This window comes from Aotus nancymaae, unplaced genomic scaffold (genome assembly GCF_030222135.1).
Source record: "Aotus nancymaae isolate 86718 unplaced genomic scaffold, 86718_ANA_hifiasm-v0.15.2.pri h1tg000007l, whole genome shotgun sequence".
Lineage (NCBI taxonomy): Eukaryota > Metazoa > Chordata > Mammalia > Primates > Aotidae > Aotus > Aotus nancymaae.
The window spans coordinates 16,641,379-16,926,852 of record NW_026988418.1 but is presented as its reverse complement, the minus strand read 5'-3'; the positions used below and the strand labels follow the sequence as shown (position 1 = coordinate 16,926,852).

At 47.8% G+C, this 285,474-nt stretch overlaps 6 protein-coding genes and 2 long non-coding RNA genes across 12 annotated transcripts; 4 read left to right on the top strand and 4 right to left on the bottom strand.

The window, feature by feature from the left end:
* Positions 1 to 1,766: 1,766 nt before the first annotated feature.
* DMRTB1 (DMRT like family B with proline rich C-terminal 1) lies at positions 1,767 to 8,911 on the bottom strand. Its single transcript, XM_012442461.2, has 4 exons — positions 8,350 to 8,911; positions 6,701 to 6,873; positions 3,512 to 3,725; positions 1,767 to 1,834 (listed from the first exon to the last, which is right to left on the bottom strand). Exons 1-4 carry the CDS (start codon positions 8,909 to 8,911, stop codon positions 1,767 to 1,769), a joined length of 1,017 nt encoding a protein of 338 aa, XP_012297884.1.
* Positions 8,912 to 27,612: 18,701 nt separating this feature from the next.
* On the top strand, positions 27,613 to 28,575 carry LOC105710210 (solute carrier family 25 member 3-like). Its single transcript, XM_064370502.1, has one exon. It carries the CDS (start codon positions 27,715 to 27,717, stop codon positions 28,573 to 28,575), a length of 861 nt encoding a protein of 286 aa, XP_064226572.1. The 5' UTR covers positions 27,613 to 27,714.
* A 75,424-nt stretch (positions 28,576 to 103,999) lies between these two features.
* Positions 104,000 to 131,230, bottom strand: LOC105710391 (uncharacterized). 2 transcript variants are annotated; one of them, XR_001105771.3, is made up of 5 exons: positions 131,077 to 131,230; positions 130,081 to 130,288; positions 128,728 to 128,810; positions 107,024 to 107,117; positions 104,000 to 106,038 (listed from the first exon to the last, which is right to left on the bottom strand). It is a non-coding gene; the product is annotated as an uncharacterized LOC105710391 (long non-coding RNA). The 2 variants fall into 2 exon arrangements; XR_001105770.3 differs by lacking the exon at positions 104,000 to 106,038 and adding an exon at positions 106,433 to 106,586.
* A 151-nt stretch (positions 131,231 to 131,381) lies between these two features.
* Positions 131,382 to 210,228, top strand: LRP8 (LDL receptor related protein 8). 3 transcript variants are annotated; one of them, XM_064372369.1, is made up of 19 exons: positions 131,382 to 131,633; positions 132,438 to 132,557; positions 164,435 to 164,557; positions 172,437 to 172,565; positions 175,726 to 176,103; positions 177,007 to 177,129; positions 181,354 to 181,473; positions 181,548 to 181,673; positions 186,291 to 186,465; positions 188,553 to 188,780; positions 190,387 to 190,505; positions 190,744 to 190,883; positions 192,331 to 192,472; positions 193,727 to 193,879; positions 195,257 to 195,481; positions 197,522 to 197,590; positions 201,870 to 202,042; positions 203,115 to 203,291; positions 205,569 to 210,228. In XM_064372369.1, exons 1-19 carry the CDS (start codon positions 131,522 to 131,524, stop codon positions 205,605 to 205,607), a joined length of 2,871 nt encoding a protein of 956 aa, XP_064228439.1. In that variant the 5' UTR covers positions 131,382 to 131,521; the 3' UTR covers positions 205,608 to 210,228. The 3 variants fall into 3 exon arrangements, with proteins under 3 accessions (XP_064228439.1, XP_064228440.1, XP_021523466.2); XM_064372370.1 differs by lacking the exon at positions 203,115 to 203,291; XM_021667791.2 differs by lacking the exons at positions 175,726 to 176,103; positions 177,007 to 177,129.
* A 3,762-nt stretch (positions 210,229 to 213,990) lies between these two features.
* Positions 213,991 to 221,944, top strand: MAGOH (mago homolog, exon junction complex subunit). Its single transcript, XM_012442789.3, has 5 exons — positions 213,991 to 214,149; positions 216,657 to 216,715; positions 218,309 to 218,419; positions 220,454 to 220,536; positions 221,675 to 221,944. Exons 1-5 carry the CDS (start codon positions 214,062 to 214,064, stop codon positions 221,772 to 221,774), a joined length of 441 nt encoding a protein of 146 aa, XP_012298212.1. The 5' UTR covers positions 213,991 to 214,061; the 3' UTR covers positions 221,775 to 221,944.
* LOC135273400 (uncharacterized) lies at positions 216,764 to 228,862 on the bottom strand. The gene is made up of 2 exons (XR_010341181.1): positions 228,461 to 228,862; positions 216,764 to 227,903 (listed from the first exon to the last, which is right to left on the bottom strand). It is a non-coding gene; the product is annotated as an uncharacterized LOC135273400 (long non-coding RNA).
* A 72-nt stretch (positions 228,863 to 228,934) lies between these two features.
* CZIB (CXXC motif containing zinc binding protein) lies at positions 228,935 to 236,201 on the top strand. 2 transcript variants are annotated; one of them, XM_021667788.2, is made up of 8 exons: positions 228,935 to 228,993; positions 229,224 to 229,307; positions 230,650 to 230,706; positions 231,077 to 231,158; positions 231,369 to 231,400; positions 232,858 to 232,935; positions 233,939 to 234,004; positions 235,569 to 236,201. In XM_021667788.2, the coding sequence occupies exons 1-8, from the start codon at positions 228,988 to 228,990 to the stop codon at positions 235,644 to 235,646; spliced, it is 483 nt and encodes a 160-aa protein (XP_021523463.1). In that variant the 5' UTR covers positions 228,935 to 228,987; the 3' UTR covers positions 235,647 to 236,201. The 2 variants fall into 2 exon arrangements, with proteins under 2 accessions (XP_021523463.1, XP_021523464.1); XM_021667789.2 differs by lacking the exon at positions 233,939 to 234,004.
* Positions 236,103 to 259,105, bottom strand: CPT2 (carnitine palmitoyltransferase 2). Its single transcript, XM_012442807.3, has 5 exons — positions 258,851 to 259,105; positions 250,022 to 250,102; positions 248,417 to 248,523; positions 238,883 to 240,187; positions 236,103 to 237,284 (listed from the first exon to the last, which is right to left on the bottom strand). The coding sequence occupies exons 1-5, from the start codon at positions 259,000 to 259,002 to the stop codon at positions 236,953 to 236,955; spliced, it is 1,977 nt and encodes a 658-aa protein (XP_012298230.2). The 5' UTR covers positions 259,003 to 259,105; the 3' UTR covers positions 236,103 to 236,952.
* Positions 259,106 to 285,474: the final 26,369 nt, after the last annotated feature.

Here is a 285,474-nt window from a genome sequence, read left to right as displayed (position 1 = left end):
TGTGCCTGTAAAGCAATAACTGAAAAATTCCCATGACAGTGCCTGCCTCCAGTGCCTTCCAGCAGAGCCCAGGCCCTGGGCCCCAGCCATCACACTGACGTAAGAGAATAATTAGGGTATCACTTCTCAGTGATCCCCCTGCCACCTATCCCAGGACTTAGGAGGATGCCTGGACACCTCTGCCCATAGGCAAAAGAGGAAGTAAAGTTGGCCTGTTCTCTTGGGTGCCAGCCCTTCTCTCGACCGAGAATAGGACACTGCCCCGACGCTGGAATCCTTCATACCAGGTCCCCATCCTCCTCTGCATCCTTACTGGGAGTACCCATCTATCTCTTTTCCACCTAATTATTGCCCCTTACGATGTGGTTGAGGCCCTGACTCCTGCAGAAGGCTTTCTCTGACCACTTCCCACAGACTCCCTCCTCTCTGTTCTAGTATTAATCCTGTAAGACTCTCTGTTTCTCCCACTAGATGTCATGATCCTCATGGGCAGAGCTGGGAATTATCAGGTTCTGAATCTAGTAGGAGACATAGGGTGTTTTTTTAAATGAAAGTATAAATGCAACCAAGGTAAGAAGTCCAGGACCCTAAAACAGAATGGGATCAAGTTCTGTTTTTTTAAACACATGTTCCTGCGCAGGGACTCTGAAAGGAGCTGGAGGAGGGAAACTAAAAGACATCTTTACATTTTGTGTGTCTGCATCAGATTTCCTTAAAAGGTCTCTACTGCTTAAAAATAACAGTAATGACAGATAAAGTAGTCTATTAGCCTGGCCCAATCCTCTCACTTGATAAAGTGGGGGAGGTAGAACAGGGAGAGCCTTGCCTATGCAAGTGCATCAAGGCCACCCACAGGCCACAAACCCAGATCCCCCAACCTCCTGCCAACACTGCCTTCCACCAGGATTGAAGAGAGAATAAGCTTCCACAAGGATTTCCATTGCTCATTTTATTTCAGTAGCCAACTGCCCCCAGAGAAGAAACTGCTCATGTCACAGGCGATCAGAGGCACCATTCTATTCCCTGGGGACTGCCTCGGTGCTTATCAACAGCCTACTTTTTAAAGTTGGCAATCGCCATAAAAACATCAAATAGTCAAACTAATAAATTTTTTAAAACCAGAAACGATGCCCGTAATGGCTAAAACTTTATGGAGGGGAAATGAAGTAGCCCCAGCAGCCAGGATGCTTGCTAGTAAAGCCCCTTGGAGGAGGGGCAAGGGGCTGTGGCCTGGAAGACGTGGGAGACAGAGCAGCAAGGCAGGACGCTGCAGAACCTGCTGTCAACGACCCTGGTCCTGGCTGCTGGCTCCAGCCACCTGGATGAATTGGAATGTTGATGTCTGTGGTCCCCCCAGTGCCCCAGAGGACCAGGCAAAGGCAGCAGAAGGCTGAAATAGATGGGGCCTCCTGTGCTGGAGTGGGTCCTGAGGAAAAAAAATACTGCTTAGGGCTTATTCCAATAAATGGCAGTGCAACCCAAGAACAGTTAAATTCATTCCTAAATGGGAGCTTCTCCCAGCCACCCACTCCTCAGAGCCCTAGCGCTCCCCTGGTAATGGCTTCCTCCACATTCCTCTTCAACTGCAGAGCGCAGGACTGAAAGAAACTTAGAAATCACTCTCCCTCCTATCTTGAACTCAGAATCAGTTGCTATCTATGCCTATCAACCTCCATCCTCCCCACATATCACTGAATGCAGACAAGAAAATCATTGCTGTCACCCCCAATGCCTCATTCTCCTGGCCGGGAGGGCAGGCCTGAGGCCTATTTGGACTGCTCCTGAGATGATGGCTGGCTGGGCTCACCCGCCGGGACCTCTGCATCCTGGTCATCTGTGAAGGACAAAGAAGGTGGCTGGATTTAGAAAGAGGGCAAACTACAACTACCTATTTACAGATGATGATTTTCTTTCTTTCTTTCTTTTTTTTTTTTGAAACAGAGTCTCACTCTGTTGTCCAGGCTGGAGTGCAGTGGCACAGTCTTGGCTGACTACAGCCTCTGCCTCCCAGGTTCAAGCGATTCTCCTGCCTCAGCTTCCCAAGTACTGGGATTACAGGTGTCCGGCACCATGCCCAGCTAATTTTTGTATTTTTATTAGAGATGGGGTTTCCCCACGTTGGCCAGGCTGATCTTGAACTGACCTCAGGTGATACACCCACCTCAGCCTCCCCAAAGTGCTGGGATTACAGGTGTGAGCCACTGTGCCCGGCCCAGATACAGATTTTCTATAAGCTTTTCTCGTCTTTCCCAGCCCCAGGGGATAATGAATTTTCTTGAACTTGTTAGGCATCAGGAACCTGGAATCCTAGCCTTGGCTATGTGATTCAGATTCAAGTTCCAGGTCTCATGCTACCCTTCACAAGCTGGGAGGAATCAGTAAGATACTCCACAGCTGAACCTCTGCTTCCCCTTCTGTTAAACGAGATATATCCACCTTGCAGTGGCAGCATGGGGACCAAGTGAAACAGAGAGCAATAGGCTACCTTCACCAATGCCTTCATCACTCCAGGTTCTGTTTAATCCTCAGAATCCTCATGAGGTAGGGACCCTTATTAGTCTACTTTTACATATGATGAAACTGGAGCACAAAAGGGTGAATGAGCTTGCCCAAATTACACAGCTGGGCAAGTGGCTTTCAGTCACATAACAGTACCTCTCCAGCTACTGGATCTAGGCGCTTCACACACAGGAAGTGTATAACAGGCCTGTTTCCTCTTCAGTAAAGTGGGGATACCACCAGACTCCCCCAGCTCATAAGATGATCTGACAGTCATTTTAAAGGCCTAGTTGAGTTTGTCAGTTCTTTCCAAATCACAGGAGCCCCAGGGGAAGACTGAGAGGAAAAAAGTCCTAGAAGCTTGAAAGCTCCAAGGGCCCTCAAAAGAAAACCCAAAACATTTTCACATCCAAAAGTTTCCTCGACCTTCACAGTAAGCTAGTAAAGGGGCCCCTTTTACAGTTGAAAAGCCTCAGTGCCCAGGATCATCCAGTGCCCCAGTGGCAGAACTTGTGAAGGACAGATTCTCTAGCTCCTAATGTGGCTCCCTCAGAGTGGCCTGGAGCAGAGGCACAGCCCTACCACACTGGCTTCTGCCACTGCTCCAGGCTCTGCATCTGCTCCCCAGTCCTAGCTAGAAAGGCCTGGCACCTCTGGTCTTCCAAACATACCATATGCCTGCTGTCCTCCACAGCTCTGCCCACAGAGCCAACAAGGTGAGTGAACAGGCACTGGATGGACTGGGAGCTAAACTTAGAACTCTGCTCAAATCCCAGCTCTGCCACTTAAACTTACAAGAACTGCTGGAGGCCTGGTTTCCTCACCTGGAATCCCATTCCCACCTCCCTTAGATCCATGCTTATGGAGACTGGAGAAGGGGTTAAGAAAGAGCTCCTCCTAGGGCTCAGCATCTTTCAAATTCCATGTCCCTTCTTCCCACACCTAATCTCTCTTTAGATTAGGTACCTCTTCCTCCAGAAAGTCTCCCTGTCTCTCCTGGAAGCTCACTCACCAGTGTTTTCTTTGTCGGTATCAATCGGGACGGTCAGTGAGAAAGATGATGGAGGTGGTGGTGGTGGTGGCGGGGGGAGGAAGTGGAGGGCAGAGAGGTATCCTGGTGGGAGGAATTGGGGCTGCGGTGGAAGCGGTGGAAGCGGTGGAAGGGGTGGCAGTGGTGGCGGTGGCAGGTAGTAGCTTGGCTGGAAGTCTCCCACTGGTTCCGATGCCTGCACAGCACACACAGCAGAGAGGCAGAGAGGGGAGAGAGTTAGCCAGATGGGCTGAGCAAACATAGCTTTCACCCCTGAAGTTGTGGGCTCCTGATGGGTTAGATGCACAGCTCCAAACACACAGGCACAGGGCACTTGGAAGGAGGCATTCAGCAAACACCTGCCAAATTATTGAAGGCAAGAAGCAACACAGGCAACCTCAGATAAGCATGGGAACAGCTGAGTGGTCACAGTGACTGAACCTTTCTGTATATGCCAGGGGGACTGTGCTGGGGTGCTCACGAACCTAGGAGGGGGGTTCTATTACTAGCCTTGAAACGATGAAAAACAGGTTCAGTGAGATGAAGCTACAGGCCCAGGGCCTCAGAGCTGCTTTGGGGTAAGGGCAGAACTGGATCCCAAGTTGCCTGACTCCACAGCCCACTCAGCTGACTGTGCGGCACTGCTCTGCACTGGGGAAGGGTCTGAATGCATCCTAACACCACAGGACCCCCTGTCTGGCACATGTGGTGACTTAAACTCAAGTGCCAGGGGGCCTCTGGGAGAAGAAATTGGCAATATGGGTGTAGTGCAGCTGTTTCTGAGGCAAGATACGCTGGTGACTTCAGACAAGGGGCCTCACTGACCAACACTTGCTGCTTCTGTTCCTTCTTCAAGGGATGGACTCCAACCCCTTACCACAGCACAGGGCTCCATCACAGGATCTGGAGGGGGATGACTACACAGCTCTGAGCTTAACTGAGAAAGACACAAACGTCCTAAGAAATAATACTGAGTTTTGGATGTGGCTCCTGTCATTTACTTCTCAATGCTTCAGAGCAACGCTTCCTGAGCTCAGTTTCAGGGAGCCCTGGTGTCCTACAAGATATTTCTTAGTACTCTTAAAAGTGTTATTTAAGTGAGCTTGAGGAACCCCACATAGTACTCCCCACATTAGTGGGTCACACAAGAGTATATTAAAGGCTCAGAAGAAGCTGTAAAAATCTCCTTAGATTAACCCAGCATTTCCTAACTTCCTTCAACCACCAGGAAGGGGAGAAAGCCCACTTTTAAGCACCTACTATGTGCCAGACCCTGTGCTAGGTATTTCACATGCATCGCCTTATTTATTCGACTCAGGAGCCCTATGAAATAGGTCCTCCTACCCCCATTTTACAGACCAAGACCAAGTGAGGCCCTTAGAGGTCAGGTAACTGCCACGGAGCACATGGCTGGGACACGATGGAGGAGGTAGGATTGGACCCTAGGTCTGTCCACCTCCAGGGCCTGTGCTGTCCTGTGAATAGGGGAGCAGAGGAAGCCAAGCAGCAGCAGGTGGGGCAGGGACAAGAACAGGGAGGAGGAAGCTGCTCTGGGATCACCTCCACGCCTCGACAGGGGGCAGCAGGACAAGGATGAAAGTGATTCAGGGGCTCTTGGGTTTGAAATAGCTCACAAATCAACGCCTGATCTTCTCTCCAGATGAGAGAGGGTGGACAGGGGATTATTAGTGTTTTAATTCCAAGCTGCCCAGCCAAGTGTTTCCCTGGATCACAGCTCCTGCCTGGGGCCTGTGGTGGCAGCTCAGGCCCAGATAAACCAACTGAGATCACACTCTTAACAAAGGCCGTCTGGCAGGCCTGTCAGTCAGAGCCCTGCCCTGGACGCCAGGCTCCAGGCTTCTGCGTGAGCAGAAGGCGCATGCTCTACTTGGCCAGAGCCCCACTCTTTGTGTGGAGGCTGGAGATGCCTGGCTCTCCCTGGACAGTACCCACAGATGTCAGGCAGGCAGCAGTGGTGGTGCAAGTCAAAAGCCAGGTGTGTTCTACCTCTGTATGAGAGAGGGAGGGGCAGTGGATAGCGCCTGGGCTCCAGAGTCAGGGCAGCCGAGGTGCACGACCTGGTACTGTCACCAACCAGCTGTGTAACTGGAATCCCAGTCTCTCTCTCACCAGTTTTGTGACCCTGGCCAAAGACTTAGCTTCTCTGAGCCTTTTTTCTCAATGCTACAATGGAGTATAACACCTACCTTGAAGGTTCAGTAGGCACCCTAGAATTATCAAGGCCAATGGCTTTCAAACTTTCTTTCCTTGAACCAATGGAAAATGATTTTCAAGTACAATTTTACAACATCTAAGACAAGTGGAAGGGATGCTGCTGCCACCAGGCTGAAGCAGGAGTGAGGACCCGGTGACCTGTGTGTCTGACCTGCCCAGGCACAGCTCGAGCCCTACTGGATGGGCTCCATGCTGTGTGGCTAATAACTTTCATTAGGGAGGAAGGGGGCTTTTAGCCATCCTAGTCTGGAAGGAGCTGGTAATCAAGCCATAAAACCCAATCACACTTGCCTTGCAGTACACACCACAGGGGTGACCTGACGTTACACACTCGGTACTCAAAATTCCCAGCTCAGTGAGAACACTAGCTAGCAACTGACTTTTATTAATCTTATAAAATGATTAAATTTCATTCTCTCAACAGGTATTTTCTAAGGTGTCAGGTGTTTGGGGGAAGGGTTCCATATTTTTCATCACTCAGCTCAAACGCCACCTCCTCCTGAAAGCCCTCTGCAGTCTCAAGTGTGCTATACCTGTGGGCAGGGAGCCTAGCTCTGGTCCTGGCTCTGCCCTAAATTTTGTGGTCCCAGGAAGTGATATTCCCTCTCTGGAGGCCAGCAAAACGAAGGGCCCTTCTAGCATCAGCATGAGTCAAGGCAAGTGACACCTGGAAAGCCCAGAGCCTTTCAGCCCACAGCCCTGAAAAGCACAGGCCACAGTCCAGGCCGAGTGGTGCAGACCGGTCCACACGTGTATGCTTCCAGAGACACACACTGGACCTGGGCAGTGCCTTGCCTTCCACCAGCATTCGGGGGCTGGCATGGAGTCGGGCACACGGTTTATGACAGCTGGCTTCCTGGGATTGAAGATCCATCAAGGCGGCAGGGGCAGCTGGGAGGAGGAAGAAGCTGACAAGGAATGAGGGGTGGGACTCACCAAGCCTCCGCCTTGGTACTGGCTGCGGGACACATGCCGGAAGCCCTGCTGCAGGGGGACGCCAGGAGGGGTGTCCGGGTAGCCCAGCGGGAACGGGCAGTAGGGGTGCATGCTGGAGCCGCCGGGGTACTCAGGGCCCAGCGCACGGTCCGGGTTGATGCTCAGATGGCGCCCTAAAGAAGGCAAGCAAGGAGGGAAGTGTTAGACACTGCTGGGAGAAGATTCCGCAGAAAGGCCCAGGGTGGCGGCGTCATCAGCGCTCCATCCACGCACAGACAGCCCGCCCCGCCCTTCCTTCCCTGGACCCTCACTGGGTCTCTATCCCCTAGGCAGCCCCGCTGCTCTGGAGAGTCCTCCGCAAGGCCACCAAGCCCGCTGTGGGCCGGGGCCGCCTCCAGACCTAACCGCGCCCTCGGCCGGCAGCTCCCGGCTGCCCTGCACGCCGTCAGCCCGCACTCTGCCTCCACGAGTCCTCGAGTACTCAGTGCCGAGCTCCTCCTCCTCCGGGTCACAGCGAACCCGGCCATGGGTCGAGCTCCGGACACCGATTTGTGTGACTCTTTGATGAACCTTGTCCCTCCCACAAGGACAAGGTCCTTGAGGGGCAGAAATGTGACCCCCGTCCACCATCATTAATGCCTGCCTCATGGTTCAGCTCAGCCTTGCTTGTCTGTCAAGTTGGGACAAAGAAAGGCGGCTTCTCCTAGAATTGCGGTTTCACCCCGTTAGATGGGGGGTTTCCTGGGGACCTCGATTTTTCTGGATAGCCGGGAAGGCGGGTCAAGTCTGCGAGAGCATCCGGACCAACGCCCTGGCACACAGAGGGCAGGAGCTTGCCCAGCGTGACAGGGCGAGTGGCCCCCGGCCCCCTGCCTCGGCCCCAGCCCATCCCACCACACGGCCATGGGGACACACCAGGAAAACGCATCCGCACCGAACCCTGCGGCTTTTAAAACTTCAAATGTACATGTAACTTGAAACTGTACTTCAATACCATAAGCTCCAAGACGCAGAGAACAATGTAATTTATGTACAAGGTGAGGGGAGAAAAGGTAACATTTCAACAGACCAACTGTCCTTTCGAGTAAACAAACGGTCTTACCTCACCCGCACGTGGGGACAAGGCAGAAAGGGTGCGCAGGCGCACTGGCCCAGGGCCGGGGAGGAGCCTCCCGACCGCACAGGGAACAAGGAGGAAAAGTGCGCAGGCGCAGTCGTCGTTGCGCCAACCCGCCAGCAGGAAAATACTGGAATTCTGGAGGAGGAGCCTCCAGCCCAAGGAAATGGCGGGAAGAGGTGCGCAAGCGCAGTAGGACTGGGCTCCTTGAAGCCTCCCCGCAGAGGAAGCACTGCTAAGTCGACTGGACGCCATTTTGTTGTTGTATGCTAGAATGGCACAAACTACAACTAAATGTTAAAAGCCCTCTGAACTGCCCATTCCTTTCTTTTTTCTTTCTTTCTTTTTTTTTTTTTTGCGAAAAGTACCCAATCTAAATCCCTGTTCTGAGAAGGGTTTCTCGAAGCAGAATGTCCGATACCCATGGAAAGCATTCTCCCCACCCTGAATGAACCCTACACCAGCTGCCCATCCAGGCTGGCCTGGGCTGCCAGCTCCGGGAGCCAACCGCGGGACCAAGGCCACAACTTACCGAAGTCAGCGAACGGCAGGCTGGATACAGGCCGCAGCGGCCTGTGCAGGTCCAGGAGGCCGGGGGAGCCTCTACCTGTGGTCTCCGCCCCGAAAGGGGGTCCCGCAGGGCTGGGCATCGCCACAGCGGCTTGCTCGATCGGTCCCACGTGGCCGCGGCCACCCAGAACGGGCCGGCAAGCGCTCGGGCTGGGGCTCCGGGGCCGCTCGAAGACGCAAGCTGCAGCGCGACCCTCTGGTCCCGGCTCCGCGTCTCCGGAGGGGGTCCCCGGAGGCAGTGGGCCGGGGTCTGGAACGCGGATGGGGCTAGGGGCGGCAGCCGCGGCCCCGGAGACCTGCTCGGGCCCTTGCACACACTGGGCCGTCTCCTGCTCCTCCTCGGCGGCCTGGCTCTTGAGCACCTTATGTGCCGCCATGATCTTCTGGCGTTCCGAGATCAGGGAGCACTTCTCGCAGACGCACTGCTTCCAGCGGCACTTGCCCGCGTGGCCCTTGACAGGCACCAGGAAGCCATGGTTCCTGCATCTCGAGCACTTGGGGGTGCGCAGCATCTTGTCGGCCATTGGCAAGGTCAGCCTTCGTATCACAACCGCCACCTCTGAAAGCTGCAGAGCAAGTGGCGCTGGAATGAGCCGCGCCCCACAAGTCTCTGGTTCTGGGGACATTGGATACACTTGTAACAAAGCAGCACGCAGTGTCCCAGGAACTGCAGCAAGAACCTTACATTTTCCCTCCTTTTGGGGGGTGTACAGTTTGGAGAGTTTCTGTGCTTTGGGTAATTAGATGTAATGGATTAGATTGAATAAATTCTGCATGGGATGCTATTGCATGTACGTCATTTAACTTATCTGAAATCTTAGGCATTTAATTTTCCAAACTCTGTTCCCGCCACCGATGGAAGGTATTTTCTAACTTCAGGAAAGGTGGAGTGATATTCAGTGGTCCACATATTTAACACTCCGGAGGAATGTAGCTCTCAGGAAGAAACCCATTCCAGTAGAAAAGCACTGTAAGAGGCACACCGTATTTTTCCTCCCCAAACCTTCTGCTTCTGTGGCATTTTACTTCTCTGCCCTGCAGAGATGTTTCCAGTATATCCTCAAGAGCTCAGTGCGGTGTGATGGTTGCTCAAGGGTGTGCCCTTACAGTAATTCCCATTTTTTGAGAGTCTTGGTGTAGAAATGCATTTCTGGGAGATGGCACATTGCTGATGTTGATGCCTTCCAAAGTGACCATAGAGTATTTTAAAGTAAAATAGAATATTCTAACACTAAGCCTGGCATAGTGACGCCTGCCTGTAGCCCTAGTTACTCCGGAGGATCCCTTGAGCCCAGAAGTTCGAGACTAGCCTGAGCAACGTAGCCAGACCCATTTCTAAAAAAAATTTTTTTAAATTCTAGCACTAGCTTGAGTCATTGCTTAACCGCATCATGAATTTAGTTATCCTTGTAAAACAACCAAATCTTGGGACATCTAAAAAGCTAGCACAAATGTCATAGTTTACCCAAGGACATTAAATTATTATTATTATTATTATTATTATTATTATTATTATTATTTTGAGACAGACTCACTCTGTCACCCAGGCTGGAGTGTAGTGGTGTGATCTCAGCTCACTGCAACTTCCACCTCCCAGGTTCAAGTGATTATCCTGCCTCAGCCTCCCAAGTTGCTGGGATTACAGGCACCGGCCACCATGCCCAGCTAATTTTTGTATTTTTGGTAGAGACGGGGTTTTGCCATGTTGGCCAGGACCTCCCAGGTTCAAGTGATTATCCTGCCTCAGCCTCCCAAGTTGCTGGGATTACAGGCACCAGCCACCATGCCCAGCTAATTTTTGTATTTTTGGTAGAGACGGAGTTTTGCCATGTTGGCCAGGCTGGTCTTGAACTCCCGATCTCAGGTGATCTGCCCGCCTCAGCTTCCCAAAGTGCTGGGATTACAGGCGTGAGCCACCTCATCCAGCCATTAATTCATTCTTTAAAAACAAATTTGTGACACCCTGAGGACTGCCTCTCTCTCTCTCTCTCTCTCTCTGTCCCCCCCAACCAATTGCCTCTCCTCCCCCTCCCCTCCTCTCTCCTCACCTCCCTTCTTCTTTGTCCTAAAAAAGGAAAAAATGGCCACTAACAAGCTGAAAATCTTCTAATTAGGATCAGTCGAATTTAAGGAGGTAGTCACGGTTACTAGTGGCTAAAACTTGTGCATTTTTCATTGCCCTTTCTTTGAATTTCTCTCTTTCTGGTGGTAGAATGGGAGAAACCCAAGTCTGGTGTCCACCTTGATTTCCTTGAGTCTCTGATTTCCTTGAGTCTACATTCCTCCTGAGTGTACCTTGCATTGCTCACTAGCTGCCTGGGAATATGAAATGGTTGCTATTCAGGGGCTTATTAGACCCTGGAAAGTGAAGAAAAGGTTTGTAAAGTCTTTCTCTGCTCTAAAAAAAAAAATCCTCATTTTAATAAGAAAATAAATGTTTCCTGTATTACTTGGCTCTTTAGGAACTTCACTGGTAGCTTTGCATCCATTTAAAGAGGTCTAGGTTTGTTTCTGCTTTGCTCTAACAACCTCTCAGTTAAGTTTTTATTTTAAAAATATGATTAGTGGCCGGTCGCTGTGGCTCATGCCTGTAATCCCAGCACTTCAGGAGGCCAAAGCAGGAATATGGCTTGAGCCCAGAAGTTCCAGACCAGCCTGGGCAGCATGGTGAAATCCGTCTCTACAAAAATAGCCAGGCGTGGTGACTTGCACGCCTGTAATCAGGAGGCTTGCTTGAGCCCAGAATGTCGAGGCTGCAGTGAGCCATGTTTGTGCCATTGCACTCCAGCCTGGATGACAAAGCAAGCCCCTCTCACAAAAAAAAAAAAAAAAAATGGTTAAAGGACAGACAAGCTCTTTTTCTGAATCTACACAATAAAAAATATATAGTGTTTTCACTGACCTTGTCTTTTGAAAATGACACTTAAAAATCATAGTTTCAGTACTGCTGTCAAAAAATCTGGAGCATAAGTTGCATTGTTTCATAATACTACGAATTGTAAGGTCATTTTCTGCATTGTTAAATTTGAACATCAGGTGACACTGGATAACAAGGCTTAAAAAATGAAAACTACTCATTTATATTTCATGCTTGACCACCCAAGCTCTCCATTTTCTCATTAATATTAATAATTCAAAGGAAAAATCTTCTTAAAGCAAGCTATTTGAGTTAACATACTTTAGCCTTGTTAACTACAAAATGCTTTCATAGCTTTAGGGGCAAAATATACCCAAGGTGATGTGAATTTGCATAGTGCTTTGAGAACATTAATAAACAATCATATATCTTTTTAATCAGTACTCATGTCGTAAGATGCAGAAACCCCAGGGTTTACACAGTAAACAAATCTAAGAAGAAAAACACTAGTTTATTTCTCTCTTTCCCCCTAAAATATCAATTTGTGTAGGTAAATTTCAACCGAGTTTTATTTATCTCATTCTTGGAAACAGGCAAATTGATAGTTTTGTTCTGTTTAGGTTGATGGCTGATTACTTCTTAGACTGCTGCTTCTTTTAAAAAGATATATATATATGTATATATACACACACACACATTTCTTTAAACTGGTTTTTTTTTTGAGACAGGGTCTGGCTTCATAACCCAGGCTGGAGTGCAGTGGGGTGGTCTCTGCTCACTGCTACCTCCGCCTCCCGGGTTCAGGTTATCTGCCCACCAAGGCGGGCATCACCACACCCGGCTAACTCTTGTATTTCTTCTGTAGAAGCAGGGTTTTGCCATGTTGTCCAGTCTGGCCTCGAATTCCTGGACTCAAGTGATCCACTGGCCTAGGCCTCCCTAAGTGCTGGGATTACAGGCATAAGCTACTGTGCCTGGCCTTGAAGTGTCATTTTAAAAGATAGTGACATAATGTAAAAGCAGAAAACGGGAAGTTTAAAAAGGATGGGAGCAGTTAAATACACAGTGAACGACTTCCTTCCCCACACTTAAACCTTGGAATATTTACATTTAAGAAAGTTGCCAACTTAAGAATCGCAGTTTGACTAATTAACCACAGTGAAGCTGCTTGGTGGTCAGAATCTGACTTCCAGCTTTTTTTTCCCAGAGTCCCTAGTTTCCTAATGCCTCTTCTATTTGGTTAATATGATTGCTGCTGGTACGGTTTAATTCATATTCATTTTAAAGAGCCTTGCATTATGCAGTGCACGGGGGTATCATTTATAATCATTAAATATTACATGCACTAGAATGTTTCCTTGCTGGCAGCACTCAAGAGTAAGGAAGGGCTTTTTTTTTTTGCCTATAGCATCTTTCCCCCAGCAGCTATAACCCAGTTATCTGCTATCTTCCCTTCTTTGAGCTCTCTCCAGTGAGCAATGAGAACTTTATTGAAGATTTCATAGAAGAGGTGGAGGGGAGGGTTTACATGATATATCCTACGGCAGATGCTTTAAAATCCTGCCTTAGCATTTCTGTTCTCTCAGGATCCTCCTCTGCTGAGCCACACCCAGTGGTATGTCTTCCCACAGACCAGTGCTCTGTCCTTCCACTGGCCAGTACCCAGCCTCTCTAGTTTCTCTCTCCTTTCTCCATTTCTGTCAGCTTCTGTAAGAGCTGTGGCTATCTTATTTCCCTTTATGTCTAGCACAAAATTGATATTCAGGAAATACTTGTTGAATGTATGAATGAATTCTCCCTCTCCTGCCAATAGCAAAGTTATCTCCTCCCCAGCTGGCTTCATCAACTTTCCTCAAACATTGTACAAGTGCTCAGCAAAACACAAAGCCCACAGTGATCAAGGCCACTCTTCTGACCAGCAGAATTGGGGGACTGACTTTGGTCTTGAGCTCACCCCCTCCCCTAATGGCTTAATAATAGCAATAATAATATTTAGCACTTTCTAAGTGTGTATATGTGCCAGAAACTTTTAAGTCCTATGTATGTATTAAGTCATATAATCCTACTAACAAGCATCCAAGGTAGGTTACTGTTATTATCACCACCATTTTATACACGAAAAACTGAGACCAAAGAAGTTTAGAACTTCCCAAGATTTCACAGCCATTAAGTGGCAGAGTCATGATTCAAAGCCAGGAAATCTAATGTCAAAGTCTTTGTTATTAACCATATATTTGCTAACCCAAATATTTCTTCTAAACCAAACAGCAATCTCCCCAAGAAAGCTTTGGTGATTAATAGAAATGTTTGTATCATTATATGCTCTATTACAGTTGGGACAAAGTGGGGTAAAGGGGTTTAGCAACCTGGGGAAATTTCCTAGATGCCCTGCTTAGCTGCTTTCCTCTATCCATGGTCGATATTTATTGAGTGCCAACCACGTGCTAAGCATGAGGCATGCCGAAGTAAGTAAAAAGGCAGGATCCTTGCCTTTAGGTCTACATTCTAGCTGGCAATCCAGACTGTAAACAAGTAATTCCAGAGTAAAAAAAGGCTTTCGGAGCCCATATGGAATCCTAAACTCCCTTGAGAAATCAAGGAAGACTTCCCTGAGGGGCTGATTTTTAAGCTGATGCCTAAGGATTAGTAGCCAGCCACTAAAGCAGAAGTGTGTCCCACATGCTCGGTGGCCTGCAGTGTGGCTATAGTGCAGCAAGGTTGAGACACCGGCGAAAAATGAGGTGGAAAAGTAAGTTGCAGCCAGGTTGTAGAAGGAGTCCTTGAGGGAAATTGACCAAGGAGAAGAGGAAATGACATGGCAGAGCCAGGCCAAACTATAACTTTGGTTATTTTTTCAGAAACCAAAACAATAAGTAATTAGGACTTGTGCAGGTATTGCAAGATTAAAATAAGAGTTGAGTGGGGTTTTCCTTGAGGTGGTTGTTCCAAGTGGGGCACACATTTGAGGCTAGCCATGGCCCAAACCAGCACTGGGCCAGGCAGCGTTGCTCCTTTTAACCCTGGGACGCTACTGACAGTTTCATCTGACCTCTCCAGATGGAATCTTAGAGAAGTGAGGCAAAAAACAATAATGGAAGGCAAAGGAGTGCAAGAAAAGAAGAGCGTGAGGCAGTCAAACAGACCAAAGCTGTTGGAGAAGCTGTAAAGGTAAAGACTGGAACAAGCAATTCTGTGGAGCAGAGGAAAAGTATACCATCCCGGCAGAGAGGGCATGCTCAAAGCGCTGCTACTGTTTGACGCAATAGCACTGACCTTTGTTCTGTCTTCTTTTGATTTGCTAATTGGATGAACAAACATTTTTTGACATGCACAGAAACTTCCTTCCTTTTTTTTTTTTTTTTATTTTTTGCAACAGGGTCTCAATTACCCAGGTTGGAGTGCTGTGGAGCGATCATAGCTCACTGTACCCTCCGACTCCCGGGCTCAAGCAATCCTCCTGCCTCGGCTTCCCAAAGTGCTGGGATTATAGGCATGAGCCACCTTGCTCAGTTCACAGAAACTTTTATAATATGTATATGTAGCTGACTACATGTATTTTTGATAGTACTATCAAATTTCTATAAATTTCTATTTTTTTTCTGAAAATATGAGAGGCACAAGTCCCTATAAACTATATTGCTAATAAGGAATAATATAACCTTTAATATCTCTGTCCTATGGTAAAATGCAAATTCAGTTTAACACAAGAGGCATGAATTGAATGCCTACTATATACAAGGCACTGTTTTCTAGTAAAAGCAGCATCAAAAAGAGCAAAGAAAAAAGAAAATTAAATTGAATCTTCCTTTTTCTATGTGTGTTCCTTGTCTAGTTTCTTAGAAGAGTAAATTTCAATTTATCAAAAAAACAAAAAATTAGCACTTTTTTCCCTAAGTTATGCTTCTATGAGAAGGGCAAACAGATATCAATGATTTATCTTTCAAGAGACCCTTCTAAACATTTTATGTCAGAGAATCAGTGCAAGTTCAGTCCATTTTTGTAACTGAAAACAGATGGCAAGTAATACTACTCTAAAGACAGGCAAGCTGGGTGAGAACATGATCATTAGTTATTAGCTGTGTTACCTTAGCTAAATTATTTAACTTCTTTGAGCCTCAGTTGCAATAGTAATATTTAATGTGTCGCAAATCCCAGAGTGTGGCACATTTATCCCATTTAGTTATATTACTATTTAATGAATGCTTACAACTTTGCAGACATGGCCTCATTTAAACCACAGAACAATATCTATAAGGTAGGTAATTTTATTATGTCCATTTGACAAGTAACATTAAAGCTTAAAGTTCAGAAATATCTTACCCAAGGTACATAGAATGTGACAGAAACATATGAATAACCTCCAAGTCTGAACTCCTAAGTACTATCCCGTATTGCCATCATTTAGTTATTTCATTTACTTTAAGGTGAGATGCCTGATTCTTGTAGGATTAATGAGATAATACATTTGAATAGCCCAGCAGAGTGTCTGGTATCTGGCACACGGTTAGCAGGCATTATATGGTATCAAGGAGGAAGAAGGGGAAAAGGGAAGGGGGTGAAGGGGGTGAAGGAGGAGGGGTGAAGAATAAGTAGTATTTCTGACTTACCCCAAGCCACTTCCAATCACAGAATTTGACTTAGCTACACAGTGGCATCAGGATCTCCAAGCAGAGATTAAACCCCAGCGGTCCAATACCATACCTGTTATCCATTGTGGCTATGGAGCACTTAAAATGTGCTCAGTTAAATTTAAGATGTTCTGAAAGTATAAAATACACACCAAATTTCAATGACATAATACAAAGAATGCAAAATATCTCAACAATTTTGTATAGATTATGTATTGAAATAATATTTTGGATATTTCAATTAAATAATATTTTAATGTGACTTTTTACTTTTTTAATGTTGCTACCAGAAAATTTTAAATTATATATATGATCTCTCATTATATATCTATTGGGCAGCAGTGCACAAGAGATTTGTGTGCTCAGTCCTTCCACTTCTGATGACCAAGTTTTCCACAGCAGCTCATATTCAAGGTGTTACATCATCTTCAGGTAGAGTATACCACATTCGTACACCCTGTCAAGTCTCCATGTGCAAGCCTGGAGCCTGAAAGTCTGAAGTTCTGCTTGCCTCGGCTGATTGTTTCCCACCCACCACCTGCGTTTGCCATTGTCCCTAATCTTGGAGCTTCCCCAGACAAGCCCCTCACCCTACCCTGCCATTGTAACTAACTTATGGTAATGTATACTCCTTGTCCCTACCCCCACCACTGTAACTGATCTTACTCTGTTACTTTCCGCTGCCCACTCCAAACCTATAAAACCAACTCCTATCCCACTGCCCTTTGCTAATGCCCTTTTCGGCCTTAGCCTTCCTGTACCCAGGTGAATAAACAGCCATGTTGCTCACACAAAGCCTGTTTGGGGGGGTCCCTTTAATAAAGGGCATTGTTTTCAACACACCCCTCCATCATGGTGGTTAGATAACCTTCACTAGCATGAATCTCTGCTGTTTACCATTTAAGGCCTTTTTAATGGCCCTGTCTCATGCTTCAGAACTGAAATTATTACTATTCGAAAATGCCAGCTAGAAGAGGCTAATAAAACTCCAGTTTGCATTTTGAATCTTCAAACATATAATGTTATTTTTATGGGAATATTTTCATATTTATCTTGTTAGGTATAAATTACTAGTAAAATACTGTGTAAACTAGAAAAGAAAGAAGTGTGTCATTATTTATTAAGGTTACAACATACCTGCAATATAGAATCCATCAGTTTTGCCTAAGAGCTTGACCAGAGGGCATGGGTCAATTATGTATGTGTTACTTGATAAATGTAGTCCCATGGACATTTTATATTGTAATAATTCTGGAAAATTAATTTTAAAAGTATTTGATTAATACCCTTCTTCTCGCCTAGAACCTACCCCAGGTAAACAATTACTACCACTAGACATAATAATACTGTTTTGCACAAATAATTCCTTAAACAAGAAGGCATGAAGATTTGTTATGAACAGTTATTTCCTGAGCATATAGAGATTATTACCTCCCTCCCACACATTTTCTTTAAACATAGTTAAACTTACTTAGCCTAATCAGTTTGGGGATTGTTGCTTTTTCCTCCTTAACTTGCCAGATAAGTCAGAAATATTTATTTTAAGAGACAGTTTAAGGAACTCCATCATTCCCAATCTGTCAGAGTTTTACAAATAAATATCAGTTGAATGTCTATCATTGTTTCCAATCTGGTCAAGAAAAAAGAAAAAACAGTATACAATTCATCAGAATAATTAGTTGACTGGGGTTGAATAATTCTAAGAATAAACACTGACCCCCTGGTACCTCGTAAACCCCCTGGAGTGAGAAGGATTATAAATTAGTGTACGAGTGAAAGGGTCCAGATACACCCTTAACATTATTGCAAGCATGTGGGACACATTTAGATAAGTTAAAACCAAGTGTGGGTTTAGAGTTTGGCCATCTTTCATCAATGGCTTACTAAAGCTTTATTCCTTTGCTGTGAGGATTGAGGGGTGCAGGGAAGTGGGTAGGAAGAATGGGATAGCAGCAACAGTGCCCCCTGCTGCCCGATGGCCACCTCCTTTCATGGAAACGAAGTTTCAGGAATTTTTAGAGACATGGTACCCCAGGGAATAATGAAACTCCTCTTAAGGAAGTCAGGAAGGAAAGAACTAACATATAAAGCTTTTACAGCATTGCAAGCATTGTTCTATCATTTAATAATATGAAGCACATTACAAATTTAGGAAAGAATATGATGTATTTCATAGATGAAGAAACTGAGGTTCAAGAATATAGGATAAACTTTATAAATTTCCTAGCCAGAAGTGGAGTTGTCCAGGTGTGGATCAGGTATACCTGGCTCCAAAGCCTGTGCTTCTTACATTGCAGCACACCGCCCATAGCTGGAAGCCAAGGACGTAGCTCAGACTCCTCAAGTATGGTGACCAAGTGTCCTGATTTGCCTGGGACTGAAAGAGTTTTAGGGACATGGGATTTTTAGTGGTAAAACCTCCCTGTTTTGTCTAGGACAAGCTGGGACAAGTTGGTCACTATAGCTGGAATTCAACAGAATAAAGCACCAGGATGGAAGGGTTTATTTGGAAAAGGAGGAAGGCTGCCTGGTTGTCTGTCCTGTCCCTTTCTGAGGTAGCCATAGTTGAACAATCTCTGTCCTGCTTATTTTATGCCTTGACACATCCTAGGGCATTGTCAAAGAAGTTCACATCTCTGCCAGTTATGATTTCTTCAATTCCTGTCCCAAATCATCTAAGTCAGTAGGAATTTAGTTAACCGAATCATCCACTTGAGTGGAGGAGAAAGAGCAGAGACTAGCAAGGCAGCAACATGAGTTCTGAGAGGATTAAATTGGGCCAGAAAATGGGGGTGAGTAACAGAACTGACATTTGTGGAATGCTTGTTAACATATAGGGCACTGAGCCACAAACTTTATGCACAACTTCTCACACATGCATGCACATTGTCTCTCCTATTGCAACCCTAAAAGGTAAAAGATAGTTATAATGAACTCAAATTTCAGATTTACAAAAGAAAAGTAAGCTTAGAAAGAGGCTAAATAACTTAAGGTCACACAGCTAGAAAAAAAGTGCAACTCAAAATTTGTTTCAGCCCAATGCTGTGAGACTTTCTCTGCTATTTCATAGTGTCTGACTGTGATATTGTGATATAATGAGAAATATATATCTGGTCTTTGTCCTGGTTCCTGGCTCAGAGTCCCTAAAACCCTTGTAATTTCCTCAGTAATAGGAGTGATAGAAGCATCATTTGTTATGATATTTGCCCTTTATCCCCAGTTCCCGACAGAAGCATCTAAGACCCTTGGAATCTCTGGAGTGATAACAGTATCTTTTTGTATGCTAATGACATGATTGGTGGCTGGGGTCCCTTAGATACCCTCAGGATGGGGGCTGCTCACCAGGAAGACCAAGGCATGATTAGAGAATTCGAACTTTCAGCTCCCACCCCCACCCCTGGGGAGGGGAGAGGGACTGGAGAAGAATGAGTTAATCACCAATAGCCAATGACTTAACCATACCCAAGTAATGAAACTTCCATGAAAATATTGAAAGTACAGGGCTCTGAGAGCTTCTGGGTTAGTGAACGTATTGACATGCCAGGAGGCTGGCAGGCTCTTAGAGGGTATGGAAGCTTTTTTAACCATGCCCTTTTTCCCCTTAGTCTGTCCTATGCCGCTCTTCCATTTGGCTGTTCCTGAGTTGTATCTTTTATAATAAACCAGTAAGTGTAAGTAAAGTGTTTTCCTGAGTTCTGTGAGCTATTCCAGCAAATTATTGAACATGAGGAGGAGACTGTGGGAATCTCCAATTTATTGCCAGTAGGTCAGAAATGTGGGAGGCCCTGGACTTGCAATTGGTGTCTGAAGTGGAGACAGTCTTGTGGGACTAAGCCCTTAACCTGTGGGGCTTGACATTAATTCCAAGTAGTGTCCAAATTGGATTGAATTGTTGGATACCCAGTTGGTGTCCAGATCACTGGAGAACTGACTGGTGGTGTGGAAAAAATCCACACTTGGTGTCAGAAGTGTTGTGAGTAGAAATATCACTGTACTGACAAATCATAGTGTTTAATAAATATTCAATTCCCCTTCCCATGAAGTTCTTAAAGACTTAAATTTATTAATTGCAGTGTCCTGCATATGCTTTAAAAATTATAAAAAGATTAAGGATGAGCTTGCTGTTAAGAAAAAATATATATACATAAAGAAAAACCTTAGACAAATTAAATTTAGCAGAGCTGAATTGGGTAAAGAACAATTTGCAAATCGGGCAGCCCCAGAGCCAGAATACATTCAGAGACTCTGCCACTGCTGCATGGTCGAAGATTTATGGACAGAAAAAGGAAAGTAATGTACAGAAAAGAGTGAGGTACAGAAACAGCCAGATTGGTTACAGCTTGCTGTTTCCTTATTTGAACATAGTTTGAACAGTTGGCTGACTTTGATTGGTCAAAACTCAGTGGTTGGCACAAGGGTAGGTTGCACATCCAGTTAGGTTACAGTTCACTATGTATGGAGAAACTTTTAGGCCAAATTTAAAATATGTAAGGAGGCAGGTTTAGGTTAACTCAAACAAAATAAAATAACATACCAAAAACACTATTAACCAAACTTGTATGGTAAATACACAGATTCACTATGGGGAATGAAGTCATCTGATTAAGTTCACTCTGAGAAAATAATTCACGCAATTACTCCAGTTCATTTTCACAGATAAGAGAGTTAGGCCAATACCCCCACAAGGACTGGACAGAGCACTGTTCCATGAAATGATACACAAACAAAGTAAGCAGTGTTCTTATAATCCTGTCAGAAGTATTTCCTATACAGTTAAAAAAAATGGCAATTTACCAGTCCAGATTACATATAAATGAATGTCTGGCACACACAAGGGATGTGAATTAAGCAAAGAAAGTTTTCTGGCAGACATAGTTTGTAATTGATTCTGTAAGATGATGTGGATTGGTAGAGGAAATTAGAGGGGCACACACAAAAACATGGACAACAGGAATAAGGACATCTTGCATAAATATATATTTGTGTAATTGTAGTAGAGAAAGCATCAATGGGCCATGGGCCTAAGTATTTATGGCTAAAAATCAAATAACCTACATGCAAATTAAAATTTCATGAGAAGGAAGTGAGCCAAAATGATGTAGAGATCAAAGAATATCTGCCAGATACCTGAACCAACAGGGTTCTATTGGTAAAGAGGAATGGACAGCTGGCTTTTAGGTAAACAACAGTATCTGCCACTCTGTATTCATTAAATGGGAAGAACATCTATCTTGCATACTTGTGGTAGGATTACAGATGTTTATAGCAACTGGCAAAGAGTAAATACCTAATAAGTGTTTGTTATTGTTTTATCTAAGCACTCTGTGATTATGTTTTAGAGCTTTTGAAAATTCTGTTTGGGGACAATTTGGGATATTAGCTCTGCTTTGGTATATATTTAAAATGTGTCTGGCATATAAAGGAAAAAATCTGTTGAATGGATGAATAAAGGAATATATTTTCACTCGTTTCTTTTCAACAAATAAAAGAAACAAAATATATATTTGGCCTTCTGGAAAGGAAAGGTCTACTTAATTCATCAATTGAAGTTTGCAGGAAGAATGCAGTAAAAGTATTATGATGATTTCTATACAGAAATGTTACCCAACATCATGTAACTACCAAGGAAATAATAATTGTAGTTGTGTGCTCTGTAATGGTGAAATATTCTTATAGGCTCCTTTCAGTTGTTACTGACTTTATAACTGGGTTATAGTAAAGTTATTTGCTATGGCTTGGATATCTGACCTCTCCAAACCTCATGTTGAAATTTGATCCAAATTGTTGGAGGTGGGGCCTAATAGGAGGCATTTGGGTTATAGGGGTGGGTCACTCCTGAATGAGTGGGTGCAGTCCTCACAGTAGCAAGTGAGTTCTGGAAGCTCCATAGTTCCTGAGAAAGCCTGTTGTTTAGAAGAGCCCAGCACCTCCTTCCCCTCTCTCTTGTCTCCTCTCTTGCCTTGTGATTTCTGGCCATCTCCTCTTGCCTTCCACCATGAATGGAAGCAGCTTGAGGCCCTCACTAGAAGCAGATGTTGATGCCATGCTTCATGTACAGCCTGCAGAACCATGAGCCAAATAAACCTCTTTTCTTTATAAATTATCTAGGTATTCCTTTATAACAACACTAATGGACTAAGACATTATTGAACTAATAATTGTCTAAGAAAAGTTTTGTTCTGATGATTTCCTGATTGGTTTCTTTAACTTGTACAAATACATGGTTTTAAACAATATTTTAAGGCCAAGTGTAGTGGCTCATTCCTGTAATCCCAGCACTTTGGGATGCCAAGGAAGGCACATCACTTGAGTCCAGGAGTTTGAGACCAGCCTGGGCAACATAGTGAGACCCTCACCTCTATAAACAATTTTTTAAATTAGCTGGGCATGGTAACACATGCATGTAGTCCTGGCTACTTGGGAGGCTGAGGTGGGAGGATTGCTCAAGCCTCAGGAGGCTGAGGCTGCAATGAGCCGTGATCACGTCACTGGGTGAGAGAGTAGACCCTGTCTCAAAACAAAGAAATATTTTAGTGGTACAGAACAAGTCTCCCATAGAAATGAGATCAATTTGATATAACCTCTGCTTTCATAAAGCTGACAGTGACCCTTGGTACATGTTAAAAAAATCCAAGTTGTACCTTTAGGAAATGGAGGGCTAAGGGTGCAGTAAATGTAGATGCTATTATTACTCTAGCCCTCTTTACTCCTTATTTTCTCTAAACTCCATTTCTGATAGATTGAGCACTTCCCAAAATAGGCTCCATGATAGACTATGTCTATGAAATGTGAATAGGTATGATATAAAAAGGGGTTCTGGGCTGGGCGTGGTGGCCCACGCCTGTAATCCCAGCACTTTGGGAGGCCAAGGCAGGCAGATTGCCTGAGCTCAGGAGTTCATGACTAGCTGGGCAACAAGATGAAACCCCGTCTCTACTAAAGTACAAAAAATCAGCCAGGCATGGCGGTGGGCGCCTATAGTCCCAGCTACTCAGGAGGCTGAAGCAGGAGAAATGATTGAGCCTGGGAGGTGGCGGTTGCAGTGAACCAAGACTGTGCCACTGCACTCCAGCCTGGGTGACAGAGCGAGACTCCATCTCTACAGAAAAAGGGGGCTGGGGTTCTGGCCAGGTTCAGTAGCTCATGCCTGTAATCCCAGCACTTTGGGAGGCCAAGGCCAGGGGATCAGGAATTAGAGATCAGCCTGCCCAACATGGTGAAACCCCATCTCTACTAAAAATACAGAAATTAGCCAGGCATGGTGGCACACACGTGTAGTCACAGCTACTCCAGAGGTTGAGGCAGGAGAATTGCTTAAACCCAGGAGGTGGAGGTTGCAGTGAGCTGAGATCTCACCACTACACTTCAGACTCAGTGACAGAGGGAGACTCCATCTCAAAAAATTTAAAAAATTAAAAAATTAAAATAAATAGAAAACGGGTTCTGAGATCCAGGAAAATTAGGAAACCCTAAATTAACAAAGCCAAAGTCTTTTTACTAAACAACTTCTCACTCTTCAGTGTGTTTATGTGTCCTGTAAATCTCCAAGAGCAAGCTCTGACACAGCGTTTTGCAACTGTTTGTTCATTATAGGCCATCTCTCCCCCAGGAGTCTTTTTAGACGATTTTACTAATCACCCTTTCCTTCCTTCTCACTCTCCCCCAAAATTAAATACTAAGGAATAGATTTGACTGGGGGCCCACAAACCATTGTACTAAGATTCTTTGCCCCTTAAGAACCATTCCACCCCTTTGGGGATGATATCACCTCAGTTGAGAAGCATGACCTAGTGTGAAATGCTTCTTGTATTAGTCTGCTCTCACATTGCTCTAAAGAAATACCTGAGGCCAAGTGCAGTGGCTCATGCCTATAATCTCAGCACTTTGGGAGGCCGAGGTGGGCAGATCACCTGAGGTCAGGAGTTTGAGACCAGCCTGACGAACATGGTGAAACCCTGTCTCTACTAAAAATACAAAAATTAGCCTGGTGTCATGGTGGGCACCTGTAATCCAAGCTACTCAGGAGGCTGAGCAGGAGAATCACTTGAACCTGGGAGGCAGAGGTTGCAGTGAGCTGAGATCACAGCATTGCACTCCAGCCTGGGTGATGTCAGTGAGACTCCATCAAGAAAGAAAGAGACAGAAAAGAAAAAAGAAAAGGAAAGAAAGAAAAAGAAAGAAAGAAGAAAGAAGAAGAAGGAAGGAAGAGAAAGAAAGGAAGGAAGGAAGAGAGAGAGAGAGAAAGGAAAAAAGAAAAAAGAAAGAAAGAAAAGAAAGAAAAGAAAAGAAAGAAAGAAGAGGGGAGGGAGAGGAGGGGAGGAAGAAAATACCTGAGACTGGGTAATTTATAAAGAAAAGAAGTTTAATTGGCCCATGGTTCCATAGGCTATACAGGAAGCATGGCAGCATCTGCTTTTTGCAGAGGACTCAGGAAACTTACAATTATGGTGGAAAGCAAAGGGGAAGCAGGAACATCTTAGATGGCCAGAGCAGGAGGAAGAAAAGAGAGTGGGGAGGTGCTACACACTTAAACAACCAAATCTCACGATAACTCATTCACTATCACTAGAACAGCACGGAGGGGATGGAGCTAACTCATTCATGAGAACTCTGGCCCCATGATCCAGTCACGTACCTCCAGGCCCCATATCCAACACAGGAATTACAATTCAACATTGATTTGGTGGGAACATAGATCCAAAGTATATCACTTCTCAAACTCATTTGAACACAGGCTTTTTTCAATTGGACCAGTGTCCCCAGGAACATACTATGGGAAGCCCTAATTTAGTTAGTATGGGATATTTTAACATTTCATTGGTCTCTTCTGACTCACAGGCAGAGAATTTTCTTTAATACTTAAATTCCTGGTAGAAGACTATTATAAGGAGAGGAGTTTTATAAAAGGCTTGTTGATTGAGAAAACTTGTATCTGCCACTGTTCTCCCCTCTGGCCATCATTCCCAGTTTGGGGTGAGAATTTTATACTAGTCAACTTTAAAAAAAATTATGGTATGATATACATAAAGTGTATAATGTGCTCTAATCTTAAGAGTACAGCTTGATAAATTTTCATGGGTGAATACTGAAGGAAACCAGATTCTGTCACATCAAAATATGCCTTTTTGACTTTTTTTTTTTTTTTTTTTTTTTTTTTAGCTAAAGGCAATTAAGAAGCAGATGTAGGGAGCGCTCTGCCTTCTTTTTGTTTGACTAAAAGCAGGACAGAGAATTACAAAGAAAAAAGTTCTTTCTCTCCACCCACCCTGCTTTCCCGCCTAAAGACAGGATGTAAATTCTTCTTTCCAGCCTTTATCAGCTTAGAGGCAGTGCCAGAGGAATCGGAGCAGACTTTACTCCATTAGTTTTCCCATAAATTTACCTTCCTACATTTTCCCACCTCTAGGAGCTTGGGATTGCTTTTCCTTTGTCTTGTTATGTTTCTAAAATGTATCGTGCTATGTTAGACATGCTAAATAAGCCAGACTCTTAAGCTACTGCTTAGAGTTACTTTTCTCCCACATTATGTATACTACATGTGTTATTAAACTTGCTTGTTTTTCTCTTGTTAATCTGTCTTTTATTGCAAGAGTCTGTCCCAACTATAAACTTATGAGGGTTGAGGGAATACAATTTTTTATTCCTGTCAATACACACCCAGTTCAGGATATAAGCACTGAATTATTGATCAGAAAACCTGATCAATATGAATCATTACAGCTCGGCCTGGTACCTGCTGCCATGCACCTGGGAGGAATGCTGAGCTGTGGGCTGACACACATGGCCATCGTGCCCCTGGACCTGGTCAAGTGCCACATGCAGGTGGATCAGAAAACCTTAAAAAAAAAAAAAATCCTTGCCTTCCCATCATCCACATACTGTAATATGTAGTTTTCAAACTTTAGTGAAGTTTAGTGAAGAATCCACCTATGAGTGTATCAAAATCACTTATTTCTACTCACAGAGATTCTCATTCAGACAGTCTAGAGTGTGAGCTGAGATTTTTAATAAAGCACTCCAGGTGATTCTGATGCAGGTGGTCTGTAAATCACGCCTGTGAGAAACATAGGCCTGCCCTACAGGATAAAAGTCAAAGTCCCGAACAAGACATTAAGGCCTTTCCTAATTCGATCCAATTTTATTTTTTCATGCTCAACCCTTGCTGATTTCTATCATACTGAATTAATCACCTCTCCTCAGTAGGAAATGCACTTGGTTTGTTTCCTTTAACCTGAAATTGCCTTTCTATTCTTTTTTATGTGGAAAACTCCTACTTATCCTTCAAGACTCAGCTACACTGTCACTTCCTCCGGGAAATCTTCTGAACCTCATCACGCAAAATTAGTTGCTCCTTCACTGTTCATCTAGAACTTTATTCAAATTCTGTTATAGGCTGGGCATGGTGGCTCATGCCGGTAATCGCAGCACTTTGGGAGGCTGAGGCAGGCGGATTGCTTCAGGTCAGGAGTTTGAGACCACACTGACCAACATGGTGAAACCCCATCTCTACTAAAAGCACAAAAATTAGCGGGGTGGGGTGGCACATGCCTGTAATCCCAGCTACTCGGGAGGCTAAGGCAGGAGAATCGCTTGAACCCAGGAGGCAGAGGTTTCAGGGAGCCAAGATCACGCCACTGAACTCCAGCCTGGGCAGCAGAGCGAGATTCTGTCTCAAAAAAACAAACAAAAAACAAATTTTGTTATAGTACTTATCAAAATACTGACTTTTTTTTCTTTAAAAAAAATCTTTTAGAAACAAGCAGGAGTGTGTCTTGTTCTTTGCTGAGCCTCCAGCCCTGCACAGTGCTCAGCACAGAGTGGGTAAAGGAATAGATGATGTATGCTACTGATTTATACCTGGAGTCATTTAGTTCTCATTTTTCAGGCCAATGAAACTGCAACCTTCCCAAAAGAACAGGGCTTTCGACTCACTTTCGTATTCTCCAAAATCAGTAGTCAATGAAAAGAAAATACCTGGCAAGTGAAAATAATCAGCCCGCCCCCCTCCTAAAGTCAGCGAGTGCTCCATGCTTCCTAGGCTCCCACTACAACCGTCGTTGGAAGACAGGAGTCGTGTGTGAGCTGGAGGAAACTGTCACCTACCTGCTAGGTGAGAACGTTACGTAAGGCGGGAAGCCACAGGCTGTCTCTGCGCATTCGCACCATGGAACGCCGCTGCCATGGAGATGACCATTCCCCTAAACCGGCATAGTTGGGTAAGGACTTGAGAAAGGCCTCTCAGGAAGGCAACAGTGCATGGCGACTCTTCACCGCCTCGCCTACCTCCTCATCTACGTACTCGCCTATTCCTGCGTTTACTCGTGTTTGTACTTGTTGGTTTATTTTCTTCGCATTTTTGTAGAGGACTAGGCAGCCAAGCTGGACCAAAGTCACCAGGGTAGTGAAGACCCGGCCTACCACCCAAGGTGAGCTCTGGGACACTGGCCAGGTGCGGCGGGCACGGGTTCCTGCAGCTACAGGAGCCCATTGGGCTGAAGGGGCAAAGGGGCGGGACGTGCTGGAGGCGGGGGGAAGGGGCGGGGCAACACCGCCTACTTAAACCGTTGGGTCACGCAGCACACTGCGCAGGTGCAGGCCAAAGCGCTGTGGGCAAGCTGGGCTAGCTACCCTTGCCTGGACCGTTGGGTGGGTGGGCTCGCGGGGGAGGTTCAGGGCAGGGTGTGTCTGCACCCAGCGCGGCCATGGATGACCCTGGCGGCCGCCGTGCACTGCAGGAAAGAAGCGTAGGCCGAGGTGGCTGCAGGCCGTGGCGGCGGCCGCGGAGGAGGCCAGCGTGGAGTACGGCTCCGCCCGGTACCTGCTGCTATGCGGCTTGGGCGGGATGCTGAGCTGCTGCCTGACGCACACGGCCATCGTGCCCCTGGACCTGGTCAAGTGCCGCATGCAGGTGGACCCCGGCCGGTACAAGGGCATCCTGAGCGGCTTCGGAGTGACAGTGCGCGACAACGGGCTGCGCGGCCTGACCCGCGGCTGGGCCCCGACCTTCTTCAGCTACTCTCTGCAGGGCTTCTTCAAGTTCAGCCTTTATGAGGTCTTCAAGATCCGCTACGCGGAGCTTCTGGGCCCAGAGAAGGCCTACGCATGGAGAACCGGCCTGTACCTGGTTGCCTCGGCCAGCGCCGAGTTATTCGCCGACATCGCGCTGGCGCCCATGGAGGCAGTCAAGGTCCGCGTGCAGACGCAGCCAGGCTACGCCAGCACCCTGCGGGCCGCGGCGCCCAAGATGTACGGCGAGGAGGGCCTGTGGGCCTTCTACAAGGGTGTGGCGCCGCTGTGGCTGCGGCAGATCCCCTACACCATGATGAAGTTCGCCTGCTTCGAGCGCACGGTGGAGGCGCTCTACAAATATGCCGTGCCCAAGCCCCAGAACCAGTGCACCAAGGCCAAGCAGCTGGGCGTCACCTTCGTGGCCGGCTACATCGCCGGCGTCTTCTGCACCATCGTGTCCCATCCCGCTGACTCGGTGGTGTCCGTGCTGAACAAGGAGAAAGGCGGCACGGCCCTGGGCGTCCTCCGAAGACGGGAGTTTGTGGGCGTGTGGAAGGGCCTCTTTGCGCGCATCCTCATGATCGGCACCCTCACGGCCCTGCAGTGGTTCATCTACGACCTGGTCAAGGTGTATCTCAAGCTGCCTCGCCCTCCCGTGGCACAAGCGCCCGAACCCCTGAAGAAGAGAAAGTAGGCATGGAGTTGTGAGCCGTTGTAGACACAGTGGGTCCAGATTTCCATCAAGTAGGGAATCACATGCACACAGCGCTAGTGTGTAAGATGTTAACATTTTGGGGAGAGGTTACTTAATATGCAGTCTGCGTTCTCTTTAAATGACTGATTACTTCTTTTTGGCAATTCCAGAGGATTGCAAACGTTTCGTTTGGGGGTTTGAACCATTATCTTTGGGGAGTTGGCATGGTTGCTTTAACTCAATAGCTCTTCAGCAATTAAAAGGAAAAAATTCTTAACAGGAAGTAATGTTAGGTAGTTTAGGGTCTCTAGGTGTTATCTCCTTTGATTTGCCCTTTCTGTAGAGATTATCCAAGCATAACTACTGAATGGCCTACAAATGAGGTTTTAAGGTCAGCACAACTATATGGATGGGGAACAAAGTGAGATTCTGGCACATGGTGTTCATCTCAATAGAAATCCGGCACCTATTGAATAGATGAAGGACTCATCGCATATTTCCTGTTCATGTCCATTACAGGTAAAAATTATTAAAAGTTAAATTGTGACTTATACTGCCTGGTAGCTTAGAATGTATTCACTGTTTTCAAAGAGACATGAGAAGATCTGCATTTTCTCCTTTTGCTTTGTCCCTTCTCTTCCTGATGTTGCTGATTAGAACATAGCTCTCTCCAGGAAGTGCTACAATTGGATCAATGTGGAAAGCCAGAAAGAGATGAAGGGCAGGCTCTGGGAATAAATATGTAAAGAAAAGCCTCTGTTCTCCAAAGATTTCTTTTGTATAACTCAGCTTTCAACAGCCATACATCCAAAGAAGACCATACCACCCTGACATAAAAAAAAAAAAAAAAAGTGAAGAAAAACCCCCAAACCCTGCAAATTCCAACTACTGTCTGTTGAATATTAAAGAATGGTTTTGGCGACTTTGGAGGGAAAAATCTCATGTTAAGTATAGTAAATGCTCTTCACTTAATTTGGTAGATGTTTCAGTGATCTTTAAAATGATTGAGATTCATAAAATTTATTGAAATTATAAAGCGTGTTTTTGGGTCTCTGTAGTCTTCACATCTCTGATTGGGGAAATTTTACAATCAGTGAAATTCTGTGGATTAGAGATGTTTGTAAAATGTGTATAAAAAAACAAAGTTCAATAAGGCATTTGATATAACTTACCAAAATATAACATGATTGCCTTAAAAACTTGTTTAAATTAGACTATCAAACGTAGAATATATTAATGTTTAAACTTTGTAATAGTAAACTGTTTAGCAGTTAATAGAAGTTTAAAAGTGTCTAGATTTAAGTATGTCCGAACTGTCTTGGTTGAATAATAAAGAGACGAAGGAAAAAGTCAACTTTTGAATGAGATGGAATGAAATTTATTCATATTTAATGCTTCTATTTATCATATTATTGGGAAGGATCATTATCTATTGTTAAGACACCTCAGTTTTCCTTAGGAGGTTAGTGTCCAAGTTTGTTGAAAAGGAATTATCAGTGAAGGAGAATGATAAACTTAATGCAGATTCATTTTTGTAAAATTTTTAAGCAAATACATTTCGGTCTATTGTCTTGTAAAATGTAGGAAGTACTTAAACAATTTTTATGTACTTTTAGTAATATAATTTTGGAAATTGCTGCAAAATCTGTGGCTTTCAAGATAGTAAGAGACCACTTGTTCTGGTCTGTGGTATTTCATGATTGTTCTGTTGATAATACCAGATAATTTTTGTAATATATATGGTGTATGGGTTTATTGGCCTGGCAGGTGGCTCACATCTGTAATCCTAACAGCTTAGGAGGCCAAGGAGGGAGAATCGCTTGAGGCCAGGAGTTCAAGACCAACCTGGGCAACATAGTGAGATTCCCTATTGGGAGACTGAGGTGGGAATATCACTTGAGACCAGGAGTTTGAGATTACACGAGTTTGAGGCTATGATTGTGCCACTGCACTCCAACCTGGGTGAAGAGCAAAAGAATTTACTTAGTTTGGGCAGCAGTTTTCATATTCAGTTCCTGTACATTCTATTCCCCCCTCCCTTTTTTTTTGGTGGCTTACAAATGTATGAATAAATAGGGAGGGATCGCTGACAATAGAGAATAGAGAATAAAGGTAATTTAAGTAAAGATAACAAGAATTCAGAATCATTAAGGTTTTTCCTAGTTATTATTTCCTTGGAACAATTTAAATTTTTATTCAATGTTTTACCTTGACTGTGTAGGAAACCAGAATATGCTGCCCCAAAGTATGAAGGATTGTTGAGCAGAACAGAAGCAGCAAATGCAGGAAAGCTCTCTGCCCTCCCCCATTTGCAAAAGAGCAGGACATAAATTTACAGTGACAAAAAGTACCTTGCCTACCTACCTACCAGACAGAACAAAGATTAACCACTGAAAACAACTTCACACTCTTATAGGCATAGAGATGATACTATAGGAATCTGTATTAACAAGCTTTTACTAGCTAGCCTTTATGTGCAATTTATTGCCTTCCCCCAAGGTGCTGTCCCTAAAGGCTCAAAAGTCCTTTCCTAAATTTTCTCTAAATAAATATTTGCTGGGTTTTCTTTGAGACAGGGTCTCTGTTGCCCAGGCTGGAGTGCAGTGGTGTGATCACAGCTCACTGCAGCCTTGACTTCCCTGGGCTCAGGTGATTGAGCCTGAGCCCACCTCAGCCTCAGCTTCCTGAATAACTGGGATTACAGGCACACACCACCATGCCCAGCTTGTGTGTGTGTGTGTGTGCGTGTGTTGGTGGAGACAGGGTTTTTCTATGTTCCCCAGGCACACACCACCATGCCCAGCTAGTGTGTGTGTGTGTGTGTGTGTGTGTGTGTGTGTTGGTGGAGACAGAGTTTTTCTATGTTCCCCAGGCTAGTCCAGAACTCCTGGGCTCAAGTGATTTACCCACCTTGGCCTTCCAAAGTGCTGGGATTACAGACGTGAGCCACCATGCCTGTCCTGCTGTTCTTTGTTGAAGATGATATATAACCTGAAATTCAAAGCCACCTCTTTGAAAACTACTCATTCTCAGTATCTCATGTATGTGTGAAATATACATGTTAATAAGCTTCTCTTTTTCTCTTAATTTGTCTATTGCAACAGGTTAACTCCAACTAAGAACCTACGGGGGTTATTCTTCCCTTATATCTATAATTAATATTCTCTGTGAAATCATGCATATCTTATTTGAATAATAAAAGCCATAGCATACATCTGGTATTGTTAGGCATTTTATATTTGTTTTCTCATATATCACAATTCTTGTTTCTATATAAAACTAAGACTCAGATGCTAGATAACTTGCTCAAAGTAATGTAGCTAATAAGTGATATAGTCTAAATCAAAGTCCACATGTTCGTTGTTACTCCAGCTTAACACCTTGATATAACCAATGACTATCATTTTCTTGAATTGTTTTTTATAGTACCTTAAAATTATTTCTTAAAAAAATTTCAGGCCTGGGGAAGTGGTGCAGGCTTGTAATCCTGCACTTTGTGAGCCTGAAAAAAAAAAACTGTGTACATACGATAAAGCTTTCCTCATTTTGTACCAATGAGGAGTTTGCAGTGTGTCTTACTTGTGGAAAATCTATGGCAAAATTGTCTAGAAATAAACTGTAAAATAGTCAATATTCAATTTAATATTTAAGTCATTTGCTCACCAGCTCAGTTCCTCAGTTCTAACTTGAGGGGACTGATCATAAATGCAGCACTTTTGTGTGCGTGCGTGTGTGTGTGTGTGTGTGTGTGTGGTATTGCAGTTTCAGTAAAAGGCTTTGTCACAATTTTTTTCTCTAATCTTAGTTCCTACAGCTAAGGAAACTGTATCAGGCTATTTATCTTTTTCCCCCAGGTGGTGATTAAAGTAGCTTTCTCAAGTATATGAAATTAATTTCATGATAGCTGTAATCTCATCTATTGATCTGTCCTTTGAGAAGTGAATAAAGGAAGTAGGTAAAAATCTTAAAAAACAAAGGTCATATTTACATGTTAATACAACATGATAAAGATGAGAAGGAATCAAAGTGTTAATGTTATGAGTACTTTTTCTTGCTGCGCAAGTCTTTAGAAAGTCTTTCTTTTGAGCCTTTGGAAGGCAAAATAATAAGGCAAAAATAATCACTGAAGTCAGATCACATTTTGATAGGCACCCATTCAATTACAGTATGCTTGCTTTTTGTGGTCTTGAAGATCAGTTATTTTTTAAATCATGAGCAAAGAACCATTTGAAAGGAAATTTAAATTTTATCATCACTTAGGAGACTTTGTCTTGGTTTCCTGAATTCTACTATTTGGGTGGGTATGTGAATAGGGTAGGTATTAACGATGTGATTATAACTACACGTGTGTGTGTGTGTGTGTGTGTGTGTGTGTGTGTCAGTATATTTTGAGAGCTTCAGCCAAAATTTCAGCAGCATTGTTATAATTCTGCCCATGCCCAAGTCTAAAACACTACCAACCAATATCCACCATGTGCCATGCGCTGTGCTAGGCAGAAAGGTTTTGTGATGAGCATAATACACGGGCCCTTCCCTTGGGGATCTTACAGTCTGATGGGAAGAATAAATTATGTAGGGGCAAAGGGGAAAACTTCTCATTCACCCTCTGAAGTTTCACTGAAAAATCAACTCATAAAAGGCAGATTACTAAGAAAAAAGGCATTCAATTTATTAACATGTACATAGAATATGTCAGAATGATGACGCAGTACTCCAGTGGGGTACAGAAGCTTTTATACCATCTTGAGGTTATAGAAAGAATGGGGCCCTGGATTGTGGCAAATCAGGTTATGGCGGCATACACACACAAACACACACAAGGCTATGGGAGGGAGAGAAGAGAAGGCCTGACTAGCAAAGGTGGTCTTGTTATGTAGGTGAAATTCTACAGGTAGTAGCCCTCAGAGAGAATAGATGGTGTTTCTTTCAGACCTTTAAAGGTGTCAGACTCTCAGTTAATCTTTCCAAGATCCAGACAAAGGAAAGCCTGGCTGCATCAATGCAAATTCTACAGATGTAAATCTCCCCCACAAAAGACAGCTTTGCATGCCTACTTCTGTTTGCTGGCTCTCTGACAGCCATCTCAAAATATGTCGAGGAAATATATTTTGGGGTAAAATATTTTTATTTCCTTCAGTCCCCACTTTGAAACTTTAAAAGGTTTCACATATCAAAAGCCAAGCCAATAGCTTTGGAGAGATTTGGCTTAGAAGTTGTTAGATACAGATGTACAAAGGAGTGGAAAAACAAATTAGGATAAACAGAAAAGAGTAAATTTAAGTGTATCGTTCTTTATTTTCTTGGATCAGTCTCAGCCCTGAGAATAGATAAGTTTGGTTAAGCAGTTGTGACCTATTCCAGGAGGTGTCATTGCAGACTGGCTCTCTCTATATGATGCTGGCAAACAGATCTTTAATAAGAGACATTTCTGTGGAAACAGAAGAAAAACAAAAGTTAATGCCTAGAGTAGTCTATAGACAAGCTTTCCTAGCGTCTCTGAAGCATCTTCAGATTGCAATGGCAACTTCAGACTATAGTTCGAATCAGGTGTTTAAATGAACTTTTTCAGTAGGCCATACTTCAGCAAGCATGAAAGCTGTTTATATGTAAGTTGCTGTGATTTTTCCTGAACTTTGTTTAAGTTGTCTAGCTTCAGTTTGCTGGGCTTTAAGGAAAGCACAGTTTTAATTATTTCTAATGATTCCAAGTCAGAAAAATTTGAAAATGTTAGTTTGGAGACATATAGGCAGACAGGAATTCAGAATTGAGTCCAAATTATAGGAAAATAACAAAAACTCAAAAACAGTGGACAACGCTAGAACCTAATAATATGTGTCCCATGATTTTTCTTTTGAAACAATTTTTCTCTCTCCAGTCCCCTACTTTCACTAAAGACAAATCATCCTAAGACAAATTTATTTGCAAAATAAGTTTTAGTCTTGGCCAGGCGCAGTGACTTATGCCTGTAGTGCCAGCACTTTGGGAGGCTGAGGCAGGTGGATCACGAGGTCAGGAGATCGAGACCATCCTAGCCAACATGGTGAAACATCCTGCATCTACTAAAATACTAAAAATTAGCTGGGCATGGTGGTGTGTGCCTATAGTCCCAGGTACTCAGGAGGCTGAGGCAGGGGAATCTCTTGAACCTGGGAGGTGGAGGTTGCAGTGAGCTGAGATCACATCACTGCATTCCAGCCTGGTGACAAAGTGAGACTCTGTCTCAAAAAAAAAAAAAAAAGTTTTAGTCTTATTATGCTTGGACTGATTATTTGCATAAAATGTAGCAATAATAGTGATTGGCCATATAGTCTGTTTTAAAATCAGAATCTCAGATTAGACTTTTAAAATCCTCAAGGCTAGGAAGCCAATCCAGGGATTCGCCATTAGACTGTGCTTGTGGTACCTGTGTGAATTGGGTGCATTCCTCTTTCTTTGAGATTCCAAAATAACTCGAGTTTCGTAGACCTGTCAGAAAGTGACATTTTCACTTAATACGGGTTAGAAACCTTATGGAACCTCATAGACAAGGTACAAGGCCAGTCTTTCCAAGGGGCCTTTTATCAGCTCTGTAAAGTCAACCTCTATTTGTCAAAGCAATCTGGTCTTACTGGAAAATATGACACTCCAGTCAAAGCCTTAGTAAAATAACCAACCTTTAATGTGCCCTGTTACAAAAGAAAACAGATTCATATTGAACTTACACAAATAACTATATTGCCATAAAAGAAGAATACTCACATATAGTTTCCAAATTCTGGAGAAATCAGAGAGAAAGATAAATGCTTCAGATTTGCTCACAAAGGTATACTTTACCTAATTGTTGGAAGATATAAATAGCTCAAAAGAAAAAAAGTTTTCTTGACTCTAGAAAACAAAACATAAAAAGAATAACAAAAAAACCTCAAAATCTTTTTTTGTGTTTTAAACAAAAAAGTCATAAAAACTATTTTAGTTCTTTATTAGTTTAGTTATATTTAATTAATTCTTATTCCACTTGATATTGAACTAGCAATTTTTTTTTTTTTTTAGAGGGAATCTTACTCTGTCGCCCAGGCTGGAGCGCAGTGGCATGATCTCGGCTCACTGCAGCCTCTACCTCCTGGGTTCAAGCGATTCTCCTGCCTCAGCCTCCCTAGTAGCTGGGATTACAGGCATCCACCACCACACCTGGCTAATTTTTGTATTTTTAGTAGAGATGGGGTTTCAGTCTGTTGGCCAGGCTGGTCTCAAACTCCTGACCTCAGGTGATCCACTCACCTTGGCCTCTCAAAGTTCTGGGATTACCACACCTGGCCTGAGCTAGCAATCTTCATAAACATATCAACATTTTAATTAGAGGTTTGGAAGTTTTTACCTAGTCCAATAGTATGATCTCTAAAGTTGTTAGAAACCTGTATTCAAGAGTACTTGTGAGAGTCCTTTCCATTAATTTCTTGAAGAAGAAGCAAATTTTAGACCGTAGCCAACTATAAACCAGTTTTTGAGAAGAGTCAAAACAATAATTGTCTATGGATGACAAAATCCAGAATAGCTATGGTTAAAGATATAACTGACAAGGAAGTGTGGTTATTTTTGTGGTGTTTAACATAATAACCATCATCATCATCATAATTTTTTTTTGAGACGGAGCCTCACTTTGCTGCCATACTGGAGTGCAGTGGTGTGATCTCAGCCCACTGCAACCTCTGCTTCCTGGGTTCAAGTGATTCTCCTGCCTCAGCTTCCCAAGTAGCTGGGACTACATGTGCACACATCCATGCCCAGCTAATTTTTGTATTTTTAGTAGAGATGGGGTTTCACCATATTGGCCAGGCTAGGCTGGTCTTGAACTCCTGACCTTGTGATCTACCCTCCTCGGCCTCCTAAAGTGCTGGGATTACAGGTGTGAGCCACCATGCCCGGCCTAACATAATAATCATAATTATTACTGATAACATATACTAAGACATCAGAATTTTAGGAGTCTTACACAATTTTGGAACATATATTAAAACACATTTATACAAATATAACCCAAATAAAGTTAAGCACTATTTCGTATTTGACAATACCAAACAAGTCTAATATCTCTCTCTTAGACTTTCAGGGGTCCTAATATCCAAAAAGTTAGTTTGAGGTCAGAAAGATTGAATTTAGAATATGAAATTTTGATTTTGGAAAGTTTGTCAAATACCAAAGATTAAAACATTTGCTCAAAATAGGATCATGAGTCACTTGGAAAATGATAGTTTATTCATTTAGCCAAAGTAATAATTCAGAGATTTCAAAAAACAAAAACTTCTACTCTTTAATAGAGAGGAGACTCAGTTTCCCAACCAATCAAACGACCTAATAAAGATACCATGAGGCAAACTGAATGTGTCTTTCCTCTCTCCCCTTTATATCTTTTCTTGTGGTTTACTCCAAGGTAACAAAAATCTTTTCCAATCTCTCTTATTAATACAACACAAAAATCTTGTTCAAATGAGAAGACTAAATTTTACCTTTGTATCAGTGTGTTAATACTAAAGCCAACCTTAATAAACTTTGTAAACAAGTCTATCCAATCCCAATCAGTTTTGACCACAAGGTAAGGTTTCCATAAACCTTTTACAATCTCTTACAATTTTCCCATTCTCTTTCTTTCCCCATCTTTCTATATCCATTCTTTTTATTCCTTCATTTAAAACAACTTTAAAAAACATCAAAACTAAACAAAATTACTTTCCCTTTGACAAAATCTACATTCTCATGCCTTTTTATAACCTTTTAAAAACAAAAACACAGCTTTTTCCCTCTGTGTCCTCACCAGAATTTCCCTTAATGCCTCATTCACAGTAACCTATGCATTTCTAGCCGGCACCTCTAAATTCTTCCAGCCTTTACCCATTATTCACTTCCAAAGCCACTTTCACAGGTATTTGTATAGTGGCAGCCCCTCTCTGGTACCAACTTTCTGTTTTAGTCTGTTTTGTGCTACTTTGACACAAATACAACAGACTCGGTGATTTATAAGCAGTAGAGGTTTATTTGGCTCACAGTACTGGAAACTGGGAAGTCCAAGAGCATGGTGCTGCTGACAGAGGCCAGAATACTGTATCACTTCACTGAGGAAGGTGGAAGGGCAGGACGGGGAGGCAGTGGCAAGAGAGGGCCAAATTTGCTTTTATAACAAATGGACTCTTGGAATAACAAACTCCTGATAACAATAATAGGCTAATAATAATGAGGGCTCTGCTCTCATGACCTAATCACCTCTTAAAGATCCCACCTCTCAACAGCTGCATTGGGGATTAAGTATCCAATGCCTGAGCTTTGGGTGGCACATTCAAACCATAGCAGGACATGATTATTTAATGGACATCAGGTGTTTTTCCAGGGTGATTAAAAATAGTTTTGAAAATAGAAAGAGGTGGTGGTGGAACAACATTCTAAATCTACTAAATGCTGCTTAATTGTACACTTCAAAATAGTTACTTGTATGTCACATGAATTTCACCTCCATAAAAATAATCATGAGACACTTTATTCATAGTAGCCCTAAAGTAGAAACAACTCAAATGTCTATCAGTTAACGAATGGATAAAAATGTTGCTTATCTATACAATGAAATGTTTTCATCACAAAAAGGAATAAATTACTATTTGCCATAAAAAGAAATAAAATACATGCTACAACATGGATGAATCTTGAAATCATTACTCTAAGTGAAAGACGCTAAATACAAAAAGCCATATATTGTATGATTCCATTTATATGAAATGTTCAGATTAGGCAACCCACAGAAACTGAAAGCACATTGGTGCCAGAGGCTGGAGTGGTGGGTGAAGGTGGGAGGGAGGCATGGAGAGTGACTACTAATGGATAAAGCGTTTCTTTTGGGGGTGACAAAAGTGTTCTGAAATTAGTGGTGATGGTGCACAATTTTGTGAATATGTTAAAAGCCACTGAATTGCACACTTTAAAAGAATGAATTTCATGGTATATGAATTCTCTTTCCACAAAGCTGTTTTAAGACATTATGGGACTATGAAATGCACCTGAAATAACTACTTCTTTCTAAAAGTACAACCCTTACCTGAAGCTTCAAAAATCAAGACCACAGCTGCAAAAGTAAACATTAAATTTCATACAAACAAGTAGAAAACAATATACCATGTTATAAAGAGTGGAAATTGCCTCTAAGGAATGGATGCCATCTTAGTCTCTAGTGAAGCAGAGACCAATGATTTTGGAAAATCACAATGTGAAAAGTTGAGCTACCACTAATTTTGCTCTTTATTGTAAAGGAGGAAAGAGGAGATATGTGTATAGCACACAAGAAAATCTCAATTAACCAAAATGTTCAATAATTGGTGGTTTTATTCAATTAACTGCAAGCTAACTAGAAAAACCCTTTGGCTTCCAATTCTTGATGAATTTTTGTCTGTATGTTTGATCATTTTTTATAACAGATATGCTGATGATGATTACTAATTCAGAGACCTGCAAAGCCTTACGGCCATCAGTTATAAAAATCAATGTTTGGTCTATAGCACCATAGGCACAGAAGGCGTAGGGCTTTTGGATGGATGCACACTAATCTTAGACATGCTGGATAAGGATATGAGCATGTGCATATGTTTATTCCCCATGTTAACCTGTAATCTTGTCATTAGCCTCTTTGGTAAAACAGAGTGATGAAAAAAACTCTGGTAACTTTAAGATTATTTATTGAGTATCTACTGTATTACCTCTACAGTAATAGAAGTATTACTTGTATTATACTAGATACTTTCACATGTTATCTTATTGTTTTCTCTTCTTGTGTTCCAGTAGGTTGTATTTCAAAAATCAGTGATATCATGTGTAAACTATATGTGGTCTTAGGCTGTATCTATGGAAATTACATTCCTAAATTATATTCATATATGTCAGTGTATCTTTCCTGCCATAAAGAAATAAAACATGTTTTTAGAAAATTCTGTAAAATTTAGTATTCTGGAAAGAGGCTCTGTGGGTTAAAAGAACGCTGCCCCTTCGCAAGGCTGGGAATTCACATACACATAATTGTTAGGCTTCAGACATGAATTGGACCTGCTGACAGGGTGATTGTCGGTTTGTGAGAGGGGAGATGGAAACCTGGCAAAGAACCCCAGTCCTTTCCTCTCCAATAGCGTGTGTGCTCTGGCAGCGGTGCAGCTTACTCCCTGAGATGAGGATTTGTCACTGTAATCAATGTCTTAGACCTCAAGGTCTCCCTAGCACCTCTTCACCAGGAACATAAAGGTGTTTTCGTCATGCTAAATCAGTACCACTCATCTTATCTGTGTTGTGTTTTGGAACTTTTGCTCTTTTAAATCATTACTTATGTTTGATCAGTTTTGTTACTATTTATAGCAGCCATTTACTGTGCCAGATATTGTGCTAAGTACTTTATATACAATGTACGGTTTATTAGAACCATCTTATGAAGTTGGTATTCGTATAAGTTAGGGTGTGTGTGTGTGTGTGTGTGTGTGTAAGCAACAGAAAACCCAATACACAACAGGTTAAACCATAAAGACATTATTCTTAACAAGAAACCTGGAGATGGGTGGACCTAGTTTGGTTCAATAGCTCATCAGTGTGTCCCCAGGAACCCAGGCTCTTTCAGTCCTTTCACTCTGCTATCGTTAGTGTGTCCATGATGTTTCTTCTTGTGTTCGTAAGACAGCTGCCACAGCACCAGACAACATGTCTCAACGGCAGTATCCAGAATGCGAAGCAAGGGGGCAAAGGCAAACAGGCTTTCTGTTTTTCTTTTAGATGGAGTCTCACTCTGTTGCCCAGGCTGGAGTGCAGTGGTTTGATCTCAGCTCACTGCAACCTCCTCCTCTAGGTCCAAGCAATTCTCCTGCCTCAGCCTCCCGAGTAGCTGGGATTGCAGGTGTGCACTACCTTGCCTGGCTAATTTTTGTATTTTCAGTAGAGACGGGGTTTCACCATGTTGGCCAGGCCGGTCTCGAACTCCTGACCTCAAGTGATCCATCCACCTCAGTCTCCCAAAGTGCTGGGATTTTAGGCGTAAACCACTGCACCTGGCCCAAATGGACTTTTTCTTCATGTATCACTCATTTCAAGAGGAACATCTTTCTCAGAAGCTTCTGGCATATTTCCCCTTCAGCCTCACTGGGCAGAATTCAATCACAAGCCTTCCCATAGGTGCTGTAGGCCAATTAGTGGCATATCGAAACGGAGTACTTAAATCAATTCAGCTCCTCTGCTGAGATCAGGAACATTGTGACCTGAACAAAACTAAGATCTGTTGTCATTGCTGTTAATAAGGAAGGAGATGGAAATGGCTATTAGGTAGGCAACCAGGGTCCACCCTGCATCATTTTCCCCATTTACAGATGAGGAAACTGAAGCTCAGAGAGATTAGTAAGGTCAAACTGGAAGGACAAAACCAAGACTCAAAATAGATCCGTCTGCCTCCAAAGCAGTTTGCTGTCACACTACTTGCTTTAGCCTGGAACTTACTATAAGGCGGAGTTACTATAAATCACATCAAAAGGAATTTATTACTGAAAGTGTCAGAAAAACTGCTTTTTAACAGCGACTAATACATAATTAGGTCTCCAAGCTGGGAATCTTTGGACAATGATGGATTCATAAATAACAGAAAACTAGGTGAGAAAAAACACAAAGACAAAGAAGCATCTTAAAATAAAGTAAATGTTTATAATCTTTTTTGTGGGCATCTGCAGTCTTTTAATTCTGAACTTCCCCCCAACCCTTGACTTTCCAGAAATGGCCAATTTCTTTCAAATGCTGTATACTGGAAAAATCCAAAGGACTCATCAGATGAACAAATTTCAAAGAGTCACTACCAATTTATTTTCTTAAGCAAAGCATCAAGCCTCCGATTTGCCACTGATAAATTCTCTGTAAGTAGCATTATAATTAAGCACACACAAACCATTCTGTGTTTCCAAGAATACAGCTGGGCTGGCACTGAATTGGTGATAGTGCACAGGCACCGAGTGGGAGGGGTCCATTGCATCTCAATTACCATGTAATGTCTTTGTGTAGCAACCAATCCGTCTCTCTCCTTGACACCCTTTGAATCACAGGCCATTGCCCATTCACCCCATGTCTGTCACTGAGCTTGTTTATGGGGCACCTTCAGTGAGCCTCCAGACTCTGGCCATCCGGCTTCTCAGCTCTGGTCAGAGAAAATGCCAGGAAAGCAAAGTGCTACACCTCTCTCAGCATGACTTCCTCCCACCTCCCACCAGGCTGGCAGGGGTCTGGGTGGGGGCGGAAATGGTGTGCAGCAAAATTGGGAAAAGAGAGAGGCAGCTTGGGGTGGGGGTGGCAGGAAAGGGCTGAGCAGTCAGACCAGGCTTCCAAACCTAGTTTCAGCACCCTGGCTTGCAAGGCTTTGGCAAGGCACCTTACCTTGACATGCCTCAGTTTCCTCCTACGTAGATGGGAAACCACAACAGCAATCTTAAAAACGAATTGTGAGAATAAGCAATAATTTATGTAAAACACATGGGATATCATAAATGCTCAATATATTGTAGCACTTATTATTACCAGCCTCTTAGTAAAAAGTTGACAGGCTGTTAGCACGAAACATTTAGCGTGTGTTGTTGTTGTTATGGTTGTTCTTGGATATATAGAGGATATAGTTGCTTTAAGTTTTAATGCATCATAAAGTCCATAACCTTTTGTTGGAAATTCAACACATAGGAAAGTGAAAAGCAAGTAGCCTGGGAGTGTTTTGTGTATAGAAGTCAACAGTGGCAACCCTACCTCCCCCGGGCTTCTATGCAGTTTCTTTTACAAATGTGTTTTTGGTATGCAAATCACCCTATGCAGATTTCTGTGTGTGCAAAATACAGCATAGAAAAATGGCCTTCTTGCCAAGGAAGACAAGAGATGTTGGCTGCCGTCAAATGAAATAGCAACAAATTTCAGATTTCTTTTCCTACTTCTCTTTCTAACAATGTATGGAGTGAGCATATTTTTGGCACATTATACTCAACTATTTTGGCTTTAGACTGTGTGTTCTCGTGATAAACGTGTGGTTATTGAAGCATGTAACTACTTTTAGAAGCTGTAATCATGTTTAGTAGTATTTAATTTAGGATTTCACAACAGCATGCCACCTCAGGTTAGGTTAAAATCACAGATGGCTTTGCATGTAAGGTTAGGCTGCTAGTGTCTGTGTACTTCCTACTTTTCTGTAAAGACGTGAGCTTATTAAGGGATTTAATGTCATATTTTAAGCGGGGGAGGGTGTGGGGGCATCCTGAAGACACTCCTAGTTCCCCGATCTCTGGGAGGGGGCTACTCGGCTCCCTCCTTGTTCCAATTCTGAGGTCCTTGGCCTCTCTTACCCCAAAGAATGGGGAAAGGGGCCCCTGAGGCACAGTGAGCTTACTGTTTGAATAAATATTATGGACCCAAAGCGTTTAGCAGAGAGTGATTTATTAGGCAGAGAGACAGAAAAAGAGAGAAAGAGAGAGAGAGCTACCACTCTGCTGTGGGAGGGGAATCCAGAGGGGATATCCATATAGGTAAGGAGCGGCGGGGTTTTAACCCTGGAGTTATTCCCTCCCCATTCATGTTCTTGTCCAATGAGAGGAGTTCTTTCAAACTTCCTCTGGAGTGATTCATCTTTGACTTTGATACCAGATTGGCTACTTGGTCCCCAACAGAGCCCCCTCCTCCCAGAGCTTTTGGTGGGCTTTTCGAACAAAGAAACCCACCTGGATTTCTCTACCTAACTCATGCTCAGGAGAGTCAGACAAAGAACTTTACATTTGAAGCCCCTCTGGTTCCCAGATGGAGGCAAAACCACACCGCTCACAGACCTGGGAAGAGAGGTTTTTTCCTTAACACAGTCGCTGAGTCCCCGATTTGAACAGGAAAGTCCAACTGCTGTTGGGACATGGGTGTTGATTGCTCTTTAACTACTTCCTGCTGAATTGGGGCGTAGAAGGGGCCCTGCAATTGAGGTTTCCTCCAGAGGGAAGTCTTCCAGGGGTCCAGGTTGATTCAGAGGTTCACAATAGAACTCGAGCCAAGGACATCTGGGGTTCCATTTGCAGGACGATTTGTTGCCTTATGGCTTTAATTCTAGAAGAAATGAATTTGACAAGAAGATTAAAGATGAGAGGCCCGAAGGCCAGCAATAATAGAATGGTTATAAACAGGCCTAGAAGAGGGTAGAGCCAGGACAGCTAGTTGTTAAACAAGCTTCGTGATCCTGTTTCTTGAAGGTCTTTAGCCCTGCGTTCGATTTATCCCTGAGTTCTTTAACTTTGTTTAAGACAATACCTGATTGGTTTATAAAGTAGCAGCATTCTTTTCCTAGGGAGAGACAGGTTCCTTCTCTCTCTGCTGTTAGCAGATTCAGGGCCCTTTATTTTGAAGAGCTATCGCAGCTAAAGAGTTAAGCTGCTTTTTCAGAGTCAGCTGCCTTTTCAGAGAGAATTAGCAACCTTTTCTATGTTATTATCTAACCCCTGAGATAACTTACAGTGAAACTGAGTAGAGGTAGTAACTTCTCCAGTGCCAGCACCAAGTCCTCCTATTATTTCATGCCCCCCACTATAAAAGGAATAATTGGGGTTTGAGTATGGCGTGGTCTTGGCAAGAGGAGACTCTGCATCTGAGAGTCGGTGTAAATTGTTATGGAGGGGCATTAGGGAGGAGGGGAGGAGAGCTATTAGTCAATCTGCAGGGTCGGCCGCATACAGTCCGGTCGCAAATAGTAAAGCTAGGAGTCATAGTCCTGTTAATGCCAGGATGTGACTTAGACTCATGAGTAGTTACTTTCCTGGGGATCTCACTGGAAGAGCAAATGCACATTCTCTCACGGCTCGCAGGTGTATGAAGGGTCACCTCCTGGAACTTCAGGCTGTGGAGTGGAGGGCCTATGACTTTCTTCAGGAGGTGTTCGAGGCTTCAGCCGAGTGTGGTGAATCCACGAGTCAATTCCCAGCACCTTAACTGCCATTGGGGTAGACAGAATAACTGAAAATGGTCCTTCCCACGATGGGCCTAGAGAGGGAGAGTCTGAGGGGAGAGATTTAACAAGCACCAAGTCTCCAGGGCAGAACAACTCTTTCCGCTTTTCCCTAGGATGTCCTTCAGGTAAGGTCCTAAGAGCCTGTGGGTACTTAGCCAAGGAGGTTATATCTTTTATTAGATCTGCTGTTTCCTTGTCTAATACAAGACCATTATTAGTAAGAAAGAGCTGTCCATAAAGCATCTCATGGAGGCTGAGTCCTATTATCTGAGGAGAGTTTTGAGCCCTTAAGTGTGGTATTGGTAATAGAGAAGGCCACGGGAGGTGGGTTTCCTGTGCCAGTTTCTTTAGGTGTCTCTTAAGAATTTCATTCATCTCTTCCACTTTCCCTGAGGATGGAGGCCGCCAAGCACAGTGGAGATGATACTGTATTCCTAATGCTTTGGAAATTCCTTGGGTCACTACAGCTTTGAAGGCAGGGCCATTATCATTTTGAAGAAACAGTGAGGGAGTCTGAAATTAGGGATTATTTTATTAATCAGGACTCTTATTACCTCCTGGGCTTTTTCTGTTCTACAGGGGAAAGCCTCAGCTCAGTTTGTGTCGTTATCTATACATACTAACAGATATTGATATCCCCGAGACTTAGGCATATGGGTAAAGTCCACTTGCCAGTCCTCACCTGGGTAATGACCGGTTAGCTCTTCCCCAGGAGGAGCTTTGCAACGTGCCAAAGGATTATTTTTCTGGCATATTTCACATCCTTTGACTATTGGACAGCCTTGAAGAGACTTTTTTCTGTAAATGTAGATTTAGCCATTCGATGTGTATTCTCTGTACCCATATGGAAGGTTTGATGCAGGGTCTTAAGTACTTTGCATCAGCGGAAAGCAGGTAGGAGTATTTTTCCCTCCTCAGCAGCTAGCCATCCTGAAGGAAGAAGATTATGTCCCTGGGAGATTGCCCACTCTACCCCTTCTGATCAGTACTGAGGTCTAGTTCCCTGGAGAGCATTTTCCCATATTAAAGGTCCTTCTATAAATTCTTGTCTGGCTGCCCTTTTTGCCTCTAGCTCAGCTCAACGATTGCCCTCTGCTTCCTTCTCACCTCCTTTCTGGTGGCCTCGGCAGTGTCAGACTGCTGCCTCTTTGCGTTCTTGGACAGCTTGTAATAAGTCTAAAATTCCCTTATGATATTTGATGGGCATTCCTGCAAGATTAGGAACTCTCTTTCCTTCCATATGGCAGCATGGGCACACAAAACCAGGTAAGCATATTTGGAATCTATGTATACGTTTATTCTCTTTCCTTTTCCTAAGTTTAGAGCTTGAGTGAGGGCTACTAGTTCTGCCAGCTGGGCACTAGTTCCAGGAGGAAGGGAATTACTTTCAAGCACTGTTTGGTCACCGACTACTGTATATCCTGCCTTTCAAACTCCGTTTTCCAGAAATGAACTTCCATCAGTGTATAGGTTAAGGTCAGGATTGGCTAGAGGAGTTTCTAAAAGGTCCTCTTGAGCCACATAGTTCTGGGCTATAACCTGCCGACAGTCATGTTCTCTGTCTGTCCCTTCCTCAGGAAGAAATGTAGCTGGATTGAGGGCTGCACATGTGCGCAGCTGAAGTACAGGCCCTTTGAGCATTAAGGCCTGATATTTGAGTAAGAGGTTGTCAGGCAGCCATAAGCCTCCTTTAGAGGCCAGAATTCCAGCTACGTCATGTGAAGTCCTTACAGTTAGATCTTTCCCCGGCACTATTTTAACAGCTTCTGAGACCAGTAGAGCTACCACAGCTATGACCCACATCAATTTCCTTACTTAGGTACGCCACTGGTTGTGGCATGGTCCCCCGATTCTGGATGAGAACCCCCAGTGCCACTCCTGACTTTTCCATAACATATAGGAAGAAGTCATTCCCTGTAGGAAGGCTTAGAGCCGGAGCCTGCAGTAGTGCCTGCTTTAGGGTCTGAAAGGCTGCCTCAGCTGTAGGGTGCCATTGTATTAGATGAGTGTTAGCTTTTTGGGTTTCCTTAATCAGAGTGTATAGGGGTTTGGCTATTTCACCATATCTGGGAATCCACAATTGGCAGAAACCAGTTATTCCTAAGAATCCCCACAACTATTCTAAGGTCTTTGGACCGGGGAAGGCCAGTATGGGTTGGAGACGTCCTCCATCAAGGGCCCGAGTGCCCTTAGACAAGACCAGCCCTAGGTATTTTACCTCTTGCCTACAAAGTTGGGCTTTTGGTTTGGAAACCTTATACCCACAGGTGGCTAGGAAGTTTAGGATGTCCTGGGTGGCCTGCTGGCACTGGGTTTCTGAGTTAGCAGTTAAAACTAAGTCATCCATATGTTGAAGAACCAGGGTACCTGGATGTGAAAAATGACTAAGGTCCTGAACTAGATAGAGCCTGGCCAAATAGGTGGAGGCTATCTCGCAAGCCCTGGGGTAACACTGTCCAGGTGAGCTGAGAATTCTGATCTAAAGGGTCTTCAAAGGTGAACAGAAACTGGGAGTCAGGATGTAATGGAACACAGAAAAAGGCATCTTTAAGGTCCAGTACTGTAAACCATTGTGCCTCTCCTGGTATTTGAGACAGCAAGGTGTATGGGTTGGGTACAGCTGGGTGTAAAGGGATCACAGCTTCATTAATAAGCCTGAGATCTTGCACCAGCCTCCACTGTCCATTAGGTTTTTGTACTCCTAAAATTGGAGTATTACAAGGGCTGTTATAGGACTTTACTAGACCCTGAGCTTTTAAGTTTCTTACAATATCCTGTAGCCCCTTTTTGGCTTCCGGTCTTAGGGGGTACTGTCTTTGGTAAGGAAAAGAGGTGGGATCCTTTAGCCTTATTCGAATTGGGCATGCATTCTTTGCTCACCCAAATTGTCCCTCCATTGCCCAAACCTCAGGATTAATTCCCTCTTTAAATAATGGACAGCAGAGAGGGATTTCCTCTCTGACGATGTTTATATAGATAATGGCTCCTGCTCTGGCTAACAGGGCCCACCCTAGTAAGGGAGTGGGACTTTCTGGCATAATGAAGAAGGCATGGGAGAAGAGCATATCTCCCCAGTTACAGCTTAGGAGCTGGGAGAAATATCGGGAGACTGCCTGTCGTAGGACTCCTTGGACAGTTACAGACGTGGAAGACAACCGTCCAGGACAGGAAAGCAAAACTGAGAAGGCCATGCCAGTGTCCAGGAGAAGATCAGGAGATCGACCTCCTGGCCCTCTATGGTCAGCTTTACGTGGGGTTTAGTGAGGGTGATGGCTTGTGCTGCCACTTGCCCCAGGAACCCTCAGTCCTGCTGTTGGGTTATCTGGTTAGCCACCTCCAACCCTGAGAACCTTCATCCCCTGGGACAATGTGCCTTCCAGTGATCCCCTTGACACAGTGGGCAAGGATGAGGAGGTGGTCCATTCCTCTGGGGACAACCTCTCTTAAAGTGTCCCAGAAGGTCACAGTGGTAGCAAGCTCTGCCAGACTGGCAGCTAACTCAAGCCTTTCTCTCTTCCAAGCCGCTTGGGTCTGCTCGCCTGACGGCCATGACTAGGGCTGTGGCCTTTCTCTTGTCCCTCCTGTTCCTTTCAGCCTGTTCCTCCCGGTCTCTACTATAAAACACCAAGGTTGCTAGATTTAGTAATGATTCTAGACTCTGTTCTGGCCCCAGGGCCAGCTTCTTCTTCAAAGTTTGTGGGTCAAAGTGGTCCCAGTTATCCAAGATACTCTTTAAGGGTGATTTTGCCTTGGGAAGAGTAGCACCCATCCAAAATCAAACACAGGGATGCCTGCATCCCTGGTTACTCCTTGCATCTGCTAGCCCTGGGGCATCCCCCAGTTATAGCACCTTATAGTTTCCTTGTGCCCTAGATGCATGATAATCTTCTGGCCCCCCGCCATGTGCCAGGTTTAATCACACTTACTGGCATCATGGGCATACTCTCACTGTCTAAATGTCCTTATGGCCACCTTAAGGACATGGGGACTGCTGGGATTAGTGGCCCTGTATGGGTGTGCCCTTGAAGAACTAGGCCAGTGAGGCTTGGGCGATGGGTGCCAATATTCCCCAGCAAGAGTTCAATTGACACAGGCCTGACCATAAAGCTGCCCTAGGAGGATAAACTTCCTGAGAGGGGCCTCAAAGCACAACAATTTTAAAGAAAGTAATGGCTGACCTCAGGACCCAGGCCTCCTCCCCGACCCCACTTTCCATCATAGGAATATGCCGTAGGAGTGTGGAGCCTGTAATGAACTATTTGGGCCTTGGACCTGGTCTGACTATGGTATTCTAGATGGAGAGTTCTGCCATATGGAGAGCCAATCCTAGGCAAGACAAATTATATGTTATTAAATTCTGGCACCACTCAGTTGGATTGAGAAATTGTGGGTGACAAAAAACAAAATGTCTTCTAGCCTCCCATACCCACTGGTAGACTCTGGCTCTGTTAGGACATAACCTCGCACTGCGGACTAAGGGAACTGGCCCTGTGCATTTATACGGCAGGAAGTCCTCATAGGCATAAGCCTGAGGGCACCGCGGGCATGGGTCCCTGACTGCCACCCCAAAAGCCTCATGTGTAGCAAATATCTTACAGGAAAGAGCCAGGAAGAAGTTTGCCTTACGGAAATCTGGACCCAGGAGGTTGGGGTCTGAAAGGCTGGGCGTGGCTTGCACAGGCAGTAGCTTCTCTTGCTGCTTGGCCCAGCTGCTGCTGCTGCCCCATGCAGGCCTGGATGCCCACTTTCTGCAGGCGGCGTCTGCCCAGGCTTGTCTCAGTGCGCCCAGTCTTTACCTCCTTAAAAATTTAAAAGAAGTGAATAGGACAGATTAGCAAGCCAAAGGGGTCACTCACTGCTTTGAAGCCCAACTTATAGGCTGGCTCACCAAAGATGTAAGTTGGGGAGGGAGTGAGGGCATCCCGAAGACACTCCCAGGTCCCTGATCAGGAGGGGGGCATACTCAGGTCTCTCCCCATTCCAATTCTGAGGTCCTTTGCCTCTCTTACCCCAAAGAATGGGGAAAGGGGCCCTGGAGGCACAGTGAGCTTGCCATTTGAATATATATTGTGGACCCAAAGAGTTTAGCCGAGAGTGATTTATTAGGCAGAGAGAGAAAAAGAGAGAGAGAGAGAGAGTGCTCCCACGCTGCTGTGGGAGTGGAATCTGGAGGGGATATCTGTATAGGTAAGGAGCAGCGGGGTTTTAACCCTGGAGTTAATATTTTGGAACATGTTTGCTCCCTAATTAATGTATGACTTAGTAAGTGGAAATAATACATTTCATATTAAAATCCTCCTTTTCTTTTGGTGCACATTGGAAGCTGGCAGTTAATTCACAAGGCAATATTTCACCATCCAGGCAGAATAAGAATACATCTCTTTTAGGATGTTCCTTCCCATTTCCAATGCCTTTTCCCACTGTGAGCTAATGGAAGGAAGTGAGATACAAACTTTGTCCAAAGTCACTTGTCACAGAAGACCTCTTGACCCCCAGGCCTGGGTTTTCTTTCCCCAATCACACGCAAGAAACATAGCACCTGTAAAACAGTGGCCCCAAACCACACCTCCTCTCCTCTCCTTCCTAGCATTTTTTGCTTTTTTTCAGTGTTTCAAACTTGACCATTGAGCCACTCGTTAATTTTACAAAATCAAAGTTTAATTTGAAGGCATTTTTCAAAACAAAGTGCGTGGTCTGAGAGAAAGTGCCAAGTGTAGTTTACTCTTATCGGACATCACCAATCAGTGTAGAAACGTCTCTGGCCTAAGAACAGAGATGGGGGAAAGTGTGGGAAATATTCTCAACATGTTCCCCCTTTTTATTTCCACTCACTACCCATGGTAGGTCACTGTTGGAAGTAAATGCTTATTCTCTGATGTTGCTAAGAAGAATTAGCACTTAGACTGTAAGCTTTCTTAGCAAGGCAATTTTACTTTCTGCAGAAAGGTCACTACTTGTCAGCAGTCTTGCTATGAGAGTGCAATGCACAAAGGAAAGGCAGAAATATCTTTTACGTAGCTGGGTCTTTATTGCATGTTTTGCATCTGTTGGCTGGAGCTGGACATCACAGTCTAAACTAGATTTGATTGGCTAATACTTTAAAACTTTTTTAAATAGATGAGGAGCAGGAAACAACAAAAAGAGAATGTTACTTAGAAAAGACTTGACTTACTTAAATAAGAAAAGGTATGTGTTACAGGTTAAGACATGCCTGGGCCTGCCTGGGCATGTCTGCTAAGAAGCAAATGGAGTCAGGCTTCTTAATGCTAGAAATCAGTAAGATAGAATATGCTTCATTGAGGAAGAACTTTGCTATATCCTTCAGTCCCCTTATGGCTGGTCCGGAGTATCGCCACATCCAGGAACTGGTCTTCTTGCCTTCAGCTTCTTCCTCTCTGACAAAGAAGAACATTCCCAAGGCCCCTGTGCTGCATTCCCCTCCCACAGGGGAATCACTGTGAGCAAAATTAAGTATCTCAACCCTAGAGGCTATGAAGCCTGTCATGGTGTGGTCCCTCCTGGCCACTGGCATGGGTCACTTCCCACTCACCACCCACACCTCATACTGCCTCTTGGGTCCCCGGCCCCTCCCCTTCTCTCCCATGTCCGTCCCACTGGCCAGTCCATCTGCCCCTCATGTGATCTTCATTTTAGTCCTTCAGGATTCCTCTCGAGTCCCCTTTGTGCAGCTGGGACGGGTTCCATCCTCCTGTCTGCCAACAGGTATCAGAGAATAAACAAAGGCTTTACAGTCCCAAGATGTGGGTTCCAGTCCTGGTTCAGGCTTTAGACAAGTTTTTGAGACTTAGTTCCCAACTGTGAACGATGACTGCCTCCCTTGCACAGTTGTCCTAGGAGTAGCCGAGCATGTTTACATCCCTCTTCAGACAGTTGTTATGTTATTCTAATTTATCCCCTTTGTGAAATTCAGGTCATGGTAACGAGATTTCCAAGGTATGAGGATCATATAAACTGAAGGGCATGAAATGTTTGTAAACTGAAAGGCCTTGTATAAAGTAATTATCATTTGTATCTCTATCACCATATTCATTCATTCATATTTTTGTTCATTTATCCATTCACTCATTTAACATTTACTAAATTCCCAATATCTGCTACATCTTAAGCTTAGCATGGAGGTTAGAAAGATGAGTTTGAAATACTTCAAGAGAGTCCATAGCCTCATGGAGGACTCAGACAGGCAGGCAGTTAAGTCTCAACCCAGGAGGGGAACAACCTGGGAGCTGTGGGATGTGGGGAAACGAAGGGCTTAGGGATGAGCTCCAGAAGAACAGCCCTGTTCTTGGATCTGGAAGGATGGGGTGGGGAAGGACATGACAGGTCGAGGGAACTGCACTGGTCAGTCAATAAGGGCCAGAGGGATGAGGTGGCTTTTGGGAGTCGGCAAACTACAACATCAGACCAAAGATCCAAGCTTCTGGGGCTGTGGGTTAGGGGGAATGAGAGTGGGCGTGGGGTGGGATGCACCTGGGAAGTTGTGGCAGGACCAGAGGTCAGGAAGGTAGACTGGCCCCGAGGGTGAAGGTTCTGGGTGCCCATGTGCTCGGGAGGTGGGAGGACCCTGCGGCCCCGGCCAGGCTGCAAGCCCTTTGAAGGCAGTATTCTGAGTCATCTTTCTACTCCCACCATGCTCACGGCACTCTCACCACAGTGCAATCCAGTGAATCCAGAGGGGAGACATGTGATGGGCAATTCTGAAGATTAGCAAGCAGAGCTGTCCCCAGCTGCCACCCTGAGCTGTGCCTCACTGTAAGCTATCACCCAGCCCTCAAGCCACCTAGGGGTGCAGGTGGCCTGTTTTTGCCAGGGAGCTGTACCATCCATACGGCAATAATACAAGTCAACAGGATGCTACAGAATTTCACTTTCAGTAAATTTTGCTGAAATGCATTTAGTTACAAAGAAGGGCAGTCCATCTGCCAAAATGCTTTTGAAGTGTTCAGGAACTGATTCACTGTAAAGGTTTCACTTTGAAAACAAGTCTATGAGACAAGGCCAAGGAGCGTGTAGGTGTTAAAAGAAACTCTAAGTTATTGACTAGAAAATGGGCAATAGGGTATGTGAGGATAAACTGTCAGAGGCTGAGGATTAATGACATTTTCTCTCATTGCATGTGGAGAAATAAGCACTTGGAATAGAAAGGAGCTCTACCCAACTACCCGGAATGCAGGCGGGCCGGGGACTATGTGACTATCACCCTCTAAGTGAGGTCTCGAAAGTAAACACTTGAAAGTCTGCCCAGATTGTTGTAATCTTATTAATCTAACAAAGAGACTCAGTGGCTGCCTCAACTGGGGAGATCAGTGTTTACCATGTAATTTACAACAAGCTGATAAACATACCCTGGCTCCACTTGAAGAAAAGTCTCATGCTCCCTGCGAGGAAAGCAGTTGGCAGAAAAACAGTAATTGAAGATTAGAAACCAAAAAGACCCTGCCTTGGGTTCCGGGCCATCTCCTCTGCCCCCCAGCCTGCCAGCCCCCCACCGTTTCAGTCCAGAGGTGTCGTGTGTGGTTTCTCCTGGTCTCGCCCTCCTAAGACCTGTCAGATGCTCTGGCCCTTCCAGATGGCCGGGCTGTTGTTCAAGGAGCTCCTGTGTGGGATTTCTGCTTTGGGGTCTTTCTGTGGGGTCTGGGGACATTCTCCATTCTGTGGCGGAATTTAGGCCTGTCTTCTGAGCTGACCCCTCTCGCTGGCCTGAGGGCATTCCGAAGGGCCGTGGTGTAGGGCGGCGGTGGTGTAGGGCAGCGGTGGTGTAGGGCAGCGGTGGTGTAGGGCAGCAGTGTTGAGCACGACCCTACTTGGAGCTCTGGGTTGCATTCCACAGGGCAGCCTCTGACAATGCAGCTGAAATGGGATTTATTGGAAGAGCAGCAGGCAGAAGCCAGGGTGGTCATGCCAAGTTAGCATAGGAACAGTCTGCTGTCCCACCTCACTGGCCAGCCACCCTTCCCCATGTGGCCACCAGCCTGGCACGCCATCTCCAAGAGGGGTCCTGGCACCTTTGTCTCGCTCCCTCGGGATCGATCAAAGTCCTAAGCCTCCCCCAGGGCCACCTTCTGTCTCCTTCATGCAGAGTAAGCCCTGCCTCCCACAGGGACCCCTGCAGAAGGAAAGACATTGGGATGCTGGGTAGGTAAGAGATGAAAAATACCCACCTCACTCCCCTGAATTACAATGCTGACATTGAATGAGTGCTTTGTCATGCACTTTAAATGGTGTAACTCATTGAGTCTTCACAACAGGCCGAGAAGAAATGACTCTTTTTACAGACGAGGAACTGAGGCACAGAGAAACTGAGTAACAAGCCCAAGCTCACACGGCTGGGAAGTGGCGGAGCTGTGAGTCAGGCTTCGCCATGGGGTTTGAACAGAGCTCAGTCTGTCGTCTACAGAGGCTCTGGAAGCTGCTTGTAAAGCTGGCTAAATGGAGCTGCCCTCATCTCCAGCTAGCTCATCTGTGTCTCCGCCTCTAGCCTCTTGCCCTGCTTGCGTGCCCTGTTCCAGTTTGGTCCTAGGCTCACTGACTCCCTGACCCATCTCAACCACCCAGGTTCTTGCCTGCTCCCAGTCACAGCCTGGCCCTCTCACCCCATCTGTCTGGCAGGGCCCCTCTTGTATTTCACCCTGGTTCTCGAAAGTGTGTGGCCCACGTCAGAAACCCACAAAATGCCAAGGGTTAACTGCACATGATATATTCTTCCACTGTATTTTACAACTGCCCGACCAGGGTTTGCTTCAGGATTTGAGTCACTGAGTACAAAAGCATACTAACCTTTACAGACCTAAGGCTTATAGTTTTGCTTTTTTTAAAAAAAAGGTGTCATCAATCAGTGATTGTAACATGTACAATAGAATTTGACATTAGGGGTGTTTACTGATTTAAAAGGATCGGCACATGTGGAATCTGGCACATGGTGGGCACCTGATCGATATTTGCTGCAGTAAGGGATAAGAGCCAGAGGCCTGCGATGCTGCCAATTGCAGTGTTTATTGAAGGATTGACGTTCTTTTTTGCTCGTGTTACAAACAAAGCCTCATTTTCAGGGTTTTTTAGTCCTTTCGTTTGTGTATTTCTCCTTTTCTTACCTCCTTTTAGATTGTTGATCACCTCCACTTGCACTGTTAGGAAAGGACTTTTTTGCTTAGTATTCATTTTAGTGACACTTCCCCCTGCCCTCCCCTGCCTGCCACACACACACACAGCGTGAGAGAATGCTTCATGTTCCATGCCATTACTGAAATCAAAATACGACTATTTAGACTCAAAATCGACCAGTCGGGAAGTGTGTTTGTCAGTTTGTCTTATTCTGCATAGCCCATATCCCACTGTGATTTCTCAGCAAGACATCATAATTATCCATAATTAGATAAAGTCTGAACATTAAACGTGCCCTTCTAAAAACAAAAACTGGCGGTTTGCAACACGCAAGATCTTCTGCCGTCCAAAGCTGCAGCTGGAAGGAAGCCGGCAAACTCCTCCAATGCAACGGTGAGTGAAGTTTCTGAAATGACAATGGGCCAATACTCTAAAAATAAATGTTTCAAATGAAAAGTAATTTAGGATTTAAGACTCCAGAAGTGATGCAAAAAGGAAGGGAAAGGCCTCAAGACACCTTTTGCTAAGTCGGAGTGACTGAATTTGTTTCCACCAGCTTGATCCTTTCCTGAAGGCAGCCGGATAGTGTGTCCAGTCACCCTCAAATGTCTCATCAATCTCCTGCCACAAAAATGAATCCGCGTTGCACGCAGACCCTCATCCTATGCCCCCTCAGTAAAAGCACCTGCCAGGCTGGGTTAGAAAGGAGTGACACGGCCGGCTGCAGATGGAAGTCCCCACGCTGCAGCACCGGGGGGCCAGCGGGGGGAGCGGAGCAGCCCCCACCACGAGTGCCTAGTCTCCTCTTGGATGTGATGGTCTCACATTCCCTCCAGCATAGATCTGTCACATCCTGTTGTCAGCAGTGGAGTGGGCGGGCAGAGATGCTGCGGCAGAACAGAGCATCTGCCTGGGGCACGTTTCTGCACAAAGGCAGCATTCTACCAGCGACTGGAAGGTTGTTTAGGGAGTTACCGCTCCTAAGGTTCTAAACCCCATAAAAGCAGATTTCCGAAAACTTCTCTGAGATTGCCTTTCATGCTATAAGTTCCTTGAGGGTAGCTACATGTGCTGGCCCCAAGCCCAACCAGCCTAGCACCTGGTACATCAGGGCTGAATCAAGTACCTGGTGCATCCATTGAAACCTCTGTGGCCCAACAGCAAGAGTGCTTTTCTGCCCGGACAGGACTTACGAGAGTCTCCTGGGGCCCCTGTGCCTCCCTGTTCGGCACACACAGATCCAGAGTCGGACAGCTGTGGGTTCAGATTCCAGCACAGCCACTCAGGCAAGCTCCCTAGCCTCTCCCAGGCTGGTGGGAAGGGCAGCGCTCACCTTCAGAGGTGGTTGTGCAGCACAGAGGCACGTGGATGCACCTGACATGCACCAGCACACTCTAGGTGTTCTGCTTACTACACTCTGTTTATCAGCAAGATCTTTAAAAAGACCAGCCATGTGGCATTTCAGAGACCATGGAGATCAGAAACACAGACCAGCCACTAGGGAGAGGGGCCTTCCCCGACTCCCGAGCGCACAGGATTTCTGCTTCAGCTGAGCTGAAATGACAATAGGCCAATACTTTAAAAATAAATCTGTTTCAAATGAAAAGTAATTTAGGATTTAAGACTCCAGAAATGATGCAACAGCCTTCAAACTCCCAGCTGGGTCCTGCAGCAGGGCCTCCGCCCCATCTTGGGGTTACCTAGCCCACTCCTGAGGTTACCTGGCTCCCTCGTGGGATCCCCTACCTCCCTTGTGGGGTCACCCAGCCGCCTTGTGGGGTTCCCTAGCTCCCTTGTGAGGTCCCCAGCTCCCTCGTGGGGTCACCTGGCCTCCTCATGGAGTCCCCCAGCTCCCTTGTGGGGTCACCTAGCCCTCTTGTGGGGTTCCCTAGCTCCCTTGTGGGGTTCTCTAGCTCTCTCATGGGGACCCCTGGCCCCCTTGTGGGGTCACCTAGCTCCCTTGTGGGGTGCTTTAGCCCCCTTATGGTGTCACCTAGCTCTCAGCAGCATATCAGCCTTGCCTGGGACCACCAACCACCCTCCTGAGCTGGTTTGAAACCTGGGAGTCATCCTTGGTTCCCCTCCCTCCCCAAAGGCGGTCTATTCCCTCTTCCACACATAATTCCTTCTCTCTTCCCATGGCCATCCTCGGCTTGGTTCAGGCACCTTGCCCCCAGTCTGGCCTCCTCCCCGACTCCTCCATCTACGCTGAATTGCATATCTGTCCAAGGTCAGACAACCCTCCTTACCCAAGACCCTCAGGACACCCATAGCCTCCTGGGTAGGGTCTACCCCTGACTTTAGCAGTACACCCACAGCCTCTGTCATCTGGTCTCCATGACCGCTCTGACCTAGGTCCTCCCCACTCTCACCCCTCCGGCTTCCCTGGGCCCTCTCCTGCTTCTCTGCCATGAAACATGCAGTCCCTCTGCCTAGAAGGCCTTCCTCCCTTCCCAGCCCCCTCTTCAGCTGAGCCACTCCTCTTCCTCCTTCCAGACTCAGCTCCTGCATCACCACCCTCAGGGGCTATCCCCAGCCTCTAGGGTTAAGGTTATAGCACCTGACTATCCTTCTGTCTACCCTGGATCACAGGGTGCTATTGTCATCTGTTTACACATCTGTCTTCCACACAGCCAGAGTGTTCCTCCAAGTCAGGGGCCATGCCCCATTCACCTCTGGGTCCCCCAAGGCTGGCACATGGTAGGTGGTCAGTGGCTAACTTGTGATGGAACTCAGGCTGTTGGACATTGGACATTAGACATTAAGATGTGTGTCCAATGTCCATACCTTTGGCCTGGCCAGTAAAATAACGTTTCCTGCTCGTGTGGAAGGACTGTCTCCAGCTTCATCTTTTCTCCAAGTCTGATGGCAGGAGCATGGACTGCAGGGTCAGATAGCCCCAGGTTCAGCCCCTGACTTGGCCAATTATTAGTAATGGGTTTTGGGCAAGACACTCAAGCTCTCTGAGCCTTAGTTTCCCCATGTACAAAATGGAGATGGTAATGCCTACCTCATAAGGGTCTGGTAGAAGTTAAATGACACAATCCAACTGGACCTGATAGAGGACCTGCACGTAGTAGACACATAAAAGTGGGCGCTGTCACTCAGGTGGGCTTTTTAGTAACATACAGTTAATTAAATAGAATAGGGCTGGACTCAGTAAGATGCTGTATTACATTAGCTACAGAAACAAGCCAGGTACAATGGAGTAAGCCCCAGGATAAAAACAGAAAGACCTCAGTCCCACCTCTGTCACCAAACTTATGTCCTCACTGGTTTTTAAAAAAGGGAGAGGCTAGGCATGGTGGCTCACCTGTAATCCCAGCACTTTGGGAGGCCAAGGTGGGAGGATTGCTTGAGCCCAAGAGTTCGAGACCCACCTGAGCAACACAGTGAGACCCCATTTCTTTAAAAAAAAAAAAAAAAGAAAAAAAAACTGGGCAGGATGATATGCACCTACAGTCCCAGCTACTCAGGAAGCTGAAGCAGGAGGATCGCTTGAGGCTGGGAGGTCTAGGCTGCAGTGAGCTATGATCGTGCCAGTCAACTCCAGCCTGGGTGACAGAGAGACATCCTGTCTCAAATTTAAAAAGGGGGACAGCTTGATTAAAATGGTAAGCAGGTTAACTCCCAGCTCACATGTCCTCTGATTCTAAGAGTCTCTGACTCCACAGTTTCATGAACTGCCATGTGTAGCCTGAGGCACGACAAAGGCCATTAAGGAGAAATGCTCAGAAAACCTAATTCTATGAAGGGCAAAAGCATTAGAAGGCCAGATTAGGTGACAAGTCCTTACCTACAACTATTTCCTTCTGCAGGAGAAGGTGGCTTTCCTCCTGAAGTGGTCAGAGGTAATAATGCTTACCGCAGCCGTTCTGTGAGTCCCAACAATGCTGAGCATTCCAGTAATCACCGTGAATGGCCGGCAAGAGCTTATTTCTGAGAAATGCAGCCTTCTAGATGAGACTGTCAGGGAAATGGAGCCTTCAGACATTACAGTGTTTTCAAATATCATTATTACTGTTCTATAAATATCCCACGCCCACAGTGTATCAGGTGCCACATGGGAAATATTGGATTCAGTTGGAGATTTTCTTAAAAGACACATAACAGTACCATATGCCAGTCATCTTGGATAATATTTATGTACATGCTGCAGAAGCAAAGATTAGCTGTGTCAACATGTATAGAAAAATCCCACAAAACAGAGTCTGTGGGATGGGTATTATCTGTACTTATGATCAAAAGCATTTGCTGACTTTCTTCACTGCAAGAGCCGTTTCACCCATAAACTACAGAAAGGTTAGTGGAGCGGGAATGAATACAGTAATAACCAGGTGGGAATCATCAGAGATCCCTGCAATCTCCTGCTGGTTCAGAGGCTCTGTAGCTGAAAAAAGCAGTTCCAGAACTGTGAACGCAATTAACCCTTCCATTTACTTTGAACGAAAGATATTTAAACATACTTTACTCCTTTTCAATGATCCTCACTGGCACACCAAAGGGGATATTGCTTGGAGAAAAAATATTTTTTTGAAGACATGTAAGAGGAAAAACTGTTTCCACTAGTATGGTCCTAAGTGCAAAACTGTTCATGAGCACTCAGCCAGTTGCTTCAGGTAGATGGGTACTAGGAACTGAGTACGTCCTTCCACTCATATGTTGAAGGCCTCACCCACAATGTAATGGTATTTGGAGAAGGGGCCTTTGGGAAGTTCTTAGGATTAGATAAGGTCATGAGTGTAGGACCCTCATAGTGGGCTTGGCGCCCTTATGAGAAGAGACAGCAGAGTTCACGCTCTTTCTCTCTCTCTCTTTCTTTCTCTCTCCCTCTCTCTCTCTCTGCCAGTGAGAACACAGCAAGAAGGTGGCTGTCTGCAACCCATAAGAGAGCCCTCAGCAGAACCCAACCATGCTGGCACCCTGATCTCAAACTCCCAGCCTCCTGAAATGCCAGAAAATAAATGTCTGTTGTTTAAGCCACCCAGTCTAAGCTATTTTGTTATGACAGCCCTGTCTAATACAATAGGGTTCTTCTCCTCTGAGCTTTCATCGTAGATAGTGACCAGATCAAAATTCAAGATCACATTAAGCAGAGAGACACACTAGGTGGCCGATTCTTGGTAGAGTTTGTAGCTGAGGACTGAAAGGACATGTGACTATCTCTTTGGGGATTAATCCTAAGCTAAAAATATGAAATTGTCCAACTATTTGGAGAACTGAGCAGTACTAAATGGACTAATGCCAGCAAATGGTTTGAAATCCAGTAGCAATATTGTGGAGCTCAGGCAGGTGGAGTGGGGAGAGAAGGAACAACTTGTGAATTGCATTTCTCTTTACTGTGCAGTTTTATTTTTAATTGCAAAGTGTCTGGTTGAGCAGTTATTACTGAAATTTATTTTTGTAATAAAAGCTCTTTGTGAAGCTCTTTGTTAAATCACAGTTTTATGAACAGTGACTGGAACCAGATTTTGCTGTAATAAATAAGATACTGGAGTGCTTTTAAATTTGAAAAAGCTTTACAGCTTACCCCAAATATTAATATAAAAATTTTGGGCAGAAATAACAGTGACCTGACAGGATTGTACAAGAACTCACCAGGTGCTTGTGCTGAGCATGCTGACGGTTTGTCTGGCCTCACTGGCCTGGTGTTCTGGATTTAATTTGATCCCCAAAGAGCTGTGTGGCCTGGGACAGGTCCCTTTCCCTCTCTGGGCTTTAGTTTCCTCATGTGGTAAAAACAAAACAAAGCAAAAACAAACAAGACAAGAAGGCTGACTCTTTCTGCTCCGACGTGCATCTCAGGAACATGGCTCCACTCAAGAGAAGGCAGCTCTGAAAGGTGAACTCCCAGACTGGGCAGAAAATGAAGGGTTGGGGCAGAAGTGAAGCATGAAAACCCCTTGCCCAGGTGTGGGAGGCCCAGTGAGTCACACTGACACAGGACTCTTCCAGCAGGAAACCTCTGTGGCCAGCGGTGCCTCTGCTCAGGCTTCACTGGGCTCTGGGCTGGCTGCTAGACTCCCTCCGCCCACCCGGTCTGGTGGGCCCCACTCAGCTCCTGCTATTGGCCCAGAATCCATGCCCCTGGCTCTGCACTCAGCCTGCAACTGGTCCTGGCGTGCCACCTTGAACAGCTTTCACCTTGGGGCCGGTGTCTAGACAAAGGGGACACAGCAGTGCCTGAAAACCTGCAGACGTCAGCAACATGGAGTCCCAAGGGATATGGCTCTTACCTAGGGAGTCTGGAGGCCTGAACCCCAAGGACTGTTACAGCTCTCTCTCCTTCCCACCCCTGAAGGGCAGCGAACAGTGGTGGGGGGTTATGAGGGGCGTGTTAAACAGGGGGTGTGTTATGGCTCATTTGTGTTACAGCTTGTTCATTCCCACCATCTGCATGCTTTGGCAAACAATGGCATGTCACAGCTTATTTGGTCCCTCTGCCCCACTCTGGCCCAGGGCTCCTGGGCTGGCCTGGCCCCGCTGCCACTTCCATCGTGTGGGGTGGTGACCCTGAGCCTGGAAGGCTACAGTGTTACAGCTCCTTTCCCACCCGTTAGTGGGTCCTGGGTTTCTGTCCCACGTCCAAGAAGAGTGAGGGTTATGCGGACAACTGGAGAGTGAGCAAGGTGGAGAAGAGTTTTACTGAGGGACAGAACAGCTCCCAACACGGGAGGGGACCCGAAGTGAGTAGCCCCTACCTGAAGGTGGATAGTCCCAAGATGTGGCTAAGTCGGGGGTTTTGTGGGCTCAGAATGGGGGAGTGCCTGCTGATTGGTCCATGGGCAGGCCTGGAAGAAGCACCGTTGGACTGACTAAAAGGCATCAAGGAGGTTCGTAGTCTGGGTCGTGGACTCTGCCTGGAACTGGCAGCCCAGTTTTCAGGCTTTAAGCCGTCTTTAACCTGAAGGTCGGGTTTCACTGGGGACCCAACCCATCTGCCTAGGAATCTGTCTGTCTCTGGCTGCTGTCAACATGATTACCCTTTGTAGAGGCCCGGCTCCAGCCCTCACATGGTGCTGGTGGCCACCCACGCACGTCCAAGGCCGTACCGGAGAAACTCCAGGCACAGGAAGAAGGGCCTGGGCCTAGGCACCCACAAGGGAGTGTCACGCAGAGGCACAGCTCCTGCAAGTGTGTTGCTGGAAAAGATGAGGTGTCCCCTGGGTGCAGGAGCAAGAGTACTTATGAAACTCTCGTCCCAACACAGCGCTTTAACAAGGTCTCTTACTCCCGAGCTCAGCTCAAGATGCCTCCTCACCAGCTTTCCAGAAATTCTGGGATCCCCAGGGGAAGGAGGCCTTCACTCAAAAGCAAACAGCTTTTGACCATTTGAAAAGTGCATTGAAAATATATTTTGAAAGCAGGGAGTAACAATAAACGTGGCATCATAGAAAATACATTTGAAAGGAGATTCAGGTACGCATTTGAAAAGAAAGGAAGCCGCAGTGCTGGTCCAGAACAAAGCAGAGACAATATTGAAGGAGCACACGTTCAGGGCATGTTTTGTCAGTGGAGTCTGACTTTTAGAAACACAACAAAGCTCTCTGGATTCTGAAGGGGCTGATGTCATCACCAAGACCCACCATTCCCAGTGGAGGCTGAGACTAGCCATACAGGTAAGGAGGCCTCTCAGAAGCTTTCCCTGTGAGCTGTGAGGGCTGGAGGTGGAGTTGCACAGTGGAGGGGGAGGTCCTCCAGCCCCGCCCGCCCGGCAACACCAGTGTAAGTATTTGCAAGGTGGGGCAGGTGAGACCTTGGATCCTGTGGGGCTGCAGGACAAACCCATCTTCATCATCATCATCACTGCAAGCTCATGTTGAGTGCTGATCTTCTGAGAGGCAGTGTTTGAAACACTTCCCATCTTTCACAGACATCTGATTCCGTCCTGACAGCAGCCCTATGTGTGTCAGTGCAATTCTTGCCCTTTTTTACCGAGAAGAAAACGGAGGCATAGAGAGGGGAAGCAGCTTGCTCAGGGTCATGCGTGCAGGACTCGGGAGGGGGAGGGGAGTTGAGATGCAGGCAAGATGAATCAATAGAGGGGCGTTCTTGTTAACAGAGCATTAATCTAAACATTGGACTTTAGGAGTATCTATTAATCCCTAGAAGGGTACAGGCCTGGGGACGCTCATCCAATGCCTGGGAGCTGGGGAGGTTGATGCAAATCAGGACCATTTAAATAATGTTCAGAAACAGGAGAAAGGACAGAGGGTATGGGGGGACTCTTTTGTTTTTCTGCATAAGGAACATCTGCATGGCCCCACAGTTTATAGATGAGGAAACTAAGTCCAGAGGAGCTTAACAACTTGGCCAGGGCCCCATGGTTAGTCCAGAGCTGGGACTTGAACTCAGGTCTTCAGGGAGCTAGCTTTGCCCATAGATCTTTAAGAACTGTCAGAGTCTCTCTTACTCAGACTCCAGGAACTGGGGCCCTAGAGGTGAAGGCTCTGGTTGTGGGCACAGCTGACCAGAGCCACAGCCAGAGCTCTCTGTCGCCTCCCACCTGGCTCCTTTGTCCCACAGGTTCCTATGCCCCCAGCTACAAGGCAAGACCCTTGTAGCTGTCTCTTCAGCCTGACTCAGGAAGGGTAGGCATAATTCAGGAGCGTAAATCTGGCTTTTGAATAACCTTTGATACTGCCCATTGAGAAAAAGAGCATCCACCCCGGGGAAATGAAATGAATGCACTGCTCAAAAGACTTTGAGTGGGGAAGGCTCTCGATCAGATAGATCTGGGAATGTAGCCTGGAGAAGATGACTTCTACTGCCCCACTGGGAGGCAGGGACAGTGACCTGGTTAGAGAAGACTTTGGTTAGAGACGGTCCTGACTGTCCCCTCTGGAAGGGGCTCCTGCCACCTCTTTCTCTCCTAGGGCCACATTATCCACAGTTCTTTAGGACCTCAGATTGTTCTTCCTTAAAATGAAAGAGGTGGTCCCTCCACTGGGACGTGCAGCAAGACTCCATTGTCTATGACATCCTGAAAGAGACAAATCACAGGGCTAGAGATGGAGAGACCAGTGTGGCCAGGGTGGGGAGCAGGGAAAGGAATCAACTGCAAAGGGCCTGAGGGAATCTGGGGTGATAGAAATGCTCTGTATTTTGTGGGATGATGGAAACGCTTTGTCTAAACTTCTCAAACAGTGTTAAGTGAATTTTACTGTGTGTGAATGATGCCTCAATACAGCCGATTGAGAATCACTGGGGAAAGAGAAAGGAAGGTGGCAGCCACCAGCTCTGCCGCTGCTGCATCCCAGGCCCTGCCTTAATGGTCACGTGGGAAGGGCCCCTTTAGTGTCTTCTGGGGTGGCCCAGTGCCACGCGGCACTCCCACCTCGGTGTGAGGGGATGGCCCAGAGACAGCTCCACCAGGAGGGGCACCTCCAGCCACAGCCCCCACGGATCACATGGACAGCTGGTCCTGGCCTCCTTCCAGCAGACACCCTCCTGGCCGGGTTCTGGAGGACTGCCACTTCCTTTGTCCCAACCCTCACCAAGACTGAGCCCTCCCTGGGTGCAAGCTCTGTGAGGCGCTGGGGACAGGGGCTCACACTCCGGTGGGGTGGCAGAGCTGGCTGCAGACAATTATGACAGGCGAGACAGAGGGAACCATGCAGCTGCAGAAGCCTGAGAAGGGGCTGACCCTTGTTGGAGGTCAGAGAGGTTTTCTGGAGGAGGTGGCATTCCAGCTCAGCTGGGACATGGGTGAGGAGGAATTGGCCAGTGATAGGCAGAGGCTGGCACGAGCCAGGGGAGGCATGAAGCAGCTTGGCCTCGGGGAGGGAGGCTGGGGGAGGGCTGCAGCAATGCGTTCCTCCTGGAGAATTATGTATGTGATGGTTGGTAAGCGCCCTCTTGGTCTTGAAGGCTCACGAGGCTCTTTGGCTCTGCACCCTCCTGAGGTAATGGTGTGGCCCCAGAAGCAACACCATCAAATCTTCATTTTAGGAAAATTCCCATGGCAGACAGCGGGGCCCAGGAGTTGCCACTTTCTCAGTTTCACATGCTAGGATTTGGGTTTTCTTTTTCTTCTTTAGTATCTCTGGTTCATAAGGTTGCCACCTTTTAATTTTGCCATTAAAAGCAGCTGCGATTCTCTCCTACCATGTCAAAAATAAAATTAAAAAGTGAGGTATTAATAAAAATTAATACCCAATGTTGGAAAGAAACTAATCTCAGAATATAGAACCATCTTTAAAATTGAATCTATGCAGCTTAATAAATACTCATCATGGAGCCCCCACGGGGCTCCTGAAAAGACTTTCCCAGCTCTAGCTGAGGTCTTCAGACAGGCTGGGATTCTGGAATTGGCTGAATCACCCTTATGGCCATGTTAGAAACTCAAGAAACAAGCAGAAAGCACCCTAAACCATCTGCAGGGAAAAGGGAGAAGCAGGCAGGGCTGGGACAGTCAGAGAAGGTTCTAGAACTGTACTGTCTGATAAAGTCACCACTAACCATGTGTAGTGTTGGTTCCTTGAAATGTGGCTAGTCTGAATTGAGATGTGCTGTATATACACTGAACTTTAAAGATTTGGTATGAAAAATGTGAGTTGTCTTAATGTTGATATGTAATCAATATCAAAATTATCAAGATAACTCACATTTCAATAGTAATAAATATTGAAACGGTAATATTTTGGAAATATTTGATTAAAAATATTATGGAATTAATTTCACCTGTTTCTTTTCCATTTTTAAAATTATGGCTACTACAAGATGCAAAATTACTTATGTGCCTTGAATTTGTGTCTCTCATTATATTTCTGTTGTTGTAGGAGCTGGAGCCCAAGTGGTGGCAGAATGAGGGGCAGGAAGTGGGGTTGGCCTGGCAGCCAGGAGCCAGGGGGCAGAGACTGGGGGGCAGGGAGTGGAGGAGGGCACATCCAGAGACGGCTCCTTTCGTTATGGGAAAAGATTGTTGGTCTTTAACAGAAACGCGAGCTGTGATTGGGAATGGGATCTCCTGTGGCAGCGTGCAGGAGGTAAGCCTGGACAGAGCCGTGGCCAGGAGGCTGGAGTCCTGGTCTCACAGGGAGCCTATGAGGGTCTGGACAGGGTGAGGTGGGAGGGTGAGGTTGAGGTGGGCAGAGAAACGGTGAGAAGCTGTAAAAGGCTGGCAGTGTCCACAGATTTGGGATGGACAGATGGATAGACCTCTGCCACCTCAAGTCCCTCAGCGTCCACTCCTGAAGCCCACAGTATGTCACAGAGAAAAGTTCAGGGCACCTGGAGAGGTTGCTGCCATGGGGCTGCAGAGTTCCCTGTTGTTAGTGAACATGCGCGCCCACACACGCACATACCCTCGTCCCAGGGCAGCCGCGACTGAGCTGGGAGGAGATCTTGCAAGAACTCCTGCCCCTTCCTGGCTGGTCCACAGTGCACCTTCTCTCTGAGCCACAGCCAATGCGTTGAAGACACGCATGGCTTTTGCAGGGCACCTGTGTGAGCACCATCTCCAGTGACATACAGAAGTACCTTGTAAATTGTGTTCTTCTCTGACGATCACAGGCTATCTGCGAAGTCAGCAAGCACTTCCACCCTATCTCACAGGGGTGAGCAGCACCTTGAGGAAGTGAAGGGATTTATCCAGAAAATTGTAGTCATTTCGTGGTGGGCCAAGTCTCCAAGCCTTGGAGCCTGATGCCAAGAGGGAGAAGAGAAAATGTCATGGACACATCTCTGTGTACCACAGCTGGGTGCCATCAGAGACTGCAGGACCTGACCTCTCCTCTGGGCTGCCACCTGACCATGACCCCGAGGAATGCTGGCCGGCATGGAGGGCCCAGGCTAAAGAGCAGAGCAGGTCTGCACAGGCTCTCTCGTAAGCCTATATCCAGGCAGGCCTGAGCTCTGGGGACGCCGTTTTTGACTATGGCCAGCAGGGGGCGCCCCAGGACAGATGACTTTTTCAGGACTTGCCCACAGGGATCACTCAGGAATTGTGTCCTTTATACAGTCAGAACCCATGTCAACTTTTCCTCTTTTTGTCAAAACCTAGATGGTCACACATCTTCAATAAATCCTGTTCAGATGAGTCTTCCTGCACCTGACACCCTTGATCAGGCCCAGTACTTTAAAGAGAAACTTTGACAATCCTCATAAATGGGGTTCATTCCCTAGGAGAAGCTTTTTCCGCGATGGTGGGTCCTGTTTACCAAGGAAGGGGCACAGGTAATCCTGGGGTAGAGAAAGGGGGATGCTAATTGCAAGAGGCTCCCAGGGGACCCCTGCAAGCATTCACCAGGGCCATTTCTTGATGCACAACCAACCCATTCCCCCGTTAGGCCCCTCACTCTCAGGGGATCTGCGTGGCAGGAAGAGGGTCAGAGCTTAACCCCTCCCATAACACCCACAACAAGGCTTTAGCCTCCTAGAGCCCGGGCAGGTTTGGCTCTGACCCCAGGCTGAGGGTGTGTGTATGTTCATCCTGAAGTCAGCTCCAGGGTCAGCTCAGAACTGCCCTGGCTGGGCAGAGTGTAGTGTGGGCCCAGAGCAAGCTCTGCTCCGGCTGTGTCAGGGTGAGAGAGGGCAGCCTTGCTCAGGAGGGTACGCTGTGCAGGTGAGTGTCTCAGAGCAGAGTTCAGTGATGTGATCAAACATTGCCAACAACAGAGTTAATCCCACACCCAATGAAGATGTGTGATGGCGATTGCATGGTATGATAATTGGGCAGAAAAGAAAATGTGTGGCGAGAGAGATCCAAGATGGCTGATGATTAGCAGCTCGGGCACGTACCTCCCAGTGAAAGTGCAAAGAACAAGAGGACGCCACACTTTCAGACGAATATTAGTTGCTCACAGACCAGTAGATTCCCAGTGGAGGAGCCCCACGGGTCGCCAGGGCGACTCTTGTGGCCGGCGTGGTGGTTTTGCTGGTGCCTTAGCACGCCAGTTCTTGGTGCAGAGTCCGGAGATTCCCGGGCAGAAAAGCACCATCAATCTTAACACCGCTGTTTTGGCCGGCTCAGTGGATTGCTCAGATCTCGGCGCAGAGAATCAACAAGTTGGTCGTCAGAGACCCAGTTAGAAAGCCGGTAATTATAAAGACGACAGACGGACAAATATATAATGAAGGGAAGAAACCAGCGTAAAAAGGTAGAGAATACTCAAAATCAGAATGCCTCTCCCTCTACAGGGGATTGCAATTCCTCATCAGTAACGGAACAAGGCTTAATAGATTACACGTGTGTTCCAATAACAGAAGCAGGTTTCAAAACGTGGGTGATAAGAAACTTCTGTGAATTAAAAGAACTTGTTCTAACCCAATGCAAAGAAACTAAGAACCTTGAAAAAAGGTTTGACGAACTGTTAACGAGAATGGACAATTTAGAGAAGAATATAAGTGAATTGATGGAGCTGAAAAACACAACACGAGAACTTCGCGAAGCATGCACAAGTTTAAACAGTCGAATTGATCAAGCAGAAGGAAGGATATCAGAAGTCGAGGACCAGCTCAGTGAAATGAAACGAGAAGACAAGAATGCAGAAAAAAGGATGAAAAGGAATGAGCAAAGTCTCCAGGAAATATGGGACTATGTGAAAAGACCTAATTTACGTTTGATAGGTGTACCTGAATGTGATGAAGAGAATGAATCCAAGTTGGAAAATACTCTTCAGGATATCATTCAGGAAAATTTTCCCAACCTGGCAAGGCAGGGTAACATTCAACTCCAGGTAATACAGAGAACACCACAAAGATATTCTTCAAGAAGACCAACCCCAAGGCACATAATCGCCAGATTTATTAGGGTTGAAATGAAGGAGAAAATACTAAGGGCAGCCAGAGAGAAAGGTCAGGTTACCCATAAAGGGAAACCTATCAGACTTACAGCAGATCTCTCAGCAGAAACCCTACAAGCCAGAAAAGAGTGGGGACCAATATTTAACATCCTTAAAGAAAAGAGCTTTCAACCCAGAATTTCCTATCCAGCCAAACTAAGCTTTATGTGCGAAGGAAAAATTAAATCTTTTGCGAACAAACAAGTACTTAGAGAGTTCACCACCACCAGGCCTGCTTTACAAGAGCTTCGGAAAGAAGCACTATACATATAAAGGAACAACCAATATCAGCCTTTCCAAAAATATATCAAAAAGCAAAGAACTTTAACACAATAAAAAATTTACATCAACTAATGGGCAAAACAGCCAGCTAGCATCAAACGCCGGTATTAAACCTATATATATTTTAATTGGATAAAAAGCCAAAACCCATTGGTATGCTGCATCCGGGCCCATCTTACATGCAACAATACACAAAGACTCAGAGAGAAGGAGGAAGATTTACCAATCAAACAGAGAGTAAAAATAAACTAATAAACAAAAAGCAGGAAATGCAATTCTCGCCTCTGATAAACTAGACTTTAAAGCAACAAAGATCAAAAGAGGCGAGGAATGACATTACATAATGGCAAAAGGATCAATGCAACAAGAAGAGCTAACGATTCTATAGATCAACGAGATAGAAAATTAACAAGGATATTCAGAACTTGAACTCAGACCCGGAACAAGTAAACTTAATAAACATTTATAGAACTCTCCACTTCAAATACATAAAACATACATTACCACCTCACACCTATTCCAAAGGTGACTATATAATTGGAAGTAAATCACTCCTCAGTAATCGCATAGCATTTCATAGGTTTAAATTAAATATTGGTTGGCTGTTTGTTTGTTATCTTCTTCCCTTATTCCTTCCTGACTACATCATTAAGTATAATTATCAGTATAAAAGAGGTTTTCAATACCCATTACTAAATTGCATTCTAGCCTGGGCAAGAAAGCAATACTCCCATTCTCTCTCCCTCTTTCTTTTCCTTTTCCCTCCTCCCCATTCTCTCTCTGTCTTTCTCTTCCTTTTTCCTCCTTCCTATTCTCTCTCTAAAAAAAAAAAAAAAAAAAAAAGAAAAGAAAATGTGTAAATGACATCGGTGAATGCCGCTTTTGCTCCGCAAACCTTTCGCAGCTTACTGTTCTCTGCTAGTGCTTTCCTGTGTAAGGAAGGGTTGGCCATTTCTCCTGACACCAATTTCATGGCCATCCTACCTACCCAAACAGAGACATGGATTTTCCTGGAGGAGCCTTCTTTTCCCTACTTGCAGCCCACATGGTTTAGGTGCTTCTGACCCCATGCCCAACCTTGTAGGTGAGCACATGGTGCAGACATGCCTTCTTAGAGTACTGCACACACCTTCCCCCAGTGCCTAGCTTAGGAATGACCACACAACCCAGTCACCGTCAATGAAACGCAAATGGATTCTGGTTAGATCTGTAAAAAAAAAAAAAAAAAATCTCTCTTTCTCCTGGCCTTGATGTGGGAAAAATGAGACCAGCTCATGGAGACAGTGTGCCAGGGGATTATGTTGATTAAGAAAAAGGCAAAGCAGAGGGACCAGGTCCTCTTGACTTTGCTTATCTGCTAGATCCAGCCATGCCTGAAGTGAGCCTGAGCCTTTTGGTTATGCGAGCCAACACATTCAATTTTTTGCATATGCTAATTTGAGTTAGGTTTATGTCACTTGCAACTAAAAATCTCTTATCTGCTACATACTAGAGACATTTAAGGCCAAAGAAAGATGGAAGTGAGAGGGAACCAGTCAGATATGAGGGACTGAACTTAAGCAGGTGCTAGGGAGACAGACATAGCCAGATCCAAGAACTCAGTAGGCATTGTCAGCGGGACTCCCTGAGTGACTGGATTTGTTGAGGGAGGGAGAGAGACGTGAGGATAGGTGGGAGTCGGGGGGAGAAGGGGGCAGGGCCTTCTATTTACAGAGGCAGAGACTATGAGGTGTGGGCATGTGAAAGACGCCAGCTTCCACTTTGCAAATGTGTAATCTGGGTGCCCCTGGGCATCCTGGTGCTTGTCCAGTGAGCCTCTGGCTGTACGTGTCTGAGGGCCAGAAAGCTCCAGGAGGCGGAGCATGATCACTCACAACTATAATCCCAGCATTTTATTACAGGAGGCCAAAGTGGGAAAATTGCTTGAGCCCAGGAGTTCAAGACCAGCCTAGGCAACATGACAAAACCCTGTTTCCACAAAGAATGAAAAAATTGGGCGTGGTGGCATATGCCTGTAGCCCCAGCTACTTGGGAGGCTGAGGCAGGAAGATTTCTTGAGTTCAGGAGGTAGAGGCTGCAGTGAGCTGTGATCGTGCCACTGCACTCCAGCCTGGTTGACAGAAGGAGACCTTGTCTCAAAAAAGTAAAAAAGAAAAAGAAAAAAAAGAAGAGGCCAGGCACAGTGGCTCACACTTGTAATCCCAGCACTTTGGGAGGCTGAGGCGGGCGGATCATGAGGTCAGGAGTTCGAGATCAGCCTGTCCAATATGGTGAAACATCATTTCTACTAAAAAATACAAAAATTAACCAGGCATGGTAGTGCACGCCTGGAGTCCCAGCTACTCGGGAGGCTGAGGCAGGAGAATTGCTTGAACCCAGGAGGTGGAGGTTGCAGTGAGCCGAGATCATGCCACTGCACTCCAGCCTGGGTGACAGAGTGAGACTCTGTATCAAAAAAAAAAAAAAAAAGAAAGAAAGAAAAAGAAGAAGAAAAGATAGAAAAAACCTTCAGGCCTGAGTCAGCAGTGTGCTGGTCAGCAGAGGGGAGTGTCTGAAAGCTCGGAAGGTGGAGGTGCTCCCCAGAGATGGGGACGTGGACGGAGGATCTGGGGCCATGTGCTGAGGGGCACCTATGTTAAGGGAGAACAAAATCCTGGAAACAGGAGAAAAGGGTTTGGAGATGACCCTCCAGAGAGCCCTGCGGGAGTCACTGCCAGTCCCTCGTTAACCCTAAGGACAGGGATTGTCTGATTCACTCCCCAGGGACTCCCAGCAGCCTGGTGGTGGGCGCTCCGTAACTGCTGGGTCTGTGAGTAAGGGAAAAGGGAAAGAGCAGAAGGACTGATGGACTACAGATTGGAATTTGGCCCAAATCCTTTTTAAAAAAATCAATTGGAGCATTAGGAAACCAGGCTGGTGGGTTCCTCAGAGGGGGCACCTTTGTCTGGCGCCTCTGTGAGGCCTGTCTCCTCCAATTCCAGGGCCAGAGTCCTCCCCACTCCCCTTCTCTTCCTTCTGCTGTCTCAAGTCACAGCCAGGGAGGAGCTGGCAGGAAAACAAGCCACGTGGTTTCATTTTCCTTTTCAAGAGCCTGGTGTTCCCTTAATGTAGGTGTCCCCTGGCACCTGGCCCTGGCTCCTCTGCCCCATTCTCCGTCCCCCTGGGGGAATGTCTCCACTCTCAAAGCTTCCAGATGCTTCCCTCTGCTGACCATCATGCTGCCTACTCAGGCCTGGAGCTCTCTGACCCTCAGACACACACGACCACTGGCCCACTGGGCAAGCACCAGGATGCCCGGGGGCACCCAGACTGCACAACTGGAACGTGGCAGCTGGTGTCTTTCCATATTCCTGCTCCTCATACTCTCTGCCTTGGTGGATTGCATGACCATGACCCCCTGGCAGGTCCTGCTCTCTGTCCCCCGCACCCACTCAAATCCAGCTACTCCTCAAGTCCTTTTGAGGCTGCCCGCTAAGTTCTCAGATTTGCCCTTTGCTCTTGCTCGGGGCTTGCTGAGTCCCTGCCCTCACACTGGCTGGTTCTTGCTCATTCTTACTCGTCTTCCTGGCCCCTGCTGTGATCTGAATGTTCCCCCTAATTCGTATGCTGGAACCCAATACCCAGTGGGATAGTATTAAGAGGTGATTAAGTCATGAGGGCCTCACCCTTATAAATGAGGTTCATCCCCTTAAAAAGATGCTTGGGGCCGGGTGTGGTGGCTCATGCCTGTAATCCCAGGACTTGGGAGGCCAAGGCAGGTAGATCACTTGAGGCCAGAAGTTTGAGACCAGCCTGGGCAACAAGGTGAAACCCTGTCTCTATTAAAAAGGAAAAAAAAAAGATCCTCAGGGGGGCTTCCTTGCACCTTCCACCCAATGAAGACACAGCGAAAAGCTGCTGTCCATGAGGAATGGGCACTTGCCAGACACTAAACCTGCCAGCACCTTGATCATGGACTTTCTAGCCTTCAGAACTGTGAGCAATAGATTGGTATTGTTTAGAAATTACCCAGTCTACGATATTTTGTTATAGCCGCCTGAATGGACTAAGACAGCCCCCAAGCTCCCCTGACACTGCTGGCACCTGCTGGGAACCAGACTCATCCACCCAACCCCAGGCCCTGGACCACAACTGCTGCCACCATCCACCAAAGCCTCTTCTGTGATTTCTTACCCTTCCCCTTTCTCCCGCACTTCCCCCGACCCCCAGCCTGGGATCCAGACACTGTCCTGCCCAAATGGGGTTGAGCGAACTCCTGAACATGGCAGGTGGGTACTTGGGGTGCCAGGTTGAAATCGTAGATGAGGAGAGGCAGGTGGCCTCCTGCACATGCTGGGAGCTGGTGCGCCACACTGACCATGCTGCCTGGGGGCTGATGCAATGGAATGCGAATCTGAGCCGTCCTGGCAGGTAGGTAACGGTGTCCCTGGGGTTCTAACCTGCTGTCCTTTAGTGACCCCATGATTGGGAGCATCTTCCCTTGTGTTCATTCTCCATTTATACATCTTTGTTGGTGAAGTGTCTGTTTAAATCTTTTCCTCAGTTTTAAAATTGAGTTCATAATCTTATTGAGTTGCAAGAGTTCTCTATATAGTCTAGACACAAGTCCTTTGGTGTATATATGCTGTTTTTGTTCACAGCTTTATTGAGATATAATTCACATACCATAAATTTCATCCTTTTAAAATGTAAAATTCAGTGGCTTTTAGTATATTCACAAAGCTGTGCACCACTCATCATTATGTTGGTATATAATTTGCAAATCTTTTCTTCCAGTCTGTGACTTGCTTTTTCATTTTCTTAACAGATTTTCTTTTGTTTGTTTTGTTTGTTTGTTTTGAGACAAAGTCCCTCTCTGTCGCCCAGGCTAGAGACCAGTGCCATGATCTCGGCTCACTGCAGGCTCACTGCAGCCTCCGTCTCCCGGGTTCAAGTGATTCTAGTTCCTCAGCCTTCTGAGTAGCTGGGACCATGCTAGGCTAATTTTTGTATTTTTAGTAGAGACGGGGTTTTACCATATTGGTCAGGCTGGTCTTGAACTTCTAACCTCAAGTGATCCACCTACCTCAGCCTCCCAAAGTGCTGGGATTACAGGCATGAGTCACCAAGCCCAGCCTTAACATATTCTTTGGAAGAATAAGCCTTTATAATGTTGTTGAAGTCCAATTTACTGATTTGTTTTCTTTTATAATTTATAATTTTGTGTTGTATTTAATAAATCTTTCCCAAACCCAAGGTCATTAATATTTTCTTCTAGAAGTTTTAGAGTTTAGCTTCTTCTCAAGTTAATTTTTACACATAAGGTAACGGTCAAGATTCATTTTTGGTCACTTGGGTCATACAACTGTCCCAGCACCATTTGTGGAAAAGTGCATCCTTTCACCTTTCTCAGAAACCAATTGTCTGTACATGTACGGGTCTTTTACTGGACTCCATTCTGTTTCATTTATTTGTCTATTTTTATATCAATATCACACTATCTTATTTATTGTGGCCTTATAATAAGTCTTAAAACCAAGTAGTGTGTGTCTTCCAAGTTCGTTCTTTTTCAAAATAGTTTTGGCTATTCCAGATCCTTTTGCATTTACATATAAATATTGAAATCAGCTTGTCAATTTCCACACACATACAAAAACTCCTGATGGATAGAATTAGGATTGCATTAAATCTACAGACTGATTTGAGGGTAATTGACAACAATACAAAGTCTGCTGGTTCCTGAGCATGATATACTTCTCCTTTTATTTACATCTTGATTGCTCTCAGCAATGTTTTATAAGTTTTCAATGTTTGGGTCTTTTTCGATGAATTGTATGGTCTTACTTTTTGCATATAAAAATTTAAGTATTTGTTCTTAGTACACAGACACACAATTTCTGTATTTCTAGTATAAAGATACAATTGATTTTTGTGTATTTTCCTTGTATCTTTGTTAAACTCCCTATCATTTCTAGCAACTTTTTTGTAGGATCTGTAAGATTTTCTTTTCTTTTCTTTTCTTTTTTTTTGATATGGTGTTTTGCTTTTGTTGCCCAGGCTGGAGTGCAACAGCCCAATCTTGGCTCACCACACCTCCGCCTCTCGGGTTCAAGTGAGTCCCCTGCCTCAGCCTCCTGAGTAGCTGGGATTGTAGGCATGTGCCCCACACCTGGCTAATTTTGTATTTTTAGTAGAAACAGAGTTTCTCCGTGTTGGTCAGGTTGGTCTTGAACCCCTGACCTCAGGTGATCTGCTTCCCAACCTCAGGTTATCCACCCACCTCAGCCTCCCAAAGTGCTGGGATTATAGGCATGAACCACCATGCCTGGCCTAGGATCTGTAAGATTTTCTACATAGATGATCACGGCTTCTGTGAATAAAGTTTTTCTTCTTTCTTTCTAACTGTAAGCATTTAATTCTTCTTGCCTTATTGCACTGGCTAGAGCCTTCAGTGTAAGGTTGAATAGTAATGATAGAGAGAACATCCATGCCTTATTCTTAGTTGTAGGAGGAAAGCATTCAATCTTTCACCATTAGTGATTAATAATGATACTAGCTGAAGAAATTTTGTAGATACCTTTTGTCAAGTTGAGAAAATTTCCTCCCATCCTTAGTTTGCTGAGAACAATTTTAATTTTGGAGACTAGACTGTATCAAAAATATTTTTCATTTATTAAGAGGATCATATATTTTTATTTTTTAGTATGTTCATATGCTGAATTATATTGATTGGTTTTTAAACATTAAACCAACCTTATACTCCTGGCATAAACTCCCTTGGCCACGATGTATCATCCTTTTACTATATTGTTGGATTCCACTGGATAACATTTTGTTAAGAATTTTGTATCTATGCCTGTTGCGACAAACCTTTCCCCATCTTGTGTGAGTCCAGGCGCCCCTCCCCGGCTCCTTTTGGGAGCCTTAGGTGACCTTCTCTCACATGGGCATTGATCAGTGCTCAGCTGAAGGCAAGAGGGAGGCCCTCTGCAAATTTCCAGAACTTTCTCTGTGGACAGCTTTCCCAGCTTGGATCCTCTGCCCTGCACTGTGAATTCTAGTGCCGTAGCTCCCTGGACTTTCACTCTGTTTCTTCAACGCAGGGAGGGCAGGCTCCAGATGGGTCCCGCTCCCTGTCCTGCAGCCTCTCCCCAGGCCGGCAGCTGGAGCAATCCAAGGTGCACGTCTCCTCCCTCAGGAGCCACTCTCTGCGCTGCCTGGTCTTGGATGTCTGAAATCCATTGTTTCCTTATTTTGTCTGGGGTGTTATTTGTTTCACCTGGGAGGGTTAATCTGGCCCCTGCTGTTCCATCTTGGGAAGGGAAATTTTGTTTGTTTTTAGATAGCTGGGATCATCTGGCCATCTAACTTCATATCCTGCTCTTCTCACTCAATATTTTCAAATAAGCATTTTTGTGCTTTTTATGCTTTTAAACTTTCCATAGATGTCACTTGCCCCAGGTCAAGGAGGTCGGCCCTCCCACGCAGGGCTCTGTCCTCCCTCTCACACTCTTCCTGTCATCATTCTCATGACTTCCTCAGCAGAAGGTGTTTTGTACCACACACTTCAATGAGGTGGTGATTAAGGGCTGCAGAAGAAGCGTCTTTCAATTTAAACCTATTTTTTTCCTGAATGGAGCAGGTGTTTGGAAGCCACATTTCCAGGAATGAAAGAATCACATTATTCACAATTTGCCTGTAATTAAACTCCTCCACTTTCTGAATGAGGCCCTGTGCCCAAAGTCATAATAACTACAGCTCCCACCTGGGGAGCCCTCAGTGTCTTTGTACCAGGCACCGTCTTGGGCACCGCAGCCGGACTGTGGCTTCTCCAGATGCTGGTAAATCTAACCGAGGCCTCTCCCTGGAGCCCAGGGCAAGACAGGTCCTGTTGTTAGCTGCACTGCTGCTCCAACTGAGCTTCCTCTCCTCCATTGCTGGGAAAGACGTGGAGGAGGCTCGGTGTTAAATGTTTAATCCTCGCAAAAACCCTATAAGGGATAGATAGGAAAATTATGGCTCAGAGAGGTGAATTAACTTGCTCAAGGTCACACAGCAAATTGGTGGTGCTACTGGGTTTCTAATCTGGATGGTCTGACTACGCAGGAACCATTTCTTCTAACCACCAGGATTTGCTTTGTAACAGAAGCTCATTCACCCTTTCTGCAAGAAGCCCAGAGGAGCCCAGTGACTGAGAGCCTGCAGGTGCCAAGCCCCAAGGAACACTTCAGTCCTGGGACTGACCACTGAGTGCCTGAGCATACTGAAAGCCAAGAGGGACACAGAGGCCACGCTTCTGTCCTGGAGGGAGTGGAATAGGCCCTCTGCCCAGCACAGTCTCTCCTGCTCTCAGGCACACACCCTGCCCCCAAGTCCCAGTGCCTTTTCCTGCTCTGACCTCTGAAAGAACCACCAATTATTTGGTGAGATCAGCCACTGTCCTGCCCACCAACATTGCCAGCAGGTTGCATTACAGTATTATCTTCTGGAATTCGCTGGCTGTCATTCTTCTAGCTTTACCAATAAGGAAACAAATGTGGGGCAGTGGGGGAGTGGGGGGTAATTCATCCAAAGGAAGTGATGGAGACAGGATTTGAACTGAGGTCTGCTAAGGATTCTGTTACACTCAACTGAAATGTGACCCACTGATGGCAAAGTTCTTTTAAGTGACTGCAAGCCCTCTTGTCTGCTATCTCATTTGTGAATCTACAAGTACTGACTGAGCACGTGGAAAACAGAAGGTGCCCGCCCCTCCCGGGGCTTGTGAAGGATCAGACAGATAACGGATATTACATTCTTACTCCAAGGCAGCCCTGACCACACAAATTGATTCTGAAGCTTCCACTAAACCGTGCTGTGGATTAATTACGGTGTGGACCAGTCTGTTGGTTAAGGGCAACAGAAACAGAGTTAACCAACTTAAGCAGGAAAGGTGCTTCCAGTTGAAAGGATATTGGTTTGAGCCAAGGGTGGCCAGGCCACTGAGGACTCAGTCACCACTCTACCTTAGAACCAGCCACTATGGTGGCCCTGCCTGGCAGCCCCGCACCATGGGAGCAAGTCGCACAGAAGACTGGGCTCCATCTGCAGGAATCTGTCGTTGTCACCATCACAAATGACGGCAACAGCTGATCTTCACGGAGCCCTCATGGGGCCCCGGCATGTTCTAAAGGCTTCTTCTGTTTTAATTCATTTTATAGATGAGAACACTGAGGCATAAAAGTCAAAACAAGTTGCCCGAAATTACAGTCAGTAAGTAGAAGAGCCAGGATTCCACCCACAGTCTTGTTCTGGAGCCCACATTCTTTTTTTTTTATTTTTTTGAGACAGAGTCTCACTCCGTCACCAGGCGCCAGGCTGGAGTGCAGTGGCGCGACCTCAGCTCACCGCAACCTCTGCCTCCCAGGTTCAAGCAATTCTCCTGCCTCAGTCTCCCGAGTAGCTGGGACTACAGGCGCATGCCACCACGCCCAGCTAATTTTTTTGTAGTTTTAGTAAAGACAGGGTTTCACCATGTTGGCCAGGATGGTCTCGATCTCCTGACCTCATGATCTGCCCGCCTCAGCCTCCCAAAGTGCTGGGATTACAGGCGTGAGCCACCGCGCCCAGCCTGGAGCCCATGTTCTTAACCTCCACGGTTTACTTTCTTGCCACTGCCTCAGAGGTTCTTTCTGCGCTGTCCCTCCTTCCAGAGTCAAGGTCCCAGCATGGTTCCTAGCTGAACCTATGTCCCAGCTTTTGGGGAGAAGAGAGGAGACCACTTACTCGGTTTTTTTGTTTTTGTTTTTGTTTTTGAGACAGAGTCTCTTCCTGTTGCTCAGGCTGAAGTGCAGTGGCGCGATCTTGGCTCACTACAACCTCTGCCTTCCAGGTTCAAGTGAGTCTCGTGCCTCAGCCCCCTGAGTAGCTGGGACTACAGCTGCCTGACACCACGCCCAGCTAATTTTTGAATTTTGAGTAGATATGGGGTTTCACCATGCTGGCCAGTCTGGTCTTGAACTCCTGGCCTCAAGTGATCCGCCTGCCTCGGCCTCCCAAAGCACTGAGATCATAGGTGTGAGCCACCGTGCCTGGACAAAAGGAGACCACCTGTTTTGCCTTGATTTCCACAGTGGGAGGTATGGCTCTGCATCTAGACCCCTTTGAAATGCCTCTGCCGATGGAAGGGGACTCGGGACTCGGACGCTAGGCAAGCCTCAAGTGCTGATGACCCCCACAGGACTGAAGCGGCCCCTAATAAGGACTATTTGCCAGCTCCCGCCCACAATACCTTAGGTTCCCAGCAGGGGAATCACAGATACACAATCTTTGGGGTCCTTAGCAAATAGAGTCTTTCATGGGCTCCACGGTAGAAGAGGTAACTTGCAGCATGCGCTGGTGATCCTTCATGGGGAGAGCTGGGCTGGGGCTCCCAAATGCCTGGAAGCCATGTGCATGCAGGCTGGGAAGCCACATTTCCCAAAGGGTGTCAGCAGCCCTTGACCCCAGAGCTGGCATCTTTCACCCCATTTTCCCAAGAGACAGAAGCAGCTGCTTCCCCATCCTTGGAGGTGCATCTCAAGGAGAGTGAGCCGCTATCTTTGTTTGGCATTTTTCAATGTCAGCAGTAGAGAAGCAAAATCAGCCCAAAGGACTGTTTAATTGCAATATAAAAAAATCATGCTTTTTCAAGGGAAAAAAGGAGAGTTCTCCACCCCATCAGTTTCTAGCGCAATACCGTATCTGCTGATTCCGCCTCATTCAAATCCAAACAAGCACATTCATCATCCCAAAAAGTGCCATTCAAGTGGCTGCTCTCCATGGGGCCATATTTTGCCTCAAATGTTCCCAAGCTCAATTAAGCCTGGTGTAAGCTACTGAAGTAGAGAAGTGGGTGCGGAGCGGGAGAGGCTCTGACAGCGTCCTGGAAAATGCTTTCTTGTTCCTCGGTTCTCCCAGGGTGGAAGGACCGTCAGCAGGAGCCCTGGATGAAGTCAGAAGTCCCAGCCCAAATGCCAGCTCTGACCCGGGCATGTCCCTTCCCCTCTTGAGGGATCAGTTCCCTATGTGTAAAGGCAGAAGTTCGGTCTGGATCAGGGACGGCAAGTGGGTGAAACGCACACCCATTCTCGCTTCCTTGCCCGTGTCAACATCCCTGATTACGCAAGGCTTTATTTACTGAGTCGAGATTCGATCTCAGAATCCTCCTCAACACAGCACTCCAGGCCACCAGCACTTGAGGTGAAGTGTTCTACCATCCAGGGCTCTGCGTGTCTCCTGGGTTCCTTCCAGGTCACACACTTGAACTTTGACAGCAGTTAACAACAGCCAACACGCTCGCTGTGTGCATCCTGTGGGCCAGACAGCGTTCTGCGTGCTCTGCCTAAGTGAGTATTTATTTAACACACCCAGCAACCTCATTACTAACGTCTGCACTTTGTGGATGAAGCACAGACAGGGTAAGTAACTTGCCCAAGGTGACACAGCTGGTAAGTAGAGGAGTTGAGATTCAGATTCAGGCTGTCTGGCTCCAGATTTGGAGCTCTTAACTGCTCACTAGGGTGGACACAAGGCAATCAACACAAAACCAGCCTCTGGGCAGCAGCAGGGGCCACGCCTGGGTCATATTTATGTCCCCATCGCTCTGTACGCAATCAATGTTTGTTGAATAGCAAATGAATAAATTAATGAGGTGAAAATGAGAAAGACACTGGGAACAGCACAGTCATAATGATATTAATGACGGTTGCTGTTTAGTGAGTGCTAACTCTGTGCCAGACGTGACGCTGTCCCACTTGGGAGGAGCTCAATAAATATTCATTGAAAATGACGATCCTAATACTTGTCCTTGGTGTCCCTCCCCCAATCCCACCCCACCTCCACTCCTGTCTCCTGGCCAAGGATCAGCAACCAGGGAAGGAAACTGTCTGACCACGCTCAGCAGAGGCTTGTCAATGTTTCTGACTGCGACACACAGAAAGGAATTTGTTTTATTCAGATACCTTGAAACAACAGTCCCACAAAACAGTATTCCCGCTTCCTAACTGCTAAGTGTTGCCATCACTTTCTGCACTGCCCTATCAAAAGAAAACCCTAGTGGTGACGCACTGAGTCGATTTCTGGGCCCATTAGTGGGTTGTGTGATTTGAAAAACATCACTCGAAGGTCGTGCATTAATAAGAGTTGGTATCAATTGAGTGCTCAGTGCTAACTGTGCAGCTGGTCACCCATTTGACTCATACAGTGCCCAATAGTTAGGTCATTACTATCCCTATTTTTCAGATGAGGGAATTGAGAGCAGAGAGCTTGAGATACTTAGTGGTACATTCCTGATGTATCAGTCAACTACTGAAGCAGAACAAACAACTTCAAGATCTCAGTGGCGCAAATCAGTAAACATTTTTTTTCTCACTCCTAAATTTGTGGGTTGGCTGGGGCAGCTCAGTGTTCCACGTCTCATCCTTATCCTGAGATCAGGACATCTTCTTTCCCCAGCAACAGCAGTGGCACAGAACAAGCCTCACTGCTAAGCACATTTCAAGCCCTGCTGCATCACACTTGCCACCTCCCAAGTCCCAGGGATGCACTGTTGCACTTTCAATTAAGAATTTGGGCTCTTCAGAAGAAGAGAAAAGATGCAGGCCTATGCGGAACAGCACAGCCGCACTACATATTTCATTCTGACCACTTTTGGAGGATGGAGTAAAATAAAAACAGCATTTCACTTGAGTCCAGGAGTTCAAGACCAGCCTGGGCAGCATAGTGAGATGTCATCTCTACAAAAAAACTCAAAAAAATTAACTGGATGTGGTGGTGCATGCCTGTAGTCCCAGCTACTCAGGAGGCTGAGGTGGAAGGGTCGCTTGAGCCTGGAAGGTCCAGGCTGCAGTGAGCCAAAATCATGCCACGGCACTCCAGCCTGGATAACAGAGCAAGACTTTGTCGCTACACAAACAAACAAAAAATGTCATCCATTTACAGACTCTATGGTAAGACTTATAATTCTTTGTTTCCATGCTTCCAGTGAACTTATTCCTTTAAGAGGGAAGGGAGGGAAGAAAAAGATGGAAGGAAGAAAGAAAAAGATGGAAGGAAGGAAGGAGCGAGCCTGGGGAGGGAGAGAGAATCCGCAGGGTAGATATGTGGGCGAATGGCCCCCCATCTCTGAGCTGAATTTCTCCACCTTTAATATGATGATACAGATGAATACATTTTTAGCATGCCGCTGAGTGACAAAATCAGGTTACAGCACAGCACACAGAGGAGTGCCTCATTTTCGCAGCTTTGTATTTGTATTTGATGTATACGCACGTGCATGCATATTTAGGTGCATAGAGAAGTCTCTGAAAAAGGTTCACCCAAGTCTTACCGGTAATTCCCTCACAGTGGTGGATCTGGAGTAATTTTTGTTTGCTCTGTGTACTTGCGCTGTTCTGCGTGAATGTTTTTATCAGGAAAATTCATTACATAGATCATCAGAGAAAGCAACAAAACAAAGGCAGTTATAGTTTGCTAAACAAAACCAAAATCACCAGCACCCGTGCCCGTTCCCTGTGCCCTCTGCTGGAGGCCGCCCTCACCCCCAGCCAGCCTTCTTTGGAAGCGCAGCCAGGCTTATCTCCTGGACAGGGTTCAGGCCCCCACACACTCCCTCCACGCCCCAGCCTCACATTCGTGTTCCTCCTGCTCAGCACCCTGAACACGCTGGACATCTTACCTTTCACATTTCATTTCCTCCCCATTCCCCAGATGTTTGACATCATGGGGTCAGTCTCCACTAATACCCTGTGAAGCTGCAATGCATCCATCCACCCATCCATTCATTCATCGATATTTACGGGAGCCCACTCTGTGCCAGTGTCTGTGCTGGCTGCCAGGGATCCAGAGATAAATCAGGCGCCATCCCTCAGAGTACCCCAGGCTAGCATGCACACGTACCAGCTAACAGTGGCATGGAGAAAATGCTGCAGGAGCACAGAGGAAGACCTTGATTCTCCTGGTCTAACCCCCAGGTTTACAAATAGGGAATATCAATGATCACCTCCATTATACAGACAGCACAACAGAGGCCACGACGTCAGAGCTAAAAAGCCCTTGGGGACTCTATTAGAGACAGGGGGCCCATGGTGTGTACAGCATCACTCCCTGCATCTCATGACCATGGCAGACATCACTAATCAAACGGGCATATTTCCCAAGAAGCTGAGGCCCCTCTGAATCAATGCCAGTTCTCTGTTCCAGGCATCCATACCCGGCTACTGGAGTTGGCATGTGTGTCATCAAGTCCAGTCTCTAATGGGGGAGTGGAGACTGACAGAGGCGCTGAAGGTCACTCAGTGAGTTAATCTCTTGAATTGTTCACAGAGGGATCCAACCACAGAGGGGTCGTGCCAGAGTTCACTGTGTGCAGCTCTCGTCTGCCTCCCTGCACCTTGAACAGAAGAACTTTTGCTGTCTCTGCCTTCTGCACCCTGATAGGAAGGGAGGAGGCATGATCCTCAGCTGAAGAAATCCAGGCGGCACTGTGGCAGGCGGCTTTTTGGCGGGCCCCATAAATCACCAAGTGGATTAGGAAGGATAAATAAGCCGGAAGACGCCAGGCCCACTCACAGAAGCAGGCCCGGCCTGGATGTATTTCATTTCTGATCACACTGGACCGAGCAAGAATTATGGACAAAGTACATTGAACTTAAGCACCGTGCCTGATAATCTACACTGCTCACTGCCATTTTTAATGCACAGTGTCTGCCTCTCTCCAACCTAGGAACACTAAATCTGGCCACTTGAAGAACCACTTCATGCTACAGTATGCCAGGAGTCTTTTCCAGATTTGGTTCTCATGGATCATCTGCACCCAGCAGGAGCCCTGAGACCTCACCTGTGACCCTGCAGGAGGACTCAAGTGGTTGAGTCTGGCAGAGCAGGCCCCGGACATGTGGCCTGTATGTCACGCATCAAATCTGCAAGCACACGTGCCCAGATCCACATCCCTTCCCGCTAAAGCCCCATCACATTTTAGGCATTAGATGGAGTTGAGAGCCCAGGCTTTGGAGTCACATGGACTTGGATTCAAGTCCTAATCCTGCCACTTATGAATGGCAGGACTTTGGATGAGGCATTTAACCTCTCTCAGCCTCAGGGCCCGCATTTGTAAATGGGCTAACAGCTCTGCTTCAACGGGATCTCCGAGGGGAGTCTCTGCTGAGAATATATATGCGACCTTTAGCACAGCTCATGGCATCCAGTGGCCCCTTAAACACAGCAGTTATTATCATGGACAGTGTCCAGACACAGGATGATGGGCTTGCCCTCTGGGGCCTCACAAAGCTACCCTTAGGCCAAGGTCCATGGAGTCCCCCGCTGGCCACAAAGGAGAGACCCTGTATGTGGGGGGTGGATGGATGGGTTGAATGAACAGGTGGAAGGATGTTTGAGCAGGTCCTATTTATGACACAGAAAACACCAGGGCAGGGGTTTGAGAGGGCTTAAATTTGGCCTCCCTGATGTCAGCCTCAAAGGTGACATTTCCTGCTTCCCTCAGTCACCTGTTGCTCATCCACACTAGAGAAGTAAAGCATTTCCTCAAATCCTTCCCAAACCTATCTAGACCCCATGCAGGCCTACCCAGACCCTGCCTGCTCCCCGACCCCGGCCTTGTTCTGCCACATCCAGTCTGAAACCCTTAACTTGGCATTCAAGGTCACTAGGACCAGGCCCACCCACCATCCCCTGAGCTGGGCACAGCAGGACCCTGAGAAGGGTTGGAAGCAGGACTCTGGGCTCGGCCACTACAGCTGAGGCACCTGAGGAAGGATGCCCTGCCTGCAAGGGGGACTGGGGACTGAGCTCCGGGTCCTTCTAGTCTGCATGGCTGCTCAGGGTCTCAGGGTCTAGGCTAGACCAGCCCGTGGGCAGCATTCCTTCCCAGCTTTTTTTTTTTTTTTTTTTTTTTTTTGAGACAAAGTCTCACTCTGCTGCCCAGGCTGGAATGCAGTGGCATGATCTCGGCTCACAGCAACCTCCTCCTCCTGGTTCAAGCAATTCTTCCACCTCAGCCTCTCGAATAGCTGGGATTACAGGCATGCACCACCGTGCCAGGCTAATTTTTGTATTTTTAGTAGAAATGGAGGTTTCACCATGTTGGCCAGGCTGGTCTTGAACTCCTGACCTCAGGTGATCCACCTGCCTCAGCCTCCCAAAGTGCTGGGATTGCCGGCATGAGCCACTGTGCCCGGCCCTCCCCAGCTTTGATCAAAGGCTACACCTTGTCCTGTCGTCTGAGCCAGATGCCCAGGGCAGCTCAGGGCAGGGCCTTCCACGTATCTCCTGTGATCACTTGACTCACAGTGAATTGCTTTTCATGAACTCGGGCAGGAAGCAGTCCAAGGGGAGCCACTGCCTCATGATGAGTGACATTCATAAGGTTCGCTCTTCGTTCTGCAGAGGCAGGACTGGGCTGTCTGGCGTAGGGAACTGGAGGCAGTGACCCTCCAGGGCACCACAGCACTGTGGTACTAGGCAGGGCGCCAACCTCCTGAGTGAGGCCAGGTGGGGCTCCACTGGGGAGAGATAGCAACAGGGACATGGGTGGAGGTGGCTGGGGTGCCCTGGAGGAGCCAAGTGCCAGCTGCCCACTGCTATTCTGACACTTGGTTTCTTCCTCTCTAAATGAGTGTGGTGGCCTCTCCGGCTTTACTGTATTGTTCTGAGGATTAAAGCAGACAAAGGGCCTAACAACGATAGCAATGCTGGTATTGCTGCAGCCCTCCACAGTTAACAAAGCCCTTTTCCTTGCCAGGAACACAATTCAGTGAATACTTCTGACTGTCCTGTCGACTGTTACCTAAAATTCGACCTGAGATTTACCTGCTTTCAGCCTCAGCCAGGTTTGCTCCCTCTCGCCCTTCGAGGAGGGGCAGTGCTTTGTGTGTCCCGAGGGGAGACAGCAGCCAGGGCACCTTCCTGGTTTTCCTGCCACTCTCCTTTCCATCTGTGCTTGAGGGCAGGTTTAGTGAGGAGCGAGGAGCGGGAGGTACTGGGGAGGGGGACCAGGGATGCTACAGAGGAGGTTGGTTTTTCAGCCCGGACAGAGTGATGGCACACCGAAAGTGTCCTGCGATGCCCCCGACAGCCACCACTAGGTAGATGCAGATCAATACCCCCTTTTTCCAGCAGCGGAAGGGTGGGGTGCTGAGACTCAGAGAGGGCAAGAAGCGTATTCCAGCCACAAGCTAGGAGGTGGCAAAGCGGTGTCCAAATCCGTTCTGTCTGGGTCTTGGCTATGTGGCTAGACAGGTAAGTGGGGAATGGTTGGGTGGGGGACAGTGAATGCATAAGATTTGTAGGGTGCAGGTTAAGCCTCAAGTTAATAACAAAAGACTGAGTCAGGCTTCCTCCCTGAAGACCAGGGCTGCTGCCAGCCCCTCTCCATTCTGGGCTCCTGATCAAGGGCAGGGGAGGGTTTTACCTGGGTAGAGTCTCCAGGAAGCCTGGGGTGGAGGATGGGCAGAATAACAGTATAGGAAACTGACTTCCTTTACCCCCCCATGGAAGGGCTCCCCTCCTCCTGTCCCCACCCTGCTCTCCCTGTCCCTGGAGGTGTGAGGGCATAGCTGGGGAGGCATCTGGCAGGAAAGCTGTAGTGGGAAGTCCTGCCCGAGTGGAATCTGTATTAGAGGCTCCGAGCCTCTGGAATAGTCACAGCACTACTTCTGTTAGAGCAGAGGAAGGCTGCCTGGCGGGCATTGGAGGGGGTAAGAGTGTGTGTCCCCTGGGAGTCCTGGAGTGGCCCAGCGCAGAACTGTTTCCCCTGCCCGGCCAGCTGCTGGCAGCTTCTCACCATCAAAGGCCCGGACTCCTCCATTATTCACCAGGGCCAGGGCCCCCAGATCCCCCCCCACAGCCCCCCCACAATCCCACATGCACTTGGGCCCGCTCCTCTCTGGACTCCTGTCACCCCTGGAGCTTTGCACATCAAACGCTTCTCTTTCTCTGTGCCTTGTTTCATTTTTAAATATCCTCATCCCCTTCCTCATCTCCTAGTCCATCTGCAGGGACAGCTTTTCCTTCCAGTTGCTCAAGCCAGAAACCTTGGGATCATCCTAGAATCCTCTGTCTCTCCCACCCACCGCCATCCATCATGTCTGGGGGCTCCCCCTTCGGATTCTAGCATCCACCACAGCTCCTTCCTGGGCCCCAGCACCACTCCCAGGCCTGAACCCTCTGCCCTCTGTTCTCCCAGCTTCTGCCTGAGGCCTCTGTGGTCCCCTCTTAGCTCTGTGGCTGCCAGAATGAGCTGTCAGATCCCGGCTCCCCTGCATGACTCCTGACTGTGGCTCTCAGCTGAAACCCACCCCACTGCCACCCGACAAACCCTGCTCCCATCTCACTGGCTTCCTGGTGGCTCCTGTACCTGCTGCATGCTCCCACCTCAGGGCCATCCTGGGATATTCTACGTGGATCTCTGCCAGGCCCACCCACTACTATCTTCAAAACTGCACCCTGCCTCCCCAGCGTCACGCACCCCGTCTCTTAACACGCTCTCCTTTTCCCTTCACCCTCAGTCAGAGCCTCCTAACAGCTACACAGTTGATTCACCTGCTGTGTCTGTTATCATCCCCTGCTTAAGCTCAACGGGGTAAAGATTTCTGTCTTACCCATCTTTGTATCTCAAAGCCTAGCCCAGTGCTTGGCACATTGTAAGCACTCAATAAATATTTGTTGAATGAAGCCAGGTGCAGTGGCTCACACCTGTAATCCCAGCACTTTGGGAGGCCAAGGCAGGCAGATCACGAGGTCAGGAGATCGAGACCATCCTGGCCAACATGGTGAAACCCTGTCCCTACTAAAAATACAAAAATTAGCTGGGTGTGGTTGCGTGTGCCTGTAGAACAGCTTGAATCAGGGAGTTGGAGGTTGCAGTGAGCCAAGACCACGCCACCGCACTCCAGCCTGGCGACAGAGTGAGACTCCCTCTCAAAAATAAATAAATAAAATGAAAATTATATTATGATAATGGATTCTGTCATTAAAACTGTTTGTAAATGTAATTTCTAATGACTACATGACAACTTTGCAAAGAGGATATGCTATCATTTCCTGAACCCATCTCATTATTTAGAATCGCTGATATTCCTAATCCTTTATTATTATAAATAAATGAATATTCTTAAACACAACGCTTTTCCCACATTTCTGATTATTTCCTTCATCTGGATTTCCAGAAAGGAAAGACCCAGGGGAAGAAGTTGTACAAACTTCCAAAACATCTCTGCAGGCCTGCCAGCAATGCATGTTAATGACTGCAGCGGACGAGTGCAGAGCGCGCATGCTGGGGGCACAGGGGAAGCGTCTAAGGTGTTTTCCGTGGTGCTTTTGTCCTGCTCATGGACCAGATCAGCTCGTGTTTCACTGAGCAAAGCCCTCACTCGTTATTGAAACCCCAGCCTTCGGCGAGGCTGCAGCCAATGCCTCCGGCCTGTTGCATTAATATTGCAGGCAGGGCTCCTGAGGACCTAAATATTTGATCAGAGTGTGTGCCAGGCTGCCAGTGAGCTGTATTCAGAGCAAATTAGACTGTCCTCCCCTTCTGCTGCACCCAAGGCGACATGCTTGGGGCTCAGCCGCTATCAGATGATGTGGTCAGTTGTCTGCAGAGAGCCGATCCTGGTGGGGAAGACAGGCTAAAATGATAATGACACATCTTACAGCAGCCCCAGGCTTCTCTCTTTATATTCCACACCCCACAGCCTGCAGCAGCATCCCTGCCATCCAAGTGGGAGGGAAGGCAGATCCACAATACCTAGCCCGAGGCCTGGCGCTCAGTAGGCCGCACATGTTCACCTAAGAGTTGGTGGCTTGTCCCCGGGAATCGGGGATGTTCCCTCGATTCATTCAGCTCATCCATGCACCACTTATTAAGTGCCTACTGAGAACCAGGCTTCATGCTGTGCCCTGTGCAGAGATTATTTCAGTTGTATGTAGAACAGTGCCTAGCACATTGGAAGTGTTTAAAACATGTTAGCTGTTGGTGTTATAATAAATGCTATCATTTATTTATTAATATTGATGATCTCAATTCTCTGAGGAAGGTATGATCATTATTCACATTTTACAGATGAGGAAACGGGCTGACAGAGTTAGCTAAGGAGTCCAGAGGCTGACCACAATGGACCTTGACTATTCACTTCGGACCTAGAGCTGGACATGATGCTGTGGCACGGCCTAGGCCATGGGGCTGCCTGGGACTCATCTATGCAGGCTCCTCGGGCTCAGGTCTCAGCACCTGCTCCTTGCCTGGGCTTGGCCATAGAAAGAGAGAGATGAACAAACACCTGGGGGCAGTGGGTCTACCTTATTCTCCCTGACAGGTGCCGTCCTGAGGGGAGAAGACCCCAGTCCTCATGGAGAAGGCCTCACTTGGAGCTGGCATCCAGTCTCTCCTCTTTTCTGGAGCTCCAGGGCCCAGGCGACAAGGGCCTGGAAGGACAGCAGGAGCTCGGTGTGGGGGTGCTGGAGGGATGATACAGTGTAGATGATAGTGATGGAGGGGGCCTGAGACAGATGGCTGGCCCTCAGAGACACTGATGCAGAGCTGGCACCCCAACATGAGGCCATCTGGAGCAGCTGTGTCCCAGGCCTCCGTGAAGACTGAAGATCTGCCACTCTCCAGCCGTGACTCACCCGTCTGCCTGGGGGTCCCTCTTCCTTGCCTGGGTAGCCCTGCCTTCTGCAAGAAGCATCCTGTTCCCCACTCTCTCCCAACTCTCTCTATGACACCAAGGACTGTCTCATGTCCCATGAGTCATTGTTATTGCCACTTCTAGGAGTGTATTCTGCCAAAATAATCAAAGAGGTGGGCAAAGATTTAGTTGCAGTGGCGTTCGTCACAGTGATGATGACAACACTGCTACGTCTGTGTGGCTGGACCCATTCATGCACACAATTCCTCCTCCTCATTCATTCATTCAATCCTCAGACATGTTAAGAGAGGCAAGGTGCCTCTCCTCTACCTTACATCTGGCAATGACTTCCCATCGCATTTCGAATGGAAATGCAGCCCTCACCAGGCCTACAGGGCCCTAAGGATCTGTCTCAGTGTCTTTCCGATTCTGGATGGGCATTTGCTGTGTCTGTCCCACACTCTCCCCCGACATCTTCCGCTTCTTTTCAGTCTCAGCTCAGCCTCCCCTTGGCCCTGGCTGGCCAGCCTTGGCTGAGACGGCTCCCTGTCCCGGGTCACTGTCCCATCACTACACTTTTTCAGTGGCTTCATAAATTATCTCAGTGAATGCTTTTTGTCCACTCAAAATCTCAAAGCCCCATGAGAACAGGGACTTGTCTTTTTCCGGGTTCTACCTCGAGTGCCCATGTTTGTGCCTGGCATGGTGGAAGGAAAGAAGAGAGGGAGGGCTGGGGTATTCCCTTGGCCATTTTACAGATGAGCCTGGGGAGAAGAGGTGGACGGTCCCTGGGATCGGAGGCCCAGCCCTCCCCCAGCATTCCCGGCGCCCGCACCCCTGCCAGGTGAGGCTGCTGCCCTGCTTGGCATTCCAGCCGCGGTGCCTTCCCTCCTTCACTTCCCACCGCGACGGGAGTGGGTTTGTGATAACGTCCGAATAAATTATTGAAGCGACTTTCCCTGAGGCCGGGATGCAACTCCAGGCTGATAACCAGGTGGGGGCTGGGGAGAGGCTGGGCTGCACCTGCTGGGGCTGCTTCCTCCAGCGCCCCTGAGGAACCTGTTAATTACCTGGCTGGGGTGGGGGGCGGCAGGAGCTCCTTGCTCTTAAAGAAAGCAGGCCGGGAGGTGGAGCTGGGGTTGTGGGACCACAGCTGTGGCTGGGCCTCACTCCTGGCTTCTTCATTCATGGACTGCTCCCTAAGACCATGGGAGTCCTCCCAGAGCACCCCAAAGTAGGCAGCGCACACTCCAAGGAACGGGTGAGGAGCCTCTCTATAGGGGTGGAGTGGAGGGAGTGGTGGGGACCCCCATGGAATAAGACAGGGGAAGCATGGGGTGGGTGCCCAAAGAGGGCAGAGGCTGTTGCCTGAGGAAACACGAGGGGCAGAAGCAGAGGCTGGGCCTCCCAGGGCCTGGCGTGGGCACAGACGGGGCGCAGGCGTGCCTGTCGGATGTGGCGGCACTTCCCCATGACCGCGGGGCAGAGGCTGCTCCTCCGTGGAGGGGAGTAGCACAGCCCTGCAGGTGAGGTAAAGCTGCCTGCCGCCTGAGCCACGTGCCCAGGTGTGTGAGTGGTGCTGGTGTCCTGCTTTTTCTAAGAATCGATCTGTCTGAGGTGGTGAGAGAGGGCCCCTGAGTCTCAGGTGAAGGCCCAGGGGAGGACACACCAGTCACCAGCCTTCCCTTTGGTGCTGGCACGACCCATGGCTCTGAGACCTCAGCCAGGGCCCAGTGAGACCTCGAGTCTCCGGAGGGTCTGGAACCGGGTGGCCACGCCTGCCTGAGGCCCTGCTATTTCAGGGCCCAGGTGACCCCCACCCCAAGCGAGGGCTGCTGTCTTTTCGCTCAGGGGAATCTCCTTCTTCCTCCCTCCTGAGCTTTCCTCCCAAGGCCCCCATCACAAGCGTCATTTTCCAAAGGAACCTTAGAAATCCCAGCCAGGACGGGCAGGGTCTAGCACAACTTCTGCTGGGGGCCCTGCACAGCCCGCCAAGTCAGAGAGCAGACCCCTGCTTCAAAGAGGAAGAGAAGAGGAGGAATGCAGCCCAAAAAAACAACCCAAATCCGTGTCCCAAATTATGTTCCTGCCCCTCTGTAATCATCAGTGGTGGCAGCACTCTTTGAGGATACCAAGACTTACTCTATCTTGTACTAAGGTGGGTGACACGGTGGCCTGGTGGCTATGCAGGGCAAGGCAGGGCCTAGAACTGAGGTTGGGAGTCATGGCCGGAGGGGGATTCTCAGCGGGGGAACAGGCACCTGAGCCTTGGGTGTCTTTCTAAAAGTCCCAAGGCAAGTGGGCGGCCAGCTGGTGGGCTGTATTCCGGTGTCCTTGAGATATTTATGTTTGGGAACCAATGTAGGGCAAAGGACTCAAGCCAGGCAGGGTGAGGACCTGGCTGCCGTGTGTCAGCTGTGTGACCTTAGCTGAATGTCCTGACCTCTCCTGGGCTCAAATGCTCCTCCTGCCCCAGCCTCCCGAGTAGCTAGGACTGCAGGCAAGCACCACCACGCCCAGCTAAAATTTTTTTTATTGTTTGTAGAGATGAGATCTTGCTACGTTGCCCAGGCTGGCCTCAAACTCCTGACCTCAAGAGATCCTCTTGTCTTGGTTTCCCAGAGTACTGGGATTACAGCGTGAGCCATCACACCCAGACTGCGGCTCGAATGGAAACCAACTGCATGCAGTGATGCCCAAGCTCTCCTCCGATGGCCTCAGAGCTGTCCAGTCTGGGCTGGGCAGACCCTGTAGCGCTCAGCACACAGGAGGTGCTCATGAAGCCCAGAGGACCTGGAGGTAGAGAGCTGGAGTGGTGCACGTTGCGGCAGCCTAGGAAACAGAGACCAGTGCGGCCCAGCCACAGTCGTGGGCCCTTTCTGGGCCTCGGTTTCCTTACTGCCAGTGGGGACCATAGTTCCTGCCCTCCCTCCACAAAGGACGCAGGTGAAGTAACAATGGCTAATCCTCATGAAGTGCTTCCCGGGGCTCTGTTGTCCCGAGAGCCACATGTGTCTTACCTCATTTAGTCCACACACCAACCCTGCGGGGTAGATACTGTTATTCCACTTTACAGATGAAGACGCAGAGGCACAGAGGGTTAAATAACTCGCCCAGAGATAGCGACTGTGGCTAAGGCTGGCTTCAGGGTCACTGCTCTGAACCTCCACGCTGCAGGTGGCAGGATCGGGAACGGGTATTTGTGCTCCAGCTTCTTGGGTTGTCAGAACGGGTCCTGGTCACCTCCTAGACACTGGCAGGACCTGCCAGGGCCACAGAGCCTGGTGGTGGCTGGGCTTCCTGGACAGGGGAGCTCTGCTTCACCCTGTCAGACCAGACTAGAGCAGACTTGAGCAGACTGAACCCCAGGACTCAGGCTGTGGGTGGGACTGTGGGAGGAGGAAGACAGGGGGTCTGTGGCCAGGGCCTAGGTGACAGGACAGACTGTCAGCGGGCAACAGCAGCCTCGGCCTCCATTTGCAGTCAAGGGCAGAGCTACGTCCCTAGAGCCGCCTCCCACCCCTGCCAGCACCCCGCAGTTGCTCCTAGGGTGAAGAGTGACTGCAACCCTGGGAGGAATGCCTGAGGCTGACGCCACATGGTGAGCCTAGGTGCCTGGCCCAGCTGGCTCCCAGCCCATCTGTTGCAGGGATGGAAAGGGCAGACAGTTGGAAGGGCAAAAAAAGGAAGCAATGTGCCCACAAAGCCTCTGCTGGGCTAAACCCCATCAAGTCCCCACACAGCCTGCTGTGTGGAATGGCTATATCTAACAGAGGGGAAACTGAGGACTAGGGTAGGGAGTGTGGAGGAAACAGACAATTAAAAGCAAAGGGGACAGCTGAGCAGGGAGTGTTTGCAGCCCTGGAGATACAAAGTTGCACGTGGGCTAAAGGCTGAGATGCAGCATTTACTGAGCACCTTTTTTGTGCCGGGCAATGTGCTCTGTTAGTTTCATTTTACAGATAAGCAAACTAAGGTTCAGAAAAGAGGAAGTGGCCAGTCCCGGGTCCTGCAGCCATCTGAGTGAGAGCTGCTAAGTTGTACTTTCTCCCCTCCTGGAAGCTTTGGTTTGCTGGGGGAAGCAGATTCATATCAGACTCGAGGCAACTCAGCCGTGATTGAGATAGAAATTGAGTCCTTTGGGAGATAGAAGGGAGGGGGAGTGCCAATCGAAAGGGTTTCTGAAGGTCACATCTGACTGGGACAGCTAGGCCTCTGTGTACCACTTTAAAAGGCAAGACAAGGGGAAGGAGGGTGTGGGGACAGAGGGCATGGGGGCAGAGAGGTGAGGGCCGTGCTTGGAGAATCGTGAGAATCCCGGGAGGCTGGAGGACTGGTTATGAGAGTAGTGGGAAGGGAGGAAGGCCAGGCAGTCCCTGGATGGGGTCCCCTGAGGCACAGAGGGCCCTGGGGCTTGGAGCGTGGGGATGGGAAGTGGCTGGGAGGAAGCTGCACAGGGCATGGGGTGCGGGGCTTGGGGAAGCTGGGTGTGGAGCCAGGCACCTGCTGGGCTACTGGGTTCCCCCAGCAGCTCTCAGGGGCTCAGGCTCTGCATCAGGCATACCTTGGGTTAAGTCCTGGTTCTGCTGTTACTAGCTGGGTGGCCTTGGGAAGTTGCTTGTCCTCTCTGAGGCTGGCTTTTCCCTTCTGTAAAGGGAAGATAAGCACAGAACTGCTTCCAGGGGTGGCTGTGGATAGCAACTGTGAGCACCCAAGGCATTTTACTTAACCCTTCTGACCTAGGAGTTAGGAGAAGGGCTGCCTGGTGACGGATCATGGCTAGGATGTGAAGATGCAGACATTTTGGCCTCCCGTGGGATAATTTAGATGGGCCACATGGGCTCCAGGGATGGCTAAGACTCTTTTGGACCTGCGTCTCTGTTCAACCTCTCTCTGCCAAATCCTGCTTCCTCCCTATCTCTTCCCCAGGTGTTGAAGTTTCTAGTAAATATCTTCCATGTCAAAGTCTATTTGAAGATCTGCTCCAGGACCACCCCACCTGCAACAGGGCCCATTTATGTTGCAGCCAGCATGGCGATCCTGAGTCTGGGACGGTGCCCACGGACTGCTTCTGTGAGCTGCAAGCCTTCAGTGGCCAGTCCCCAAGCCCCCACCTCCACTCGGAGAAAGGACCAACCAACCCATGGAGAAGAGGAACTGCCTGCACGGAGAGCCAGGAAGGGACCTTTGGAGCCAGCCACACTGGGCTCTGTGGGGGGCTGGATGGCTGGCCCCAAAAGAATACGTCCATGTCCTAAGCCTCAGAACCCATAAATATTGCCTTGTTTGGAAAGAAATTCTTTGTAGATGTCATTAGGGATTTGAGATGAAGAGATCATCTTGTATTAGTCAAGTGTGCCCTAAATCCAATGGCAAGTGTCTCTACAAGAATAAGGCAGGTCTGGGTGCAGTGGCTCACAGCTGTCATCCCAGCACTGTGGAAGGCCAAGGCAGGAGGAGTGCTTGAGTCCTGGAGTTCAAGACTGGCCTGGGCAACAACAGAGTGAGACCCCATCTCTATACAAAAATACAAAAAATTAGCCAGACGTGGTGGTACATGCCTACAGTCCTAGCTACTCAGGAGGCTGAAGTGGGAGGATGGCTTGAATCCGGGAGGCAGAGGTTACAGTGGCTCACTGCCACTGCACAGCAGCCTGGGCAATGGAGCAAGACCCTGTCTCAAAAAAAAGGGAGTGAGGCCGAGGAGGGAGGCACACCTAGAGAAGAAGGCAATGTAAAGACGCAAAAATGGGAGTGACGTGGCCACCACAGCCAGGGAAGCTGAAGAGGCAAGACGAGAACCTCCCTCAGCACCTCCAGAGCGAGCACTGCGCTGCGCACGCCTTGTTTCTGCTTCAGGCCTGCCACGCTGACAGGAATTCTGCTGCTTCTGAGGCCACTCTGTCTGTGAGAATTTGTTACAGCAGTCACAGAAAACTAAGGTCCCACATCCAGTTTCCACACCACCCGCTTGAGAAGCTGGGGCAAGCGGTTCTGGAGGTCCTAGGGACTGGACACTGAGCCGGCGCGGGCAGGGTCAGGGCGAGAGGAGAGCTGTCTAGAGAAGTCTCCTTGCGCTTGGATTTTGACCTTTGACCTTGAGTAGGAAGTGTTCATGGGTGGCGGTGGGGTGTGCCTAATTTTCAACAGCCCAGAGAATTGAACATCATGGTGCTTTCTAGAAATTTTGACTTGCAGATGTGGCGGGAATGGGAGGTACCTAGAAGGGAGAGGAGGAGACACCATTCCACAGGAGGGCAGGGCCCGGTCGCAGAGGCCACTGCGTGCCTGTGGGAGGCTTGCTCTGGATGTGAGATTTTTGTTTAACTTTATATTCTAGAACAGATTTAAAGTTTCAGAAGATAATGCCAAGTTTGCATAGAGTTTCCGTACATGATTTCTCCTAATAATCACATTTTACTTGAGTGTGAGTATATTCGTTACAATGATTGAACCCACACCAGGCCGTTCGCATTAACTGAAGTCCGTGCTTGATTCAGATCTCCTTTGTTTTTTCCTGAATGTCCTTTCCGGGGCCGGGACCCCGTCGAGGACCCCACATTGCATTCGGTCGGCCTGTCTCCCTAGGCTCCTACGGGCTGTGACGGTTTCTCAGACTTTCCTTGTCTTTGACGACCTTGACAGTTTTGAGGAGACTGTCCCTCAGTTTGAATTTGTCCCATGCTTTTCTCATGATTAGACTGCGGTTATGGGTTTTGGGGAGGAAGACTACAGAAGCAAATGGTGATTTTTACACCATCGTAACAAAGGTGTGCACTGTCACCAAGACCTACTCCTGTTGCCACTGACCTTGGTCACCTGGCTGAGGTGACGTTGTCAGGCTTCTCCCTTGTAACCCTCAAGTTACTCTTTTCCCTCCCTTTCCACGCCGCACTCTTTGGAAAAACGTCACTATGCACAGCCCACGCTGAAGGGTGAAAGTTATGCTCCAACTCCTTGAGGCGTGAGGGGTTTTAAACAGGAAATTTGCATGATCGGATTATCTTCTTAAAACCCAGTGTTGACAAAGATGTGGGGAAATAGACACCCTTCTATATTCTGTTGGTGTGAGTGTAGATTGGAGCAGTGTTTTAGGGGGACGATCTGACAAATCCTTCAAATGCTACGTGCATATACCCTTTGACCCAGCAAGTCAACCCTGCAGGAATGTCCACAGGCAGAGTGTTACCTGGACAGAACTCCAGTGGCGGCACTGTTGGTAGCCAACCAAAGTGTGAAAACAACTGAATCCTCATTCACAGGGCAATGGATGGGCAAACTGGTAAATCTGTATCACGAAATATGAGGCAGCCATCAAAAAGGAGTTAAATCTACGTGTCTGGACATGTGAAGTTCTCCAAGATAGGTGACAAGTGAAAACGTTGTCACAAGCTTATGTGACATACATGTGTGATCCAAATCCACTGCGTGAGTAAAAAGAGATGCACATTGATAATGTGCACGTATGGATGGAAGGTGCGTGGCGACACCCACAAGGAACCAGAACCTGTTGGCTTTGAGGAGAGGGACCCTGGGAGTAAGGGTGGAGAATGGGGAGGGCATTTCTACTTCTCATTTTGTGCCTCTCTGTAGTGTTTGACATTTTGCTCAATAAGCAAGTATTGCTTTCATGATAAAGTGTCTTTAATATTAAAAATATTTCTTTGAAGAGTTGTATTTGAAGGAACCCGCCATGGCTGCTTGTGAAGGGTAAGGCAGGAAATCCAGGGTGGAGTGGAGAGACCCGTTAGGAGATCCAGGGTGATTAGATGGCACCTGTGGAGACAGGAGTAGGTAGGTTGGGGAGTCACCTAGGAGGGAGAATCGAGAGGACTGGGTATTTCTTGGTGAGGGTGGTCGGGGGAGAGGGTGTTTCCCGCAGGGCCCTGGCAGGAAGCGGATGGTGCACTCCAGCTGGGGATGAAGGAGAGTAACCAAGGTACTGCTGACCAAAGCCGGGACATGTTAACGGAAGCTAACAAGGGATGGCGTAGCACCTGGGCTGGTCACATGTGGGAGATGCCACCACCCCCAGGCAGAGGGAGGGCAAGGCCGCCGGAACTAGACAGGGTGGTTGTGGGAGAAGGTGCTTGACAGGAGGGACCAGCCTACCCATGGCCTGGAAGGAGGGGGCCTGGAGCAGATACCCAACCTCACTCCTGCCTCCCTATCTCCTCTTGGAGATGGTACCTCCCGTTGGCCAAACCCAGCTGGAAACCACAGAACTTGCCCATGCAGGGCAGTCTCCTGGGTGACAGCTGGGTAGGGAAGAGTAGAGGAGACCCAGCACCCAGAGGGAGGGGTGTAGGTTGATGTCCAGATTCCTGGCTTGGGTGCCTGAGGGATGGAGGGCCCCTCGGAGATGGGGGCAGAAGGAGAAGCAGGTTTGCAGGAGGATGTCGAGTACCACTGGGGTCTGTGTCAGGTGGAGGAGGCTACGTGCTTCACAAACAGCCCCGCAACCTGGTGGTGGTGGTGGGGTTGAGATACTGGGCTGGAGCTTAGATTCCAAATGGCCTAGTTTCTCATGGCAGACCCTTTTCCTACCCCCTTCTACCTGCTCGGGCACACAGGCCTCTGTCTGAGTGTAGAATGGGCCCTAGATGGCTTTTGTTGGGGGCACACATCAGGGCCTGGGCCTCCCCTAGTTCTTCAGGGTTTCCAGGGTCACTGCTGGGACCTGTGGCCCTGTAAGGCAGCCTAGGGACACAGGGTCTCTGGCTGGGTGAAGCAGAGGGGAGGGGGCATCCTACTCAAGTTTGCTGAGACTAGTCTCAGGACTACAGGGCCTTGGGCCACGGCATTGTACCCAGGCAGGGGCAGACCATGAAATAGCTTGATTTTCTGTGAAAGGGCAGCTATGAGATAGGCAGGGGGAGGGGCACGGTCTCACCGCCCTGTAGGGGACTGGAGTTCCTCCAGGATGGCGACCAACTCCTCAGAGGAATGAAGACCCCAGAACGATGGAAATAGGGTGTTTGCAGGGAGAACAAGGAACCCATTGGCACCCTCCGCACATTCCACAGGATTCTATAATCAGATTTGCTCTCAGGAGGGCCCAGGAGAGACAGGACAATGGGCGGGGCAGAAAAGGAGCCAGGAACTGCCTCAGTGCTGAACTCCTATTCTTCCCTCCCCTACCTCGTTCCAGTGCTTTTAAATCTCTCCATCTGATTGTCCCTCACTGATCCTCAGGGGAAGCAGCCTCTGAGAGGAACGGGACTGGTCCAGGGTCATACTTGCTTGTCCAGGACTTACTCCTGACCCCAAATTCTGCCCTTTCTTTGTGGGAGGCTATTTTCCCAGCCCCCTTCGGTGACAGGCTCACCCCCACTCCCTGCAAGGCTGGTACATAATTTATGAGATCCAGCGTAAGACAGAAACGTAGAGCTCCCTGTTAAAAAATTATTAAGCATTTCAGGGCGATGCCTGCAGAGCACTAAACCCTCTAAACGCAGAGCCTCGTGCAGCGGCACAAATCTCCAGCCCTGGCAGACAGCCCCGCCCTCAGTACTGCCTAGTGCTGGCCTCCTCCTCCCTCCACCCCCTGGCCCCAGTCAACCCCGAGAACCCAGCACTCCACCTGCCCTGGGAGAAAAGTCCTCCTAGGCTCCAGGTTAGGCTAGGGGCTCCTGGGTGTCCTACAGACCCTGGGTGTCCCTAGATGGTACTGGGGAGCATCATCTCTGGCAGTCTGCAGGCTTCCTGAGGGACTCCCCCAGAGTCTGCAGCACCCAGCACAGGCCTGTGGGCATTTTGTAAGTGATAGAGCACATGTCTTCTGGCTAGGACATTTAGGGCAGCTCGGAAACCCGTCCCACCCTGACTCCCTGGGCACAAGCAGGGGAAGCTCCCAGACTCGGCACTTCCTTCTGGGTTCACCCAGATCTAATCAGGACCCACAGCCAGGTATCCCTAGTTTCTGGTTCCCCATGCCAGGGTGAGATGGCCCCTCCCTTTCTTGGAAAAAAAGTGAGGACTAAGGCAGATTTAGGCAGTAAGGGGACTTCTCAGAAAGCAGCTGTAAAGTTCCGTGACAGGCTGAGAATTAGTAGATTAATATCTGACGCCAGGCTCGGGGCTTGGGGCTCTGGGCTCTGGGCTCTGAGCTCTCTAAATTTCTCCTTCCAGGCAGAAGGAGTTGTACTTCTGGAACAGATAATTGATATTATTCCCATTGTACAGATGAGAAACTACAGCTCAGAGAGGTCAAAATGCTTAAAGTTGGCTGATGTGCAATTTAAACCTAGTTCTGGCCCAAACTGCCTCACAGGTCCCTGGGCTGAGTCAGGCCCTGTCCCCACCCTCATGGCCCTCACTAGTAACTGAGACATACACAGAGTGAGATACACAGGGAACTCAGTGGAGGTGGAGGTCATTGTGAGTAGGGCAATCAGGGGAGACTTCCTAGAGGAGGTGGAGGAGAGAAGCACCTGAGCTGTCTTTGAAGGTCAAACGTTATTCTCTTCAGGGTACCTGTCACAGGTAAGCAGAACAGCCTGAGCAAAGGGGTAGAAGAGGACTCGATATGGAGGGTCTGGGATCTCCATACAGGGCCTAGGAGTCCAGAGGTCCTGGCAGGAGTCCCTGAGTGGGCAGCAACCAGGCTGAAGCACTTGGCCTTGGTCCTCTGGGCCAGAGAGCTCTGGATGGGGGCAGGCTGGACACTCTGGGGCAGCTGTCAGAAGGATGGGGCTCCATTCTGGGCTGCAAGGAGCAGGGAGTAGCTCAGCTATAGAAAGGCCATGGGGTCAGACTTGGGTGGTTCAGAAGCAGCAGAAGCAGATAATGAAGGACTGTTTCATAGGGTTTGCCCTGCTGACTAACTCCTGGCCCTTGGACCAAGGATCTGCAGAAATCTCAGTGCCAGCAGGCAGCCCCCGACTGCACAGGGTGACAGTGGGCTCAGAAGCCCAAGGGTCTGCCATCTCTTGTTCAGGTGCTTACACTGCTCAGGTCCCAGGAGACAGTTACAAGAGAGAAAGACAGTGATGATCCACCTCCCAGAAACACTCATTTGATAGATGGGAACACTGAGGCTGGCAGTGGGAAAGGACTTACCCCAACCTATACCCCAGCCAATAAAGGGCGTGGCCAGCTGAGAACATTGGTCTAGGATGGGTCTTTTTTATTCTTTTTGGAAAGAGAAGCAAACATCGGTGAGAATGCACATGTCAGGGACCACTGGGGCAAGGATTATGATTTGTTTTGACTGTGTAAGATGACATCAAGCTCAGAGAGACTAAGTTCCCTGTCCAAGGGCACACAGCTGAAAAGTAGGCAGGTGACTTCTTTGCCAAGTCTGTTTTCTCATCTGTGTAAGGCAGGATCAGGCTGGGAGAGGCTCACAAGGAGCAAAAGAAGGGCTTGGGAACCTCTCCACTCTTGTCCACGAGACTGGCTCCTGGCAACCAAGGTTAGATCTAGAGGCTTGATTGCATAGTGAATTACTCAGATAGTACTGTGAACTTCCATCAGGAGGAATTAAATGTCTGGTTGTCCTCATTCTGTGATATTAGCTGTTACTGAAGAACATTGACTAGATCAATTTTCTCATTATTGCACTAGGGCTTGCAAAATGAAGATATTCTGATATTCCTTTACCATTTGTTACCCAGAATAACTCTATCAAGGGAAATTTCTCTTTATCAACTATTAGTTTACCATGAGGCACAGTCACTGCAGGTGTTACAGTCTAAACAAGTATGTGACAGAATTAAATTTACCTTTTTCTGAAAGAAAATCTCAAAAGACCAAATAGCATAAAATAAACAAAGAAAATTGTTAAGCAGGTATTCCCCAAAACCACTATACTTTAGAGATTCACAGGCAAATTCTTAAAAGCCTTTTAGAAATGGATATCTTGAATGCTCTGTAAATGGTTGCAGAGCATAGAGAAAGAAGAGCTTCCAGTTATTTTCATGGAAACTATTTAACATTGATAGCAAAACACAAGAAAGCACAGAATAGAACACAATAAGTCAGCTCACATTAATATTGAGGGTGCAAGTATCCTAAGTAAAAAAATAGGTTTAGGAATATACTTTAAAATATAGGCACACATTAAGGAAATAACTTACTGCTGTAACAAACCTTTGGAGTTTATACCAGAAATGCAAGGATGGTTCAATTTTAGAAAATCAACTAATTTAGGTTAATATCAATAATGTAATATCAATATAAATGTCATGTAAATATAGTACATCAAAAGAGGGAAAAATCATGCTATTTTCTGTATAGATATCGAAAACACATTTGATAAAATTCAACATCCATTCCTGATTTTTAAAAACTTCTTGATAAAATAGAAATAGGTAGATATTTCATTAATGAGACAATATCAAAGCAAATGCCATCTATTTGCATAATGATGAACAATTTGAAGCATTCCCAACAAATCTGTCAGCAAGAAAAGGATGTCTCCTTTCAACAGTCTTATTTAACATTACTTTGGAGATATTAGCCACTATAATTTCACACACACACAAAAATAGAGATGTAAGTATTGGGAAGAAATAAAGAGACAAAAGTGCTGTGTTATTTGCATATGATATGATTATACACTTGAAAAACTTTAAAAAACTATTACAAAGAAGATGATTTGGTGCAATAAATGGGTACAAATTAAAATATAAAAATTAATAGCTTTCTTATATGACAATCTTAGAAAAGATAAAGAAAATATTCCATCTACAAAAGTAGCAAAAATTATAAAATATTTTGCAACATGTTTAATAAGAAACATGCAAGATCTGTATGAACAAAGTTTGAATGCTACTGGATACCTAAAACACAATAAGAATAAACGGAAAACGATGTCCTTTTCTTGAAAAGGAAGATAGTATTTTAATAAAATCAATTCCCTAAATTAATGTATACATTTAGAATGATTCTAATAAAAATAAAAAGAGTTTTTCCTCAATATATATATATAATGACTAAAATATGATAGATATTTAGTCTTAGCTTATGTGAAGTTCAAAATAGATATACCTGATTGGCAGTTTTTCTCTCTCCCTTTCTTTCTCTCTCTCCCTTTCTCTCTTTACTTCCCCTCTCCCATTCAGATTTCCTTAATCTTGTGTCTCTGTTATTTTCAACACATCATTTCCAAGGTGACTAGGCTCATCTGCCTCCAGTTGGTAGAGGAACACGAATGACCAAACATTGAAGGGTTTTAGGGGCCAGTCCTAGAAGTGATACACATCACTTCCACTCACATTTCATTGGCTAGAATTCAATCAATCATATGACCACATTTAATTGCAAGAAAGGCTAGGATATGTAGTCTATCTGGTTGCTTAAGAAATAGAGGAACTGAATTGAAGCTCTTTTGTCACAGGAAAATTGACACATTCTAAAGTTTACATGAAAAACATTCAAGAATAGCTGGGGAACATTATAAACAACTTTATGCAAATTTTGACAACTTAGATAAAATGGATAAGTTCCTTAAAAATGCAACTCTAGCAAAACTGACAAAAGAAGAAACAGAGAACCCAAATAGCCCCATTCTATGAAAGAAATAAAATTTACAATAAAAATCCTTCCCACAAAGAAAATTCCAGGTCCAGATGGTCTTTGCTGGTGAATTCTATCAAACATTTAAGAAAGGAAGAAATACTACTAATTCTACACCAACAATTTCAGAAAACAAAGCTTTTAAAAATCAGCAATGAATGCCAATTTTTGTCATCTATAGAGAAAATAATACAAACACCTCCTGACTCATTTTAGGAGACCAGTATAATACTGATATCAAAAACCAGTAAAGATATTACAAGAAAAGTAAATGCAGACAAATATTCCTTGTGAAGGTCAGGAGTTCGAGACCAGCCTGACTGACATGGAGAAACCCCGTCTTTACTAAAAACACAAAAATTAGCCGGGTGTGGTGGTGCGTGCCTATAATCCCAGCTACTCAGGAGGCTGAGGCAGGAGAATTGCTTGAACCCGGGAGGCAGAGGTTGCAGTGAGCCAAAATCACGCCATTGTACTACAGCCTGAGCAACAAGAACAAAATTCTGTCAAAAAAAAAAAAATTCCTCATGAATACAGATGTGAAAACTCTTAACAAAATATTAGCAAATTGAATCCAGCAATATATTAAAGGAACAATACATCATAACAAGTGAGGTTTGTTTCAGAAGTGCAAGCATTCAGAAATCAATGTAATTCACCTTATTAAAAAAATAAAGGAGAAAATCCACATGATTATTTCTATGGATGCAGAAAAATAATTTGACAAAATTCTAAATCTATTCATTATAAAAAACTGTTGGCAAACTAAAAGTAGATGGCAAATTACTGGAACTGATAAAGGCCATCTACAAAAAATCTATAGCTAACATCATGCTTAATGGTGAAACATTTAATCTCTTTTTCCTAAGTTCAGCAATGAGGCAAGAATGTCTACTCTCACCATATCTATTTGACATTGAACTGAAAGTTTTAGTGCATTAAAATAAGAATAATAAAAGGGACCAAGAATGGTGGCTCACGCCTATAATCCCAGCACTTTGGGAGGCCAAGGCAGGAGGATCACTTGAGGCCTGGAGTTCAAGACCAACCTGGGCAACACAGACCTTGTTTCTGTACACACACACACACACACACACACACACACACACTAGCCTGGCTTATAATAATTTGTTACTTGGAAGGCTGAGTGGGGAGGATGACTTGAGCCAAGGAGGTTGAGGTTGCAATGAGCCAGGATCATGCCACGGCACTGTAGCCTGGATGACAGAGGGTGGCAGACCGAGACTCTGCCTCAAAAAGAACAGAAAAAAAAGACACAAACATCAAAAAGGAATGAGTTAAAATGTGGAATTTGTAGATGACATATTGTTTAATCAGAAAACTCTGTGGAATTTATGAAGAAATTACTAGAACTAGTAAGTAAATTTAGCAAGTTTGCAGGATATGAAGTGAGTTTATAAAAATCAATTTTATTTCCATATACTACGGAAAAACAATTGAAACGAAATTTTAAAATATCATTTCATTGTCATCAGAAAACATCAAATACGAGAAACAGCAAATGAAGTATGTGTAAATATGTGTCTAAAAATATGGCTAAGAGAAGACTTGATATGGTTAGACGTCCATTCTCCCCAAAATGACGTGTAGATTCAACACAATCCCTATTAGAGAGTAGGCCCTTTTAAAGAAGTAGCTGATTTGAAAATTTATGTGAGAATTTAATCGTCCAGCATAGCTAAAACAATCTTGAAAATGAAGAGCAAGTTTAAAGAACTAACTCTGCCTGACTTAACAACTCACTGTAAAGCAACAGTAATCAAGACAATGAGACACTGATGTAAGTAGACACAAATAGAACAAAGGAACAGAACATACAATTCAGAAACAGATCTCATTTATATGGTTAAGTTTCGACTAAGGGACCAAAACAATTCATTGGAGAAGGAACTTCTTTTTGAACAAATGGTGCTGGAACAACTGAATATGGCTATGGGAAAACGTTAAACAAAGTCCTTATCTCACTCCAAACACAGACATTAATTTGATGTGGCTCATAGACGTAAATGAAAAGCCATAATCACAGAGTTTCTAGAAAAAAAATAGGAGAATGCTTTTGGGGCACTGAGGTAAGCAAAGATTTCTTAGAGGTCAGGATATAAAATAACCATAAAAGAAAACAACTGATAAACTTTGAAATTAGATACTTTTCCAAACTAAGTATTGGAAAAGACATAATTGAAAAAATGACTTTGGGACACCAAGGCAGTATTATTGCTTGAGCCTGGGAGTTCAAGACCAGCCTGAGCAACATAGTGAGACCCCCATCTCTACAAAAAAGAAAATTAGTGGGGTGTGGTGGCATGTGTCTGTGGTCTCAGCTACTCAGGAGGCTGAGGTAGGAGGATTACTTAAGCCCAGGAGCTTGAAGCTGCAGTGAATCACCATCATACCACTGCCTTCCAGCCTGGGTGACTCTATCTCAAAAGAGAGAGAGAGAGAATGAATAGGTGAGCTACAGATTGGTAGAAAATATTCACAAAATGTAAATAGGTGTGTATCTGTGTGTGTGTGTGTGTGTGTGTGTGTGACAAAGGACTTGTATCCAGGATATCAAGTACTCCTGCAACTCAATAATTTAAAAAATAAACAACCTAATTTTAAGTTAGGCCAAAGATTTTAACAGACACTTCACAAAAGTTATGCAAATGGACAATAAGCAAATGAAGAAATACTCAACACCATTAGTCATCATGTAAATATAAATTAAATCACAATAAGATGCAACCACCCAACTACCAGAATAGTTAAAATTGAAAAGATTGACAACATCACAAATACAGCACAGGTTGTGGATCAGCTGAAATTCTTATATACTGTTGGTGGAAATATAAAATGGTACAACTATTTTTTTTTAAGCCTGATAGCTTCTTACATGACTAACACACATCTACCCTCCTACCTAGCAGTTCCACCAAGAGAAATGAAAAAAATATCTTCACAAAAAGATTTGTACAAGAATGTTCATAACGGCTTTGTTCATAGTTGTCCAAAATTGGAAGCAGTCCAGGTATCTATTGATAGGAGTCTGGCTAAAGAGATTGTGGATTATGCACGTAATGGAACATCATGCAGCAATCAGAAGGAGGAAACTGTGGCTTCACAGAACAACCTGGATGAAATTTTAGAACAAGCAAAACAAATCTGTGATGGAAAACCTCAGCTGTTGCGTCTAGGATGATGGGCGTGGAGACTGACCAGGACGGAGCATGAGGGAATCTTCTGGAATGATGGAAATGGTCTATATCTTATTTTGAATAGTTACATGTGTATACAATTGTCAAAACTTGCCAAACCAAATACTTGAAAATCTATGTGTTTTATTATATCTAAATTAGACCAAAATAAAAACTAAAAGAATAGCTAGGAAGATGACACAAGAAATAAAGGATCCAGAATTAGACACAAAACCCTACGAGAATATAGTTGTTCTAATGAGCGGGTAAAAATGGATCATTTAATAATGATACTTGGGTAACTGGAAAAAAGTAGGTTGAAACCATGTATCACTTCTTACACCAACATTTATTTTGGATGGATCAAAGACTGAAAGATAAATAAATGAAACCATGAAAGTACTGAAGCAAACATGTTTCCTTCTTTTGTTGTTCTTTGTTTGGAAAGGCGAAGGCCTTTCTCAAAATAATTCAAACCCAGAAGCTGTAAAAAAAAAAAAAAAGATAAATATGATCACACTAAAATTAACCACAGCTGATGGGGGGAAAATACCATAAGTAAAATGGAAAGAAAATGAATAAACTATTATGTAAAGAGAGACCATTTTTTTAAAGATTAATAACCCAAGGAAAAAATGGGCACAGGACATGGACAGATGGCTCACAGAAAGTATATGCAAATGGCTTCCAAATACATGAAAAGATGTCCCCCTGAATCACAGTAAGAGAAATGCTAATGAAAATGACATGAAGTTTCCATTTTCCCCAGCTAGATAATACAGATAAAAAATTTTGATAATATCCCGTGTTGGTAAGAGCAGAGGGCAGTAAGCTCTCTCCTGCCTTGTTAATGGGAATATAAATTGATAACTCTTGGGAGGACAATCTGGCGATATCTATCAAATACAAAATTGCACTCACCCTGTGACCCAGGCATTCAGCTTCCAGGAATTAATTCAACAGATACACTTCCACATGTCCAGAAAGATGAATGACAGAGATATCTATTGCAGCCCTGTTCACAGTGGCAAATAATAGCCATCAGGAGGATGCTGGTTAAATAAATGACTGTCTTGATATAATGGAATACCTTGAGATTGCTTCAATTACACCAAAGCAGTTTCATGTGGGCCCTCAGAACACAGACTCTGCAGCTAGGATGCCTGGCTCCTAACCCCAGCTCTGCCATTTACTGATTCTGTGACCTAGAGCCAGTTCCTTCACTTAATCTCTCTGTGCCTCAGTTTCTGCTATCTCTAAAATGGGACTAGTAAGAATATCAATGATAATAATAATAACAGCAGCAACAACAGTAATAACGATAATGTCACCTACCTCAAAACTGTGCTGAAAATTAAATAAGCAAATGATCGTAAAGCGTTTAAATCGGGGCCTGGTGTATGGTAAGTACCATATGTGTAGGCTAGAATCGTTACTGATCTAAAACAATTTCCAAAATGTATCAAGGACAAAAAAGCAAGATAGGGTTCCAGTGATAAGAAACTGCTCAGGATAGCTCTACATACTTATGCTTGTACAGGCATGAAGTATCTCTAGAAGGGTACATTTTAGAACAAGCAAAAGAAGTCTGTGATGAAAAACTTCAGTTGTCGCCTCTGGGATGACGGGAGTGGAGACTGACCAGGAGGGAACATGAGAGAATCTTCTGGAATGATGGAAATGTTCTATGTCTTCTTTTAAATAGTTACACATGTATACCATTGTCAAAACTAAAAACTACAAATTGCCTCTGAGGAGTAACCAGCAGTGGGAGACACAGTTCCTACTGAGTAACTTTTATACTTTTACATACTTTTTTTTCCAAAGTATGTATCTTATCTATTCCAAAATTGCAATATTAAAAATGACATATTTTGAAAAGAAAATCCCTTGGGGTGATGGAGCTGTTCTGTGCTCTGATTAAGGTGGTGGTTACATACGTTTGTACGTGAGTTAGAATTCATAGGATTGTACATCAAAAGAAAAAAGTAAACTTTACTATACAATTTTTTTAAAGTGAAAAAAGAGAAAGTCCCTTTGGCCTCAATACATAATGCAGCACAAGCCCGGGGGATGGGATGCCAGCGACGAAGGGACTGAGTTTTGTGGAGGAAGAAAGTCTTGGAGCCGGGGAAGGAATCGCAGCAGTGGGAGCAGAGAGGGTTTGGGGCTGTGCAGGGAGACGCCTGGGCTTCGTTCTTCTGTGAAGCACACACTGTCTGCCAGGCACTGTCCGTGTGCTCTCTCCTCATCACAACCCCGAGAACTGCAGTTACTGCCATTCCCACTCTGCGTGAGGTTCAGATGACTGGCCTGGTGTGTGAGCAGCAGCCTGTCTGACTCTAAAACCTGTGCTCTTTTTAGCACACAAAGTTCCCCAGTAAATTAGATCCAGGGGAAAACCCCAGTAAATTAGATCCAGGGGAGTCTGGATAGGCTTCACAGAGGAGGTGACATTGAACTAGAGCCTTGCTGAGTTTACCTAGGACTTTGGTCCTGTGCAATCCTAAGCAATGCCTTTCACAATGTGTTCTCTGTGACTGGCTCCCCGTGTAGTTGTGCAGTGTACAACCTGCACAGTCATGGCCAGTAACTCCGAGTCCTTCACACAGAGATGGAGAAGGCATCTCAGGAAGATTTTGCTGTATGACAAATCACTTCTCAAACACAGTCGTCTGTTTAAAACAATAAGCATTTACAGGCCAGCAGGGCAGTTCTTTTGATCTCAGAAGGCTTCTTTCCTCTACCTGAGCCAAAAGGTGGGTCTGCTGTAGGGTGATCAACCATCCTGGTTTTCCTGGGACTGTCCCAGTGATAGCCCTGAAAGACCCATGTCCCACGAGAAACCTTAATCCTGGGCAGACGGCGACAATTTGGTGACCCTGGTTGACTGGGGGCTCTCAGGTCTGGGTGGGCCTGGGCTTTGGTGGCTGAGGCCCCCCTTCATGGGGTCTCATTCTCCAGCAGCCAAGCCCAGTCATTCTTATGGCAGCAGCGAGGGGCCAGGACAGTGAAAAGAAGCATGCAGGGTCTCTCACAGCTGAGGCTCAGAACCGGCCTGTCATCACTGCTGCCGCATTCCGTTGGTCAAAGCAAGTCATAAGGCCAGTCCAGATGAAGGGGTAGGAAAATAGCACCCCCACCACCCACCTGATGGGGGGAACTGTGAAGTCACATGGCAAGGGGCACAGATATGGGAGGAGGGTGGAGACCTGGGGCCAAGTGTGTAATCAGCCTGTCACGGAAGGGATGTCCTGACTCAGGTGCAGCAATAAACACAGTGACATCACCACAACTGCCCAGCGGAACCATAAATGCTTATTGTTTTAAACCAACAGATGCAATTGGGAGGCGGTTTATTACACAACAAAATCCAATTGACGTACCCATCCCTAACTCCTGTGACATATTTGGGGAGTGGCAGGAATTTCACTGAGGCTGGAGCATGGTGGGACTGTCGAAGGGTGAAGAGAGAAACAGAGCGCATGCGAGAAGAATGGCTGGGGCCAGAATGTTTTCTCCCAGACTGGCAGGACGAGATTAGGAGAAGGACCATTAGTCCTTTACACAGGCGGGAAACACTGAGCCCAGAGAGGGCAGTCATGCGCTTAAGACCACACAGCAAATCAGCACAGGCAGGGATTGGAGCCGGGACTTTCCCTGCTAGGCTAAGGGAGGTATGGGAGGAAGAGGGTGCTTGAAGGTACTTTTGCAGTTTCTTTACCCGGGACCAGGAGGCCATCAGCTATTTATAAAGAAATGGGGGTGAGGCGTGCTGTTAGAGAAGGCGGATATTGAAATCACTGGAACTCCCCAGAGCACCTGTGCTCCTGCAAGCCTGTGCTTATTTATTCCTTCAATTTAAATGATTTTTTTCTTCAAAAATTCCCTGGGGCTCCCTCTGTATTATTAGGTAGCAAACGGGGGGAAAAAAAGCAGCCAGCAGCCTTGACCAGGGTTCTCTTGCCTCCTGGGGAGGCCCCTCAGGCCAGTTCCAGGGCGAGGCCCTCCCCGCAATGTTCTGACCAAATCGGCCCCGGCAGTCCCTTTGGACTAGTCACTTCCCTCCTGGGACCTTGGGCTCCTCCTCTGTACCTTGAAAGGGTGACAAGGTGAGACTTGGTGTGTGTGGCAGGGTTAGAGTCACCAAGGAGCGTCCTGGCGTTGCAGGCAGGAGGCCTGGTTTGAGGAAACTGTGGTGACCGGACCTGTGCGGGGGACATTACTGCCCCCAAAGTGGCTGAGAGTGAGTTGGTAGAGTGTAGCACATCACCAGTGACCATGAGGAGGCAGGAGGGGCTCTGTCCTCTGTTAGAAAGGGCAGATGGTATTCTGTTTGACCAGCAATCTTACTGTGTGCCCAGGGCTCACACACACCCTACATTGCTACATTGGCCCATGGCAGCTTCCCTGCACTCCTGGGAGGAAACTCCGGCTGCCCCAGTGGACAGATGAGGACGCCAAGGCTCAGGAGGAGAAGCGGCGCATCCTGTGGCACACAGTAGGTATGACGCACAGCAATTGACTTTGGCTTCCAGGTTCTTCCCACAAATCTGCGGAGCTTCTGTCCCCGGCTCCGGCCCCACGTGCCAGGACTGGGTCCTCTCTGCTGGCCCTGCAGCTGCGTTCTCTGCCTCTGCAATGTGGACTGATGCCTCACAGGAGCTCCCTGGCCTCTGGCCTCTTGTGGGTTCTTTCAGCAGGAAGGAGCAGCAGGAGCTCTGGGGGTGGGCGGAGAGAGAGGCTGGCAGGTTCACTCCCTGCCCCCTGCTGAGCCAGTGGTGTTCCTGTACCAAAGGCCCCCTCCCACTGCCTCGGCCCTCACAGGCTCCAGGACTGCTGCCTGCCTTGGCCTGTGGGTCCAGGGATGGCCACTGTTCCCCACTGTTGTGTCTCGGGGAATTTCATCATCCCTTTCTTCTCCTGTCATTAAAGTCACTTCTGTCACACCTGTGGGAGGGACCCTGGGAGACACCCTGCTCCCACTCCCAAAGAGATCTGGGCTCTGCCACCCACCCTTCCTCCTCTCCCCTCTCCGCAGCTCCCCCAGCCCTCTCCTGTGAGCCGGCAATCAGGGCTGGGAGGAAAGAGCGTTTGCCAGCATTCACTTCATACTTCCCGTTAATCAATTCGATTTTCTCTAAAAGCTTTTTTAAAAAATGAACCTGGGTTTTTTTTAAGTAACTTTTTAGCTTAGGACAGTTTCAGATTTACAGAAATATTGTGAAGATAGTTCAGAGATCAACTCACTTCTTAAACTTTATTTTAAAAGGAAACACTTCATTATTTCTGCAAATGGAAAACCAGCATGACCTGCCTCAAACAGACTTTCATCTTAAAAATGAACAGTGAAAACAACACAATGTTATTACATTTTAAAAATTAAAGAATTAACAGCCTTATACAAATAGTAATAAATCTCATTGATTACAAAAGTGCAGAGTTGGCTGGTGTGTGTGTGTGTGTGTGTGTGTGTGTGTGTGTGTATAGGATAAGAGGAGGTAATTCAACACTCACCCAGTGCTGGGCCATGTGGCTTTTTTCTCCATGCCCACATTAATGACCCTGCTGAGAGCTCTCCAAGGAATGGGCCAGCCATGGGGCAGCCCACCTTTATGGAGCACCCACCTGTGTGGGCTCCATTCTGATGACTTACATATATTCTCATCACAGCCTCCCGGTCACCTGATGGACAGTAGATACATCATTATCTGTATGTCTTAGGTGAAGAAATGGAGGCAGGTTAAGTAACCGGTTCAAGGCCACAGCCAGGAGTTACACCAAGGTAGCTGGACCCCAAAGCCTGCACTTTACCCACTGTGATCTTCTACCAAGAGCTGGACAAGGGGGAACTGTCTTTGAATAGGAGTTCACCAGGGGTATCTCCTCAGTTTTATCTTCCCCAACCAACTTTGTACTCTGAAATTTCTCAGCTACACAGAAAAGTTGAAAATGTGCTCTTCCTTCAATTTCTGCCATGATTGTGAGGCCTCCCCAGCCATGTGGAACTGTGAGGCCATTAAACTTCTTTCCTTTATAGGCCAGGCACAGTGGCTCAGGCCTGTAATCCCAGCACTTTGGGAGGCTGAGATGGATGGATCATTTGAGGTCAGGAGTTCAAGACCACCCTGGCCAATATGGCAAAACCCCCTCTACTAAAAATACAAAAAAAAAAAAAAAAAAATTAGCCGGGCATGGTGGCGCATGCCTTTAATTTCAGTTACTCGGAAGGCTGAGGCAGGAGAATCGCTTGAATGCAGGAGGTAGAGGCTGCAGTGAGCTGAGATCTCACCACTGCACTCCAGCCTGGGCAACAGAGTGAGACTCTGTCTTAAAAAAACAAACAAACAAAAACAACAACAACAAAAGCTTCTTTCTTTTATAAATTACCCAGTCTCTGGTATTTCTTATAGCAGAGTGAGAAAAGACTAACTCACTCTCCCTCTCCCAGTGTGCTCCTCCCTCCACCCATCCCCACTGATGGGAGCAGGTAACACCCTCCTCCTGGCTGGGAGGCCTGGCTGACAAAATCCTGAGCTAGAGCAGACGGTGGCAAGTGCCAGCCAGGACGCAGCAGTCCCTGGGTCTCTGCCACAGACTTGTCATGTCATCTTGGGCCTCGCCTTCCATACCTGCAAAATAGGGGCAGTGAGCTTGCTCTGGGCCCAGGGATAAGGAATGATTCTAGGTCAGGTTGGCACACCTCAGGGCCTTCCACAAATAGCAGCTAAACCACCCCACCCCCTGGGGCTTCGGGCACAAATCAGCAGCAGAGAAACACCTCGGGGCCCAGCTGGCCGTAGCACAGGCGGAATCACGGAGAAGCCAGGCCAGGGCCCCTGCAGCCACCTAATTCCAAGCTGTCAGCATGATGCATGGGACAAAGTAAATCCATAAATAAAAGACGAGTGGCCTGTGGCATCTTGGCCACAACTGCACTCCCTGGTCAACGTTGGCAGGGGATGGCAGGAGAGCCCCTGGGAAGGCCCAGCCCAGCGTCCTCTGTGTCCACCTGCCTGCCCCACAGGCCACACAGCATCTGGTCACCAGGACTTCACTTGGCCTTGTTCCTGCCTCATGTGTATTCTCCCTGTCTGGCTCCAGACACAGCCACCTGCTGCCCCAGCCCCGGTATTCCTGATGCAGGAGAATGGGGCCTGGTAGGAGCCAAAGGCTCCTGGTAATGAGGGGCTTGGGCCAATAGTCTGGGTTCAAAGCCCAGCCTTGGGGTGAAGGCTATCCCCTACCCACCCTGCCTGGTGCCCAGCAGGTCAGGAGTGAATTAACTCCCAGCCTCCACTAAGAATCTCTCCTCGGGACCCTCATATGCTACATAGTAACCACTTCCTTCCCATCCCCCAAGGCCATCATTGGACACCTCCTCCAGGAAGCCCTGCTGGAATGGCCCAGATTCAGTCCTTTGACTCCCAGGTGCCCAGGCTTCTCCCAAAGTGGAGAAGTGCTGGGCTGGGCCCGGCCACCAAGATCTTCCCTGGAAGCCTTGTTTAAAATTCTGGCATCTTCCATGCCTCAGCAACCCCGGTCCCCATTCCCTGCTTTAGTTTTTGAGCACAGTCCTTATTACCATCCATCATGGTTTTACTGATTTCTTTACTTTCTGGCTCCCTACTTGAACGTAAGCTCTCTGAGGGGAGAGTCTTTGTCCTCTGTGCTTGCTTTTGGATCTCTGTGTGTAGAGCAGCTCCCGTGTACATGGCCTCAAACATTAGACAAAGGGCAAATAAAAGGCAGGGCACACAGCATATGCAAAGGCTCAGAGGTGTGAACCGGCTTGGGAAGGAAGAAGGTGTGACAGATGGTGGACGTCCCAGAGCAAGGTCCTCAAGAGGTGAGGCAAGGGGAGGAGAGCAAGACCCAAACAGAGAAGGGTCTGGAATGCCAGGCCAGGGTGGGAGGGTGTTAAACATTCATTCCATGGACAGAACACAGCCTGCACAGCGCTTTCTTTTCTCTCTTTTTTGCTTGTTTGTTTATTTGAGTCAGGGTCTCACTCTGTTGCCCAAGCTGGAGTGCAGTGGCGCAATTATAGCTTACTGCAGCCTGGATCTCCCAGACTCAACCTTCGGAGTAGCTGGGACTACAGACATGCATCACCATGTCCGGCTAATTTTTCATTCTTTAGTAGAGATGAGGTCTCGCTATGTTGCCCAGGCTGGTATCAAAGTCCAAGCAATCCTCCCACCTCGGCCTCCCAAAGTGCCGGGATTACATGCATAAGACCCTGTGTCTGAAGTTTGTTTGTTTTAATCAAATTGGTTGCAAATATTTAAAAGATGATAAAAGATCAGGATATTTTACACAGACATCTAGATCTTTAGCTTTTCTTGAAGAATCAGAAGATCTGGTCTCACTGGGTCCCCATCCCTGCCAGGTAGCCACCCAGTCTCACTCCCCAGTCCCTGCAGGCCACGCAGTCCCTGAAGGCCAGTGGGCTTTCTGCCCCTGACCAAAGCTGGAAGCCCGTAGCCTCTTGTCAGGGTCCCCAGAGCACATGGCCCAGGCCTGGTCCTTGGGTGGATGCTGGGTTGATGAATGAACGAATGGAGAATAGATGAATGCAGCAATAATGAGAGTAATAATGCCTGCTCCCTGGGCCCTACTTTCCCAGGGGAGCATGGAGGTCCTGGTGTTTTGCAAACTTGGAAGTGCTGGAGCTGAGTGAGGTGGCTCATGCCTATAGCCCCAGCTACTCGAGAAGCTGAGGCGAGGGGATCGCTTGAGCCCAGAGTTTGAATCCAGCCTGAACAACATAGTGATACCTCATCTCTAAAACAAAGCAAAACAAAACAAAACAAAAACCAACTTGGAAGTGCTGGGAATAATAATAACAAGAAAATAAACACGTATGTAGCATTTACCAGGTGCACAGCCCCATTCATAGCAATTTTCTTCCGTTATCTAATTTCTCCCTCACCAGGGTGCAGGACCTCATCCCGTCCTGGGAGCAGCATGCCACTTACAGGGCTGGTGGAAGGATTAACTTAATTGATGCAGGTAAAGTGCCTAGAAAAGAGCCTGGCACCCAGCAGATGCCCAGCAAGCACTAGCCATTGATGCACAAGTCAGGGACTTTCACCAACAGGGAGCTTGTGTGGTGCCCAGATGAGGCCACTGAAGCTGGCGGAGGTTGAGAGACTCACCCAAGGTCACAGGATGGTTGGTAGGGAACAGATGGAGAAATATGTGACACTGGGGGCCCCCCCACCAGGGAGCCCATTCTGGTGAGGAGCTGGGTGCAAGGGCAGATCTCTGGGTAGAGCAGAAGGCTCCGGTCATGGGACTGTGATTCTGATCCTGGTTGGGGCTTTGGGCTTCTTCCACTCCCAGCCCTGCAGCCTGACCCAGCACCATCCTTCCCTGCTGACCCACCCAGCAGGCCCCCTCAGTGTAGCAACTCGTCTTACAGATGGGGACTCCAAGACCCAGAGGAGAGGCAGCTTGGCAGGGGAGAGGTGCCTGGGCCTCTGGTCAGACCTTCCACGTTCCAGTCCCAGCCCTACTCCTTACTGGCCCTGAGACCCCGGCCAAACTGCTTAACCTCGTTGGTTCTGGGTCCTCATCCTTTATGAATGTCAGAAGTGTGTACCCTGTTCCAGGCACTGGGCTCAGAGCCTGGCATGCATCATTCCACTCATTTCTGACAGCAGCCTCATTCCATGCAGGGGCACCCTGAAAGCTCAGAGAGGGGAAGCAGCTTTCCCGGGTTCACACAGCTGGGGGTGGATTCAGAGTCAGGATTCAGACTGAGGCCTGGGTGAGTCCAAAGCCTGTGTTCTTGAAGTGAATGAAATCATGTGGGCCTCATATAGTGGTTGTGAGCATGTAAAGAAATAATCATACAACAGTAGCTAATGTTTCCATCGCTTTTCCTTGTTGGGCCAGGTGCTGTTGTAAGCATTTTTAACGTATTACTAGTTTAATCCACACATCGATACTGTGGACAGGCATCAATCTATTATCATCCCCCGATTACAGATCAGGAAACTGAGGCACAGAGAAACTGAAAGCACAAGTTAGGTGATTTGCTCAAGGTTACAGACAAGTGTGTGGTAGAGTCGAGTTGAAATCCAAGCCTTCGGTTCCCAAGTCCTTGTTGTTGTTGTTGTTGTTTTTTACCCACTACTCATGAGCACAGAGCACCGGCCTGATGGGGCATGCTGACCCGCTATCCCCATGGCCTCTGCTCCTAGCTCCAGAATTATGAAGTCAGCGGCAGAGCCAGCGATGAGGATGCAGGGCACAGGGATTCCCATCCCAGACAGCTCCCCATCCCCTTCACTCCAGCCCCACCCTAGGATCTGGTTGGGTCTGGTTGGGTGCACAGGCCATCACCCCTGGGAAAGAGAAGGATCAGCCCAAGAACAATGCTGGAACCCTGCCATCCATCTCCCTAGAAACCTGGGGCAGGGCTGGCCCAGCTGATGCAGGAAGAGGAGCCGTCTGCTGCCTGTTTTCCATCCCCACCAGGGCCTTCCCTCTCTGAGCCTAGACCCGGGAGTCCATAGCAGGCCCTGCGGGAGCAGTGACCATATTCTTTGCCTCCTCCTGTCCTATATTCCGCCATTCCAGGTCTTAAGTGAGGAGACATCTCCAGCCTTGCTTCAACACGACGTGCTTTCCACCTTCTGGACCTGTTCTCCTGCAGCTCCCTCCACCTGAAGCCTCTCCCACTGTCCTCCAGAAAGCCTTCCGTCTCCCTGCATGTAGTTTGTCCACCTTCCTCTGAAACTCCATGGCCCCACAGCCTCACACACCACTGTGATTGTCTTGTTTGTCTCAACTCCTAGAAAGGCGCACCTAGTAATTTTACACAAACATACAAAGCCCTCCAGATGCACAGCAGCACACTCAGAAGCATGCATCCACACTGGTCCACAGAAAAGCTTTCTTCATCTAGGGTACACTCAGACACCCCAAGGGCCAGTTACACAAACGCACAGACCCATACACATGAGCCTCGAATCGGGACACCTGGGTACATGCTAATGGTGACCTAAGCAACAAGGAGACATCTGAGAGTTCACACACACACACATGTGCACACACACACACTCATAGCATACTTCCAAGCACACACAGACTCAGCTACCCATACAAGATCACATGGAGAAATAGCCTCCTCCACACATGGATATGCACACACATGTACAGTCATGCGGAAACATGCAACACCCCACAGTGGCTCACACACAGAGGTGCCATCTGGTGTCTCTGCTGGAGTCAGTCCCGGGGAGGGCTGGGTGGGCTATGGCCTGAGGCTGGGAAGGCATCTCCTGAGACAGGTCGGGGGTCCTAGGGGCAAGGCCTGGGAAACCAGGCCATCATCCCCCACTGGAGCTCACTCATGGAGGGAAAGAGAAATGATGTACCTATTGGGCTCCTGGGGGGTTTTGGGGTTTGGGGTAGGGAGAGGGTGGTCCTGAGTGGGAGGGGCCTCCTGGGCTGATTCCTGGCTCCAGTTTTCTTCCTGCCACTTGGGTTTCAGACCATCCCCAGCCCAGCAAGGCCCTTCCCCTAGGGCTGGCTGCGGGCCATTGCTCCAGGCACTGTTGGCAGCCTTGCCCCTTATGTAGTAAAAGGCAGCATTTACCAGCATTTACGAAGCACAGGGCCAGACCTAGGGAGAACCTGCACCCCACGTGCCTCACAGGTTCACCCTAGTCCTAGCCCGGCAACGCTGACCCACAGACCACAGTGTGCGTCACTTTAAGCATGTCATCTCCCATGATCCTCTCCACACTTCTGACATGTAGGGATCATTCTGCCCATTTTCAAGAGGCTCAGAGAGGTGAAGGAAATTGCCTGAAGTGACCCAGCCCTCCCAAGGTGTCTCCTGGTCCCCGGGCCCCCAGGCCAGGGCTGGGTCTCCTTCAGTCCTCACCCATCACCTGGGGAAGCGACAAGAGCAGGGACAGCCCAGGGTAGGGGAGACAGCAGGATAGATGCTGGACACAGCCCAGTGAGGACCCATAAACTGTAAGGGCTGGAGATGGTGCATCGGGGACTACACATTCCACTCACTGCACCCACCCAGGCAAGGACAGGAAAGAGACCTCAGGGCTTCATTTGTAAGTGGGTGTATTAGTCTGTTCTCATGCTGCTATAAAGACATACCCAACTAGGCAATTTACAAAGAAAAAGAGGTTTAACGGACTCACAGTTCTACATGGCCGAGGAGGCCTTACAATCACCATGGAAGATGAAGCAGGAGCAAAGGCACATATTACATGGTGGCAGGCAAGAGGGCAGGTGTCAGGGAGCTGCCCTTTATAAAACCATCCAATCTCCTGAGACTTAGTCACTATCATGAGAACAGTATGGGAAAAACCCACCCCCATGATTCAATTACCTCCCACTGGGTCCCTCCCACAACACCTGCTTGTGGGAGCTACAATTCAAGAAGAGATTTAGGTGGGGACACAGTCACACCACATCAGTGGGGTACCTGGAAGTCATGACATTTCATTCATTCATTCAGCACATATTTATTGAGTCATCACTCTAGGAATGGAGGATGCAGCAGCAGACACACCAGAGTCCTTGCATCTGAGCCTGTCTACTGGTGGGAACACATCCAGCCCTGTGCTGGGGACCGCCTTCTTGGGACTAGTCTCTGCCACAAAACCTTCCTGTCCTTTCTCCAGTTTCTTCTTCCTCAGGTATAGTCTCCTCTGTCTTGGAGGAGAGCAGGTGGTGTCACCCCAGAGACCATGACAGCTCACAGTGATTGAGAGTTTACTATGTGCCAAGCCCCTGTGATTCAGCTAAGCTTCGATGAGGTAAGTACTTCCATCACCCTCATTTTACAGGGCAACTAGACACACAGAGACATTGAGCCACCCGCCCGAAGTTACACAGGTAGGACATGTGGCAAGGCTGGGATTTGAACCCAGGAAGTCCCACACCAACACTTGCGCATAAGACCACAGAGCTACTCCGCCCCCACCAGCTCTGCAGTGTGTGTATGCATAGGTGTGGGGGTGGTGGGTGCAGGACACGGGGAGGAGGCTGTCAGGGAGCGGGTTTCCAGGGTGAAGCAGAACAGTAAAATGTCTCTGCTGCCTCGTCTCCTTCCGCTTCTCTCCCAGTTTCCCTCTTACCTCACTTGATACGACTCACTGGTAGTTCTTGCTTCACTCTAATACCTTCAGTGCCTCCTTGCTCCCTTCGGGAGACAGTCCAAGACCCCGGGCTTGGCATTCGAGGCTCCAGTAGGTGCTTTTCCAGCCCCACTTGCGCCAGGCACTGCCCTGTGCTCTGTGTTCTGCTCACAGTGACCTGTGAGCTGCGTCCCCTGCCTATGCCTCCCCACCCTGCTGTCTGCACCTTGTCCTTTCTGCCTGGAGCACTCTTCCCTAACTTTCCCAACCAGCTCACTCCAGTCAGACTTCAAATCAGCTCCAGGCAGCCTTTTCTGGGCCCCAGGTTGGGCTGAGCCTTCTCCTCTGCAGTGTCACAGCCCGGGCTGTGCCACAGCCCTGATCCACTGGGTTGTCACAGTTTCCATCTCCAGCTGCTCCCAGGATGGGTCCCCAACATCACCCAGAATGGGGCCTGGCACTGGGGCCCTGGGTGGACCTGGATTGTGGGTGAGGTTTCAGGGCCCCTGGGAGATGGCTCCACAGGCAGTGAGAAGCAGAGGAAAGGACAGGGTGGGGCCCAGGACAGGTGAGGTGTGGGGACCAGGACACAGGGAGTCAGAGTGGCCAGAGGGGTCTGGGGACTGGGGGCTCCACGGCTTGGTTCATTGAGGCCCCAAGGATAGTTACCCAGGCTGGTTCACAAAGATGCCAGGGTCAGACCACAAACATCCCATGAGATTATCGCCAAGCTCCCAGCATTAAAAATTATATGGATTATGGGAGGCCACGTGCAGTGGTTTACACTTGTAATCTTAGCGTAATCCTAGCCTTGGGAGGCTGAGGTGGGACGATCACTTGAAGCCAGGAGTTTGAGACCAGCCTGGGCAACATGGCAAAACCCTGTCTTTATTAAATACACAAAAATTTAGCCAGGTGTGGTGGCAGGCCCCTGTAATCCCAGCTACTTGATAAACCAAGGCACAAGAATCGCTTGAACCCGGAGGCAGAGGTTGCAGTGAGCTCAGATCACGCCACTTCACTCCAGCCTGGGCAACAGAGAGAGACCCTGTTTCATAAAACAAACAAACAAACAAAAAACCCTATATAGATTATGGAATAATAGATACAAACAAAAGAGATGCATGTTGCATTTTATAAAAATTAAGTTGGCCAAAATCATTTATTATCTACATTAGAACTTTCTGGGAAAGGAAAAGCTTATACTGAATAACTATGTTGAGACAATAGATGTAAACCAAGATTGTCCTAGAAACACCAAATGTAGGGTCATCATTATGAAGCACTGTAATAATGAACACCTTCGAACCCAACTGAAACATGAAATGATCATTGCTGTGGGCTTCTTCCTTGTCCCATTTCCCTGCCTTCCCTACAGAAGTAACTACTATCTTAAATTTTGTGACTCATCCTCTCATTAAAACCAAACAAACATACTTTTACCACCTATGTATGAAAACCTAAACAGTATCGTTGAATTTTGCTTGTTTTGGAGGCTTATAAGTGTCAGATCCTGTTGCGTGTAGTCTTCCGCAACAGGCCTTTCCCACTCCACATTATATTTCTAAATTCCTTCTTGTAGTTGGCCACAGCTATGTTAGGTTCACTGCCACTGCTGTATAGGATTTCATTATATGGTGATGCCACAACGAATTCATTTTACTGTTAAGGACATTAGGGTGGTTTCCAGGTTTTTGCCGTCATAAACAGCACTGCCGTGAATATCCTTGCACCTGTCTCTGGGCGCTTGCTCGCAAGCGTATCTCTAGGGTTTACACTTAGTAATGAAATCGCAATATTCTAAAGTGGTTGCAGCAATTTACACTGCATTAGAGCATATAAGGATCCCTGTTGATTCCTGCCTCACCAATACTTGCCACCATGCGACCCCTTTTCTATGGAAAATCTTCCTGTGGTCTTAATTTACATTTTCCTGATTTCTATAAGGCTGAGAATCTTTTATTTTGGTTTATTTTTCATTCACATTTTTCTGTTGGAAATGCTCATTCATATCTTTTTCTCTTTTTTAATTGAGTTGTCTTCTTACTGATTTGTAAGATTTCTTTATGTATTCTGGATAGTAAGGCTTTGTGCGTTATTTGTGCTATAATATACTCTCCCAGTTTGTGGCTTGTCTTTTCAACAATCAGAAAAAAAATTAACTTGGACAAAGAAGAGATTAGGCATGGTGAGAAATACTTCAACAGAAACAACAACAAATATTACTAGCATCCTCAAAGAAATAAGAGAAAATGTTGCATCCATGAAAAAAGAATGAGATACTCTAAAAAAAGGAATAGTGAAAGAACAAACAAAAGGCTGTTCGAAATATGAAAAGATAAATTTTTGAAAAACAACAAAAAACTGTGAAGAGTTCAAGAAAATTTCCAGAATGAAGAGCAAAAAGGGATTTAAAAAAACAGGTGGAAAGAAAAGATGTAAGAAACATAGAAAACTGGTCTGGGGGGCCAGTATCTGAATAACTAAGGAGTTCCTGAAAGAAAAAATAAAATCATTATAGAGGTACTTCTTTTAAATTGTCTCCAAAATGAAGATGATTAGTTTGTCCGTGAGGACCCACTGGATGCCCAGCACAATGAATGGAAATTGATTCACTTCAAGACACACTAAGGCTAAGCAGATATGGCGGTGTGAGCCTGTAGTCCCAGCTACTCAGGAGGCTGGGGCAGGAGGATCCTTGAGCTCAGGAGGTCAAGGCTAAAGTAAGCAATGATTGTGCCACTGCACTCCAGCCTAGGTGGCAATGAGACCCCATCTCTTAAAAGAAAAGACCCACTGAGGACACAGCTTCCAGAGAGAACAGAGCCTCTATAAAAGATTAGGAAACAGAATGGCCTTGGACTTTTCAGCAGAAACTAGAAGACAATGGAGCAAGCCTTCAAAATTCAGAGGGAAAAATGTTTCCAGTTTAGAAATTTATACCTGGTCAAACTATCTGATTAAATGTGAGGCACTTTTAGAAATGCAAGGTCTTTAGATTTTACCTCAAACGCATCCTTTAGAAAGGTATAGGTATATGTGGCCAGGTTCGGTGGCTCACACCTGTAATCCCAGCACTTTGGGAGGCTGAGGCGGGCGGATCACCTGAGGTCAGGAATTCGAGACCAGCCTGGCCAACATGGAGAAACCCCGTCTCTACTAAAAATACAAAAATTAGCCAGACATGGTGGCACGCACTTGTAGTCCCGGTACTCGGGAGGCTGAGGCAGGAGAATTGCTTGAACTCGGGAGGCGGAGGCTGTGGTGAGCTGAGATCATACCACTGCACTCCAGCCTGGGTGACAGAAGGAGACTCCATCTCAAAAAATAAAATAAAATAAATAAATATGTAAATAAAAAGTAAAACAAAAAGAAAGCTACGGGTACATGTTCCCCCAAATAAAGCAGTGAACCCAGAAAGAGGAAGACATGGGATCTAGGAATTGAGGGGTTCAACCCAGGAGAAAGGTGCACAACAGTATCCAAGTGACAACCAGAGCGGCTGGCCTTGCCATCAGCCAGGACGCAGCAGTCAGAAATCCACAGGGACTTCTTCAAGAGGAGTAAGTGGGTAGAATACAGTACTCCCCCGTTATCCTTGGGGATATGTTCCAATACCCATAATGGAACCTGATTGCTGTCAATCAGAACATGTTTCTATTTGTGTCTTGCACCCACAAATTTAATGCCTTTTCCATCATTACAAAGCACTCATCACACACGGTTGTAACTTTTGCAGCCTGAGGTGCAACAGCAAAACTAGTACAAATTTCTTTCCTTCTTCTTCACAATTTCATGAATAGAGTCATTCTTACTGTAGATCTTAGCAAGCACAGCACGCAATTTTGTTTTTTAATTTTCTTACTAAGTCAAGTACTTCACCTTTCTGCGTAAAGGAAGTACTTTACAGCTTCCCTTTGGCATAAAGTGTTCGGAATCACCAGCACCACTCCTCTTGCGCTTTGAGGCCCATAATCAAGTAAAATAGGGATTACCAGAACAGAAGCACTGCGATACTGTGACAGTTGATCTGGCTGCTGAGTGAGTGATGGGAGAGTAGTGTCTATAGCGCCGACCCACTGGACAAAGGGATGATTCACGTCCCAGGTGGGACAAAGCTGGACAACACGAGGTTTCATCGTGCTACTCAGAATAGCACGCATCTGAAAACTTACAAATTGTTTATTTCTGGAATTTCCCATTTAATATTTTCAGACCATGGTTGACCTTGGGCAAATGAATCTGCAGAAAGCGAAACTCCAGATAAGTGGGGATTACTGTATTGAATGTGGGTGATTGTAGTCAGACGAGATCTACACAAATGAGGGAGAGTTTAGAGAGGAAGGAGAGATAAATACATAGAAAACTAAGCAAGAAATAAAGCAATAAAGCAAAACATAACAATTATTAATTCCAGGGAAAACACAAAGGCGTGCAGGAAAAAAGTATTAATCATGGCCCCCTATGAATAGCATTTATTTTGTTGTGATCATATAGAAATATTTTCAGAATATAACATCAAATGCACAGGCAACAAAAGAAAAAACAGATTGGACTACATCAAAATTGAAAAATTCTGTGTACCAAAGGGCAGAATCAATAGAGTGAAAAGGATGATGATGGGGATGGGAGGAAATAGTTGCAAACCATATATCTGATAAGGGGTTAATATCTAAAAGATAAGAATTCCTACAACTCAACAAAGCTCTGTGTTATAAAAAACAAACACCTGTAATCCCAGCACTTTGGGAGGCTGAGGCAGGCGGATCACGAGGTCAAGAGATCAAGACCATCCTGGCCAACATGGTGAAAACCCGTCTCTACTAAAAATACAAAAATTAGCCGGCCATGGTGGCACGCACCTGTAGTCCCAGCTACTTGGGAGGCTGAGGCGGAAGAATCGCTTGAACCCGGGAGGCGGAGGTTGCAGTGAGCCGAGACTGCGCCACTGCACTCCAGCCTGGAAACAGAGCAAGACTCTGTCTCGAAAACAAACAAACAAACTAAAACCAAAACAGAAAATAACGAGTTTTGGCCAGGACATAGAGAAACTGGAACTCTTACACATTGTCGGCAGGGGCATAAAATGATACAACTGCTGCGGAAAACACTATGGTGGTTCCTCAAAAAATAAAAACTAGAAACACAGTATGATCCAGCAGTTCCACTTCTGAGTATATTCAGAAGAAATGAAAGCAAGGACTTGAAGAGATATTTGTACACCCACGTTTATAGCAGCATTATACGCAATAGCTAAAATGAGGAACCAACCCGAGTGTCTCCTGGTGGGTGAATGAAGAAACAAAATGTGGAATAGACATACAATGCAGTATCCCCGATCCTTAAAAAGGAAGGGAATTGTGACGCATGCTACAACATGGATGAAGCTTGATGGTGTCATGCTAAGTGAAATAAGCCACTCACAAAAGAATAAATATTGTATGATTTCACTTACATGAGGTACCTAGAGTAGTCAAACTCATAAATAAAGGAAGTAGAATGGTGGTTTCTGGGGCTGGCGGAGAGGAAGGAAGGGGATTTTGAGATAGCTCACCCCTGTACTCCCCAGCACTTTGGGAGGCTGAGGCGGGTGATCGCCTGTGCTCGGGAGTTCAAGACCAACCTGGGCAATATAGCGAAACCCTGTCTTTACTTAAAAAAAAAAAAATACAAAAATTAGCCAGATGTGGTGGTGTGTGTCTGTAGTCCCTGCTACTCGGGAGGCTGAGGTGGGAGGATGGCTTGAGTCTGGGGCTGGTGGGGGGTGGGGGTGGGTGGAGATTACAGTGAGCCGAGATTGCACCACTGCAGTCCAGCCTGGGTGACAGAGCGAGACCCTGTCTCAACCAGTCAATCAACAAAAATATTTAAAAATTTTTAAAAATAAAAACAAACCCAAAATAGAAGCAAACAGAAAGGTACTAAGCCTATCCTCAAAGGCCATGTGACTCAGGGTGAGCACCCAGGGCCTGAGCCACCTGCAAGTCACCTTGAGGAATGCCTGTCAGCATGGGCAGAGCAGTCAGGGCTCCTGTCCTCCATCCGCCCTGGAATAAACAGGGAGCTCAGAGCTGACGGCCCTTAGAGAAAAGAGACACATCTGCAGGCACAGAGGCTCATTGTTTACATGAATAGCCACACATTTACTTTAATGTGTATTGGAAAAATATAATAAGCATATCACGCCTGTGACTTCATGGAGATTATTGCTTAGGATGAAGCTAAATCTAAGTGAAAGGAATTAAGGGGAAACTGGGATGGCAATAGCAGGTAAGGGGGAAATAGAGAAAGTCACTCAAGCGGATGGGAATGACTGCATTACAGGAAATAGTGACCTAGGGCAACCCCTCAGGTTAGAGATGGGCACCCCAGGCCCAGAGGGGGGGCAGGACCCACTCAGTATCCTACATAAGGCAGTGGAGGAGGAGGTACTGTGACTCCACCCTCCTGAAAGCACATGGCCAAGAGGCAAGACACGGAGGCTGGGTCTGTCCTGCTTTTCTACGAACCCCGGAACCACCTTCATCCTCTCCGTTCCTCTGCACAGTGAATGGGTTCTGCAGCGAATAGCAATAATGCAGCTAATATTAACCGTAGATAATCCTTACAGAGTTCTTACTATGTAGCAGAAACAACCACCGTGGCAATAATAATAGCAAAGACTTATATAGTGTGTACTTAAGTTCTTAGAAGGGCTTTGAGTACATAGTACACACTGCATAAGTGTATACCTAGTTGGCCCTCTCCATCCATGGGTTCCGAATCCTTGATTCAATCAATGGCAGATCAGAAATATTCAGGAAAAAAAAATTGCATCTGTACTGAACATGTGTAGGCCTTTTTTTCCTTGTCATTATTCCCTAAACAATAGAGCATAACAACTATTTACATAGCGTTTACATTGTATAGGTATTATAAAAAACCAAGAGATGATGGATGATATAAAGTATACAGGAGGATGTATACAGATTATATGCAAATACTGCATTAGTTTCTATCAGGCACTTGAGCATCTGAGGATTTTGGTGTCAGCAGGAGGTCCTGGCACCAGTCCCCCATGGATACAGAGGAAGAACTGTATTAACTTAATTCATCCTCACAAATCCTATGACAGTGTGGCAGCAAGCCTCCAAGATAGCCCCCATTTAGACCTCCTGGGAGTCACATTCCTACGTAGTTCCCTTCTGCATAGAGTAGGGCTGAGCTATGTAACCAACAGGATATGAGAGGAGGGAGCATGACTTCCATGGTCAGGTCATATAAGACATTGTGACTTCATTGCTTTCTCTTTCTTTGATCAGTCTCCCCAGGGAAAGCCAGCTTTGTCATGTGGACACTCAAGCAGTCTTCTGGAGTGAGCCACATGGTGAAAAATGGAGTCCTCCTGCCACCAGCCAAAAGGGACTTGCCAGCCGTGTGAGTGAGCCGGCCCAGACACTCCAGTCCCAGTTAAACCTTCGGAGGACTGCGGCCTCACCAACATCTTGACCACAACTTCATGAGAGACCCAGAGCTAGACCCATGCAGCTAAGCTGTTCCCCAGTTCCTGGCCCACAGACACTGTGAGAGATAATAAATGTGTATTTCTGTTTGAAGCTGCTAAGTTTTGGGGTAATTTGTTTGGCAGCAATAGGTAACTGATAGCATTAGGAAATGTTAGCTAATGCTATCCATGTTTTGCAAATGAGAGAATTGAGGCATAAAAGTAATTTGCCCCAGGTCACACGGGCAACAAGTGGTTTAAACCATGGCAGTTTGGATCTATGTTAAGCTCAGGTAATGAATTAGAATCTTCTCTTTTACAGGAATCAGGACACTTTGCCTGCTCAGAGAGACAGGGGGAAAGAGACAGAGACACAAACACAGAGAGACAGTGACACGGAGAAGTGTGCCATGGGCTCGCAGCCATGTGAAGGACTGGGGCTGCACTTGCTTAAAGTCAAGGCAGTGGAGAAGTGAAGTGAAGTGTAAGTGAAGCGTAAAGTGAAGGACAGTGGAGTGCGCCCTTGCCCTTGCATCTTGGCTGTGATTGGCTTGGGGCTGCTGGTCTCTGACCCTGGCTGGGCTGGTGACTTGGCCTAAGGTACTTGGGGGTGGAATCTGAGGCCCCTTAACAGACCCCTCCCTGGCTCTTGTTCCCCTGGGCTGACACTGTCTGTCCAGGCTCTCTCTGCCTCCAGACCAGAGCTCCTCCAGGGAAGAGGTAGAGTCTTGTTCATCTGTGTCCCTCGCCTAGCACAAGCCCTGCCAGAGCAGTCTGGGTGAGGTGAGCGCAGAAGGCCCTCTGGCCCTGGAGAGGTGTCATTATTGCGGACAGAGCAAGAACCAGGATGATCCTGTTTCTGACTGGAGGAGCTCGCATTGGATGGAGGAGCCAACAACGACAGCCCAGTGTGATCAGGGAGATTGGGACGCACAGTGCCACGGGGGCCCAGAGGAGCAGAGAGGATCTCCGTACAGGAGGCTAGAAGGCTTCCCAGATGAGGAGGCATTGGAGGTGAGGCCCAAAGGGTAAACAGAAGCCAACCCATGCAGGAGTGTTCTAGGCAGAGGGCACAGCCTGGCAGAGGTCTGAAGCTCCAGTTCCTGGGGGGCAGAGTGAAAGAGTAGACAGAGTGTGCAGAGAGTGGGCTGCTGGAGGCCAACATGGAGACTTGGAGTGGCAGGGCGCCATGCTGACAGCAGGTGAAATGTCACCTACATCTGTCTCATGGGGGAATTAATTACATTTGAAGTTGGGTTTAGGAATTTTCTTTGGAAACCCAGGGTAGGCAGTGTCTGTAAGCTTGAGTCAGCCCCAGATGGGGAGAGAGGGTAGCGGAGGACAGGAAGTCACCTGGGCGGCAGAAGCTGTACCAGGATCTCAGTGTCCATTTGGTGTCTCGTGTTTCAAGGACTGGGCTTTCTCCCTTTGCCCCTCACAGAAATTAACGCTTATGTGCCCTGAAAAATTCCCACTTCCACCCTCTGGGTTCGCATGCAGGCTTAGTCATTTCCCAGCTGTGTGACCTCTCTGCTGCTTAGTTTACCCATCTATAAAATGGGATAAACACAAAACCTGCCTCATAAAGATGTCGTAAGGATTAAACAGGAAAAAGAATTTAAGCCGGGTGCTGTGGCTCACGTCTGTAATCCCAGCACTTTGGGAGGCCAAGGCGGGAAGATCACCTGAGGTCAGGAGTTCGAGACCAGACTGGGCAACGTGGTAAAACCCCATCTCTACTAAAAATGCAAAAATTAGCTGGGCGTGGTGACAGGCGCCTGTAATACCAGCTACCCCAGAGGCTGAGGGAGGAGAATTGCTTGAACCCAGGACATGGAGGTTGCAGTGAGCCGAGATGGCGCCACTGCACTCTAGCCTGGGTGACAGAGAGACTCCTCAAAAAAAAGAAAAAGTAAAACATTATAATGGTGCCTGATCCCCAGCAAGTATACAATCAATATTAGCTATTGCTATTATTTTATGCAGTTTTCTTTTAACTTTTTCAAGCAGACATAACTTACCTAATGCTTGCTGTGTCAGGCCTTGTATTTATCTTCTGAAGACAAAGATGAGGAAGACACAGTCCTCCTAGGGGTACAAAAACCTTCAATAAAGACAGAAATAAGCATTGGTCAAATGTGCCCTGTGCCAAGAATCCAAGAATGCAGGCGAGCAGGCTCCTGTCCTCCGGGAGCCCGCAGAGAGACTAGGGAGACAGTTGCATAAGCAGACCCAGGCAACACAGGGTGGTCAGGGCTGTGACAAAGGGAAGTCCAGGGACTGCAGGGGCCCAGGGAAGTGATCTAAAGTGTGTGGAGACTGAGAGGAGCCAGGGGGACCTCTGCTGAGGGGGCTGCTGAGAGACAAGGAGTTGCCCACTTTGGCAACTGGCTGTGTGTTGACAGTATGAGCAAGGACACCCTTGGGGAGGTCAGGGGATGCCCGGGCTCAATCTTGGTTCTGGGTATTAGAAAGCCATCAGGGCTTTGTGAACAGGGAATTGTGTTTGAATAATAGTAACAATAACTAACATTTATCATGCACCTACTATATACTGTATGCTGTACATACACAGTCTCATCTAACATCCTCACCACAAACCCGTGAGGTGAGTACTGTCACCTTTCTCCTGTTTCAGATTCAGAAACTGAGCCACAGAGTTTGAGTTGCCCAGGTTCACATAACTAGAAAGGTAAGGAACAGACTGAAACCCAGGCAATCTGACCCACAGGCCGGCGCTCTTCATCCTTCCACCCGCTGCCTCCATACTTCAGCCCACACACTAATCTTACAGTTGGAATGAATTTCAGAAATTCCTTATCTCTTCCATTTCCCAGATGAGAAAGTGAGACTCGGAGATAGGATTGACTTCCCTATGACCACTGAGTGGAAAAGGAGGAGGGACTGAGTTAGATCGGTCAGTTTGGGCGGCAGGACGGGCTTCTATCTTGGTCCCACAGTCCCAGGCACCTTTGTGCTTGACACAGAGTCCAAACTCTTGGCTGTGGCCTACAAAGCCCTGGTGATCAGAGCCTTGCCAACTCCCTCTAGCCTCACCTGAGGCACCCACTCCTTCGCTGTCATCAGGCCCCAGCCCACCTTGAGGCCTCTGCATTGCCGTTCCCCCTGCCAGGAATGCCCTTCCCCCTGATCTTCATGGGTCAGGATCCATCTTGCCGTTCAGTGAAATGTCATCTCCTCCATGAGGCCTTACCTGATCACCTTCTCTACAGTTACCCCACTGCTTTCACATCTGTCTGTTTTGTTTTTCTCATTGAAGTTATGATGACCTGAAATAATCTTTTGTTTTCCTATTTTTGTGTGTATCTCTTCCAACTAAAACATAGCTGCAGGAGAGCAGGGAGGAACCTTACTGTTTCCACACTGTATCCTTGAGCCTTGAACGGTGTTTGGCACATGTAGGTGAAAGTACGCCTGCATTTCATTGCCTGTATGCTAATCGTCTGTCTCTCCACTGGTCAGGGACCTCTCTGGGGCTGGCACCACGTCTGATTCACTTTGGCATCCACAGGCCCAGCACAGGGTTGGCCCAGAACAGGGCCTGAAATGCTTGCTGAATGACTGAATGAACAAGGGACAGAAGGGGTAATGATGGCAGGAGCACCGTGCTGGGCTCTCTGGGGAGTCTAAGCCCCTTTCTGGTGGGGTGGCTGAGCCGCCAATGCCCTGGAATCTCATTCTCTAAAGACGGTTGTGTGGGTTGGACCCAGCTAACAAGCCTGCAGCTGAAATTGAATCCCAGCTCTGCTCTCCGCACCGTTCTCCCCAGCATGGGTGAGGTGGGCTGCAGCCCTCCAGAGGAGGAGGCGCCTTCCCCTTCCAGCAGAGGACAGCAGGGGAGGACAGCGTGGGCCTAATCGCACGTGCCCTAGTGGCAGGGATGGCATCCCTTCTGTGTCCCCCCTCCCCCCCCACAGACCTCATCTTTCTCCACCGCAGCGAAGATTCCTGGATTGCTTGTCGTCCCTGCGGGCCCCCCTGATTACCCCTCTGCCTAGGCCCCTGGAGCCCACGACGATGAATAGTCTGCGCACCAGGCCCAAGCCACCTGCCTTACATCCCCTCCCATGATCACATGAGCGTGCAACATGCACAGATGCACATGGGCACGGAAACGAAACCAGCCACAAGGATTTATAATATCCCAGCCGGAGTCCATGACAGGTGCAGAGGTCCAGCCCTGCACCCCCAGCTTCTCCCTGCTCATCCACATCTTGGTACCCCACCCCTATCCCTTCCTCGTCCGCCCCACGCGTACACTGCACAGGCCTGTGAGCCCTGGAACATCATTTCCCCTCCCGCCCAGGCTCACTCCTAGACATCCCTCGGGCCTCTGATTGGCCTGTCACCTCCTCCAGGAAGCCTCTGCTGATTCCTCTGGATCTGCTACCTCCGGGGGTCAGGGGCTCGCCTGGCCCACTCCGCGTCTACAGAGCCCAGCACTCAGGCGAGCCCCAAACAGGGCCGTGGAGCACCGGCTGAGAGAAGAGTGGACCAAGGACAGGCGGGAGGAGGACGAGGAGGCGGCGGCAGGGGGAGCGTGGGGCGGAGGCGGCAGCGGGAGGGAGCGCGCGCGTCGGCGGCGGCCGCCCAGGGCCGGGGCCGCGCGCCCAGCCTGAGCCCGCCCCGCCGCCCAGCGTCACCGAACCTGCTTGAAATGCAGCGGAGAAGCCGGGGCGGGCGGCAGCGGCGGCGGCGGCGGCGGGGGCAACGGCAGACCCGGCGCCACGGCAAGGACTCGGAGAGCTGAGGCGCGGCGGCAGCTGCGGCGGCGCGGGGAGCGCGGGGCCCGCCATGGGCCGCCCCGAGCGGGGCGCGCTCTGGCCGCTGGCGCTGCTGGCGCTGCTGCTGCTGCAGCTCCAGCATCTCGAGGCAGCGGCGGCTGATCTGCTGCTCGGCGGCCAAGGTGCGTGCGGCGGGTCCCTGGCTCGGCTCTGAGCCGCCCCCGCCGCCAACAAAGCGTGGCCCGGAGGTCCGGGGTGGGGCAGGACGGGGCGGGGCGCGAACCCGGGGCTATTGGGGGGCGCCAGGCAAGATAGGCTCTCCGCGACGCGGCTATTCCTGAATTTGCCCTCGGCCCCCCGCCCCCTCGGGCCTCAGTGATGAGGGCTCTGCCCTCGGGGCAGAGGCTTTTGGGGGAGGGGTGCAGGGGGCTTGGCCGGCGGGGAAATTTGCGGGAGGGGCGGCTGTTCATGGTTCCAGATGAGCTCTGTGATTCTCGCCGGTGGGGTTTATTTGACACGCGCGCTCCGCGGCGGTAATGAGCGGAGCCGGGCGGCTGCCCCGCTTCACAATGCGTTTCCGCAGACCCCTACGCGCGGCGGAGGGAAAGGGGCTGCCTGCCAGGGGGATGTGCCCGCGGCTCCCAGTGCGCGTGGCGCGCGGGCGCGGGGGCTCCCTATGGGCTGTGTCTGCGCGGATCTCTGACTATGGGTCGTGTGTGCGGGTGAGTGTGTCTGAATGGAGAGTATGCCCTAGTCGTGTGACGCTGTAAGGAGGTGCCTGGTCTCGTCGTGCCACCCAGCGGCCCTTCATCCACCGACTCCCTGCCATCGTGCCTTCCCTTTGGGTCGAGTGTGCCCGAAGCTCCTAGAGTTTCCATAATCGTCCCCTTTCCGCCTCCCTAGCGGACCCTTCGGGGTGGCCGGGGCTGCAAGGTGGGGAGCGGGGCCGAGTCCGCTGATCTAGCTCACGCTCCCTCCCCGCGCAGGGCCGGCCAAGGAGTGCGAAGAGGACCAATTCCGGTGCCGAAACGAGCGCTGCATCCCCTCTGTGTGGAGATGCGACGAGGACGATGACTGCTCGGACCACAGCGACGAGGACGACTGCCGTGAGTGGCGGGCCCGGGACCTCAGACCCGGGGAGAGAAGACGAACGGTGCCAGGCACTGTGCTCGTCGCGCACGTGGCTGCAACCGCGGCGCTGCCACCTGCGTGGGCCTTGTCGCCGGAGCCTGCTACCGGGAAACTGCCTGGGCACCGCCTCCCTCGGGGCTGGGTGGCTCTTAGCTACCCGGAGGGGGCAGGAAAGCTGGCATGTCCTGGTGGGGTCGGGGGCGGAGCCCCAGGCGTAGTGCCAGGGGAAAAGGGCTCACCATGTTGGGAGGCTGGGCCGGAGCTGTGGGCGGGGACGCGGCAGTCCTTACAAAGGTCTAGCTTCCCGCGACACGGCCCTCTCGGACTCCTGCCTCGGCCCCGCGGGACGCGCGCGTGTTTCAAAGTTCCACGCAGCTGCGGGCCGCACTGCGCTCCTTTCCATGCTCGGTTTTAGTGAATGAATGGGCTCCCCAGGGCCCCTGATTGGCTGGGCGAGTACCACCCCATAGGCCCCCGTGGCCGGAGCGGCCAATCGTGGAGCTGACGGGTGTGTAGTATTCGGGATCCCTAGGCGCGGAGGCCATACCCTGGCCCCGCCTCGGCCACACCCCCGCGCGCATCCTCCCGGTGGTAGGTGTAGGCGGGGCCCGGGCGCCGTCGCCCGCCGCTTTTCTGCCGAGTCACAGTGAAGACCTTTTTGAGCCACCCTGGTTAGCAGACCGCGCTTTCCTGCTGGTCCTGCCCGGCTCTGAGTCATGTAGCACACTAGGAAGGAGGGGACCTGGAGGAAGAGTTTGTTTCCTGGAAGGTCCCCTGGAAGCGCCAGGCCACGCGTGAAACGGCGGCCGACTGCCTTTGCTGGACGTGGTGGTGTTTGCACGACCTAAGCGCGACTGATTTTGAAGTTTCTTCTCAGAGTGCACAGGGTTTCAGAGTGTCTGTGGGACTGGGAGCTAATTAGCAGACAGTGGCCGCAGTGGAAGAACAGAAAAACAGGGCTCTCCTAGAGACAGACCCAGGCAGTCATTCACTCATGATTCAGGAGCATCTGCTGTGTGCCAGGCGCTGGGACACCCTCCAAGACAGGCCAGCCCTGCCAGCCAGGGAGCACTAACAGGGTCTGAGGGAGGAGGGCAACAGGTGGGCAGGCCCACAGCCCCACACTGCACAGGAAGGGTAGCGGGGCACTTGGACAGGCACCCTCTCTGTTGAATCCTTTTGGGTTTTGAATGTGTTTGCTAGTCAGCCTCCCCGCTCACTTTCACACAGTGGCTGAAGTCACACAGACTGCCTGAGTCTATGCCTCTAGCACATCTTTCCTTCCTGCCTCCATTTCCTCACCTGACCACTTGGGTTCACATAATTCCTGCCTCAGCAACCTCATGGGACTGTTTTGAGGACCAGTTCTAGAAGTGAAATTGGAAGTAATGAGACTGATGCGTGCTGACCATTAACTGTGCCAAGCACTGCAGTAAGTTCTTCTCTTGTATAAACTCTTTTAATCTTCACTACAACCCTATTTTAGAGATTAAAAAAACTGAGGCACTGAACCGTTAAGTTACTTGCTTAGCAGCTACTGAGTTGCTAAGCAGGAGCTTGAACTTAAGCATCTGACTCCAGAGTTCTTAGTCTAATCGTGACCCTGGACCATTTCCCAGTGCTGTTGAGGTTATGAAAGTGGCTGTGCCTGGGTAAAATACACTGTAGTGAGTTTCCTCACTGGGAGTGGCTCTGTGGTCTCCTGAGAGTGGGAATACTGAGGACGAGGCAAGGAATAGAAACTGCATTTCTGGGCTGGATGCCTTATCTCCCTGGCTCTTTATAACAACAGTCCTTGTGAGGATGGCTGTGAGGAGCAGACATTTCCTTGTCATCCTACTTTATAAATAAGGATGCTGCTTCAGAGAAGTTGAGTGACTTATGCAGGTTCACACAGCTCAGGATGACAGAACTTGGTCAGGATCTCTGGCTGCCTCTAGTTCAGGGCGTTGTCTGCTGTGGTGGGGAGTGTGGTGTGGAAGGCACCAGAAGTGTGATCTAGGAGCTGGAAAGACGAACTTTAAATGTTAGGCTTGGCGTGTTTCAGTTCCATGTGAGGCTTTGGGCAGGATGGAGGAGTGAAGTAGCTGGGTGCTGAATGATGCCCAGGTGGGCCAAGAGGGCTCCAGTGGCCAAGCCAGGCTCCTGCATGGCTTTGAGGTGCATGGGGTAGGGTCACAGGCATTGAGTTATTGAACAAAACATAGTGACGTCAAGCTTGGAGTGGAAAGAGTGGTGGCGTTGCTGATAGTACCAAGTAGCAATCACACATGGCTTGGCTTTTCTGAGCTTTTGTCTTCATCTGTCAAACAGGGGTAGCTGGCCCTCTGACGCGGGCTGTACACATAGACACACATGGCTGGCAAGAAAGGAATGGAGGGATGAGTGTTCCCACCTCCGTAGCCTTTAGAGACTCCTGGTAGCCACAAATGGAAACAAGAAACAGAGTGGAGCTTACGCGGCTGTGTCGGGGCCAGGTGCTGGAAAATGTTCCTGCCTCAGCCCTTCCTTCCCCAGCTGAGGATTTCGCGCATTCTAGGCCACCTGCCAAGGCTGAATTTATTTAAACTGTTCTCCCCTCAAGGACAGTGGCTCCTCCCTGAGCAGCCTCCATGCCTTACTCCAACCACCTCTTTGGCACACCTCCCTGCAAGAGGGCCTGAGCCACCCTACCTTTGTACGCCTCTGGGCCTGCAAAATGGGGGGTGGAATTTGTAGCTAAAGTCTGTGTGAGGCAAAATGGGTTCAAACTCCCAGAGGGGCCAGAATGCAGCCCCTGAATACCAAGAGGCTGGAAGGAGGGAACTTTTGTTTTAAGGAAGCCAAGGAAGGCTTCCTGGAGGAGGAGACAGCTGAACTAGGCCTTGAAAGATGGTAGCTAATAGCATTCCCCCAGAGGTTACCATTTAAAAACAGGTGGTATGGTTCCTATATTATAGAGGACACAGGCTCAGAGAGTTGAAGTGATGCCCCCAGAGCCACAGAGCTCCTCAGGGTTGGAGCTGGAACTCACACGGAGGCCTTCTGAGTCATGAGCCTCATCCACAATGGCTGGGACTTGGCCCTTTGGAGACATAGCTGGAGCTCGCCGGATAGAAAAGGGAAAAGCTCCTGGGGCTTTAGTTCTCAGCTCAAAGGACCTTCAAAGTTGAGGAAGGAGCTGGAAGCCAGAGGGCCAGGCCCCAGGAAGCCGAGGGGTGGCCCAGCCAGGGGAAGTCAGGTGGGCTTCCTGGCTGTGGACCTGGGTCACGTAGGCCAGCTGGCCCCTGGGCCTCAGTTTCCTGTTGCTCCTAGTGTCTGGGGGCGAGGCAGAGATTTTGGTCTCTGGCCCGGCCTTTGCTCCCAGAGTAACAACAACAGTAACCACAGTGCCAGTGCACACTGACTGAGATGTGCCGTGGACCCGGCATCGTGCTGAGATTGTCCATACATCGCCCCTTGTTCTTCTGTTCTATAAAATGGGCAATACTCTGAAGTACCTGAATTAGTCCCATCTCATCGAGGCACTGATGGGTTCTGTAACTGGCCCAAGAATGTAGAACTGCTGGGGTGTGAATGCAGGTGCCCAGCTATGGAACTTGTACTGTCTCAAGTCCTGGCTGGTGACCTTAGGTAGGTCCTTCCCGGGCCTTCACTTCCCTGTCTTGAAATGACATCTTAAGGCTCCTCCCACCTCGCTTTCTCCTCCAGGAAGTTCTGTGCTTCTCGCGGAAAGGCTGGGTGGACGGACAGGTGGACCAGTTTTGGGTTCACTGACCTCTACTTTGTTCAGGCTTCTTTGGACTCTTTTGCTATCCCATCACCCCTCCATCCCAGGTTTAATAGAGTGGCTGCAGGGAGGTCTCCCATGGCTGAGAGTTCATTAGCTGGGCAAGGCCAGGCTGCAGCAGTGCTGAGGCTTGCTGGGAAACAGCCTCATAAATAATTAAAGCTCGGCCACAGCTGCTGGCCTGTGCGCTACCGCCTCTGTCCCTCAGTGTGCAGCCTGGACCCGTGCTCCTGACACTGGACCCAGCCTCATCTCCTTCATGGATGGAGCCATTGGACAACAGGGCTGCTCCCCTCTGAACCTCCCTGTCCTCATCCGACCAGGCATCTCCACCCTCCAGGGTCCTCCTGGGGCTCCCAAGTATCTGGAGGATAAAGTTAGCGTAGACTCCTCTGTAACCCGCTCCTGTTGCCCTCTTCCCTGCAGCCTCTTCCCGCCTCTTCCTGTGAGCCTGTGACACCAAACTGTAGTTCCTGCCACACTGTCACCTTCCTACTGCATCTCACCTCCGGGTCTTTGCACGTGCCGTTCCGTCTGCCTGACACCCTGCTCCCTCACTGGCTAGATTCATTTTATCATCTTCGGAGATTCAGTTCAGGTGTCCCCTCCTCTAAGCCTTCTCTGATACCCCATTGCCTCCAGGCTGAGATACAGCAGTTGAGATAAGAGACTTAGAGACCCAGGTCAAAATTACAACTCAGTGGGGCCTTGAATCAGACACACCTGGTTTTTACATCCCTGCTGTCGCCTCCTGGATGAAAGGCCATGGAGGCGATACTAGGCCCTCCTTTCCAGAGATTAAACATGAGGATTAAATGAGGTCATGTGCCTGGTGAGCAGTAGATGTTCAGTGAATGGCAGTGGCTGAGGTTGTTCTTGGTGGGAGGAGTTTCACGGAGGTCTCTAGGGACCTGGCACTGGTTTTTGCAGGCCACGCCAGACCCCCTGCTTCCCCTGCCCTTGTCTGCTTAGCCAGATGTTGTCCAAGTGGTGCTCGCCTCAGCCAGGGAGTGGCCCAGCCTCCATGGAGGTGGCAGAAGGTTGCCCGGAAGGGAGCTGGGCGAAGAAATTAGTCAAAAAGGCCTAGAGCCCTAGGAAGGGCAGCAGCTGGCTTCCCTCAGGCTGTGTGCTGGTCCTGAAGGCTGGCCTTCTGTCCTCTCTCCTTCTTTCCTCTTCGCTGTGCCTGGGGAGGAGAGGAGGGCCTGTGTCCCCCATGGCACTGCCCAGCGGGCCCTAGCAGGCCTTGGGAGTGTTTGCTGAAGGCTTTCCCTTGGGCCCTCCCAGGTCAGCTTCCCCCATGTGAGTCCTTTGGGCATCAGGGATGGTTGGCTTCTTCCTCCCCAGTTGTCTGCTGGTGGCTGACTTGACAGCTTTCCTCCTTGGGGAAATGCTGGTAGCAGGTGAAGCCAGAGAGAGATCCCCAGGGGAGTGAGGAGCAAGGGCCCAGAGGGCGGATGGAGCAGGCAGACCCTCGAGGGATGAGCTCGCGCATGCTCTCCTGGCACTGGTTAGTAGTCTGCTCCCGGGCTGTGCTGCCGCAGGGGATCTGTGGGCGGCTGTGGGGTTGTGTCCTTAGGGTTGTAGGGCCAGGCCTTGTGGCCCCAGGCCTAAGTAACATTGGTAACACCTGCCCCCAAAACGCCCACACATCCAGATGACCCAGGCAGGGAGGCCACCTCTTCCAGAGATGCCTTTCCGGACCCTGTGCCCCAGCCCCCAGGCCCGGAGCTCCCACAGCGTGTCCTTGTTCTGTCCGCAGCTGCAGACCCTTCTCTATGTCGTGCGCTCTGCCAGCCTTGTGCCGGGCACGAGGGATTCCAAAGTCGTTTTCTCAAGGGAGAAGCTAATAACAGCTATTGGCTGCCTGTCCCATGCCTGGGACCACGCTGGACAATGCGCATTCTTCAGCTTCACTGCTCACAAGCCTGTGAGGGCCGGTTTTTCATTATTCTGATTTCGAAGATGATGAAGCTGAGGCTCAGAAAGGAGACCGGACTTGGCCAGGGTCGTGACCGTTCAGTGGCGGAGCCAGGATCTGACCCAGGTCTGAGCGGTTTGGGGCCCGGACTCCTCTCAAGCTGCGCCCCACTGAGCGCTGTCCACCCTGGTGGGGTCAGAAGGCTGGTGCTCGGAGGTTTGGGAGGAAGTGGGGAGCAGCTGCAGGACTCAGCAGTACCTCCCTGGCTACCGGTTTCTGACCTGAGGCGTGGGGCTGGGGAGGGGCCCTCTTCTCTGGAGACCCCACAGAGCCCTCACAGAGGCCTCCCCTTTCCAGCTCCCATAGGGACGATGCCCCAGTTTCCACGGTTTCTCTCAGCCTTTGCCTGTTAGATGCTGATTCTTCTTCTGACTGTACAGAAGGGGAAGCTGAGGGCCTGATGCTATATTACTGATGCAGATGACCTCGGGGAGTGTCAGCCCAATGTTGTCTCTTTTACTCTGTGTAGTAACACAGGGCCTGGCTGCCTCCTCGCACGCAGGCTTTGGAAGGTGAAACCGAGGCTCTGATGGTTGAATTGGCTCCATCGTCAGTAGGGACCCATTCTTAGAACTCAGGTGTCCTCAGTTTCTGGGTGGGACTGGAGTTAGAACTGTATGTACTTCCACCTCCACCCCCATCCTCTCTGTTTCCTGCTGGATCCAGGAACAGGTGTTCTCAGGCGGAGGGGTGGACACATACCTTTTGCAGTACCAAAGGGCTTTAGGCTCCTGACTGGGGACCTCAGGTGCGCCACTGCCCCCACCGACCCTGCTTGCATACCACTGGACTGCCAAGAACTCAGCTAAAATATGTTAAAAAAAAAAAAAAGTCCAGCTGCCCTGTCTCCCTGCCCAGAAGCCAGCCCACCAAGCCAGCTGTACTCTCCCCACTGTCACTGTCACCAGGTAGTAAGGCACAGATTCCCCGCCCTAGGCCAGACTGGCCAGCTCCAGGCACAGGAGTCTGTTCTGAGTGCTGGGAGCAGAGCGGGTGGAATAGAACCAATGAGTGAAGGGAAAATGAAGTTCAGAGAGGGAGAGCCATTTGCCCAAGGTCACACAGCAAGTAAAGGGCATAGATAGAAGAATTGGAATGCCGTGGAGGAGATGACTTCTGCCAATATCCTGAGAAGAATGAAGGAACAGTTCTGCCCTCTTCTGCTCTTCTGCTCTTTTTTTTTTTTTTTTGTGGGGGTGAAAAGCCTTTGGGGCCAGACCACAGTTGTCCTTTCTCCTGGCTTTGCTTTCTGTGGCCTGGATATGGCTACTTCGTCTGTCCCGTGGGACCAGGAATGCTCAAAGAGGGAAGTCCTTCAGCTACCTGCCTCACTGAAAATACATTAATACTGAGAAGAGTTAGGGAGAGTGCTAGTGAGGGGGCTTTCTCATGATACCTCCTTCAGCCAGTGCCTCGAGGTATCATGACTGCATCTCACAGAGGAGAGTGGAGTCTCTGAGAGATGAAGTCACTTGCCCCCGGCGGACCCTGCAGGTCACGGCAGGACTGGGCCACGCCCGTCTGGCTGCAAGTCTGAGGCGGCTGACGTATACATTCACACATCCCAGTCCCAACGGCAGCTAAGTGTGGCTTTCGTACTGTACTGGGGCCTCTCTTCCTTTCCAGGCGCCCCCTTTGCCAGCGCCTGCCAGTGGGTGTGCCAGCTCCCTCCTGAGCAGCCCGGCCCCTGGGGCGCCCTCCAGCATTAGCTGGGTCCCCAGGCTGCAGTTTTAATTATCAGCCCTGCTCCCCACAGCTCCTCTCACAAGCTGCCAAATGTCACAGACTCCAGGAATCGCCCCGAAGCCAGAGTGGCACGGGAGGGGCTGAGGGCCTTCAAGGGAAGCCTGCTCAGTCTGGACCGAGCTCCTCACTGACTGCACCCGGTCTGACCTCTGGGTCTCTGGTGGGGCCCAGCCTAGGTACCCACAGTGGGAGAGCCGGGTCTAGATGCTTTGGGGGCATAGAACCCGGAGTATTCTCAGGCACCATGGAATGTCCTCGGGTAACTGAGAGTCACCCAGTGAGTCCAGGGCTGTGGGGCTCTTGTGGTGCATGGAGTTCCCATGATCCCTCACGGCCTCCACACTCGTGCCCCTTGGAACGTGGCACGTGGCAGACAGACAGCCCAAAGCCATCTGCCTGTCTATCTAGGAGTCCACGGGAGTGGTCATGTGGCCCCACCCTCCCCTGGTCACTGGCCTTGAGGTGCCACAAGGGACTTCACCCCAGCCACTCTGGAGAGCATCTCAGGTTCCAGCCCTCTCAACCTGTCATGAATCTTGGAGGGCTTTTCCAGTGTGTGCCTCACAGGCGTGCTCCTGGGAGGTGTGCGGTGCAGGAGTTAATCATGATCCCCATTCCCCGATGAGGAAAACGAGGCTTAGAGAGGATAAGGCACTTTGCCGGTTATTGGTAGTTCTGGAGTTAAAACTCACTTCAACTGCTCTTACTCAGTTTTCCAGGGTAAGTAACTTCTGATTATCTGAAAGTTGTTTTATACTGGTGATGAAAAACAAAGTTAATAAAGAAAAGCAGAAAGAAGAAGGTAGCATCACCCTTGCTAGTCCCGCTATATAAGCAGCAGAGCCTTCTAGAGATTTTTCTCTGCATATGAGCTCTTGGGCATGAATGTATGTATTTTTTTTTTTTTAACAAAAATGAGGCCATATTATGCCAATTGTTTTCACATGTGGCTTTCCATGCCAATAACAATAGTTCGTATCCTTGCTTTAAAGGGCTAGGTAGTATTCTATGGTGTGGATCTTCCATAATTCAATGACATTTTCTCCTACTGATAGATGTGTGTTTGGTTGCTTCCGTGTTTTTCCCTGCTCTATGCAATGCTAGGATGGACATCCTTGAACTTCATCCTTTCGCATTTGCCTGATCCTTTCCTTAAGATAAGTTCTTAGGAAAGGAGCTGCTGAGTGTGTGCATCTTCATCATTACCACGCTGCTCTCTAGAGAGGAGAATCTTCCCATCTCACACTCACTCTCCTCCATGGCCCCATGGCCCTCCTTTCCAGCCAGGCAGGCAGCTAAAGGACTTCCCTCTTCTCTCAGCACAGGGCCACCTCCTCCTGGTCGCGCAGGACAGACAAAGTAGCCATATCCAGGCCACAGAAAGCAAAGCCAGGAGAAAGGACAACTGTGGTCTGGCCCCAAAGGCTTTTCACCCCCACCAAAAAAAAAAAGGCAGAAGATGATGAAACTGTTCCTTCATTCTTCCCAAGATATTGGCAGAAATCATCTCCTCCACAGCATTCTAATTCTTCTATCTATGCCCCTAACTTGCTGTGTGACCTTGGGCAAATGTCTCTCCCTCTCTGAACTTCATTTTCCCTTCACTCATTGGTCTTTATTCCACCTGCGCTGCCCCCAGCACTTGGAGCAGACTCCTTTGCTTGGAGCTGGGTTCAGGGCTGGAGCTGGCCAGTCCTGGCCTAGGGCGGGGATCTGTGCCTTACTACCTGGTGACAGTGGGGGAAGTATAGCTGGCTTGGTGGGGTGGATTCTGGGCAGGGAGACAGGGCAGCTGGAGTAATTAGCTCCACTTCCAGAGCTCCACTCTGAGGCCCAGGTTCCTTTGGTGACTTTCCCTTCTGCCTTCTTCCTGCCCTCATGATTGGGCCAGATGCAGGGCGGTGATGGAGAAAAATGGAGCGAGGCCCACCAGCCTCATGAGACTTTTCAAAAGGGGGAAAATGAGCCCATATTCCAGAGGTGTGCGGGCCGAGGAAAGCACTTTGCCCAGAGCCTGGCCCTGAAAATGAGCGTTTCCCTTCCCTTCCCGAGCTTGTGATTCCTGCACAGGGAATGGCTGAGTGAAAGGAACCGTCCTCAGCTTTCCTCCTCCTCCACCAAGGACACAACAAGAGGGCAGCCACGAAACAGCAGCAGGAGAGATTTAGGTCAACTGGCCAGCTGGGAGGACTTGGCTGCCTGAGAAAGCGGCAGCTCCTCGGGCGGAGAGGGACTGTCGGAGCCATCTCATCCCACCCCATCTGCACGGGGGTCCCAAGGTGGCTGCTTCCTGAGTGGCCCAGGGGGGTTGGTTAGCCAGCCGGGCCTGCCACGGTAGTTAGCCACGAGGGGCCTTGGTTCCCCAGTGGGTCTGGGCTAACATCAAAGACTTGGCAGCTGATGAGAGGCAGGAAGGCCCCACCAGGCCCAGGTTAAGCTGCCCGATTGAATAGCTGGAGGCCAAGGGTGGGCTTTCCTGGTGGCCTGAATCCAGGGACATTCAAGCCAGCACTCCTCCCCTCCCTCCCTCCCCCACTTCCTGGACCCTGAGCTGCCATCTGCTGCCCCAACACTCTCAGAACCCTTTCTCGGCCATGGACATGGGCACATGTGCGTGTGCTTGGGGTGTGTGCTTCAGAGGAGGGACTGTGTGCCAGGAGGGAGCTGACTGTTCTGGACCCGTGGAGGCTGCGGGGCCAAGGTGACTCTCTTCTCCTATACCCACCAAGTCCGCCCAAACCAAGCCAGAGCACCCCTCCGGGCCCAGTGTGGTGGGGAATTATTTGTAGCTGGAGAGGCGCCAGCAGTCTCTGTTCCCAGCCTGCCCCCTGCCATAGCAGCCTCTCCTCCCCAGGCCACCTGTGCTCTGGCCCCACCCAGAGGCCTGCTTGTTACAAACCGCCGTGGCCTGGGGGGCAGCCTCCCTCCTCTGCTTCTGCTTTGCTGAGTGGCCATTTGGCGGATGCTTGCCCCTCTTAGCATCTTTGCCCCTTGGGAGTGGGGCATCTCCAACCTCCCTCAGTCTCATTCTCTGGAATTCTTTTGTTTTACCCTAAGAGTCAGGGATTCACGTGGTGGGAGTCTGCCATGGCCAAGCCCCAGGTACGGGGGGCTCCAAAAAGCTGTCTCTGTTCTCTGAGGCCCAGGAGGCCCAGGGCTGGAAGCAGGGGGCAGGGGCTTGAAATCCAATCCCACGGGGCCCCAGGGACCCTACCCCAGCCCCTCACACAGGAAACATGGCCTAAGCCATGCCACTGCAGAGCCCACATCTACTGGAGGCTTTTCAACCTGCTTATTTTTGTGCTGAGCTCTGACGAGGCTGACTTTTTAACGCCTATGAGCCAGCGAAAGCAGACTCTGCATTAGCTGCCTGCGTGACGCTCTTCTGTCTCCCTCCTCTTCCCCATTCCCTGCCTGCCTCTGCTGCTTCTCCAGTGCAGGGGCCAAGAGGTACGGGCCCAGGCGGCCTCTCCAGCGGCAGTCAGGCCTGGCTTCCAGCTGCAGCTCTTCCACTTCCTGGTTGGGAGGCCCAGGGCAAGTCCCTTGATCGGAACCCCAGACTTCCGCTCTGTACACCGTGGGTAATAAATAATTCCTGGCCTATGTAAAGTACCAGAAACCTCACCCCCAGGAACCAGGTAGCCTCACCTTGTCCCCAACATGCTGTGTGACCTGGGTATATCTCTGCTCTGGGGCTTTGAGAGACTGAGGCTTAGGTCAGTGGTTTGCATCACTTTGGGCAGCTTTTGAAATTCTGCCCCAGCCGCCTTCCAGGCCTACTTGGTGTGAAGCCAGTTGGGAGGTGTAGATGTGCAGGTCCCCAGGACGGGTCCCTACCTCATCTGTGAGAGCATCTACCGTGACATGGATAACAGCAGGGCCCTACCAGGCTGCCTGGGGTCAGGTCCACACCTCACCGCTTCCCAGCTGTGGGACCCTGAGCAAATCACTTCACCTCTCTGAGCACCTGCCTCTGGACGATGGAGCCGCCCTCAAGGTGGCTGTGGGATTGATAGGCGAATTAACCTGTGAGGCAAGTTAACCAGGGGAATGTGCAGTGCTCCGTTCAAGATCACCTGGGCTTGTTTTGACCTCCTTCTCTGAGCCTCCCTCTCCCATCTGTCCTTCAGGAGTCCCCATCCTCACTGGATTGCTGCATGGTGGGTGGAGTAGGAGGAGCCAGGGAGCTCCCAGAAAGGCTCCTTTATTTCCCCTTCTCCCCTGCCACCCCAGGCCATCACTTGCTGACCCAGTTTAATTATGGAGAGGCCCTCTAGGGACCTCATTAGGAAATGAGCCCAGAGACTTAGGGGCCTCCAGGAGGGGTGGGGTGCAGAAGGAGATTACCCTGTGGCTTGCCCTGCCTGGCCCCTGGCCTTGTGCCCTAAATATGCCCACAAAGCGACGGACACTTGGTTCTTTAGGGGGCAGGACACAGGCCTGTGGCGTGATGCATGATCAGCCAAGGCTGAAGGGACCCACGCCTCCATCTCCTACTCCCGCTCGGCTCTGGCCTCACCTCCCGGATCGGGGTGGGTAAGGTTGACAGAGGAGGCTTCTCTGGTTCTGCTCCACCCAGCCCTGGTGTCCGCTGTCCCCAGCCTGGCTCCGAGCAGGCCCTAGTGAAGGTGTTGAGTGATGGATGTGTGAGCCGTGGGCCGGGCAGCATCTTCACTAGGCCAGAGCGGCCTCCCCCTTCCATCCCAGTGCAGGAATTTCCTCAGCAGCCTGGCGGGGTGGAGGTCAGGGTGTCCAGTGCATCCAGGGACTGGGCGCTCACTGACTGACCAAGCAGCTCCCCACCCCTGGACTCCTCTTCCTGTTAGAAAAGCTGCTCTTCTGTCAATCCCAGATCTGTCTCCTACAGCTGTCCTGCCCTCTCCGATTCCAGCTCTGTTCACGGGCCTCTGCTTACAGGGTCTGCCTCTACCTTCACTGCAAGCCTGCCCAGTGGCTCTTCCCACCTGCATTCTTGCCACAGCCCCCAGCCTTAGGGAGACCCAGCCTGGGACAGCTGACTTGTGACGTGGGCTCGGATAAGGACCGTCCTCTCTGGGGCCTCTGCTTCTCTGGCTCCCCCAGCATGGAGTCTGGTGGAGTGCATTCTCAGGCTCTATAAATGTTAGCTGCCTCCTGTGACTTACCTCCCAGGGCTTTGAGACTTGGAGGGTGAGGACACAAGTGCCATGCCTGGAGGCAAGAGTGACGTCTTTATGGACAGCTCGCTCTCCTGGGTAGCCGAGCAGCATCACCCAGATCCTGCACTGGGGGCTGCGGCTGAACCTCTCCTGCCCCTTGGACTAGTCCAGAGCTCAGGCATTGCCTGGGCCTTGGGCAGGAACCTGGGAGTCATCACAACCCCTCTCTTCCTTCCCCAGAGTTGTCACCTCGAATTGGGGAAGGAGGGAAGTCCCGACACCCCCTGCCTACCTGCCGGGCTGGGCCTTTCCCCCACCCGCTGCCACGCCCTTCCTGGATCGTGGCAGCAGCCCCTACCTACTTTCTGTTCTCCTCTCCAAACCCGTCTTCGCTCTGCAGCCGAGTGCTCTGAGAAGTGCAAAGCTACACCCTTTCCTCGCTCAGCTTCTGCAGGGACGCCCATCCCAAGTCTTCTGATCGTCTTCTGATGTTCAGAGACCTTCAAGACCCGACATACACCTGTCTCCTCTCCAGGTCTCACCAGCAAAACACCCACTTCGTTTGCCCAACACGTCAGCCATGCATAAAGTGACCACGCCTCCTCGGCTGCTCAGAACTATCCCAGTTTTAAAACTAAACCTTCTGTATCTCAGGAACCCCTTCAGTTGTGAGCAAACTGGGACACTTGACCAGTCTAGCTGCTTCCCTAAGCCCCGGCCACTGCTCCCTCAGGTCCCTAGCAGGCCTTCCCCGTCCCTTGTGGACTCTGCTAGCTGGGCATGGCTCACTTAATTAAGAACAAAGAAAAAGGCTGGGCGCAGTGGCTCACACCTGTAATCACAGAATTTTGGGGAGGCTGAGATGGAAGAAGGATCACTTAGGGCTGGGAGTTCAAGACCAGCCTGGGCAACATAGTGAGACTCCGTCTCTCAAAAAAAAAAAAAAAATTAGCCAGGTGTGGTAGTACATGCCTATAGCTACTTGGGAGCCTGAAGCAGGAGGACTCTTGAGCATAGGAGTGTGAGCTTGCAGTGGGCTGTAGTCATGCCGCTGCACTCTGGCCTGGGTGAGAGAGCGAGACCCTGTCTCAACTCCTCCCCGCCAAAAGACAAGGCTGATTTCTTGCTCACCTTTTGGGAAAATTCAAGAAAGAAACAGAAGCTCTTGAAAGGTCTGGAAGAGCAAGTCCAAGCATCCTGAGTGGGGAGCTGTGTGGGTACAGCCAGGAGGCCTGCCCCTTATTACAGACTGCCTCTAGCCCAGCTGTGTGAGTCCCCTCTCTGGCCTCAGTTTCCCATCTCTGCCCTGCTCACCTCATATGAATGTGGTAAGAATCATAACATTTACGGGCCTGACTGTGTTGCCACTGCCATTTCTATTCTTCCAGGCATGTTGCTGTCTGTCATGTCCCATGTTGGCCTCACTACTCCTGAGTGGAGTGCAGCAATGAGATAGTCATTCTCACGATGAACAGAAAGAAGCTGTGGGCGCTGGCCCCGTGCCTTGTACGAGGCTCTGCAGTTGACAAGGCCCTTCCCACGTGCTGCCTCCAGGCTCCTGGTGGTCCTTGGGAGGTGGGCCAGCAGGAATGACTCCACCCATTGTACAGATGGGAACACTGAGTCCATAGTCCCACAGCTTCTGACTCCTTAATGGTGGGAGAAGGGAAGCCATATGGGTGGTTGTGCTGTGGTCATGGTGTGTAGTGGTTACAAGTGGGGTCGCTGGTTGGCTGGTCCTCTTCCCCTCCCCACGCCCACTCTGTCGATGTCTTCATCAGTAGGGAGAGATGGAGACAGATGGAAGAGAAGGCAGAGACACAGGAACGGGGAGAGAGAGATGGTGTGCTGGGGAGCACGCTGGGGGACTGGGGGCAGGGAGGGTCCATGCAGCGTCGCTCCTTCCTCTGTGGTTCTCACAGTCTGTCTGCACCGATTCCTGACAGATGGAGGAAGGGGAGAGCTGGTGCCAAGAGGCTGTCACCACAGGCGGGCAGAGCTGGAGGAGGGCGCTTTGTGGCCAGGGCTTGTGTGGGGAGGGGAAGCAGCTGGTGGTCTGGCTGCTGGGCCTCCTTGGAGCCCACACCCCAGGAACTGCTGGGAGGGGGCAAGAAAGTGGGCAAAGGATAAGCCTGCCCCCTGCCTGGGACTGGCCGTGCCCATGCCCCTGTCCAGGCAGAGACAGCTCCCTCTCCCTCCCTCCTCACACCCTGCTGCCAGCAGGGCCCTACCTGTAAACCATGGATTCCTCCTGTCCACCCCTCACTGGGTGTTGGAGGTGGGCAGGGGCCTGGGGATTGGCCCTGAGCTGTGATCCCGGAGGGCATGATGGCTCAGAGCAGGCTGGGGCCTGGGTCTTGCATTTGCTGGCTGGAGCTCAGCCCTCACTGTGCTGCCCTGGGTGTTTCCCGAGCCCCCTTTTCATGGCTTCCTGCATTTCTTCCGGGCTCCAAAGCATGTGCAGGGCTAGGCATCCATGACCTGGGGTTGATTTGGCACCCTTGTCATCTCTTGTGTCTTTAGAGTATGGCTTTCTTCAGCCGGAACTGGCTTTCATGCTCTCTTTCCCAATCCCCCAGTGCCCAACACAGGGCCCAGCGCAGAGGAGGGGCCCACTGTATGCTTGTTGAATTAATGAATGGATCCCCCACTTGCATATTTCTTGGGACGGAGGCCTCACTCCTTTATATGGCAGTTCTTTCCAAGATTTTCAGAAACAAAGTTCCTTCTCGTTCTTCCTCAGAGGCTCCATGGCTCCCAGGCCTGCCACAGGGGCCACACAGAGACCCTGGCTGATCCTGCTGTCTCAGAGCAGCCCAGAAAAGACTAGAGACCTCTGAGCCTGCCCAGCTCCTCACAGGCTGCTGCCCGGCTGGGTCTCCACTGCACTAACCTCTGGGTTGTCAGTAATCGTAGGTGTCACATATGAGCCCTCACTGTGCCAGGCAGTGTCTCATTCCATTCACATCAGCCCGTAAGGCAGGTAGTTTCCATCCTCCATTTACAGAGGAGAAAAATGACTTCCTCCAGGTCACACGGCTTAGCAGCAGGCAGAATGTCTGGGTCAGGAGGGTGGGAGGTGGGCTGGGGTGGGCTGGAGGAAGACTTCCTGGAGCATGCGATTGTGGCAGGGCTTGGGGGGTACTGGGGGCTTGGCAGAAGGCGGCAAGGCTGAGGAAGGGCCCGGGGGCTTTTCTGGAGGTGGAATCTGCCCCTGCCCCAGCTCAGTCTCTTCCCTTCTCCCCATGCTGTCCCCAGGTGGATCCCTGACACCAAGACTCCAAGTGGGTAGTCCCTGAGGTACGACTTGGGGACCTGGGCCCAGAGCCCCTCCTGTCCCCCTGGAAGATAGGGTGTGGGTGGGCTCTGGGGCAGAGCTCAAGGCTGCTAAACTGACAGGAGAGGTCACTGCCCTGTCCAGTGACCTGAGACATGCAGAGTGACAGCTGGGGCCATGGGGACTCCCATCTCTGGTGAGGCGTTGGGGCAGATGGGTGGGGATGGCTTCCTTGCTGCTGCTGCTCAAAGTTGGTTTTGCTCAGAAGCATCCTCCCATTCATATGAATAACGGCAATCACTGATGGTAAATGATGGTGTGCCTGTCCCGTGCCAGGGCTGGGCTGGGTGCCCTGCGGACAGCCGAGAGGAGTCGGAGGCGGAATCCATCCTAAGAGCAGGGGTGCAGCTTTCACCACCTTTATCCCATCCCCAGAGACTGACACGGGCTGGGCCCTTGCAGGGCAGCTTAGTAATGCCTTAGTCATTGAAAAACAGGGACGTGGCCTCTCTGATGGGACGCCCACTGCCCAAGGGCACACTGGTCCCCAGCATAGCCCCTCGGCCTGACCTTTCCCCTCACCTCGGCTCTCTGGATCCTTCAGGGGGCTCCTGCCAGCGAGTGTAGTGGGTGGCTGGAGCCTCTTCCCCCTACGTCACACAGCATGTGAGCTGGGCGAGCCACCTCCCCTCTCCGTGCCTTGGTTTCCTCTTCTGCACAGTGGGGTCATGGCAGGCCCTACCTCAAAGAGCTGTTGGTCAGGAGGATTAAATGAGATGATGAGCTCCGCGCACCATCATCACTCAGTGACACTTTGGCTTATGCTTATGGGGAGTGGGGCGGGAAGCACCTCTGCTCTCCACGCATGACCTCATGAATCCTTTAACAGCCTGGTGAGGGGGGATCTGTCCTGTCCCTTTACTGATAGGCACAGAGAGGTGGGGAGACTCACCCAAGGTCACACAGCATAGGAGTGGCAGCAGCAGGATTTAAATGCTGGTCTCTTGCACACCAAGGCCCATGCGTTAGCCACTGCACCAGGCAAGGGATGAAGGGCTTAGTCTGAGAGCTTCTTTGGAATTGGAGTTGCAGAGGCTCCTGGCTTCCTGTGCTGATCTCCTGCAAGCCTCCAGCCCCCAGTCACGTCTGTCAGCAACTCTGAGAGCCCTCCCTGGGCCTCTCACCTCCCACATGAGTGGGGAAGTGGCAGGCAGGGTCCTAGGCAGCAAGGATGGGGGATTTCCCGACTCACTTGAGATCCGTCATAACAGTAATGTTAATTAAGCCTTGTTAATTCAGCCCTCTGCTTACACACAGCTCCTGACAGCAGATTACTCATAAGTGAGGCAGTAAATTTATTGCTGCTTTTTCCAAACATTCAGCAGCAAAGACAGTGCCCCAGGAAAGGCAGAGGGGAGACCTGGAGGACTATTAATGCTTGCTTCCTGGTTGCCTGAACCCCCCAAGATCCTCATGGCCCAGAGAACAAAGTGGGGCTCCCTGGGAGACCTGAGTGAGCATGAACTGTGGTCCACTCAGAGCAGACTGCCTGGAGATATGGTGAGCACCATCTCAGCACTGACTGGTAGCTCTGTGCTCTGTCAACATCCCGTTCCCTTCGCTGTCCTCCCACAGTGCCTTGAAGCGTGTCCTGCACACAGTAGGGCTCAGCCAAGGTGTGTTTCGATTTGAATGTGCAGCCCTGAGCCCACCTCCATGTCAGGAAAGCCTCGCTGTGGTGCGATCTGATAGAAGAGCCAGTGGCCTCCGCAGGGACTGGGCGCCCTGCATCCTGAGGTGTGCAGCCAGGGCCAGACGACTCTGCCAGGGCTGCTGGGAACCAAGATCAGGCCCACATTCTGGGCCTGTGACCCCAGCCCCTCGCTAGACTAGGTATCTACTCACCAGGTGAGGGCGAAGCGTCTCCTGGGTGCAGTGGGACCCCCTTGTCCTGGGTCCTGCTTCCCACCTTGGCCTCAGACTGGGCCATGCCTGGGCCACTTGAATAAACCCAGGCTTTGGGTATCCAGAATTTTACAAAATTAATTAGAGCATTAAATGGTAGGCCTCTGGGAGAATCCCACCATCTGGCTGTCACAGGAGAGGCAGGACAATCTATGCATATTTGCCTGCAGTGTGTGAGTGTCATGTGAAGCCAAATGTGCATGTGTGAGGATGCAGTCTGAGTGGTGCGGTGTGTGCACAGCATGACACGCGTGTCTGAGTATGTTCAGTATGTGGTGCACGCCTGAGTGTGCAAGTGGGCGATGTGTGCCTTGCTGTGTGCACGGGTGCCCGTCTGCAGGTACACGTGCTGTGTGCATGTGCCTGAGTGTCCGCACGTCTGTCTGAGCACACCTCCGTGTGTGTGGTCCGTGCCCGGGCCTGTCCTTTTGGTGCAGTGAGCCAGGCTGGGCTATGTGCAGAAAGGGAATGGGCTCTTGACTCCTCCTGGCTGAGGCGGTGGGCACAGACAGCTGTGCAGAAGGTGGGACAGGGTAGGTGTGGCAAGTGCACTCTGGCCTTCAGTGGGTGAAGCAGGGTAGCCATCCTTGTCCCTCATTTAACACATGGGGAAACCCAAACCTGGAGCCTGGGCTCTAGCGCTCCCTGCGTGGTGCTCTTTCTGCTCCAAACCTGGAGCCTGGGCTCTAGCGCTCCCTGCGTGGTGCTCTTTCTGTTCCAAACCTGGAGCCTGGGCTCTAGCGTTCCCTGCGTGGTGCTCTTTCTGTTCCAAACCTGGAGCCTGGGCTCTAGCGCTCCCTGCGTGGTGCTCTTTCTGCTCCAAACCTGGAGCCTGGGCTCTAGCGCTCCCTGCGTGGTGCTCTTTCTGTTCCAAACCTGGAGCCTGGGCTCTAGCACTCCCTGCGTGGTGCTCTTTCTGTTCCAGCGGACTGCTGCCCTGGCTGGCACCTGTGCTTCTGGCATGTTTATGCTGTTGGATTTTCATGGTGGCTTGAAGTGATTCCTGAGAGGGTACCACTCCCACTTCCCAGCGCTGCTCAGGGTCGGGCTCGGGACTCCCACTGCACATCCTGTGTTCTTCCCGTTTCATGGAGGAGATATCTGATATCTGGGCTGTTGGAGAACGCTGGGCCTGATGGTCCTCTGACTGCTGTGTGACCTGGGCCCATCCTGTCCCTCTCTGAACCTCAGAGGGTGATTGTAAGAACTAAATGAAAAGACGTATACAAAGGGCTTTGTAAACCACGAGGTGAGGTGAGGTGATGTAGACAGATGAAGGCCTGGCCCAGAGATGGTGCCACACTACGATCAGGGCCAAAGCTGAGGCCCAAGTTCATGTGTCCTGGGGCTTCCTGAGGAGCTGGCCAGGAGGTGGGCCCAGGAGACAGGCAGGTGCCCTCCCAGGCTTGCAGACTCTCAACCTGTCCCCAGAACCATCTGCCTGGTGCCAGCACTCTCCTCCAACTCCAGCCCCCCACCTGTGGCTCATGGCAGTGAAGTAGAGCAGGAATGGATCCAGAGAGCAGTGGGACCCACCCCCTCATCCAACTGGTGTTGACACTGGGGCCCAGAGAGGGCAAGCGGCTTACTTAAGGCCACACAGCAGCTCAGGGGTAGAGCTGAGACCAAAACCCAGGCCTGCTGTCCCTTGGCTCTGTTCTCCTTGGTACCACACCCCTGTCTTTGGCAAGAGAAAGAGGACACAAAAGCCAGTTCATATGCTGGAGAAAAGGATACGGGAGTGCCACCCAACTGGAGAGCACTGGAGCAGACCACAGCCCTACCTCCTGCAGGAATGGAGGATCTGAGAGCAAGGCGTCGGTGATGATTGCTTTTACTGTGCATGCAGAATGCTGGAGGGGAAATAGGGTTTGTACAGTCTGTATAGATGGAAAAGCCCCAGGCTTCCAGATTGCTTGCATGCGATTCCTTCTGCATACGCTCCCTCGGTGCCTGCCTCCACCGCGCTGCTAGTCTGGTAGAGAAAGATGGTCAAGTGACACCAATGCAGGATGATGAGGCTGTGGGTCAGAAGAAACCTCTGATCCCACATGGGATCATGGAAAGCTTCCCAATAGAACAGAGGAGGAGAAGAGGGTCCTTCACTCCCAAATCCCAGAGAGTGAGGAAGCTATGTGCCTCAGACACCCCGGCCTCTAGCAGTCTGAGCCTCGTAGGAGCTCGAGCTTGCGCAGGCTCACCGTTTACCCTGGAATGGGTGGCTGGTACCTTCCAGCTTCCTCCCCAGCTCCTTTGCTGGGCCAGGGCCCATGCACATGGGTGGAGGAGAGGCTATTCCGGAGGCCCCTGGCTCCCTGTGAGGCTTAGGAGAGACTTGTGTTGGGGCAGGGGTAAAGGTGCAGGGAAGGTGGGCGGCCAGACCCCTGTGACCTCCACTCCCTGCCTGTGTGTCCAGGTGGGCCAGTCTCGGCTGTCCACTTGGCGTTATAACCATTGTGGTGTTAGCCAGGGATGAGGCTTCTGAAGTAGCCTGCACCATGCGCCCAGCTGGCTGCCAGGTGATCATTCCACCCGCCTTGACCTTTTACTCCAAGGAACAGCCCTTCTACTTTATACAGGGACAAAACAAGTCACAGAAGAACCAGGTGCCCAGGATGACAGAGGCTGGGCCTCCAGATGCCCTTTGAAAATTGCAACAAAAACTTCTTAAGGACTCACTGTGTGCAGAGCCTGCAGTGGGGCTGCTACAGTGGCTGGGAAAAAGTGAGGAGGAACTTCCATCACTGAATCTTTTCTGCGTGCCATTCCTTATGTTGGGTGCTGATGCATGTGATCTAGCAACCAACTGCCCTGTGACTCAGGATTTACCACCACATTTTTAAATGAGGAAATGTGGGCTCAGAGAGGTCAAGTAGCCTGCCTGAGGTCACTTAGCTAGTAAGGGACAAAGGCGTGATTTGAGCCCTGGGTTCCTTAACCTGTTTTGGTGGGAGAATGGCCACGGCAGGCAGCAGACTGGGGTCTTCTGAACCTTAGTGATGGGAGGAAGTGTTCACTTTCAGGAAAGACCAAGGTGAGTGGAATCGTCTTCAGGCAGCCAGCAGTACTCACTGGGCAGGCTGTTTAAAAGTAGCTTCCTCTTCAGCCGGGCGCGGTGGCTCACGCCTGTAATCCCAGCACTTTGGGAGGCTGAGGTGGGTGGATCACTTGAGGTCGGGAGTTCAAGACCAACCTGACCAACATGGAGAAACCCCATTTCTACTAAAAATACAAAATTAGCCGGGCATGATGGTGCATGCCTGTAATCCCAGCTACTTGGAAGGCTGAGGTAGGAGAATCGCTTGAACCCGGGAGGCAGAGGTTGCAGTGAGCCGAGATCGCACCATTGCACTCCAGCCTGGGCAACAAGAGTGAAACTCTGTCTCAAAAAAAAAAAAAAAAAAAAATGGCTTCCTCTTCATCCAAGCTGTAGTGAGACCTGAGACCTGTCTTATTGGGGGAGCCATGCCAGCTCAGATGCCCTGGGCTGATGGGCACCCCTCTGTAAGGGGCTCTGAGAAGTGGGTGGTATGGCTGAGGTCTGGCCAGGATGCCAGTGGGCAGTGAGGGTTTGCTGAGCCCAAGACCCCTCTCCTTTCCACTTTGTCCCTCCCACAGCCATGTCTGTCCCCTTCTGCCCAGCTCTGACTGGAGGCACTGAGCTGGGGCTTGTGGCCATGAACTCTGCCCATACTGCTTGCCCGGTGGCTGGCCTCAGATGGGCGGGTGGTCCCAGCCAGAGCCCCGAGCCCTGGCCCTGCCAGAACCAACACCTGGACACATGGCCACCTCCGAAGGTCTTACTAACTGCAGGGCATGCTAGCATCTGGCAGGGTCCCTGACACACAATAGGCCTGCTACTGGGTTATTTTGGTTTCCAGCAGCAGAAACCTGAGACTTTCCAGGTAGCACAGGAGTCAGCAGAAGCTTGGCCATCCCAGAACATGGGACAGGGAACCCTGGACAGGGCCAGGCAAGGGGAGGCTGCCTGTGGCCCCTCACTGAGCCTTCCTGCAGTGGGCCTGGGGACCCCCTCTGTCCTGAGCATTTGCCAGGCAGTCCAGTGGCTGCGCGTGGGCCTGCCTTTCCTCCCCCACTTTGGCATGGCTGTCTCCCAGGAAACGGGGAATTTTCCCTCATTCCCATCATTAGGGTGCCAGGGCAAACAAACAGTCTAATCCAGATGAGCCCTGGGCCACAATCACACTCTCTTTGGGGGTTTTCTCTTCACTTGGAGCAATTTTGAGAAGGCGGGAGTAATTGGTATTCCGCCCAGGTTAATAGAACTGCTGCCTCCTCGGTATTATGCCTTAATTTCCTTTATCGCCCAGCAAGTTGGAATTCATCGCCCTTTCCTTTCTGTTTCCCACCGAAACCTATCACCGGCCTGTCTGCTGGGTAAAGTCATTTCGTGGCAGCTCTTGGCTCCTTTCCACTTCCCCGGGAATCTTTCTGACCAGAGCCAAAGAACAAGGAGGGGTGAAAAATCCATTTGTACAAAGTGGGGATCTCCTGTTGAGAGCTTATTTCCCTCCCTGTTCAAGAGGAAGGAACGTGTTCAGCCTCCAGCCAGCACAGCTGACTGAGTCCCCTGTCGCTGGGAGCATTCAAGAGGGCGAATGGCCATATGTCAGCGGTGGGAACAGAGGATGCCGGCACTGGTGGGGGTTGGGGAAGGGGCAGACCTTTGCTGCTCCTGGCTCCTGGATTAGATTAGAAGCTTCTAGGGTTTTATTCTGTTTCAGTCTAAGATTTGTGATTTAAAACTGGAAAGATTCTGTGACTCCTTGTTTCGAACGTTCAGAGGAATCAGCCTAAGTACTTGTAAATTGTGTGTTTTCTGACTCTCAGATCCTCTCTGAGATGGAGAGATTCTGTTCCGTGATTCGAAGACTATCTTATGATTCCTCGAGTCTCTCCAGCGGCAGTTCTGTTTCTGATCGGTTCTTGGGAGGAGTGGAATTGCTTTGCTGAGGTTGCCACGGGAGCACAAGGCTGCTGTGGCCCCCTTTTCTTGTGTATGAAATCCGAGGGCTGGGCTGCATGACCTCGGGGCCCGGGTTCCAGGTGTGCTCTGCCTGCAGCTCCCATAGGCCCTGTGTGGACTGGCCGCTCCCCAGCACCTCACTGGACCCAGATGCTTTTCCAGCTGAGCCACGCCCCTTGCCTGTCTGCCCTCGGCGCTCTCCCATTACAACAGGACCCAGCTCTCCCCAAAGTCCCTGCAGGAAAGCTGGGGCAGTGGGGGAGTGGCGGTGGTAAGAAATAAGCCACATGATTGACAAGAGCTCTACCTGCTTTTGTGGAGCTGTGCAATTCACCGTGAATTTCAACATTACCACCTATCTTCATTCCCGCCCCTGAGGTGGTTAGCCCTATTTTATTGATGAGGAAGCTGAGGCTCTGAGAGGTTAAGTCACTCATCTGTAATCATACGGGTTGTTCCCATGCCCTGACTCTAGATCCCCTGCTCTAGTACAGCCCTAGGCCACCTGGGTGGCATGGCAAAACTCCATCTCCATGACAACAACAAAAATACGCAAACACACACACACACACAATTAGCCGGGTGTGGCGGGGCACACCTGTAGTCCCAGCTACTTAGGAGGCTGGGGTGGGAGGATGGCTTGAGCCTGCGAGGTTGAGGCTGCAGTGAGCTGAAATACTACTGCACTCCAGCCTGGCCAATAGAGAGAAACCCTGTCTCAAAAAAAAAAAAAGACATTGATTGGCCCAAGGACATATGACTTGAGGCAGGACCAGAAGCCCCAGGTGACCCATTTGGAGGGGCTTGGAACAGCACCAAGAAACACAACCTATCCATGTCACGGGGTCGCAGATCCAGCAGGTCAGCTGGAGGGGGCCCTTAGAGATGTGGTCACATGAGGAAACTGAGGCCCAGAATGAGCAGAGGTGACACTCCTTCCACCGCTGGGGGCACTGCCGCTGCCTCCCATTTAGTCTTTCCTCAGGCCTCCTGACCCTTCCAACCTCATTTTCATGCCTTGGTGTTTTGGGGCAAAGGTGGACCACTTGTTTCTTGGGAAATAAATAGATTATGGTCTTAGGCTCTGGTGTGGTTAGAATGTGTAACTCCTTAGTAGAATGGGTTGGAGGAGAGCCCAGCAAATTTTGAGGGAAACCTTTCCCAATTTATAACCATCCTCACCAAAAAGTCCTCCTTCCGCTGCAGCCCCTTCATTCTGAATGGGGCGAATCCTTTCGCTTGAGCCCTTCGTGTGTCTCTGTCCTCAGCACCTGCAGCTTCTCAGTCTCCCCAGGTGGGATGGGGGGTGGGGGCGAGGGCTAATTCAGATGTCACCTCCTGATGGATTATGGAGGCTGGAGCCCCAGAGCCCGCTGGGCAGCACAAAGCCACACGCCGAGCCCCGCCCAGCACACGTGGGTGCTGGCTCCCTGCACCCTACCGTCAGGACACTGTGGGAACGGTTTGCCTTCTGGGAACCGCCAAGCCTTGAGTAGTCAGACGCTGTCCGCATGTGGACATCTGGACTCAAATGCACAGTTCCTCGAAGGGAAGGCATCAGAGGCTGCCATCGCAGCTTAGTGACATCTTGGACTCTGGCGGTAGCTGTCGTGGAGTCTTGTCACAGGGGCTTTGGGTGCAAATCAGAATGTGACAGACAGCCTTAGAACCTTAGGTCCCTAGAGTGTCAGCAGCAGAGCCATGTGGCAGCTGTTTGCAACGTTATAATGGACGCACGGGATCTTTAAACTGAGGGTTTAGCAACATCACACGTCCAGGGAGGGGTTAGGATTTGAATCCAGTGCTGCTGGACCCCAGATCTGCCAGTGATGGGCTCTGGACATCACCCCCACCCCCACTTCCAACCATGCGGCTCCATTTTAATCTGTTTAATATGTTGGGGGTTCACTTGGGAAAAGGGTTCCTCTGCTAAAAATAGTTTGCCAGGCCCTGTGTTGAGCCCCAGCTCCGTGCCAGGACCCGCCACAGCCTGAGAGGGTGGCTGTGGCAGTGGGACGGCAGGCAGGCCGGGGCCCCCGGGTGGGGTGCAGGTTGCTCTGGGCCACGGTCTCCTCCCCCTCTCATTACTGCTGTGTCGTTGCTGCAGCCAGAGAACACTCCGGGTCTGTCGTCCTGTTGACTGGGGTGACAGTTTAATAGTAGCTTCCTGGACTGTCATTTAAATCTGCCTGCCAGGTTAGTCGTCCAGGGGCGGGCTGGCACGCCCCCTGCCCCCACCCCAGATCTTCGTTCTGCTGGAAGTGGTTGTCTTGGCAACGCCGGGGCCTGGCGAGCTCTGGCGAAGGGTAACTGTTGGGGGAGCAGCCCTTTCATCGACCCGACCCGGGTACAAGTGGCCCAGCTGCCTTAGGGCAGGGCTGCAAGGCCAGAGCCAGGCCACCTTGCACTGGCCCAGGCCTGGGAGGGGAAGTGGGAACAGCCGAGTCCCTTCTGTGCACCCAGCTCTCCAAGGTTGGGGCTTTATATGTTTGCTTTCCCCCCTCTCAACTGCCCTAGGAGGGGAAAGAAGCTGCCCCAGGTTGCTGAGCAACAAAGTTGAGCTGGAATCCACCTTTCTTAGGGGTCTCTGCTCTGCCCTCAAAGAACATTCCCTAGGGCCCAAGACCTGTCCACAGAAAGCAGAGGTCGGTCAGAGCCTGGAAGGCTTGAAATCTCCCTCATCTCCTGTCCTTGGTGGCTGGGTATCAATTCTCTCTCTCCTTTCCTGAGACCTTCTCTAGACATGTCCCTGCTCTGAGGATGGGGGTCTCCAGTGGGGTCCCTGCAGCTTCACTCCGGGCTCCATGCTCTGTGAACACCTTGTCCTATTTTTTCATGGCCTAGTGGGGCTGGCCCAGAGATGGACGGCTAATGTGTGAAACGGGCCAGCCCCTCCCTTCTCTGCATCTCATCTGATCATCTGTAGGACGAGAGGCTTGCGCCCCAGCAGTGTTTTCCCAGGTGTGGTTCACTGGACCACTTGTTTCTTGGGAAATAAACATGTGGCATCTGAAAAAGGAGTTCCTTGGTTAAACATACTTGGAAGGCTGGAGGAAACAGTCAATCAGATATTTCTACTGCAGTCCTTCTCAGGGCCTTTTTAAACCAGTGTGCGTCATGAATCTTCAAGGGGGAAAATAGTAAGTATCTATCCCAAATATCCCGGTGCATGGCCACCCCTGGGCTCTGTGCTGCCCTACCCCTCTTCTCCTCTGCTAGGGGCTGATTTTTGTCTTGTCTGGCCTCCCAAAATCCCAAAGGAGGCTCTGGCAGCCCGGAGCTCTGGGGTTTTTTTGGCTGCTGGAGAGCAGGCGTGTTTAGCAAGAGGCTGGATGGGTCCTTGGGCAAGCTCCAGGAAAGCCAGGCCCCCTGTGCCTGGCCTCTGAGGGGCAGCTTGGTGCCCAGGCGGGGCGAGTTGTCCCTGGCCTGGTGGAGCTCCAGGCCCCTTACCACTCGCCTCATCCCCAGCCCCTAATGGCCACTCTGCTGGCTCCTCCATGCCCCAAACTCCATTACCCCTCTTCCTGGAATGCGCCTCACTGCTCTCTTTGCTCCCACAGCTTGGCTGACTCCTCTTCCTTGAACACAGTGCCCTCCTCCAGGGAGCCTTCCCTGACCTCTGGGTCAGGTCTGATGGCCCTCGCCTGGCCTGCTGGCCACAAAGTGGGATTGGAGTCATTACCTGGGTTCAAGTGTAACCCTCCCACAGACACGTGCTGTGACCTTGAGCAGTCACTTCTCGCTAAGCCTTGGCTTCCAGGGGTGTACCAAGGCAGAGCCGTGTAGAGGCCTCAGGACACTGGAGGCCAACACCGCAGGACATTCAGATTGTCGCGAGGAAGCAGCACGGAGCAGTGCCCCCGGGCAGCCTGGACTGATCTGTATTTTGAAGCCTCCTCTCTGCACTGGGTCTCCAGGATGCATGTGGGTGGGGAGCCGCATGTGAAGGATGTACACTGTCTCAGGAAGGGATGTCTCTGGAGGCAGGGAAGCCAGGAGGTGCTGAGTGATTCTAATAATTTCACAGGATCGTAGACTCTGAGAGCAGAGGGGGCCTTAAGCCTTAGCGCCACACCTCCGTTTCCTGAGGAGGAGGAGGCAGGCTCAGACGGTTTGACTGAGGGATCTTGTGTCACACACACAGCAACTGGGGCCAGGGCTGTGACTTCACACACCTCCAACTTGCGCCTGTTTGCTTTTCAGTTCATAAACCCCTGGGGCCATCCTTAGCCTATTTGCTTCTCGCAACGACTCTGTGTGTCTCGTGAAGCAGGGAGGGTATCCTTGAGTGCAGACGAAGAAAGTGTGGCTCAGAGGAGTTGTGTAACTTGCGTAAGGTCACACAGCCTACAAGTGGCAGGGCACAGTTTGATAGACCATGGGCTGTCTGGCGCTTTCCTTGGCCCGTGTTCTTGTTATAAATAGCATTTCCCACTCCCTTTGTCCTGGATTTCCCACTCTCCCCGACTCTGCCCCGGGTCAGCCCCTCCTCACTGCCCCTAGAACCCCCAGTGCTTTGTGGCAGCCCATCTGTTGCCATGGCACCAGATTATGATGTCGCAGACCCTGGTTGACTATGTATCACTCCTGGGCTGAGGGACTCACAGAGGTGGGCATTGTCCAAGGGGTAGACTGGCATGAGGGGACATAAATCCCTGGAAACAGGGAGCCATGGCCTTGAGCCCAGCTGGGGAGTCACCCTGGGAACCAGAGCCAAGGCCTGCAGAGTGGGGGTCTGGCATGGCTTGCTCTGAGAGCCTTAGAACAGCAGCACGACCGTTAGAACGGTGGCACGACGTTCATGGCAGGGATGACATGGCCTCTTCACGACGGACTGCTGGGCTCGCTGCACTGAATGGACCGACACTGGGTGTTCACTAGGATCCCCCAGGAAAGTCTTTTGTCCTTGTGACAAAGCTGCATGGGAAAGCCACATCCCCACTTGCCCAGGATCCCCCTGAGGTGGCTCTGCCAGGAGTCAGCCTCAACTCTGACTCCAGATCCTTCCATGTGGTCAGGTTTCTGACGGGGCCTCCAGGGCGCTTCAGTCTAGGCCCCACCCTGCAAGTGCCATCCGAGGCCTGGCTTTATTCTGCTGCACACTACTGGCACTTTCCAGGAGACCTGAGAGGTATTTCAGTAGCCTCTTTGGGGTCCTGTTCTTAGCCCAGTAACACTGAAGTGGCTGAGGGTCTCCGTGGAAGGAGATCAAGCTTCAGCAGCTGCCACACAGAGTTGAAATCACACTTCTGCCACCTAACACCCTCACCTCCAAGCCTGAATTTCCTCTTCTGTACAATGGGATTAACAACAGCTACCAAGATCGCTGTGAGGAGTCACTCGGATATTGGGTGAAAGGTGCCAAGCAGAGTGGAAAATGTCCTCGCCGGTCCAGCCAGCAAACAAATCTGCTCCTGAAGCCACCAGCACAGGGCACTCTTCCCGCAGCTGCCCTTTCCTGCGGGGCCGGCCTCAAAGCAGCTCTTTGGGACAGCGGTGGTGTTTTTGGCTGCTCTGGCCTCCTTGCCCAGTGCCTGCCAGGGCTTGGCACATGGAGGGAGGCCAAGCTCACCCCCAGGCTTTCAGAATGCCAGGAAGGGCAGGGTTCTTGGAGGGCATCTGGTTGTCCTGTGCCCAGCGACAGAGTCCCTTCATCACCTTCTTCAAGCCTGCCCTGCTGTTTTGGGCACTATCCGACCACGCATCCTTCCCAGACTTGCCTACTTGCTCTTAACTCCCAGGCTGCGCTGGGCGGATTCTGTTCTCAGTGCAGAACCTAGAACAGAAGCATTGAATGCGAAACTGAAGCTTCCACAGGGCTTTCCCACCTACCAGGAGGTTTTTCTTCCACATCTGATGCTGCTGAGTGTTTGTTTGGGGAGCCATGGTGGGGATGGGCAGGCATCTGACTGTGGGTTCAGATTGTGACCTTGCTTCCCCCAGATGTGACCTTGGACATGTCACTTAAGATCTCTGGGCCTGGATTTCCTCATCTGTCAAATGAGTACACAGTAGGCTCTTGTCATGAGGTTTCTTGGGTGAAAACACCTGGCAAAGCCTGGCACAGAGGAAGCACCCGGTGAGCGTTTTTTGGATGCTGAGCTTCTTGTGGAGGGAAAACCTCTGGTGTTTGCATTAGGAAGTTCTCCAGGTGCTGTGGTTCGTATTGGTATTTACTTTAAGATGATTATGGACTATAACTTACCAATAGGTGGTGTTTGTATCTATCCCTGACAATGACCTCTCAGCCAGGAAACAGGGAGGGCCGCTCCAGGGCCCTGGGCTGAGAGGCAGGAGAGCTGTTCCTGTCCCCGCCGTGCTGTGTTTCCCTGAGCCAGCCCCTTTCCCTTGCTGGGCCTCAATCTACCCATCTGAAGGTGTACTCTGATTCCTTAGGCTTCTTCTAGTTCTGCACACACAGAGGCATTCTTCTAAGCAAAGTGTAAAGAAAACTCATCTTAGAACGCACATGTACTGCAAAGATTCCATTGAAAAGGACAGTCATGGAACAGATTCAGGGACCCAGTCTCTCTCACCAAATCCCTGCCAGGCTGCCCAAAGGAGGGAAGCAGGCCTGCAGCTCCAGAAGCACCCAGAGGGCCCGTGGGTAGATTTAAGTAAAGGTGGTCCACGGGGTGGCTTCCCGGGGGAAGGCGAGCCCGGGGCTGCAGGTTTGGAGCAGAGGCTGGGCGGCTGTGCTTGCATTTGACTCAGCGTCCCCCACTGAGACCTACCCCAAGCTGGATTCTTGCTGAATTTAACATAGTCCCTGAGCTGCGGGAACAGGGAAGAAAGCAAACCATGTCAGACTTGTGATCAGTGATGCTCTAGAGCAGAGGTCATCGAAATACAGGCTGCAGGCCCGGCCTGTCACCAGTTTTTATAAATAAAGTTTTATTGAAATATAACCATGCTCACTCATTTAGCTAATGTTTCTGACTGCCTCTGCCCCATAGTGGCAGAGTTGAGTGGTGTGACAGAGACCATCTGGCCCTCAAAGCCTAAGTAGCTACTATATGGCCCTTCACAGAAAAAGTCTGCCAACCTCTGCCCTAGAAGGACATTCAGGGGATTGTGGGAGCTTGGGGAGGCTCCCAATCAAGACTGGAGGTGATACTGAAGCCCAGTGTGTAATGGAAAGAAGGCGGGAGGTGGGGGAAAGGGCTTTCAGACTAAAGCCAGCTTGCACAAGGCGTGATGGTATAAAAAGCATGGGGTATGTGGGGACCACCAGCAGTTGAGTGGGGCTAGATTGGGAAGTGTGAGGAGGGGAGGATGAAGGAGTGGGGCAAGCTGGGGCCACGGGACTTCTCAGCCCCTGGGGAGAGGCCGCATCCTAGTGGCCCTGACATTACATCCATCACAAGCTCATTCCAGGAGAGGACTTTGGTGGTCTGAGTGCAACGAGGCCTGGGGTAGTCACTGCTGTGCTGCAGTATCCTCGGTTAGGCTGAAAAGAGACCCCCTCCCTTCATTTCTGGGCCTCCTGCTCTGGAACTACCACACCTGAAAGATTATCTCTCACCAGATCACCCTCTCTTTTCCTGATAAAACTGTGGGTTAGAAAAGGGCCATGATGTGTGTGACGGTACAGAGCACAGCAGCACAGCAGTGACTCGGATCCAGGCCTCCAGACTCCCTGCCCGGTGCGCTCCTCCTCGCCTTGTTCTGTAGTGGGTCCTGGGCGCTCGGACCGGCAGGAACAGGGCATGTGAGTTCAATGCAGATTTGATGCACATGAGACCCCACCAATTCAGAGGCCTGAGGGTGCAGGGTGTCAAGGGTGGGGTGCTCAAGGCCACTTCCCAGTCTCCAATACCCCCCAACCCCCATCACCTACTGGGGGTAGCCAGGCAGCCTCAGTTCCCCCCACGGAAGGCCTGACAGGCCAACTGGCTCTCTCCTGGGCCTGGCCTGCTGGCTGCGCCCAGTGCTGTGCCACTGCTTGGGAAGGAGCTGGGGCACCTTAGGACATGGGCAGCGTCTCTTTCCTTTCCTTGATCTGGAAACTCTGGTTCCTCTTAGGACAAGACACAGAAGGCAGCAAAGAACTGGGCTGGGGCTGGTACCTGCATTCTCATCTCAGCTCTGTTGTCAGCTGTGAACTTTCAGCCTGCTACATCCCTGTGCGGGCACAGAACCCCATTCCTTCAGCTTCTAATTAAGACTCGAACCCTGAAAACAGCGGTAACTGCCGCTTCTCCAGCATCTGCCATGTGCCTGAGTCGGCTGCAGATTCTTCATACATTATAACTTCTTGTTGCTCCTCCTCACGACCTTTTGTCTTCTTCTCCCTGTTTTATAGATAAGAAAATGTAGGCTCAGAGGTTAAGGAACATCCTCAAGGTCACACAGATAGGAGGAGGCGGAGGAGGAACTGGGATTGAAACCCCCAGAGCAGTGTGGAGGCCACCCCACAGGCTGTAGGCACCTGGGGGCAGGGACTGATTTGGGTGTCTTGCCCAGTAGATCCTCTTCCCACTGCTCCGAACACAAAATACCTCATTCATCTTGCCACAAAGGAATCATCTATATGAGGATTCATGATCACAGACTCCCTGGTGCCTGCAGAAGGGACTTCGACTTCCGGTCCAGTTGGGGAAAGTGGGACAGGCAGGCAAAGGGACTGAGAAATGGCTGAAGGAGCTAAGGCCGTCAGGGAAGGCTTCCTGGAGGCAGTGGCAGTGGAACTGGACTTGGAGGGGAAGCAGGAGTGTGACAGGGACATGATGAATCTTGTCATGCTTGCTGGATTTGAGCTTTTAGAGGGCAGAGCCAGAATGTTACCTGTCTTCATGCAGTGTTCAGTAAATGCCTATGGAATGAAGAAGCGTGTCTCTCCTGTCCTCTGCCCTTGGTCAGCAAGGCAGTCTGTGGCCTGGTGGGGCCGTTGGAGGCCCCATGGTCTGGCTTGCAGACCAAGCACATCCTGGTCGCCCCCTGGCTTTCTGACTGCTCCCAGGCTCACCACGTTCTCTTCCTTGCCCTGCAGCCAAGAAGACCTGTGCAGACAGTGACTTCACCTGTGACAACGGCCACTGTATCCGTGAGCGGTGGAAGTGTGACGGCGAGGAGGAGTGTCCTGACGGCTCTGATGAGTCCGAGACCACTTGCAGTGAGTCCTGCCCCTCCGGCTGGGTGGGGTGGGCCTCAGTTTCCTCCTCAGATCTTCCTTGTTGGGAGGCTTGAGGCTCAGGAGCAGTGACGCGTTGAACACTCTGTGCCACGCTCCCAGGGCGCTCCTGGTAAACGGGTGCGTTGAGCTGCTGGTTTCTACTGACCTGTTTCTGGGCTTTCTTCACAGCCCTCTTGCAGGTTGGAGCCTGTTCCTGTGGCAGCAGGAGCTGGAAACAGCCTTGTGGAGCCCTTCTGCCCAGAAGGAGCCCTGGCATCCTCCAGGCCTCCCCGCTGCTGCTCTTGAGGGCCCTGACCACAATTCCCACAGTGCCAATGGCAGCTGGCACTTCCTAAGCCCTTATCGTGTGCTGAGCTCTCTGTGCGCCTTCACTCCTTTAATCCCCACAGCAGCCTCATGAAGCAGACACTGTTATTTTCTGAATATTTAAAGGAGAACACTGAAGCTCAGAGAGGTTGAGTGACTTGCCCAAGGCTACTCAGCCAAGACTTCAAAGCCCTGGCCCTCTCCTTTACCCTGGGTGGGCTGAGCCTAGGAGCTCCTGCCTTCATGGCCGGCTTGGTGGTAGCAGAGGCAGCCGGAGGAGGTGGAGGCCAGAGCTGAGCCCCAGGCCTGCCCCCCACACTCAGGGCTTTGTCTCTCCATGATTTATTTTCCAGGCCCTAATCCTCAAAGCAAACTTACACCCGGCAGGTCATTCCATGACATTTGTTAAATTAAAAAGGAGATGAGAAGGGGGCGGGGAAGGACCCGGCAGTCCAGAGGCAGAGCTGGGGCAGCGTGAGCCCAAGACAAAAGGCTCGCGGAAAGCGTGTGGAGGACGGTGGGGCTGGCGGGGACCCAGGAGCCCCTCTTCAGGGGGTAACAGTCGCCCCAGAGGCAGAAGTGGGGACAATGGAGACCAGAGTCCCATCTAGCACTGCGGAGGGTGATAACTGGGTTTCCTTGTCTCCTAGCAACAGAGCTACCAGTCTCCACATAAGAGAAAGAGAAAGGGAGAGAGAGAGAACAGAGCGAGGGCAGCCCCCACCCGAGACAGGAGCCCTCATTTCCTCGTACAGCTGCTCCTGGCCTCCCCAGCCATGCTGCAGGCCCCATCCTTTCCTCACCCGCCGCCGCCACGCAGCCAAACTCCAAGCCGTCCTGGAGGCTCCCAGGCAGGAGGGAAGCCCAGGGCTTTGTCCTGAGCTTCAGAAGGAACAAAGCCCCGCCACGCCCACTGGTGACTTTCATCCTCTTGGCAACCTAAGGAAGGAGAGGATCCCCATGTAAAGAGAAAGAAACTGAGGCTGGAGTCGGTTCTCCCCTTTGTCCAAGGCTGCCCAGCTAGCAAAAGGCAGAGTCGTGTGCAGCCTGGAGTGTGTGCTTGGGGAGGGGTTGTGGCTACAGGGGGCTTTTCCTCCACTGCAGTCAGCCAGCTCCTCCCTCCGTACCTCACTCCAGCAGATACTCCCACACGGTGGGGGTGGGGGGTACGGAAAGGGAAGGGAGAGGAGCCTCATGGTGGTTATTAGAGGGGGCTGCCTTGCTGCCTGAGGGCTGGGCTCCCCCTCTCCCCCGCCCTCACCCCCATCTCTATCTCTTTGTGTGGATGTCCCTTTTCATCTTCCTTTCTGTCCCCCTGCGGGTCCTGCCCACCCCTGCCCTCTTGGGCTGCCTCCCTTCCCTGCTCATCTATCCTCACCCTCCCTCTTGCCGTCTCTCCTCCCTGCCCTACCCATGTGTCCGTCTGTCTTTCTCCCTCTCGCCCGTCCCAGCACATGCTGCCTTCCCATCCCCTGGGCTGGGCAGGGACCCTCCTGCCTCCCAGGCCCACTTTTCACAGTTGAGGAACAACTGGAAGCCCAGAGAAGTTGATAGACTTGCTCCAAAGACACACAGCTTATTCATGGCAGGTCTCCCTTTTAGGGAAAAAGGCTCTTCGAGCCCCCTGAGGTTTCCCAAGGCACCTATGGGAGCAGTAGCCAAGGCGGCACCGAGGAGACAGAAGCCCAGCTGTCCTGTAGGCTCTCCCAGCTACTCACTGTGAAGCCCCGCATACCTTCCCACCTGCCTCTGGGCCCTGATCAGTACCATTCCGGAATTCCAGAATCTTCACGATTCCTAGATTCCTAAACTCTTAGTATTCTGAGACCCCCTTTCTTGCTTGTGCTAGCTGGGGTGTAAAAGCCATGATATCCACTTCCTGTGTGACATTGGACAGGTGGAGGCAAGGCGGAGGACTTCCTGGAGGAAGTTGGCCAGAGTGGGAGCTCTGGTCAGGATCTGGCAGAATTTGGGGCAGCAGGAACTGGTAGCAGGCTTGCTCACTGCTTACCAACTGAATGGGAACCTAGCAGCCAACCTGCTATCCATTTAATTGGTGTTGCCATAGCAACCTCCACAGCCTACCAGCTTCCTGGGGCTGTGCCAGCTCCCAGGATGGAGCCCTATCCCCTACCCCTAAAAGAGAGATTATAGGCAGTAAAGTGTAGTGAGCTTGGAATCGGATGTAGTTGGGTTCAGGTCTTTTAACCTGTCAGACCTCAGGCAAGTTGCCCAGTCATCCAGAGCCTCAGTTTATTCATCTGTAAAATGTGGTAATGGTACCTGCCTTACAGGGATTGTGAGAATCAGATGGAAAAATGCAGGTGTCATCACTGGAGTAAATGGCAGTGTTATCTGAATTATTATATTTTGACTCCAAGCCCTCGCTCCCCAACACAACAGTTTGTTAGATACTAAGATGTTAGATTCCTATAGTATCAAAATAGTGTCGGTGAAGGGGGTTGCATTCACCAGTGAGCGGGAAAGGGATATGAGAGAGGGCCCCAATTCTGGTGTTTTCCCCCATTATAATGTCTGCCCGTAGCTGGCTGGGGTTTCTCCCAGCTCTGTTTCCCTCTGGTTCTGAGTTAAGTACCTATCAAATGTAGCCAGGAGTCACAGTGGAAAAGCCCAGAACATTTGCCTAAGGTCAACAGCATTTCAGCTCTAATTGTAGCTCACGTGACTGGGGACACTTCTGACCCACCTTCAAGTGTCTGTTGGCAGGGAGGAGGGGAGAGGGGAGGATGGTTCAAGGTGAGTTATAATTCTGGATGCTGTTTATTTGAATATGGAGGGTTTTTTCATGCATCTTAGAAACTTTCCACCTGGAAGGGGGACCTCTCTGATGACCCAGGCTCATCTTCCTATTGTAGACCAGAAAATGGAGGCCCAGAGATTTTCTGAGCCCACTCAGTAAGTGAGGGACTGACCCAGCTAGCAGCATTTTGCCTGGCCTCGACTGAAGGAACCTGGAGTAACTCCCCCTTCTGCACCACGCTGTGCTTCCTGTGGCCCAAGCTGGACCGAGTGTCACTGGCAGTTCTCACCACCTGAGCCTCTGGTCCCTTAGAGCTGGCAGTCCCCATTCGGAGGTGATCTGCCCCTAAAACTCACGTGGAGTGACACTGTAGGTGTGCTCCCTCAATGAGCAGCCGCCAAGTACCTTCATTCTTTAATTGAACAGACATTTCCCTTTTCGTTAATTTGTGAATTTATGAATTAGAGAATGTACCAATGGATTTGAATTTCTGGGGCAGGATTCTCTAGGAATTTAAATGCCTTTAAATGCCTTGAGCCACTGCAGGATGTAGAGTTTCATGAAAAGCCCCCTTGCCAGCTTTAGAGGGTTCCTGTTGTCTGAGAGATAGTGAGATTCCTCACTCCTGCCTCTCAGAACCTAGGGCACTTAGATAGCAGGCCAAAGGCATATGGCCCCCTCAGGGGCACCTGTCACAGAGGGAGTGGCTGTCCTGCGATGGGGTCTGCATCGTGGTGGGCCATGTGGACTCAGTGTGCATTCTCTAGTGGTGACAGCAGGCCCCTCCTCCACCACTGGCATTTGCACTTCATGAAATGAAACAAGGACAAGTGTTTTCTGAGCTCCTAGTTTGTTCCAGCTCTGAGTGTAGGGATTTTATGTTTCCTCATTTAAGCCATCCACCAGCCCTAGGAGATTATTCAACCCACTTTTCAGATGAGGGGAGCCACAGTGCAGAGAGGTTCAGTGAGTTGCCCAAGGACCTTAGAGTTAGGAAATGAAGTTTGGACCCAGGTCTGTCTGCCTCTAAAACCCAGGCTCTTTCTCCTACATCATGCTGCTGGGGACCCTGGGGCTGCAGCTATCCTGAGAGTGGACATAAGACGGCTGTCTTGCAGAACCTGCCCAAAGGCTCAGTGAGTCCCCTTCCTCCAGTGACCTCCCTCCAGGCCGGAGGTGCCAGGGCGACCAACAGGGTCTGCTTTGCTCTCGTGCTGTGGTTAGGTGCACTAAGTTAAGCGGCGTGTTTGGACCTGGGATGGAAGTCCAGATCTGCCTCTCACCACTAGGCTTTGAACAAATAGCTTACTCTCTCTGGGCTTTACTTTCTTCATTCATAAAATAGGGGTAATTATCTACTTCCTAGGGAGATGCCATGTGTCAGTAATTATCCAGACTGTGTAACTTCCCAGAACTGTGCAGTGGAGGGGGCCTGACCTGGAACCCTGCGAGCCAGGCTCAAGTCCTACCTTTGGAGGAAAGCTACGTCACAGGAAACACAGTGAGGTTCCAGGAGAGACAGGAATTGGAATACCCATTGCCAGTAGCTGTGTGACCCTAGGCAGGTCGCTTCCCCTCTCTGGGCCTTGGTCTCCTGCGACTCCAAGGGATGTTCATCAGTGTGACCTCTGAAGTCTCTCAAGTCCCGGCATTCAGAGAGCCTTGGCTCTTTGCAGGTGGGGGGCTGGTATCAGGCTCTGCTGAATCCTCGAGAGCCTATAATTAGAGCTGTCTATTTAGGGACACAGCAAATGTCTTATTAATTATAAAGAAAGGAAGCAGACAGATTGTTTAATCATTGTCCTTGCTGAAAGGTTATGCAATTAACTATATAAATATTCATTAGAAGTTCAAGCCATCACTTGCTGCACTGGGGTCTGTAGATCCAGGCCCCTGGAGGTGGAGCATGCAGCCGAGGGCCCTTTCAGCCACCTGGGCTTTTGCAGGGCAAGGTTGGGGATGGTTCTGGAGCATGCAGGGTTTGATGGAAGGGCAAGGCTCTAGTCATAGGAACCCAGGCTCTGGCTCTCGTCTGCTGTGCATCTTTGGGCCAGTTACTTGGTCTCTCTGAATCTCAGTTTCCTCATCTGTAAAATGGAGTGCTTACTTGCAGGACTGCTGCCCTGCTGCACTCCAGGTCTGCCGCTTATGTGGTGACCTTTGTGAATGGCACCCCTGGAATTTGCGCTGGCAGCCCGCAGGACAGCAGACATTGATTGCTCACAGTTCTGGAGGCTGAGAAGTTCCAGATCAAGGCACCAGCAGTTTCAGTGTCTGGTGAGGGCCCATTCCTCATAATGGCACTTCCTTGCTGTATCCTCAGATGATGGAAGGGGCAAGGAGGCTCCCTCTGGCGTCTTTCGTGATGGCACTAATCTCATTAATAAGGGCTGTCCGGTTATGGCTTAATCACCTCCTCAAGGCCCCACCTCTTAATGCTGTCACATTGAGGAGTAAGTTCCAACATGGACTTTCAGGGGACACCAATGTTCAGACCATGGCAGAGTGAAGTGAAAAAATATGCAATTTTCAGCACGGAGCAGCCTGACACAATGTAGGTGTTCAAAAACTGGGCCCCTCCTACTCTCCTGAGAGGTTCTGTTTCCTGAGTCCTGGCTTAGGAATAAGTACTAGCTTTGACCTTCCATCCCACTGCTCTCTTAGGGGCTTGCAAGTGTATGGAACATCTGTATCGCTTTTATGGTAGCAAATTTAAGAGATGAAATATCCCATGTCTTGTGTTGCAGAATGTTAACCAACCCAGGGATAGAGGTGCATGGAAATCACCTGGGTTTTGGTGGGGAGTTACTAAAGTGCAGATCCCTAGGCTCTGCCCTAGAAGTCTAGGTTCAGTCGGTATGAGCTGAGGCTCAAGAACCTGCACTTCTAGTAGCTCCCTCACCCCCAATCCTTTGATGAGAGGACCCCCGGCGAAGCACCGGCCAGCTTCAGCTTCCTGTGTTCCAGTGGGGCCCAGAGGGGAGGTGCTTACCTGGGGTCCTGCAGTACGTTGGTGCTAGAGGTACCCTGGAAGGGCCCCATCTCCCAGCTCCCAGTTGCCCTTCACCACCCTGCACACAGCCCCAAGGTGGCCTCTATAAAAGGCCTTTGTGTGAGCTCAGCTTTCCAAGCTGACAGCTATTTGCTCATCCATCCCACAGGTCTGCCAATCCTCAAGCAAGGGAAATTTCAGCGAAATGAACCCCATGAATCCTGTATTCCCAAGGGATTGGCCTGGACTCATGAAATATATTCCTAGGGTTAACCCTGGGATCCTCACTGTCGGGGCCTGAGGTGCTCTTCTCCCACGGCAGTAGTGCTGTCTGGGGACCTTGACTCAGATATCTGTCCCCTCCCCAAGTCATCTGTGCCCTTTTCTATATCCCTTGTGGCCTCTCATCGCAGCTATAGAAATAAGAGGAGAAACTGGTCTGAGACCAGAGAGCAAAATGGAGGGTGAGGCATGAGGAGCCCCCTGCCTCCGGGGGGAATGGATTGTGCTGAGTCTCCGGCATCAGACACAGACTTTCAGTCAACCCTAACACTGTTCTCTGCCAGCTCTGTGACCAGAACTTAGTGCTTACCACCATGTTTCACACGGCAGTGCTCAAATACTCAGTGAATAAGCAAACTCAGAGTCGTCTGTTGTGTGGATAATCGTAATAGGTAACATACAGTGAGCACTGGGCTGGTGTTCTTCCAGGTGCTTGCTTTACTGACATTAACTTAGCCATTATAACGATGCTATGAGAGATAGTATTATCCCCACTTTATTGGCACAGAGATAAGGATTGTTGGCCAAGGTCACATAGTCAGTGAGTAATTGAACTAGTATTTGAACCCAGGCAGCCAGGCTCCACAGCCCATGTCCTCCACCTCCATGCTGGGGGCCAGCACATACTCCTCTCACCCTGCTGGTGTACTGTGAAAATTAAATGGAATTCTCTTGCACCATGCCCAGCACATCCTAGAGGCCACAGGGATTGGGCCTCCTGCACACCCTGGAAGCCCATAGGGAGCCAACCACAGAGGTCTGAGATGCGTCTGCCTTGGCTGAGCCTGTCACATGGGTCCAGGAGAAACTCATGATAAGAGCTGTCCCCAGCCTTGAATAGGATTCTCATTCTTTCTTCCAAATTGAGATTCAACCCTGGGGCTTCAGGCCCCTGATTGAGTCAGCCTCTGATTGCGGCTGCAGTAATTATAGCTGTGCAGTCCCGCTGGGCCCTGCCATGCAGCAGCTGCTCTCAGCAGCAGGCTCAGCACCATCACTCAGGGAGGGGGCTTGGAGGCGGGCCGGTTGGAGCCACTGGGGCCTTAGTGAGCCCTCCAAATTTACAGGTTCCAATCATGGAGTCACTGATCTAGAAGGCAAACTGAGGCCCAGCTGGGACATATCTCACCTAAGGGGACACAGCTGGGAAATGGCAGAGGAGAGTGCAGGGTATGGTGGCTCCATGTTACCGGAATTTACAGTGGAGGTTTGGAGAGATGAGAGGTGTGACCAGGTGGGGCAGGTTGGGGTCAATGGATCGAAGAGGGACTTAAGGGCCAAGGACCAGCGGCCATGAGAGATGTCATGCAGAGAAGTGGAGGGGTCAGATTTAGGATTTGGAAACTCCTGAGGCACACAGAGGCTTCTCATGTAATGAAACTGAGACATGGGCCAGGAGGACCCTGATGGACTCCTAGGGCCTTGGGCCAGGTGGCTGGAACAGGGTGGTAGGACTGGTTGGCACCATGCCCTGTGTCCCCCTTGGCTAAGCTCTGCATGGATGTCTGTCTCCACAGCCAAGCAGGTGTGTCCTGCAGAGAAGCTGAGCTGTGGACCCACCAGCCACAAGTGTGTACCTGCCTCGTGGCGCTGCGACGGGGAGAAGGACTGCGAGGGTGGAGCGGATGAGGCCGGCTGTGCTGCCTGTGAGTCTGGGGTCAGATCCCCAGGGTCTGCCAAGCATGGTCAGGCAGCCTCAGGGAGTGGCAGCCACTTCTGGGGAGGGGCCCAGTTCTCCGTGGGGCCTGGTAGGCGGAGAGGAAAGGATGATGACCAGGACATGAGTAATGGCTGGATGCTATGGAGACATTTTCTTGTTTCATCCTCACAAGCACCTCATGAGCAGCCATTATCATCCCCATGTTATAGGTGAGGAAACTGAGGCTCAGACAAGGGAGGAAAAGTACTCGAGTCTGACTGATAAAACTGAGATTCAGATTCAGGACCAGACAGCAAAGCTCATGAGCTTTTTACCATGTCTCACATCTGCTCGTCCATTCCACAAGTCCGCCAATCTTCGAGCAAGGGCAGGGAGACCAGGGAAGTACTGTATGGAGAGGTGGTGGTGGGCTGAGCCAGGGCACTGGCAGTGCTGGGGGAAGGGGACGAATTCCTGAGGTGTCAAGGACGACTGTTGCTGAAATCTCAGATTCTAGCACAGACGTCGCAGGGCAGAGGAGACATTCTCAGCAGCCTCGGCAGGGACAGATGGAAGTGGTCACTGGGACAGTTCCACATCACTGAGCTTCAAGCACAGGATTATCTCCTTCCCAGGGAGCAGGCCAGCAGGGCCTGGGACAGTGGGGAGCATGGCCAGGCCTCGCATTTTCAATTCGAGGGGCACCTACTGTGTGCCAGGTCTGGAGCCAGGCTCTGAAAGGGACAGTGAGGTGAATCCTACACAGTCTTCCCTCAGGGAACACATGATTAATGGGGGAGACAGACTGGCGGTCGCTACTAGGCTGTGTGGCAGGGCTGAGATACGGGTGGTCACTCTGGAGGGCTTGCCAGGCACTTGCCCATCACTGCCGCCTGCCCCCCTCTGCCAGCCTCTATATTTGCATCCCATCCATCTTTCCTGGCCCAGGGAAAATGCCATCTCCAGAGGTGTGTGAATCATCGCACTTTAAGATTCTAAGTTTGGAATTTGATGTGTCTGAAGCAGGAAGCATCTGGGTATAGGGAGAGATCCTGGCTGGGAACAGTAGTTTCAAAGTCCCAGTGATGGCACTGGCTCACTTCCTCAGCTGTGATAATTTTGCTGGGATTCACTGGCCAACGAGAATCCTTTCCTCTTTCCAACCCCCACAATCAGGTGGTTCCTCCAATATGAAGGCCACTACTGCAAGCATGGGCGTGTCTCCAGCGAGGCATGTTGGGACAGGAACATTCCCCATTCATTATGGGAGACAGAGGTGTCCAAAGGTCTTACTAGGCTTCTGTGCCACAGCTCCCGCCCTCCTAGGCAGGGGAAAAAGGGTCCTCCCGCCCCTCACCTCCCAGAGCTTCTTCCATTTGTGAGTGCCAGGAGTAGGGTCTCTGGGCCTACGTAGGCCTGAGAATATGGATCTTAAAGCTACTGTTGGCGCCCAAACCTCAGAGAAAACTCAGTATGAAGAAGCACTTTCTTGCCATCAGAGTCTTTGAGTAAAATTAAAAATTTTTTTAAAAAGGAAGCACTTCCCAGCAGCACTCCCAGAAAGCAGTGAGTCCGCCCTCCCTGCACACGCACGAGCTGGGCGAGGCCAGGCAGGAGGGGAGCTCATCTAGGTGTGAGCGTCATCTTGCGGGGCAGCAGCACTGGCGGCGTGTGCTTTGTCCACCAATGCCCCAGTGTCTCAAAAGCCCAGGAAGGGAGGAAAGGCAACTGTCAGACACTTGGTAGAGCTGTCAGAAACACACGACCCGAGCTACCTACCTGGTGAAACTGAAGACATCACTCTATTTTATCTTCAGTAACAATGAAAATTGACAGTTTGCCATCAGAAAATAAAAACACAGGCTCTGGGCGCCCCCACATGGAAGAATCGGGTGCTGCCACCACCACGTCACCTTTGGCCACAGCCACTGAGTCCATGCCCCACTCGGGCCCACAGGCCAAGTCTTGGCCTGTGTGTGGACACACAGGAGGGCAAGAAGTGAGGAGGTCACTGCCCTGAAAAACAGCTGGAAAAACTCCAGGAAGGGAGGAGAAAACCAGAAAAGCCAAGAGGAGGAGTAGGAAGGAAGAGCCCCAAACCCAAGTTCTGGTTCTGTTGTCATCGTGGGCAAGCTGCTCCTCTCTCTGGGCCTCAGTTTCCCCATCTATAAACTGGCAATAGGGCTGGCTGGTCTCTAAGTTCCTCCCTGCCCCTGAGCTCGGGCTAGCCTACCAGAGAGAAGCCCAGAGCCCCAGGCAGAGCCATGACCCATGCCCTTAATTACTGCACATCCCATCATTACATGTCATACCTGGGCCAGACCAGTGCCATCCACTCCACACCCACTCACTGCAGGGAGCTCTGTACCAGGCCCTCAGGACAAAGGAGGAGATTCACCTTTGTCACCCCCCAGGCAGCTGGAGTCATGGGGCAGATGGAAAAGGACATGAAACCCAGATGCCTGTGTAGGCTGTGAGGACTCAGAAACGGAGGGCGGAGGCAGAGATTTCCCAAATGGAGAAACACCAGGTGTCATGGAAGAGGTGGAATTTGGGCCCTTGAAAGACGAGAACTCATCATTGCAAAATGTAGAGACAGTGGTGGGCAAGAAGTGGGTTCCCAGCAGATGGAGCAACTTGAGCAAAGGCTCGGCAGTGGGAGCCCGTGCACTGGGCCCAGCAAATGGTCCAGTGTGGCCGGGTCTGTGAAGGTTCAGGAGTGAGGTGATGGGGCCATAGGAGTGGCCCAGAGATGCCTTAGGTGCCAGGCGGGGGACTCAGGCGGAGCAGTGCAGGTTATGCTTGCACCGCTGTGTTATGAGGAGCCAGCCCCAGACCCTGGTCCCTGGGAAGGGCCAGTGTCATTTAACAGATGGTGTCCTGGGACCATCGCAAGGTCCTTCAAGACAGGCCGCGCTGTAAGGCTTTAGAATCCCCTCCTAGTCCCACCATGCTCATGCTCATTCACCCAGTGAGGCCAGCGGGGCTCCCCAAGGGCAAGTGTGTCGGCGTCACCTAGCATGTCCGCGTTGGAAGCCCGCCTTCAGCCCCGAGAGGGACTTGTTCTGGCCCCTGGGTGAGGGTCAGAGCCCCTGTAGCCGGACCCGCGGGGCCCCAGGCCGGCCGGGGAGGGGTCGGCTGGCCGACCGGCTGTCTGTCCCGCGCAGTGTGCGCCCCGCACGAGTTCCAGTGCGGCAACCGCTCGTGCCTGGCCGCCGTGTTCGTGTGCGACGGCGATGATGACTGCGGCGATGGCAGCGACGAGCGCGGCTGTGCCGACCCGGCCTGCGGGCCCCGCGAGTTCCGCTGCGGCGGCGGCGCCTGCATCCCGGAGCGCTGGGTCTGCGACCGCCAGTTCGACTGCGAGGACCGCTCGGACGAGGCCGCCGAGCTCTGCGGCCGCGCGGGCCCCGGGGCCACACCCGCGCCGGCCGCCTGCGCCCCCGCCGCCCAGTTCGCCTGCCGCAGCGGCGAGTGCGTGCACCTGGGCTGGCGCTGCGACGGCGACCGCGACTGCAAAGACAAGTCGGACGAGGCCGACTGCCGTAAGCCCCCTGCATACCGCCCGCCCCGCCCGGGGACTGCGGATCCGCCACCCGCTCCCGCTCCCGCTCCCGATCCGCCAGGTGCAGGCTTCCTTGCGTTGCCTTACCTGAATACATGGCCCGGGGTTACCACGGAGGAGAGCAGGGCTGGGAGAAGTGAAGGGGCTTGTTAGAGTTCACGCGGCTGCCGGGCTGCGGAGCTCAGGTCTAACCCCAGAAGCCTCCTCCGGTACCTGTGTCCCTGCTGTGAGCCCTCCCACCCATACTTCCCACCCCATTCCCCAACCCCTCTGTCCAGAAACCTGGCCCGCCCAGGAGCTCCTCCCGCCTTTCTACCTGCTGGGCCTGCTCAAACCTCAAGGCCTGGCCTAGACTCCTCTGACCTTCCCCATCCCTCTGCTGGGGAGGTCCCCAGCAGCCTTCTCCTGCAGCTCACCTCACACTGATGTCCCCATCTGAGCATTCCTAGCCCCGCCCTGCACCCTGAGCTCCTAGAAGATGAGGAGGCTCTTAGGAGTCTCTGGGCTCCCAACCCCCACCCCCAGCACGCCGCCTGGCACAAGAAGGGTTTGCTCAGTGGATGAAGTCATTAAGTAATGAGCAGCAAGACTCAAAAGAAGGCCCTGGAGAGAGGCAGGGACAGGGAAACAGGAGACCTGGGTTTAGTCCTGAACCTGCCAGCCAGAGTGCTGTGTGACCCTGGGCAAGGACTTCCCCCTCTCTGAGCTTCAGTCTCCCGTCTGTACACCGGGGTGCCTTGGCCGGTGTCCTCTGAGGACTCCTGAGCTCAGCCACGGATTCTGTTGTTGCCCAGGGTGGCTATGGCATGCAGATAGGGGTGGTGGGGAAACCGTCCTAGCACCATACTGACTCTGATTCCCTCCCCTTGCCCTCTCCTGGCAGCACTGGGCACCTGCCGTGGGGACGAGTTCCAGTGTGGGGATGGGACATGTGTCCTTGCAATCAAGCACTGCAACCACGAGCAGGACTGTCCGGATGGGAGTGATGAAGCTGGCTGCCTACAGGGTGCGTGTGGTCAGGGCACAGAACACCTCCTCTGTAAGGATGCCCTGGGCTCTGCTGACTCTCTGGAGAGAGCAGAGTTGGGAGGAGTTTCCCCTTGGTCCCAAGATAAGTTTTCCCCAGAACATCACTTGCCCCCTAAATCACCTGGCTCCCTTTCCATGGGGTCCTAGTGGCACCAGAACTGGATTTGTAAAGACTGCCAAAGCTGAAAGAGGCCTAGGGGGATGTGATAGGGTACTTTGAGAGGTCCAGCCCCCACCATTGTCCAGGTCCCAGCCGCTGAGTGGCTTCCCTCATTAGTTCCCAGGCTGAGCAGAGGCTGTCTTGCTGCTCAGGGAGCTCCTTTCATTCTCAGATGGCTCTTCTGGTCACAACCTGCCCTCTGCAGGAGCAGGGACCCTCACTCACTAGTCATCTGGGGGAATGGATAACAGACCGGGCAGAGTGGCAGCTTCCCCTATCCAGGGCCCATGGGGCAAAGGTCCCCCTAGGAGATGGTCAGCCTAGCCTCTAAGGACTCTCTAGAGCTGCTGCCTGGTCCTTCCGAGGACCTTAGTCCTGCAAGATCAGATGCAGATCCACGCAGCCCTGCCCAGCTAGATAAGACTTGGCCTCCTAATCATCCCTGGGGTCCTGTCCTGTGAGCAGAGCTGCCTGTCCTGGATTTACCTGTCTGTCCTGGGCCACGCTCCAGGGACCTGTGAGGGGCTGGAACTAGAGCTCTGCTCACCTCCCATGGGCCCCGGCCCAGCCCAGCCCTTCTTGTCTAAGGTCTCACAGGCCTGTCCACTCTGTTGTCCAGCCCAACAGTCACCTTGTGAAGGTCCCCGCAGATTTCAGTGTAAGAGTGGTGAGTGCGTGGACGGTGGGAGTGTGTGACGCACAGAGAGACTGCCGGGACTGGTTGGATGAGCCTCTGAAAGAGTGTGGTGGGTGCCTGTCTACACCCACTGGCTGGACTCAGTGTCCTGCCATCCCCCTCCTGGTATCTGGACTCGAGGCGCTCCTGTACCCCTGCCCTGACACTTTCTGCTCTGACCCTCTCTTTGGACTCCTGTGCTGTCCTATGTCTTCTCATGGGGCTCTTTGCCCCCAGGCCTCTGGTTCTGCATCGCTACAAAGTTCTAAAGGCTTTCCTATCCCTGGTACTAAAAAGTTATGCTTTCTCTCACAAACCGGGCCGCTCCTCATCCCTTCCCCATTCAGACCTCTGAGTGCGTGCCTTCTGAAACTTTCTCTCTTCCTCAGTGTTCCTGCCCTGCTGACCTAGCCAGGGCCCTGGGATCTGAGGTCTTCTAGCCCCTTGCAGAAGGTCCGGCAGAGGGAGAGGTGGGCACAGCAGGCAGCCAGCCAGTTGAAGCACATCCAGGGCTACCGCTGAGGCCATACCTGCGTGGGAGTAGGGCAGACCCTGCAGCAGGAGATGGCACCACCCTAAGCCCTAAGGAGCTTGGACCTGATGGGAGACCAGACTTGCAGGCCAGACTAGAGTGAGGCCTGGAAGGAAGCAGCTGCCCTGATGGCCGCTGCAGCTATCAAGGTGGGCTCCAGGCTAGAAGAACAGAGGGCCCAGGTTGTAGATAGGGTGGGCCTCCCGAGAACATGCTGGAAACCCACTGTGGACTCCAGGAAGGTTCATGAGTCATTTTTTCACTGTTCCCAGAAGGTCAGGGCTCTCTGTCCTGGAGGACAGAGCCTAGGTCAGTCCCTCCCTCTCCTACCTCCTGGCAGACTGTTTTCCCCAGCATCTCCCGTCCTGGGCACTTAGAGGAGCTTCATGTTTCCTCCCGTTTTGAAGATTAAAAACTGATTGTGAAAGGAAGAGTAGCTGAGTGAAGGTGACTCAGCTTCTACCTGAGCTGGCAGGAGACAGATACTCCCTCTGCCTCCAGGACCTGCCAAGAGAAGGAACTTGTGGAAAAAGGAACAGGGAAGGCAAAGCTACTGAGCCTTGCTCCCTCCACACCCAGATTTGGAGTAGCCAGGGACTGCTAGCCTACTAAACTGCCTCTTCTCTCGTTGTCTGCATGACACACCAAAGAGGAGTATGTACACACGTGCTTGTGTCTGCGTGTGTCCTGTCTGTGTTGGTGAGAGGCCAGTGTCTGTATCCATATCTTCTGTTCTGATTAAAGCAGGGGGACTGCATTCATGCATCTGTGTGTGTGATCCCATGTATGTGTGAATGCATCTATGGAGTCCATGGGACTGTCTGTGCTCTGCACATAAGCTGGTATGTGTGCATGCAGGTGTGTGCATGCAAGTGTGTGCATGCAGGTGTGTGCAGTGACACCACTTCTTCCTTCCATGGAAGGAAGCCTCAAATACTACTCAGGCCTCTGTGCCACTCTACCCCATACCCCTCCTCTCCTGGCTCCCCAGCGGAATCATACCCAGGCTAGGTAGAATTAAGAAGGACCGCAGACTTCCCTGCAGGCATCCTGGGGAAAGGCTATAGGGATGGATAGGTGCAGACCTGCTCTCCTTTCTCTTCCCCTCACCCACCTCAGCCCTGGAGGACTCTGCCTTCCTTTATCGGAAGCCAGTCACTTTGAGCTCTCTCCTTTCGCCTTCCCCTTTCAGAGCCATCCTACCTACACATGCCACTTCATCCAGTGCTCAGTAAATACAACTGTTGGGTTGCTGCTGCCTGCAAGAGGAGAGGAAGGAGGCGAGTGGATGCATGATGGGGCAGTGAGTGAGTGGGAGAACAGATGACTGGACGTGCTCAGGGATTAACGCAGGAAAGGAACGGTCAGGGAGGGCTCCGAGCAACTGAAAGATTCCTGGAGGTGGGAGCTGCCATGGCTCGGCCCACCCCCAAGAGTCTGAGGCTTCCCGGGGCTGGACCTGGCTGAGTCATCCCGGGTCCCCCAGTCATGGGGTTGCCATGGTCTTGTTCTTTCAGTTCCACCAACATTCCTGGGAAACAGGAGGAGGCCCAGGGGTAAAGGGGACATTCCCTAAGCATGGCTCAGGCTGGAAGTAGGGGCACCCCATAGCTGTGCATGGCCTGGGGTGGGCAGCTCAAACCAGCTATATGCATGGCCATGGCTGGCTCAGCTCAGCACTGCTTGGCTTGGCTGGACTGGCGGTGCATGAGCCTGGGGGGCAGAGGGGCGTGGCACGTCCCCTTGGCTTGTGGAATTAACCTTCTGTGACTCTAAAGTTCAGGAGATGCTGTGAGAGCCTTGATCCTGGCCTACCTGACCTCCCCTAGGACCCTGCCAGAAGGTAGTGAGGGAGTGGAGGATGGGGAACCAGAACCAGATGACCGCCGGGCGTCCCGTCACCTCTTGCAACAGGTGGTAGTCCTGGGACCAGTCCCATGACAAGATGGAGGAACAGGGACAGGTGCTGAGAGGAGAGGAGTTGAACAAATCCATCATATTAGTTCATGGTAGGAGAGAACTGATTTAGCAATGGCTCCAAGTAAAAAAAAGGCCCAGGAGTCTTAAATAACCACAAGCACATTAGGGGTCATCCTGTGTTGTTCAGATTCCTTCTGCGTGGCAGACTAGCTCCGGGCCCTGTCCAGAGAGGGACATGGACAGATGGAGTAAGTCCAGAGAAAGGCACCCAAATGGCAGGGGCCCAGATATCAGTGCTTTAAGGAGGCTGTGAAGGAGCCTGTGGGAGCTCTGAGGGAGCCTGTGCACCCTGGCCATCCCCACGCGGCAGAGCTGGGAGCAGAAGCAGAAGGCTCAGCAGGCGGTCCTGGTTCACAGTGGAGCCGGCTGCCTCCGGGGGAAAGTGGGCTCCCTGGGACTGAGATGTTTAAGCAGGGGCATTTTGGAAGGGATTCTTGGAGTATCCTGAGGGTTGGATGTGATACACGCAGGCCCCTTCAACTCTGAGGTCACGAGGAAGCAGGAGCTGCAAGAAACATGTTTGTGAAAGGAAAGACCTTGAGCCACTGGGGAAGGCCTAGCTGCCCCCAGCTCGGTGCGGGAGAGAGCCCCAGCCAGGAGCCAGGGACCTGAGCTCTGGTTCCCCTCTACCCTGTCTCTGTGTCTGGCCTTGAGCAGAGACCTGCCCTCTCTGTACTGCCTCCTGCTCAGACACCGGGCAGATGAGACTGAGGCTCAGTGAGGTTGTGAAGCCCTCCTGGCTCTGTGAGAGTCCCACTGCCCTGAGGTTCTGCTTCTGCTCTAGGGCCTACCCCTGCCCTGCCCCCACTCCTCCTGGGCTCCTGGAGCCTCAGGAGCCCATGTCCCTCCCCAGGGCTGAACGAGTGTCTGCACAACAATGGCGGCTGCTCACACATCTGCACTGACCTCAAGAATGGCTTTGAATGCACCTGCCCAGCAGGCTTCCAGCTCCTGGACAAGAAGACCTGTGGCGGTGAGACCTTCTCCCACACCCCCAAGCAGAAGCAGATCCTCCTTCCAGTTCTGACCCATTGCTCCTCCCCACAGACATTGATGAGTGTGAGGACCCAGATGCCTGCAGCCAGATCTGTGTCAATTACAAGGGCTATTTTAAGTGCGAGTGCTACCCTGGCTACGAGATGGACCTACTGACCAAGAACTGCAAGGCCGCTGGTACGGACACCTGAGGGCAGGGGGACAGCTCTGAAAGGAATATAGGAAGCAGCGTGTTTCCACCTATGTGAGGAGTGGATGTGTACAAGAAGGTTGTGTTACTGAGAAGTGCAGGAATCCTTGGTCCCTTATCTAGCTTGGGAGAAAGAATTCAGCCAAGAGACAATTAGTAACATAAGCAAAGGTTTATTAAGAAGATAAGAAGGCCGGGCGCGGTGGCTCATGCCTGTAATCCCAGCACTTTGGGAGGCTGAGGCGGGTGGATCACGAGGTCAAGAGATCGAGACCATCCTGGTCAACATGGTGAAACCCCGTCTCTACTAAAAATACAAAAAATTAGCTGGGTATGGTGGCGCGTGCCTGTAATCCCAGCTACTCAGGAGGCTGAGGCAGGAGAATTGCCTGAACCCAGGAGGCGGAGGTTGCAGTGAGCCGAGATCGCGCCATTGCACTCCAGCCTGGGTAACAAGCGCGAAACTCGGTCTCAAAAAAAAAAAAAAAGGAGATAAGAGTACTCTCCAAGACAGTAGCAGGCTGACCCAGCTGGGGGCAGCAGCAATAGCTGTGTTTCTTTAAAGGGACAGTGTACTCTGAAAGGTGAGGCAGAGCGGGGCAGGCTGCTGAAAGAGAAACAGCCAGCAGCAGCCTCAGAGCTCTGCATTGGGTTTTTTTCTTGAAGTTCCCGTCTCTGTCCTAAATCTCTGCCTTTTTGTCTAGTTTTCTCATTCCTGCCTTAAGTCCCTGCCTGTTCCTCACCTGGTTCCCACCCAGGTTTGTGGGACCTCCCCTTACTATTAGTTCATGCGCATGCCCAGCTCTGGGTACAAATGGTATCTAATGGTGGCATCGCTCATTACTGCCACCCCAGGAAGGTTGTATAGCAGTCAAATCTTATTGGGCCTGCATATCTTAGGAATTTACCCTTTGCCCTCCCCCTCCTCCTCAGCATGCAGCTAGCTACATTCCTCCCGGTGAACTGCAGAGTGAGCAGCTACTGGGCATCTTAAGGGGTGTTCCTTTCTGCACAGGTATTTCCCCTCCTCTCTGCTCATATCTAGCATGCATGTTTTGGGTGGTCTCTGGTGTGAGATTTCCCAGACCTCCCTTTTCTGAGGGGCTCCCCCTTCTGCTCATGTCAGCTGTCTTCCTACTCTAACCGTTGCACACACAGTGCTCACACAAGGCACTGCATACTAACACCCACACAGACACGGTATAGAGCCACCCAATACAGCCCACAGAGATGACACTCATACAATGGAATATATAGACAAAATTGAACCACAGAGAGGCTACACACACAGCATAGGCGGTCTACACAAAGAGCCTGACCTGGGCAGACCTACACATTGATCACTTCAGCCAACTGAATTAATTCATTGTATTCAGTTGTTTATATTGAACACCTAACATTTTGGTAGGCACTGGGGATTCAGCAGTAAGCAAAACAGATGCAAATCCCTGTCTGCCCTCAAGAGACTTATATTCTAATGGGTGAGCCAGGCTAGAAATCAGATAAATAAATAAAATATAGTGTATGGCAGATGGCGTTAAGGGCTAAGGAGAAACAGAAAAAAGAGAATGGGAATAGGGAAGTCCAGGTGAGCAGTGGATTATAGTTTTAAGTGGAATGGTCAGGGAAGCCCTCACCGAGAGTGTATTTGAGTAAAGAAGGTGGAGGAGTCGGGTGTGGTGGCTCACACCGTAATCCCAACACTTTGGGAGGCCTAGGCAGGAAGATTGCTTGAGGCCAGGAGTTCAAGACTAGCCTGGGCAATGTAGCAAGATCCCATCTCTAAAAAAATTTTTTAAATTAGCCAGGTGTGGTACCATGCACCTGTAGTCCCAAGCTACTCAGGAGGCTGAGGCAGGAGGATCCCTTGAGACCAGGAGTTTGGGACTGCAATGAGTTATGATGCCACTGCACTCCAGCCTGTGTGACAGTGAGACCTTTTCTAAAAAAAAAAGGAAAAAGGAGTGAGGGAGGTGACACAGTGAGCCACCGTGCAGTTATCTGCAGGAACAGCATTTCAGGCCGAAGGGTGAGAAACTGCAAAAGCCCTAATGCAGGAGCATGTCTAGTATGTTCAGGAAATAGCAAGGAAGCTGATACAGTTGGAGCAAGGAAACTAGGAAGAGATGAAGCCAGAGAGGTGGCTAGGGGCAGCCCAAAGGGCCTTCCAGACCATCGGAAGAGCTAACTCTGGATTTCACTTTAAGTGGGGGGAAGCCACTGAGGGCTCTGAGTAGGGGAGGGACATGGTGTGACATTTTAAGAGGGTCCTTCTGACTGCAGTGTTGAGAACAGACTCTAAAGGGCAAGGGAGGAGGAAGGGAAACCACTTAAGAGGTTATTGCAATAATCCAGAAGAGAGGTGATGGTGGCTGAACCCATATTCCCACATTATTGCTGTGGGAATAATGAGAAGTGGACAGACTGCAGATATAGTGCAAAGGCTAGCCAACAGGATTTGCTTATGAATTGAATGTGGGATGCGAAAAAAAAAGTTACAGCAACTGAAAAATAAGGTTGCTACTTATGGGCTTGGGAAAGATGGTGAGGGAAGCAGTTTTGGAAGAATATTAGACTGTTTTAGACGTGTTAACTTTACGAAAACTGCTTAGATGTCCAACTAGAGATATTGAGTAGGCAGTTGGATATATGAGTCTGGAGTTCATATGCATGTTAAATACAATACGTAACATATAAATTATAACAATACGGCAGCCACAATACTGACATGTAGCCCATAAACCCAAAAAGTATACTACCCAGACTGTACAATATATAACACATACGTTAGTATATCACATACGACATGTAACCTGTTCTTGTCCCCATATAGGACACATGTCATACATGACACAGATTATGTAAATGCACTGGAGACAACACGCAACTACCCATGCATACAGAAAATCCACACATATTTAAAGTGCAATTACATAAAATCTCAAATCATAAACACACGGGGTTCCTGTCACAGTCACGGCCCTCATTTAAAATCACTCCAACATGCCCCTTTAACCTGACTTCTGCCTTCAGGGAGGTGAAGAGTCATTGCCGTCATTTTGGGGTGAGGGCAATCACAGCTTGTCAGTGGCAGATCTGGCCCGGAACTCAGTTTTTGTCCTTGCCCCCTCCTGCTCCTTGAGCCCATTCTCCATGCTCTCCGTTTGTACCACACTTCTGTCTCACCCCCGCCCTGCTTTGAATTAGTCTCCATCACTACACACAGGTCACACACCCAGCCCCAGGCCCTACATGGCTCTGTGCTGGTCCCATCCTCCAGGGAGCACATTAGCCTGGCACAGATGCACAGTGACAGGGACTGGTGGCTGGCAGAAGTGTCAGCTGGAAAACAAGAGAAGGCACAGGCAGCTTGAGGGACAGGTGTTACTAGGAGCAGCCCGTCAGACAGTGTTGGTGCCAGAGAGTGGCCCAATATATCTAGAAACAACCTGTGGGAGCTGGTGCTAGGCCCTCAGAGGCCTGTGGGACAGGGACCTTCCATATGGAGTAGCCAGGAAAGTCTAGGTCACTTATTTATAATCTTAAAATCTAACCCGAAATCTAAAAACCCCACAGCTTTTGTGTATACATGAGCAGCTGTGTGTTGTCTCTACTGCATGTATATCATCTGTGTCGTATATCACATATGTCCCATCTCTGCCATTGGCTCAGGACAGAGAACAAACTCTCACCCAGCTCATAGGCCCCTCTGTGATCTGGCCCCTGCCAAGCTCTGAAGCTCATCTCTTGCTATGTCCCCAACACTTTCTGTCCTGAGTTTTCTTTCTTTTTTTCCTTTGGGACAGGGTCTCTGTCACCCAGGCTGGAGTGCAGTGGCGCAATCATGGCTTACTGCAGCCTTGACCTCCTGGGCTCCAATGATCCTCCCACTTCAGCCTCCTGAGTAGCTGGGACTACAGGGATGTGCCACCATGCCCAGCTGATTTTTTTTTTTTAATAGAGATCAGATTTTGCCATATTGCCCAGGCTAAATTCCTGGCCTCAAGCAGTGTGCCAGCCTCAGACTCCCAAAGTGTTGGGATTACCGGTGTGAGCCACCGTGCCCAGCCCTGAGTTATCTTTCTAAGAAATTTGCTTGCTCAGGTAGTTCGTTCTTGAATCACACCATTAGGGCCCAAGCAGAGAAGGTGGTAGTGGCCGGAAAGAAATGCATGGTGGGTGGAAGGGGCAACCTGAGCAAAGGCCCTGAGGCAGGAAGCCCGTCCATGGCTAGGGAATGGCATCTGGTAGCTGGAATCAGGCTATGCTGGAGGGGCAAGTAATGAGGCTGGACAGGGAGCTTGGAGTCACACTGGAGAAGGCTTTCAGCACAGGCCTAAGGAGGAACTGGGGAGCCAGCAAAGATTTTGGAGAAGTTTGTATCTAGTAAAAAGAATAAAAATCCTCCTGCTATGCGTGGTGCTCTGCATCTTCTGCTTTCTGTACTCATTATTTCATCTGCTCCTGCAACCTGTAAAGTAGGAATTGTCACGACTATTTTAAGGAAAATGGGTGCGTCGCCCAGCAAGTGAGTGGCAATCTTGGTCTCCAGGCTCCCTGCCTCTTGCACTGACTCTTTCTCTTTCAACCTCCCTGACTGGCAGCTGGCAAGAGCCCATCCCTAATCTTCACCAATCGGCACGAGGTGCGGAGGATCGACCTGGTGAAGCGGAACTACTCACGCCTCATCCCCATGCTCAAGAACGTCGTGGCACTAGATGTGGAAGTTGCCACCAATCGCATCTACTGGTGTGACCTCTCCTACCGTAAGATCTATAGGTGAGCAGCCACATCCTCTGCAGCAAAGCCTGAAGACTGGGGGTGAGGGGTGGTGACAGATGAGGAGGGGAGAGTGGCCTCTGCCTCTAGAGTTCCTTGGGACAGATTGGGGCTTGTGAAGAGATGCAGGATCACAGTGGATATGAAACCTCCGGGATTGTACTGAGGCTGGAGTAGGCTGAGGGTGGGCTCCCTTGGATGAGCAGCTTTGAGCCCCAAACACCTGGGCTCTGTCTGACCTCTGGAGGCCTAATGTGGAAGCAAAAGACACAGGAAATGTTCAGCCAGGGCAGAAAGGAAGAAATTCTGGCTTTAGGGAGGACTTTCCAAGCAGCTCATATCCCTGTGTGTTGGACCCTGGGGACTCCAGATGACTTAGATCTGGTCCCTGCCCAGAGGACGCCACTCACAACACGGTGACATCCATTTGTGATGATGATGAGGAGAAAGTATAGAGGAGGCCTCAGACCCCACCTGGGCCTCTGATCTGACGTGCCTTCCTGGATGGCATCACCCTCAGGCCAGCTTTTCACCGTGTCTTTGACGCCACAGTCAGTGACCTGGTGCTTGGGAAGCTCTTCACACGCTGGAGGAAGCTCTCTCCTAGGACTTTCTCAGATGCCAGCAGCCTGCCTCCCTGTGTGTCTGGGCTCCCTTTAGACAGTCATGCCCTTTTTTTGCCCTGAGATCCACTTGGCAGGAGTGCCAATGACTAGGCACTGGGTAGACACTGAATCACTGATGAAAGAATGATGGGATGGATGGGTGGACGAGTGGATGGAAGCAAACATAGCAAGTGCCACTCACTGACAACTGGATTCCTGCCTCCCCACAACACACAGACACACTCAGTTCACACACACCCAAAAACATAACTAGAACAATGCCTGTCCAAGAGTTGTAACTGAAAGAGGCAGGATTTGGTGACAGACTGATGCGGGGCTAAAGGAGGACATTTACTCCCAGGGAGTGAATTTTGGGAGTTTCAGGGTTTTGGCTTGGGAAGTTTCATGGATGGTGGTGCTGTTCTCTGATGTGGGAAGCAGTGGATGAGGATCAGGGGTCAGGGGCTGGGCCGTCTGGTTGGCCGAGGGGAAGGGAGTGGGGATGAACAGTTTTGTACATACTGAGTTCGAGGTGTCCGCGGGACATCCAAAGGGAGCTAGTTGGCTTTGCCGTCTGGATCTTAAGAGAGTTGTTGGGATTGGAGAGTTAGTTATGGAGGGCAGTGGACACTAAGGAACTAATCACCCAGAGAGAGGGCAAGAAGAAGGAAACCTCTGGGGAACCAGCATTTGGGAAAGAAAGTCCTGCTAATGTTGCCTCCTGAGTGTCTACTGTATTCTTAGCCCTTCTCTCCATTCTCACAGGCATGGTCATTCTTCAGACTCTTAATCTTCCACCCAGACGCTGTGACATCCTCCTAACCAGTTTCCCTGCTTCATTCCCTCCCCTTCCAACCCATCCACTCCACAGATGCCACAGTGAACTAACAGGCTTATTGGATTATGTCCTCTGGCCTGTCCAGTTACCACTGGGGATAAATCCTAATTACTTGGCATGGTACTCAAAGCCCATCAGGATGTGGTTCCTGCCTGCACCTGACACCACATAACCAGCTCCCCGAGTAGCTCACTATTCCAGAGCAGACTTGCCTCTGGGCATTTGCACATGCCGTTCTTGTTCCCTCATAGCTTTCTGTCTTGGTGAACTCAGCTCCTGGCGTACTCATCCTTCAGGACTCAACGATAAAGCCTTCTCCCGCCCTCTGGAATGATGCAGTCTCCATGCCTCTGCTGCCATAACCTCTAATGCTTTCCATAATCACATTGTATTATATCTGGCTCTCTCTAATGGGCAGAGCTGTGGGGCAGCCCCACCTTAGAAAGCCACAGACCATGGCCCATGTAAGCCTGTACCCCTACCCTGGTACCCAGGGAATGTGTAGAGTGGAAATTATCCAAGTTCCTCTAAAAATCTACTGCCATGGCCCAGATGGAGGAGAGACAGGGCAAGGGTGCACAGTAGCTCCAGATGGACCCATGGGTGGAACATCTGCGCCATGACCATCTCTGGTTTCTCTTAAGTGCCTACATGGACAAGGCCAGTGACCCGAAAGAGCAGGAGATCATCATTGACGAGCAGCTACACTCTCCAGAGGGCCTGGCAGTGGACTGGGTCCACAGGCACATCTACTGGACCGACTCGGGCAATAAGACCATCTCAGTAGCCACAGTTGATGGTGGCCGCCGATGCACTCTCTTCAGCCGTAACCTCAGTGAACCCCGAGCCATCGCCGTTGACCCCCTGCGAGGGTGAGTGTCCCCACTGAACTTCCCATTCTCCCACTACAGGTGTTCAGTCCTCTCGTGTCTGTCGCAAGAGCTATCTTGAGATCCCTAGAAACTCTGGGCCACTCAGACACAGGCCATGGGGAAGAAAGTCCTGTTAATCCCCACCTGAGGTTCTCTGGGCATTGGTCACCAAAGTTGTCCCTGGACTCTCCCACCCACTCGTTATATCCATAGAATTGGAGCATCTCAGAGCAGAGTAGGGCTCTAGAGATGGCCTGATAGAAGCTCCTGGGGGAGGAAGCCTTTCCTCAGGCTACTGTAGGTAGGCATCTGGCAGCTGCTCACATACTTCCAAACACAGGTAGCTCATTACCTTCCACAGGGCCTGTTTCATTGTGGGGCAGCTCTGCCCATTAGAAAGTGGGGTTTTTCCCTCATAATCCCAAATCTGTCTCTCTATAACTTCCTCCATTGGCCTCTGGAGTTACATAAAATATGTCTATTCCCTGCCCTGCGGGAGAGCCAGCAAGATTTCCTCAAATCTCAAATCCAAGATCGCTGGTCTATTCTCCAGACTGCCCACCTCCGTCCCCACATCTGTTGCCTATGGTCTCTGGGCCCTCGCCACCCAGGCTGCCCTGCTGTGGGCACCCCTGAATTTTGGGAGTTTGGGATTCTGAACAGAACAGGACTCCCTCTCCCTCAGTGGGGTATCTTGAGATAGTTTTTTTTAGCGTTGTATCATGTTAAGTTTACCAGAATCAACAGCTGCTTCCTACTGCTGTTTCCTTGCTAAACAGGGATTAGAAAACCCTCTTCTTCAGGCAAGGGCAGCTGGTGAGGGGACTGCCACTTGGGAGGTTATATGAGGCCTTGGGAAGTGACCGATAGCTGCCAATCACTGAGCATATGTCAGGTGCTCCCAGCACAGTACTAGGCACTCTGACGGATACGGAGCCTATCATTTCACCCTCACTTCATCCCTGCTCCCTGTCTGTTCTCACGCAGACTTTGTGTTGCGTCTGCCACATCCTGTCCCTCACATCATAGAGTTACACCCAGCCCAACCCCGATCCATTGTGGATCTTTCAGGGTCCCAGCAGGAAACCCACTGCATACTCAAGATAACTGAAGGAGGGTTTCATAAAGGGACTATTTACAAAGGAATGGGTAAGGTCTAGTTTACTATCTTGGATTAGTAACAGTGGGCTACTCCCAGACCTAGTAGGCCTGAGGAGACAGGAGCGGGGGGCGGGGGTTACCTGAGTTAAGAAGGTTACCCACTTTCTGCTCTACAATCAGAATAGAGAGGGCTTACTAGGGGCCTTCCCCACACTGACACCCTAAGGCAGTTAGCCCTGCCAGATATGGGAGAGATGGGCTCACAGGCTATTCAGCTGAGGCTGGGTACAATCTTGGAGAATCCAGCTTTCCTCAAATCCAGTTCTCGAATGAGGTGAAGGCTAAAGTGCCTGCTAATGCTAAGATTTGATGGCTCAAAAGGACTTTAGAGATCTTCTCAGTCCCTACTAAACATAACCCTCAACTAGTCAATGGGTTATTGAGCTCTTGTGACTCAGACTACCTGTCCCCAACAGGAACCAAATTGGGTTATTTTGTCTTTTAGGTTCATGTATTGGTCTGACTGGGGGTACCAGGCCAAGATTGAGAAATCTGGGCTCAACGGTGTGGACCGGCAAACACTGGTGTCAGACAATATTGAATGGCCCAACGGAATCACCCTGGGTGAGCCCTGCCTTTCCTGGGTTGGGGGCCTATTCTAGTGCCTTATCCTGATCACTGTCTGGAACACCATGGGTCTTCTTTCTGGGTCCTCCCATGGGGCCAGTGCCTTTGTTTCCTGATGGTTGCCCTAGGCTGGCCTCAGTACGTGGCCTAGAAATGTGGGCAGGGAGGGGTACAAAAGAGCAGAGCTCCAGATTGGGGTCCCAGGTTCATGACCTGATCCTGCTTCCTTCCCAAGATCTTCTGAGCCAGCGCTTGTACTGGGTAGACTCCAAGCTGCACCAGCTGTCCAGCATTGACTTCAGTGGAGGCAACAGAAAGAGGCTGATTTCCTCCACTGACTTCCTGAGCCACCCTTTTGGGATAGCTGTGTTTGAGGTGAGTCTCGGGGGAGGCATCGGCCCACTAGGAAGCTGAAGCCTAGAAAATGCTTGTTCAAACAGGATGACTCCTTGAGACTTCTTCAAATGAAAACAGGAACAGGGAAACCAACTGATTTGTTTGTATACAATCTGCCAGCTGCCTGCACACAAAGGCTCTGCAGCCCACTCTCCCTCTGGCAGCCTTTCCCACGCTCTCTTCCCAAGACCCCTCTCTCAGAGCACTTCTCACAGGTGAGTTGCTAGGCATGTATGTTTCTTCTCTGTGCCCTTGGCACCTAGCACTGTACCCCATATACAAAAGGTATCCAGTAAAGGGAGGAAAGGAAGAAGGAACGTACATATCCTTAGAATCATTTCCTGCCTGAGAGATGCTATTCAATTCTGCACACTTTTGTTGACCCCTGCCAGACCTGGGGTCACAGAAGTGAATCAGACACTATCCTGGTCTCAAGCAGCTCCCAAGAAGGTGAGGAGCCAAGACCCTCCATACCCTGACCCTAATGACCTTTCTTCTCTGCGAATGAGAAGGCCAGAACCAACCAAGGTCTCACATATTCACCTCTTCCCCAAAATTAAATCCGCCACCAAGGGGAGGGAAAGCAAGGGGATGATGGTCTGTGGTAGTCATTGGCAGGATTTGCTTGCAGCAATATTACTCAGCACTGCTCTGAAATTGTGGGCAAAGCTCCACCTCTAAGTCCAGCCCCTGCTTTAAAAGACAGGTGTGTTGGGACACAAGTGTGTGTGCTTGTTCATATACATAGCATGTACATGTAAAGTATGCATATATGCATGAGTATATACAAATGCATCAGAATAAAGGTGTACATTCCTGTATGTGCTGGTGCTTATACATGTACATACACATACCAAGATGTATTTAGGCTGCATATTTAGCAGCAAATGTAGCTTTCTGTATGTGGATGAACATTTGAATATGTGTTTAGATCTGTGTATAAGGATGCACAGTTGTACCTGTATGTGTGGATTTGCCGACAGATGCACATCTAGGCTTATATGGACTAACCATGTGGACTCATGTGCACACCCAGAGGCTATAGGAAGCCCAGTAGGGCGTAACCATCATAGCTCACACATCCCTTCCAATCTTGGTCCCAGACCCCAGTAATGATAATAGCTATAGAGATTAACCTTGGGTTTCTGCTGGGCTCTAGCAAGCAGGCTTAGTTCAGCATGAATGAGTCATGTTGTGGCTGTCAGTCCAAAGCACAGAATCACTGAATAATCCTCTAAGATAGAAGGGAACCATGAGAGGCACATCACAGATCAGAGGCTGGAAGCCCCACTGTGAATCCATGGACCAAACTGCTCAGGGGAGATTTTAGGGCAGTTCTCATGACTATGGTTTGGGGCCAAGCCCTCAGACTGAGGTCATGGATTTAGACTCCAGACTTTCCATCCTCTGCATCTATACCCCACAGGACAAGGTGTTCTGGACAGACCTGGAGAACGAGGCCATTTTCAGTGCAAATCGGCTCAATGGCCTGGAAATCTCCACCCTGGCTGAGAACCTCAATAACCCACATGACATTGTTGTCTTCCACGAGCTGAAACAGCCAAGAGGTGAGCTGTCTCTGATCCTAGGTCCCAGGTCCCCTCCCTGTGTCCTCTCCTTCCACCAGGCAGGCTGTGTTCACATTCAGGTCACAACTCAGCAACCCCAGGAATAATAACAGTCCCTCTTGTTGGTAGAATACTTTGTCATCATGTTTTATCTCATTTTACCTCAAGTTCTTTGTGAAATAAGGCTGGGTATAAATGAATACATAATGTCCTGTTTTTGCCAATCCTACAAAGTGTGGGTATTACTCTTCTCTTTTCACAGTAGAGGAAACAGAAGCTCAGAGAGGTAAAATACTGTTAGCAGGTGGCAGAACTAAAACCTAAACCTAGGTCTATCTGATTCCAAAGCTGCTTCCACCATGACACATTGCTTCTAACTTGCTATTTGTAGCCATTTTGCAGTGGTATAAGCTAATGTATCTGAGGGCCATATAATAAGTCAGCTTGTTGGCTGGGAATAGAATCTAGGAGTCCTACTACTAGGTTGTCTCCTCCTCTAACACTAGGATATACTAATTTTAACTGTAACTGAAGTGCTGGCTGCCAGGGTGAAGCTGGGGAAGCAAGGGAGTATAAGAAGATAGGATTGGTGCGTGATTCTTGACCTAGAAATTCAAATGAGAGACATAGTATGTGGCATAGGCAAAAACCAAAAACCATGGGCTTATGGGCTTTGGGGCCCAGCAGACCTCAATTTAAGTTCTATCTCCAGTCTAGACATGGTGGCTGATGCCCGTAATCCCAACACTGAGAGGCTGAGGCAGGAGGATCCCTTGAGCCCAGGAGCTCAGGGCAGCAGTGGGCTATGATTGCATTACTGTACTCTGGCCTGGGCGACACAGCAAGACCCCTTCTCTTAAAAAAAAAAAAATTTCCTAGAGTATAGCTTTGACGAGTTTGTTCTCTTTGAGCCTAGGTGTCTTTATCTGTCGGTCTGGGGTGTAATATCCCCACCCCTCAGAATTGTTGCAAGGATTAAATGAGAATATGGGGATAAAACACCAGCTACGGTGCTGGAAAGTACCCAGTAAAAGTAGTAGGGAGGCCGGGCACAGTGGCTTACGCCTGCAATTCCAGCACTTGTACTCCAAGAGCTTTGAGGGAAAAAAAGAAAGAAAAAGAAAAAAAAATACATAAAAAAGGTAGTAGGGCAAGCTTTTTGAGCAGGCCAGGTGGGAAAGGCCTCATCCTCAGGAGGCAGGAAGACCTGGCATGTCCTGTCTGTGCCACAGCTGTCTCCCTCTCTGCCATTAGCTGCAGATGCCTGTGAGCTGAGTGCCCAGCCTAATGGAGGCTGTGAGTACCTGTGCCTTCCTGCTCCTCAGATCTCCAGCCACTCTCCCAAGTACACATGTGCCTGTCCTGACACAATGTGGCTAGGTCCAGACATGAAGAGGTGCTACCGAGGTAAGTAGACCTTCCAGGAGGGGTGGCCCCTTGCAGTGTCAGAACCCTGCCCTGCTGAAATCTTCCTTTGGCTCTGGGACATAGTATGCTGCTGGTTTTCTTCCATCTTCCATGGCTACTTGGTGCCTTTTCAGGGTTTCTCTTTTTTACCTTCCTCGAATGCTCATCCCCCCAGGATCCTTCCATAGCTTTTTCTCACTCCCAAGGAAAAAATGCACATATACATAAAATATTTTAAATTCGGTTTCAGGGAGCTTCTGGAACCCTTTAAAAAACTCATAGTAAGAACGCTTAATCTCCATGGCTTCAGATACATGCAGATAACTATGTGTTTGCCTATTTCTCACCTAGAACTTAACAAACACTACACAGGAGCCCTTCTGCAATATGATTGGGACTAAAAGTAAGTTTATACTTCAACTGCATACATATATTCATGTCCCAATCTTTATGCATAGTCAAGGCCTTTTATTTGAGCCTAAGTCTGCTGCATTATTAATAATTTACAGGTTTAAATGTTTAAAGTGGAATAAGAATTTAAATCTATTGGTATAACAATATGAGTGTAAAATTTTTCTAGATTTATCTGATTTCCCCTTCCTGTGGTCTTTTTATTGGTGGTTTTACTCACAACCAATTCTACAGCAATGTTTTAATGACTCATCTTTATGGCCTCAAAGTGAAGTGCTTAGCATTCAGCTAAATAAAAGATCATAGCCCACCAGGGAGATTAGGAAAGTCTACACAGAAGTGGAATTTGAGCTACGCCATGATGATAACTGTAAGGCCGGTTGCCTTGCCGGGAGCATGGATGCACCCCCCCGCCCCGCCCCCCTCCCCGTGCCGGGAGCTTGGACGCTCCCCCCTCCCTCACTGGGAGCTCGCGCACACACCCCCTTCCCTCGCCAGGAGCTTGGACACACCCCCTTCCCTTGCTGGGAACTCGGACACACCCCTCCTCACCAGGAGCCTGGAAAAAAGCCCCGCCAGAACCTACCCGATACCATTTTGTCCCATCCGGGCCCCACTCCCTGCCTACCATTTTGTCCCATCCAGGCCCCATTCCCAGCCATTTTGTCACGTCCGGGCCCCACTCACCTTGGGCACAACCAGTCAAACGCCTCCACTCCCTATAAAACCCCATGTCTGAGAGGCGTCAGCTCGACTTCTTCGGCCCCTCCTGTCAGACCACAGAACCTCACCCAGGAGCCTGAATAAATTCCTTCGCATTGGATTTTTTCTTGCTGGCCTCAGTTTCTTCCCTTTTAAACTCGGCGAGAACAGACCTTACAATAAGTTCCTAAGTATAACTCAGAGGCAATAACTTAGGCAACAAAATTATCTGTCCAAGTAACCTCCATGGTATTTCCCCTCCAGCACCTCAATCTACCTCAACTACGACGTTAGCCTCTACCACGACGAGGACAGTACCTGCCACCGCAAGAGCCCCTGGAACCACCATTCACAGCCCCACCTACCAGAACCACAGCACAGAGACACCAAGCCTGGCAGCTGCAGTCCCAAGCTCAGTTAGTGTCCCCAGAGCTCCCAGCATCAGCCCGTCTACCCTAAGCCCTGCAACCAGCAACCACTCCCAGCACTGTAAGGAAATGAGTTCTGCATTCTTTCATGACATGGGAGGGCTCCTAGGGAAACCAGGATGAGGGGTATGTGATATGAGGAACCTACCAGAACTGAATACTGCATATCTTTGAGGAGGTTACTGCATATCTGAGAGACAGGTAGAGTGCCAGCTTGTGATTTAGGACTCCTAGGTGCCCCTACCTTACAGAGGGTCTGGCAGGAAGCTGAGACACTCTGAGCCTCAGTTGCTTCTCTTGCAAAGTAGAAATAACCACACTTCCACAACCTGCTTCACAAAATTGCCATGAGAGACAAAGGTGTAACCAATGTAACTGGAGGTGCCCTTGCTGACTCTGTGGGTGTGTGTGTGTCTATGTTTCACAGAGTTTTGATGTGTATATGAGGAGGGGTCCCTTGTGTTTGGAAAGCTCTGATCTCAGTTCCCAGCAGGTCCCCAGATAGTAATACCCACAACCATGGTCTCCTTGTACCTTTTTCCAACTCTGAGATGAAAATAATTAAGTTCACCACTTATTAAATCATTGGGAGCAATAATTGTCACTGCTAGAAATGTTCTATCTCATTAATCAGCAAATACCTTTTTAATTGAGTTACCTGCCAGGGGGAGTTCATTTAAAGGATAAACTATCTTTTTAATTTTTTCCCCTACATGGATGGCCCAGAAACCAAGCTGCTTGGCAGCACCTTTCTAATTGGTCCTATTTTGCCAACAGAAGCTGGGTTTTTGGAGTGAAGCACTTACTCCAAAGTTTGCAGAGGCAGGCAGAACATGTGTGAATTCCAGTTCCTCTCATCTGAGGGCAGAGCCCCTCACGAGCTTCTTCTCACTGGCTTCCTCACGCTCTAGGTTTTAATGTCACTGTCCAGTGTTCACTGTGGCGCAGAGCGGGAGGACAGCAGCATTTCCACAGTTAGCTCTGGAAGCAAGCAGTGCAGCTCTTTTCTCTCCTTAATTGTTAGACTGTCTTGGAGTAACATGGATACAGTCACATTGAGAGCGGATGGGCCTTGGGCCATTGCTGGGGGAAGTCATCTCCCCATCTGCAGCAAGTGTAGATGATGGCTCCTTTTCACACCACAGGGAGCGGTCAGGAGGATCTAAGGGAAAAACACTTTCTGAACTATAAAGTGCTTCACAAATGTTACAGTGAAGATAGTTGTAAGAGTGAGAAGATGGCACAGCATAGTTTTTCAAAAAGACAGTATATTTCACTTTTCAGTTTAAAATGTGCTTTTACATATATTTTTAAAATTTAGGCCTTACGACAACCCCATCGCACTCTCTACCCTCTTTGAACTAGGCAAAGTTGTGCCAAGCATTTTATATTCATTTTAAATGAATTATTTCATTTAATCCTTACCATATCCCTAGGATGTAGGTAATATCACCATTTTAAAGATATAAAAGTATAATATCATGTGATGTATTTATGATATATAATAATTTGCCCAAGGTCACATGGGTAGTGAATAGTAGAGCTGGGACTTGAACCCAGAAGTCTGGCACAGAAGCCTGTGCTCTTGATTACTCTACACTATACTATGTCCCATTGTAATTACTTATGAAAAAGTAATAATAATAATGCAGACAGACAGCTCACCAAAAATAGTACTGGCAAAGAAACAGATACTGATGGGAAAAGGCAAATGGCCTAGTCCATCAGCAACACAAAGACCTAGGTACTCACCTTGCCATGCACAGCCCCAGCTTCTGACCACCATGGTGCTGTGGAAAGGGTATGGGACTTGGGGCATGAGTCCTGGGTTCAGGTCCCAGCTCTGCCACTTTTCTGTGAGTCTTCACACCCCTCAGTTAAGACTCAGTTTCCTCACCTGTAAAATGGAGATAACCTCTGTCCTGCTTGCCTCACAAGAGTTGTGATAGGATCTGGAAAGACTGAATTATTAGGTGTTAGCCAGGATCATCATCTTAGAATGAAGATGAGATGCAGTTGGGTAGTTCTCACCAGTTGAGGCCAGTATGGGCTTGGACACACAGTGGCAGAGCATCATTCTGCAAATGTTTGTGTTTTGCAGATGGAAATGAAGACAGTAAGATGGGCTCAACAGTCACTGCCGCTGTTATCGGGATCATCGTGCCTATAGGTGAGCGTGGCCCCCAGTCACTGAGGAGAACAGAGAGACCCTGCTCAGGCCTTGGGAAAAGCACTCGCAGGGTAGAGAACTTGGCCTGCCCTATTGACTTGTTCTGCCCTTGCAGCCTTCCTGCCCACCTCACAGTCCTGATTTAATTTGGCTTTTCAAATTAAATCAGGCTCTTTAGGACCTGGCCCCAAGTGATCTTCCAAGTACCTCCCCCATCTCCTGCCTCGATTCACACTCTACACTCCAGCCACGTGAAGTGCGACTGTATGATCCCTATTCTCCCCAGGTCCTAGCAATGTCTGGCACATGGTAGGAAATCAAGGATTTGTTGAATTAATGAATAGAGCTACTTACCATTCCTTTAATAGGTCATACTATCTTGTTTTCTTTCTTTGGTTTTCAACAAGTATTAATTAAGCAGCTACTATGTGCCAAACTCTGTGATAAGGGGAGGAAAGGCAGTTAAAGATAAATAAGACATGGTTCTGTCCTACAAAAGTATATAGTCTTGTTGGAGAGACACACATAACACAGATAAGTTCGTTATAATCTGGTAGGTCCTAAGGTTAAGCTGTATGCACTGACTTCAGAGACAGTGCTGAGGATAGACTTAACTTGGGCTGGGGGAGAGGGTAAGAGTGTAGGGGAGGTTTCCTAAGGGAAGTGATATTTGAGTTGGGTCAGCAAAGTGAAGGAGGATCAGGAGCAGTCCAAGCAGTGGAGACAGATTGAGCAAAGCCAGGAGTAGGAAATGGCCTAGAAGGGTCAGGATGGGCTGGGTTTAGAACTAGAAGGAGATTAGTATGGCCACAGTATAACACTTGGTTAAGACTTCACAAAGAACCATGGGGGCTGATTCATTCTCTTCCACCCCAATGTTCACAAAGTATCATGTACATCCCTCTCTTAGCAGTCTCATCTCTTAGCAGTATCTTTGAATTGTGATTGTCCATTCAGAGCTTTCTCTCTCTTACTTGCCTATGAGTACTTCAAGAACAGGAATTTTGTCCTTTTATCCTGGGACTCTTCAGTACGGCAAGTTAGTCAGCAAATGTTTTAAAAACTTCTCCCCTGTCTGAGACACTGTGCCAAGTGCCAAGGATCCAGGGAAGAAAAAGATAAAGACTTTAAGAGCTTTCAGTCTTTAATCAGAATAAGCAAAAATAAAGTCATTGAATGTAGATGTTAATACATATCATAATGTGGTATATAATAGGGGCATGTTGGATATAGATAGAGACAGAGGAACAGTGTAATAGTGGCATGATATTCCTGTGAAAGGATAGTAGAAGGAAAGGTAATTCCAGAGGAAAAGTGGAGCTTCTGGAGAAGATGGCATTTGAATTGGCCTTGAAAGGCTTCACCAGAAAAGATGATGGTGAGATGATTATTTCAGGATTATTTTGAGTGGAGAAAGATAAATCTACCCATTTCTTGCCATCCTGTGTCCTGTAGAAAGAGGCAGATGTATGCTGTTTTGCTGACATAACTTACTCTGAAATAATATTTTTAATTTCTGGTAATCTGAGGGGTAAAAGATGAGTATTGTTTCCGTGACATTTCCCTGTGAGGTAGAGTATCTTTTCATAAGCTTATCAGCCACTTGACTTCTATTTTATCTGTTATGAATCACCTACTCACAGTCTTTTCTTATTTTTCTATTGGCTTTTTCTTATTTATAGAAATATTTATACATGATGAATATGAAACCTTCAAAATATATGTCACAAATATTTTCTTCCAGTCTGACATTTGGTTTTCAAGTTTGTTTATGGTGTCTTTTGCCATGCATAATATAAAATTTTTAAGTATCAGATTTTTCAGTCTTTTGTTTTATGATTTCTGGGTTTTGTGTCTTGCTTAAGAAGATCTGCCTCACTCTAAATTATTAAAATATTTCCTGATGTTTTCTTTTTGTACTTCAAATTATTTTTAGTATTTAGATATTAATCTATTTTGAATTTAAATTTTAGAGTATGGTATGAGGTAGAAGATTGAACTATCTTTTCTCTGTATACCTGTCTAGTTTCCCCAAAACCGTTATTAAATAATCCATACTTCTCTCCTGACTTACGCTGTCATCTTTATTATAAACTACATCCCATACATCCTTTGATTTGCATCTGAGCAGTTTATTTTCCTCCACTGATTTATATTTCCTTACATACTATTAGCACAACCTCATGATATGTTACACTCACAACATCTTCTCAGCTATTTTTATTCATTTTCTCTTCTAGGTGAACTTCAGAATAATCTTATAAATTCTGTAAAAATTTTGATAAAATTTTTATCAAGATTGCTTTAGATAAGTAAGTTTATGTGAGAATATACATTTTTAATACAGTAAGCTTCCCATCCAGAAATGTGGCATATCTATTTATTTCATTCTTTTATGTCCTTTGGTAGAATTTTAGAGATCACATAGGACTTGCATGTTTCTTCTTAGGTTTTCCTAGTTATTTTATAGTTTTTTGATGGACTATTATAAATGTGTTTTTATTCCATTACATTTTCTTTCTCTTTTTTTTTAAGAGACAAGATCTTGCTCTCTTGACCAGGCTGGAGTACAGTGGTGCAATCATAGTTCACTGCATCCTCAAACTCCTGGGCTGAAGGGATTCTCCTGCCTCAGCATCCCAAGTAGCTGGGACTAAAGTAGCTGGGACTACAGGCATGCACACCACACCTGGCTAATCTTTTAAATTTATTTTTCTGTAGAGACCAGGGCTCACCATCTTGCCTAGGCTGGTCTTGAACTCCTGGGTTCAAGCAGTCCTCCTGCTTCAGCCTCCCAATATGTTGAGATTACATGTGTGAGCCACCATGCCTAGCCTCCGTTACATTTTCTAATTAGTTCTTGCTGATTAAAAAGAAGTCTAATGATCTTTTATGTTGAATCTCGCTGATTAAAAAGGCTAATGATCTTTTATGTTGATTCTTGATTAACTAAAATTATTTCTGATAGTTTTTCACTAGCTTCTCTAAGAGTTTCTGAAAATACAAATAGCTGTTAGTAACAATTTGGTTTCCTCCATTTATTCGTTCGTTCATTCATTCATTCATTCATTCATTTAGAGACAAAGTCTCACTCTGTTGCCCGGGCTGGAGTGCAGTGGCACGATTGTGGCTCACTGCAGCCTTGATCTCCCAGGCTCAAGCAATCCTCCCACCTCAGCCTTCTGAGTAGCTGGGACTATACGTGGGCTCACCTGCCCAGCTCATTTTTGTACTTTTTTTAGAGATGGGGTTTTGCCATGTTGGCCAGGCTGGTCTCAAACTCCTGGCCTCAAGTAATCTGCCTGCCTCGGCCTCCCAAAGTGCTGGAATTACAGGCATGAGCCACTGCACCTGGCCTCCTTTCCCGTATTTATACCCTTAAATTTTTTCTGGCCTTACTGCATTGCTAGATCTCTAGGACAATAAATATTAGCAGTGATAACTGCCTTGTTCCTGTCTTTAATGCATATCAGTTATTGTAATCTTACTAAAACAGAAACCCCTTCTATAGCATCCTAAAGAGGTGCTCATTCAGCCTCCACTGGGATGCTCAGAGTGACTGCTAACCACCTTACAAAGCTACTTGCTCCATTTTTACCCAGCTGTGTTGGAGAGAGCTTCCTCCTTTAATCACTAACATATTCATTTATTCTAAATCAGAGTTTGTGTTGCTCTCTGTGTCTCCTTCTAGAGATGTTCCTCTTCGGGTGGAGCCCCACCTTTGGAAATAAACACTCTATCTGGCTCCATCCCACTCTCCACCCCCACAGTTTGGGAGAGAATGGTTTTCTTAGAGAAATCTAGGGAAGCAGCAGCATTAGGGTAAAGGTGTGGTAAAGAAATTCACTCATTCATTCAGCACATGTTACTAGGCACCTACTCAGTGCTAGGAACTGGGCATAGGGAGTTTTAAAAAAAGACACAGTCCCTGCCCTGAAAAAGCTATCTAGCTGAGAGTACAGATACATTTCCCTGTGAGGTCGAGTATCTTTTCATAAGTAAGATACCATGTGTGGTCTGGGAGCACACATAAGAAAGCAACTGACTCTGCCCACAGTTGGGGAAGACTTCACATTTGAACAGGATCTTGGAGGATTAATAGTTAATAAAAGAAAGAAGGGATGGGAGATGGGCTTTCAAACAGCGGAAAAAGAACATGCAGAAACAGAGTCTGAGGAGCAAGGCACAGTGAAGGTGGAGTGGTGGCAAGCCTTGCACTGATGTCTGGGCAGTGGGCAGGAGCCTGCTGGAGGTCCAGTGTAATGTGTCTTTCCTCCAGTGGTGATAGCCCTGCTGTGCATGAGTGGCTACCTCATCTGGAGAAACTGGAAGCGGAAGAACACCAAAAGCATGAATTTTGACAACCCAGTATATAGGAAAACAACAGAAGAAGAAGATGAAGATGAGCTCCATATAGGGAGGACTGCTCAGATTGGCCATGTCTATCCTGCAGTAAGTATTTCTCACTGGGAGAATTCCTACCTTCTGACCTTCTTCCCTCCCATCCTTTCTTTCTTCCCTCCCTCCCTCTCTCCCTTTATTCCTTACATCCTTCTGTTCTTCCCTCCCTCCCTTTCTTCTTTCCTTCCTTCCTTCTCCCCTTCCCTTCCTCCTTCCTTCCTCCCGCCAATATTTATCAAGAATGTACCAAGTATCAGGCACTGTTCTAGGCCCTGGGGAACATAGAAATGATGGGGTAGGTGATTAGGGTAAAAAGGTATCAGGACTACCTTGTACCTAGAGGCTCTTCCTGGCAGTTAAAAAAGCCAAATGTCTCTCTTTCTACTCAGTAAGTTTTCAGAACCTTTGGCCTGGAAGGGTAACTGTGGACGTTTAATTCAAATGTATTCATTTCAATACTGTATGCCAGTTGTGTGCCAAGCACCACATTAGATATCAAGTGTTCAAGAGTCAATAAGGAATGTCCTTGCTCCCAAGAAGCTGGTAGGGAGTTAGAGATACTAACATACAGTGGTGTAATTGTGTGCTGAGTGCCATGGTGGAAGCTCAGGAGTCCCCTCTTCTAGAAAGCTTTCCTTGGCTTCCTTTGTTCTCCCATCAGTCCTCTGGGCCTCTCTACCTCACACTGTAGTCCACTTGTCTTTTACTCAGTGGTCTCCTCACTAAACCATAAGATCCTTGAGGGCAAAACTGTCAGATTAATCTGTTTTCCTGATGCCTAGCACAGCATAGCTGACGCCCAACAAATATTTATTGAACAGATGCTATGGGAACATCAACAAGGGAGCTATGAATTTTGTCTGGGGAATCAGGCAAGGAATGCCTCAGAGAAGGTGACAGATGAACTGTGTCCTTGAAAGATTAATAGCAGTTTTGCAGGGAGAGAAGGGGGGAAACGGCATTCCAGAGAGAAGCATGTGCAAAGACTTAAAGACACAACACAGCATGGCTTTTTGGGGGAATGAGGACCACGAAGTGGCACAGCAGGTGTCACTGCTATACAGCAGAGTCAGGGGGCTGAGTGTGACCTCAGAGGTCATCCACAGTGCCATCCCCCTGTCAGGCAATCAGCAGCTTTGATCGCCCACTGTGGGCAGAGCCCTGTCTTGGGGAGACCAGAGAACTGGAAGACCCAGCCCCTGCCCTCAAGGAGCTTTTTGTCTTGCCGGGGGAACCAAGGTCACAGCTGCACCAACTCCCGAAGAACCCTCTTTCCGAGCTGCCTGTCGTCAAGTGCAAGGTAGGGCAGTGCCACTCTAAGTCTGAGGGGCTGGTGAGTGAGGGCATGAACCAAGGCAGGTGCAGCCAATCCTAGAAGCCTTTCTGGTTTGGGAAGGCTGCAAATGTAAGCTGGATATTGGGGCAAAGAGGAAAAATGGGTTAGTCACAGACCAGTGAAATGGTATGTGGAAGAAAGTGATCATGTTTGGGGCAGGGCAGACAGAATTGCTGCTGAGGCAAATTGTTCATGAAGGGGAGACATGGGAAATGAGGTGGAGCAAATGAGGAGGGTTAGCAAATGGCCTTGAGGATCCTTAACCTCGGCCAGTCAAAAAAATAGTTGCTTGACCAATTTTTGAAGGTCAGAGGGGACACAGTGGAAGAAGCACTGAACTTGGAATAAGAGAACTCCTAGTTCCATCATTCCACAGCCCTGTGATCTCAGTCACTTCTCTCTGCTCACTGTTCTTTGTAAAATGAGAGTAACAACCCCCATTCTACCTGCCTCTTGAGTTTATAAAGTGCAAGTGAGACAGGACATGTGAGAGTACTTTGTGACTTACAAAGCACCCTGCACATGTAAAGTGACATTATTTCCAGAGAAAGAAATGACTGAGGGGAGTGATTCCTGATGAGTCTAAGGACTGAGTAGTAAGCTCCTGCCAGTTGCAGAGAAATCAACATTTAGTGAGCACCTACTGTGTGTGAGACACTGTTCTCAGTGTTTTACATACATTATCTCATTTAATCTTCATAATGGCCTTATCAAGCTGATGTTAATAGCCCCATTTTGCAGATGAGGAAACTGAGACTCATAGAAATTGAATAACTCGCCTAAGGTCATAGCCAGGAAGTGGCAGAACCAGAATTCAAACTCCAGTCTGTATATACACAAAAGCCCATGCTCTTTCCTTTATATCATGAGGTAAATAGCCTTGAAGCTCTGGAAATCAATATTCTCAACAACTTGTTCTCTCCTCTGTCCATTTCTCGGGTAACTGTACCATTACTACTGGGGCCTATCTTTGGCCTAGAGATCTGTCTTGGAGAGAGTGGGAGGGTGGCTGGACTAGAATAAGATAGTCTCAAATATCTACACTAGCGGAGGATGGTCATTGCATTCTTAAAAAACTACAGATAACCCAAAGATTACTTGAAAGGCAGCAGAGTTACTTTTTATCATATGTAGAACATCCAGAGATGGGGGATACTAATCTGATTCTATTTTATGCTGGTTACGGTGACCTGGGATACTCTAGGCCCTATGTGTTGTTAGGTACTATATTAAACACTCTCTGTGCATTATCTCATTTGATTCCTCAACAACTCTATGAGGTAGATCCTATTATTATTCCCATTTGATAGATAATAAAACTAAGTCTCAGAGAAGTAAAGTGCCTGGCCCAAATTCACGTAACTATGAGAAAAATACTGAAGCTGGGGAGAGTCTTTCCAAAGGAGGGTATCCAGGAAATGTAAAAGAGGCAAACAAGATTACATCAGGACCAGTTAGATGTGTATCGTGGAGAAGAAAACATTCAGAATGAAGGGAAGGGAATTCAAACACCATCTATAAATGTCAAGGGTTGTCCTATGTAGAACTGTCTCTGAGTCTGAGAGATGGAATCAGGGAATGTCAGAAGATATAAACAAACAAATTTCACATTAGCATAGGAATGGAATAGACTGGCTCAGGGGTTAGTGGGCTCACCATCTCACAGTCAGCCATTTTTGGCAGACAGGAGTCTAGCATCTACCCAATGACTGGAAAGTAGGGATGAGGGAGAGAGGGATGGAATTTAATTAACCTGCATTGCCTTCCAATCCTGTTTAATCTGTTGGGAAGGTGAAGTATATGACCTTCCTAAATGTGATTAGCATGCTAGAGACAAGCAATTCATAGCCTGAAATTTAACATTTGCCAAAGCTAACCCACTGAAATTGACCAAACCTAAAATCCTATAAGGAAGGATTGAGAAAATTTAGATCCGTGCCACTCTTCTTTACAAAAATACAAAACAAAATGATGAAAAAAATCTACAGCTTTGGATTCATACAGACCGAGGGTCAAATTTTAGTTCAGCCACTTGCTATGTGATCCAGAACAAACCGTACTTAAGCTCATTGAGTTTGTTTTCTCATCTGTAAAATAAATGGGATAAATTTTGTCTCTTGGGATAGTTTGAAGATTATGTGAGCTAATACCTGTTAAAGTAATGTAAGTCTGTACTTTGTCAATACTCCATAAATAGTAACTCATGGATCTAATGATGAATTCTTTGGTTTGTCTCCCCAGCGAGTGGCATTAAGCCTTGAAGATGATGGACTACCCTGAGGATGGGATCGCCCCCTTCGTGCCTCATGGAATTCAGTCCCACGCACTACACTCTGGATGGTGTATGACTGGATGAATGGGTTTCTATATATGGGTCTGTGTGAGTGTGTGTGTGAGTGTGTGTGTGTGTGATTTTTTTTAAATTTATGTTGCGGAAAGGTAACCACAAAGTTATGATGAACTGCAAACATCCAAAGGATGTGAGAGTTTTTCTATGTATAATGTTTTATACACTTTTTAACTGGTTGCACTACCCATGAGGAATTCGTGGAATGGCTACTGCTGAGTGACTAACATGATGCACATAACCAAATGGGGGCCGATGGCACAGTACCTTACTCATCATTTAAAAACTATCTTTACAGAAGATGTTTAGTTGGGGGAGGTTTAGGTTTGGGGGGATTTTTTTTTTTGTAAATAAGATGATTATGCTTTGTGGCTATCCATCAACATAAGTAAAAAAAAAAAACACTTCAACTCCCTCCCCCATTTAGATTATTTATTAACATATTTCAAAAATCAGATGAGTTCTATAATTTAGAGAAGTGAGAGTATTTATTTTTGGTATGACTGGTCCACCACACAGACTCTGTGTGTGTATATGTGTGTGTTTATATGTGTATGTGTGAGACAGAGAAAACTCTGTAGAGAAGAGGCACACCTATGGCTACTGTTCAAATACATAAAGATAAATTTACTTTAACACAGTCCACAAGGGGTATATCTTGTAGTTTTCAGAAAAGCCTTTGGAAATCTGGCTCAGAAAATAGATACCATGGTTTGTGCAAATAGGTAGTGAAAAAGGCAAATCTTTTCACCTCTGGCTATTCCTAAGACCCTAGTAAGTCAGGAACAGCCTTTCAGCTCACCCATGGCTGCCCTGACTCCTACCTGGGCTTTCTTGTCTTTGGCAAAGGTCAGCGTAGAGACATTACATGGTACCAGAGCACTCAGAAACTCAAGACAGAATATGCCTCACCCTCAGCTACTCCTTGTTTTAAAGTTCAGCTTTTTGAGTAACTTCTTCAATTTCTTTCAGGACACTTAGGTTGAATTCAGTAAGTTTCCTCTGAAGCACCCTGGAGGGTGCCATCCTTACAGAGCTAAGTGGAGACATTTTCAGAACAGCCCAAGTTTACCATAGAGACTGGCCCAGGCACTGAACGTCTGGGACATGCTGTGGATGAGGATAAAGATGGTGGAATAGGTTTTATTACATCTCTTATTTCTATTTTCCCCTTACCTTCATATCAGGTGGGGAAACATTTTAAAGTAATAAATAGGTTACTTACCATCATATGTTCATATAGATTAAACTAATTTTTGGCTTAAGTCAGAACAATTGGCCAGACCTGAAGTCCTATTTGAGGGGGGAAATGGCATATGCAATATTATAGTATATTGGATATTTATGTTCACACAGGAATTTGGTTTACTGCTTTGTAAATAAAAGGAAAAACTCTGGGTATATGTATAGATGTTCTTCATTATAGATATCTTCTTTGCTTTTCCTGGCCTTGGGGGAGGAAGGGAGAAGTGCTCTTTTCTGTTTGTGTGGGGTCTGCCATTGGAAACATAATCCTGTAGTCCTAGAAGGATTCAGTCCCCACTGGCTTTCCCATCCAAAGAGAAGGAGTTTGAGTTTCTTAACTCTGCTCTCTACCATTTACTCCCACTAGACAACCAGGGAAAAGGTGCAACATGGAAGTGTCTGACTTAAGTAGAACTAGAGGACATGTATCTAACCTTATCATACCTGAAACTTGATACACTTAAGCAAATGCCTTCCTATCCCCACTCACCAGATGCCCCCAGCTCAATGAAGGTTGGATGTCTCACCAGCTTGATATCCTTTGAATTTCCAGTCAGACATTCTGGAGTTCTAGCATCCTGTTCCTAGGGCCTTCCTCTGCGTCCCTCTTGGTCTCCTAAACTCTAGGAAGACAACTACATTCTGGAGCTTGGGCACTGTGTTTTGCATAAGCCAGCAATCTCCTCATGACATGCATGTGTTAATAGTCCTGAAACATTCACTGAGAGGGTAAATGCGGTCGACCTAGAATGACCAATACCAAACAGAATTTTAAGAACAGGTGGCCAACTCCTATGGGGCTTAATCACATATTACTATTCTTTTAAGAACAGAAAGTAACATTATTTTTGACTGAAGAAAAATGATGAAAGTTAAAAACATGGAAATTTACTCAAAACAAGTAACTTTTTCTGTAACCTTCTTCCAAAGAAACTGCATTTTCTAAGGAATTAAATGATAACAGTGGCTAAGGCATAGTTTCTAAACTTTCAGTCAGATCGTGGCATTCACAGAAAAAATAATGAATGGGGTCTGGACATACAGCCTGAGATCTCAAAACGATGATTAAATTCACAACTTTCTCAGAGACACCCATGTTTCCAGCATGTGCTACAACTGCAGTTTGAAAGAGGCAGCTATGGGAGCAACCCTTTACAAGAAGCAAATTGTAAAATACTGATGTGTTGGATGGCAGTAAATAAGATGAAACCTGAGGAGTCAGATCCACCTTCCCCCTGTTCATAGAGGCCTTTCAGCCTCATTTTGAGGTGTAAGTTATACATATTTTGCCTTTTGCACTCATGCATAGGTAGCTACCGCCAGTCACAGATCACAGAGTCATTGGACTATAGAGCTGGAAAGAAGCTCAAAGATAATGCCAAGAGGGCAGAAAATTTATCCGAAGCCAGTCCCAGTGCTTTTCCCCCATTTCCTTCTGCAGGAAGACTATTTTTGGCTGCCTGAACATTGTATCAAACCTGCTACCTATACTATGGTCTACCTTTCCAGTGGAATTACAAAGGCACTGGCTGAGATGCTTTCCAGAAATGGAGAAAATGAAAATTGTATTTACTCTTGATAGCACAATTATTTATAAAACAGATAGAAGTAACATGTTAACTGGCAAAAAGAGAATGAGATCAGATTTAAGTGTATGGCAGTAAGTCCTATTGACCCCTCCAGTATATTCACTCACTAAAACCACTCACTAGGTACCAACTACACACCTGGCACTGCAGATGTAAAGGTCAGTCAAACATGTTCTGACTTTACAGTGGTCACAGTAGCAGTGGAGGAAGATATATGTGGAAACACAAAAGGAATAGCTTCTATTCAGAGCACTGTTAGGGCACAAAGGAGAGAGAGGTCTTTCTACCTGGGAAGATGAGGAATAGGGTCATCATAGAAGTGATCTAAGTCTTAAAAATTAAGAAGGGGATTCCATGCTGCTTCAGGCAGACACACACTGAGCCAAAACACAGAGGTATAAATCAGCATGGGGATGTTAAGGAACTGCACGTAGTTCATTATAACAGGAACAAAAGGCTCAAGGGAGACTTAGCAAGAAATGAGGCTAGATGGAAAGAGGTTCAATGTAAGCACTTTATAGTTATATTAATTTCTGATTGAATTAAGCATTTCTTGGTCATTGTTTACAAGGCAAAAATGCATCAAGGAAAATTCATTAGGATGCATTGCCAGCACTTTGCAGACCTGACATTATTCAGCCTCAAGCTTTCCAGTGGCCAAAGGGAAATGCTGACTGCTTTTCATATATTTGGGTCAAAGACTTTTTATATGGTCAATGAAAACTAATATAAGGGCAGTGGTATTTTCACAAAAGCATGCCATGTTGTCGAGAGCCTCTTAGATTTTCTCAACTGTGAGAAAGAAACCTGAAAATTTTGAAGACATCAAGTCTGGAGAGGGGATACCAATCACTGTCCAGTCAGACACTGATGGGAATGGGGAAATGGCACAGGAATGCAAGCCTACCCCACCCCCCGAAATCCAGCCATACACTCATCGTGTCACAGAATATAAATGAGTTAGCATTAAAAGTTTCAGAGTAAATAATTCCTTTTCCAGAAATGCATGAAGGTAGAGTAACAGTCTTCTCACACTGTATTTTTAGGGTATGGAGAATTTAGAAGGTTAAAGAATTACTGCTTCGAATTTTCAGTTATTAAAAAAATCAGGAAGCTCTGTTCATTCGGGCTATGCACCATGTGCACAGTCAAGAATTAGCAGAAACCCTCTGCATTTACAAACACTTCGTGCTATAAAAAGTAATTTTTAAAAAGCCACTTGTATATATATACATATATATATATTTAAAGCCAAGGTTTTGATACTTTTTTACAAAAACTACAAGAGAAAACAAATACCTGTCCAAACCATATACTTTTAAAATAGCATTTTTTTTCCCATACAAGCTGTTGTTAATTTGGGGGTAAAGTGTTGGTTTGCATACTTCATCAGATTGTTTCTAAATGGATTTTCCTTGTTTGTCTTCCCCCACCAGCCCCTAAGTTCCCATATTTGATGTAACAATCAGGCATGTTAGAATGTTGTGTCGCACTAACTGGTTCTGCTCTTTTTGTCTTGTTACTCAAGTTCTGTTAGCTTCTGTATGCGGTGTGCCCTTTGCTGTCTGGTGTCTCTTCCAGAGGCGAGGGGGCTGAAGATGGTGTGCTGCATCTCACTAGCTGTACTGACATCATCTTGGTAAACTGAAAACCAAATGTGGACATTTGTAAAATCAGTGCACTCTTTCTAGAGAGAGATTAAATTCATTTTTAAAAAATCTTTAAGTATTGTTTCATTGTGATACTTTAATGAGGGGGGAGTGAATGATCACTGAGTCCCTAACGTGCACCAGTATTCTACATAATCTCAATCTTTGTCAACAATTCAGTGCGATAAATACTATCAATATTATCCACTCCCATTTTATAGATGAGAAAATGAGTGAAGTAACTGCCCAAAGTCACAGGTTATTTTCAGTGCCCCCAAAGGACAATTGTACATGTAGCATTCTCTGCCTAAATTTTCCTTCTCTGCCTCTAGGTGACTAACTCCTATTTGTCCTTGAGTACTCCACTTAGGTAATGCCTCCTCCAGGAAGCCTTCCCTTTTCTCTAAGACTAGGTTAGATAACTCACCTCTGTACTTCCAGAACAATTTTTGTCTACTTGCATCCCAGTACTTCTGCCCTACCATTCATTCCCATGCCATTGGGGTTGCTTTTGCCAAGGTCACTCAGGACCTCCTCAATTATAAATCTGGTAAATATTTTCAGTCTTCATCTTCCTTGACCTGGAAGCAGTAGTTAACATTGTTAGTCACTCTTTTCATGGAATACTCTTATTTTGGCTTCCATGATACCATATTCATGGTTTTTCTCCAGGATCTCTGGCCACATCTGAGTCTCCTTTACCCACCCCTTAAATTATGGTATTCCATCTCAAATCCATCCACTTTTCTACCTCTATTGCCGCTACCTAAGTACACATCACCATTTTCTTGGATTACCACTGTCATAAATTACTTTCTTTCTTTTTTTTTTTTTTTTTAAGAGACAGGGTCACACTCTGTTACCCAGGCTGGAGTGCAGTGGTAGAATCATAGCTCACTGCAACCTTGAACTCCTGGGCTTAAAGCAATCCTCCCACCTCAGCTTCCTTAGTAGCTGGGACTACAGGCACATGCCACAGTGCCTGGCTAATTATTTTTTTCTTTTCTTTCTTTCTTTCTTTTTTTTTGAGAAAAGGTCTCTCTCTGTTGCCCAGGCTGGAGTGCAATTGCGCGATCTCAGCTCACTGCAACCTCCGCCTCCTGGGCTCAAGCAATTCTCCTGTCTCAGCCTCCTGAGTAACTGCAACTACAGGCATAAGCCACCTTGTCTGGCTAATAGAACTACTTACTTGAATGTCATACTTCTAGTCTTTTCATTTTCCAATTCACCCTACAACACTGCAGCCAAAGTGTCTTTCTAAATTGCCATAGATACATCACCACCACTTCATTCCACTTTCTTGCTTAAAGCCCTTCAACTGCTTCGCTGCCATCAAAATCCAATATTCTTGGGTTTGCTCAAACTCTTGTAATATGGCTGATAAAGCTCTTCACGATTTGGTTTCTGCCCAGTCTCCAGCTCATTACTCACTATATTTTAACCACACAGTTCTAGCCCTCTGTCTGGAACATTTCCTTCAGGAACGTTTCCCTAAGGACCCTACACTGCATTAGCAGCCACCTCATGTGCTTCCATAGTATCCTGTGCTTCCTTTATTGGTAATCTTGTCCTTACACTGTAATTGCTTGTATGCTTCTTAACTACCTCCTCTGCAAGCTCTGTAAAGAACTGTCTTGCTCAACACTGTATCCTCTCTGCACATGACACTCAGTAGATGCTCAATAAATTATGCCAAATGCAGACACCGCAGACACAGATCATGGTCTTTCAGTTAGACCATGTCTCATATCCAAAAACCTGGATTACTTTACAGCCTAATGGGAGTTGTATGTCCTTTAAATTTCTCAACACTTTTGTTATTTGTCACATCTGCAGATGCCAGATTCACTTACATTTTTATAATTTTACTCTTGGAAAATAACCTTGTAGCAATTGCTTAACACCTCTACTTAACTCTAATTACCACCTCAAGATTGTTGTGATGATTCAAAGAACAAGCACATGTAATCCCATTCAGCCTAGGGGCTGCCATTTATTAGGTACTTGATACATGGTGGTTCCCTTTTCTTTTTCTCTTATTTCTTTTTTTCTTCTTCTTTTTGTTTGTTTTTTTGGGGGCGGGGGGGGGGGGGGGATAGGGTCTTGCTTTGTCAACCAGGCTGGAGAGCAGTGGTGTGATCATGGTTCTCTGTAGCCTCAACCTCCCAGGCTCAAATGATCCTCCTACCTCAGCCTCCCAAGTAGCTGGGACTGCAGGTGTGCACCACCACACCTACCTAATTTTTAAATTTTTTGTAGAGACAAGGTCTCCCTATGTTGCCCAGGCTGATCTCAAACTCCTGGGCTCAAGTGATCCTCCTGCCTCAGCCTCCCAAAGTGTTGGGATTACAGGTGTGAGCCACCATGTCTAGCCCCCTTCTCCTTTATACAATTCCCTTGTTACCACCCATATCCAGTGTTTTGTAATAAAAATGCCTTGTGGTTTTATAGCAATTTCAAAATTGTTTCTTATAACCGTTCTGCTAGGTGTACATTATTACGCTCATTTAAAGAGAAGGAAACTGAAGTCTAAAAAGTTGAGTCAGTTCACCTATGGTTATAATGAGTCATTGTTACACAAGGGATTATTTTAACCCGTCTCCAGTGATTTTCCCCCACCACACCTACTCTACACTCTGTTTCTAATGCTTTTTCAGGGAGAAAAGGACTCAATGTTAAGATTGGGGACAGGAATCAGGGACTGCGGTCCTGACTTACAGAACCGTACACAGTTCTAGTTGCCAGGCCTCAAGAATGATGTCATATAGGCACTGTCTCTAGAAGTTCTCTCTAAGCTGGAACTTAGATGAATGAAAGCAGGCTCCTATTATATAATTATGATCTTGATTGCCCTGGGCCTACTCAACTGTACATTTTTTCCAGAGCCAGAAAGGCTTCATAGAGGACAACCACTTTACCCTGAAAATAGCGGGCCCCTTTGGTCAGTGGTCCTCAACTCTGACTCACCTGGGAGCTTTACAAAAAGTACCAATTCCCAGGCCCAGCGCTGGATATTTTAATTGGCTTGGGGCCCCTCTAAAAATCAGTATTTTGAAAGGCTCCCAGGTGATTGCAATGCGCAGCCAGGGTGAGAATCACTGCTGAGTAAGTGGGATGAGTGGGGAATGAGAGATCAAATATTCACTTTAACTTCTCAAGCACCTACTCTGGAGACCAGTGGGGTAGAAAGTTAGAAATAAAAGGTAGAAAGTGATGCAATGGATAAATGTGAGTGAATTAGTTCCAGGGAAACTGTAATCTCCACTGTGGATTCAGGGAGAGCGTCACTGAGGAAGACTTTCTTTCTTTCTTTTTTGAGACAGAGAGGACGGCCTTCTTAACATTCAGGTCAGTGGAAGCAAACTTGAGGCACACATCGTGCGCGGCGTCCTCCGGGGAGCTCGGGTCATTTTACCCCACTTTACTGCCGAGATGACCTAGGTGCAGAGACGGTAAAGAGCGGTGTACGATTCACACAAGTCGGGGGTCCTGTGAACTGATGTTGAGCCTGGCGGGTGCAAGGCTCGGGGTGTTCGGCCCGAGGTCTTTAAGCGAGGTCTCTGAATTCCTCGTTCAAAGCCCAGAGGTTGGCGGGCGGTAGGCTCTCGGCCTCAGGCCTGGAGACAACCCAGAGGGTTGAGGGGTCGAACCTCAACCTCGCTCCCGCGTCCAGCTGGAGGGGCGGAGCTGCTCGGCCCCGCCTCCGGGTTAAACAAAGTTAGTTAACCCTGTGGCAGACTTGTTGCCGCTTCCGGGCGAAGAGGTTTGCGAGAAGGAACCCCTTCACTACGCGACGGCGTGGTGGCGTCACTTCCGCGCGCCGCCCCAAACGTCAGTGTCGGGCGCAGACCGCGGCGGTGCGGCTTTCTCTTAGAAGTTCCGTCTGGGTTGTCTTTTGCGAGCCATGGAGAGTGACTTTTATCTACGTTACTACGTGGGGCACAAGGGCAAGTTCGGCCACGAGTTCCTGGAGTTCGAGTTCCGACCGGACGGTAAAAGCAGCCTGTAGCCTGCCGGGATCGGGGACCAGGGCTGAGGGCGGGCGAGTGGGGAGGCGGAGGGTCGGAAATCAGTGGGGAAAGAGAGGAGGAAGGGACTGAGACCTGTGCAGCGCGAATCTGAAAGGAACGCCCCTGTGTCTGCTCCATGGGTTTTTTTTTTTTTTTTTTTTAATCCATTTAACCAATGTTGACCTTACGCCCACTGTGTGCCAGGCTCTATTCCACTCTTTGGGGAAACGGCAGCGAAGGTAGACAAACTTCCCCTCTCGTGGAATTTGTGTTTTAGTGCCGAGAGAGATATCATAAACAAAAAGATGATTCCAGATAGTATTGAGTGATTTAAAAAAAAAAATGGTAGAATAATTGCTGGATGGGCTGCTTTTAGATAGGTTGACCATTAGAGAGCTCTCTGTAAAGGGTATATTGCAGCCGATCCCTACTTAGCAACAAGGACCCAGCCTTGTGAAGCTCAGGAGGAAGACCATTCTACCCAAAGGGATTGGCAAATGTCAAGGCTGCAGGGCGGGAATGAGCTAGGCAGGCCTCTCAAGTAGTCAGTGTGGTTGAAGAGTGGTAAGCTGAGAGATAGCAGGAGATGACGTCAAATAGGTAGATAGGAGCCACACCTTGTAAGTCTTTAAAGACCATGGTAAAGGGTTTGGACTTGAAAGGTTTGTTGTTGTTTGGACTTGGAAGATTTGTTGTTGTTGTTTGGACTTGGACTTGGAAGGGTCGTTGTTGTTGTTGTTTTGAGACGGAGTTTCGCTCTTTTTGCCCAGTCTGGAGTGCAATGGCGCGATCTCTGCTCACTGCAACCTCCGTCTCCCGGGTTCAAGAGATTCTAAGCCTCAGCCTCCCGAGTAGCTGAAATTACAGGCGCCCACCACCACACCCGGGTAATTTTGTATTTTTAGTAGAGCTGGGGTTTCACCATGTTGGCCAGGCTGGTCTCGAACTCCTGACCTCAGATGATCCTCCCACCTTGGCCTCCCAAAGTGCTGGGATTGCAGGCGTGAGCCACCGCGCCCAGCCGGACTTAGAAGGTTTTAAACAGAGAAGAAATAGGATCTGTTCTTGAAAAAGCATTCTGGTTATTGGGTGCACAATGGGCAAGAGTGGAAACAGGGCTATTGATTAGGAGGAGACCGTTGCAGTTGTCAAGACAAGAAGGTTATTGGTTGGGACTACGGCGACAGTAGAAGTGGAAAGGAGGATTTAGGAAACTGTTGGAGGCAGAAACAGTTGGACTTTGCTGATTGATAGGATCTTGTTGGGGGAGGCACTGTGGTGAAGGAAAGGAATCAAAGATAACAGAAAACATCCACGAAGTTGGGCACAAAGATGAAACTGACAGGCCCTAACTGTGAGGGAGATAGATTTATAAGCAAACAGTGACAAAACAGCATATTAGGTGTTGTGGTAAAAAGAAACAGAGGAGGCTCACAGCAGAGAAGAGGCACCTAACCAAGCCGGAGGGTCAGAGAAGGCTTCCTGCATAAAATGATGTGGGAGGAAGATACGTGAGGAATTGGTTAGGAGACCAAGAAGAGTCAAGAAGGCATTTTAGACAACATGCAAAGAGGCTGAAAACCAAAAAGTGCTTGGGATGTTTCAGGCAGAATACCAAGTAGTTTGACTCCAGCCATGTGAGAGAAGAATATTGCAGGAGTGAGGCTAGAAAAGCAGGCAGGGGCCAGCTTAGCTGTATGCCATGTTGAGGAGTTTGGATTTTACCAGGAAGGCAGTGGAAAGCCATTGACTGTATTAAAATATTAGAGTAACCCCATCTGATAGGTCTGTTACCACATCACCTTGTCCACTGTATGGACAGTGAACTGAACGTGAAGAAACTTGAGGCAGAGAGACAACACAGAGGCTGTTGGATAAATTCATTTGGCTCATCTCACATGTATGTCTTCTAGTCTACAGCAGAAGTCTTGTCTTCTATTTACTTTTATCTTCCCCTCATCCCCACCATATACTCACATTAACCTGTTGCATGCACCCATGGACAAAGGGTCTTGTGTACCAAATGTGCTCAGTGATAAAAGCAACAGCTTTTCCATCACAGAAATAGAGTGTGGCACAGTCACATAATATATATAAACAGCATTCTACAGTTTTCAAAATGTTTTCACAACTCATTTTAGCCTCAGGAGGTCCTATGTGTGGGTAAGTTATCAATTACTATGCCTATTTTCAGGACATTAACCTGCAAAAATGTGATTTGACAATGTCAGAAAAGAGCCTGCTTGTGTTTATATCTCACCTGAGCTGTGTTTTGCAGTAGAGTGTCAGCTGTATATTTGGCCGTTTAAGCCTGAAGTGAAGAACTGAAAAGACTAGTATTGTTGAAACACCGTAAGAGTAAATCATAAATCTATTAGACACTTTGAGCAAGTTAGATACATTTTAGGGAACTGCTGATAGTCTTAGTATGTATTGATGCTTTATTCATATGTTTTTATTATACATGGAATTTGTTTTTTTCCCCACAGGGAAATTAAGATATGCCAACAACAGCAATTACAAGAATGATGTCATGATCAGAAAAGAGGTATGAGCCTTCTGCCTTCTGAGAGTCCTTCATTTGCTACATTTCAGCTTTTTGTCTTGCATTTTTTTGTTTTTTCTGGTAGTATTGAAAGGTAGAGAACAGGGAGAAAAAGACATGTCTGTAGACAGCTTGTGGATTATTTCCCAAATCATCTTTTAGTTGGTGTTTATTTCTTTTACAATGTGGAATCAACTACTCGTAACCATTGACATACCTTGGTTTGAACCCTGAGTCTGCTGCCTACTACCCCATGTGACCTTGGGCAAGTTCCTGGCTGAACTTGATAAGTCCCTGTTTCTTCACCTGTAAAAGCAGGGATAATAAAAGCTACCTCCCACTCCCAAGTGCTGACATAAAATTAAATAGGTTATACTTAAAGTGCTCAGTATATTCACTGGCACATAGTACTCAATGGAGAGCTATTTAATTTACATCTGAATGTGAAAAGGAGCATGGAAAAGCAGTTGATATCATTGAATGCAAGTTAGATGTCAGGCAGGGCATCTTATTTAACCCTAATTATAAGCCCATGTGATGGGGGAGGGTATTATAAGAAAATAAAACCCCAGATATTAATTGTGAGGCTTGTTAAGAGTTACCCTGCTAGTAAGAGATACAGCAGGAATTCCCAACCCTGCCCCAGTAAAGTTTGTATTCTCCGTTCTGTGATCTCTACCACATTAAGGCTTCATCAAAGCTACTGTTTCCTTTTAGCCACTTTGCCACCTTTGAAAATGTCTTAGCATATATTTTCATACTGTTATTTTAGCTATGATTTTATGCTTATACACATGTCAACATCCTCACTATTTTTTTACACAGGCATATCTTTTAAAATACATTTTGTTCCTCAGGAGTGTATTACCTAGTTAAGAGTAACCGGGGCATGTGGATGTCTCAGTCTCTTGTTTTCCTATAACAAAATACCTAAGACTGGGTAAAATATATTTCTCACAGTTTTGGAGGCTGGAAAGTCCAAGATCAAGGCACTAGCAGGTTCAGTGTCTGGTGAGAACCCAGTTTCTGCTTCCACAATTGTGCCTTGTTTTTGCATCCCCCAGAAGGGATGAATGCTGTATCCTTATATGGTGAAAGAACAGGAAAGGGGCCAGCTAGTTCCCTTCAGGTCTCTCCTAAGGCACTAATCCTGTTCGTGAGGGCTCTGCTCTCAAGGCATGATCACCTCCTAAAGGCCCTATCTCTTCACACTGTTGCCTTGGGGATTAATTTCAAAATGAATTTTGTAGGAGATACAAATATTTAAACCACAGTAGGGGGCATTCACAGATCTGTTTTGGGTTCTGTTGTGAGTTGGCTATGTGGGCAGGGAGAAGGGCCATGTGAACAGGATGTACTTAGACAAAATACTAGTAGTACCAGCTAGATGGGGGACTGAGGTACAGTTATGTGATACTTTTGACCCTGTCCCTCACCTGCACCATGCTAAGGTTGAGAGTGAATGGAATGCCTTCCCACTTCAGGAGATGCCAGAAATAAGTCTGCAGTAACAGTTATTTTTGTCTTCCATCACTATCTGAGTCAAAGCACTGCTTAAGGATACAACATGCATTTTGTTTTTTAACTTGCTTTCAGGCTTATGTACATAAAAGTGTGATGGAGGAACTGAAGAGAATAATTGATGACAGTGAAATTACCAAAGAGGATGATGCATTGTGGCCTCCTCCTGACCGAGTGGGCCGGCAGGTATGTTTTATTGATTATCCTGTAGTGCAGAAATCTTACAAATAAGATGAGGTTTATTGCTCTGCATATGATAGTGAAACTGTATGTGTGTTTTATTGATTATCCTGTAGTGCAGAAATCTTACAAATAAGATGAGGTTTAGTGTTCTGCATATGATAGTGAAACTGTGTGTGTGTGTGTGTGAGAGTGATGGTCAGCCCTGCAGAAAGCAGATGGCCAGCACCGTGGTCTAAGGAAGCACTAATCCCATAGGGAGGAACAGAGAGAACAAGTGGTGCTGTTGACCACCAAGAACCCACCTTGAATTTCTTCTTAGGACCCCCCACACCCACTCCTCCACTTAAAGCTTTTGCTGCCTGTCTCACTAACTACTATGGACAAAGCATTGTGGAGATACAAACAGAAATAGAGCAGCACAATGAGATCTTTTTTCTACCAAAACCCTAAAAATTAACGAGGTGTGGTGGTGTGTACCTGTAGTCCCAGCTATTCGGGAGGCTAAGGCTGCAGGACAGCTTGAGCCTCAGGGTTACAGTGAACTATGATCCTACCACTGCACTTCAGCTTTGGTGACAGAGTAAGACCCTGTATGTAAAAACAAATCAGTAAAAACATACTACCAAATCTGAAATGAGTGGAACAAATCAGGGGATACGGGAAGGAGAACACAATGGGAGATGGATATCAACTTTGTAATATTTTATTTCTTTTAAAAAAAGCTGACACATGTATGGCGGTAATTTATAAATCTGGTATTGGAAACATTGATCTCAGTCTTTTTCTATTTTCTGATTGAATTATAACAAAAATATATATAAATCAAAAAGAAGAAAAAGTAAGTAGGGCTCACAAGACTGTAAGTTCCACAGGGCAGAGATCCTTAGTTTGGTTGGTTTTACTTATCTGTCCTAAGTGCTGAGAACAATACCTAGCACCCAGTAGGCTCTACATAGTATTTTTTGAAGGTTTATGGTACTCATGTCACTGTTTGGAAATTGAGACCCAAAGTCATACAGATACGGAGTGACCAAGTGGGGATCAAACCTGAGGTCTGGAATACTTCCTTTTCCTATGTTGCCTTGATAGGTTAGATCCTTTGGTTCTTGTTTTTGTTTGTTGTTGTTGGAGACAGGGTCTCACTCTGTTGCCTAGGCTGGGGTACAGTGATGAGATCACTGCTGACTGCTGCCTTGACCTCCTGGGCTGAAGGAATCCTTCCACCTCAGCCTCTCTAGTAGCAGGGACCATGGGTGCATGCCACCACACCCAGCTAATTTTTATATTTTTTGTAGAGATGAGGTTTTGCCAAGTTGCCCATACTGGTCTTAAACTCCTGGGCTCAAGTGATTCTTCTGCATTGGCCTCCTAAACTGCTGGGATTACAGGTGTTAGCCACCACACCCAGTCCAATTGTTTGGTATTTTTAAAACATAGATGTATCCATTTTACTCCACATTGTTAACAATGAAAACTTAGACAAAATACTACATAGGGTGGGCATAGTGTCTCATGCCTGTAATCCCAGCAGTTGGGAGGCTGAGGCAGGCAGATCACCTGAGGTCAGGAGTTCAAGACCAGCCTGGCCAATATGGTGAAACCCTGTCTCTATTAAAAATACAAAAAATTTAGCCAGGCGTGGTGGCGGGCATCTGTAGTCCCAGCCACTTGGGAGGCTGAGGCAGGAGAATCACTTGAACCCTGGAGGCAGAGGGTGCAGTGACCCAAGATCATGCCACTGCGCTTCAGCCTGGGCGAGAGAACGAGACTCCGTCTCAGGGAAAAAAACAAAACAAAACTTCATAGATTTTTTTCAAATCCCAGAAATAGTAGAGCCTTGAGGGTACAATTTCTTCTAAATATGAGCTTTATTTATGTCTTGTTTCTAGTCCCCAACACAGTTTAGTGTTCAGAGTGAACTGCCCTTGTTTTTATGGCCATCTGTAGTCAAGTTTGTGTGTTTGGCAAATGATTGATCCTGTGTGCTTGATGAATAACCCAATTTTACTTGACTTAGATTTTCTAAAATGTTTCTAGGAGCTTGAAATCGTTATTGGAGATGAACACATTTCTTTTACAACATCAAAAATTGGTTCCCTTATTGATGTCAATCAATCCAAGTAAGTGTGCATTATCCTTATATCCAGTTGTGTCTGTTTTGGAGCAGATTGATAAGAAACTCTTAACCAAATTGGGAACTCTATGGGAAGATCTGGAACAAATGCAAAATACAGGTTGGCAGCTTTGTCCTCCTTGTTAGGGAGGGATCTCAAATTATTTTTGAAGACTTGTTCCTATTACTTTTGGTATTTCATTCAGTCATTGCTACTGAGAGCTTCTTGTTGACCCACACATACAGATTAATGCATAGGGCAAAATGGAATATGCCAGAAAAGTACTCATGACAAACCGTAGAGTCACGAAGTCTGAATAGCCTCAGTGTGACTGTTCAGACTGGCACATCTTAAAATCTGACTTTGATGAAACTTGACAATTTTTAGGATCTAAATTTTATTTGATTTTAAATTTATTAATTTTTACAAATAATTTTGGTGAAAATGGATCAAATTTTAAAATTCATGTTGTCAGTGGGGCAGATTATTAAGTTGAGGCATGAACCTATGTGCTACAAAGAATCTTTAGATAAAATTTGGCAACTTCTTTGGCTCTTATGTTTTGAGGATTCAGGATTAGATATGGCTCACTTTTAGCAAATGTTGGGCATAATTGTCTTCCTTTGGATACTCTTTGTTCTTAGCTAGTGATGTCACAGTAATCTTCAACCTCTTGGTCCTGCTTAGTACTACTGCTTTTTAAAAAAGTTTTCCTAACTCTGGAAATAATACATGCTCATTGTAGAAAATACAGGAAATGTAGAAAAGTAGAAAGGGGAAAATCATCCATTATCTTATCAGACAACCTTTATTAATATCTTGCAGTATTTCTTTTTAGTCTTTTTTTCTGTGCATTAATAGAATATATACTTTTTAAGAAGCATAAAAAATAGTCAAGATCGATAATTGTTAATTTTTTTCACTTAATGTAAGCATTTCCCTATTTTAAAAACTCAGTATATTTAAATTACTTCATAATATACCATTTTAATATATAGTCTTTTCCTTTTTTGGTCAAAGTTTTAATGCCCTAAATATCTTTACAAGGAACATCTTGATAGAGAAATAATTGAGATTATTAAATGGTATCTTTTGCCCATTTTACCTCAATGTTTTAAACTTTATTTTTCCTTTTGCATTTTAGGGATCCAGAAGGCTTACGAGTATTTTATTATCTTGTCCAGGACCTGAAGTGTTTGGTCTTCAGTCTTATTGGATTACACTTCAAGATTAAACCAATCTAGATTGAATATTGGTGTGGACATGGCAGGGTGGGAGTAGTTTTTAATTAGCATTATCAAGAAAATTTTGTGTATATCAGGGCAGTATTTTTTTTATAAACTATAAATGATTGTCTTTAATAAATGTGATAAAATCCAACTTTTATTATTTTATAAAGACCTGAACATGTGAAGTCTTCTCAATTACTTTGTAAAACACTAACATCCTATGTGAACTATTGCCCAAACATCAAGTCTAATCAACTCTCTAGATAAAACTGTCATTTTATAGGAAATAAGAGAATATAGAAACATGTTTTAAAAATACAGTGAGATTTCAGTCAGCCATATTGAGAGGAAATTCCAAGACAAATGACCTAGTTTCTTCAATAAATTACAAGGGAAACAGAGATGGAGTGGGAACTTAAAAAGGAGACTTAGAGACATATAACACAATATTTGGACCCTATTTGGATAATGATTCAAAAAAATGTAAAATTAGGCCAGATGTGGTGGCTCATGCCTGTAATCCCAGCATCTTGGGAGGCCAAGGTGGGTGGATCACCTGAGGTCAGGAATTTGAGACTTGCCTGGCTAATATGGTGAAACCGCATCTCTACTAAAAATACAAAAATTAGCCAGGTGTGGTGGTGTGCGCCTGTAGTCCCAGCTACTCAGGAAGATGAGGCAGGAGAATCACTTGAACCCGGGAGGCAGAAGCTGCAGTGAGCCCAGATTGTACCACTGCACTCCAGCCTGGGCGACAGAGCGAGACTCCATCTCAGAAAGAAAAAAAAGTAAAATTAATACCATTAAGGAAATTTAAAACTGGTTTGATGATTTAGGTATGAAATAGTATGGTGGTTGGAGTTTTAAAAATCACCTTTTATAGATACATCTATATTATTACGTATTTCAGTGTGGGGGAAAATACTTTGTTTTCATACATGACACAGGATAAAATGCCTGGTCTCAGCAAAGTTTTCCATTAATCCATTTTAAAATCACAATACCAACAGCCATTCATGACTGTAAGTTGCCCAGGTAGTGTGGGAATTTGTTCAGCAGATAAACCTGTGGACAACTTTTCCTTTCTGCTAAATTACGTGGCTTCTTTAGGAAAAGTACCGGTAGGAAAGATTGCACCTGCTGAAAGGAACTAGGCCTACAAAGCCTCATTTGCAGGGAAGTGATTAGCCTAAACTCACTCCTAAAAGCAAGCCAGCTTAAGACAAGGTCTCAAGTGTCCTGACCCCTGGACCAGTGCTTTTTCCACCACACTCTACTTCAAAAACTATGGGGCAAGTTAAGACCTGCAATGAGAGGTCAGGGTTCCTGACTCCAGTACACCTCCTTGGGGCAATGAGGCAAGTTGGTAGTAGACACCAAAAAAAGTCATTCTAAACTTTAAAGAATGACAGGACCTCAGGTTATAAAAAGAGTCTTTTTTGTTTTGTTTTCTGAGGCAAAGTTTTTAGTGTAGAAAAGTATTCTTGGCTGGTGCAGTGGCTCACGCCTGTAATCCCAACACTTTGGGAGGCCGAGGCCAGTGAATCACCTGAAGTCAGGAGTTTGAGACCAGCCTGATCAACATGGTGAAACCCCATCTCTACTAAAAACACAAAAATTAGCCAAGCGTGGTGGTGCATGCCTGTAATCCCAGCTACTCGGGAGGCTGAGGCAGGAGAATCACTTGAACCCAGGAGGCGAAGGCTGCAGAAAGCCGAGATTGCACCATTGCACTCCAGCCTGGGTGATAAGAGTGAAACTCTATCTCAAAAAAAAAAAAAATATATATATATATATTCTTATGTCACCCCAACCATCATACTGAATTCAGTTAATATTTGTCCTTCAAGGCTTTAAACCCTTTTTTAACTGAAAGAGACAAAATATTACAGATAGAATTAAGTCTTCTTGGTTCCCAAATTCCTCTTCCTACTGAAATGATGAAGTGACTACAATGATGAATTTAGCAGGTATCCCTTCAGTCCATTGCTTAAAGGTCGTACAGATAACGTAGCCCTGAACAATATATGGTATTGCCTTTATATCTTTAAGTGTTACACTGCACTATTCTGCAACTTTTCTTCATTCAAGATTATATTTCTGAAACCTATCCATAACTGATACACAAAAATCTTGTTTATGCCTTTGCATTTGCTATTTTGTATTTTAAATTGAAGTTACCATAAGGCTTGCAAATAACCCATCGTTTTAGACTGATGACAATACTGATTACAAAAACAAAAAGAAAACTAATAAAAACTCGACATTTTAACTTCATCCTCCATGCTTATTAATTTTTAATTTTTAGGTTTTTTGGAGACAGGATCTTGAGTCTGTGACCAAGTTGGAGTGCAGTGGTGCAATCACAGCTCACTGTAGCCTTGACCTCCCAGGCTCAAACAATCCTCCTGCCTTAGCTTTCCCAGTAGCTGGGACCACAGAAATGTGCCATCATGACTGGCTAATTTTTTCATTTTTTGTAGAGACAGGGTCTGGCTGGTCTCAAACTCCTGCGCTGAAGCCATCCTCCTACCTCAGCCTCCCAAAGTGCTGGAATTACAGGTGTGAGTCACTGTGCCCAGCATATATGCATGTGTGTGTGTGTATTTTTTTTTTTTTTTTTTTTAGACAGGGTCTCACTCTGTCACCCAGGCTGGAGTTCAGTGGTGCAGTCTTGGCTGACTGCAACCTCCACCTCCCAGGCTCAAGCAATCCTCCCACCTCAGGCTCCTGAGAAGCTGGGACAATATGCACATGCCACCACACCCAGCTAATTTTTTGTATTTTTAGTAAAGATAGGGTTTCACCATGTTGCCCCAGCTGGTTTTTAACGCCTGAGCTCAAGCAATCCACCTGCTTCAGCCTCCCAAAGTGTTGGGATTATGGGCATAAGCCACCGCACCTGGGCCCTATTTATATCTTACACTGTTTTGAAGTTATTATTTTTGATAGGTTCATCTTTTAGTCTTGCTACTCAAGATAGTAGTTTACACACAATTACAGTGTCAAAATATTTTGCATTTGTCTATGTAGTTACTATTCCCGATGAGTTTTGTGCCTTCAGATGATTTCTCATTGCTTGTTAATGTCCTTTTCTTTCAGAATGAAGAACTCCCTTTAGCATTTCTTGTAGGACAGGTCTGGTGTTGACAAAATCCCTCAGCTTTTGTTTGCCTAGGAAGTCTTCATTTTTCCTTCATGTTTAAAGGATATTTTTGCTGGGTATACTATTCTAAGATAAACAATTTTTTTTCCTTCAGCACTTTAAATGTCATGCCACTCTCCCCTGACTGTAAGGTTTCCACTGAGAAGCCTGCTGCCAGACGTATTGGAGCTTCTTTGTGTATTTTCTCTTGCTTTTAGGATCCTTCTTTATCTTTGACTTTTGGGAGTTTGATTATTAAATGACATGAGGTAGTCTTATTTGGGTTCAATCTCCTTGGTGTTCTGTAACTTTCTTATACTTGAATATTGATATCTTTCTCTAGGTTTGGGAAGTTCTGTTATTATTCCTTTGAATAAACTTTCTATCCTAATTTTTCTCTACCTTCTCTTTAAGGCCAATAACCCATTGATTTGCCCTTTTGTGGCTATTGTCTAGATATTGTAGGCGTGCTTCATCCCTTTTTATTATTTTTTCTTTCATTTCTTCTGTGTATTTTCAAATAGCCTGTCTTCAAGCTCACCAATTCTTTCTTCTGCTTCATCAATTCTTTTTTTTTTTTTTTTTTTAAGATGGAGTCTCACTCTGTTGCTCAGGCTGCTGGAGTACAGTGGCACAATCTCAGCTCACTGCCTCTGCCTCCCAGGTTCAAGTGATTCTCCTGCCTCAGCGTCCCAAGTAGTTGGGACTACCGGTGCATGCCACCACATCCAGCTAATTTTTGTATTTTTAGTAAAGACCGGGTTTCACCATGTTGGTCAGGCTGATCTCAGAACTCCTGACCTCGTGATCTGCCCACCTTGGCCTCCCAAAGTGCTGGGATTCCAGGCGTGAGCCACCACGCCCAGCCTGCTCGATCAAGTCTCATGTTGAGAGACCCTGGTGCATTCTTTGGTATATCAGTTGAATTTATCAGCTCCAGAATTTCTATTTGATTTTTAAAATTGTTTCCACCTCTTTGTTAAATTTATCCGGCAGGATTCTGAATTCCTTCTCTGTATTATCTGGCATTTCACTGAGCTTCCTCAGTGACAGTGAATTCTCTGCTGAAAGGTCACATATCTCTGTCACTCTGGGATTGGTCACTGGTACCTTCTTTAGTTCATTTGGTTAGGTCATGTTTTCTTGGATGGTCTTGATGCTTGTGGGTGTTGAATAGGTATTTATTTTAAGTTTCACAGTTTGGGCTTATTTGTACTCATCCTTCTTGAGAAGGCTTTTCCAAGTATTCAAAAGGAAGTGAGTGTTGTGATCTAAATCTTTGGTCACTGCAGCTGTAACTGCATCAGGGGGCACCTCAAGCCCAGTGATGCTGTGACTCTTGCAGACTCAGAGGTACTGCCTTGATGGTCTTGGTTAAGATCTGAGAAAATTCCCTGGATTACTAGGCAGAGTCTCTTGTTCTCTTCCCTTACTTTTTCCCAAATAAATGGAGTCTCTCTCCATGCTGAGCTGCCTGGAGTTGGGAGAGGAGTGACACAGGCACCCCTGTGGCCACCACTGATGGAACTGAGCTGTGTCAAACCTGAAGCCAGCACAGCAGTGGGTCTTGCCCAAGGCCCATGGTGACTATTGCCTGGGTTCTGCTGATGTTATTCAAGGCCCAAAGGTTCTTTCGTCAGCAGGTGGTGAATCCAGCTAGGCTCATGTCTTTCTCTTTGGCGTGGCAGGTTCCCTTCTGGCCCAGGGTGGGTTTAGAAATGCTGTCCAGGAGCTAGGGCATGGAGTCTGGACTTGAGAAATCTACTTGGTGCTTTATTTTACTGTGGCTGAGCTGGCATCCAAGTTGTAAGACAAAGTCCTTTCTACTCTTTCCTCTCTTTTCCTTAAACAGGAGTCTGGCCCAGTACTGTGGCTATTACTAATGTTTATTCTAGGCCCAACAGCTCTTTGGTCAGCAGGTGATGAATCCTGCCAGGACTGGGTCCTCTCCTTCAAAGCAGCAGTTCCTTTGTGGCCCACAGTAGCTCTAGAAATATGTGGGAGACACAGCCTGGCAAGGGGCCTTCAGGACTCTGCTTGGTGTTTTATTCTACTGTTGCTGGGCTTGATTTCAAGTTGTAAGACAAAGGCCTCTTTCCTTTCTCCTCTCCTTTCCTGTAAGTCTCTCCTGGAGCTGTGAGCTGTGCTGCCTGGGGTTGGCAGGCGGGTGGCATAAGCACTCCTTTGGCTCCCCAGCTGGTATCTCACTAGGCTGTGTGCACCCCAAGTCCACTGACTCTGAGCCCAGAACAGCACCAGGACTTGCCCAGGAATTGCAGTCCTTGTGGCCTAGACTGCCTTTCAAATTTACTTCGTACCCTGGAGCACTTTAGCCAGTGGTGGTGGGGCTCACCAGAACCTGACCACTGGGATGGATGATTGCCCTCTGGCTAGGGTTTCTCTAAATGCTTCCTCTGTGAGCAGTAGCTGAATTCTGCCCTGAGTTGCTTTCCACTGTGACAAGGCAGCACTCAGTTCCAATGCAAAGTCCCATAAGCACACAGATTTTCAATCTGTGCCAGGCAGCCAGCTGCTGCCAGAGGATGATGGAGGGTTGTGGTGGCATTTCAAGACTGTCTTTCCTACCTTCTCCATTGCCTTGTTCCTCTTTTTTGTCACCCAGGCTGGAGTGCAGTGGTGCGATCTCAGCTCACTACCTCTGCCTCCTGGGTTCAAGCAATTCTCCTCCTCAGCCTCCCGAGTAGCTGGGACTACAGGTGTGCACCACCATGCTCGGCTAATGTTTGTATTTTTAGTAGAGACGGGGTTATACTATGTTGGCCAGATAGGTCTCGAACTCCTGACCTCAGGTGATCGGCCTGCCTTGGCCTCGGCCCAGTGTAATCCCAAAGCACTGGGATTACAGGTGTGAGCCACTGAGCCCGGCCATTACCTTATATCTTGATGTGATGTTAAAACCAGGTACTGTGATTGCTACCTGATTTTTTGGTTCTCATGAAGGTGCTTTCTTCTGTGGATAATTCTTCAGTTTGGTGTTCCTGTCAGGGTAAAGGAGGAGGTGGATCACTGGACGGTTCTATTTGGCCATCTTGCTCCACCTCCCACGAGTCTTGAATGAGCTGTGCCTTTTAAGGTTAACGTCCACAGCTCCTGCATGGTCTCAGATGTAGCCTGGACAGGAGACCAGGTAAAACAGAGTTCAATAAACGTATGATAGAAGGATAAGCCAGGTGGGCCCCCAGAGAACAGTCAGCTGAAGGGGAGTGTCCAGTCTCAGGGACCACAGTGAGAAGGATGTGGACACAGGACAACCCTCTGGAGAGGGGCCTTGAAACCAGGACTCTTGGATGAAACAGGAAAGGGCGGTTTAAAGAAAGGCACCATACCCAAATCTGATAAACCAATACACTCTGCTTTTTAAAAGTGTATTAGTTTATCTTTATTTGACAGTCTTGGAACTCTTCCTTTTGTAGTTTTTGCTCTGGGGAAGGGGAGCTGACGTGATCCGAGAAGTTCGAGGGCAGGAAGGGTCTCTGGCCCTCCCCCTCAGAAAATCGCGCTGCAGCTCAAAGCCAAGCTAGAGAACATCACCAACCTCCAGCCTGTGGGCGAGGATTTCCGGTGGTACCTGAAGGTGCGGCCGGGGCGCGGCCCGGGTAGAGGCGGCCCGTCCTGATCTCAGTGCTGAACCGGAGCCTTCTCTCCGGCAGCATAAGAAGTTCGAGGGCAGGCATGAAGAGCTAGGAAAGAACTGAGGGGCAGGGACTGTCTTGTGCGCCTAGTGCAGGCACAAAATCGGCCTTCAGTAAGGGTCTGTGGCACCGAATCCTGGAGTCAGGCTTCCGCGGGCCTGAGCACGGGTTGCTCGCGGACCTGACTGACCTCCACTAGCCCAGATCCCCAAATGAGAAAAGCCCCGCGGGTCAGGCGAACAGCCGCGAGCAGAGATCCCAGCTGTAGTGAGCCGCTGGGCCTGGCGTTGGCTGAGGCCGTTGCTTTCCGGCGCGTCGTAAAAGGCGGGCGTCGTCCCCAGGCCCCACTGAAGGTACGCAGACGGCGCCCGTCTTTTACGACGCGCCGGAAAGCAACAGCCGCAACCAGCGCCGGACCGAGCGGGCCGCCATGGGGGTGAGGGGAGGCCGGCCGCGGCGGGGACACGGAGGGGAGGTGGCGAGGATCTGGGAGGCAAGAGCTCGCGCCAGGAGGAGATGAAGCGAGTGGGCTCGCGCTGAAGGAGCGGGAGGCAGAAGGAATGTCTCGTCTCCCTGTGGCACCCCTGGCTAGGAATCCGAGGGGGTCGGGCTGGCGTGGGGCTGCGCAGGCGCAGCTAACGCAGTCGCTCTGGCCCTCCCCTTCAGAAAATCGCGCTGCAGCTCAAAGCCACGCTAGAGAACATCACCAATCTCCGGCCTGTGGGCGAGGACTTCCGGTGGTATTTGAAGGTGCGGCCGGGGCGGGGCCCGGGGGAGAGGCGGTCCGTCCAGATCTCAGTGCTGAACCGGAGCCTTCTCTCCGGCAGTATGAGAAAATATTTAACCAGGCACATTAAGTGTTCGGGGTTTTCCTAATTAGAATTTCACTTTTGCTTTTTATTAAAGTGTATTGGTTTATCTCTAATTGGCAGTCTTGGATAGCTTCATTTTGTAGTTTTTCCCTGTGTTAAATATTTCTTGGTCTGTAAACAGACACTGAACGAAATGTTACTTAAAGGGACGTTGCGATTATTTATAAGGTGAATAATTCGCCTTCCACTTAGTGATTTGGTTTTCTTTATTGTGAAATAGTTTAATTTTGTGCATAATCCACCCCTCCGTTCCCCTCCCACACTGGTAAAGCTGGTACTCTAGTGGCATGGTCTGCAGAGGCCTCCCCTTACCCAGCAGTTCGGGACTCTTCACTCTTTCAGATCCTAGAGCTTCTGCTCTGTATTCCTCCTGCTCTAAATCCCAGCATCCTTCTCTACCTCTTAAAAGCCCTGTTCTTCGGGAAGCCGCCTCCCGACTGCTTTTATTTCCCAGTATTTTGAAGCCTGAATACCAGGGCTTACTTGGGAGAATCTGTTCTTTGACTTCAAGAAGCAGAATCTAGTGAAGGAGGCAGAAAAATAGAGTAACATCAGTGATAAATACTTAAACCAGTGACATACAGGGACTGTGGGAACATAAAGAAAGCTTCTAACCAAGCAGAGTGGATGGGGGGCCTGGTGAGTCCATTTCCCTCTCTCTTTATTTTTTTAGTTGACACATAAGAATTGTACATATTTATGGGGTATATAGTGATGTTGCGATATATGTAATGTATAGTGATCAGATCAAGGTAGTTAGCATATTCTTCTCAAACATGTATCATTTCTTTGTGTTGGGATGTGTTGGGAGCATTCAGTATCCTCCTCCTAGCTATTTGAAACTATTATTGTTAGCTATAGTCATCCTACAGTGCTATAGAACACTAGAACTTATTCCTCCCATATCTTTTATCAAATCTCTCCCTATTTCCCCCTTCCCCTGTTGAAGCCATCTCTATACCATGAAAGCCTAGAATCCCCACTCACACTGAGCACTTCATGGAGGAGGGTGGGCACGCCGGTGTAGGCAACAGCCTTACTCGTCTTTTGCCCAGGGATAAGTCTAGTTATGTCCTTGTTGAGGCTGGTGTTAAGGATGAAGTGAGATTGCCAACAACAGGGTAAGTCATGAGCCTGCCCACCTCCCACTTTTCTTACCCTTACCTTGGTGTCGGCCCAGCTAAGCCAACTGCTTTACTAACATTCTTTTTCCCCCAAAGATGAAATGTGGCAACTGTGGTGAGATTTCAGACAAGTGGCAGTACATCCGGCTGATGGTAACTTCCTCACCCCCACCCCAAACATACACACTCGCAAACACACATACACTTCTTGGGCAGGGATTTGGGGAAACTGCCTTCATCTCTCCAGTTCTTTGCTCTCTGCTTTTTGTGGTTTGGGAGGGCACATGTCACTGTGATCAGCACTGAGTTCAACAGGCATTTTTGAGGTATGAGGCAGAGTTCAAAATCAAGGGGAAGCCCTTCTTTCTTTTCCTCAGGAAGGCTCCCCAGGAGTCTCGTCCTAGTAAGTTACCCTCTCTGGGTCTTGGTCTCTTTTAACTGGACAATTAGTGGTGGGGTTGATCTCCTCAGGACCCTGCATCTAATTCATATGTGACTGAAAGTTCTGTTTGCTTTTTGCCAGGACAGTGTGGCACTGAAGGGGGGCCGTGGCAGTGCTTCCATGGTCCAGAAGTGCAAGTTGTGTGCAAGAGAAAATTCCATCGGTAGGTCAGGCTGTGTGTACTGAGTTTTGCCAGGGGGGCCTACAGCTTCCTGGCATCAGGCTGAAAGTAGGCTCATGTTACCTGTGGGTGGAGTCAGGCCTAAGATGCGACACCTGTGCAGTGTGATCTTTTTCCAGGGCCACATCTGTGCACCTGGGTAGGACCAGGGCATGGACTCAATTCAACTTTGTGTTCTCTTTTCTGTTTCAGAGATTTTAAGCAGCACCATCAAGCCTTACAATGTAAGTTTGCTGCTGTAGTGGCAGGCATGGTGGGGTTAAATCCTAACTGGAGTTAGTAGGTCTGGGTTCTGGACTCATGCCTGCATCGGAGTGACCTGCCATAGGACATTCACTCATGAATTTAGTTCTTCGTTCACTCAGTCATTATTCGTTGTACACTGAGTGCTTGGTATATTGGCTGTTGCCAGTATAACTCTGAGCCAACCTAGGTGTTGAGATTGCATCACAGAGAGCACTTGCCTTGTCTTCGTTTTAGGGGACTAGCAAGCTTTCTCTGTAACCGTAGTTGGGGTAGACCTTGGTGCATCCCATCCTTTATAGCATCAGTGTTATTAAATAGTTATACGTAACTGCATAGCAAGTTAGCCCAAAGGTGAGTGAGGGAGTGTGTGCTTTGGGTCTGTTTGTTTAAAGAAAGCCAGTTATTTGTATTTACCCATTCCATATTCTGTATTTATTTAAAGTATCTTGAGTTGTGCCAAATTCTAGGCTTTGTCCTGAAGTTAAAGAGAAATTAAATGAGGCCTTGCCCACAAGTTAATAATAATCTAGTGGAAAATACAAGCAAGAATCAAACTAGGGTTTAACAGAGAAGCGCATTACCAGTGCCAGATGTGGTCAGTGTGCAGGAAATTATTTTACAGTGAATGACAGGATGAGACTGAATGTGGGGGCATGGTACTTGTGGTCCCTAAGCCCTTAGGTCAGGTAGGCATGAAGTTCCTGGCCACCTACCCCCCAAGAGGCCATGATTTGCCCGCAGTCACACAGCTGAAAGAGCTAGAATTCAGGCCTGAGCTATCTGGCTCTGTTCAGGGTCATACATGTTCATGATTATTTGAGTCATAGCCTGAGCTGGGGCTTTGAAGTCCCACTTCTCTGCTTTCCACACTGTTTCTTTCTGCCTTGTGTATGCCCCCCTCCACATACATAACCATTTCAAAGGCTCTAAGTCAGCCCTCTGCCCTTGCTGCGTGGCAGATGGTGAGCAAAAGGCTATGGCTAAGTGTGCTGGGTCTGTTTGGATGATCTGAGACTTAAGAGCTTAACATTCTTGTTCATGTTTTTGGTGTTGATAATTTTATTTACTACTTATTGAGCACTGTGCTGGGTACTTTATATGCATTTCAAAATCCAACAATGAAATTGTAGAGGTTTCTTCGGCTCTTTTTGACAGTTTAGGAATCTTGGGCCCAGAGGGGAAGAGAGGCAGCTTACCTCCCATCCAGGCAGGCTGACCCAGCATCCACACTCTTCTTCTGCAGCCTCCATGTCTACAGAAAGCCTCATAGAGAGCAGGTGCCCAAGGCAGGTTTCCTCTGAGAAGAGGATGAGTTGTTCTTGGGACTCATGCTAGGCCTCCAGGGGCAGTAAATGCCCACTTGGCAGGAAGGAGAGGGGCCACAGGGTCATCCTGAGAGTTCATTTGGGCCTACCTCAACACACTTTCTTTCTAGGCTGAAGACAATGAGAACTTCAAGACAATAGTGGAGTTTGAGTGCCGAGGCCTTGAACCAGTTGATTTCCAGCCTCAGGTGTGTGTGTGTATCTTTCTTGGGAATCTCTGTTGGGAAAGGGATGTATGAAGTAACAGCCAGAACTGTGCTGCAGAGACCATGGACTAGACATTCTCCTTTTTAGCAATAGTGATAATTGTCCCTTATTAAATGGCTGCTGTATGCTTGGGCACCCATGCCCTTCATTTTTACATGTTACCACGTTTAATCCTCATAGTAGCCGGGTGTGGTGGCTCACGCCTGTAATCTCAGCACTTTGAGAGGCTGAGGTGGGCAGATCATGAGGTCAGGAGATCAAGACCATCCTGGCTAACATGGTAAAACCCCGTCTCTACTAAAAATACAAAAAATTAGCCAGGTGTGGTGGTGGGCGCTTGTAGTTCCAGCTACTTGGGTGGCTGAGGCAGGGGAATCGCTTGAACCTGGGAGGCAGAGGTTGCAGTGAGCCAAGGTTGCACCACTGCACTTTAGCCTGGGCAACAGAGTAAGACTGTCTTAAAAAAAAAATGCTTTTAGTAACCCTATGAATTTATTCATCCTATTCTTCAGATGAGAAAGAAACAAGAGATTTTGCAGCTTGCTCAGGGTCACATAGTAAGCCATGGAGTTATAGTTTCAACCCAGGTCTATCTGACTCCAGAGCTAGTGCTCATCCCCTTTTATTTGTACAACAAATCTGTGAGATAGGCAGATGAGGAAATACTTCATCCTCATTTGATAAATAACTAAGGTCCAGCCTGGGAAATGACATGCCCAGGGGCCTTCAGCTTAGGGGTAGTGGAAAGGTTTACTGTGCACCTGCTGCCTTCTAGTCCAGGGCTGTAATTCAGAGAAACCACCACTCTAGTTCTGAGGTAGCTGCTGGGTCCTGGAAGCTCAGCAGGTATTCCAAGACAGGTGCTCATACTGCATCACTGCCCTCCATCCCAAAGGTGTGAGAAGAGCCAGCAACCTGGCCGGCCTTCACATAGAGCCCAGTGCCTCCTTTTCCCAAGATTAACTGCCACCTTGTCCCCTGCAGGCTGGGTTTGCTGCTGAAGGTGTGGAGTCGGGGACAGTCTTCAGTGATATTAATTTGCAGGAGAAGGTATGAGACTTGGGGGCTTTATGAGGTACTATAGGGCACCTGGTGAGAATTATTTTTTGGTGAACAAGACTCATCAATGGAAAGCCAACTTCATATTTTTGTGCTTTTGTATTTTTGTGATTTTGCTGTTTAAATGGCCTCAAGTATAGTACTGAAGTGCTTTCTAATGTCCCTACATGTAAGAAAGCTATGTCCCTTGCAGAGAGAATACATGTTAGATAGATAAGCTTTATTCAGGCATGAGCTATAGTGCTGCTGGCTGTGAGTTCAGTGTTCATGAATCAACAGTACATATTAAATAAGGTATCTTTAAACAGAAACACATAAAGTAAGATTATTGATTGGTTGATGAAAATGTGACCAGAGGCTCGTGGGAACCTAACCCTGTATTTTCCCTGGGAGTATTCGTTCAGTATTCCCTATTTCAGTGTTTGTGGTGGCTTTATTGAGCCTAATACCATGAAGAACAAGAAGTAGTCTATATTACTGGATGTATTACTAGCCTGCAGTTAGAAAAGCCTTGTGCTCAGGCCTTGAAGGAAGGACAAAAACTTCATTTCATTTGCATAGCACCTAATAATAACAGCAGTTAGCATTTACTGAGCTCTTATGTGTGCCAGGCACTATGCTGAGTGCTTTTAATTAATTAATTTTTTATTTTATTTTTTGAGATGGAGTCTTGTTCTATCGCCAGGCTGGAGTGCAGTGGCATGATTTCGGCTCACTGCAACCTCTGCCTCCTGGGTTCAAATGATTCTTCTGCCTCAGCCTCCCGAGTACCTGGGACTACAGGTGTGCACCACGACGCCCAGCTAATTTTTCCATTTTTAGTAGAGACAGGGTTTCACCATGGTGGCCAGGATGGTCTCCATCTGTTGACCTCATGATCTGCCTGTCTTGGCCTCCCAAAGTGCTGGAATTATAGACGTGAGCCACCGCACCCAGCTGATTTATTTATTTTTTGAGACAGACAGACTTTGTCACTCAGGCTGGAGTTTAGTGGCGCAATCTTGGCTCACTGCAATCTCTGCCTCCTGAGCTCAAGTGATTCTCCTGCCTCAGCCTCGAGAGTAGCTGGGATTATGGGTGCCTGCCACCATCGCTGGCTAAATTTTGTATTTTTAGTAGAGACAGGGTTTCACCTTGTTGGCCATGGTGGTCTCGGACTCCTGACCTCAAATGATCCACCTGCCTTGTCCTCCCAAAGTGCTGGGATTACAGACATGAGCCACTGCACCCGGCTGCTAAATGCTTTTAAATGTGTTACCTCATTTGATTCTTTCAACATTCGATATGAACTCCATTGTTGTCCTTTTTTTTTTTTTCGCTTTTTAAATAGAAGACAGGACTCGGAGAAGAGGCTCAGAGAAGTTAAGTGATTTGCCTACAGTCAAACAGCTGAAAGAGCTAGAATTTAGGCCTGAGCTATCTGGCTCTGTTCAGGGTCATACATGTTCATGCGTATTTGAGTCAGAGCCTGAGCTGGGGCTTTTAAGTCCCATTTATCTGCTCTCCACTGTTCCATTCTACCTTGTGAGGCTGACATTGCTATTTTGTTTCCCAGGACTGGACTGACTATGATGAAAAAGCTCAGGAGTCTGTGGGAATCTACGAGGTCACCCACCAGTTTGTGAAGTGCTGATCCCTCTTCCTGCACACTTGAACTGAGAAACGACAAAGTACTCTAAGCAGCAGAGCCCACAGGGGCTGGTTCCTCTGTCCCTTGTCTCCTGGCGGCTGTACCAAACGTTCACAATCTGCATGTTGGACTTTATTACAGCTTCCCAAGCCCCATCAATAAAGCCCCTGTTCGTGCTGCACTGGTGCATGAAGGTGAAGTCAGGTGGCAGCTCTCCCTCCACAAATAAGAATTCATGCAGCAGCAGTTTACTCCTTAGGAAAATGAAGAGTATTTTTAAAGAGATGGAAATCTCCCCAGTGAGGGGCAAGTTTGTAGAGAAGACGAAACTGCAATCCCACCATCACTCAATGAGCCAGAAGCCAACGGGAACTTACTATAACCCGAACTTACTGAACTTGCTGTTGGAAAGATCTTTGTGAGGATTAGGAATTAGATTTAAAAAAATTAAGAACCATCTTCAAGCAAAAATAAAACTTTATTTCTGCTTAAACAATAAATAGACCTGAGTTAGTTTTCCAAACCCTTCCTCCTGATTAAATGCACTTAAAACTGAAATCTCTCGTTATCTTTAGTTGTGATCTAGTCCCACTCGGAAATTACAGGTTTAGCTTTAAAAACATGATTTTAAAGCTCAAGCCTGTAGTTAGTTCCTAGGCAGCTCATGATTAGTTTCACAGAATAGCACCCACAGTCCCCAATTTTTGTTTTTGAGACTGAGTCACTGTGTCACCCAGGCTGGAGTGCAGTGGTGTGATCTGAGCTCACTGCAACCTCCACCTCCTGGGTTCAGGCAATTCTCCTGCCTCGGCCTCCCGAGTAGCTGGGACTACAGGCACCCATTACCACACCTGGATAATTTTTGTATTTTTAGTAGAGACACGAGTTTCACCTTGTTGGCCAGGTTGGTCTCGAACTCCTGACCTTGTGATTCGCCCGCCTCAGCCTCCCAAAGTGCTGGGATTACAGACATGAGTCACTGCACCCAGCCATTCTTTTTTGTTTTTGTTTTTGAGAGTCTCGCTCTGTCGCCCAGGCCAGAGTGCAATGGTGCAAACTCGGCTCACTGCAACCTCAACCTCCTGAGTAGCTGAGATTATAGGCACAATTCACACTTGGCTAATTTTTGTATTTTTAGTAGAGACGAGGTTTCACCATGTTGGCTAGGTCGATCTCAAACTCCTGACCTCAAGTGATCACCCACCTTGGCCTCCCAAAGTGCTAGAATTACAGACATGAGCCATCATGTCCAGCTTCCCAATTTTCATGATGAGGAAGTGACGGCGGTAGCTTTTCATCTGCCCAGAAGTTAACTTTTGATGGATTTGCCTTCTAAGGCATCAAACATGTCTTCTAAGGCCTTCTCCACACATTGGAGAAACTCCCGGGCATTGCGGCCTGGGTAGGAAGACACATTGCAGCCTATCCAGTTGTCATGAACAGCATACCCAATGCCAAAGCCGTCAGAGACTACAGGGGCAAAGCCCCCAAGGTTCACCGCTGGACTGCTTAGAGTGCTCGTAGACAGGACATTGTGATTTATCTGCCCGTATGCAGGGTCCAGGTAAAACTCGGGCAAGATGATTCCTTTGGCTGCTGCCAAGTACCGCAGAACAAATAAGTGTCGGTCAAAGCCCTGGCCTGTGAGAAACAAAATGGAAAATCAGAGTCTCAGGACAGAAAAGGACCTGAGGAAAACCTCCCCACTCACCACATAGTAGGAATCCCCCTCACAGCATCCTTGAGAGTAGGGGAAGGCTCTCTTTACCTCTATGCACACCACCAGCTGACTAACCTTCGGAGCAGCTCAAGCTAGAATATTTTAAATTATTTAGAAAATATGTCATACTGAAAAATAGCTGTCAACAGCTGAGCTAAAAATGAGCCTAAAAGGAAAGCATAATTTTAAAGATTCGAAATCAGTTTAGTCAGAGTCAAGACAGTACAGGAAGAGCGTGTGGACTCAAAAACTAAGATAAAACTACAAGTCTGATTCAAGTATAAAAGAGAAGATTGAGTCAGGGGACCAAAATGGAAAGGCTGTTTGACCAGGGTTCTAATCTCAGCCTTACTACTAATTTGCTGTGTAACGGGGCCAGTGGCTTGGTTTTCTGCCTATAAAATGGAGGAAGAGAAGACTAGGATGTCTTGGCGGTCCCTTTCACTTCCAGCACTTTATGGCGACATGAAAGGACAACTATGACCCTCCAGGTCCTTTCCAGGTCTTGAATTTTATCAAAAAAAGGTAATGATGGATGACATTTGGAAAGAATGACCTGTTTACGGGGAACACACACTGCAACTGAGATGAAGTTAAAGGGGCCGTGAGTTTAGAAATCCTAAATTTTTAAAGGAAGTCCGATATCCAATGAGTAATAGAAAAAGGAGGCTGGGTGCTGTGGTGCACGCCTATAATCTATAATCCTAGTGCTTTGGGAGGCCAAGGCAGGAGGATCACTTGAGCCCAGGAGTTTGAGACCAGCCTGGGCAATACAGTGGGACCTCATCTCTACAAAAAATTTTAAAAATTAGGCCCGGCGCAGTGGCTTATGCCTGTAATCCAGCACAGGGAGGGAGAAGCAGGTGGATTATGAGGTCAGGAGTTGGAGACCAGCCTGGCCAACACAAAAATTAGCCAGGCATGGTGGTGTGCACCTGTAGTCCCAGCTACTCAGGAGGCTGAGGCAGGATAATTGCTTGAACCCAGGAGGCGGAGGTTGCAGTGATCCAAGATTGCACCACTGCACTCCAGCCTGGGCAACAGAGCAAGATTCCATCTCAAAAAAAATTTTTTTTAATTAGCTGGGGATGGTGGTACATGCCTATAGTCCCAGCTACTTGGGAGGCTGAGGCAGGAGGATTGCTTGAGCCAAGGAAATTGAGGCTGCAGTGAGTCATGATTACACCACTGCACTCCAGCCTGGGTGACAGAATGAGACTGTGTCTCCAAAAATAAATAAAAAGGATAATTAAGCATCACAGATAAAACTGGCCTTAAATGAGGACAACGTCACATGCAATTCCCCACCCCTGCTTAGGAGGCAAGAACTTTCTGATCCCTAGTGGCTAGTGTGGCTGTTCAGACTGCTAGAGTAGAAAAAAAAACCATCTTGGGAGTTGGTGATGGATTAAACCTAGTGAAGGGGTAAAAATCAGATTTGGGGTAGAATATGACTTAGGCTTGCTTCCCCAGGCACTGAGGACAAGACCCAAGGGCATGCTCCCCACCACTTCCTCACCCATTGCTGCTTCTTTGGTCAGCTGCCCATGGTACTTGGAGCACTCAGCCATCATCTGCTGAAGCTCGCCAGCACTGTGCTTGGAGGGCTCCCTGACAAAGGCCTCAGAGCACCTCTTTGTATAGATGGAGGCCGGGCGGATGGTCTCAGTGCGGCCGTGCTTGAATGCGGCAGTGCTGCAGGACTCGTAAGTGGCCACTGTCAGCCCGTACTGCCGCAGGAAGGCCATCTGGAAGGCCAGCTGGGCCACCGCGTCAGGACTCAGCTTCTTCTTCTTCAAGAATTCTTTGCCTCCTCTCTGAAACTGGAGGCAGTCGATAGTGAGGGTTTTCATGGTTGCGTCAAACTTTTCCTTAGCAGCCGTGATGCCAGTCTTTAAGGCATCACTCAGCTTGAAGTTGAGTTTCCGCACGGCATCAGTAGAGTCAGTGGTGGCTGGCTGGCTCTGTGGAGTGATGGCAGGGGTCTGAGTGCTGTCTTTAAACACTTCATTAAAAAATCTGAGCACTGCCACACCATCACCCCAAGAGTGCTCAAAGTGGACAGCAGCAGAGCCATCCTTGGCGATAATGAGGTTAAAGGATTTATCAAACCAGCGGTTAGTGCCATCCCCATGCAGCATGTTGTGGGACAAGTGGATAAGGTCCTTAATGGGGAAGTCATCTAGGCAGAGGCAGAACACAGCAGAGTCCACTTTCCTCAGGCCCTCCTCATTGCCACTACTCAGCAGCTTCTGCCTGAGCTCTGCCCAGATGTCTCGGTTCTCACTGGTCAGGTATGCCAGAGGAAACTCGGGGGCGGGGCTGCCATCTGAGAGAATGTACTTCAGATGTGCCTGGATTTCCGAGGGGCTCACAATGTTCCCATCTTGATCCAGGACATCGAAGATATAAAAATTTCCTTTCCTTACGACCAGGAGGTGTCTGGCCTTGTCATCAGTGAAGAGTTCATCCCGACTGGGCTTGGGTAAACGAGTTGAATTGAAAAGCCGAAAATACTGGGACATATCCAGGGGATATGCATTGACCAGGTAGGCCCCGTACCAGGACAGAGAGGAAGGCACAAAGCGTATAAGTCTCTTGAAGGTGTCAGTGTCACTTTTTGCAGGATTCAAGTGGAACACTTCTGGCTCCAGAAGGCCAGCCCGGAGTGTCTTCAGAAACCGGATGGCAGAAACAGTCATGTTCGTTGCCCGGGTGAGCTGGTCGTTGTACTCAGATTTTGGGTCAGGGTTGAAAGCCATAAATGGATTAAAGTTCAGAACAACGGAATCTCGAGCAGATAGGTACATATCAAACCAGGGTCCTAAAAAACAAAAAGAAAAAAGTAACATAAAATGTTAATGCTGTCCCTAAAAGTAAGATTTGAGGAAGAAAAAAAATTCAAGCATAGGCAAAGGAAATGCCATCCACCTCCAGAGAGGAGAATTCCCTGATGGTTTTTTTGCTCTGCAATAATTCAAGACATATAAATGGGATCATACAATATATGGTCTTTGCATCTGGCTTCTATCACTTATAATAATGTTTTTGTTTTGTTTTGTTTTTTGAGTCAGAGTACTGCTCGTCGCCCAGGCTGGAGTACAGTGGTGCAATCTTGGCTCACTGCAACCTCTGGCTCCCGGGTTCAAGCAATTCTTCTGCCTCGGCCTTCCGAGTAGCTGGGATTACAGGCGCCTGCAACCATGTCCAGCAAATTTTTGTATTTTTACTAGAGATGGGGTTTCACCATGTTGGCCAGGCTGGTCTCAAACTCCTGACCTCAGGTGATCCACCCGCCTCGGCTTCCTAGTAATGTTTTTAAGGTTCATCCATGTTGTAGCATGTAACAGTTCTTCATTTCTTCTTACTGCTGAATAATGTTCCATTATATGGATATACTATATTTTGTTTAACCACTCATCAGTTAATGGACATTTGAACTGTTATATGGATATACTATATTTTGTTTATCCACTTGGATATAGATTATTGGATATAATGTATATCCAATATTATATTTGGATTATACTATATTGGATTTAGAATATAGAAATTTAGAAATCCTAAATTTGGGATATATCCATATAGTATTTCCAAAATATAGTAAATCCATATAAAAATTCAGAAATCCTAAATTTTTAAAGGAAGTCTGATATCCAATGAGTAATAGATTTTGGATCCAAAATCTATTACTCATGGATATATGGATATACTATATTTTGTTTATCTACTCATCAGTTAATGGACATTTAAACTGTTTCTACTGTAGCTATTATGAATTATATTGCCTTTTTTTTAAAGATGCATGGGATTTCTGTCATCCAGGCTGGATTCCAATGGTGTGATCATGGCTCACTGCAGCCTTGAACCCTGGGCTCAAGCGATCCTCCCACCTCAGCCTCCCAAGTAGCTAGGACTACAGGTGCACACCGCAAGCCTGGCTATTTTTTTAATTTTTTGTAGAGATGGGGTCTTACTATGTTGCTCAGGCTAGCTTCAAGCTGGCCTCCTCTCACCTCAGGCTCTCAAAGTGCTGGGATTACAGGCGTGAGCCATTGCACCTGGCTATTAAGGATTATGTTGTTATGAACATCATATACACGTTTTTGTGTGGACATATGTTCTTAGTTCTCTTGAGGATATCGCTAGAAGTGGAATTGCTACATCACATGGTAAGTATCTGAGGAACTGCCAGGATGTTTCCCAAAGTAGCTGCACCATTCCCACCAGCTGTCTATGAGGGTTCCAATTTTTCCACATCCTCAAAAGCACTTGTTTTTTTTTTTTTTTTGAGACAGAGTTTTTGCTCTTGTTACCCAGGCTGGAGTGCAATGGCACGATCTCGGCTCACTGCAACCTCTGCCTCCCAGGTTCAAGCAATTCTCCTGCCTCAGCCTCCTGAGTAGCTGGGACTACAGGCGCGCGCCACCATGCCCAGCTAATTTTTGTATTTTTAGTAGAGATGGGGTTTCACCATGTTGACCAGGATGGTCTCGATCTCTTGACCTCGTGATCCACCCGCCTCGGCCTCCCAAAGTGCTGGGATTATAGGCGTGAGCCACCGCACCCTGCAGCACTTGTTATCGTGTGTCTTGTTGCATGGAGAATTCTGGTAAGTGTAAAGGATAGCATTGCAGATTTGATTTGCATTTCCCTAATGTTGATTAATTGGTTTTTCTTTCTCAGTCTGTTTCGTTTCTTGGTTTAAAGGAATACAATACAGTAACACTTCACTTGCATTCATGCTGGAACAGAGCACCCCATCTCTTTAGGTTTCTCTTGTTTCATCTCCTTTCAGGGGCAACATTCATACTTGATTGCCCACCTTATCAAGGGGAAACATCTTCGCTGTCCTTCTGTGCACAGTGTACCTTTGTGCACCCCCTGTTTAGAAAGCACTCAAAAAGCTATTAGAACTATCAGTGCATGGATCACTCAGACTAGCCCTCTGAGTTCCTATAGATGTTTAACCTGTAAAAATTCCAGAAGCAATATCTTACCAGAAAATATGTCAAGGAAAGTTCCCGCTAGGGTTAGTAAGCATGAATAAACTCTATAAATAAGGGCCATTTTTTCACTGGGGCAAATAATGTTCATATGTACAGCACTGGGAAAAGGATCAATAGTTGCGGATTTGTCTGTTACTCATTTGTTGGTCCATTCACTTGTTCCATCTCCTGAGAATCAGTGCTGTGCCAGACCTTGGTCCAGGGGATTTAGAGAGAAATAGGACATGGTCTTTGATTCTGAAAAACCCTGGTGAAGGAAGCAAACAATTAAAACATAATGCAATGCATTAAAATGGTGAGAGAGAAGTAGTACTGGTGGATAAGATATATTTGATGAAAGAAGACATACATTCATGCCTCTGACCTCCCCACCTTTAGCAAAATAATTTCAAAGAGACATAAATCAGTAAGGCCAAGAGAATGGGAGAAGAGAAAAATACTGGAAGCTGGAAAGCACTTATGCAACTGGTAATGACTAAAGCAGACTGGAGAAAGCCAATCCTAAATTGGCAGGAAAGAAAGCCAAGAAATCATATGATTTGCACAGCAGAACCCCCAGAGGGCTCAGTAATTGGCAACCTAGATACATCTGGTTGCAGGACTATTTAATTATATCACCACTACCACCACCACAACCTGAGATTCCCTCCTCACTCCAGTAGAAGACTAAGTTTTACTCTCTGGAGAAAATAAAACTGGGAGACCTGAGTCACAGTTAAGATCTCAAACCTTCTTCGCTTACTTACCCTGCCTTCTACAACACTAGCAACCTTTTGGCAGTTCATTGGAAAAGCATCCCTAGGGAATCTAACCCAATGACACTACCATTAGGAATCTAACCCAATGCAAAGGAAGCAGTTTAGCTGGATCACTGTATCAGTCTGTTTTCATACTGCTATAAAGAACTACCTGAGACTGGGTAATTTATAAAGAAAAGAGGCTTAACTGACTCAGTTCCACATGGCTGGAGAGGCCTTAGGAAACTTACAATCATGGCAGAAGGTGAAGTGGAAGCAAGGCACATCTTACATGGCAGCAGGAGAGAAAACAAGTGAGGAGTAGGAACTGCCAAACACTTTTAAACCATCAGATCTCACGAGAACTCACTATCACAAGAAAAGCATGGGGGAAACCACCCCCATGCTCCAGTCACCTCTCACTAGGTCCCTCCTTTGACACTTGGGGATTACAATTCAAGATGAGATTTGGGTGGGGACACAAAGCCAAACCACCTCATTCCACCCCGGCCCCTCCCAAATCTCATGTCCTTTTCACATTTCAAAACATGATCATGCCTTCTCAACAGTTCCCTAGAGTCTTAACTCATTCCAGCATTAACTCAAAAGTACAAGTCCAAAGTCTCATCTGAGATTTTCAAGGCAAGTTCCTTCTGCCTATGAGTCTGTAAAGTAAAAAACAAGTTAGTTACTTTCAAGATACAATGTGGGTACAGGCACTGGGTAAATGCTCCCATTCCAAAAGGGAGAAAATGGCCAAAACAGAGGGGCTACAGGCCCCATAAAAATCTAAAATCCAGCGGGGCAGCCATTAAATCTTAAAGCTCCAAAATAATCTTTGACTTCATGTCTCACATCCAGGGCATGCTGATGCAAGGGGTGGGCTCCCAAGGCATTTGGCAGCCCTGCCCCTGTGGCTCTGCAGAGTACAGCCCCATGGCTGCTTTCACAGGCTGGCATTGAATGCCTGTGGCTTTTCCAGGCACCATGGTGCAAACTGTTGGTGTATCTACCATTCTGGGGTCTGGACAGTGGCCCTCTTCTCACAGCTTTTTTTTTTTTTATTCTTTTTATTAGAAATTGAGAATACAGCAAGTAGGGAAATCCCACATCAATGGAACCATCACACAGATCCCTTTCTGGAACCCCAGCCTTCTATGATCCCCAAAAATGTGCTTTGTGGCTTTAGCAATTTATAAAGGGGAAGAGGGAAAATACTGAAAAAGCCCACTATTTAACGGTGAAAGAATGAAGCTGTAGACGTCCCAACCAGCCTAAGGCCAAAAAAGAAAATTAAAAACCTGCACAGAGCAAGCAAGCCTCTGACTGCTGAGAGTAAGGCATTCAGGTGCCAACCTGGTGAGAGTTCTCAGCTCCCCAGTGGGAACTCTGTGTGAGGCTCTAACCCCACATGTCCCGTCTGCATCACCCAAGTAGAGGATCTCCATGAGGGCTTCACCCTGTAGCAGACTTCTGCCTGGACATCCAGGTGTTTTCACATATCCTCTGAAATCTAGGAGGAGGTTTCCAAACCTCAACTCTTGTTTTCTGCACACCCAACACCATGGGGAAGCCTCCAATGCTTGGAGCTTACATCCTCTGAAGCAAGCCACAGCTGTGCCTTGGCCCCTTTTAGCCATAGCTGGAGCTGGAGTGCCTGGGACACAGGGCACCATGTCCTGAGGCTGCACAGAACAGCAGGGTCTAGGAAACCATATTCCCCTCTTAGGCCTCTGGTCCTATAATGGGAGGGGCTGCTGTAAAGATCTCTGAAATGCCCTGGAGACATCTTCCCCATTGTCTTGACTATAAACATTTGGCTTCTCATTACTTATACAAATTTCTGCAGTCGGTGGCTTGAATTTCTTCCCAGAAAATTTTTCTTTTCTACTGCATGGTCAGGCTGCAAATTTTCCAAACTTTTATGTTTTGCTCGTCGCCCCCAACTTTTTTTTTTTTTAGATGGAGTCTCATTCTGTCGAGGCTAGAGTGCAGTGATGCAATCTTGGCTCACTGCAACCTCCACTTTCCGAGTTCAAGAAATTCTCTGCCTCAGCCTCCCAAGTAGCTGGGATTACAGGTACCTGCCACCACGCCTGGCTGATTGTTGTATTTTTAGTAGAGATGGGGTTTTACCACCTTAGCCAGGCTGGTCTTGACCTCCTGACTCATGATCCACCACCTTGGCCTCCCAAAGTGCTAGGATTATAGGCATGAGCCTCCACACCCAGCTGCTCTGCTTCCCTTTTAAACATTAAGTTCCAATTTCAGATCATCTCTTTGTGAATGCATATGACCATATGCTTTCAGAAAAAGCCAGGACACCTCTTGAATGCTTTGTTGCTTAGAAATTTCTTCCATCAGACACCCTAAATCATCTATCTCAAGTTTAAAGTTCTACAGATCTCTAGGGTGGGGCAAAATGCCACCAGTCTCTGCTAAAGCATAGTAAGAGTAACCTTTGCTCCAGTTCCCAATAAGTTCCTCATCTCCATTTGAGACCACTTCAGCCTGGACTTCATTGTCCAAATCACTATCAGCATTTTGGTCAAAACCATTCAACAAGTCTCTAAGAAGTTCCAAACTGTCCCACATTTTCCTGTCTTCTTCTGAGCCCTCCAAACTGTTCCAACCTCTCCCCATTACCCAGTTCCAACGTTGCTTCCATATTTTCAGGTATCTTTATAGCAATGCCCCCCATCCTGGTACCAGTTTTCTGTATTAGTACATTTTCACACTGCTATAAAGAACCACCTGAGACTGGGTAATTTATAAAGAAAAGAGGTTTAATTGGCTCACAGTTCCTCATGGCTGGGGAGGCATCAGGAAACTGATGCCTCATGGTGCAAGGTGAAGGGGAAGCAAGGCACATCTTACATGGCAGCAGGAGAGAAAGAGAACAAGTGGGGGGAACTGCTAACCACTTTTTAACTTTCAGAGCTCATGAGAATTCACTATCATGAGAACAGCATGGGGAAAACCACCCCCATGATCCAGTCACCTCCCTCCAGGTCCCTCCCTCAATATGTGGCTATTACAATTCAAGATGAGATTTGGGTGGGGACATAGAGCCAAACCATATCAATCACCATTAGCGCAAAGCCTGTAACTTAAAAGCCCTACCCTCATCCACATAGCTTCCAAGAGCCTTTTTAATATCTCACTGATATCTAAGACAACACAGGATTATGAAGCATCTGAAGAAAGAAAAGGGCAAAACAAACAGGAAAAATGCAACTTTGAGGCAACAGACTGAAGAGAGAAGAGATCTTTAAAAAGAATTCTCAGAGATAAACTATTTTTTTTTAATTAAGAACACCCTAAGGAGAAAAAATAACTTGTGGAAGTAAAAAATAGGAAAGCAGAAATTTAAAAAATCAATAGACAGTTTGAGAGATTAAAATTAAGTAAATCTCCCAAGATGATGGAACAAAATAGCAGATGAAAAAATGAGAGAAAAGATAAGAAAATTAGAGGATGAGACCCAGAAATTCTACACCTGAATAATAAGAGTTCTACAAAGAAAAAAACAGGAAAAAAATGGAGAGGAAGAAAATCAAGGAAATAAAACAAGAAAATATCCCAAACCTGAAGAATGAGTTTCCAGATTCAAAGGACTCACAGAGTGGCCCAACAAAATGGGTAAGGATAGACTCACACCAAAACACATTACTTGAAATTTCAAAACACTGGGGACAAAGAGAAGATTCTAAAAAGCTTCCAAAAGCAGACAGAAGAAGCAGTGAAAAGATCAAGTCTCAGAATAACATTAGATTTACCAACAGCAACACTGGACACTAAAAGACAATGGAGCAAAGCTTCCGAAATTCTGTGGGAAAATGATTTCCAACCTGGCCAAATTATCAATGAAGTATAAGGGCCATTTAAAAATTTTTGCTTCCCATGTTCTGCTTCCAGATAGTAAAGGGAATATGTGCTCTGATTAAGAGAGAGAGAGAGAGAGAGAGAGAGAGAGAGAGAGAGAGAGAGAGAGAGAGAGAAACCAAGAAAGAAGAAAATATGAAAGACAAACTCGAGTCTCAACATGACAAAGAGATGACAGATGCCCCAGCTGATGGTGAAAGACCCCAGGAGAGGAGCTTCACAGAAGGCCAAAAGGCTCATAAATCTAGACTAGATCATGTTGCAAGTTCTGGAAGGGGTTTCGTCAAGAAGGCCAAAAGAATAGAATGTCCAATCTGCTTTCATGTATTGAGAGGAGATTTAGACAGCTTGGGAAGAATCTGGGGTAAAATAGTAAGCACATAGAAAACTAAACAAGAGACAGGATGGAATAATTATTAACTTCAGGAAAAACAATCCCGATATGCTACATGACTCAGCTGACAATAGTGCTTATATGATGATAAGAACATATACACTAGATACTGAGTTATCCAAAATTACAAATCCCTATGCTATGAAAATGAGGGGATAGGAAGTGCGTGTATACACTCGTATATGTGGTGGGATGTAAAATACTGCTGGATTCTAATCTTCTACATTGAGATGTCAATAGCTAATGACTAAAGCAAAAAAAATCAAGATGCAGTAACATAAGTATCTAATTTAGAGATACGGGGATATAAATCAAAAGATTTATGAGCTGAAAGTGAGAAGTGGGAAATTAGGAGATAATCAGGAAATTGCTCTTTTTCCTAACAAGCCTTATAGAACTGTCTGATTCTTTAAACTTTGTGCATATATAACCTTGGTAAATATTTAAACTAAAAGAAGTGCTGTAGGAACAGAGGTGGAAGCAACCAACTCTGAATGGAGAGGAAAAAGGACTGAGAAGGTTTCACAGAAAACCATCCTCTTTGGATCTTAAAAGAAGAATTTGCCAGGCAAAAAAATGCTAGTGGGAACAGCATGGATAAAGGCACAGAAGAATGAAAGACTGAGGGTTCAGGGAGCAATGAGGAGCTCAGCAGGAAGTATGTCAGGGTGGGTGGTGAGATGAGGCTGGAGAGGATAGTTCTGCCTGACTGTGAAGGACCCAGAATGATACAGCACATAGGACTTAATCCTGCATCCTTTTCAGACGGGACCATTGATTAGGTTCTGCCTCAATCCCATCTACAGAGAAGGCCAGCCATTGTCCTTGAGCATGGACTCCAGTCAACACCTCAGCAGATGAGGAACACACTCAGCCTTAACATTTACCTCAGGAAGGGAGGATGAGACATTACTTCATTTGCCAGTCTCACCAACAATATCTTTGAGATCCAAACAGGAGAGAATATGCCTTACTTTTCATTATGGAGGGCTCTGGGAGAAATCACACCCACAGCCAAGCTTACCTACCTGAAATGTAGCTTGTATGTTTATTCTGTTTGTCCTGAGCAACCAGCTGCTTGTGCAGTTCTTTTCCAATCCCATTTTCAAAACTCTTGCAAAATTGTTCTGTTTTCCTGAAACATTCAAGAAAAGACAAAATCAAACCACAGTAGGAAATATGTGATTTTTAGGTTCATGGCAAGGAACTCATAGAGTTTTGGGTCCTCAACAGCATAGCCCTAAAATCTGGAATGAGATCAGAAAGTACCTCTAACCAGAACAGGAATCAATCTAAAATTGATAATCTAGACTACCTTCTTAAAACGAATGATTAGGAAAATCAATCATCTCACAAAACAATCCATACCCTAGAAGGCAGTTTGGCATGGAGAAAAGGACATAAGCTCTGGAGTCAACAGAAGTTAAGTCTGAATCCTAGCCCTGTCACTTTTCACATTGTGTAATCTTGTATAAGTTACTTGATCTGAGTCTGTTTCTTGATGTGTAAAACAGATAATACCACTTTAAAAGATTAAAAAATATTTGTAAAACTAAGGATTTAGAATACCCTAAAACATAATACTTAGTAACTAGTAGCTATTACCATATCAAGAGAAACTTCAAATGATTAATAAGGAATATTTGAAAACAGAGGACTAGATTATGGATAATTCATCTGTTTCTCCATCACTGTCCAGTGAAGAGTTCTATGATTCCAACAACAGTGCCAGTTACCCGTAGAGAAAAATTTCCACTATGGAAAAAGAGTACTACAGTAGGCTACAAGAACTTAATGCAATCCACTTTGACAATGTCTGGTATTATTTTCCAATTCCATGCTGTATTAGCTTCCTAAGGACTGCTGTAACAAAACACCACAAACTGGGTGGCTTCAAACAATAGAAATTTATTCTCTCACAGTTCCGGAGACTTCAAGTACAAAATCAAGGGGTCAGTAGGACTATATCCTCTCTGAAGACTGGGGAACAATCTCTTGCATGGCTTTCTTTGAGATTCTGGTGCTGCCAGCAATCCTTGGCGTGCCTTGGCTTGTTGACACATCACTCCAGTCTCTGCCTGTGTCCTCACATGGCTGTCTCTGTGTCTTCTTCTTACAAGGACACCAGTCATATTTGACTAAGGACCCATACTACTCCAGTAGGACCTCATCTTAACTAATTACATCTGCCACAACCCTAATTTCAAATAAGATCATCCACTAAATTTCATGAAAAAAGGCATACATTTTGGAGGCTGCTATCCAACTCAACAAACATGCTCAGTGTGCAGACTTCTGGTCTGCCGTATGGTCTCCTCAAGGGACCTCCCTTCCAACGGCACATGCTTTCTATAAATGACTAGTACCAGTGAGCCTCCCAGGTACATCTGCTAAGGGAAAGTACATATTTGGCATTCTGGCTTATAAACTATCTCTTGTTGAGCCTGTTTAGAGGTACCCTCGGGGCTTGGTCTGTCCTTCATGAATGAAAATCTACTTCCTGAACTTGCAAATGTACAACAGGTTCTGGGTTCCTAGAGACCCAGCCGAGTCACAGACATTCCCTGAAGCTCGGTCCACCACCCTGTCTTGAACCATCCCAACTATGCTCACCCAAGGTTCTTAGTATTTACCTGAACTGGCCATCATCCAAGAGAGGCTTCTGTGCATTGAGGTATCTCCTGATGGTATCTTCAAGTTTGGGAATAGGCAGCCTGGAGAGAAAGCAAGGTTAGTGTAAGACTGATAGTATGTGGAAGAGGTTAATTAGCTTTAATGAACTGATTACTGGATCATAATTTCACCAACAATCAGAAGCCACTGACAAATCAGAATCAGTGTGTTTACTAATACCAAGTATATCAATGGTAACTCTACTTTTTAAGTAAAATAACAACAAAATCTTTAAGTAAAATACTAATATAATTATATTTAATAATAATAATAGATTCAAAATGGGGAAGCAGAAGCTGCCCCAAGCATTCCTGTTTCCTGGTCACAATTCTAACACCTGTGCTAACACTGTATTGGCACTGATTTAATTCTACCCTTAGTTTGAACAACTGTATTTTTCTTCTCTAGGATAAAATGAAAAGTTTCTATTTTTTAAATTTTCTTCTGCATTTTACAACAGATAATTGTGTAAGAGTGAAACACAAATCTGTCCAAGGGTCAGCTATATATGGGGGCTACAGTCACTGAAAGGTAGGAATCGACCAGTAAGCCATGTCCAGACACCAGGAGTGCCATTAGGAAGAACCAGATAGTCCCACATGCTTAAATAACAGGAACAACAATTTGCCTACTCATCATTCTCTCTACCAGTGATTCCCAAAGATGGCTATGGTGATGAAGTTACTGGGTTATCATGAAATGAAAACACATGGACAGTAAAGTGAGGTGTATTTTCTCTTTCATTTCAAAGGTTTTATTGAAAGATATATCCCCTACTATCAAAACAATCAGAGTTTTATAGGTTACCTCTACCAACTCACAATTAACACTTTTTTTTTTTTTTGAGATGGAGTCTTGCTCTGTCACCCAGGCTGGAGTGCAGTGGTGCAATCTCAGCTCATTGCAACCTCCACCTCCTGGGTTCAAGCAATTCTCCTGCCTCAGCCTCCCAAGCATCTGGGACTACAGGCGCATGCCACCATACCCAGCAAATTTTTTGTATTTTTTTTTTACTAGAGATGGGGTTTCACCATATTGGCCAGGCTGGTCTCAAACTCCTGACCTCATGATCCACCTGCCTCAGCCTCCCAAAGTGCTGGGATTAAAGGTGTGAGCCACCATGCCTGGCTCAAAATTAACACTGATATGCAAAATACTGAAATGTATCAGTCATTTAGGAAAACTGAAACATGATACATAAAACAGTTTAAAAGCCTAATATAAGATATACTGTGGTTCATCAGTTTATTTTTCAATGCATGTTTATCTGTAATACAACATAAATAAACCAATTATTTACTGCCATTATGGACTCAGACTGTACTAAGTAACCATTCACAACACTTTAACACCATAGATCCCCTTATGTTCACTGACTTACTCAGAAAAATCCTAGGTACTGTCTCAGCTGTCTCATAATTCCAGAGTTGCCTACATACGTTTCTTAAGACTTAGTTTTATTACAGTAGGAATATTCATGAAAGTTTACCTTCTTCCCTTTAAACAAAATTCTACATTAGAGACAATGGCAATTTGATTAAAAAACAGTGCTATTTAACATTTTCTGGAGTAAGGCTGGGCACGGTGGTTCACACCTGTAGTCCTAGCACTTTGGGAAGCTGAGGCAGGCAGATTGCTTGAGTCCAGGAGTTCAAGACCACCTGAGCAATATGGTGAAACCCTATTTCTACAAATGATACAAAAAATTAGCCAGGCATGGTAATGCATGCCTGTGGTCCCAGCTACTTGGGAGGCCAAGGTGGGAGGATTGCTTGAGCCTGGAAGGCAGAGGTTGCAGTAAGCTGAGATCGGGCCACTGTACTCCAGCCTAGGCAACAGAGTGAGAGACCCTGTCTCAAAAAAAAAAAAAAAAATTTTTTTTTTTTTGTAGTGTTAACTGTAGCCTGATCTTTAGTGGAGTAAAGCAAGTTTTCAGAGTGATTATTTATATTTGAGTTATGAATACAATAAAAACTAAATTTTCTAGATGGAAATTGTAGCAGCACAGACTAGTATAAAATAAAACTATATACGATAAAAACTAAATTTTCTAGATGGAAATTGTAGCAGCACAGACTAGTATAAAAATGATCATGGATATAAAAATTGCCTATTTTCTATAAAATATATTAAAGATAATGAATATGTCAAGCATCCCAGGTCTAAATTGTTTGCCTTATGTAAAATGCCCTCAGTGTAAATGCCAGGTAGCAATACTGTCTGCATCCCTGAATAACTGAACACTTGGCAGACAATGGCCATGGTGATGAAGTTACTGGTGTACAATGAAATGAAAAAGTATGGACAGTATGGTGAGCTTTCCACAAATCTGCTTAATTTGCTTAATTTAAAAGTCTGTCCTTAATTCTCAGATTATTTTTTTGTGGATGGCAGTCATTAAAAGTTCTTTCTTTTAAGAAAATGTTGATAGCAGTACTTTTCCGTCATGATTTTACTGATCTGTGAAGTCTAAAGGTATAAGAACTACTGTACTGACACAGTGGAAAGAGGATGGGGTCTAAAGTCAGACCTAGGCTTGAAGCTCAACGCTGCCATTTACCTCTAGTTATGTGGTCACAGGTGGCAAATTACTTGATGTCTCTCAGACTCCACTTCCAGTCTATGAATTAAAAAGAACTGCCTCACAGAGAGATCTGAAATGCATTTCTCAAGTTCCAACCACACGTAGGCACAAGTCTATCACCAATATGTCCAGTATACTAGAGAGGTGAAATTCGCAGCCTTCAGAATCACACAGATCTAGGCTTGCATCTTGCACCCTGGCACTTATTATCCATGTGATCTTGGGCAAATTTCTGAATACTCTGGCTCCTCTGTCTCCATTTGTTAAATAATAACTCACAGGGCTCTTAGGAGGATTAAATAATATACATAAAGAGCTTAGCAGGAACCTGACACACCGTCAACACTGAACATACAGCATACACTAAATGTACATTAGATATTCGTAGATATCCAGATATCTATAGTTATCTACAGAAAACACACTCTAAATCCTTCCATTTCCCTACTGGTTTCCTGCCCTCCTTCTATTTCAACACCTCCCACAGGAGGTGCAAACTGTGCCCCCTATTATTTTCTTCTATCCACTCAGCACCATCCAATTTGGCCTCACGCAGCTATTCTTCACCAGCCCCTTCTACCATACCTTTTAGAACTTCTATTCCATTCTTCACCAGCCCCTTCCACCATACCTTTTAGAACTTCCATTCCATCCCTGTATTCTATAAAGTCTTCTCCAGCACTTCTACCTCCTCGCCCTTCTCAATCTGACTATTCTAAAATACCACTTGCTTTCAGATTTCTCTCCAAAGAAAGCCACTCTCTTTTAGGAGGGACCAGTACCCTGAGTCTCAGAGACCCAGTGAGAACCAATATGACTTAATTACAGAACTTGTAGAACTATTAGGAAGGGGGACTCTCCAATAGCTAGGGTCACTAAGCTCTGCCTCACATGTTGGCTGCCACTTTGTCACCATGAGGAGAGAGCCTGCTTGAGAATGGAGTCACATACATTTAAAAAAGCCAAGCAGGAAGGCAAAAGAGAGTTCAGGGGACATCATCTGAGCCCCTCAAGTCAACCTGGATTTTTAGGTCTGTGAGGTCATCTGTTCCTGTTTGCTTAAACCAGTTTGAATTGGAGTTTCTATAACTTGCTACTACAAAGGTCCTTACTGTAACAATTTCTTTTTCTATAAGTGCTCACAAACCATTCTTCCAGTCAACATTTATTCTCTAACATCCAAAACAAGTAGAAAGAAAGAAAAGGAAGGAAAGAAAGAAAAAAAGAAAAGGAAGAATAACATGTATCCTCTTGAAAAATAAAGAAGTGTGATCACCTCCGGTTTCTTTGCACTATTCTGCTTTCTCCACAATTCCTCAATGAACACCAAAAGTTTCACGTGCATTCTGGGAGTTCCTTGAGCTCCCTGTGTTGTAATTCACCAGGGTTTGAAAGTAGAGCCAGGGTCTTGAGAGGGGTACATGGTAGTTTCATCTTAGCCACGTGGGTTCTCCTTCCTACCCCACCTCCACTAAACGTCATTTGCCAAAATGAAGACCGATGTAAGTGCTAAAAAGATTTGTCTCCTGTGTACGTTGCTCTCTGCCACCAGCCATCATTGTCCCATTGGCCTCCAAGCAGTAGGTATATTATTGTTCTTCAGAACACAGCTAAAAAGCCTTTTCTATATTTACATGTTCTAGTTACAATTCGGATAGTTTTCATGGAGTTGCTCAGGAATAAAGTCATCCTGGATGTCAAGACAATTGGTCTGAAGGACATGCCTCTGTGGCCGAAAGCATTACTGCTTCCATGTGTTACCCTCCGTACCCTGAAAACTGCCTCACCTGCCTCCTACGTGGATTCTAGAGAACGTGCCTATTATGTCTTGGGCTTAAATAAGACATGTAATGATTAGGGATTAAAAGAAAAACAACAGGAAATTGGCACTTATTATCAATCAATTATAGACCTAACTTGGTGCCTGATCATTGATTTTTTAAAAGATACAATGGGCCCCTCTTCCCCACACTCACCCTGGGCCAATTCCAATAATTTAAAGCCTACACTGTGATTCTTTACTTTGGGCTGAGCCTCTTATAAACTTCTCCCAATTCTGAACATGTCATGTATTTCAGGCTTCTGATCTTTGGCATGTGCTGCTCTGTCCTCCCTGATTCCTCTCCCGTGGTAAACTTCAAATACCAACCCAATGGTCACCTCCTCCGTGAAGCTTCCTGTACTTACCCAAGTACCAAGTCATTCACACAACACAACAGTTCTCTTCTGGCACATTCTAGACATGCAACAAATGTCTGTTGAAAGCAGTTGTAGTAATTATGAATATCCACTGAGTATTTGCCATGTACCAGATGCTATACTAAATGCTTTAATATCATCATTCCCATTTCTAGGTGAGATGACTTGCTCATGGCCACATAGCTAGTAAGTGGAACTGGGATGAAAAATTAGGTCTGGGGATGGGCATGGTGGCTTATGCCTGTAATCCTAGCACTTTGGGAGGCCTAGGCAGGTGGATCAGGTGAGGTTAAGAGTTCAAGACCAACCTGGCCAACATGTTGAATGAAACCCTATCTCCACTAAAAATACAAAAAAAAAATGTAGCTGGGTGTGGTGGCACACGATTGTAATTCCAGCTACCTGGGAGGCTGAGGCAGGAGAATCGCTTGAACTCAGGAGGAGGAGGTTGCAGTCAGCCGAGATAGCACCACTGCACTCCAGCCCGGGTGACAGCGAGACTCAGTCTCAAAAAAAGAGAAAAGAAAAAGGAAAATCAGGTCTGACTCTGGGTTCATGAGCCTAACGACCGTTAAGATGCTCCTTCCCACTTAGTTCTTTACACCCTAACTGTTTACCTATCAAGTCTCGCCCCCTATACCGCAGGCTCCTCACCATGACTCTTCTCCCAATCCACATTAATAAATGCTTATCGAATTAATCATATGATTGAGATCACGCTGATCCACTATTTGTGTCCTTAGGACTTACAGTTTTAAATATAACGCTTTAAAATAACATCTCACTGAACTACAAGCCTAAAAATAGTTAAAATGGCAAAATGTGTTGTGTATATTTTACCACACTCACAAAAAAAGCCAAGAATAAAACATAATCCCTAAAAAACAGGCAAATGATAGTGCAAGGGCTCCTAGAGGAAACAGAGAGTTCATGATTAAAAGGCAGCAGTGAGGCTGGGCGTGGCAACTCATGCTTGTAGTGCCAGCACTTTGGGAGGCGGAAGCAGGGGAATCACTGGAGTCCAGGACCAGCCTGGGCAACATGGCAAAACCCCATCTCTACAAAAAATACAAAAATTAGCCAGGTGTGGTGGCATGTGCCTATAGTTCCAACTACTTGGGCGGCTAAGGCAGAAGGATGGCTTGAGCCCAGGAGGTTGAGGCTGCAGTGAGCCTTGTTCATACCACTGCACTCCAGCCTGGGTGACAGAGTAAGATCCTGTCTCACAAAGGAAAAAAAAAAAAGCGGGAGTGACAAGTCAGGAACAGGAAGAGGGAGGGAGACAGCTGGAACACCTAATATAAAAGGACCAGTCATTCCCTAAGGCGACTAATCCTGATGGTTCTCTGTCTTTGGCACCTTATCTCAGTCTAGTCTCACAATAACCTTAAGAACTGTGTGTTGCTATTCCTACCTTACAGGTAAGAACTGTGGCTCAGGTCAGGTGAGGTAGCACATGCCTGTAATCCCAGCACTTTGGTAGGCCCAGGCAGGCAGATCACTTGAGATCTGGAGTTTGAGATCAGCCTGGCCAACATGGTGAAACTCCATCTCTACTAAAAATACAAAAATTAGCTGGGCGTGGTGGTGCATGCTTATAATCCCAGCTACTTGGGAGCCTGAGGTGGGAGGATCCCTTGAACCTGGGAGGCAGAAGTTGCAGTGAGCCGAGATAGGGCCACTGTACTCCAGCCTGGGTGACAGAGAAAAACTCTGTCTCAAAAAAACCAAAATGAACTGTGGCTCAAAGAAGTTAACACAATTGCCCAAAGTTCTAGTTAAGAGTTGCAGATCTGCTGGGAGCGATGGCTCACGCCTGTAATCCCAGCACTTTGGGAGGCTGAGGCAGGTGGATCACAAGGTCAGGATCTCGAGACCAGCCTGGCCAACACGGTGAAACCCATCTCTACTAAAAATACAAAAATAAGCCGGGCATGGTGACGTGCACCTGTAATCCCAGCTACTCGGGAGGCTGAGGCAGGAGAATCACTAGAACCCGGGAGGCAGAGTTTGCAGTGAGCCGAGACCATGCCATTGCACTCTAGCCTGAGCGAAAGAGCAAGACTCTGTCTCAAAAAAAAAAAAAAAAAGAGTTGCAGATCCAGAATCTGAAACTACATTCTACCAGACCTCAAAGTCAGGAATTTTCACCAAGTGTAACATCAATGAGTGAGTGTGAAAGATTATACATTTTACCAGTCTAGAATCTGAGAGAGAGAGGAATCTCATCTCTCATCTGACTCCCAATTTACAAATAAGATAATGGATGTCTGGGGGAGGTTGGTTGCTTAAAATTATACGTGGGTGACTGTGGTACTATTTGAACTGGAGTTTGAATTGGTACCTCCAGATTCCTACAGACTGTGCTGTGGATGGGGTTGGAATAAATGATCTTAAATATTCTTTCCAGCTTTCCAATTTTAAAATGCAGAAAACCCCTCTGATCTTAAACCTGGGTGGGGCCCAGGCCTGCCTGAAAGTCAATGACCATCTGACTCTGAACTTGGCAAGTGAAGACAGGTTCTGTCAGTCCTCACCTTTCACCCACATACTGGTTCAGCTCATAACAACAAGTTGACAGGGAGGAAGCCTGTCCCAGGCCTATCCCACAGGCACAAAGTCCCTTTTTCTTCCTCCCACTTGCCACGTGTAGATAATCTCATTTTCATTTGTCTTAGATGTCTGCACAAAATGTCATTTCACAAGAATCACTCCATCTTCCTGAGAGGGTGGGGGTGTTTAGTGATGACACTGGGTTAAGTGGTCCTGGATGCAGAGAAAAACAGCAACCCAGCAGCTGGGGTGAGGCCTGTGACACAATCTTTGTTCCACACACGGGGAAGGAGCCTGGCCACCAGCTCCTGGAGTGCAAGGAATCCCTCAGGTTAGTATGGTGAGAAAGAAGGTGAGAAGGGTCTTTGAGACAAATTTTGAACTTGGCTCCAGGAACTGAGTTACTCAGTAAGTTAGAAGTTAGCTCAGGTTTGGTTTAAAGGGTGAAGAAAATTTCTGATATTGAAGAAGGACACCTGGCAACTCAGACGAAGGCTGGGGGAACTGGAAGCCGGATTTAAGAAAGTACTGTGGGAGGGAAGAGGAGAGGATTTACTAAGGCTATTTTCAGAGGGGAAGTGGATTCTGGGTGAAGGTTCTCAAGGACAGGTAGCCCATGGTGAGAAGGAGAGAGAATTTGAGTGGGCTCTGGATCTGAGTATGATGGACTGTGGACCGGGTACTGAGGGTGGTGTCTAGAATTCTGTGAGGGTGAGCTGCGCTTTCAAGGGGTACTGCGGGTGAGGAAGGATGTTTTAGAGGGAGGAACGTGTTGAGGAGGGCTGGGAGGCAGTGAAAAGTTTCCGGGTGAAGACTGGACTTAGGAGGTTAAAGATTTAAAAACATGGGTGAGGGTCAGTTGAAGGCAAGGGTGAACACTTGCGGGCTGTGCTTGTAGGGGCTGATGGAGGGGGTGAAAGAACAGAGTATGGGAGAAATGGGGGGTGGGGCTGAGGGTCCTGAGTGACAGGGGTGAAGGCGGTGCTGGGAGAAGTTGAGGAATGGTAACCAAGATGTGTTAGGAATCAGCCTACCCAAATTCCGGGCAGGAATGTAAGGCAGTCATTAAAGTACTTTCAGGAGACACCATAGTCGAGGGGTTACAGCAGTGCTGGAGATAAGCAGACCTGGCATTTTTCAGGGAGAAGAGAAGGACTCTTAGGATAGCTGGCTAGAAGCTAGGTTAATGGAGAGGGAATCTGAGAAGGGTTCAAGATGGAGAATCTGAGATAACATCGAGGGGTTCTGGAAGAGAATGTGAGGGTTCTGAGGTTCCTGTGCTAGGAGATTCTGAAAGTCCCAAGACTTCCATATGAGGGGATGTGGCAGCCTCCTCCACTGTAGGGGTTTCGGGGAGGAAGCGGGTTCACTAGAAGAGTCATGATGACTGCAGTCAGGTTGGGGCAGATCCTGGGATGGCAGCGGGCTGCGGGGACCCGGAGGCCTGGCTCACCTGGGCAGGCTGTCCTGGTAGTGCATGGTGGGCACGATGCTGCGCTGCAGGTACTGGCCGGGCCCAGAGCCGGCGGTGAGGCGCCGACTGGGGGCTCCCGGGCCAATCGCGGGGCACCGGGACCAGGCGCGCAGCAGTAGGCGGGGCACCATCGTCCCGGGAGCCTGCGGCGGCGAGAAGACGGCAAGTGGGGAGTTCTGGAGTCTAAAGACAAGGCCGCTGCCCTTAGGGCCCAGGACAAAGCGTCAGGACTCCGGGCCCACCTCTTCTCCGCCCGCAGGCCACTTCCGGCCCCATTGCGGCCGTCGGCCCCGCCCCGAACTGGCCCCTCCCCGGACAGGGATCGCCCACTGCCAGGCCCCGCCCACCACTAGGCCCCGCCCGGAAGGGGGCCCCAGCCTCCTCACTGCTCGTCTACCTTCCCTTCCCCAGGAGGCGGGCAACCGAGCTCCTCAGCCATTCTTTCCCCCTTTTTGGAGCAAGACAGAAACTGGAGCTGGAAAAAAAAGCTAAGAAACGTGTTTGGAATTTGATAACCCTAAATTTGATCCAGGCTCCATCCTTGAGAGACTGTGGACTACATTTTAAATCTCTCTTTCCTCATCTAAGAAGTAGAGATCGCAATGGTCCAACGTACCTCCCAAGATTCTAGATAAGAAATAAAGATGCTATGCAAAGTGCGTGGTGCTTAATAGTCGAGCAGTAAACGGTGCCGGTTGTTACTGTTGTTAGTAATCCGTGGTGAAGATGATTGACATAAAATGACCCTGAACACTGCACAGCTGCTGCCCTGCCAGCAGCTCACCTGAGTGGATGGACATTAGAAAGGATTTGTGCAGGAGCTGGAACCTGGAGTTTCCCGCCGGCCACCACTTCAGTGCAGAAAGCTCCTTCCAGCGGAATCCCCTCGGCTCTGCTTGAACACCCATTCTCAGCTTGAGCATTTCCAAAGACAGGAAGCTCACCGTTAAGAGGAAACCCTTGTCCTCCGGCTCTAGGGAGTCTTCCGTGTTCAGTCTGTTGGAGGAGGCTTCCTGTCACCACAGATCACCTCCAAGATTCCTTCCAATTCCTGACTCTTAAGATTCCGCTATTTGAACATAGATCCATCATCACTTATCTATCACAAAACAGCTGCAGAACAGCCCACCACGCCGCAATCCCTGATCTTAGGAGTAGCTGAAGGATTAAAACTCCCATTTTACAGAAGAAGAAAGGGAGTTGAAAAGACACAAAATTATGCTGCCCGGCTCGAGGCGCAACAGAATTCCATTTTGGGAACAGAACTGCCCTTTAGCCCTGTTTGGGGCAGTCAAGTTACATTCTTTCTGTTCTGTAATTGGCTAAGCAGAGTCAGAAGCTGGAGCACACCAGAAAGAGTAATGGATTGGGAGTCAGGAGACCCGACTTTTAGTTTCAGCGCTTTCTCATTTAGGTAGGTGACCTCGGGTTGAACAGGAAGACAACGAGCTCTGGCGCTCATTCAGTGGTGATCACAAATCCTTAACCCATTCCCCGTTTAGAAAAAATGGGGCCGCTTGCTGCCAGCGCTTATTTCTCAGGGCAGATTGGAAATGTGTTAAGAACTAAGCATGAAATTCAGAACACTGAATATCTAATCCTCCTGTCTTGGGAGAAAAGGCCCAACTTGCCCAAGTTCAAAACGTCGGTGCCATTTGCCTGTAGTGTGTAAGGCCATAGGGAGAATATAAAACTCTCTGAAAAAGATCAGTGTCCTCTAAATCCTGATCGTTTCCAGAGCCTTAATACGTGAGGCAAATATTGAGATCTGTGTGGCACTAAGGGAATCAGAGGACCAGGAAGAAATAGTGGGCCCAGTAGAAGAGCAGTGGCTCTTTCTAGACACAGAGGGCCAGAAAATTGAGCCCATCCAATCTATCAGCCAAAAGAGGGGCTCAAATGCCTTTGGTGAGTGCATGGCCAATAGGAGCAACTCTAAGCCTTTAGCTAGTGTCCAACACCTTCTGAATTCTGGCCCCCACCTACTTCTCCCGCTCCCATCATGTCACACCAAAATACTCTATGCTGGGGTGTCCAATCTTTTGGCTTCCCTGAGCCACATTGGAAGAAAAATGGTCTTGGGCCACATGTAAAATACACTAACACAAATGACAGCTGATAAGATTTAAAAAATTATAAAAATATCTCATATTTTAAGAAAGTTTACTAATTTGTACTGGCCTTATTCAAAGCTATCCTGAGCCATGTGTTTGACAAGCTTGCTCTATGCTGTAGTGACCCTGAACCACTCTTCATTCCCATCTTTTTCCTTACTCTGAGATTTATTTATTTATTTATTTTAGCTGTCTCTGCTGCCTGGAATGTTCTTTCCATGTATCTCTGACTAGTAAACTCTTACTCATCTTTCAAACCCCATTTCAAAACTCACAAGCTCTATGAAGTCTTCCTCAATCCTCATCCTTCTTCCTCACTGCAAGAATGAATATCTCCCACTGTGATTTTACAGAACTTCTCACATTCGTTTACAGTTATGTACATGAAACACAACTGTATTATGGCTTTTTAAATGATATGCTATTTAATTATCAATCCATCTCTCGAAATAAGCTTTGAGGTCTTCAGGCAGGGCCTTGTTTCTACTGTGTGTCCCCTGTGTCTAGCACAGGCCTACTGTGGGTATGTGTTTTGCTTCCTTTGACTAGGGATGGCCCTGGGGTCTGGACCACATTACAAATAACCGTGAGCTGGTAGTCCAAAAAGACCGTATTTAGCTGCGTAAGGGTCAAGAAAGTTCCTCTACTTAGAGAAAGATCCTGAAGAATACATTGTTTGTATTGAACTAATCCCCAGAGTTCTGCTCTGTTTGGAATTAACTATGAAAAAGCAGTACATCATGGCTAGGTTAAAGTCATATTCATCTTCAAAATCAAAGTTCTGAAAAATAATAAACTTTAACAGACTAGAAGTAGAGTTCACATTTCAACAAAAAAGAGGTCTAGTTGGGTAACTATGACCAAAGAGAACAAATGTGAACACCCAAATATTCAAAGAAATGACAGGAACTAGTACCTAGAGTTGACCTGGCAGTCCCAAGTTCTCAAATTCTGTTGGAACTTACCTGGACTAAACAGTGCTTGAAATAAGGAAATTCATAGGCCAGACCTTGAAAAGCCCTGCCTGATTTAATGGGATGTGTTAAAATGAACTCTAACCCTTTTATAAATATTAAGTATGTGAGAAAGTATTTAAATGCAAAAAAGTGAAACCAGAGTATTAAAAAAATGCTCCCATAGAGGAATTTTTAAAATTTACCTGTAGATACATTATGTATTTTAACTAAACCAATCAATGAGGAATTCATGGTGTGTGGGAAAAAGATCTGTTTGAAAAAAAAAAATTTACAATGAATCTGATGTTTCATTTTTGAAGCATTGCTCAGAGGAAAAGAACTGCTGGAGAAAAAGAACCAATGGACAGAGCATGAAGAGCTTATTGCATGAGGGTCTACAGGGAGTGACAAATATAGTCCACTTTTGAAGGATCCAGAGGACCAAATTTATGCCTCTCAAACATGGGTCCTGGTCATCTGAGCTGGCAGGTTTCTGGGCTCCTGGTTCCAAGGAAGCAATGGATAATGGGGGTTGGGAAGGAGGTGGAGACTTCACCCATAGCTAACACCTTCTGGGGAAGGGCCCTAGAACAGGAAGGCCCTTGCCCACCTCTGGCCCCTCTGGCAGTAGATTCCTGACTTCTGCTGCACTCCTGTATGCATTTACCTTTTCTGAAGTGAGGAAGGGAGGAAGGCCAAGCTCAACTCCAGAACCCTCTGACTGTCACCATTTTCACTGTGGATTTTTCTAATGGAGGTAGGCCTCACCCACCTAAAGCCCCTGGCCAGTAGCCAGGTAGAAAAAGGGAGGACAACTTTCAAAACTCTAAAATAACAGCCTGGTCTAGCCTCTGCAATGGGATTATTGTAAAAGACCAGTTTTCAGTGGAAAGTGGAAATTTGCTTCCTTACTGGGTCTTTAGGTTCCAGTTTTCTTTATGCCCCCTTGCCAATTTCAGTGAAGAAAAGAACTTTGATGTGTGTGTGTGTGTGTCTCTGTGTGTGTGTGTGTGTGTGTGTGTGTGTTCTGGGTTAGTGAAAACTTCGCCAAATTCAGCCACGTAGAAACCTCAGTCAAAAAAATTTTAAGATTATAGGAGAAATGGACAAATGATGACAAAAGGAGCTGAAGTCAAGAATTTGGTATTTTAGCTAGATGTGGTCCTAGCTACTTGGGAGGCTGAGGCAGGAGGATCACTCAAGCCCAGGAGGATTGCTTGAGTATGAGGCTGCAGTGAGTGAGCTATGGTCATGCCCCTCTAGCCTGGACAACAGAGTGAGACCCCATCACGCGCGTGCACACACACACACACACACACACACACACACACAAAGATAATACAGACAGGTGATATGGTTTGGATCATGGGGGCAGATTTCCCCCTTGCTGTTTTCTTGATAGTGAGTGGATGGATTCTCGAGATCTGGTTGTTTAAAAGTGTGTAGCACCTCCTCCTTCACTATCTCTTCTTCCTCCTCCAGCCATGTAAGACATGCCTGCTTCCCCTTCATCTTCTGCAATGATTGTAAGTTTCCTGAGGCCTCCCCAGCCATGCTTTTTGTACAGGCTGTGGAACCATGAGTCAATTAAATCTCTTCTCCCTCCCCTCCCCTCCCCTCCCCTCCCCTCCCCTTCCCTTCCCATTTCCTTTATTAGTAAAATTGTAGTAATGCTTACACTGACTCCTTCTCAAATTTGTTATATGAAAGAAATTGGCAAACTGCTACGTGCACAGGTGAGTGTTTACATTATTGCAAGAACCATGTCTTCCAAGTCCTGCCAAATCGACGTCCTTCACATCTTCCTCATTCCTTGACTGGGTTACTATAATAGTTTGTGACCATGTTCCCTGTTTCTAGCCTAGGTCCCCTGTAGCCCATTCTCCATCATACTGTCAATATGATATTTCTAAAACACAAACCTGGTAATAATAAAAATAATAGTAACGTACTAATGATAATGTTGAGGCCAAACATTTGTTTTGTGTTTGCTATTTGCCAACATTCAGTCTTCTTAAAAGCCTAGCGTTCGGAATGAAAGCAAACTCCTAACTTAGCACCCCTTCATGATCTTGTTCCTAATGTCTTCTCACCCTTCCCTTAAGTGAACTCAAGTCTTTTCCAGCATGCTATGTTATTTTATGACTCTTCTTATTGTTCTAACTTGGTTCTATTCCTTCTTTAAACTCAGTCCTACCCTCACCTCCCACAGAGAAGCCTTCCTTGCCGTTGACTGATCAAGCTGGCTAAATCACCACACCCACTATCCTGGGCTCCCATGCCAGGCATCCCATGCCCAGCATTCAGCATATGCACTGCCATGGCTGACTTTTTTGTTTGTTCTCCTTGCCAAATTCACTGCCTGGCAGAGAACAGAAGCTCAACAAATATCACTGATTGAATGAATCAGAATTAGCTGGAGCACAGAATTAGAAAGAATACCGGGCCTTAGGCCAGTGGTCTTCAGTCCTGGCTGAACACTAGACTAGTCATCTGGCTTGCCTATTAAAACTTTAAATGTCTGAGCTCACCACTGGAAATTCTGATTCAGTAGATGGAATACAAGAGCAGAAAGCCCATACTTTATAAATCTCACTAGATCAGTTGAATGCATAGTCTCAGTAAGACCACTGTTCTAGATCTTTGCTATTCAAAGAGTTCAACGAATTGGGATCACCTGGGAGCTTGTTAGAACTGTAGGGTCTCAGTCATCATCCTAAGACCTGCTGAAACAGAATCCACAGATCAAGTCAGTTCATTTCTGAGCCTCAGTTCTCTTTATTAGTAAAATGGAAGTAATGCTTACACTGACTCAGCTGTTTCTTAGGTACATTAGAGTTTGAGAAGCGCTGGTCTAGTCCATTGGACTGGTACCTGCCTCATCCTAGCAACTAGCATCTGTCACTTTGTAATTTACAAGCACATTTCAAATAGTAAAAGGAAAGGCAGCTAAAAATTATTAACTGCCCACCCTGTGTTCTTCACTGTATCTATGCCATTTCATTTAATCGTCACCTTTCCCATAGAGTGTGATCTTGGTTGAGTATTTGGGTCCCTCACACACATCACTGAGACACCAGCTGACTCTTTCCACTGCCACGTTCCCAAGTCCCCTCTCTTCACTGCCTTGTGTTGCTGTTGCTCACCAGCTTCTCCCTCAGTCCTGCCCATGCATCTCAGTTTTTTATCGTCAGGTAGGACGGGGGACTGTGGGGTGGGGCTGTTGTCTAAGGGGATGTACTTCAGAGGAGCCTGGATTTCTGAGGCCTCCAATAGTCTGTAAAGCATTGAAAATATAAAAATAGCCCTTCCTCAGCACCAAGAGGTGTGAGTCCTTTCATCTGTGTAAAGTTTGTCTTGCTGGAGCTTAGATGGCTGGCTTGTTTTAAAAAGCAGAAAATGGAATTGTCCATGGGGAAGATTCTGGGCATGGAGGCTCAGTGGGCCACAGCAATGATATGGAACTGCTAAATCTACTTCTTAAAGATCTCAGGGTCAGTCATATGGGGATAGGGATGCAACAGCTCAGATGCCAGACAAGCACACCTAACAGGCTTCCAGATACTCAACTGGAAATAGTTGGGTTGTAGCCCTGGTTGTCATACTCAGCTCTGGGATCCTGATGGAATGCGAACCATGCTTCTATATTAAATATGGTTGAGTTATGGCATCTTAGATAAGGCCATCTGCATCTCTGGAAAGGAAGGCCAGTGGATATGTAGACAGATGGAACAGGAGAAATGTGCTCTATCATGGGGCATGGAAGAAAGAAATCGCGGCCTTGTCAAGACCAGACCACTGAAACTGCTGCCTTCCCAGAGCTGCGTCACTGAGTTCCACAGACACTTCCAAGCACTCGCTCTGCACCAGTTGCACAGAGATAAATATGGGATATGGCACAGTCTTCAAATAGCAGGCAGACTCATAAACAATATGACAGTGCAATGCATGCAGGGACAGCAGCATGCCCAGGATGCCACCACAGCTCAGATAAGGGATGCTACTCCCCACAACCCCCTCGGGTACACACACCAGCAACTTGGGAGCCAGCCTAGACTTTTCCCTCAGTCCACAGACCTGAACAGTCTCCAGGTACTCTTCATCAGCAATGCCTCTGGACTCCTCTTCCTCCCGTCTTCCAAGCCCTTGATGTCTATTGCTCCATGATCACTTGTCAATGCTGTCTGGACCTCACGGCTTGCTCCAGTTATGGCCTCATTTCCCATTTTCCCTTTTCAGCCAGTTTCCCCCAACAACTGTTTCTACTTGCTCTCTGCAAACACTCAGTTTCCATTCTCTGTTAAACCCACTCCCACTCCGCCTTGCACACCTGCCACTCCACCAAAACTGCTCCTGTCTCTTACATTGCTAAATTCTTATCCTCAGCTTACCTGATCTATTAAAATGTGATGCACACCTCCCTCCTTGCAGTGCCTTCCTCCCTTGAACTCCAGGACGCCATGTTCTTCTGGGTTTCTGCCTCCTTGCTGTCCACCTCATCTCCATTGTCTTTGCTGGTTCTTTCTCATCTCCTTAACTTTCAGTGTGCTCACCTCTGAATGAGACTTACAGATCCTACTGTCTAACACTGAGCTCTTCATGCTCCCCTGAAAACTCATTCTTCCCACACCTTTTCTCTTTTAGGTAAAGAACAACTCCGTTTTTCCAGTTACACATACAAAAAAAGTTGAAATCTTCCTGAAATTCTCTCTTTCCCTCCACCCTGTATACAAATCATCAGAAAATTTTGTTTGCTCTACCTTCAAAATATGTCCAGAATCAGACCACTTTTAATTACTTCTGACAGCATAAGCTGGTTCAAGCCATCATTGTATCTCGTCTAAATGACTACATTAATAAAAATGGCTAAGATATATAGTGCTTACTGTGCGCCAGGCACTTCCCATGTGCTTTGCATTTATCAATTCATTTACTCTTCACAACAGCTGCATAAGCTAGGTATTATTATACTATTACCCCAATTTACAAAAGAGGAAACTGAAGGCCAGGGAGGTCCCATGACTTGCCCAAGATCACTCAGAGTATAAACAATAGAGTTGCTCTCCCTGCTTCCACCCTAGGCCCCCAGGTAGTCTATGCTCACACAGTGGCCAGAACGATCCTAATGCAACATCAGTTACAGTGTGCGCCTTCTTTACTCAAAACCCTTGATCTCCATCTTACTCAAGTAACACTGAGAACTGCAATGCCTCTAATGTCCTTCACAAGGTTGACAAACTATGGTTTGCAGGCCATTCTGACCCATCACCCATTTTTGTAAGTAAAGTTCTGTTGAAACACAGCCATGCTTATTCTTTTACATTTGGCCTGTGGGTGTTTTCACACTACGAGGGCAGCATTCAGCAGTTGCAAGAGAGACCACGTGTGCACAAAGTCTGAAATATTATGTTTACCGTCCAACCCTTTACAGATAAGGTTTGCCAACCCCGTCCTACACAGTTTGCCCCCTCCCCACGTCTCTGATGTTGCCCCCGGCCCCCACCCTGCCTGCCTTGATTCTGCTCCAGCCACGCTGGCCTCCTTGCTTTTCCAAGATCCCACCAGGTACGCTCTGACCTCAGCCTCTGCCCTCTGTCCCTGGAAGGCCTTCCCTGGGACTTGAAACACTTTCGTCCCTCACTTGCTTTAGGCCTTTTACTCTTCACCAAGGCCTTCACTGACCACCTTATCTAAAATTGCAACCCTGCCCACGTTCTCTATCCTCCTTCCCTGCTTTATTTTTTCCCATTGCTTTTCACGTTATCTGAAACACTGTGTATCGTATTATCTATGTGTTTGTTGCCTATCTCCCCCCAGTAGAGTGTAGACTCCCAGAGAGCAGCAGCCTGTTATGCGGTCTTATGTATCTCTAATGCCCAAAACAGTCCCTGGCACCGTGTGGGCATTCAGTATTTGTAGAATTCATGAAGGAAGGGGAGACTTCTGCTAACTAGTTCCCCTGTTTCTGGTTTTTCTCTTCTAGTCCAACATCCACCCTGCTACTGGTAACCCTGCCTGTCCTCCAGTGACCTCCACCCCTGCAGGAGAAAGCCTCCTTCTCCTGGCACGTATGCCATTCCTCACCCAGCCCTGACCCTCCTCTCCAGCCCTGACTCCACGTCCACTCCCCTCTCAGGACATAAGGAAATAAGATGGGGAGCTGATGACTTGCTCAAAGTCACACTACTGGGAAGTGGTGGAATTAGAGTTTGAACCCAGACGGTTTTATTCCCTACCCCATGAGACTAACCACTAATCAAATCTATAGCTAAGCACCCAGCCTTTCACCAATGCCTTGTATCCTTCTGCGACGTTTCGGCATTTTCTACTCTGCTCGGTGCCTGGAGCATCGTCCTCCCTTTTCTCTGCTGTCCACTTCTGTGCGTGCCTTTGGAAAACTCTCAAAATCTGACTCACGGGTCACCTCCTCTGGGAGCCTCCCAAGACTCTCCCACTCTGGGCCCTGTCATGTCCAGATGCCCAGCACATACCCAAATCCCAGCACTCACCACATGGCATGGAGGGGTCCCTATTGGCCCAATTCAAATGACAGGAATTAGGAATCGTGTGATACGCGATACTCATAAAGTCTGACTTTATACATACAACTTTAGAATAATGCAACTCTCACCAATTAAATACTATGAACTATGAGGCTCACATTAATTTCAAAGCTACCTATCCAAGGCCATTGCAGTGTTCACATTCTTGCCACATGGTGGCGCCATGTTAGCCTGTAAGGAGATATTTCTGAGGCGTCCTGTCAGTGTTGTCTGAACGAGGCTGTTTTTTTTGTTTGTTTTTGTTTTTATTTTTATTTTATTTTTGAGACGGGATTTCACCATGTTGTCAGGAGTTTTTGAACTCCTCACCTCAAGTGATCCACCCACCTCGGCCTCCTAAAGTGCTGGGATTACAGGCGTGAGCCACCACGCCCGGCAGAACAAGGCAGTTGTTTACACACACTGGGTGACTGCAGTGGCTTTTATTTCGGTGTTTTCCCCTCTTTTTAAATATGTTATAATAATGTGATTCACACATTCCTTAAGCGGTAGTTCTATGACGGTGCTGAGAAACACTGCGGAAAATCAGTTTCAATGGAAAGGAGGTTGGATGTTGGATGTGATGAAACCCCATGACGTGCTCTGCTGTTCAATGAGCAGGCAGCCCCCCATAGAATTAGAGATTATGCTGAGAATGTAGGAAGTATGGTTATAGGTTGATGTTTCCCTAGAATATATTTCTCTCTTTTTTGTCCTGGGAGGGGACAGGGTCTCACGTTGTTACCCAGACTGGAGTGCAGTGGTGTGGTCACGGCTCACTGCAGTCTCTATATCCCAGGCTCAAGAGACCCTCCCACCTCAGCCTCCTGAGTAGCTAGGCCCACATGCACATGCCACCATGCTGGGCTAGTTTTTATTTTTTGTAGAGACAAGTTCTCCCTATTTTGCCCAGGCTGATTTCCAACTCCTGGGCTCAAGCCATCCGCCCACCTCAGCCTCCCAAAGTGCTGGGATTACAGGCGTGAGCCACTGTGCCCGGCCAGAATGCGTTTCCATAAGGAATATTCTTCAGAAGAAACGTGCACTCAATGATGTGCACTTTGATTCTGGCCCTGCGTGGTAAAGATTTGTTTTTCTTGCTTTCTCAGTCATAAGCTGGCAAATTCCTAATGACCAGACTACAGTTGAGCTGCTGTTTTGATTGGTGGTTAGGCTCATGAGCTAGAGAGTAAGACAATCTGGGTTCAAATTCTAATTCCACCACTTCCCAGTCGTGTGATCTTGGGCAAGTCGTCAGGTCGGCACCCAGCTCATGGGGTGCTGCGTGACAGGTGAATGGAGCCAGTCTGTGAGGGTTCAGCGCGGTGCCCAGACAGTGTTTGTGTTGGCTGGGCGTGAGCCATGCGTCCCTTCTGCAATCACATTAACCCAGCTCACAGCTGAGCCAAGGCAGGGAGCGTTCTGCCACCTAGAGGATTGTCTTGCCCTCCTCTCTCGGCCTTTCTGACTTGGAGCTAGTGTGCTGACTGTGCTCATCTCAGAAAACCAATATGGTATTCAGCTCCTTGCCAATCTCACTTTGAACTGGGGGAAAATTTTGGATTTTTCTGAAATAGTAGAAGAGGCCATTACAGCTGTGGTGAATCAAGGCTGGCAAGATGTTGGCAGAGCCTCTGGGGACCTGTCTCTCCCCTTTGCCATGACCACTTCTCCTTCCCTGGGCTGTTATGACCAACTCCTCATATCTGGAGACTTCACAAGGACCTGCTGCCTGACACACGGCACCCGGTGAGCCAGACCCAGAGTTCTCTCCTCCCCCATCCCCCAGTCAGAACTCAGAGAGCGGGGCTCCATGGAGACGCTCATCCTCCTCGGGAGGCGCTCTTGTCATCTTTGGGGAATAGGATATTTTAGGGACAAGTAAAAGGATGAAAAGGCTGAAAAAGGCTTATAGGGACACTGCTCCTCCCTCTTCTTGGGGTGGCATTGGCTGGTAAGATTTGAGATGGTTGATTTTGAGGACTGAGGGTGGGGTTGCTTCTGATTGCAAGACTCTGACCTGGGATCACTAAAACAGCTGGGCAGGGCTGGAAAAGGGAGAACAGGGAGGTATTAGTCAGGCTTCTCCAGAGAAACAGAAGGAATAGGATGTGTAGATATGAAGAGACTTATTGTAAAGAATTGGCTCACATGACTGTGGAGGCTGGGAAGTCCCTCTTCCTGCCATCTGCAAGCTGGAGACCTGGGAAAGCCAATGGTGTCACTCGGTCCAAGTCTGAAAGCCTAAGGAGCAGGGGAGCCTATGGTCCCAGTCTAAGGGCAGGAGAAGACCAATGTCCCAACTCAGGCAGCCAGGCGGAGGGCAAACTCTGCCTGTTTGTTCTATTCAGGCCCCAACAGATCGGATGGTGCCACCCACATTGGGGAGGGCCGTCTGCTTTACTCGGCCACCAATTCAAACGCTGACATCATCCTGAAGTACCATCACAGACAAATCCAGAAGTAAGTAAGCCAAATATCTGGGCACTCCATGGCCCAATCAAGTTGACATGTAAAATCAACCATCCCAAGAAGGTTTGCTTCTTAGAGCTTCGTCTCTGCCAGGGTTCAGAACCTTTTCACCTTATTCCCATGGACCCCCTATTCTGAGAGATTTTAGCTACCAAATTGCATTTTTTGAAACAATCTCCTAATTGATTTCTTTGTTGCACACATGAACATGGATGAGTGGGTAAACTGGAGAGGAGTGTGAGAGGATTGTCAGAGTAGAAGATGACATGGGAGGTACTAGCCTTCCACTGCTCTCCGGTGCAGAGGTACTGGTGAGGCAAGATAAGGAAGGTTAGGAGGCCTCACTGACTTATCCCCTGGTGTGAAGCCCCGTGGGCTCCTTTCAAAGCAGGCCCCCTTGTGCATTAGCATCTACCTGTAAGCAGTCCTTCAGGCTACCAGCAGACGGCCAGATGGCTACAAGTTCCTGATACCTGCTACAGCCTGGGAAAGAGAACAAAAGCCCCTTATTCACGATGTGATGTAACTTCCCCAATCTCTAGTCAATCAGCACTAAAATCCCAAGAAGCTATTAGCTACAAATTCCTGGCTTGTCGGGGTGGACTAAGGACTTCTCCAAGGTCCCATGTGAGCAGCTAGGCTCAAGGTTTAGCTTAGTGATCTTTCCTTATTTTAATAAACACACCTCTGGGTGATTTTCTGTGCTAGTGGTAACATGCAATGCATGTGAGAGCAGGTAGTTGCTGAATGCGTACGCCAACCACAGGTCCGCTTTTGCACTTGACCTCACCAGGATTTCATGAATGTGTATGTACAGCTCCCATAAAGGGAATTCCCTTGGGACACTAGGGACTGTCTCTGCCTCCGAGCAGCCCACTCTGCCTCTCGATGTGTACCTTCACTTTGCAATAAACTTTTTTGCCTACTCTTACTTTGGACTCACCCTCAAATTCTTTTGTGCAGCGAAGTTAAGAATCTGAGTTGCGCCACCAGCGACACCCGCTTGGGTGGTGCTCTGAAAAGGGCCCTGGAGACCTAGACAGTTGCCCTTAGCTCAGCCCCTAATTGGCTGTGTGAGCTTGAGCAAGTCACTCCTTCCAGCCTCAGTTTGGACACTGAGGAGGTCTGACAGAGTCATCTCTGCAGTTTCAGATGAGGGTTCTCCCCTCCCACTGCCATTCCGTCCCATCTGCTATGCTCAAGTTCCGGAGAGACATCCAGTTTTTGTCTCTCCCATGGCTCCATGCACAGTGTCCTGAACAAAGTGAGCACTTGGGACATTATTTGATCAATGAGGGAATGATATAAAAGGAGCTTCCATTTCTGCAGCATCTCTCCTGGGCCAAGCGCTGTGCCAGAGACCTTTATGAATGTTACGTATAATTCTTACAACACCTCAGGGCTGACATTTAAAACATTTTCTGCTGCAGGAAATTGAGTTGTTTATACATCTGTGTTAATAGTCTGCTCTTCTCATTGATCTATGCAATGCTCTTCTCTTGTTTTACTCTATACCCTCAATATCATGATTTATAAGAATCTTTTTTGTTCACGGTTCCTGACACAGAGTTCCTAAAACCCTTGTAATTTGCAATAGGAGTGCTAGGTACATCTTTTGTTTTAATATTTTGTCTTTGACCCCAATTTCTAACACAGAACTCCTAATCCCTTGGAATTTTCTGGGTGACAAGAGTGTCTTTTGTTCTAATTAGGTGACTCTTGGTAGGTTCCTAGATGGGAGCTGGTCAACAGAAACACCAAGCCATGTTTAGAAGGTTGGAACTTTTAGCCCCAACCCCCATTCTCTGGAATGTGGAGAGGGGCTGGAGGTTGTGTTAATAATCAATCATGCCTATATGATGAAGTCGCCATAAAAATCCCTGAACTACAGGGCTCAGAGTTTCCAGGTTGGTGGACAAGAACACATACACTTGCCAGGAAGGTGGTGCACCACAACTCTGTGGGGACAAAAGTTTCTGAGCTCAGGACTCTTCCAAACCTTGCCCTGTGTATCTCTTCATCTGAATGTGCATTTGTATCCTTTAAGATATCCTTTGTCATAAATCAGCAAAACTAAGTAAACTGTTTTCCTGGGTTCTGTGAGCTGGTCTCTTGCAGGGTAGGCAAGTCTCAAAATTGGGGCTTACACCAGGAAGGTTCTTGGCTTTGCTCAGGAAGAATTTCAAAAGAGAGCTGGTGGTGGAAGACAACAACCTCTTCGTTTATTATTATTTTTTGAGACAGGGTCTCACTCTGTTGCCCAGGCCGGAGTGCAGTGGTATGATCATGACTCACTGCAGCCTCAACCTCCTGGGCTTAAGTGATCCTCCCACCTCAGCTTTGCAAGTAACTGGGACTACAGATGTGTACCTCCACGCCTGGCTAATTGTTGTATGTTTTGTAGAGACAGGGTCTCTCGATGTTGCCCAGGCTGGTCTCAAACTTCTGGCCTCAAGTGATCCACTGCCTGGGCATCCCAAAGTGCTGGTATTACAGGCATGAGCCACCTTGCCTGGCAGAAAACAGCTTTATTGAGGAAAGTGTTACCTGTTCTGTGACTGCTCTTGCAAAGCTGGGCTACCCTATAGGCAGTGTGTTGAGAGTGACAGCTCAGGGGCAGTTTTGCAGTCATAGTTATACCCACTTAATTACATGTAAATTAAGGGGCAGGTTATTCAGGAATTCTTAGAAAAGGGGCGGTAACTTCTCGGTCGTTGCCATGGAAAGGGACGGTATCCTCTGGGTGCTGCCATGGCAATGGTTAACTGTTATGGTGCTGGTGGCTTTGTCTTATGGGTAAGTGGTTTTGGTGCCTCTTCCCGGTTTTAGCCCATCTGCAATTTGGTCTGGAGTCAAATCCCGCTTCCTACTTTACCTCTAGCAAATGATTGAAACTGAGAAAGGGGTCATGGAAATCTCTGGTTTGTAGCCAAATCGGACAGAAGCTGTGGGTAATCTGGGGACCTACTGCTTGTAATTGGCATCTAAAGTCGGGCTGTCTGGTGGGACTGACCTTTTAACCTGGGGAATCTGTGCTACCTCCAGTTAGTGTCGGAATGGAAGGGAACTGTAGGACACCAGATTGGTCACTGTGGGAAAAACCTCACATAGCTGGTCCCCTCTGTGTGTTGAGAGTATAGAAGGAAAAACAGTTCATTTGCCCCCCGTGCATTTGATAGTTTCTCCTACACGCCCCGTCACCACTAATCTCCGCTCTTCTTCATCTCCTCTCATAGGCATCCCTTCTAAGGCACTGGATATAGGGCTGTAAATACACGTGTATCCTTGGAAAATCTGTTCTCTTATTTTGGTGTGCTCGAGCTTTTGACTTATTCCATGGTGCTACGATATATTGTGTCCTGCCTCTTAAATGTTTACCCAACACCGTTTTGAAGAATTATGCATGCGGCTGTGTGTGCCTCTGTTCCATTGCTTCTGCCTGTTGTCCGGAATTCCACAGGTGCATCCACTGTGGTTTACTTATCCATTCCCCTGGTGGTGAAAACCTCCAGTATCTCCCCTATCTGCTACCACAAACACCACGACGAATATCCTTCTACACATCACCTTACACGCCTTCTGGGATATAATCCAAGAGCAAAATTGCTGGGTCCGAGGGCATGTACAATGTGAAGATTATGGCCCCAGTTTTAGAGCTGAAGAAATGATGCTTAGATTACACAAACAGCAACTGGGGATTCAGTTCCAGAATTTGTGCCTCCAGAGGCTGTGCTAGTCCCAAGGTGTCAGCCCGCCTCATGAATAACTAGATCTGGTTCATTCACTGCAACACTTAATTTCCCTGCTATGTAGACCTCACACCTCAGTAATGAACTGAGATAAACCGAAGGGATTGTCTAGACATCTGGGCATGACTGTGACTTGAGGAACTCTTGCTTCTTTGAGTGACTGACAATCTCTCACATGTTTTCAGCAGAACACAGTTAAAAGCACATCCCATGTCTATTGTATTACTCCCCTAACAACCCTATGAGGTAGAAATAACCATCATTTCCATTTTACAGGAAAGGAAACAGAGATTCAGTATCATTTATTTAGCTGTAAAGTGGCAGGGCTGAGAATCAAATGCAGGCCTCTGAATCCAAGTCTAATGTAATTTTCACCACTCCAGAGCTGGTAGCCCAGGAAAATAAGCCTGTTCCCCATAGCCAGGCATTTGAATGAGATCACAAAAGCTCAGAACTTTGAGCCAATTGTTTGCAAACCCTGTCTGCAGTCATTTGGAATTCAGCAGGGATAGCCCTGGCCAGGAGAGGGAGAGAGCTCAGCTGGCACACAGAAGGGAGAGGGGGCATGGTACCAGGGATGGCCCCCTGCACAGGCAGTCCCAGAGGTGCAGAGCTCCACACTGTTGTCAGTGGGTGGCAGCAAGGCGCTGTGGTCTTTTCCAATAATGGGACTACCTGGCTCCTCCCTCCTGGCTCTTGCCCCAGACACTGAGAAACATTAGTGATGGCAAGAGAGAAACAAATGCTCTCTGCTTTTGAAGTCTTCCCTGGCAAAGGTGTCAGCCCGACTCATGAATAACTAGATCTGGTCCATTCAGGGCAACACTTAATTTCCCTGCTTTGTAGACCTCACATCTCAATAATGAACCGAGATAAACTGAAGGGATTGTCTAGACATCTGGGCATGACTGTGACTTGAGGAGTTCTTGCTTCTTTGAATGACTGACAATCTCTCTAGCTGATTTTATTCCATTCTGTTCAGCTTAAACAGCCCAGCATTTTCACAAACACATTTCTGTTAGACAAATATTTGCTCTCTACTCCACACCAGACAGGGAGCTCAGCACCTTGAGATTAATGAAATGACTAAATTCATGAGCCATGAGTTGCTAAGCAAGATACTTACCCCCCGAGCCAATGATAACTCGATAGTACCTGCCCCAAAAGGTGGTCCCAGGGCGAGCACACGCACAGCACAGGGCGAATGCTGGAGGAGCAGTATTCGATAGTATTACTTGATGTAATAAAGGAAGAAAGTGGTAAATAGAAAATGTGAAGGAGCACTGGGAAGGGAACAATGAACCAGCTCTGGACAGAGCATGGAGGTGGCAGTAGATCCCACTGAGCAGAGAGATGGTATTCAGCTGCAGGATGAGATGTTCTCCAAGAAAGAAGCACAAGGTGGCAGAGGGAGGAACATGCATAAAACAAGACATTCCCTCCTTCTGCAAAGAGCCTTCGCCAGGGCTTCTTTCCTCCCCTCTGTAGCCTGGACGTGGTTGCACTCACCTGCTTCCAAGCCTGTCTTTCCCCTAGATTCTGAGCTCCTTGAAACCTGGGACCGTGTGTTCTGCCCTTAGCACTGGATTGTACACTGTTGGCCCTCATTAGAGATTTTTTTTTTTTTTTTTTTGGTGAGTGAAATACACAGAAGCATAAAAGAGCATGGACTCTACAAGTGGTGACAAAGGTCTGCATGCCTGACACACAGAGCAAATGATGGGAATGAGAAGGATGAAAGCTGAGAGTTAGACCGTCCAGGGTCCCGTGTGATGGGCTGGGGATTTCCATGGATGGCTTGGATAGGGGTAGCAGTGACAGAATAAACGTGAGAAGTGGGAAGGGAACAGACTGCACAGATTGAAGGGGACGGAAGCTGGGGAAAGAAGTCAAGGATGACACTTTGCTCCATCCTGAACTGGCTTCCTGCTCTTGACTAATTTGCCATGTCAGCCAAGAGGGCACAGACATTCATTCGAATGAGGCCCCACACATTCTGCTGGAGTTGATTGGCTCTCATCTTGGCAGGGAAACAGAGCCAACAGAATGTGCATCTATACCTAGAAAGAGAGAGGTTTATTTTAAGGATTGGTTCATGTGATTGTGGAGGTGCAAGTTCAAAGTCTGCAGGACAGGCCAGCAGCTGGACACCCAGGGAAGAGCTGCAGTTCCAGTACACAGTCAGCCCTCTGGCAGCATTCTTCTTGCTCAGGGGACGTCAGCTTTTGTTCTTCAACGTATTAGATGACACTTACCCACGTCATGGAAGGCAATTTGCTTTACTCAAAGTCCACCCTTAAATTTAAATATTAATCTCTTCCAAAAAACACTTTGACAGAAACACTCAGCAAAATGTTAGACTGTTTAACCAAAATCTAGGCACCATAGCCCAGCCAGCCGACATATAAAATTAACCATCACAGCACTCTAAGAATTCAGCCATGTTCCTCACATGGAAAGTCAGTCCATCTGCAGCTGATCTGCAAGCGTGCTCTCTCTCTCTCTCTCTCTCTCTCGTCTCTGATATCTCTATACCCCAACGGTCACTATAGGGAAAATTCAGGGGATCATCTGATATGGTTTAGCTGTGTCCCCACCAAAATCTCATCTTGAATTATAGTTCCCATAATCCCCACATGTCATAGGAGGGAGCCGGTGGGAGGTAATTGAATCACAGGCGTGGTTACCCCTATGCTGTTCTTGTGATAGTGAGATCTGATGGTTTTACAAGGGGATTTCCTCCTTCTTTTGACACTTCTTCCTGCCACCCTGTGAAGAAGGTGTTTGCGTCTCCTTTGCCTTCCACCATGATTGTAAGTAAGTTTCCTGAGGCCTCCCCAGCAATGCAGAACTGAGTCAGTTAAATCTTTTTTCTTTATAAATTACCAGTCTCAGGTATTTCTTCATAGCAGTGTGAAAACAGACTAACACATCATCTCCAGCCCTGTTTTGCCCACATGAGCCATGCCACCCCATTTATTATTCCCCTCACATTCCCAGAGTCAGAAGCATCTGTAAGGCAGCAACTCATGAAAAACTCCTGAGAGTGTGCAGGGAGCAAATCCTCTCCACTCCTGGGTCTCCTCAAGGTCCAGGGGAATGTTAGTGCGTGTCTTATTGGCCAGGGATGGAAGGGCAGGGGCAGGAAACCGATGGTATGTTCAAATGGTGTAGTTTGGAGAGAAATGGACAGAGATTACTCATGAAGCCATGGGCAGGGTGTGGGGAAGCCCATGTCCAGTGCAGTATCCCTGAGCTAGGTAGTAATGCAGGTGCCATTACCACCTGCAGCCACCATGACCAGAGCTGTGTGACCTTGGCAGAAGGGAGCCTGGGAATAAATACCCACCCTCACTTTCCTCCTGCCTTCTTTGTCTTGTTACTGTTCTCCATCATCTGAATCCAACCAGAGGCACCGGTCAGAGGGGCCCATTGCTGTGTTCCTAGCTCAGCTTCCCGGGGCAGAGAGCCGAATGAAGAGGGTGAAGAGGGAATCTGGAAGGTGACCCTGAAACTGTCCGGCCAGGCAGGGCAGAGGTCCGTTCACACTCACACCTAGAGCTCTCACTTACTCTCCAGACCTTCCCACCTGCCTCCAGCTCAGAGCCGAGCGTGGGGACTGGGGATGCGGAGCTTGTTCTGCCTTGTCCTTTCCTCCTTGAAAATATCTTCTCTCTCATATCTGGAGGCCTAGCCTGGGCAGCTTGCCCTTCAGAGCTGAAGATTTGCCATCTGTTTCAAGCTGGCCCATTTCTGGCATCTACCCCCGGGGCAAACGGTGGCCTCCTGGTCAGCCATCTCAAGTGTGTGTGTGTATGGGAGTGTGTATGTGGGTGTGAGTGAGAGTGTGTGTGTGTGAGAGAGAGGAGGAGGAGAGAGGGGAAGGGGAGGGAGGGGAGAGGACAGGGAGCAGTGTGGTAAACTGCTAAAATAATGAATCCCCGAAAATGGTGAATGTTTACTGAATATTTACTGTGTACCAAGCACAGCACAGCTCCTTTAGTCCTCCCCTATCTCCATCAGTGATGTCATTTTTTCCCTACTTTACAGATGAGGAAACCGAGACTTTAAGAGTCCAAATATCTTAGTGTTCTTGAGCCAAAGGTGCTGAGTGAAGGAGACATGGTCTCTACCCTTGAGGAGCTCGCAGTCTTTCTGGGTAGACAGACGGTGAGCAGGTGCCCGGTGTGGTAAGTGCTGTCATGGATGGGTGAGACGCGGTGCACTGAGAAGGGAGTGATTTTATGCCAGGGGTGCGCCTGTGAAGACATCACAAAAGAGGGGACATTTGTGTTTGGGCTTAAAGTCTTATTTGGGTCATTAGATAGACCTAGAAGGCATTCCAAGCAATGGGAAGAGCGTGCAAAGACTCAGATAAGAAAGGGCATGGCATGCTGGGAAATGGTGAGAATTCCACTGTGGATGGGGCAAAGGGAAGACGGAGGAGGGGAGGGAAAGCCGAGGGACGGAGGCAAAGAGAACAGTCTTTGGCCTTTGTGTTAAAATAAATTCTCACAGCAGAATTCTTGCTGATGTGCAAATTCAAAATTGTATTCAAAACACAGGCTCTGTAGTGCTCAACAGAAGACCCGCACTAGGCGTGTTAAGTAAATTTCATCTGTTCAGCTTGTCCAAACACAGCTATAAAAAGAGCTAAGCAGAGCTTGAAAAGGATGTTTTGAATACTTAAAAAAAAAAGTGGAGTTAGAAGAGCCTTTTGCAGTTTCTAGGAAGATTGACTGCTCTGTTTCAGGAGCGGCGCCTGACCCCTTGCGTGGTTAATGGAGCTGGAGGACCCTGCGCTTCCTGCACCTCACAGGCAGAGCAGCCTCTCGGGAGCCCCTTCTGCCTTGTCCTCCTGCGGGCACGCTGCTTCCTCCTCACTGCTGCTGCTGACCTTTGTCCCCAGCAACCACCAGCAGCCCATTTATCCACAGTCAGGAGTTTGAGACCAGTTAACATGGTTAACCTCATCTCTACTAAAAATATAAAAATTAGCCAGGCATGATGGTGCACACCTGTAATCCCAGCTACTCAGGAGACCGAGACAGGAGAATCACTTGAACCCGGGAGGCGGAGGTTGCAGTGAGTCGAGATCATGCCATTGCACTCCAGCCTGGGTGACAGAGTGAGACTTTGTCTCAAAAAAAAAATAAAAAAATAAAAATAAAGTTCTGGAAATGGATGATGGTGATAGTTGTATAACAATTTGAATGCACTCAGTGCCACAGAACTGCATGCTTAAAAATAGATAGAATTATAAATTGCAAATTTTATGGGAAAGTATTTTTTTTTAATTTCACAATGTAATTTTTTTCTTTGAGACAAAGTCTTGCACTGTTGCCCAGGCTGGAGTGCAATGGCACCATCTTGGCCCACCACAGCCTCCACCTCCTGGGTTCAAGTGACTGTCCTGCCTTAGCCTACTGAGTAGCTGAAATTACAGGCATGCACCACCACACCCCACTAAATTTTGCATTTTTTAGTGGGAACAGTGTTTCACCACGTTGGCCAGGCTGTTTTCGAACTCCTGACCTCCGGTTACCCACCCGCCTTGACCTCCCAAAGTGCTGGGATTATAGGCATGAGCCACCACGCCCGGCCCACGATGTATTTTTTAAATTGGCAATAATTGTACATATTTACAGGGTACAATGCGATGTTTTGATATATGTGTACATTACAGAATGATTAAATCAACTTAATTAAAATATCTATCATGTCGTGTATTTGTGTGTGTGTAGTGTGAATTTGACTTTTTATTTTTATTCGTGATGGGTACACTAGAAGCCCAATCCCCACCATATTGGGCTTTACCCAAATATAGAATAGGGAGTTCACCAACCCTCCCCCACTTTGGAGTTCTTCCTGTCTATTATCCCCATCTGTGTGTCCATGTGTACCCATTGTTCAGCTCCCATGTGTAAGTGAGAGCATGGAATATTTAACTTTGTGCTTCTCAGTTAGTTCCCTTAGGATAATCGCCTCCAGTTCCATCCATGTTGCTGCAAAGGAAATGATTTCATCCTCTTTTATGGCTGCATAGTACTCCATGGTGTATATGCACCATATTTCTTTATCCAGTCACCCACTGGTGGACACTTGGGTTGGGTCCATGACTTTGCTAATTTTTTGTTATGTATATTTTACCACAACAGAAAAGAAAATAAACGAATATATATGTTTCTGCAAAACAAAAAGATTTAGACATAGAAAAATGTTTGGGAATATGAACTAAAAAGTTATTTCCTGGGGTTGGATTATGGGGTATTTTCATTTACGTTTTTCTTACTTTTTGACAATGAACATGTATTTCTTGCAGCATTTTCTTTTTTCATTGAAGGAGATAGGGCAAGACCGGCACAAACTGACTTGGCCTGTCCCCTGGTGGGCAGTGGTTGGAGGGAAGGGTGCAGCACCACATGCCTGTGTCAAAACAATCTTCATGACTGGGCAGACACTGATTATCCCGGATGGGGCCCCCCCTGCTGGGCAGAGAGCCCACACCCATTGTTCCACCTTCACTTTTGTGGATACTCAAACAACAGCAAGTCCATGGAGAACCACAGATGCTGTGAAGTTTCTAGATCTCTGAGTGTTGCGCCTGCCTTTCGCTTTTCCTATCCGTTCTCTCCCTTATTCACCTGGACAAATTTATTCATCAACAAGACTCAGCCCAGCTGACACTTCCCCCAGAAAACCTTCCCTGACCCTTTGAGCTATGTCTAGAGTCCCGAGTTCCCTCTGTGCAGTACATATCCCACTGACTGAGCTCCTGGAGGCAGGGCCACAGTTCAGCAGCTATGCAGCCTCAGTGCCCAGGCCAACACCCAGCCCAACACCCAGCCCAGGCAGGAGCTCAGGTTGGCTGAGCTGAACAGAACCCATCTTGCTCCTGAGATGTAGCTAGCTTCTTGATGGAGGTCATCCAGAGCTAGCAGCTCAGTTTACAACTCCATTTTGAGAATTATGGCCAATAATTTGTTTTCCAAAAGCAAAAAGGAGGTGAATTATAAATCCAAGTGGTTTTTGTTTTGGGGACTCCCTTCCTCCCTCCCTCCTTCCCTCCTTCCCTCCCTCCTTCCTTCTCTCCCTCCCTTCTTCCTTCCTTCCCTCCTTCCCTCCTTCCTTCCATCCCGCCTCGGCCTCCCAAAGTGCTGGGATTACAGGCTTGAGCCACCACGCCCAGTCAAGATTATGCTTTCTTAAGCAGGAATACATGAGCCATGGATGGCTTCAGGGACTCTGGATCCTATGAAGCCATCAAACAAATTTTGCACACAGGCATATTCATTTTTCTGGGGATAATCTCTATGGTTTTTCTAAGATTCTCAAAAAAATCCAGAACCACCACATGGTTTAAAAAAAAATCACAGACTGGATTATTGTAAAGGCTTTTTCCAGTTCTAAGACTCTAAAGAAAAGCAATGTCTTAGTTCCTTATGAGGTCTAACCTGGATGGGTCATTGACTTCATCTGGTTTGTCAAAGCCACAATCAAGTGCTCCCCCTACGCCACCCCCTTTCCAACAAAATATGCCCTAATTGTGCAACATTTTTCCGTTTGTACAAACAAGACTATTTCCCCCTCCAACAGTATGATTTAACTTGTTTTAATGTAGTCTGCTATAAAAATGAAGACTTCTGCATGGTATATTTGGCTTTACAAATGTTAATGCCTAGTTAATGCTTTTGTTATACGGTACACATCATTACAATCTGTTGACCAGTAACAGCTTTTGCAACATGGGTTAATACTAAAATTGTGAATCATGGAACTTTTACTTAGCACACACACACAACCTACAGCAAACTTAAATACTAATCTATAGTAACTAACTGGGTTATTGGATCCATTGCAAGATTGTGCTTATTCATCTCAGAAGAGAGGCAACTAGCAAAAATACATTTTCTTTTGCATATTCCCACCCCCATATTACACTATAAAAGAAATACATTATTCAGTGCGCTTCCTAAGAAATAAACTTCCTTATAGTGTCTCTCTCTAGATATATCTATCCCAAAACAAAGGAAGAGCACAATGCAACTTTTAAGATTACGATGTAAAGCAAAAGAGACAATCACTCTGTGGCACTGCAGCCTCCTCTCCAGTTTAGAAAGTTTAGCTATTTTATCAACACTATTCATTTTGGCTCTGCATAGGAATAAAGTTCAATTCATGATTGCTTTGGACAGTTTAAGATACCCTCTACATCATTTTGGCAGACATCTTGGGGCATTAGTAGCATTTTTATTTTTCATGTATTTGCCTTTATCAAACTACAAGCTGTGTAGTCACCAATATACTCCATTGTGATTTATACATTGATTTCCATCACCTGCCTTTTTCCTATCAACTCTTATTAGATTAAAAGGAAATAGACTTAAATTATAGCAGGAGGTCAGGGCTGCTGGATAGATGTTGGCTAGGAGAATGTATGTGAGGATACCAAGGCCTCTCCTGTATGGACACAAAATCGTATAACCACTGTGTCTGAGCTGGGTGACGGACAGCCTTGCTTGGCAGAGGGGATAGTCATTATATTCTATCATATAACCACTGTGTCTGAGCTGGGTTACGGATAGCCTTGCTTGGCAGAGGGATAGTCATTATATTCTATCAACTTTGTCAGCTGTACTGGCCTACACAGCTGGAACGTTTGGAGGTTTTTGTCCACATAGACTTGCTATGATGAAAATGACAGAAGTTTCTAGAATGAAAGAGGTTGGAACTTGGCAGCTTGCAAGCTAAATCCAGCTGTGCAAGTGTTTGTTTAACCAGCACTATTTAAATATTTTAAAATCGGTTCTTGATATTTAAAAATGAGAATTTTTCTCGTGAAAATTTGGATTTTAACAAATATGAAGAACTGGTAATCCTGGTCTAGCGTTCTTGCATGGCAGCAAGCAGATGGAGCTGAACAGATGCCCTTTTAAAGTGGGGCCACAGTTCCCACTACTCACAGCTGTTTTATACCACTTGAGTGAGAGGCCTGTTTCACTCATTTCCATGACCGGTTGAGTTTTGTCCCGCTGGGGTTTGTTTAGCTCTATTTATTTAATACAGATGGGGTCTCGCTATGTTGATGAGGCTGATCTTGAATGCCTAGTCTCAAGCGATCCTCCCATTTCAGCCTCCCAAAGTGCAGGAGTACAGGCATGAGCCACTGTGCCCGGCCAGCTCCGCCTTTTTATGATACTGAAGATCTGGGATTCATCTGCAATTTCCCCACCTTCCTGTAGACAAAATTCTTCCTTTGATTGCGCCCCAGCCATATCTAGTTGCTTTGGCAGGTAATCTTAATGTGCAATTCTACTTGTCCTTTATGCTATATTGCAAACTCCAAAGATATAATCACACTAATATCTGTTTTTAAGTGTGTGTATGTTAAACGTGTAAAGGGGTAATATATCTGTACAGATATATGTATACTTCCCATTTAGGCAAAAGTTAATTTGGTTTTATAGATACAGACACCAGGTTCTGGCAGCTTGGAGAATAAGTGTAACAATTTGGTAAAATTTGTATAATTCTGACTTATAATATTACAGAGTGAATTTCAAGTTATTGCTTTTTGATTACAGAATAAAAATTTCATTCTGTTGCAAAACTTTTATACAGAATGAGTAACTATTTCCTATTCAAGTAACAGCAATCAGAATCAGAAGTTCCTTACACAACAGTAGATGCTTCAGACATTTTTTGAATGGAGATGTGATTTCATTCTGTTCAAGAATTTATGCAGGAAACTAGGAGTGAGTTAATTTTTCAAAAGCATAAGAAAATCAGCACCCTAACTGCTTAGTGCTCAGGAGGGTTTCTCGAGGGCTCTGTAAAGCTCAGCATTGTGGTGAGTTCACACCCACCTTTAGAAGGATTCCCGTTCTAGTTATGCAGCCTTGTTTCAGAACACAAAGCTTGTATTAAAACAGTAAAAGAGGATTAAAAGCAGTGTTGGTTTTTAACATTCAGAATTCGCAGAGGATCTCATTTCCTGCAATTAAGTGATCCATTTTGTGTTTTTTGCTGCAGAATCACATTCATATGGCAGTCATATTTCAGGCACTTTTAAAACATGTTCATCTGGAATAAAAATCTGCATGAACCACTTCTGCATAATTCAAAATGAGTGTTGAGTGATTCTAGTTCCAAAATAGCACATCACTACCTGGTACTCAATTAGCTTTCCTCATCACAACATGACGGTGACTGCTGAGCCTGAGACATCTTTGAGGTGCCTTTCTAGCTTCAGTAAAAAGATGTGAGCCATACAAATCCAAACTACTCAGTTTCTACTTAAAAAAATACAAAACGGTGAAATATACTAAATGTATTATACAGATGGTTTCAGCTACTATCAAAATAAATAACATAATCTGACTCAAAAGTCTGAGCTCTTGGACGAAATCTGATGGAATGTCAAACGTGGAGATTCCCTCCTAGGGACTAGCTGCTGGTAGGCAAAAGTAACTCAACATCCTTACCATTTGCTACAACGGTACTGGAAGAGCAGCTGCTGGCAAGGTCTTCTGTGGTGGTCAAAGAGGATGCCTGGGAATGAGTTTTGGTCAAAGGAGTGGTAGCAGATGAAGAAGGGGTGAGGCTAGGTTTTTTGGGTGGGATGGGTGGAGGGTTTCCTCTCTCAGCTCTGGGGATGGTTGGGGACTTGATTCCTGGAGATAGGGGGCTCAGGGGACTGGACACTTTCCCTGGAGTAGGTGAATGGCTTGTGTCACCTCTTGGATTGGCAGTGTTGGCCAGATTTCGATA

Coding starts and splice junctions, on each gene's coding strand:
- DMRTB1 (XM_012442461.2), bottom strand. CDS start 8,911: ATGGCCGACAAGATGCTGCGCACCCCCAAGTGCTCGAGATGCAGGAAC. Junction 6,874..8,349: donor CCTGCCGTTCGCTGACTTCG/GTAAGTTGTGGC, acceptor TGCCTTCTTTAG/GGCGCCATCTGAGCATCAAC. Junction 1,835..3,511: donor TACCGACAAAGAAAACACTG/GTGAGTGAGCTT, acceptor TGTCCTTCACAG/ATGACCAGGATGCAGAGGTC.
- LOC105710210 (XM_064370502.1), top strand. CDS start 27,715: ATGCTGAGCTGCTGCCTGACGCACACGGCCATCGTGCCCCTGGACCTG.
- LRP8 (XM_064372369.1), top strand. CDS start 131,522: ATGGGCCGCCCCGAGCGGGGCGCGCTCTGGCCGCTGGCGCTGCTGGCG. Junction 164,558..172,436: donor TGAGTCCGAGACCACTTGCA/GTGAGTCCTGCC, acceptor CTGTCTCCACAG/CCAAGCAGGTGTGTCCTGCA. Junction 190,884..192,330: donor TTGGGATAGCTGTGTTTGAG/GTGAGTCTCGGG, acceptor TATACCCCACAG/GACAAGGTGTTCTGGACAGA.
- MAGOH (XM_012442789.3), top strand. CDS start 214,062: ATGGAGAGTGACTTTTATCTACGTTACTACGTGGGGCACAAGGGCAAG. Junction 214,150..216,656: donor GTTCGAGTTCCGACCGGACG/GTAAAAGCAGCC, acceptor TTTTCCCCACAG/GGAAATTAAGATATGCCAAC. Junction 216,716..218,308: donor ATGTCATGATCAGAAAAGAG/GTATGAGCCTTC, acceptor ACTTGCTTTCAG/GCTTATGTACATAAAAGTGT.
- CZIB (XM_021667788.2), top strand. Junction 229,308..230,649: donor ACTTCCGGTGGTATTTGAAG/GTGCGGCCGGGG, acceptor TTTCCCCCAAAG/ATGAAATGTGGCAACTGTGG. Junction 231,159..231,368: donor TGCAAGAGAAAATTCCATCG/GTAGGTCAGGCT, acceptor TTTCTGTTTCAG/AGATTTTAAGCAGCACCATC.
- CPT2 (XM_012442807.3), bottom strand. CDS start 259,002: ATGGTGCCCCGCCTACTGCTGCGCGCCTGGTCCCGGTGCCCCGCGATT. Junction 250,103..258,850: donor TACCAGGACAGCCTGCCCAG/GTGAGCCAGGCC, acceptor CTTTCTCTCCAG/GCTGCCTATTCCCAAACTTG. Junction 237,285..238,882: donor GACCAAAGAAGCAGCAATGG/GTGAGGAAGTGG, acceptor TGTTTCTCACAG/GCCAGGGCTTTGACCGACAC.